The sequence below is a fragment of the Odocoileus virginianus genome, chromosome 3 (genome assembly GCF_023699985.2).
Source record: "Odocoileus virginianus isolate 20LAN1187 ecotype Illinois chromosome 3, Ovbor_1.2, whole genome shotgun sequence".
In the NCBI taxonomy this organism is placed as follows: Eukaryota; Metazoa; Chordata; class Mammalia; order Artiodactyla; family Cervidae; genus Odocoileus; species Odocoileus virginianus.
In genome coordinates, this window is record NC_069676.1 from 81,738,299 (window position 1) to 81,976,735 (window position 238,437).

At 37.0% G+C, this 238,437-nt stretch overlaps 1 long non-coding RNA gene across 5 annotated transcripts; it reads right to left on the bottom strand.

Annotated features, from left to right (window-relative positions):
* Nucleotides 1-6,693: 6,693 nt before the first annotated feature.
* On the bottom strand, nucleotides 6,694-150,543 carry LOC110145537 (uncharacterized). Of its 5 annotated transcripts, XR_011486983.1 has the most exons (6): nucleotides 150,269-150,543; nucleotides 149,656-149,828; nucleotides 120,302-120,401; nucleotides 92,288-92,330; nucleotides 73,479-73,553; nucleotides 6,694-6,742 (listed from the first exon to the last, which is right to left on the bottom strand). It is a non-coding gene; the product is annotated as an uncharacterized lncRNA (long non-coding RNA). The 5 variants fall into 5 exon arrangements; XR_011486982.1 differs by lacking the exon at nucleotides 73,479-73,553; XR_011486984.1 differs by lacking the exons at nucleotides 6,694-6,742; nucleotides 73,479-73,553 and adding an exon at nucleotides 82,740-82,985.
* Nucleotides 150,544-238,437: the final 87,894 nt, after the last annotated feature.

The window sequence follows — 238,437 nt, forward strand, 5'->3', positions numbered from 1 at the left end:
AGGAAAGGACTCGGGAAGGTATTAACTTTTAAATAGGATGGTTCAGAGGAGGCCTCAGTAAAAAGGTAACATTTTGAGCAAAGTCTTGAAAGAGTTGGGTAGGGCTAACAATTACATGCGGAGAAGGAAATGGCAACCCACTCCAATGTTCTTGCCTGGAGAATCCCAGCGACGGCGGAGCCTGGTTGGCTGCCGTCTATGGGGTCGCACAGAGTAGGACACGACTGAAGTGACTTAGCAGCAGCAATGACATGGGGATGACATTGGGGCAGATCAGACTGAACAGCCAAGATCGTAAAGCGGAAGCGTTCCTGGTTCTTTTAAGAAAGTTATGTCTGGAGCAGGACCAAATTCTTGGCCTCAGACAGACTGGAACATGGTTGGAACACTAGAAGCAGTGCGTGGGTATTACTCTTTACTGTTCTGACCCTAATGTGTCCCTGTCTTATTCTTCCTGCAGTAAATACCTAGTTTCTCTAAAACAGAGTACTACTAAAGGAAAAGAAGAAATAACATTAAAAAAAATCCTCAATCTAAATTTAACTCCCCCAAAATTCAAATACTTTTTCTTTTATATTTTAGGACTATTGAAAATTAAGATGTAAAGACAATATATTGAGCAAATTCTATAAATCCATGTTTAATTCAAAATATCATATTAAATCACTGTATTGAAGGTTTGATACTAATTATTAGGTGGTGGTGATGATGGTGATGGGGACACAAAAATGGCTATTTCACAGTCCTACCTCAGGGTCCTTAGAATATAGTAGAATGATTATGACATGGACAAATACAGTCCCTTCTCAATTATAATAACCTTGAGTAGGGTCCAGTAGGGAACTAGGTAATAAGATTTCTTATCCCTGAGTGCTGCTACCTGGTACTAGTGTAGGTACTACCCTTTAGTGACTTGAAACCAATGGAAGACCCATAGTTCATTCAGCCCCAACTAGCCACCATTCAGTCCAAAAGGTTTAGCGTCTTTTTTGCTAACTAGGGATATGTCATCAACATAAAGGTAATTCCAGTGGCTTTTAAAAAAATCACTGTTAATTCTCCCAAAGCAAATTAACAAAGAGTTGGCCTCTGTTTCAAACATTATTGGGGGTAATCTGTCACCACCTTATCCTTATATTAATTAATCAAGAGAGAAGAGAACTATTATATAAAGTATCATATGGTCATTTCCAACACAATTTTACAACAATTTAATAAGATGGAATCCTAGACCACCTTACCTGCCTCCTAAGAAATCTGTATGCAGGTCAAGAAGCAACGGTTAGAACTGGACATGGAACAACAGACGGGTTCTAAATCAGGAAAGGAATACGTCAAGGCTGTATACTGTCACTCTGCTATTTAACTTCTATGCAGAGTACATCAGGCAAAATGCCAGGCTAGATGAAGCACAAGGTAGAATCAAGATTGCCGGGAGAAATATCAATAACCTCAGATATGCAGATGACACCACCCTTATGGCAGAAAGCAAAGAAAACTAAAGAGCCTCTGAATGAAAGTCAAAGAGGAGAGTGAAAAAGTTGGCTTAAAACTCAACATTCAGAAAACTAAGATCATGGCATCTAGTCCCATCACTTCACGTCAAATAGATGGGGAAACAATGAAAACAGTGAGAGACTTTATTTTTTTTTTGGGGGGGGGGCTCCAAAATCACTGCAGATAGTAACTGCAGCCATGAAATTAAAAGACACTTGCTCCTTGGAAGAAAAGCTATGACCAACCTAGACAGCATATTAAAAAGCAGAGACATTACTTCGCCAACAAAAAGTTCATCTAGTCAAAGCTATAGTTTTTCCCATAGTCATATGTGGATGTGAGAGTTGGACTGCAAAGAAAGCTGAGCACCAAAGAGTTAGTGCTTTTTAACTGTGGTGCTAGAGAAGACTCTTGCGAGTCCTTTTGACAGCAAGGAGATCAAATCAGTCAATCCTAAAGGAAATTGGTCCTGAATACTCACTGAAAGGGCTGATGCTGAAACTGAAACTCCAATACTTTGGCCACCTGATGTGAAGAACTGACTCATTGGAAAAGACCCTGGTGCTGGGAAAGATTGAAGGTGGGAGGAGAAGGGGACGACAGAGCATGAAATGGTTGAATGGCATCACTGACTCAATGCACATGAGTTTGAGTAAGCTCTGGGAGTTGGTGATGGACAGGAAGCCTGGTGTGCTGCCGTCCATGGGGTCGGCGCAAAGAATTGGACATGACAGAGCAACTGAACTGAACTGAGTAAGATGGAAAGCTCTCATTTGTGATTCAGTAGACCTAATATAGACGCTGTGAAAGTGCTGTGCTCTATATGCCAACAAATTTGGAAAACTCAGCAGTGGCCACAGGACTGGAAAAGGTCAGTTTTCATTACAATCCCAAAGAAAGGCAATGCCAAAGAATGCTCAAACTACTGCACAATTGCACTCATCTCACACGCTAGTAAGGTAATGCTTAAAATTCTCCAAGCCAGGCTTCAGCAATACGTGAACTGTGAACTTCCAGATGGTCAAGCTGGCTTTAGAAAAGGTAGAGGAACCAGAGATCAAATTGCCAACATCCACTGGATCATCAAAAAAGCAAAAGAGTTCCAGAAAAACATCTATTTCTGCTTTATTGACTATGCCAAAGCCTTTGCCTGTGTGGATCACAATAAGCTGTGGAAATAATGGTTTCCAGTTTCATCCATCTCATTAGAACTGATTCAAATATATTCTTTTTAATGGCTTAGTAACATTCCATTGTATATATGTAGCATAGCTTCCTTATCCATTCGTCTGCTGATGGGCATCTAGGTTGCTTCCATGTCCTGGCTACTATAAACAGTGCTGTGATGAACATTGGGGTGCACGTGTCTCTTTCAGATCTGGTTTCCTTGGTGTGTATGCCCAAGAGTGGGGTTGCTGGGTCATATGGCAGTTCTATTTCCAGTTTTTTAAGGAATCTCCACACTGTTCCCCATAGTGGCTGTACTAGTTTGCATTCCCACCAACAGTGTAAGAGGGTTCCCTTTTCTCCACACCCTCTCCAGCATTTATTGCTTGTAGACTTTTGGATAGCAGCCATTCTGACTGGCGTGTAATGGTACCTCATTGTGGTTTTTGTGAAAGAGATGGGAATACCAGACCACCTGACCTTCCTCTTGAGAAATCTGTATGCAGGTCAGGAAGCAACAGTTAGAACTGGACATGGAACAATAGACTGGTTCCAGATAGGAAAAGGAGTACATCAAGGCTATATATTGTCACTCTGCTTATTTAACTTATATGCAGAGTACATCATGAGAAATGCTGGGCTGGAAGAAGCACAAGCTGGAATCAAGATTGCTGGGAGAAATATCAATAACCTCAGATATGCAGATGACACCACCCTTATGGCAGAAATTGAAGAAGAACTATAGAGCCACTTGATGTAAGTGAAAGAGGAGAGTGAAAAAGTTGGCTTAAAGCTCAACATCCAGAAAACTAAGATCATGGTACCTGGTCCCATCACTTCATGGCAAATAGATGGGGAAACAGTGGAAACAGTGGCCTACTTTATTTTTCTGGGCTCCAAAATCACTGCAGATGGTGACTGCAGCCATGAAATTAAAAGATGCTTACTCCTTGGAAGGAAAGTTCTGACCAACCTAGGCAGCATGTTAAAAAGCAGAGACATTACTTTGCCAACAAAGGTCTGTTTAGTTGAGGCTATGGTTTTTCTAGTGGTCATGTATGGATGTGAGAGTTGTACTATAAAGAAAGCTGAGCACTGAGGAAATGATGCTTTTGAACTGTGGTGTTGGAGAAGACTCTTCAGAGTCCCTTGGACTGCAAGGAGATACAACCAGTCCATCCTAAAGGAGATCAGTCCTGGGTGTTCATTGGAAGGACTGATGTTGAAGCTGAAAGTCCAATACTTTGGCCACATGATGCGAAGAACTGACTCATTTGAAAAGACCCTGATGCTGGCAAAGATTGAGGGCAGGAGGAGAAGGGGATGACAGAGGATGAGATGGTTGGATGGCATCACCGACTCGATGGACATGGGTTTGGTGGACTCCAGGAGTTGGTGATGGATAGGGTGCTGCGGTTCATGGGGTCACAAGGAGTCCGACATGACTGAGAGACTGAACTGAACTGAGACCTAATATTTCAAAGCTCACAATCCCAGTTTTACTACTTGCTACTGAATATTCTTTTGAGAGTTACTTCAATCTATTTTACCCTGAGTTTCATCCTCTGAACAGTGAAGAAAATCAGTGTAGCTAACTTACAAGGTGGTTTAAGATTAAGTTAGTTACTGCATGTGAAGACTGTAGCAGTGTGACTGGCTTCTACAAATTGTTCCATAAATGTTAGTTATTACTTAACTGACACAAAGAATAGATTAATTGGGGGTAACATTTATGTACATTTTTGTTTTTATATTTAGCAAAGTCATGCTATAGGTAGATAGGATTTGATTGGTCAAAGTAGGGTACAAAGTATGAGATGTATCCAGAGACCAGAAAAAGAGCATAGCCTGGTTGGTTGAAGAATGAGCTAAATTAACTGAGATATGAATTAGCAAGAAGATTAGCAGAGGGTCTTGAATGTCAACCTGAGTAATTTGTATGTAATACAGTCAAAAATTTTGTTTTGCACAACAAAGGAAACTATAAGCAAGGTGATAAGACAGCTTTCAGAATGGGAGAAAATAATAGCAAATGAAGAAACAGACAAAGGATTAATCTCAAAAATATACAAGCAACTCCTGCAGCTCAATTCCAGAAAAATAAATGACCCAATCAAAAAATGAGCCAAAGATCTAAACAGAAATTTCTCCAAGGAAGACATACAGATGGCTAACAGACACATGAAAAGATGCTCAACATCACTCATTATCAGAGAAATGCAAATCAAAACCTCAGTGAGGTACCATTACACGCCAGTCAGAATGGCTGCTATCCAAAAGTCTACAAGCAATAAATGCTGGAGAGGGTGTGGAGAAAAGGGAACCCTCTTACACTGTTGGTGGGAATGCAAACTAGTACAGCCACTATGGGGAACAGTGTGGAGATTCCTTAAAAAACTGGAAATAGAACTGCCATATGACCCAGCAACCCCACTCTTGGGCATACACACCAAGGAAACCAGATCTGAAAGAGACACGTGCACCCCAATGTTCATCACAGCACTGTTTATAGTAGCCAGGACATGGAAGCAACCTAGATGCCCATCAGCAGACGAATGGATAAGGAAGCTATGCTACATATACACTATGGAATATTACTCAACCATTAAAAAGAATTCATTTGAATCAGTTCTAATGAGATGGATGAAACTGGAGCCCATTATACATACTGAAGTAAGCCAAAAAGATAAAGACCAATACAGTATACTAATGCATATATATGGAATTTTAAAAGATGGTAATGATAACCCTATATGCAAAACAGAAAAAGAGACACAGATGTACAGAACAGACTTTTAGACTCTGTGGGAGAAGGTGAGGGTGGGATGTTCTGAGAGAATAGCATTGAAACAAGTATACTATCAAGGATGAAACAGATCACCAGCCCAGGTTGGATGCATGAGACAAGTGTTCAGGGCTGGTGCACTGGGAAGACCCAGAGGGATGGGACGGGGAGGGAGGATTGGGATGGGGAATACATGTAAATCCATGGCTGATTCATGTCAATGTATGGCAAAAACCACTACAACACTGTAAAGTAATTAGCCTCCAACTAATAAAAATAAATGGAAAAAAAATAGATTTCATACAGGTATAGATAATAGATATAGAAACTATTTTTTCTCTAAAAAAAAAAAATTTGAGTGGCAGAATAAAATGATCAGAGTTGCATAACTTTAATTTGGATATTATTTGTGATTGTTTTCATAATGAGGACTTTATAAAGTCCAAATTAAAGTATACTAAAATAGAACAAGGGAGTAAATTCTAATAGTGAGGCCAAAATGTCTACTCGTGAATAGCTACATCAAATTTAAGAATATAAAAGTAAATTCCTCACCATGTTCCCAGATGGACAGATAGTATATCATATATATATATATATATATATATATATATATCATATGCATCATATAACGTATGTTTACATTTATATAATACATTTTCCTGTGTAATTCTGGAGCAGGGTCTGGGAATTTTATAAAAATCTTAGGTTTTTTTGATAATTAGCATTAGGTTTGGAAGTTTTTGCAAATGTAAAGTTTATAGGATTTGGCAAAGGTCTTAAAGGTTAGATGGGGTGGTGGGATGAAACAGAGCACCAACTCTAAAGTAGTGACTTTCAAATATGAACAAGCATAACAGTCATCTAGGAGCCTGTTAAAATGCAAACCAGAGATTCCCACTCAATGGGTCTGCAAGAGAATTCAGGAATCTGGATGGATTCTTAACAAGAGTTATATTGAGTTTGGCAGTTTTCAAATTTTAACGTTCATCATACCCACTTGGAGAACTTTGATTGCTAGGCCCAGTCCTCCTCCCTATCCCTCCATCCTGACCTCCCCCCCTCCCCGCCCCCACCCTGTCTTGGGCAGCCACAAGAATTAGCAAGTCCAACTAGTGCCCAGGAGATGCTGAGAACTTGGATCACACCTAGAGAACTTCCATTCCAGTTGCTTCAATGTGATTGATTTTTAAAGCACAAGTGAGGGGAAGAATGACAGTGACATTATCATGGAGAGTCTTTACCTTTTCTGTTGGGTTGATTGAAGGAAATCTTACTATTTTTCCAGGTTGCCTTTGTGAAAGAAAATAATGGAAGATGCTTTAATCATTTGTTTGCCTTATATTTATACACATGTACCATGATCATGTTGAAATTTAATATCCACTTGAAAAAATACTAATAACCACACTCCTACTAGCTAAAAAATGGTGAAGAAAAATATTCTCCTATGATTGGATTAGATATCCTTAGCTATGGAATAATAAAAATTATCCTTTGGATATAGAGTATAAATATCTCTATAGTTTTTATTCTATTGTTATGAAATCTAGAATTTAGATGATAAAAATAATTGAAGGGCTAACTTGTTTTCAATTCTACTGATGTTCAGTATTCTAAGACATAGTTGGCAAACTATGGCTCACAGACCAAATCCAGCCAGTGTCTGTTTTTGTATGCCTTGTAAACTCAGAATAGTTTTTAAATTTTTAAATGGTTGGAAAAAATAAAAAGAACAGTGTTTCATGACACATGAAAATTATATGAAACTCAAACTTGGTGTCCATAACTATATTAATCAGGGTTCTTCTCCATAAAAGCAGAACTAATAGAATGAATATATGTATGTGGGTTCCTAGGTGGTTCAGTGGTTAAAAAAGAAAAAAAAAAATCTGCCTACCAATGTAGGAGACACAGGAGATGGGGGTTCAATCCCAAGGTCAGGAAAATCCCCTGGAGAAGGAAATAGCAAGCCACTCCAGTATTCTTGCCTGAAAAATCCCATGGATGGAGGAACCAGCAGGTTACGGTTCATAGGGTCCATGGACACAGCTGAGCACCCCACATTCTGCATGCATATATGTATACACACACACATACACCCACACAAATATATATACACATACACACACACATATGTATAAATGTGTGTATATATACATATCTTTTTTGTTGTTGTTTAGTTACTAAGATGTGTTCAACTCTTTCAACCCCATGGACTGTAGCCTGCCAGGCTCCTCTGTCTATGGAATTTCCCAGGCAAGCATACTGGAGTGGGTTGCCATTTCATTTTTCAGGGGATCTTCCCAACCCAGGGATCTCTCAACACCCCAGCTCCAAAGTGAAAGTTGCTCAGTTGCGTCCAACTCTTTGTGAGCCCATGGCCTACACAGTCCATGGAATTCTCCAGGCCAGAATACTGGAGTGGGTAGCCATTCCCTTCTTCAGCAGATTTTCCCGACTCAGGGATCAAACCCAGGTCTTCCGCATTGCGGGCAGATTCTTTACCAGCTCAGCCACCAGGGAAACCCAAGAATACTGGAGTGGGTTGCCACTCCCTTCTCCAGGGGATCTTCCTGACCCAGGAATTGAACTAGGGTCTCCTGCATTGCAGGCAGATTTTTTACCAGCTGAGCTACCAGGGAAGCTCTAAAACAGTCAGGCAAAGAGAACAGATTCACTTTCACGCCTCCTTTTGTTCCATTCAGGCCTCCACCAGATGGAAAAGGCCCACTCACACTGAGGAGGGTGATCTGCTTCACTTAGTATAAATTCAAATGTTGTCCAGAAACATTCTCACAGACACACCCAGAATGATGTTCAACCAAATACCCGGGAACCCCCTGTCCGGAAGTCAAGGTGATGCATGAAACTAATGGTCACAGTAATAAAGTTTTATTGGAACCCATCCAGGCTTTTTCATTTGTATGCTGTCATCTTTGCTGCTTTCATGCTAAGCAACAGAGTAGCCTGTAAAGCCAAAAATGTTTGTTATATGACCTTTTACAGAAAAGAATTTACTGCCAATATTCTGACAGTGCTTTAAAATGTTTTAATATCAGTACCAATCACCTAGTATCCTTATTAAAATGCAGACTGGGATTCAGGAAGCCAAGACCAAGATCCCCCATTTCTAACATGATCCTGGTTGAGGCTGATGCTGCTGCCCTGCAAACTGTATCCTAGTTCTCAGTTCTTGCCCTTGTCATAGTACCTGACCATAATGCCCCAAACTCCTTGTCTATACAGATTTCTTTTAGGTCCCTCTAACTTAAACCCTGTTACTTCTACGGCTTCTCCTAACTATTCCACCTGACTGTGATCTCTCCTTCCTCACTCCACTTAATTTTGCTTCTTTTGGTTTTTAATGTTACCTGTTTGACTCTTAGATGTGTGACTCTCTTACCTCCTAAAGACTTAAAACTCTCTTGAAGTAGGGATCTTGTTTTTAGACATCTATCACCTGTGATGCTCATATAGTACCTTACATCTGGAAGATATTATAAAGGTATTTATTAACTTAATTACTGTCTTGGGCTTCCCTTGTGACTCAGCTGGGAAAGAATCCGCCTGCAGTGTGGGAGACCTGGGTTTGATTCCTGGGTTGGGAAGATCCCCTGGAGAAGGGAAAGGCTACCCATTCCAGTATTCTGGCCTGGAGAATTCCATGGACTGTATAGCCCATCGGGTCGCAAAAAGTCAGACACGGTTGAGCAACTTTCACTTTAATTACTGTCTAACATTAGAAAGGACATTTTTTGTCACGAGGACATCATTACAGTAAATAAGGCAATACTTTTATCCATTCACATTTTCAGAACTAATTTATTTTTCTTTTAATTGATTTTTATACATTTCAGTGGTGAGGATCACGTTTCTTCGAAAACAAAGACATTTTTTAGTAAAAGAGACGTCTTTGAATTGATATTTAAGTCAGATTATAAAACTGAAATTTAAATTTGGTTCAAACCTTGAGTTGAAAAGTACAACTTAATTATGAGCTGAAAAGTGCTTGTTGAGCAAACTGTCTGGAGGCTGAAGAATTAGAAATGCAATGTTAATTTCACTAGTTTAATAATCTCATTTTCAGAATTTGCTTGAAGAGATATTGATAAATTACAATAGTCAATCATGTATGAAAGTTTACAGACTATGAAGATGTTTTATTTTGCCATTAAGAATCACACATTTCAAGCTTTTAAAGAGAATTATATGAGTGGTTAAATAAGATGAGAAACTTCTGCAGTCATAAAAATTAATCAATTTATTTTTCTCTTTTTCTAATCACTTTAAAATTTCTACCTGAATTATTTCAGTATATCCTAAGAATAAGAGTGGTATGATTATGAAGCTACTTTGAAGGAATTCTATAGTGGTAAAAAGCAATTATAAATGTTCAGCATTTCGATTCATCAAAGCAACATTCTTTATAAATCTTTTACCCCCAAACAAATGTGATAATTTCACTATGCAATAGATTTTTAGATTTAATAAACAGAAACACTTTTTTTGTGATATATGTGCCCAAGCAAAAGTTCTATAGCAGTTTCAAATGTAAAGCATTGTATCAGATTTGAAAGAAGTATTTGAGTGCTAAATCTTTTCAGGTGCCAATACATATTTTTCTTCTAATTGATGCACTATTTTTGGCCTTTTAACTTATTTCTACTAATATTCTCACGTTACAGCAAACAGGATCTGAAGGAAAAAAAGCAATCAACTGACTTGATACATCACAGTTTATCCACATGGTGGAGCCATGTGGCTAGATCCTGGAGACACAAGTTTTTTTTACACTTCTCCGTTTTGAGATACATCATGCTAAATCCAAAGAACCACATTTCGTGTTCCTGTACACAATTTTCTTTGGTACTATTAATTTAGTTCCTTTTTATCTCTTACTTAGCACATGACAATCTTGGTATATTCCACTCTTAGGTAGCAAGTGGTTTTCCAATCTTGGCTGCACATTATAATCACCTGGGCAGTTTTTAAAAATTTTATCTTTGAGGCGCTACCTGAGGCTAATTACACAGGAATGTCTGCAGTGTGAGGCTTGAGGACTGGCAAGTTTCAAGGCTCTGCAAGTGAGTCAATCTTTAAAGCAAGACCAGCTCAATGCTCCGTTGTTCAGTCTCATACCTGTGTGACTCTGACCTCATGGATTGTAGCCCACTGGGCTCCTCTGTCCTCCACTATCTCCTGGAGTGTGTCCACTGCATTGGTGATGCTCTCTAACCATCTCATCCTCTGCTGCCTCTTGTCCTTTCGCCTTCAGTCTTTCCCAGCATCAGGGTCTTTTCCAATGAGTTGGCTCCTTGCATCAGGTAGCCAAAGTATTGGAGCTTCAGCTTCAGCTTTTCCAGTGAATATTCAGGGTTGATTTCCTTTAGGATTGACTAATTTGATCTTCTTTCAGTCCAAGGGCCTCTCAAGAGTCTTCTCCAGCACCAAAATTCAAAATCATCAATTCTTCAGCACTCAGTCCTCTTTATGGTCCAACTCTTACATCCATTCATGACTACTGGAAAAACCATAGCTTTGATTATACAGACCTTCATCAGCAAAGTGATGTCTCTGGTTTTTAAAACACTTGTCTAGATTTGTCATAGATTTCCTTCCATGCAGCAAAAATCTTTTGATTTCATGGCTGCTGTCACCATGTGTAATGATCTTGGAGGCCAAGAAAATAAAATCTGTCACTGCTTCTACTTCTTCCCCTTTTATTTGCCATGAAGTGATGGGACTGGATGCCATGATCTTAGTATTTTGAATATTGAGTTTTAAGCCAGCTTTATCCCTTTCCTCTTTCACCCTCATAAAGAGGCTCTTTAGTTCCTCTTCAATTTCTGCCATTAGAGTGGTATCATCAGCATATCTGAGATTGTTATTTCTACCAGCAGTCTTGATGTCAGCTTGTGATTCATCCAGCCTGGCATTTTGTATGATGTACCCTGCATATAAGTTAAATAAGCAGGGTAAATAAATAAGACAGTATACAGCCCTGACATACTCCTTTCCCAATTCTGAACCAGTCACTTGTTCCATGTCTGGTTCTAACTGTTGTCTCTTGACCCGCATACAGGTTTCTCAGGAGACAGGTAAGGTGGACTGGGACTCCTGTCTCAAGAATTTTCAAAAGTTTGTTGTGATCCACACAGTTAGATGCTTTAGAATGGTCTATGAAACAGAGGTAGATGTTTTTCTGGAACTCTCTTGCTTTCTCACTAATCCAACAAATGTTGGCAATTTGGATCTCTGGTTCCTCTGCCTTTTCTAAATCACGCTTGTATATCTGGAAATTCTTTGTTCACATATTTGCTGAAGCCTAGTTTGAAGGATTTTGAGTTTATATAACCTTGCTAGCTACCCTTGGGGCTCAGCTGGTAAAGAATCCACCTGCAATGCGGGAGACCTGGGTTCAATCCCTGGATTGGGAAGATCCCGTGGAAAAGGGAAAGACTACCCACTCCAGTATTCTGGCCTAGAGAATTCCATGGACTGTATAGTCCATGGGGTCACAAAGAGTTGGACACAACTGAGCGACTTTTACTTTCAACCTTGTTAGCATGAGAAATGAGCACAACTGTATGATAGTTTGAACATTCTTTGGCATTGCCCTTCTTTGGGACTGGAGTGAAAACTGACCTTTTCCAGTCCTTTGGCCACTGCTGAGTTTTCCAAATTGGCTGGCATATTGAGTGCAGCACTTTAACAGCATCATCTTTTAGTATCTTAAATAGCCCAGCTGGAATTTTGTAACCTCTACTAGCTTTGTTCATAGTAAGGCTTCCTAAGGCCCACTTGACTTCACATTCCAGGATGTCTGGCTCTAGGTGAGTGACCACACCATCATGGTTACCCATGTCATTAAAACCTTTTGATACAGTTCTTCCATGTTTTCTTGCCACCTCTTCTTAATCTCTTTTGCTTCTGTTAGGTCTTTACCATTTCTGTTCTTTATCGTGCCCAGTCTTGCATGAGATGTTCCCTTTGTATCTCCAGTTTTCTTGAAGAGATCTCTAATCTTTCCCATTCTGTTGTTCTCCTCTGCTTCTCTGCATTGTTCATTTAAAAAGGGCTTCTTATCTCTCCTTGCTATTCTCTGGAACTTTGCCTTCAGTTGTGCTATCTTTCCCTTTCTCCCTTGCCTTTCACTTCTCCTGTTTCCTCAGCTATTTGTAGAGCCTCCTCAGACAACCACTTTGCCTTCTTGCATTTCTTTTTCTTTGGGATCATTTTGGTCACTGCCTCCTATACAATGTTAAGAATCTCTGTCCATAGTTCTTCAGGCACTCTGTCTACCAGAACTAATCCTTTGAATCTATCCTATTTATCATCTCCATGGTGTAATCATGAGGGGTTTGTTTTAGGTCATACCTGAATGGCCTCCTGGTTTTCCCTATTTTCTTCAATTTAAGTCTGAATTTTGCAACAAGGAGTTCATAATCTGAGCCATAGTCAGCTTCATGTCTTGTTTTGCTAACTGTATAGAGCTTCTCTCCATCTTCGGCTGTGAAGAATATAATTGATCTGATTTACTACGAGGCCAAACATGTCTATTATTCTAAGTATTTCTTGACTTCCAACTTTTGCATTCCAATCCCCTATGATGAAAAAAAAAGGACTTTTTTTTTTGGTGTTAGTTCTAGAAGGTTTTGTAGGTCTTCATAGAACCATTCAACTTCAGATTCTTTGGCATCAGCGGTTGGGGCACAAATTGGATTACTGTGATATTGAATGGTTTGCCTTAGAAACAAACTGAGATCCTTCTGTCCTTTTTGAGATTGCATGCAAGTACTGCATTTCTGACTCTTTTGTTGACTATGAGGGAAACTCCAATTCTTCTAAGGGATTCTTGCCCACAGTGGTAGATATAACGGTGATCTGAATTAAATTTGCCCATTTCTGTCTATTTTAGTCCACCAATTCCTAAGATGTTGATATTAACTCTTGCCATCTCCCTCTTGACCATGTCCAATTTACCTTGATTCAGGTACCTTTCTCTTGTAGTCATGTTCAGATTTGAGAGCTGAAACATAAAGAAGGCTGAGTGCCCAAGAACTGATGCTTTTGAATTGTGGTTCTGGAGAAGAGTCTTGAAAGTCCCTTGACTGCAAGAAGATTAAACCAGTCAATACTAAAGGAAATCAACCCTGAATATTCATTGGAAGGATTGATGCTGAAACTCCAATACCTTGGCCACTTGATGTGAATTGCCAACTCGTGGAAAAGACCCTGATGCTGGGGAAGACTGAAAGCAAAAGGAGAAGAGGGTGACAGAGGATAAGATGTTTAAACAGCATCACTCACTCAATGGACATGAGTTTGAGCAAACTTCAGGAGGCAGTGAAGGACAGGGAAGCCTGGCGTGCTGCAGTCCATGAGGTAGACAAGAGTCAGACATGACTTAGTGATTGAACAACAAAAACACAGATCTAACATTCCAGGTTCCTGTGCAGTATTGTTCTTTATACCACTGGACTTTACTTCACTACCGGCCATATCCACAACTGAGTGTTGTTTCCACTTTGGCCCAGCTGCTTCGTTGTTTCTGGAGCTATTAGTGATTGCCCTCGGTGCTTCCGCAGTGGCATTATTGGACACCTTCAGACCTGGGGGGCTCATCTTCTGGTGTCATATCTTTTCGACTTTTCATATTGTTCATGGGATTCTCTAGGCAAGAATACTGCAGTAGGTTGCCATTTCCTCCCCCAGTGGACCACATTTTCTCAAAACTTCATGATGACCTGTCTGTCTTGGGTGGCCCTGCACAGCATGGCTCTAGCTTAACTGAGTTACACAAACCCCTTCACCATGACAAGTCTTTGATCCATGAAGGGGGAATCCTTCATACTACCACTATAAATATCTTTCTAAATTATATATTTAATTGCATCATTCTTCAATTAGATCATCATTAGCTCCTCAACAACTTTAAGATAAAATCAACTTCCTTAACAAGGCAAACAAGCCCCTTCAAAGGCTGACCATTTCCTTTTTAAGCATCATCACCATCTCCCACCTTTCAGCTCCCAAGACACAGCCTGCAGAGTTACTTGCAGGCTAAAATCCCCAGGTTCTGCACTTTTTGAGGCTTGGGCTCATGTATCTGGCAACTAATACAGTAGGCACTAATGAATACTCATTGAATGACCAAATGAATAATGTAAAACAGCTTCATCTTACTTAGGACAAGGATGTTTATTTCTGTCAAACAACTCCCAAGTGTTTGCTTCTTTTTTGGTGGCCTGGACTGCAGAATGTGGCATCAGGTGAACCATCAAATGTTAAATATATTCTAAAGTAGACACTGTGTTCTGCCAATTTATTTGATTCAAAGGGAACATCTGAATGGTTCCCTTGGAACAGCTACTTCTACCTTGTACTTCTTTTCCATCTGAATTTTTCAACAGTAACATTTGTGTTTAAGTCAATAGTAAAATGGACTGCTTGCCTGTGGGTGATGGTATTTTGCAGTTATTCTTTATAAATTAGTCGATCTTTGGACTCACTGGCTTGCCATTTGGAACCTTTGGTCTTATAACAGTTCTCACCCCAGAAATGCCAAGAAACTGAGTGAACTAGAGTTTCAGGGTTGGGTGTTCATGAAGAGTAAAAGGTTATGATTTGGGGGAAGACTGCCTCATCTATTGGGCATGGTAGAACAGTGCCTGGTGACCACAATGTTTTTAGGGGTCCATGAATATGTTTTAATGTCTTTTAAATCAGAATTAAAAATAGAATTCCAGGTCAAAGAAAATGTTTCAATGTGAGATAGTAATATACTCATGGTGATGCTGGCACAGTGATAAAATACAATTTGTAATTACTTTTTATGGAGAAAGGTTGCCCACAAAGGCAAAAGTGCCTGGAGGCCAAGGATGTCAAGTGGCCCTGATCTCAGGGCAACTAGAGAAGGGGTCTCCAGCCCTAAGTGTGTCTCCATTCACGCCTGCCAGCTGACATAAATGCTTACAATGGTTACCTGGGTATCTTGGTGTTTATTTTCAGGCCATCAGTATCTATCCCAATACAATTCAGTTTTGGGGGGAGAGGGGCAGGTAGTTGCCCGTACTTATTACGTGAGACAAATATAAAAGGTCTCGCTAATGACTCCCTCGACCTGCATTTTCACTATGGCATATACCTTTCTTTTGGATAAAAGTGAGCCATTTGGCATGTAAAATCATTTTTTTTTTTTGAACAGACACATCTTGATGTTGCTCTGATACAAAAGTGTCAACACTATTCACAGCAATAGGTGCAGGCATAAAAAATACAGTCATCTCGTGTACAGAACCTTCAAGATCAGTCTTCTAAAATGGCTTCTAGTGAAAAAGTTGGCCAAACTTTTCAAGTTTATGAAAATAAATGTCTTTGAATGTGTTCATCATTGCAAAGAGCTCAAGTTTAGTTGAGCACCTCTGATGTCAAAATCCATGCTTAGAATATGGATGCTACTTATGTGCAATCCCAAACAAGTGCTTTTCAAATGTAATTGCTTTCCTAATGTAAATTCAAACATGCTGTTGAATCAATTAACTAGTGTCTCTGTGACACTGGATAGATTTAGTATATAGTTTTTATATTAAAGATAAATAATAAACTCTATTGCCTTTATTGATCTTACCAGGCAATCCTTTTTTGATGATGGGAATATTTTAGCATTGATGATCCTTGATAACTGCAATGTGTTTAGAATACATCTCCTGGCTATAAAGAGCATTATTATTAATTTTTAACCTCCTGTATCATGCCCCAAAATAATGGGAGGCTCTTAGTTATTTGGGTTCTGACTTCCCAGATGGTTTTCAAGTTATATACTTGAAAACAATTGATCTTCTTTCTTTGCCAAAACTAAATCAATGATATTGGTAAGATTAGCTAAAATTTTTCAAATAGATACTTGTCTAATCTATTGTTATGGATATTTCTTTGCTTGGCTTGACAGCATCTTTCTCTTCTGAGATTTAAACTTGCCAGTCAGAAAAGATTTCTAATTCTAGTACAAGAGCAGGCACCTGATATATATTATGCCAATCAGACTCCTTCTTAGTAATTTTAAATAAGTTAGAAGCATGTGCACTTTTATCTCAAGTGGTGAAGATGTGAGGATATGAGTCCAGGAGTTGTAGGTGGTAGTTATTTGGCATGGACTGTGTATTCTGAGCAGACAGAGGAAATAAAAGACAAAAAGGAACCAGAGAAAAGAAGGCAAGAAACTGAGTCCTGAGGAGAACAGTCACATCTTTACTTCCAATACCTGGTATCCTTGAAAATGCTGCTTTTAGCAGATCCTGGTCCATATTTCCAATTTATGAGCCAATCCAATGTCCTCCAAATACATCCTCAAGTACACCCCTCTTTCCTAAAACCTTTTAATGCTTGGCATGCTGTAGTCCATGGGGGTCCCAGGGAGTCAGACACAACTGAACGACTGAAAAAGGAACAATAGCCCTAAATTTATCCATATGTTTCAGTAAAATACTTTAAAATATCAATATTAAGGATGAAACATTAAATATGTTGTTAACTGGTTGAAAAAAATTGAGGATAAGGGAATTTTAGGATCAAGCAAGATAATATATATCAAACATTTGATCAGTGTCTGGAATATTATAATTTAGTAACAATGTTATCTATTATTTTTAAATTATCTGTCCCAGTTACTTATATAACACATTTTGATAACTATGATAATTAATAACAATATTATATTATTTTGGAACTCTTGGTTTCCACCAGACAAAAAGCCAACTTCGATACATTTTCTACTTATTAGCATAAGTAGCCATTCAAGTCATGGCACCTACCTATCTCCAGGGTATACAGAGTCCAGGGCTAATATGTTTCTGTTGGCTTCCATGAGACTAATTTGATTTTAAAATGTATTATGACAATCACAGGCCCATGTGAGTTACAGTGACATATTGAAAAAATTTTAGAATAATGAGCAGAGTTTTGAGAGGTTTTTATTTTGCATTTGTTTACTGCCCAGTCTGTGCACCTGAAAATTTGTTGTAGTATCTGCAAAAGCCTGTGGAGGCTGAGAATTTACCCTCCTTGCAATCTAATAAGTTAATCTGTTTCTATTTCAAGGAGGCTAGCAAAAGACAGGGGACTCCTGCGTTAGAGACAAAAAGGCCTTACTGGTTCACAGCATAGAAAACAGCATGGTCACATTCAGAATATCTGCCCTAGTTGTTTTTGCCAAGTCCCTACAAATGACGCAATGGGCTCAGGTACCACTGCAGAGGCAGTGGGTTGCATTAAAGGACAGGACTGGAGGACCAAGACTGCAGAACTTTTTGAGCAAACTGCAAATCATTGCAGCAAGCAGCAAATCCCACAGCCCTGCCCTCCACCCCGGTCTTGCTGCAGTCACCTTAAACTACTTAGTATCTATGTGACTCGTTACAGAAACAGGATCAAGAGCTGGATAAATCTTGCAATCTAGCACATAGAACAACAACATGAAGGACTGCTCAGGGCCATTGTTTCTTCCTGTTCAGGTTCAGGACCATCTCTTCAGGTTCTATACTGTCAGATGCTTCATTAATGGCTAATTTCACATTTCTCGTTGAGGAAAAAGACACTATTATTACTCATGGGTCATAGCTCTTGAACACCTGCTTATATTGAAAAATACAGATCTTGCCTCTGCATTCTCTAATACCATTTATTTAATTATGGTTACACAATAACTCATGACTGCCTGTCTTCCCTCCATACACAGCCATCAGAGTAAAGGTAAGAGACTTGGGGAGAGGGGAAAGCAAAAGAGCAGTCTAATTTGTGCAAGAAACTTCAATTCAGAAGAGCATGGCATCCATCATCAAAAAATCTACAAATACTAAATACTGGAGAGGGTGTGGTGACCAGGGGGTAAGGTGGGGGAGGGATAAAACTGGAAGATTGGCATTGGCATACACACACTGCTGTATGTAAAACAGGTAACTAGCGAGGACCTACTGTATAGCAAAGAAACTCTACTCAACACTCTCTAATGGCCTATATGGGAAAAGAATCTAAAAAGAGTGGTTATATGTATATTTATAACTTACTCACTTTGCCAAACACTAACAACACTGTAAATCAACTATTCAGTTCAGTCACTCAGTCGTGTCCGACTCTTTGCGACCCCATGGACTGCAGCACCCCAGCCTCCCTGTCTATCACCAACTCCCGGAGTTTACTCAAACTCGTGTCCATTGAGTTGGTGATGCCATCCAATCATCTCATCCTCTGCCAACCCCTTCTCCTCCTGCCTTCAATCTTTCCCAGCATCAGGTTCTTTTCAAATGAGTCAGCTCTTCACATCAGGTGGCCAAAGTATTGGAGTTTCAGCTTCAACATCAGTCCTTCCAATGAACTGTCAGGACTGATCTCCTTTAGGATGGACTGGTTGGATCTCCTTGCCGTCCAAGGGACTCTCAAGAGTCTTCTCCAACACCATAGTTCAAAAGCATCAATTCTTCGGCACTCAGATTTCTTTATAGTCCAACTCACATCCATACGTGACTACTGGAAAAAACCATAGCTTTGACTAGACAGACCTTTGTTGGCAAAGTAATGTCTCTGCTTTATAATATGCTGCCTAGGTTGGTCATAACTTTTCTTCCAAGGAGTCTTTTAATTTCATGGCTGCAGTCACCATCTGCTGTGATTTTGGAGCCCAGAAAAATAAAGTCTCTCACTGCTTCCACTGTTTCCCCATCTATTTGCCATGAAGTGATGGGACCGAATGCCATGATATTAGTTTTCTGAAAGTTGAGCTTTAAGCCAACTTTTTCACTCTCCTCTTGCACTTTCATCAAGAGGCTCTTTAGTTCTTCTTCGCTTCCTGCCATAAGGGTGGTGTCATCTGCATATCTGAGGTTATTGATATTTCTCCCAGCAATCTTGATTCCAGCTTGTGCTTCCTCCAGCCCAGCATTTCTCATGATGTACTCTGCATAGAAGTTTAATAAGCAGGGTGACAATATACAGTCTTGATGTAATCCTTTTCCTATTTGGAACCAGTCTGTTGTTCCCTGTCCAGTTCTAACTGTTGCTTCCTGACCTGCATACAAGTTTCTTAAGAGGCAGGTCAGGTGGCCTGGTATTCCCATCTCTTTCAGAATTTTCCACAGTTTATTGTGATTCACACAATCTAAGCTTTGGCATAGTCAATGAAGCAGAAATAGATGTTTTTCTGGAACTCTCTTGCTTTTTTGATGATCCAGCGGATGTTGGCAAGAATCAACTATACCCCAATTAAAAAAAAAAAGAAGTGCGTGGTATGACATTGATCAAAGGCAAGAGTGATATTCAACTAAATCCTTGGACAGATGAGAATAGCCACACCCAGAGATGTGTCAGACATGCAGCATGGAGTCTGTAGAGGGGACAGGTGACTTACTAGAGGCCAGTGACCAGAGGTGCATAGGGTAATGGACACCTTTGGATGCTAGACCAGAGTTGGCATTGTGGTTAGAACAGAGATGGGTGGGAGTTCATTCACAAGCCCACACACATGGCTCAAGTCCATGATTTGTCAGGGATCCTTGGTAGCCCAACCAACATCTGCTGTTTGTAACTGCCATTCTGGAAACCCCATTGCACATGATTCTGGAAAATGAAATGCTATGCTGACCACAGGGAGTCATCCCTCCCCAGTCCACCCTCCTCAAACAGGGACCAACTTTGGGGTGCAGAACAACTCCATCAGTATGAGTCCCAGAGGTCCTCGGGGCATTTGGTTGACTTTACATCTTGGGAAGAGGGTTTGGAGTGTTCCTCAAAGTGGAGAAATGGGTACTGAAACCCTGTGGTTCATTATCTGAGCTCAGAGAGCACTGTCAATGCTCCACTGTTTACTTTGCTCTGTGTTCAGTCATGTCTGACTGAGCCTGCCAGGCTCCTTTGTCCATGGGATTTCCCAGGCAAGAATACTGGAGTGGGATGCCATTTCCTCCTCCAGGGGATCTTCCCGACCCAGGGATCAAACTGCATCTCCTATATCCCCTGAATTGCAAGCAGATTCTTTACCACTGAGCCACTGGGGAAGACCCAATGTTTTTGTCATATTTAATATTTGTTTTTTTTTTAAATTTTACATGGATGATTCAAGTGATTTGCAGTCGCTAATTAAAATAATTCTGTGGTTAACGAGTGGAATTTGGCTATTATAGGTGTATTATTTCATTAAACCATTAGACTAAGTTCTATTTTTATAATAGTTTGCTGTAATTATATCTATTATTTTATTTGCTCCTCACGATAAACATAGGGCATATGACAGCTGCTTCTGACAGATAAGAAAACTAAGGAACACTGTCCAAGGTTATGTTCGGTGTCACAGTCACGAACAGGACTGGACTTGCTGGACCCCTCATTTGATGCTCATGCCCTTTTAGTAACTAGCACTTGCTTTCCCCAGGTACACCTGTCATGAGTAAGTTAGTATTTTATTCTGAGTCTTTTTCAATGTTCACTATGTCAAAGAAGATAACATGTCATTTTCCTTTGTTTCTTGATGCCTCTACTGCTTCAAGGGAATACAGTTTTAATATTCAATAGTGAATATTAAATACATCTATTAAACATATATATGACAAGAAATCTATATCCTGCATTAAGAAGTTTACTGTTACTCAACATTCTGATCTGTATGTCAATGCAAGGAACACAGTGGATCCTCCTGCCAGTCACCTACTAGCTGCCTAAATCTCAGCTTCCTAAGGCTGCAGGTAGGAGGATCTTGCTGAATGACCCCAGGTCCCTTTCTTAATTGTACATAAAAAACAAGAGTGTTAGGATCAGTATAGGGTTCATTGCTGAAAAGCAGAACTCTGCTCCACATTTTCAAAAGTGATGTTCTCACAACCTGCCCTCAGGGTTCCAGCACTGCTTCTCGTCACTGCCCAAGACCCAGGGAGCTGACATGTTCCTGATGATCTCCTAGGTGTGCAGGCCGACTCTGTACAGTTGGGGGGTGGTGGAGCATGGTGGGATACAGAATTCTGGAGCTGGCAGAAGTGGGCAGACTCTTACTTAATTTACTAATTATGGGCTATGGTCAAGTCATGTGTTTGAAATCCGTTTGTACTCACATCAACAAGTATTTTTTCAACAGAACTTCCCCGATGAAAACCATGTCACATTCTCTTGAAATGACTTGATCCCTTGACTGCTTTGACAGCAAAGTCTCCAAAGTTCTAATAGTGGTTTTAGGGCAGCCCATGTTCAGCAGCAGAAGGTTGTGGATAGAAGTAAGACCAGTAAGTTTTGGGAACAAAGGTTCAACATTCTACACTATTTCTTTCTAGTTCTTTTTTTCCCCTTCTCTTTTTGATGATAAAACTTCAGTTTTAAAACTTTTTTTTTCACTACTATAATAATTAGTGATATTGTAAATCAACTATACTCCATAAAAACTAAAATTTTTTTCCTGATATCTAATTTAGTGTATAAAAAGAAGAGGCATGGCAGGCAATGATGTACCTTAGAAGAAACAGATGCAAGACTTGACTTGGACTTGCTTTTTATCATGTTAATGCACTTTAGGTCCTCTCAGGAAAATGATGCTACTTGACAAAGTCATCTGGAGAAGATGTGTGTGGGAAAAGCAGTGCAGGTCAATTGTCTTTATGATCCTATTTTTTCCTTACTTCTACATCACAGCCAAAGTGCTTAAGTCAATCCGAACTTATTAAAGGGTTAACAAAAACTAAAAGTAATAGAAAAAGAATTGTAAATGAGTATGTTAGATATGGCTTTCCCTTAGCCCAAAGTGAAAGCACTTAAGAATTTCTACTTTTCTTAAGGGTCCTCTTAGGAAGGTATCCCAGTTCCCAACCTTATTCTATCTCCAGATTTTTAAGAGTTTCTCTTGACAATCTCTCCAATCACTGTTAGAAACTCTATATATTATCCACAAGGATTAGTTTTACTTCAGAGTCTATTTCCTTCATTTTCAGAAGTATATTCTTCTAAGTATGAGTTAATTCCATGGGAGCTGAAGTTCCAATCTGGCATTCACACTCCACATCTCATGGAAAGGCCTGAGCTTTGTCTTTAAGGGTCCCCTAAATGGTGTTATTGCATATGGGCATCTTCATGCACAGTGAGTAGCTATCAAATCACACACATACAAACACACACTCATTCACACATGTACATACCCCTGTCCAAAGGCAAATATTACTGTTCATGGCTATGAAAGGCTAAACCCATAAGAGGAAGAGAACTGATTTCCTTCTCGATAATTTCCCCATTATCTAAAATTTTTCTTGGCATTAATTCTTTTCATTTACCCCTCATTTTCATTTAACTCCCATTTCCAAATTGTGTCTCCTAAAGATGCTAGATATTAGTAAGTGACTGATTCATCTGTTTTTTATGGCTGCTTCCTTAGCTGTGTATGACAAAATCAAAACGCAGACATTATTGCTCTTACATAATGCACCAGTTCTCTCTGGTTTGGGGCAGGGGCAGGGCACAGATGCAGTAAAGAGGCAAGAAGTAGGAAAAGAAGCTTCAGTTTTTTCTAGTTAACAACCATAGGACTAAACTGCTTTGGCTAATGCACTTATGGGAATAATGTTTGAAGTAATAGCCAAAAAAATTTCATTTTTTAGGGATATTAGAAGCTAAAAACTCTTTGTGTATTTAACAGTAGAAGGTAAGTACTAAACTTGATACTAGATTTTAGCTATGTAACTCAAAAATGTAGTAAAGAGGTGGGAAAAATTATTTGCATTTTGTATAACCTTCTCTTAAACGATAAACTTAATTACTAAAATAACAATAAAGAAGTAATGTCATTTAAGACTATAAGAACTCAGAGACTGTGAATCTGCTATACTGAATAGTATTTTCTATTTTTCATGTGAACTTCCCTTACATAGAAATATTGCTTTTGATTTAATTTTTGACATGCAAAATCATGGAAAGAGCAAGGAATTGACGAGCAAGCTGACAAATGTCAGGGGAAAAAAAAAGAGGTGCAATTAGAGCTCCAGATGATGTCTAATTTTCCCACAGCAAGTAATACAAATTCCTGAAATCAGGGGCAAATGAAATCTAAATTTTATACTTGGTCAGAGAGATATAAAATTCATTTGATATCATCCATTAAATCTTTTAAAAACATAACAGAAAGTAATAACTGAACTTAAGATTCTCACCTTAATTCTTTTACTCTGGGTGAATGTCAGACATAAGGTTGATTTTCTTTTACAAAGTTATTGATTTCAGAGATTTATATTTCTGTCACTCTCTCTGTGTTTGGGATAACTGTGTACATATTTTATCATCTCTTCTCTTGCATTAATATATTGTTGTGTGAAAAACTCTTGCCCTTTTACTGATAATATATCATGAATGCATATAATTTTGAGTGTTTTTTACATAAGTTTATCAAATTTTAATTCTCTGTCCTGGACACTTATATATTCTGGGCAGACCCTCTTTTAAATGGTTTGGTCTTATTTATGGGATAGAATGATTTGGGTTTCTGGTGCAAAGTAAATCACTCACAGATATATCTTGTAAAAATGAATAACAGACCAAAATCAAGTATCTATTCATGCCTATTCTCTGTGCTGTTAATTAATGTAGCCAGCTAATATATGTTAAATACTTATAAAAGTGGTATGTGGTCAGAACCCAAGAACTGCTAGGCTCAAGGAACTGTTATTCCCATCCCCCCCATATTCGTAAAATAATATTTTTGAACTATTGTGGCGGTTTTCAACCTAAGTATTATCTGGTAATCTTCAAAATTCTCCAGGCTTCACCCCAACTAATTAAATAAAAAATTCTGGGGGTGGGACTCAGTCATCAATTTTTTTTTTGCCAACACTTTATTTTGAAGTAAAATATGTCAAGCCTATATAATATTCACTTGAATAGTAAATTGACATCCATTTGCTTTACCTCTCTATATATAAAGTATTAATATATATATATATTTACTCTTGAAACATTTGAGAATAACTTAGTCTCAAATTATGAAATTTTACCTCCAAATGTTTCCTCATGTAACTCGAAAAATAGGACATTTTTTCCACATAAGCACTACACAATGATCACACTCAGGAAATTTAGTAATGATGCATCATTTTCTGATATATAGTCCATATTCAAAACTGTCCACTTATCTCAAGTAAATCCTTCGTAGACTTTTTTTCTTTTTCAAACCAGGATCTAGTCAGATCTCATGTTATATTAATTTGCCTTGCCTCCTTTTTCCTCCTTTAATCTAGAACAGTTCTCCAGCCTGTCATTGACCTTCATGAAACTTGGTTTACCTTTCAAGTTGGATTTATATAGTCATGTTCATGATTAGATTAGGTTAAATGTTTTTGGCAGGAAGACTATTTCCCTATCTGAGAGCATGCTATGACACTTGCTCTATTATTGGTGATATTAGCTTTGATCTCTTAACTGAGGATTTCTACAATGAAATGTACCACTTTTACTTTGTGATAACTTGATATACAGAGTGACAGTTTGAGACTGGACCAACATCTTGTTTCCAAACAAACTTTCACCTGATGGTTTTAGCGCTCATTGTTAATTCTCACCTCAATCAACTATTACAATGATATTGGTTAACAGTGATGATTTTAAAAATTCTTATTATGCCTTCTACCTTTATAAGTTGGTATTCTAAAGAAATTGAAAGAACTCCTATGAGATCTCAGGGCTGGAGATTGAAGCCACAGAGATGGATGATATTTTTTCCTCTCTGGTAGTTTAAGTTTCCTTTTATCTCACCTCAATTTGCATCTCTTCTTCAAATTTTACTTTTGGGTGTTTTGGAGAAATCTTCCTTTCCTAAGAGAATCTTTTCAGGAAAAGTATTTTTCAAACTTCTTGCACTGAAATTCATAAGCATGTAAAATTCCTCTGCTGTTATTTCTTTTTAAATAAAACCCTGATCCTATTCTATGTATTGGCTCTCAGTCCCCTCTGAGGTATACAAGCAACTCCTTGGCATGGGATACTAGGCTTTTACCTGCCTCTTTTGTCTCAGTTCCAGCCCCTACTGTGCTGCACCCCAGGCTCCAATCATTTGGAATTATTCTAGTCTTAGACGTCTCTCTGGCTTGACAGACTGCTGTTTTCACCTGAAATGACCTGATCTCAGTTTTTTGACCAGTGAGCTTCCACACAGCCTCCCAAATGGAGCTCCTCTATTTATCCCACCTTTTAAGCAGAGCTGATCACAGCTACCTGTGTACCCTTTTACAATTGACCCTTCAATAGATGTTTTTCTACTGGGGCATTTACACTGGGTTTCTATATTTTTTTCTATGGCCCCTACCCTTTGGGGTTGTGAGCTCTTTGAGAGAAGAAACTTTCCTAATTACGTTAAATCACATTATTTCTCTAGTTTTGAGTCTAGAGCTTTAAACATAGCAGTGCTTCATAAATATTTGACAAAAGAATGAAAGCTCACAAAGCCAATTATTAATCTAGTATTAAAAACCTAGGAGTAAAACACAGTAAGAAAAAAAAAATAGAAGTAAAAACCTAGGTAGTGTTCAGTACATTTTAAATCTCTGAAATAAGGTCTCTTAACCTTTAGTCATGTTTGTGGACATATTATATTATAATATTTTTAAGTTATTATTTTTAAAATGGAAATGGAAATGCTTGTTTTTCAACCCTATCTGAAGCAATATTAACTATGACTATTATGGTTTTGATTTGATAGTTTATTTTTTCTAATGTACATTCAAATATATTCATTAACAATTAAAGATTTATTTTCTGACTGTACCACCTGGCTTATGACACCCTAGTTCCCATCCAGGGATTGTACTTGGGCCACAGTAGTGAAAGTGCTAAGTCCTAATCACTGAACTGACAGAGAATTCCCACAATTAAAGATTTTAAAACAGCCTGTCTCTACTGCAGCTATAATCAACTTTTCTGTCCTCAATGGTACACATATTATTCTTCTGGAAATCTCCTTTAGTATAAAGCTTAGACAATTCTTAAAAACACACAGCCACAGCACATTTTGTAGCTATGAAGTAGATTTTTATGACATTTGAGCTTTAGAAAACCAACAAAAATTTATAGGCCAAATGAGTCTTCTATTCTTGATACTCAAAGATAGATTCAAGAGATATATTGCCTAACCAACATTTTTACTGGGCCATCACATTTTTATTAGCCTCATCCACTCTTTCTAATATCACAACAGTTGCTCAAGTGGCAGGAAAAATCATCCAGATATTGCCAGATCAGTCAATCAAATCATTCAATCAAGTAAAGCCTATACACTTATACACATATGTATATGTTAGGTGATGTGCAGAATACTTATGAGCATAAACGCAACACTTTCCTTCAAAGAATGTGGAGTTTAACTGGTTCTATTAGTATATTAAACATATTTAATCAGATGATTAATATTAAGTGTAATATAGAAGAATGGGCTTTCTAGGTGGCTCAGGGTCAAGAATCCACCTGCCAATGTGGGGTATGCAGGAGACGTGGGTTTGATCCCTGTGTCAGGAATTTCCCCTTGAATTGGAAATGACAACCCACTCTAATATTCTTGTCTGGAAATTCCATGGACAGAGGAGCCTGGTGGGCTACAGTCCATGGGATCACAAAGAGTTGGACACAGCTGAGTGACTGAGCATACACACAAAAAGAATACAGGATTTTATAATAGGACAAGTATTTTCACCTAGATAAGTCAAGGAAGCCTTCTTGATTGAGTTGACATTTGATTTGAGAATTACAAGATGGGTAAGATTTAGAAAGGCAACTCTGAGATAAAGTTCCACAACAGAAAACCACAAAGTGTGTCCAGTGGATTATGAATAGACTCACTTGACTGATTCATTTATTCACTCAATCATTTAATTATACATTAAATAAGTATTTATTGAGCACCAGGTGTGTGTCAGGTGTTCAAGCAGACTCAGATAAAATGATAAAGAAAATAGGCACAGTATCTGCCATCATGAAGTTACAATATGGTGTGGTGAAGGGAATAGGAAATGAGGCTGGAGCTTGACAACAGGGACTTGTTGTGTTAAAGACTTTTGTCTTTATTACAAAAGCAATGGGAACCAACAGAAGGATTTTAGGCCAGATGGAGACATGACCAAATTTGTGTTTGGAAAATAATTTTGGCTGTAATATGGAGAATGATGGATTGGTTGGTGACTCCAATCTACTAGTGACTAGTAGAATAAAATCAAGAGATGATGGTATTCTAGACCAAAACTACTCTGATGGAGCTATAGAAAAATAGAAGGAAGAGTATATTTAGGAAGTAAGACCAACATGAGCTGATGATGAATTGGGACCAGAAATAAGAAATGTCAAGGACAGAGCCCAGGTTTCTGGCTGGCAGAACCAAATGGATGCTAGGACTACCCACTGATACAGAACATTGGAACAGAAAAAAATTTAGGAGAAAATCATGAGTTCAGGTTCCATTTAAAGTGTCTTTGAGACATCTGGGAGATGACTTAATAATTGTACACATTTATAGGTTTGGAAATTCAAGGAAATGTAACTTTGTGAGTTATGTAGTATATCATTTTGGCTTCTCTGAGAATCATATGCTGATTTGGAGTTACAAGTGGAAAAGATTTATTGATCAGGGACATGGAGAGTTGATAAGGTAAAAGAGTGAAAAAAAAATAATGGCCATGGAATGCTTTCACATCATGATGTTGATGTGATACCAGGCAGGATAGAGACAGAATTGGATAGTGAGGACGTTAGGATGACAAAGTCCTGGCCAACTCAAGGATGAGCCCCAGATCAAAGATTGACATTAGTAGAGTCCCTCCATAGAGCAGAAGGCCCTTGTAATAGGCTGGGTGCTTCCCATGAAAAGCATGGCTTTGGCTCAAATACTGTGCTGAGTTTTGACAGGTCTACAGCTAGAAGCTCTCACCTAATAGCCCTCCTCACCACTGAACAATAGGCTCTTTCTTGAAGGGAGATCTAAGTGTCACACACTCCTGGTTGTTTAGTGCTGGCTGGAGACATCCATGTGGATAAGATACCCTATCAAGAAAACTAAATGTGAGACAATATATTTATTAAAGAATGACTGCATTTCGGTGAAAGGTGGAAAAGATTAAAATCATGTTCTGAAGTGTCATAGTGGCAAATAAGAGGTCTGACTGATACATTTATGTATTTTATTCAAAGTGTTCTCAAGTGGCAAATAAGAGGTCTGACTGATACATTTATGTATTTTATTCAAAGTGTTCTCAAGAGTAATTAAGTCTGTTTCTACAGATATGTTCAGTAAAACAATAAAATAAAATTTAAGATGTAATAAAGAACACATGACAAAGAGGAGAATGAAAGTATGTAGAAAATGGTGCAGCAGGAAAAAGTTCTTTCAAAAATCACCTCATAGTTATATACACTGAATAGAAGTGAAAGCTGGGCTCTGAACCTTCCAGCTGCCAATGAATGAGGAGACCTTATCACCTAGGATTCATAGTATCTTGAGACAAAAACAAATAAACTGCTTAAGAGAAACTCATTTTTCTTTCTGATACTAAGATGAGGAAGGATGTATGGGTCTCCATAAAGAGTAACATCACATAAGGAAATGGGCAACATCTTCACAAGCATTTTTATAAAAAACACAATAAGAAGTTACATAACTCTAACTCAAATTTCTCTCCAGGATGACTAACACAATTCTATGTGGGGGCCTAATGACTAACTCAGAGAGAGATTTAACAGAATTTAGAGAGGAAAAAAATAGACTGAATAGCCTACAGACAATTCAAAATGGATTAGGACTGAAATCATTTCATAAAATTCTGAGGACCCTGGTCAGAAAAATAAGCCATCCTACTTCCCATATAATTGCCTTGAGTGACCATCAGTGAAGCAAACCAATAATCAAGAAGTAGATTTTATTTTATTTTTTTAGTTACACAGAGCTTTTGCACTAAACATTCCCTGACTTTGACCATGGTTGGAGAAATATCAGCATTTAAAAAATTAAAATAATGAATTGAAGCAGTTCCATTCAGTTGCTCAGTCATTTCTGACTCTTTGCAACCCCATGGACTGCAGCACGCCAGGCCTCCCTGTCCATCACCAACTCCCAGAGTTTACTCAAACTTTAGTCCTTTGAGTTGGTGATGCCAGTCAATCATCTCATCCTTTGTCGTCCCCTTCTCTTTCTGCCTTCAATCTTTCCCAGCATCAGGGTCTTTTAAAATGAGTCAGCTCTTCGCATCAGGTGGCTAAAGTATTGGACTTTCAGCTTCAACATCAGTCCTTCCAATGAATATTCAGGACTGATTTCCCTTAAGATGGACCCGTTGGATCTCCTTGCCGGTCAAGGGACTCTCAAGAGTCTTCTCCAACACCACAGATCAAAAGCATCAATTCCTCGGTGCTCAGCTTTCTTTATAGTCCAGCTCTCACATCCATACATGACTACTGGAAAAACCATAGCTTTGACTATGTGGAACTTTGTTGGCAAAGTAATGTTTCTGTTTTTTAATATGCTGTCTACGTTGGTCATAGCTTTTATTCCAAGGAGCAAGTGTCTTTTAATTTCATGTCTGCAGTCACCATCTGCAGTGATTTTGGAGCCCCCCCCCTCAAAATAAAGTCTGTCACTGTTTCTACTGTTTCCCCATCTATTTGCCATAAAGTGATGAGACCACCTGCCATGATCTTAGTTTTCTGAATGTTGAGCTTTAAGCCAGCTTTTTCACTCTCCTTCACTTTTATCAAGAGGCACTTTAGTTCTTCACTTTCTGCCATAAGGGTGGTGTCATTTGCATATCTGAGGTTATTGATATTTCTCCTGGTAATCTTGATTCCAGCTTGTGCTTCATCCAACCCAGCGATTCTCATAATGTACTCTGCATAGAAGTTAAAAAAGCAGGGTGACAATATACAGCTTTCCCAATTTGGAATCAGTCTGTTGTTCCATGTCCAGTTCTCACTGTTGCTTACCGACATGCATACAGATTTCTCAAGAGTCAGGTCAGGTGGTCTAGTATTCTCATCTCTTTCAGAATTTTCCACAGTTTATTGTGATCCACACAGTCTAAGGCTTTGGCATAGTCAATAAAACAGAAGTAGATGGTTTTTTTTTGGAACTCTCTTGTATTTTACTGATCCAATAGATGTTGGTAATTTGATTTCTGGTTCCTTTGCCTTTTCTAAATCCAGCTTGAATATCTGGAAGTTCATGGTTCACGAACTGTTGAAGCCTGGCTTGGAGAAATTTGAGCATTACTTCACTAGTGTGTGAGATGAGTGCAATTGTGTGGTAGTTTGAGCATTCTTTGGTATTGCCTTTCTTGGTAATTGGAATGAAAACTGACCTTTTCCAGTCCTGTGGCCACTGCTGAGTTTTCCAAATTTGCTGGCATATTGAGTGCAGCACTTTCACAGCATCATCTTTTAGGATTTGAAATAGCTCAACTGGAATTCCATCACATCCACTAGCTTTTTTCATAGTGATGCCTCCTAAGCCCCACTTGACTTTGCATTCCAGGATGTCTGGCTCTAGGTGAGTGATCACACCATTGTGATTATCTGGGTCATGAAGATCTTTTTTGTACAGTTCTTCTGTGTATTCCTGCCACCTCTTCTTAATATCTTCTGCTTCTGTTAGGTCCATACTATTTCTCTCCTTTATTGAGTCCATCTTTGCATGAAATGTTCCCTTGGTATCTCTAATTTTCTTGAAGAGATCTCTAATCTTTCCCATTCTGTTGTTTTCCTCTATTTATTTGCACTGATCACTGAGGAAGGCTTTCTTATCTCTCCTTGCTGTTCTTTGGAACTCTGTACTCAAATGGGTATATCTTTCCTTTATTCCTTTGCCTTTTGCTTCTCTTCTTTTCTCAGCTATTTGTAAGGCCTCCTCAGACAGCCATTTTGCCTTTTTGCCCTTCTTTTTCTTGGGGATGTTCTTGATTCCCAGCTCCTGTACAATGTCACGAACCTCTGTCCATAGTTCTTCAGGCACTCTGTCTATCAGATCTAACCCCTTGAATGTATTTCTCACTTCCACTGTATAATTGTAAGGGATTTGATTTAGGTCATACCTGAATGGTCTAGTGGTTTTCCCTACTTTCTTCAGTTTAAGTCTGAATTTGGCAATAAGGAGTTCATGATCTGAGCCACAGTCAGCTCCTGGTCTTGTTTTTGCTGACTGTATAGAGCTTCTCCATCTTTGGCTGCAAAGAATATAATCAATCTGATTTCAGTATTGACCATCTGCTGATGTCCATGTGTAGAGTCTTCTCTTGTGTTGTTGGAAGAGAGTGTTTGCTATGACCAGTGTGTTCTCTTGGCAAAATTCTATTAGCCTTTGCCCTGCTTCATTCTGTACTCCAAGGCCAAATTTGCCTGTTACTCCAGGTATTTCTTGACTTCCTACTTTTGCATTCCAGTCTCCTATAATGAAAAGGACATCTTTTTTTGGTGTTAGTCCTAGAAGGTCTTGTAGGTCTTCATAGAACCGTTCAGCTTCTTCAGCATTACTGGTCAGGGCATAGACTTGAATTACTGTGATATTGAATGGTTTGCCTTGAAACCAACAGAGATCATTCTGTCATTTTTGAGACAGCATCCAAGTACTGTATTTCAGACTCTTTTGTGGACTATGATGGCTACTCCATTTCTTCTAAGGGATTCTTGCCCACACTAGTAGATATAATGGTCATCTGAGTTAAATTCACCCATTCCAATCCATTTTAGTTTGCTGATTCCTAAAATCGATGTTCACTCTTGTCATCTCCTGTTTGATCACTTCCTATATGCCTTGCTTAATGGACCTAACATTCCAGGTTCCTATGCTATATTGCTCTTTACAGCATCGAACCTTGCTTCTATCACCAGTCCCATCCACAACTGGGTGTTTTTTTTTTTTTTGGTTTGGTTCCATCCCTTCATTCTTTCTGGAGTTATTTCTCCACTGATCTCTAGTACCATATTGGGCACCTACTGACCTGGGGAGTTCATCTTTCAGTGTCCTATCTTTTTGCCTTTTCATATTGTTCATGGGGTTCTCAAGGAAAGAATACTGAAGTGGTTTGCCATTCCTTTCTCCAGTGGACCGGGTTTTGTCAGAATGCTCCACCATGACCCATCCATTTTGGTGGTCCTACATGGCATGGCTCATAGTTTCATTGCATTATACAAGGCTGTGGTCCATGTGATCAGATTGATTAGTTTTCTGTGATTGTGGTTTTCGGTCTGCCTGCCCTCTGATGGAGAGGGATAAGAGGCTTATAGAAGGGGAAACTGGTTCTTGTTCTGATGGCGGGCCATGCTCAGTAAATCTTTAATCCAATTTTCTGTTGATGGGCAGGGCTGTGTTCCCTCCCTGCTATTTTTCTGGGGCCAAACTATGGTGGACTTCCCTGGTGGCTCAGATGGTAAAGTATCTGCCTATGATGCAGGAGTTCAATCCCTGGATCAGGAAGATCTCCTGGAAAAGGAAATGGCAACCCATTCCAGTATTCTTATCTGGAAAATCCCATGGACGGAGGAGCCTGGTGGGCTATAGTCCATGGGATCACAAAGAGTCGGACACAACTGAGTGACTTCACTTTCACTTTAAACTATGGTGGAGGTGATGAAGATAATGGCGACCTCCTTCAAAAGGTCCCAGCACGTACTGCTGTGCTCAGTGCCCCCCAACCCCGCGGCAGGCCACCACCAACCCACGCCTCTGCTGGAGACTCCTGGACACTCACGGGCAAGTCTGGGTCAGTCTCTTGTGGGGTCACTGCTCGTTTCTCCTGGATCCTGGTGCACACAACATTCTGTTTGTGCCCTCCAAGAGTCTGTTTCCCCAGTCCTCTGTAAGGTCTGGCAGCTCTAGGGTGGCGTTAATGGCGACCTCCTCCAAGAGGGCTTATGTCATACCCAGGTCTGCTGCACCCAGAGCCTCTGCCCCTGCAGCAGGCCACTGCTGACCCGTATCCCACAGGAGATGCTCAAACACAGTTCTGTCTCAGTCTCTGTGGGGTCTATGGGTCCTGGTGTGTACAAGTTTGTTTAAGCCCTCTGAGTGTCTCTGGTGGGTATGGGGTTTGATTCTAAATGTGATTTTGCCCCTCCTACGGTCCTTCTGGGGCTTCTCCTTTGCCCTTAGACATGGGGTCTCTCCTCACAGTCACTCCAGCACCATGCAGCCGTTGGATCATGGTATCTGGTCCCATCACTTCATGGCAAATAGATGGGGAAACAGTGGCAGACTTTATTTTGGGGGGCTCCAAAATCACTGCAGATAGTGATTGCAGCCATGAAATTAAAAGATGCTTGCTCCTTGGAAGAAAAGTGATGTCCAACCTAGACAGCATATTAAAAAGCAGAGACATTACTTTGCCAACAAAGGTCCATCTAGTCGAAGCTATGGTTTCTCCAGTGGTCATGTATGGATGTGAGAGTTGGACTATAAAGAAAGCTGAGCGCTGAAGAATCGATGGTTTTGAACTGTGGTGTTGGAGAAGACTCTTGAGAGTCCCTTGGACGGCAAGGAGATAAACTGGATATTTCAGCAAGGAATGAACTGAATATTTACCCCTTTTTTAAAAGAAAATATTTAAAAAGAAAATGCCTACTCTCAATGAAGTGTTCATAGGACATCTACCCTACGGTATTTTTAGCTCTACCTCGTGAAATCCTCAGAAGATATAATCTATATTTAAGATTTTCTACTGATTAAAATTTTTCTGTGGTGGTTTTAAATTATGTCAACAAATTCTATGATTCCACCTTCAAGAGGTGGAGCTTAATTCCTCTTCTTATTTAGTGTCTCCCTTCTAATGAATATAATACAGCCTAACTGATGATTTGTTTGAGGGAATATCCTTCTTAAATATATTCAGTAAATATGATTGTGTTCCCTTTAAATTTTAGTCAATGGGTATATGCTTCCTAGCAGTATATTTAAAAATATTCAAACTTCTGAAATCAAAGAATAACAACTGATTTTAATCTCCTTATATTTTGATATATTGAATACATTCTTAAATGAACTCAATATAATTTTGTGACTGTCATTTTATGAACCAGAATGGCATAGTGGGTAAAACTCTACAGCTTTGGCTGTGTAATCTTGGGAAACTTATTCAACAGGACTGTGCCTCTGTTTTCTTCTCTAAAAAATTGGTGAAAATAATAAAATATAACTTACAGGATTGGTGTGAAGAGTATATAAATTTTATTAAGAACTTAAAATAGTATCTGACATATTCCAACTCCTCCATAAATGTTAAAGGAAAAATGATTGATTCAGTATTTGTTTTCATTAAATATATTTTAAAAGAATATTTTTTGAGACAAGTTTTTGGTACATTCGATCAGTCAGTTTTGCCATTCATAAGTCAGTTATTTGGTGAATTGATTTTTATAGTTTAATTTTCTATTAATTCCTATGCTTTCTGTTGATGATGATTCTCTATTTATGTATTCATTGTTTATGACTATGCTTTAAAATTTTATTTCTCCAAAAACCATCCCAGAGACGCCATATATGACTAAATATGCAATTACTATTTTAAAAGGCAGAAATTAGTATAAAAGGTCCTTGAAGACTTCAAAAACTGGTATTCAGAGTGCATATGATGAGAAATCTGATTCACTGACCAACCAGAGAAGATTTCTCTAATTTTCATCCCTAACTGAAAAAGGAAATACTAAGAACATTTTGTTATATTACTTTCATGCTTGTATACAAAGTTACAGAAATATATGTGGAATGTATGAGTTATTAGTAAAGGAAAGGAGCTTGTTGAAGGAAAAATACACACCCTGAATCTTCTAAATGACACTTAATCCAGAGTCACAAGAAAATACCTTTGCCTTTACAGTACTTGTACAATGTTTCCTAATTGCAACTAAAGGAAAATTTTTTATCAGCTCATTCTCTAAACTAAAGGGATGAGACTACAAATCTTTGCCTTTGGTTTTGTGGCTAGCCCAATGCAGACTGAACATTAATTAATAGTTAATAGCCGAACAACTCAGGCAGCCTGTTTTGAATCCAAAAATATTCTTAAAGATGGAAAAGCCATATTAAACTGCAGTAAGCTGTAATATCCAGCTGGTTCTGCTGATTCCAAATCGTAGGATTTCTGCTTTGCAAGGGGCTCTGTAAATCATCTAGCCCTGAACCTTCTATTGAGGCTATTTAAGGGAAGTTTTTAGAGACTTCAAAGGCTTCATAAGACCGTATATTTGCTAGGACTACTTATTACCGCTAAATCCTCCAAGGCTTTTGAATGTACCCATGTACGGAAGAAATTATTCAGCTAGTTGAAGGTCACTTATTAAAATGTGGCTCTGGGCTACTTGGAGAAAAAGAAAAGTGTAAAAGGCAAGGAGAGGCCAGAGGGAACTCTCATGTCAGGTAGTGCCGCTGCTGCCCAGGCTGTGACTTGGGTGAGCAAGGATAATTTTAGACACAACACACAGGCTTCTGGTCTACCAGGAGAGGAGGCACACGTGAGTGTCCCACGTGCTGCTGGTACAGTGTCTTCTAAGTTATGAAACCACTGTGTGATTTTCTTTAGCCTTTCCCCCCGAAAGGGAACACTAGGTTTGAGAAATTTCATATGAAGCAATTTAGGACCTGAATATCCTAGGTATTTACTGTTATGTGTAATGCTTGGAAAACCGGGATGCAAAGTGTCTCGCCTTGCATTGGTGTAAGCATGTTAAGAACATCTGAAACGGGGATTCCAATCTTTTTATACATCCCTTCTGTCCTCCAGCCTCATGCTCCCTGAATTTATTATCCATCCTACTGCTTTCCCATGTGGAGCCCACCAGACATTTCACCACCTCCTCACCATTGTCAGCCTCCTGTGAAAGGCAGTTTGTCTTTTACCATTTCCCTCGAGAGTTGACTGAGTGGATTTAGATGTGTTTCTCTCAGAGAGTAGGGAGTAGAAGTTAAATGAGATATGCCCCAAAGCATTTTCCCTGGGGACTGGGGAGGGGCATGAGATTGTGAAGGAAAGGGTACAAATTTCATACATAAATTCCTGTCCCATTGGAGGTTACGTAAACTGGCAACCATGTGTGCAATCTCTGTCATTAGCTCTGATGCTTCTGCTCTTTGGTAACTGACATTTGAACCAATCAAATCAACCACAAAGGTAATTCAACCATCTGCAACTTGTCAATGCCCTGATTGGTCAGGCAGAGTTGATGCCTTATGATGGTTGGCTATTAGAGCTAAGTTCCTTAATTTGATTTGTGGTTTGTGCCTAACAATAAAATGATAAGGTTATACTTAGATTAAGAATATTATGGGTACCCTTGCATCAGATTATGGATTAAAATAAAGGCAGACAGTTTATTAGCTTGTCTTGCATATGGCTGTCTCTTTGGGGCTGTTTATTAGAAAGATTAAAGCTACATTTTGGGGAGCCAGTCAGATTTAGACAGACAGTTCTGATGTTGCCTGTCTCTTTTTTTCTTTCTCTCTGTTGGCATGCATGACTAAGTAGCTCCTACATTACATGAGAACTGGGTATGTATTACGTTTGCAATTAACTTTTCAGTTATGACCAACCTGCTGCTGCTGCTAAGTTGTGTCAGTCGTGTCTGACTCTGCGACGCCACAGACAGCAGCCCACCAGGCTCTGCCATTCCTGGGATTCTCCAGGCAAGAGAACCACAGTGGGTTGCCATTGCCTTCTCCTATGACCAACCTAGATAGCATATTAAAAAGCAGAAACATTACTTTACCAACAAAGGTCTGTCTAGTCAAGGCTATGGTTTTTCCAGTAGGCATGTATGGATGTGAGAGTTGGACTATAAAGAAAGCTGAGCTCCGAAGAAAAGATGCTTTTGAACTGTGGTATTGGAGACTTCTGAGAGTCCTTGGACTGCAAGGAGATTCAACCAGTCCATCCTAAAGGAAATCAGTCCTGAATATTCATTGGAAGCACTGATGCTGAAGCTGAAACTCCAATACTTTGGCCACTTGCTGTGAAGAGCTGACTCATTTGAAAAGACCCTGATGCTGGCAAAGACTGAAGGTGGCTTTTATGGTTCTTTCAGATTAGTTTTTTCTTGGAGGAGGTGTAATCTCATAGTAGAGTTACTTGCATAATTACCTACTATGTCTACAGCTTTTTTATAGCACCACTGACTTCAGAATTTGGTAGACTTTGCTTACTCTCTACCATACTAAATTTTATACATTCAATTCAATGTAACAGATGCTTATAGAACACAGCAATAAATGCTAGAAAACCAGAGTAAAACAAAATGCAATAGAGGAATTGATTGTTTGATGTCTTATAGATGCACAGGTGATAGTGTAACTGTACTTTTAACTGTGTTCATTCAAAGTAGTTACTGTGTATTATCAATTTTCAGAGTTTTGCTTTATGTTTGTTTCCTAGAACCAGTTTGACTGTGTTGCTAAGGAGTCCAAGAGGAAGCCAATATTGGATTTGTAAGAACAGTAGTTACCTTTGTGACTTACGGTTCTTTTACAAGCATATATGAGCTTTCTTTTTATTTACTCCTGATGCTCTTGTTTGACTAGCTGGCTTGTTTCATAACTTAACCTGACCCCAGGATCCAAAGAATCTCAGTCTTTCTTGCACTGGTTTTCAAATCTACTTCTATAAAAGCCCTTTCACTGATCACACTGCCTTCCAGGGACTCTGCCTTTCAGAAAGATCGCAGGGCACCATCCTGACCCAGCAGGTCTTGGGCCTCTGATCTGCCAAGCCCTGTCCTGTCCGGGCCTGACACATGATACTCTCTTCTGCAATCACAAGTGTGGCTTGGAAATTGGTGTTTTTGCATACTTGAATGTGTGAATGTGGTACCTGGTAGTCACTAGCACATGTGCATAGAGCAGTTTTACAGGACTGATTCTGTTTTTCGTTTCCCAGAAGTCACTATCACGTAGATTTTCTGAGAAACGTTTGTATGTAACAGGGTAATACCGGTTTTTGTCTTTTTTGTTTCCTATTCTTATGCCATGCTGTGATGTTGCCCTTCTTGAGAGACAATGATGCCAGATAGTGGGATGGACAGGCTGAATACAAGAATCAGAAGGAAGTGGTTTCCCTAGCAACAATAACCATGCAAGGGGAGCCACAATACTTATCCACTACTCATGTCTCTTCCTCTGGTTTAAATAACACAGAGGATCTGAATGCTAAGTATCTGATTCTGAATCACTTCTAGTGGATGGAATTATGGCAAATCAACACACTCTAAAAAGAATTTGGGAGTTTGACGAACGCCATGTACTTCTCTGTGTTATAGACACCTTGTAAAGTATCTCCTTCCTATTAGTGTGCTGTTGCTTTTGCACTTTTCATGACATGAAGCTGAGATATAGTTTTCTCCTTAAAGACAAGGCAGGCAAAGAATTTGCAAAAATACCAGATTTTTAAAAAAATTATGAGAAAACTCTCATTATATCTCTTACATTTCAAAATTATCCTCCCTACACAGTGGCCAAAACAATCTGTAGATGAAATGATATAATGATAATAAAGGCAAGGACGTTACTCTAGGTTACTAACTTCATTCTAGTTCTTCATAGTGCTTTTTAAAGAAGTCTTTGCTCTTCTCTGAATTTTGAACTTATTTTATTGATGGCCTGATGTGAGTGTATTATCATTCTGATGTGATTATTAGTCATTGCTGATTAAATATTTATTCAGTGGGAAGAATGATGTGTTAAATAATGCTCCCCTTATTTGCTGATCAGCACTTCACACACACACACACACACACACACACACTCACACACACACACACACACATCTCATCCCACATAACCAGGTATAATTTTGGTATCTGACTATTACACACAGCCTAAAGTAAAGAAAACTGTCATTGTATCTGAAGACAACTAACTACTGATGAAGAAATGACCACTTTTTCAAATACTACCTCTCAAACACTGACCCAACTTTAAAAAATCAGTCACTATCCATTATTTTCTTAACTTTTCTGACTTAAAACTGATGAAATCTAAAGTAATGAATAGTTATATATTCCTGAACAAAAATTCATTGAGCTAAACTGGGTAAAAGTATAGGACAAGGCTATCTAATAGAAATATAATCTGAGTTACAAACACAAGCTACATATGAAATTTTAAATTTTCTAATAGCTGCTTTTATAAAAAGGAAGAACAGATGAAATTAATGTTAATAGTATCTTAAGCAAATATCTAAAATATCCTCATTTCCATATGTAACTAATAAGAATTACTAGTGAGGTTTTACACTGGATTTTTCATACTCAGTCTTCAACATCTGACTTGTATTTTACATTTACATACATCTCAGTTTGGCCCAGTCATATTTCTAGTGCTTAACGGCCACATGTGACCTGTGGTTACCATGTGGGCCAGCACAGGCATAGAACATCAGATATCACAAAAGGCATTTGAGTTTCTTTCAGTTTCTTAAAAGTTTAAATGTTGACCCTATAGGTAAGATTTAAGTAAAATAAGTGGAAAAAAAGTATTTCTTGACCTATCTGGAAAAGTTAATAAATTGGCAATGTTTTCAGGATTCAATAATAGGTGCTCCTGAAAAAATGTTTCAATAATCAATAATCATGGAACTTTTCCAAGGTTCTTCCCAGAGATCATCACTAAGTTGATGATAATATGATTTCAGAGACTAGAAAGCAGTGGCAAATTCAGCTAATTCTGTTAATTCCAAAGATATTCTTGGAAAAAAATTCTTTGCAGATTTAGTATATCAGGTTGTTGAGTTAGAATAGCAGAATTGAGAATATCTTGCAGAAACCAGATTTTGCTGAATTTCTTTATAACCAAAATCTGGGGGATGTAAATATACATTATGGACTGAGTGACTAAACTGAAGAAACCATTAAGTTTTTTAGAGGAGGCTTAATTCCAATCTCCTCAATTACAGAGAGATATTTGCCTTTTCTGAATGCTATTACAGAGGAGAAACAGAGAAAGAAAGGGTATGAATGGTTTAGCTCTGCCAATTGGCTGAGTCAAGAAAATGCCTTTTTCTCCCTGTTTGCTGTAATATTTAGAGATCACTTTTAGAAATACTCAGTAGCAGGAATCACAAGCAAATCTGTAATAATTTCCAAAGACATCACAGGTACAAAGATATTTGGAATAAATAAGGAAGTATTATGTGAGCTCACAAACTCATTTATAAGCTTTCTATTCTCAAAAAAGTTTGAGACAAGTGTTTCATTTGGCGATTCCCCTAGTTACCATTTATTAATTCTATTAATGGTCAAACACGATTTCTGAGAACCTATTCTCATTAGACAACTTGAACAAGTCCAAACTGTCAGCGATTAATAATAAGCAGTTTGTGGATTCAAGTGAAAAATTATCTATTATAAAATGGATCAGACTAATGGAAGAACAAGATCTCCACATGTACAGGGATGAAAGTGTCCTGTGAGATACGAAAACAAACAGCAACGAATAATTGGTGGTATGTCACCATTATACCCTTATTTGCTTCATTTACTGAGCCAATCAGTATTTTTTAGAACTCCTACTATAAACAAATTGCTTTTCTTAGAGGAAGTAGGAACTCAAAAACAAATCAAATGTGAATTCTACATTTAAGGATTTATAATGTAGTGGGTGGAAAAAAGGCCATAAATAACTATAGAGGAGACCTAAGAATTTTGAAAGCTCTGAAGACTGGAGAAAGATCAATAACCTTAGATATGCAGGTGACACCACCCTAATGGCAGAAAGCAAAGAACTAAAGAGCCTCTTGATGAAAGTGAAAGAGGAGAGTAAAAAAGCTGGCTTAAAGCTCAACATTCAGAAAACTAAGATCATGGCATCCAGTCACATCACTTCATGGCAAATAGATGGGGAAACAATGAAAATGGTGACAAACTTTACTTTTTGTGGGGGCTTCAAAATCACTGCAGATGGTGACTGCAGCCATGAAATCAAAAGACGCTTGCTCCTTGGAAGAAAAGCTATGATCAACCTAGACAGCATATTAAAAAGCAGAGACATTATTTTGCCAACAATGCTCCGTCTAGTCAAAGCTATGGTTTTTCTAGTAGTCATGTATGGATGTGAGAGTTGGACTACAACGAAAGCTGACTGATGAAGAATTGATGCTTTTGAACTGTGGTATTGGAGAAGACTCTTGAGAGTCCCTTGGACCGCAAGGAGATCCAACCAGTCCATCCTAAAGGAGATCAGTCCTGAATATTCACTGGAAGGACTGATGTTGAAGCTGAAACTCCAATCCTTTGGCCACCTGATGCAAAGAACTGACTCATTAGAAAAGACCCTGATGCTGGGAAAGATTCAAGGTGGGAGGAGAAGGGGACGACAAAGGAAGAGATGGTTGCATGGCATCACTGATTCAATGGACATGAGTTTGAATAAACTCCGGGAGTTGGTTATGGACAGGGAGGCCTGGCGTGCCGTAGTCAATGGGGTCACAGAGTGAGACATGACTGAGTGACTGATCTGAACTGAAGACTGAAAATCAGCTTCAAGGGTAGGAGCTGGTATTGTCAGGAAAGGAGGCAGAGCCACTTCCCAGCAGTAGATTTAAGTAGATTTGAGCTGGGCCTTGATGAATGGAATGAACTGAGTCTTATGAAAAAAGGAGGTGTTTAGGTAGAGAAAATGCTAACAAAGGCAAGACTCTTGCAGGAACACAGGAAAAAATCTGATCTGGAACTGGCAATATATGTCTATACAATTTTAAAAGATCTTGTTCTGCAGGGAAAAAGTCCTACCACATTAAGGTTTAGCCAGAAAAAAGGAAAATAACTTATTTGCAGCAAATGGGAAAGAAACTTAGTTTGAATAATATGAATTATAATTTTATATTATCAGTAAAAAAATATTTTCCAGTAAACTTTGGCTTTATATTATTATTTTATAGCTGATATTATGCTTTCATGTTATCTATATCAGAGTTACAGACAATTTTCTTAGCAATTTCTTATATTACTTATAATTTTCTTAGTGATTTCTTATATTATGTATATGTTCACACCAAGTGTCTAAGATTCCTTGATGGTTTGTACTGAGGCCAATACATGATATTGTAAGACTGTAAATTTATGCCAATGATAATGTTAAATGATAGCAAATTATTTGTAATTTACATTTTCCTAACAACTAATAATTGTTATGAAACTCTTAAGCTGTGCATATTTTCTCTTCTATGAAATATCAGCTTCCTTTTTTGTGGCCTAGTTTTCTACTAAATCTTCTTTTGTCTTCTTTTTATTTATGAGTTTTTTGGTACCTAATTCCTAATCATTTTCAAACAAAATGTCTCTGCTGAAAATATTTCAGTTTGTAGTATATTTTTGTTTCCTTCATATGTATTTTGAGGAACAGAAAGTCTTAATTTTAATGCAGTTAAAGTTAGCAGTCTCTTCTTATAATTTATAATTATTTTTTGTGCATTGCTTAAAAAATTCATCCATATTCTGAGGTCATATTTTTTCTCCCAAACTTTTTGCCTAATGAGTATATCTTTTTATGTCTTAGTTAAGAAATCCTTTCTATGATGTCATAAACATATTTTCTCTAAAAATGTTCACCCTTCACTCTTATTTTTATTTCTTCAGTATTGGACTTCTGCTTATGATATTGGTAGAAATCTAACTGCCTTTTCCTTCTACATGGATAAGTAATTGTTATATCAATGTTAGAATAAAGCCGCCACTAAGTTTTTGTACCTACTACCAAGTATTCCTATTAAATCTGAAACTAGAAAGAGGAGGACATATACAAGCAGTCATAAGAATAAATGTAGATCAGCAATCAGAAGCTATTTGGCCTTTTTGTTAGTTTAACAGATAGTGCTGACTATGAAAGAGAAGGAAGAGTGATTTCTACTGCAGAGACAAGCATCTTTCAATGCTATATTGAAAGAGAGATGGTAGAAGAAAGGAAAAATCAAAAAGGAAATGGGCGTCCATTAGGGTGAAGACAGTTAGATGGATCCTAAGTTCGAGTCATTTATAATGTCCAGGATATTCATGAGTATGAATGTGGAATCAGAAACCATCAGAACTTAACTTTAAAATCTGCTTTTAAGAATATCTTTATTTATTGTCCACTTTAATTCCTTCATCTTGTCAGATATACATGTAAGACACAGAGATATGAAGTGACTCTCCAAAAGACACATTGTGGGTTGGGGCAAAAGCTATGATTATAGTTCAGATTAGACTTGTCAGGGTAGTAGACCTATAGCTAAATAAAAATGATGGGAACACATGCTTTTGTTTTAATCCATCAACACAGTTTTTTAAAAATTTGGGCTTTTCTTTATTTGTTAAATGTATATGTACATGTAAAACATAGCATAATGCAAAAAAAAAATGCATTTTGAAATTTTTCTTCTCTATGCTTCTGCCAAGAAGGAAGTTTAAGCCTGAAGATAATTTCTATCATATTCTTAGCATGAGTGGATTTCCTCTTTTAAAGCTTATCAGTTGACTTCAGCATAGAAAACATAGCAATAAAATATTTCTCTCTTGATAAACAAGTTGAACCTCCTCACCTTTGGTTAGCATGGATAGTTTTGTTTGGCTACTGACAAATAATAGTTTGAGGATAGTATAAAAGAGTAACCAAAAAATGCACACGTTTAGCTTCACTAGATTTCTTTTATAGTTGATAAAATGTTACAAAGCCCACAAGCTATGATCCATGTATTTATGACTTGAGGTTCTATAACTTTATTTTCTCTTGTGGACAAAAAAGACAATAGTTATAATAATTTGTCTTACAGACAGAATTTTCATTCTTTGACAAAGATAGTCTGTCTGGTACATGGGTTATAGCACTTGACTGCCAGGAAATTATTTCCCAGCCTACTATCTACAAAAGCAACTTTTCTTTTACAAATATGCATCAGCGGACTGGAACTCTGGGAAGAGCATCTTCCTTTCTTTTTTAAAACAGAACTATTCTGCAAACACCTAGTAAGTCGTCAACTTCTTAGTTTTATTAAGAACCATTTAAGTTGTTTCTTAGTTTTTTTTGCATCCTTAAAACTTGACTCTATCTTAACATTGTTGCTATATCAAAAGAAGGACCCACACCACAAAGTGAGGCCAAATCATTTTATAGGAACATGGGGACATGAAACTAGCAGCAGCCTGCTCTAGCATGTGGACACTGGTATTGGTAAGTCACATCTTGGGATCCTCCCTCTAGCTTATTACTGGCTTCCCGGGTGGTGCTAGTGGTAAAGAACCCACCTGCAATGCAGGAGAACTATGAGATGCAGGTATTACTACTAGGACCCAACTCTTCCCACCAGTTTGTTGGCATCAGCAGTACTTGAATGTTCAACCCAGGTAGTTAACTGGGCAGAAACACAGCCCCACCCGCCAGCAGGCCTGCCTTAAACCCCCTGAGCCCATAGCTCCCTAGGAATGGCCGTGTCCACCAGAGGAGGCAGGACCTGGCAGCACATACCCATGCACTGGCGCTAGCCCCAGGGACCCAGGGACCCAGGGGCCCCAGGGCACTGCATCCAGAGACCTTAGGACCCACTTCTGTGCACAGTGGGCAGGCACCACCCCTGGGACCCCCTGCTCCCTGACTGTACCCACCAGTGAGCTGGCATTAGCCTCAGGATCAGCCCACCCACCAGTGGGCAGGAATTAGCCCTGGAATGCCCTGGGCCCCAGCTCCACCAACCAGCAGGCAGATACCAGTCCCGGGACCACTGCAGTCCCACAGCCTGCCATGACAGGACTCAGCCCGTCCACTGGCAGGATGGCATCAACCCTGGGACCACTTGGACTCCAGTCCTGCCCACCATAAAGCCAACACCAACCCTGAGACACCTTGGACCCTCAGCCAGCCATCCCAGGATTCAGCCTCAACCACCAGCAGGCTGGCACCAGCTTCAGGACCACCTGGGTCCTGCAGTCAGCTATGTCAGGAAAAGACCTCACCCACAAGAGAGTCAACACCTGCTCTAGGTGTCCCAGGGTCTGCAGTCAGGGACTCCAGGATCCAGCTCTGCTGGGGAGCTGGTAGAGCACCTGGACCCGGCTTCGCCCACTGAAGGTCAGGTGCCAGCCCCAGGATCTTGTGGGCGCTGACACCACCCATCAGCAGGCAGACACCAACCCCAGGCCCACCACAGCTCTTCAGCCTGCCCTGTCAGGACCCAGCCAGCCCACTAGCAAGCTGGCAGCAGCTCTAGGATGCTATGGGTCCTGGTCCCACCAAACAGTAGGCCAATACCAGCTCCGAGTTACCTTGGGCCCCTTGACCAACTGCCTGGGATCCTGCTCTACTCACCAGTGGAACAGTACCAGCTTTGGGACATCCTAGGACCTGCAGCCAGTCATATTAGGAATTGACCCCATGTATCAGCAGGCTGACACTAGGAACTGACTGGGAATCCTGACCTCACAACTACCCATCCCAGAACCTGTTTATGCGTACCAGTGGGCCAGAACTAACCCTGGGATCCCCCAGGGTCCCATATCCAGCAATCTCATGACACAGCCCTGCCAACCACTGGCCAGTAGTCTCCGCACAAGGCAGAGCCCGGCAGCCAACTGGACCAGGGGTCAGCCATGCCTACCAGACCACCCACAGTAGTCAGCCTGCCACAATAGAAGGACTACAGAGTCCAAAATGGGGGGGGGGGGGGCACTACAGAATATAGCTCAGAAGACCAGAGGGGAATGTACTGCTAAGATGCACAGGATGTCTCCTAAAAAGGCCACTTCTCGAAGCTGGGGAATGTAGTCAACCTATGAGATACATCGGAATAGATACAGCAAATTAGGCAAAAAGAGATGACAGAAAAACATGTTTCAAAGGAAGGAATAAGACAAACCCTCGGAAGAACTACATGAAGTGAAGATGGTAATGATCATAAAGATTAGCAGAAACTTGAGGGAAGAACAGATGAATGCAGCGAGTTTAACAAAGAGAAGACATAAAGAAGAACCAAACAGAGCTGATAAATACAAAATTGAAGTGAAAAAAAAATACACTAGGAGGATTCAACATATATTAGAAGATACAGAGGAATGAGAATGGATCAATAAGCTGGAAGGCAGAATAGTAGAAATCACTGAAGCTGAACATAAGAAAAAAATTAGGACAGTTTAAGAAATCTCCAAGACATCAAGCATATAAACATTCACAACATAGGATCCCAGAAAAAGAAAAAAGAGAAAGGAGCAGAGAATATATTTAAACATAATAGCTGAAAACTTCCCTAACTTGAGAAAGAAAACAGATATCCAGGTCTAGGAAGCAGAGTCCCACTCGGGATCAACACAAAGAGGGTCAAGCCAAGACAGACTGTAATTAAAAGGGCAAAGGTTGACTATAAAGAGGATGGCAACGCAGCAAGGGAAAAGCAACAAATTACATACAAGGGAATTCCCATAAGGCTATAATCTGACTTTTCAGCAGACACTCTGCGCGCTAGAAGTGGATGGCACAATATATTTAAAGGAATGAAAGGGGAAAACCTACAACCAAGAATACTCTACTTGGCAAGGCTTTCATCAGATTTGATGGAAAGATCAAAAAGTTTTACAGACAAGCAAAATCTAAAAGTTCAACACCACCAAATCAGCTTTATAAGAAATGTTACAGGGACTTTAATAAGTGAAAAAGGGAAGGACACAACTAGAAATGTAAAAATTACAAAAGGAAAAATCTCACTAATAAAGGCAAATATACAGCAAATGTAGTAAATCAACCACATATAAAGTTAGAAGGAAGGTTAAAAGACAAAAGTAGTAAAATTGTACACAGCCACAATAAGTAGTTATGGGATTTACAAAACAAAAATGTATAAAATATGATGTCAGAAACATCAATCATGGGGAGAGGGGAGTAAGAATGCAGGTTTGTTGAAGTGCATTTGAAATTAAGAGAAAATCAACTTAAATGCATTTGTATAAATAGAAAGATTCCTATATATATAGACCTTATGGTAACTACAAACCCAAAATCTATAATAGATACACTAGACACACACACACACACACACACGGGAAGAAAATCTAAAAACAAATTAGTCATCTAATTATAAAGGAAAGGAACAAAAAGGAACTATAAAACAACCCGCAAACAATTATCAATTGGCAGTAAGTACACATGTATTAATAATTACTTCAAATGTAAATGGGCTAGACACTCCAATGAAAAGTCATTGGGTTCTCTTCCCAGCTGGAACCATGGAGGATGCCAAAGAGAAGAAAAAGAAGGTTCCTATTGTGCCAGAAACCCTTAAGAAAAAGTGAAAGAATTTTAAAGAGCTTAAGATTAAGCACCTGAGAAAGAAGCTTGCCCAAAAGATGCCTTGAAAGGCAAGGAGAACGCTTACCTATGAAAGAGCTAAGCCCTGTCACAGAGTACAAGCAGATGTATAGAACTGAAATTTGAATGACTAGGATGGCAAGAAAGAGCAGCAACTTTTATGTACCCACTGAACCCAAATCTTCATTTGTCATCAGGATCAGAGGTATCAATGGTGTGAACCCAAGGTTTAAAGTTGTTGCAGCTTCTTTGCCTCCATCAGATCTTCAATGGCACCTCTGTAAAGTTAACAAGGCTTCAATTAACATGCTGAGAATTGTGGAACCATATATTGTATGGGAGTACCCAAACCTGAAGTCAGTAAATGAATTTATCTACAAGCAAGGTTATGGCAAAATCAGCAAGAAGCAATTTGCCCTGACAGATAACAAGCTGATTGCTCGATCTGTGGCAAATATGGCATCATCTCCAAGGAGGATCTGATTCATGAGATCTATACTGCTGGAAAACATTTCAAAGAAACAAACAACTTCCTCTGGACCTTCGAATTGCATTCTTCATGAGATGGAATGAAGAAAGAGACCACTCATTTTGTAGCAGGTAGAGATACTGGCAACAGGGAAGATCAGATCAACAGGCTTAATAGAAGGGTGAACTAAGATATCTATTATGATTATTTCTGTAACCTGGTTAGTTACTAAGCAGAGACAGCTTTAAAATTGAAAAAGGAGTCACAGAGTGGCTGAATGAATACAAAAATATGATCCATATATATGCTGCCCACTAGACTCACTCCAGATCTAAAAATACACACAGATGGAAAGTGGTGGATGGAGAAGGTATTCCATCCAAATGGAAAGGAAAAGACAGCCAGGGTAGCAATGCTTACATTAGAAAAAATGACTTTAACACAAAGACTGTAATAAAGAAGGATGTTACCTAATGATCAATGCAAGAAGAAAACATAAAACTGTAAATATATATCCATGCAACATAAGAGCACCTAAATACATAAAGCAAATATTAAGAGACACAAAGGGAGAAATTGACAGCAACATAATCATAGAAGGAACTTTAACACCCATTTAAACCAATGGACACATGATCTGAACAGAAAATCAATAAAGAAACACTGGCCTCAAATAACACATTGGAACAAATAGATTTTATACACATTTATAGACCATTCTATCAAAAAGCAGTACAGCACACATTCACTTCACGTGTACATGGAATATTCTCCAGGATAGATTACATGTTAGACAACAAAACAAGTCTCACTAAATTTAAGAAATGGACATTATCTTTTCTTCCATCCAAGTATTAACCAGGCCTAACCCTGCTTAGCTTCCGAGATCAGATGAGATAAGGGGTGTTCAGGGTGGTATGGCCAGAGACTATCTTTTCTGATCACAGGTCTAAGAGACTTGAAATCAACTACAAGAAAAAACAATGCAAAAAACAAAAACACATGGAGCTAAACACTATGCTACTAAACAACAAATGGATTACTGAAGAGACTAAAAAGAAATTTAAAAATACCTGAGGACAAATGAAAATAAGAGGACAAAGATCTAAAATCCATGGAAGCTGCAAAAGCAATTCCAAGAGGGAAGCTTATAACAATACAAGCCTACCTTAGGAAACAAAAGAAACTTCAAATAAACAAACTAACTTCATACCTTAAGGAACCAAAAAAAGAAAAACAAAAAACCAAAGTTAGAAAATACAGAAGAAGTCTAAGTGTCCATTAATAGATGAATGGATAAAGAAGGTGTAGAATATGGAATGGAATGGGATATTACTCAGCCATTAAAAAGAATGAAAATGTGTCATTTACAGCAACATGAATGGACTTGGAAGGTATTATGCTAAGTGAAATAAGCCAGAGAGAGAAAGACAAATATTAAATGATTTTTATGCAGACTCAAATTCTCATTTTTATGTGGAATCTAAAAAAAACACAACAAACTAGTAAATATAACAAACAAGACTCAGGCTTACAAACATAGGGATCAAAAAATCCTGAACTGTAATTTATATACAATAAATGCATTCATTTTCTTTATTTTTTTTCCATTTATTTTTATTAGTTGGAGGCTAATTACTTTACATCATTGCAATGGTTTTTTTTCATACATTGAAATGAATTAGCCATGGATTTACATGTATTCCCCATTCCGGTCCCCCCTCCCACCTCCCTCTCCACCCCATCCCTCTGGGTCTTCCCAGTGCACCAGGCCCGAGCACTTGTCTCATGCACCCAACCTGGGCTGGTGATCTGTTTCACCCTAGATAATATACATGTTTCGATGCTGTTCTCCTGAAACATCCCACCCTCGCCTTCTCCCAGAGTCCACAAGTCTGTTCTATACATCTGAGTCTCTTTTCCTGTTTTGCATATAGGGTTATCGTTACCATCTTTCTAAATTCCATATATATGTGTTAGTATACTGTAATGGTCTTTATCTTTCTGGCTTACTTCAGTCTGTATAATGGGCTCCAGTTTCATCCATCTCATTAGAACTGATTCAAATGAATCCTTTTAAATGGTTGAGTAATATTCCATGGTGTATATGTACCACAGCTTCCTCATCCATTCGTCCGCTGATGGGCATCTGGGTTGCTTCCATGTCCTGGCTATTATAAACAGTGCTGCGATGAACATTGGGGTGCACGTGTCTCTTTCAGATCTGGTTTCCTCGGTGTGTATGCCCAGAAGTGGGATTGCTGGGTCATATGGCAGTTCTATTTCCAGCTTTTTAAGAAATCTCCACACTGTTTTCCATAGTGGCGGTACTAATTTGCATTCCCACCAACAGTGTTAGAGGGTTCCCTTTTCTCCACACCCTCTCCAGCATTTATTGTTTGTAGACTTTTGGATAGCAGCCATCCTGACTGGCGTGTAATGGTACCTCATTGTGGTTTTGATTTGCATTTCTCTGATAATGAGTGATGTTGAGCATCTTTTCATGTGTCTGTTAGCCATCTGTATGTCTTCCTTGGAGAAATGTCTGTTTAGTTCTTTGGCCCATTTTTTGATTGGGTCATTTAGTTTTCTGGAGTTGAGCTGGAGGTGTTGCTTGTATATTTTTGAGATTAATCCTTTGTCTGTTAATGCATTCATTTTAAGTGAAGAGTTCAGTGAGGTTTGACACATGTGCGCCCATGTAAGCACCACAATCAAGATACAGAACATTTCTGATATCCCTCAAAAATCCCCTTGTGTTCTTCCCTAGTTTGTCCGTCCCCTCCTACCTAGTTGCACCAGTGATCTTTTCATCACTATAAATTAAATTTTTTAGGTTAATATAAATGAATCAAAAGGTTTATATTCTTTTGTATCTAAAGTCTTTCATTCAGCACAATGTTTTTGATATTTATTCAGTTGTTGAATTTACCAGACAGTCACTCCTTGTTACTGCTAAAGAGTATCCTATTGCATAGGTATCATTATTTATTCATTTACCTGGGAATGGACAGTGGGTTGTTCTAACCAGGTGCTATGGAAACTGTGTACAAGCTTCTGTGGCCTTGTCTTTGAAGTAAAAGGTTGACTTGAGAGTAATTGGGAAATATGAATAGGTAGCAACAAAGAATAGCTGCTGGGCTGGGGAACAAATTAGAATATAAATCTGTCACACAGCAGAATCATGGAAACCGCACTTCCCTGAGAGATGCAGACAAAGAATTAACACACACTCCTGTTGCTGTAACAGGAAGCAGGACCGCACCAGATGAAAACTGCCGATCTCAAGAACGTAATAGACCCTAGGCCAGTTGAAACCAGAAGGTTGATGATGCTGATTCCCAATTATTATTATTACTTTACCAGCAACCAATCAGAACAATGTCCACAACTGGTCACATCCTGCTCCTTGGACCATTACTATCATACTATCATGTCCTACCAGCTTCACGACATGGCCACACAGTCTTGAGGGCATTAGCCTCCCATGGCCCCCTGTGCTTGGCAAAGCAATAAAATCTAGTCCTTTTCTGCTTTATCAAAAACTGTCTCCAAGGTTCAATTTGGTGCCGATAACACTATAGAGGCCAAGTTTTGGCAACACTATCATGAATAAATCTATGAAACTTCATAAACAAATCTTTGTGTGGACTTGCTTAAATGGGTAAATGCCTAGGGTTGGAATTGCTGGGTCAGATAGTAAATGGATGTTTAGCTTTATAAGAAACTACCCAAGCGTTTCCTACAGTGATCATACCATTGTACATTCCCACCAACAATGTATGAGAATTCTTATTCTCTATTCTTGCTTATACTTAGTATTGATATGATTAGTTTAAAATTATTTTACCTATTCTAATGGGCTTGTGCTATATACCTCACCATAGTTTTAGTTTGCATTTTACTAATGATTGAGAGCATCTTTCTATTCCCTCATTTGCTATTAATTTTTTAGTAAAATTTCTGTTAAAATATTTGCCTAATTTTAACTAGATTTAACTATATTGCTTATGTTCTTATTGTTGAATTTAAGAGTTCTTTTTATATTCTGGATATAGTCCTTAATCTGATATACTTATCACAAATATTCTCTCTGTTTGTGGTTAGTGTTTTACTTTTCACTGGTGTCTATCACCGAGTAGAAATTTAAATGTTTGATAATGTCTAATGTATCCTTTTTTGGTCTCTTATGGTTTGTACCTTTTTGTCCTAAGACATTTTCAACAACATTAAAGTTGCAAAGATTTTGTCCCTATGTTTTCTTTCAGAAGTTGCATCATTATTTAGAGTTCATATTTAGTGCTACAGTCCACTTCAAACTATTGCTGTATATCACATGAGATGAGAACCAAGATTCATTTTCCTCTATATAGCTGTCTAGTCGCTCCAACATTATTTGTTGAAAAGATGATCCTTTCCTCCTTGAATTCCTTTCATGCCTTGTAGAAAATTAACTGAGGTTATATAATGTGGGTCAATTTTTGTACTCTATCTTGTTCCCTTGATTTGTCTATCCTTATTTGAAATATTAGATTGTATTGATTACTGTAGCTTTATAATAAGTCTTGAAACCAGATAGTATAAGTTCTTCTGAAAAACATTGTTGTTTTAAAAAATATCTTCTGGCTATCTTTGCATTTCAGTATGAATTTTATATGAGTCTGTCAATTTTTAACAAAAGCCTGGGGTGGGGGGGTTCTGATTGGACTAAATCTACAGGTCAATGCTAATCAATGGGATACAATGTTTCTTAGTTCATTCAGGTTACTAAAAAAAAAAAAAAAAAAAACAAACCCACCTCAGACCAAATGTCTTATAAACAGCAGATATATATTTCTCACAGTTCTGGAGGCTGGAAGTCTAAGGTTAAGGTGCCTGCATTTTCAGGTTCTGTGTTTGGTGAGGTCCTGCATCTGGTTTTTAAAAAGTAGTATTCTAGGGCTTTCCTGGTAGACCAGTGGTTAAAAACAATAAATGCTGGAGAGGGTGTGGAGAAAAGGGAATCCTCTTCCACTGTTGATGAGAATGCAAACTAGTACAGCCACTATGGAGAACAGTGTGGAGATTCCTTAAAAAGCTGGAAATAGAACAGCCATATGACCCAGAAATCCCACTGCTGGGTATACACACCAAGAAAACCGGAATTGAAAGAAACACATGTACCCCAACATTCATGGCAGCACTGTTTACAATAGCCAGGACATGGAAGCAACCTAGATGTCTATTGGCAGACGAATGGATGAAGAAGTGGTCGTACATATACACAACAGAATGTTACTCAGCTATAAAAAAGAACACATTTGAGTCAGTTATAATGAGGTAGATGAAACTAGAGCCTATTATACAGAGTGAAGTAACTCATAAAGAGAAACACCAATACAGTATATTAACGGATATATATGGAATTTAGAAAGACGGTAACAATGACCCCATAGGCAAGACAGCAAAAGAGACACAGATGTAAAGAACAGACTTTTCACTCTGTGGGAAAAGGCGAGGGTGGGAGGATTTGTGAAACGTGTATGTTACCATATGTAAAATAGATGATCAGTGCAAGTTTGATGCATGAAGCAAGGCACTCAAAGCCAGAGTTCTGGGACAAACCAAGAGGGATGGGGTGGAGACGGGAGTGGGAGGGGGGTTCGGGATGGGGGGACATATGTGTACCCGTGGCTGATTCACATCAATGTATGGCAAAACCACCATAATACTGTAAATTAATTAGCCTCCAATTAAAATAAATAAATTAACTTAAAACCCCAAAAGAAACAAACAGAAAAAGAATCTGTCTTGCAATGCAGAGGACACTGGTTCTATTCCTGGTCTGGGAAAATCCCACATGCCACAGGGCAACCAAGCCTGTGTACCACAACTACTGAGCCCAAGGGCTGCAATCACTGAAACCCCCACCCTCTCCAGCCTGGACGCCACAAAAAAAGCAGGCATCACGATGAGAAGCCTGTGCTCCACAACTAGAGAGCAGCCTCTGCTCGATGCAACTAGAGAAAGCCTGCACACAGCAACGAAGACCCAGCACAGCCAAAGTGAATAAGCAAATATATAACCTTTTTTTTTTTTTTTTTTAAAAGGAGTATTCTAGCTGTAACTTCATATGGCAGAACAGACAAGGAAGCTATGTCAAGCAACTTTCATAAGGTCTCTAATCCCACTCATAAGGGCAGAGCCCTCATGACCTAATCAATTTGAAAAGCACCACTTTTTAACACCAACACATTAGGGGATAGGTTTAAACATATGAATTGGGTGGGGGGACACAAACGTTCAAATCAGAGTACCATCCAAGCCAAAATATGAGGCATATTCATAATTTAAATTTTCTGGTAGCAACATCAAAAAAGTAAAAAATAAAACCTGATTGGGAATATGGCTCTAGACCACTCCAGACTAAGAAACTTTAATCTATTTAACTCAAAAAGCAAAAGGAGATCCTGACAGTCTATAATTAGATCCTACTAACAAGCCCTCGGGTCCAGCTTAAGTCACCAATTTTTGTTGGGACAATCACTGCAGCCCCAGGGATGGGGCAGTATGTTGTGGTCAGTATGAGTCAGGGTTGGGAAGTAGTATAATGAAAACAGTTCCCACTAGAATCGCATGGATGGATTAGGGAAGGAAAAATTCCACAAAGAAAGGGCTATTTCTATTAGGATAATGTAGTGCGGGGCCCTTTCATGGATCACAGCCTTGTTGAGGAGAAGGGACCTGCATAACTCAATGAAGCGACAGGCCATGCCCTGCCAGGCCATCCAAGACAGACAGGTCATAATTAAGAATTCTGACAAAACATCGTCTACTGGAGGAGCAAATGGCAAACCACGTCAGTATTCTTGCTGTGAGAATCCCATGAACAGCATGAAAAGGCAAAAAGATATGACACTGGAAGATAAGTCCCCCGAGGTCAGAAGGTGTCCAATATGCTTCTGGGGAAGAGCAAAGGTCAGTTAGTAATAGCTCCAGAAAGGATGAAGTATCTGGGCTAAAGTGGAAATGATGCTCAGTTGTGGATGTGGTTGGTGATGAAAGGAGAGTCCGATGATGTAAAGAACAATATTGCATAGGAACCTGGAATGTTAGGTCATGAATCAAGGTAAACTTGGAGAAGGAAATGGCAACCCACTCTAGTACTCTTGCCTGGAAAATCCCATGGATGGAGGAGCCTGGTGGGCTGCAGTCCATGGGGTCATGAAGAGTCGGACACGACTGAGCGACTTCACTTTCATGTACTGGAGAAGGAAATGGCAGCCCACTCCAGTATTCTTGCCTGGAGAATCCCAGGGACAGTGGAACCTGGTGGGCTTCAGTCGGACACGACTGAAACAACTTAGCAGCAGCAGCAGCAAGGTAAATTGGACATAGTCAAGCAGGAGATGGCAAGAGTGACTATCCATTGACATCTTAGGAATCAGTGAACTAAAATGGACTGGAAGGAACAAATTCAGTTCAGATGATGATTATATCTACTACTGTGGGCAAGAATCCCTTAGAAGAAATGGAGCAGCCTCCATAAACAAGAGAGTCTGAAAAACAGTACTTGGGTGCAATCTGAAGAACGACAGAATAACCTCTGTTGGTTTCCAAGGCAAGTCACTCAATATCAGAGTAATCCAAGTCTATGCCCCAACCACTAATGCCGAAGAAGCTGAAGTTGAATGGTTCTATGAAGACCTATATCACCTTCTAGAACTAACACCAAAAAGATGTCCTTTTCATCATAGGGGACTGGAATGCTAAAGTAGGAAGTCAGGAGATACCTGAAGTAATAGCAAGTTTGGGCTTTGGAGTTAAAATGAAGCAGCACAAAGTCTAACAGAGTTTTGTCAAGAGAATACTGGTCATAGCAAACACCCGCTTCCAACAACATAAGAGATGACCCTACACATGGACATCACCAAATGGTCAAACTGAAATCAGATTGATTATATTCTTTGCAATCTAAGATGGAGAAGCTCTATACCACCAGCAAAAATAAGACCTGGAGCTGATGGTGGATCAGATCATGAACTCCTTATTGCAAAATTTAGGCTTAAATTGAGGAAAGTAGGGAAAACCACTAGGCCATTCAGGTATGACCTAAATCAAATCCTTTATGTTTATACAGTGGAGGTGACTAATAGAGTCAAGGGGTTATATCTGGTACAAAGAGTGCCTGAAAAACTATGGACAGACGTTCGTAACACTGTACAGGAGGCAGTGACCAAAACCATCCCAAAGGAAAAGAAATGGAAGAAAGCAAAGTGGTTATCTGAGGTTTTACAAATAGCTGAGGAAAGAAGGAAAGTGAAAAGCAAGGGCAAAAGGAAAAGATATACCCAACTGAATTCAGAGTTCCAAAGAACATCACTTTGCCGACAAAGGTCTCTCTAGTCAAATATTGGTTTTTCCTGTAGTCAAATATGGATTTACGAGTTGGACCATAAAGAAGGCTGAGTACTGAAGAGTTGATGCTTTCAAATTGTGGTGCAGGAGAAGACTCTTGAGAGTCTCTTGGGTTGCAAGGAGGTCAAACCAGTCAATCCTAAAGGCAATGAACTCTGAAGAGTCATTGGAAGGACTGATGCTGAAGCTCCGATACTTTGGCCACCTGATGTGAAGATCTGACTGATTGGAAAAGATCCTAATGATGGGAAATATTGAAGTTAAAAGAAGAAGAGAGTGGTAGAGGATGGGATGGTTAGATAGCATCACTGACTCAATGGACATGAATTTGAGCAAATCCTGGGAGATAATGAAGGACAGGGAAGCCTGGTGTGCTACAGTCCAAGAGGTCGCAAAGAGTTGGATTTGACTTAGCAACTGAGCACCAACGACAAATGCAGGGCAGGTTATTAGTTTAACAAGACAGCTGCTATCTACCACCTCACACAAGCAATTCTATAAACAGATCTTGGGGGGTTCCTCTTTTAAATAAGGGAAGTTTTCAGGGTAAGGAGTTGGTGATATTAAGGGTTACACACTTTGCCTCTAGACTTGGATATATGACTTCCTCAACTATGCAAGATGTGGAATTTGAAACACTTTTCAATTTCTAAGGCCAAACTATTCCCACAGAGGCTGAATGGTTCAGTTCTTAAATACTCAAGCCAAAACTACTTAAATAGCAACAATAATATTTCAGATATACACATGAACCATTAAGTACTCCTAAGCTACCCATTTCTAGAAAGAATTCTCAATTTGAGGTAAAGAATTTGCATTAAAAAAAATGCCACACAAGACCTTATAGTGTTACAATAGGATTTAGTTCTTCAGAGAAACTCATATCACCCAAAGGATGCCAAGCTCCAGGTCAAAGAATATATGACTTTGAAGACTGAACTCTCCATTTTAAATTCCTCTTTAATTCACGTTAGATTACACCACAATACAAGAGAAGAGACAGGCTACCTATGTTGTCAAACTTAATGGCAAAAGATACATAGAATTGGCTAATTAAATAATAAGTGGATTCTGACTTATATTGAGGTAAATGTCAGAATTCATCAGTGTGAGTGTTACTTGACAGGGGTGATGCATCCTGTTCTCTAGAGTTGATATTTTTCAATACCCTTGTGTATCCTAAGGCATTTCAAATAGACTGAGAGGGCTGGAGTAGCAGCAGGCTGATTTCACTGATACTTTTAGGGTGGCCGCGCTAATTAGCATATATCTGAGCTCTTCAAGGAGCTTAAACTGGATTCATGCAAAGTGAAAAGAGATGGTGATGATAACAGTATGTGTAATCTTAGAATTATTAGAACAGTAATATATAGAATATTACAGATGCTTCATATACAATGAGATGCTGATGGAAGCCAGAGGAGGGTAAGAGAACAAAACAGTTATATTGAGAGAGTTTCCAAAAATGAGGAAACTGGAGACAAACTATCTTCAGGGCTTACAGTTCACTGCCAAAAACAAAGAACTAAATTTCAATTAGTCAATGAAAACACTTCACAGGAAGTCATTGCTTTGGAATCTAAACTGTGCAAGGAAGTGAATATACAGAGATATTTTATATTTAGGGAGTTCAGATCATCCTTTTGGTTCTCCTTCTCCTCCCTCTATATTTTCCTTCTGTCACCAGCTCTACTTTCATCCAGATCCCACAGTCTGAATCTGTTGTGGCAGACCACATGCTAGCCTGCAGGAAATGTTGCAAGCTCATATATTCTTCATTCAAAAATGTAGAAATTTAAGAGAAGAAGAAACACCATGTTATTAGTGTTGGAGCCCCTCCACTCACATAGCCTTGGGCTTTATGAAATCACAGTGACAAACTAGTAAAGACTAACTAGTCTGATTTACAGAATCCAAGGAAACCTACTGACGTGTACAATGGAATCGTGGTAAATATGATGTAGCACATCATGCTGAGCTCTCAGAAGTCTCACAAAACTTTATATTTTCTCTTTTACCATTGAATTTTCACTTTACTACATTGCTTAGCTTTCTTTTCATCATTAGCAAGAATGGAGGAAGAAGTCAGCAAGGAAGAACTTCAATAGGGTTGATTATCTTTAGTAACCCCATTTGCTGAAGACATGCAGATGGTGACCTCAGACAATTCCAGCCAATCAACAATTAAATGCTGAAGGACCCCAGTAGCTAGGGTCCAGGGATATTATTCAGGTCATATGTGTTTTCCCTATTATCCAAAACTAATAAATAATTTGAAGATCAAGAATATATTGGTACTCAACGGCAGATGCATTCAATCATAAAGAATATAGGTTGTTAATGAGAATGCATGATGTTTTCTCATTAAGACCAGTGGCAACTTTACTCTGTAAAGAGCAAAGGACTGAGGGCATTATTTAGCATGTAAGAATGGAGAGAAATATAGGTCAGGGTAATAAGGGAATGTGAGTTATCCACTGTAAGATCTTTGTGGCCTGGGCACACAAGATTGCTTACTTCAATTCAATCTGTACAGTTCAATTTTTAAAGTCTTTCCAACAATTCTACCAAGGGCTAAGACCTAGATATTTTGTTCTATTACTCAATATTTGTTGAACTCTATTTTGGAGATAATAAATTAATATACTTTAACTTTCCCAAGTTATTGAGGAGCAATAAAATGCAGCAGAAATCAATATAATTTTCCTATCAATTTTATCAAGAGGAGAAGTGGCATAGAAGCAACAGACAACCTTTGTTGTGTGTTAGGGACTGAGGTTGAAGAGAAGCATGTGACTCAGCTCCTTACTGGGTTTATGGTTAGTTTGTAAATATCCATTGTAAAAGGAATTGAGTAAATTAGACACAAAATTATTAGTATTTATTGATACTTATAAATGGTACTTTTTAAACTTTTAATACTCTGGTGGTCTTAAATACTTTTCAGCAGAATTACATATCTAAATATGCCTTTGAAAAATAAAACAAGCTTTTGTATACAGTAGCTCAAGCCAGCTTCTTTAAGGACTCAACTTTTGTTAATATTAAAGTTTAATTATTGAAAAGCAACTAAGAAGGCTTTCACCTTTTAAAACCGACATTTACTGTAAGTTTAAGCCATTAGCGTACTAATTCTTTTTTTTTCCATTTATTTTTATTAGTTGGAGGCTAATTACTTTACAATATCGTAGTGGTTTTTGTCATACATTGACATGAATCAGCCATGGATTTACATGTATTCCCCATCCCGATCCCCCCTCCCACCTCCCTCTCTACCCGATCCCTCTGGGTCTTCCCAGTGCACCAGGCCCGAGCACTTGTCTCATCGCAGCACTGTTTATAATAGCCAGGACATGGAAGCAACCTAGATGCCCATCAGCAGAAGAATGGATAAGGAAGCTGTGGTACATATACACCATGGAATATTACTCAGCCATTAAAAAGAATTCATTTGAACCAGTTCTAATGAGATGGATGAAACTGGAGCCCATTATACAGACTGAAGTAAGCCAGAAAGATAAAGACCAATATAGTATACTAACATATATATATGGAATTTAGAAAGGTGGTAATGATAACCCTATATGCAAAACAGAAAAAGAGACATAGTGTACTAATTCTTATCAATTACTTAAAAGAGGAAATAGAAGGCAAAATGGAAGGAGCAATTTCTATATCTTAAGAAACACATTCATTATTCTAGGCATGGGATGCTGATATAGTTACTATTATACCTATGTAGAAATCCAATTTAAAGATATGCAAAGCACCAGTACATTTAAAAGTTTTATAAGATATATTCAATATGGAAAGTAGTCTACAAAAATCAGATGTATAATATTATCTCGATTTTGGTGGGCTATACATATATACTTATGAAGAGATATACATGGAAATGTAGAGTCGCCGGTAGGCTTACAGATGACTATTTTAAATTCTTTATAATTTTATTTATTTTCCAAAATTCTCACAATAAACAACTATTATAAGTCATTGAGGATAAAACTGTTCACGTATTAAAAGCTCATGTAGGCTGATTAGCTGATACACGATTCAGGAAAATCGTGGGTGGAAACTGAACTCTGTGTAGCAGGCACAATGCTCATTTTGAAATGTGGCATGAGCAGGACATGGGAATTTTTAGCCATGGTTGCACTTCCAAATCATAATATATAATTTCATAGTGTCACAAACAAAGAACAACAGTATATAGATGTATAGAGAAATATTAAGAATCTGCCAGCAAGAAATTCAATAGGAAATAAAACTAGTATATTTTAAAGCTATTAAGAATATGTAACTGATAGTGTCCTCTCATTTTAAAATTTAGAATCATATTAATTTGAGCATCATATAACTATATAAGCAAAATTTCCTACTTATTTCTTGTCATGAGTTACTAGTGTAATTACAGAATAGTTTTATTTCTCTTCTTGGTCAAAAGATGAACATCCTAAGAAAAAAAATAAGTATTTAAAACTCTAAGATCAACAAAGTACAAAAAACGCATGTACTACTATCTGTAGCAAATTCCTAAATTGCCACTTACTCATTTGTCTTCAGCTGGTGAAAAACTGCGCTAGGTGAGTGGTGACAAATGAGTGGCTTCTGAAACTACTGTAAGCAAAACGGTGAAACTGCTGAGGGTTTAACACATATTTGCAAGCATGATTTGAGATAATTTGAAACTTATTGCTCCTAAGAAATATATGAGTTATGAGAAATATGTCTTTTATAGTTTGATGTGGTTGGTTGATCAATAAAATATTGTAGGTTGAGAGAGAGAAGGAACATTAACTTACTGTTCGTAATTTCAAAAACTGGAGGAAAAATGCTTTCAGAGAAAAATATCCTTTGCAATAGAATTTCTAGGCATGTATGGGGAAAGTTTCTTCAACATTTATTTCTGAGACTGGCTGGGGAGCCTGGCTGCAGGTGGATATCCCTGTGGGGCAAGTCACAGCCTAGTCCTTGGGTGCATTTGAGGGTCTACACTTGCTCAGAAGTATAGCCATCCCCAGAGGGCATGACAGGTCAAAGAAGAGACCGTGGGAAAAAAGGAAAACTTTCAGTATTTTATTACATTTCATGGTACATTTTTCCTGTATTTTGAGTAAAGGATCCCACATTTTCATTTTGCTTTTGGCCCCACAAATTATGTAACTGATCCTGGTGTCAGGAAACACAACACAAGAGATCTATAATTTATGATTGTGAACATAGTGCAATAAAATTTCCTCTTATTTGGGACCATGATTTAAGCCTGATTACTCAGACAATGCATTATTTCCAAGTTCATAAACTTGTAACTTCTATTTTCCTTTTCAGGTTAGAGAAAGGCTTCTGAATAAACAAAAGGTTTACTCAATTTTTTTTATTGTGCAAGATACCTGGTCCAAAGTGTGATCTGTAGTTTCCTACAAATTAAATCTGTATAAAAGGCTCAAAGGAGATTCTTTAATCATAAAAATGAAGGAACTACACTTAAATACAGTAAAGATTGTGAAAATTAATAACAAATAACACTTTAAATGGTGAGAACCTAAAAATTAACATTAGTGATAATATACATCATAATTATAATTCAACTTGTTTTCAGGGTTGTAGAGAATGGAGTAAATCAGAAAAGTGAGTCAGAATAGAGATCTTAGTATATATGCATGTGTTAGGTCGCTTTCGTCGAGCTGGACTCCTTGCAACCCTATGGACAGTAGCTGGCCAGGCTCCTGTGTCCATGGAATTCTCCAGGCAAGACCACTGCAGTGGATTGCCAATTCCTACTCCAGGGAATCTTCCCAACCCAGGGATCAAATCCACTTCTCTTATTTGTCCTGCATTGGCAGGAGGGTTGTTTACTAGTATATGTGGCACTTGAATATATCAAAATGCTTTATCAATTGGTTGGGAGAAGAGTACATCTTAAATAAGTGGCAGCATAGGTTATCTATGTGGAAGAAAATAGAATCATCCTTTAACTTTTGCAAAAAGCAGAACATAATTCCAAGTGCAATTAAAACGTAAATGTGAGAACAATACAAATTTTAAAAGAAAACTTAGAGTACATGCTGAGGTACTAGAGGTAACATTTTAATCAAGATAAACCATTAGAGAAAAGTAATACACACTTAACCATTTTAAATATCTTAAAATAGAAAGATATGAAACCCAAAGTAAATAGGAGAGAAAATATTCTTTAAAATTTCAAATTAAAGATTTATCTACAATATACAAGGACTCATAAGTTATTAACAAAATAATTAAAAATGGAAAAACAAAGGCTATTGGAGGCAGTTCATCAAAACAGAAATTCAAATTTTCTAATAAACAAATGGCCAACTACTTTTATGAAAGGAAATGCAAAATAACGTAAAAATATGTCATTATTTTATTTATCTTTGGCATAATTTACAAGAGCTGATAGCTATTGGTGACAGGGATTCACGAGGAAAAGTATTCTGAGAGTAGAAATATAAATTACTTTGAGGAACACTCTTATCAATATATATCAAAATTGAGAAGAGCCCTTGTCCTTTGACCCTTAAATCCCATCCCTATGCTATAGGGGAAAACTCACTACACATGCAAGGAGATATACACAGTGGCTCAAATATATACAAAATATACAATAAATAGTGACCCAAAAAGTACATAAAAGAAATCTGTATCAATATAAGAATGGATGAATAAATTCTGAGCATCTTTATTATGAAATGTTATATAGCTATTATAAATACTGAGGAAGGGCTACAGCAGTTGCTGTGGATGTTTTCTGTGATGTATATAGAATAGCAGATGCAGAAAAAAGTATATCTATCACCCTCTTAACATATATAATGCACATACACAGATCATATATATGATCATATGGCACTTGTTTATTGAGAAGGAAGTTTAAAAAAATTACAGTCCTTTCTCTTGCCACTTATATTCAACATAGCTTTGGAAGCCATGACAATCAGAGAAGAAAAAGAAATAGAATCCAAACTAGAAAAGAACTGTCACTGTTTGCAGATGTAATGATTCTAAACATAAAATGATCAACCTGGTAATTATGAGATAAGGCTGGGTGCTTTATGAACTATGTATATTATTAACCTTAGAGAGAGAGATTGGTATGGAACTCAGTGGATTTGTGGCACTAATTTATGGCCTTCACATCTACAGGCATGGATATGAAGGTGTGGCCTGGGATTCCCATGAATTTAAGGTCATTACATGCTAACTAGTAAGAGGTAGCCCTAACCAATCTACCATTGGTATGATCCCAATGGGTCAAAGATTTGTATTCTACTGGTATGACCATTTAGCAGCGTGCGTGTGTGTGTGTGTGTGTGTGCATGCGCACGTGCATTCAGTGGGGTTGGAGGATGTAATTGACCATATCTAAGCCTTAACAACTTTCATAAGCTTTAAATGACAGTAATTGGGCTATTAGCCTATTGAATTCTGAGATCTCTATGATGAGAAAGGCATTGTTCCACAACTGCAAGGCCCTTGACACCTTAAGCATCTCAGGGAGATATCTGTGCTATAATTCAAACTGAATGCTATATTTTCATGCCTGGTGAATCCTTTAATGTAACACATTTGAACCACGTGAAAAATCAGATTTCTGCTTCAAGTGACCCATTCCCTAGTCTTGATGATCTTTTTTTTTTTTTTTTTTTTTAAATTTTTATTAGTTGGAGGCTAATTACTTTACATCATTACAGTAGTTTTTGTTATACCTTGATATGAATTAGTCATGGATTTACATGTACTCCCCATCCCAGTCCCCCCTCCCACCTCCCTCTCCACCCGATCCCTCTGGGTCTTCCCAGTGCACCAGGCCCGAGCACTTGTCTCATGCACCCAACCTGAGCTGGTTATCCGTTTCACCCTAGATAATATACATGTTTCAATGCTGTTCTCCTGAAACATCCCACCCTCGCCTTCTCCCAGAGTCCACAAGTCTGTTCCATACATCTGAGTCTCTTTTCCTGTTTTGCATATAGGGTTCTCGTTACCATCTTTCTAAAGTCCATATATATGTGTTAGTATACTGTAATGGTCTTTATCTTTCTGGCTTACTTCGCTCTGTATAATGGGCTCCAGTTTCACCCATCTCATTAGAACTGACTCAAATGAATTCTTTTTAATGGCTGAGTAATATTCCATGGTGTATATGTACCACAGCTTCCTCATCCATTCGTCTGCTGATGGGCATCTGGGTTGCTTCCATGTCCTGGCTATTTAAAAAAACTGGTGTGGGAAGCTCATGGTTAAAATACTTACTTTTAATTCCACTATACCATTTGTTGGAGAAGGCAACGGCAACCCACTCCAGTACTCTTGCCTGAAAATCCCATGGATGGAGGAGCCTGGTAGGCTGCAGTCCATGGGGTCACTAAGAGTCAGACACGATTGAGCGACTTCACTTTCACTTTTCACTTTCATGCACTGGAGAAGGAAATGGCAACCCACTCCAGTGTTCTTGCCTGGAGAATCCCAGGGACGGGGGAGTCTGGTGGGCTGCCGTCTATGGGGTCGCACAGAGTCGGACACGACTGAAGTGACTTAGCAGCAGCAGCAGCAGCATACCATTTGTATTTTGCTTCTTTCACATTATTTCTTGTATTACCAAGTGTATGACTGAGCGTCCAATGAAAATGATGACTGGACATGAAGCAGTTGATCAAATATATAGCTCGATATATGATCAATGATTGTAATAGTGTAACTCTAGGTATGAAAAGATGCAAAGAGAGGGAATACTTTCTTAGACCATAGCTAGAACACAGGTGTCCAGAGATCTTTGACTATTAAGACCTAGTCCACTAACAGCACACTGAGTGCCTTATCAACAAAAACCTTCTTTAGAACTGGGAACAAGCCTTCCCAGCAACAGGACAAATGGTCATGAAATACCCCTGAAAGCATGGTCAGATTTATGACCACAAGGGGGCTGTGTCAACTACAAATTGGCACTTACCAACAACTGAACAAAAGGCATTTGCCATCTGGCTCTGAGGAGATTGAACTCCATGCTGCTATAGCTGTTGACCTTCAACAACCCTGGGGGGAGTTCATGGTGGAGTGAGGCATTCTGTGCTCCAGGGATTCTGGTGGGACAGGTGTTTAGATAGTTGGATGTTTTTAGGAACAGATTTTATTATCTCAATCCTTGCATCTCCTCATATCTAGAGAAGCACTAAATGCCTTCATGGTGATATCAGATCCTCATGATTAACAAGAAGCCTTTTGAAAAATGAGTGCTTCATGGTATTGAAGTCCCCCTTCACAAAAACTTTATATATAGCCTGTCCCCCACTGCTGCTTTGGAGCAGTCTCTCAGAGCTATCTGAGACACTGCCTCCTGGGCTGCAGTCCTCATTTTGCCCCAGATAAAACTTAACTCACACACACACAAAACAAATTCCTAAAGGTGCTATAAGAAAACTATTAGATTATCAATGTATTTGGTAAACTTGTAGGATACAAAATTAATAAACAGAAACCTGTTGCATTTATATACACTAACAAAAGATCTGAAAGAGAAATTAAGGAAGCAATCATATCTACCATCACATCAAAAATAATAAAATGCCTAAGAATAAATTTACCTAAGGAGGTAAAGACCTGTATTCTGAAAACTATAAGACATTGATGAAAGAAATCAAGATAACAAAAACAGATGGAAAGATATATTATGTTTTTGGATTAGAAGAATCAATATTGTCAAAATAACTATCTTACCCAAGGTAATCTACAGATTCAATGCAATCCCTAACATTTTTTTTTTGTTGCAAATCTAGTACAAAAAATATCTTAAAGTTTGTCTATAAATACAAAAGACCCCTAAACAGCCAATGTAATATTGAGAAAGAAAACAGAGCTGGAGGAGTGAAGCTCCCTGACTTCAGACTACACTATAAAGCTATAGTAATCAACAGAAGAAGAAGTTATTAAGACAAAGTGGCAAGAAAACATCAGCTCAGTTCAGTCGCTCAGTGTGTCTGACTCTTTGTGACCCCATGAATTGCAGCACACCAGGCCTCCCTGTCCATCACCAACTCCTGGAGTTTACTCAAACTCATGTCCATCAAGTCAGTGATGCCATCCAGCCATTTTATCCTCTGTCGTCCCCTTCTCCTCCTGCCCCCAATCCCTCCCAGCATCAGGGTCTTTTCCAATGAGTCAACTCTTCGCATGAGGTGGCCAAAATGTTGGCGTTTCAGCTTCAGCATCAGTCCTTCCAATGAACACCCAGGACTGAGCTCCTTTAGGATGGACTGGTTGACTCTCCTTGCAGTCCAAGGGACTCTCAAGAGTCTTCTCCAACACCACAGTTCAAAAGCATCAATTTTTCGGTGCTCAGCTTTCTTCACTGTTCAACTCTCACATCTATACATGACCACTGGAAAAACCATAGCCTTGACCAGACAGACCTTTGTTGGCAAAGTAATGTCTGTGCTTTTCAATATGCTATCCAGGTTGGTCATAACTTTCCTTCCAAGGAGTAAGCGTCTTTTAATTTCATGGCTGCTGTCACCATCTGCAGTGATTTTGGAGTCCAAAAGAATAAAGTCTGACACTGTTTTCACTGTTTCCCCATCTATTTGCCGTGAAGTGATGGGACCAGATGCCATGATCTTAGTTTTATGAATGTTAAGCTTTAAGCCAACCTTTTCTCTCTCCTTTTTCACTTTCAGAATACACAGAACTATACAAAACAGATCTTAATGACCAATATAATCATGATGGTGTGTGATCATTCTCCTAGAGCCAGACATCCTGGAGTGCGAAGTCAAGTGGGCCTTAGGAAGTATTGCTATGAACAAAACTAGTGGAGGTGATGCAATTCCAGTTGAGCTATTTCATATCCTAAAAGATGATGCTGTTAAAGTGCTGCACTCAATATGCCAGCAAATTTGGAAAACTCAGCAGTGGTCACAGGACTGGAAAAGCTCAGTTTTCACTTCAATCCCAAAGAAGGGCAATGCCAAAGAATGTTCAAACTACTGCACAATTTCACTCATTTCACATGCTAGTAAAATAATGCTCAAAATTCTCCAAGCTAGGCTTCAACAGTACGTGAATTGAGAAGTTCCAAATGTTCAAGTTGGATTCAGAAAAGGCAGAGGAACCAGAGATCAAATTGCTGCCATCCATTAGATCATAGAAAATGCAAGAGAGTTCCAGAAATTCTGCTTAGTGACTTCTGTCAATGACTACACTAAAATCTTTGACTGTGTGGATCACAACAAACTGTGGAAAATTCTTCAAGAGATGGGAATACCAGACCTTCTCACCTGCCTCCTGAGAAACCTGTATGCCAGTCAAGAAGCAACAGTTAGAACCAGACATGGAACAATAGACTGGTTTCAAATTGGGAAAGGAGTACGTCAAGGCTGTATATTGCCACCTTGCTTATTTAACATCTATGCAGAGTACATCATGTGAAATGCCAAGCTGGCTGAAGCACAAGCTGGAATCAGGATTGCTGGGAGAAATATCAATAACCTCAGATATACAGATGACACCACCCTTATGGCAGAAAGTGAAGAAGAACTAAAGAGCCTCTTGATGAAAGTGAAAGAGGAGAGTGAAAAGCTGGCTTAAAACTCACAATTCAAAAAACGAAGATCATGGCATCTGGTCCCATCACTTCATGGCAAATACATGGGGAAACAATGGAAACAGTGGCAGACTTTATTTTCTTGGGTGCCAAAATCACCACAGATGGTGACTGCAGCCATGAAATTCAAAGACGTTTGCTTCTTGGAAGAAAAGCTACAACTAACCTAGACCGCATATTAAAAAGCAGAGACATTACGTTGCCAACAAAGGTCTATGTAGTCAAAGCTATGGTTTTTTCAGTAGTCATATATGGATGTGAGAGTTGGACCATAAAGAAGGCTGAGCGCAGAAGAATTGATGCTTTTGAACTGTGGTGTTGGAGAAGACTCTTGAGAGTTCCCTGGACTGCAAGGAGATCAAACCAGTGAATCTTAAATGAAATCAACTGTGAATATCTATTGGAAAGACTGATGCTGAAGCTGAAACTCCAATACTTTGCCCACCTAATGCGAAGGAGTGATTCATTGGAAAAGACCCTGATGCTGTTTAAGACTGAAGGCGGGAGGAGATGGGGAGGACAGAGGATGAGATGGTCGGATGTCATCACTGACTCAATGGACATGAGTTTGAGCAAGCTCCAAGAGATGGTGAAGGACAGGGAAGCTTGGCATGCTGTAGTCCATGGGGTCGCAAAGAGTTGAACATGACTGAGGTCTGAACAACAACAATATAGTCATATATACAGTATGGTACTGGAATGCAGACAGACACATGAATCAATGGAATAGGATAAAATAGTCCAGAAATAAACCCATGCATCTCTGGTGAATTAATCTACAACCAAGGAGGCAAGAGTACAGAATGCAGAAAGGATAATCTCTTCAATAAGTGGTGCTGGGAAACCTGAACAACTACATGTAAAAAAAATTAAATCAGAACATTCTCTAACACCATACCCCAAAATAAACTCAAAATAGATTAAAGACCTAAATGTGAGATCAGACAGTCTAAAAGTCTTAGAGGAAAATATAGGCAGAACACTCTTTGACACAAAACACAGCAGTATCTCCGTGGATCCACTTCAGAGAGAAATGAAAAAAAAAATAAACAAAAGTAAATAAATGGGACCTAATTAAACTTAAAAACTTTTGCACAGCAAAGAAAATCATACACAAAATGAAAGGACAACTACAAAATGGGACAACACATTTGCAAAAGATGTGTTGACAAAATATACAATCAGCTTATGCAGCTCAATATCAGAAACTAAAAAATCCAATAAAAATGGAAAGGAGATCTAAACAGACGTTTCTCCAAAGAAGACATACAGATGGCCAAAAAGCACATGAAAAAAATGCTCACCATCACTAACTATTAGAGATGTGTAAATCAGAACTACAATGAGGTATCATCTCACACAGGTCAGAAAATGGTAATCATCAAAAAGTCTACAAACAATAAATGCTGGAGAGAGGGTGGAGAAAATGGAATGCTCCTACACTGTTGGTGGAAATGTAAATTGGTACAGCCATTATGGAAACCAGTCTTAGAAAACAAACTGATGGTTACCAAAGAGAAATGGTGGGGGGGATAAATTAGGAGGATAGGATTAACATATAAACATTACTATATATAAAATAGACAACAGGGATCGCTATGCAATAGTCTATAATAACCCATATGTGAAAAAGGTGAAAAAGGATATAACTAAATCCTTTGCTGTACATTAGAAACTAATACAACACTGTAAGTCAAATACACTCCAATATAAAAAAATAAGTTAAAAAAATAAAAATTATAGTCCTTTATAAAAATTACAGAACTTTGTCAAAATTAAAACAATATAGATGTGCATAACATGAAATATGAAATTTTCTTTTTACCTCTTCCTCACTGTACTGCTAAGAGTTGGATGTGCATTCTTTCAGAACTTTTTCTGTATATACACCACACACACAGATTTTTTTCTTAAACATAGAACAGTATCCTATTTTTTTGTGATTTTATTTAACTTGCTTCCCCTTTTCCTCCAAAATAACAGCACAGCTTAAACATTCTTTTCCCCATTCCAATAACTATGCATCCAGACCTATTTCATAAAATGGATGTATTTATAACACATCAAATCATTTTCAAATTTCTTAATAGGTTGGATCCAATTTTTGCTATTACGAATATTGCTGTAAGCAATATTATTTCTCAAAGAGCTGTTTCTGCCCTTCCACCGAAGACCCCCAGAAAGTAATTTGGGTTTATTGCTTGTTGCAATAAGGGAGATCATGCATCATGGTGAACCATGAGGGATCTCAGGAAGAGGGTATTTGAAAACACAGAATTTGGCTTTTGGTTTGGCAATTTTGGGTAAGACTCCAGGACTTTTTTGTTTTGTTTTACTTTGGTCTCACTCCATCACAGTCACCAAGTGACCTTGGGCAGTGTTAGTGTTCTATGAGATTTTTTAAATGTCCAACAGAAGAATACCTCCTTCTAGCTATGGGTGCCAAATAAGCAATCAGCACCATCCAGGCCTCCCTGTGTAAGGCCAGTTTCTGGATGTCAGGGGCTGCTTTCCCCCATCTCAAAAAATAATCCTACAGAAATATTTATGCAATGTTAAGATCAAGAGGTATGCATGTTTTTAATTTTAAAACTATTTTCAAAAGGCTGTACCAACACATACCCTACCAGCAAAGGAGGGATGATGAACGGAGAGGTGGAAGCTCCAGCAGGAAGTTTCCCCTGCAGAGTAACATTGCTAGAACTGATGCATAAAGCCAAGATCTCTCATCTGGTACTTCTGTGAACGGGAAGTAAGTGGGAAGAAATCCAGAAGTGCTTATCACCTAGAACCTTAAAGCCTTTTATCTCTGTCTTCAGATCTTCAGCCAGCATGTTACTAAAATGCAAAACAAGAGCAGAACCTTGTGGCTTTTTCATATCTTTTATTTTCTACAAAATGGGGAAGAAAATATTGCTATAAATAATTCTATTCGATGTGGAACCTTGTTTTCTGCCCTTTTATTCCACCTGAGGAAACAGACCTGCTGCCTTTACAACGATCTGGCAGTTGGTGGTTTCTTATCACTTTCAGTTTTAATCGATGATGTCTTGCTTGGTATTTCACAGAGACCAAGCAAGAGGGAAACGTTGTTTCTGGCACAGAACAATGACTGGAAAGAAGGAGCATGAGACTGGCATTGAAGAACCACTTAGAGAGGTATCACAGGCCATTAAATAGTCCGTAAGTGTGAATTTAACTGAATTAATTCCCTATGGCATACATTTTGTGGTAGAGAAATGTACCATGTCAGCTTGCACTGTATAAGGATACTTGAATTTGTCCAGCATTAGAAGTTTAATTGAAAAGAAAAAAAATTATTAAATACAATCCTGATGCTATCTGGTCTCTTGAAAAACACCATTCTCTACAGGGGTGGGAAGATCTTGGTTTATTTGAGAGTCATCCTAACCATAGTTTGAACGTATCAATAGGGATTATTTTGCTTAATTCTTTGATGTGCCAACAACTTTTCTTTCTTTTTTTAAAACAAATTAATGGTCCTCATATACTCAATTACAGCAAAGCAATCACTGTACTCAAGGTTTCTGAATGTTTAAAAATTAATTTTTTCCGCTCTTAATTATCACCTGTCTCCTCTTTTTACTTGGTCATTTGTTTAATCTCTCTCCATAATGGTAACAAAGACCTCAAAAATAAGATGACTTGAGGACCAAACTTGTTTTATTTAAAACACATTCCTAAGATAACACTAACCAATTCTCAAGGCCTGCCTTATTCTGACCCCGCCTAACCCATTTGGTTTAGAAAATCTGGCTCAGAGATGTCTCTTCCTTCACTCAGCTCCTCATTAAGTAATCAGGTATTTCTACAAACAACTGGCTCAGAGCTAAAACTCAGAATTTGTTTTATTAAGTAATTTGTTTATCTTTGACTGTTCTGGGTCTTTGCTGTTGTGCGGGCTTTTCTCTAGTTGTGGAGAAAGGGGCTGTTCTCTAGCTAACGGTGCAGAGGCTTCTCATTGCTGTGGCTTCTCTTCTTGAAGAACACTGACTCGAGAGTGGTCCGACTTCAGTAGATGCAATGTATGGGCTAAGGAGTTGCAGTTCCTAGGCTTGAGAGCACAGGCTCAATAATTGTGGTGTACAGTTATTAGTTGCTCCGCAGCATGTGGGATCTTCCCCAACTGGGATTGAACCCACGCCCCCCACTTTGGCAGGCAGATTCTCTACCACTGAGCCACCAGGAAAGCTGAAAAACTTAGAATTTTAGGAGGCATAAACAATCATAAGATTTTTCTTTTTTTAAACAAACCATATTTTTAATTCTAACTTTAAAATTATAGTATATAATATAAAATTTACCATTTACATGTACAATTTGGTGGTATTAATATCTAGTGAGTTAATTTTAGAGTTAAATTTAGGCTCCCTGGTGGATCCATGGTAAAGAATCTGCCTGCCAGTGCAGGAGACACGGGTTTGAACCCTCAGTCAAGAAGAGCCCCTGGAGAAGGAAATGGCAACACAGTCTTATATTCATGCCTGAAGAATCCCATGGACAAAGAAGCCTAGTAGGCTACAGTCCATGGGGTCCCAACGAGTCACACAGGACTTAGCAACTAAACAACAACAGTAATTTGCTAGCGTGTATATTGGGTCTTAGCTCTTTAGTGCTTTTTTGATTGGTTATTTCAAGTTCTAGAATAAGTTAAGATTTATCATCAGTATTATGTCCTTGTTGTAGAGTAGATAAATCGTCTCCAACTCTTGGCAACCAGCTAGGCTTCAGCATGCCATGCTCCTTTGTGTTTCACTATCTCCTGGAGTTAACTCAAATTCACATCCTTTAAGTCAGGGATGCTATCTAACCATCTCATCCTCTGCTGCCTCTTTCTCCTTTTGCCTTCAATACTTCCCAGCATTAGCGTCCTTTCTATTTCCTCCCTCTCTCATGGATCACAGCCTTGTCGTGGTGAAGGGGCTTGTGTAATTCAATGAATTTATGAGCCATGCCATGCCAGTTCGCCCAAGATGGATGGGTTATACTGAAGAATTCTGACAAAAAGTGGTCCACTGCAGAAGGCAATGGCAAATCACTCCAGTGTTCTTGCCACGTGAACACTATGAACAATATGAAAAAGCAAAAAGATATGACACTGGAAGATGAGCCCCCAGATCAGAAGGTGTCTGATATGTTGCTGGGAACAGCAGAGGGCAATTACTAATCACTCCAGAAAGAACGAAGCAGATAGGCCAAAGCAGAAATAATGGTCAGCTGTGAATGTGTCTGGTGGTGAAAGTACCTGGAATGTCAGGTCCATGAACTGGATGTGGTCAAACAGGAGATGGCAAGAGTGAACATCAGTGTCTCAGGAATCCTGAAATAAGTGAATAGGAATGGGAGAATTTAATTTAGAAGACCATTACTTCTACTACTGTGCACAAGAATCACTTAGAAGAACTGGAGCATCTCTCACTGTCAACAAGAGAGTCCAAAATGCAGTTCTTAGGTGTAATTTTAAATAGGACAGAATGATCTCAGTTCATTTACAAGGCAAATCATTCAATATCACAGTAATTCAAGCCTATGCCCCAACCGCTAACACTCAAGAAACTGAAGTAGAATGGTTCTATGAAGACCTACAAGACCTTCTAGGACTAACACCAACAAAAGATGTCCTTTACATCATAGGGGATTGGAATGCAAAAGTAGGAAGTCAAGAGATACCTAGCATAACAAGCAAGTTTAGCCTTGGTGTACAAAATGAAGCAGAGCAAAGGCTGATAGGGTTTTGTCAAGAGAACACACTGGTCATAGAAAGCACCCTCTTCCACAAACACAAGAGACGACTCTACACATGGACATCACCAGATGTGAAATCAGACTGATTATATTCTTTGCAGTCAAAAATGGAGAACCCCTATACAGCCAACAAAAACAAGACCTGAAACTGATTATGGCTCATATCATATGCTCCTTATTGCAAAACTCAGGCTTAAACTGAAGAAAGTAGGGAACACCACTAGGTCATTCAGGTATGACCAACCTAAATCAAATCCCTTATGATTATAGAGTGGAGGTGATGAATAGATTTAAAGGATTAGGTCTGGTAGACAGAGTGTTTGAAGAACTATGGACAGAGGTTTGTAACACTATGCAAGAGGCAGTGAACAAAACCATCCCAAAGGAAAAGAAATTGAATAAGGCAAAGTGGTTGTCTGAGGAGGCTTTACAAATAGCTGAGTAAAGAAGAGAAGTGAAAAGTAAAGGGAAAATGGAAAGATTTACCCAATTGAATGCAGAGTTCCAGAGAATAGTAAGAAGAGATAAGAAAGACTTTCTCAGTGATCAATGCAAAGAAATAGAGGAAAACAATAGAATGGGAAGGACTAGAGATCTCTTTAAGAAAATTAAAGATACCAAGGGAACATTTCATGCAAAGATGGACACAATAAAGAACAGAAATGGTATGGATCTAACAGAAGCAGAAGATATTAAGAAGAGGTGGCAAGAATACACAGAACTGTACAAAAAAGATCTTAATGACCCAGACAACCATGATGGTATGATCACTCACCTAGAGCCAGATACCCTGGAGGGTGAAGTCAAGTGGGCCTTAGGAATCATTACTACAAACAAAGCTAGTGGAGGTGATGGAATTCCAGTTGATCTATTTCAAGTTCTAAAAGATGATGCTGTTGAAGTGTTGCACTCAATATGTCAGCCAATTTGGAAAACTCAGCAGTGGCCACAGGACTAGAAAATGTCAGTTTTCATTTCAATCTGAAAGAAGGGTGCTCAAACTACCAGACAATTGTGCTCATTTCACATGCTAGGAAGGTTATGCTCAAAATCCTTCAAGCTAGGCTTCAGAAGTATGTAAACTGAGAACTTCCAGATATACAAGCTGGGTTTAGAAAAGGCAGAGGAACCAGAAATCAAATTGCCAACATTTCCTAGATTATAGAGAAAGCAAGGGAATTCTAGAAAAACATTTACTTTTGCTTCATTGACTATGCTAGCTTTTGACCATGTGGATCATATAAACTGTGGAAAGTTCTTAAAGAGATGGGAATACCAGATCTCTTTACCTGTCTCCTGAGAAACCTGTATACAGATCAAGAAGTTAACAGAACCAGACATAGAACAATGGACTGGTTCAAAATTGGGAAAGGAGTACAACAATGATGTATATTGTCATCCTGTTTATTTAACTTATATGGAGAGTACATCATGTGAAATGCCAGACTGGATAAATCACAAGCTGGAATCAAGATTTCTGGGAGAAATATCAACAGCCTCAGATATGCAGATACCACTCTAACGGCAGAAACTGAAGGGTAACTAAAGAGCCTCTTGATGAGGGTGAAAGAGGAGAGTGAAAAAGCTGCTTAAAAACTCAACATTCAAAGAGCTAAGATCACGGCATCCAGTCCCATCTCTTCATGTTAAGTAGAAGGGAAGAAACTGGAAGCAGTGACAGACTGTATTTTCTTGGGTTCCAAAATCACTGCAGTGACTGCAGCCATATATTTGAAAGACGCTTGCTCCTTGGAAGAAAAGCTATGACAAACCTAGACAGCGTATCAGAAAGAAGAGACATCACCTTGTTGACAAAGGTGCGTCTAGTCAAAGCTATGGTTTTCCCAGTAGTCATGTACGGAAGTAAGAGCTGGACCATAAAGTAGGCTTAGAGCCCAAGAATTGATCACTCTGGGACATGACTTACTGACTGAGCAACAAGAGCTGTTTGCTCCCACTGTTATAGTCTGTGTTTGGGAGGAAAGGCCAAGGTGTTGTAGTATTCTATGCTTAGTGAAAGTTTCTCAAATCAAGTGTCAAGATTTTTTCATGATAAAGAGTCTCAAAGCCAGAAAGTCTACGTTTCTTGGCATAGTATTTCATCTATTTCCCGTTAATTTAAACACACAACCTCTATTCTTTAATGAAGACAATTTCTCTGTCTCACTTGTTTCTTATTTATCTATTTAATTCTTCACTTTTTTCCTCAAAATATATGTTTTTTTTTTTGGTCAAAGAACAAAACAAGGCTGCTGTAGTTACATTAATGAAATGGGGTTGGTGGTTAGAGTGGAGGCCTGCGGCTGAAGCAGTGCGGGGCCTGCGAGGCTGGTCTGGAAACACACCTGAGGACTGGTCAGTCTTCCAGGCTCACATCACATCTTTTCTTTGCTCTGCATTTCTACATCATTCTCCAATCTACAGACTGGAATCCTTAAACAGTACAGTAAACAAAACAAAAAGACAATCAATAGAATGGGAGAACTTTATCTACAGACAATGCGACCAACAAGGGATTAGTCTCCAAAATTTACAAACAGCTCATGAAGCTCAATATTAAAAAAAATCAAACAACTCAATCAACAAATGGGCAGACCTAGACATTTCTACAAAGAAGACATACAGATGGCTAAGAGGCACATGAAAAGATGCTCAATATCTCTAATTATTAGAGAAATACAAATCAAAACTGCAATGTGCTATCACCTTGCACCAGTCAAAATAGCCATCATCAAACAAGTTATAAACAATAAATGCTGTTGGTGGGAGGCAAACTGATACAGTCACTATGGAGAACAGTATGCAGGTTCCTTAAGAAATTAAAAATCAAGTTACCATAAAATCCAGCAATCCCACTCTTGGTCATATATCTGTAGAAACATGTGGTTTCAAAGGATACATGCACCACAAGTCCACTGTAGCACTATTTACAATAGCCATGACATGGCAGCAGCCTAAATGTCCATCGACAGGTGAATGAATGAAGAAGATGTGGTACATACACATAATGGAGTATTACCCAGCCATTAAAAAGAATAAAATAATGCCATTTGTAGCAACATGGATGGACTTGGAGATTAAGAAGAAAGACAAATATAATATTATATCAATTACATGTGGAATCTTAAAAAAAAAAAAGGACAAATGAACTTACAAATAGATATAGACTCACAGACTTACAGAAGTAACTTATGGTTACCAAGGGAAGGGTGAGGAGGAGGGATAGTCTGGGAGTTTGGTATTAACATGAATATACTTCTATATTTGTGAATTTTATCTTTTGTCATTAAAAATGTTCATCTTTGTTTCATTTTAAATAAATAAATTAAAAAAATAGATAACCAAAGACCTACTGTATAGCACAGGAACACTACTCAATATTTTGTGATAACCTAAATTGGAAAAGAATTTGAAAAAGAATAGATACATGTATAACTGAATCGCTTTGCTGAACACGTGAAACTAACACAACATTGTTAATCAAGTATGCTCCAATATAAAATAGTTTTTTTTATTTAAAAAAAAGAAAAAAAAAAACCAAAATGAGGTTAAAGAAAGATAGAAGGATAAGAAATGAGTGTGATAAAATATATGTGATAAATGTAGAATCTAGGTAGTAGGTATACATGTGTTCATTACAAAATTCTTTCATTGTTCTCCTATATTTGAAATGTCCATAATAAACTGCTAAAAAGATTTAAAAAAAAAAACAGTGCTCACTCACAACCTTGCTTCACTCATAGCCTAATTTGTGGCACTTTTCTATGGCCTATGGGCTGCCAAGTAGCTCTGTTTTTAAGTTCAGCATCCTCAAAATGTGTTGTTGATTAGATTTGTCTTTTCACAGACCTAGGGAATTGAAAAAATTATAGTGCAAAATCACAAACTTAGATGCATGCATCGTGTTCACATTCTCTAGGCACATTGATATGCTCTGTGTGACCCTGAGATCATTTCTGCTTCGGGTGAGACTATAAGGGAGGTAAACTTAGTTGACATTTTTTGCAATTTAAATTTGTCTTCATGAGGCTTGAAGTACGGGCTAACTTCAATGTTCCTTTCATTGATTAGAGGTGCTTCCTGCATACCTAACAGACACTGAAAACTCCCCCAATACCGGAGGCTCTCTGCCTCACCTACTTGCTCCAGAATGTCTGTGCGTCTTGGTACTGAAAGAGTTAAAAAGCAGCTAATGTTATTTTAAAAGGGTTAAAAATTGTTAAAACGTATTCTCAATCCTCAGAGCAAGATATTTTCTTCTTTATATATTTTTTAAAAATCACAAGGAATTGGCTTTACTAAATAAGAGCAAGAAGGCTTTAAGTGGTGTGGTCTGACAGTAATTTGTATTAGAGTCTAGAAGAGCACATTTGTAATGTCTGTGGTAGTACATTTATCTCTTGGTGACAGAAGGAATAATTGCTTTAGAGAGCATATCAGTGGCTGTTTAAAAATTTAACTCTTTATTTCCTCACACCTAAGGCTACAAATTTGAGAAGAGAAAAAGATTATGAGAAATAAAACCTAGGTACAACAGTTATAAAATAGTTATAAAATTTTGGTTACCAGTAAAATATATACATGTCCATTTCAAGGAATGGTGAAAAGTCTGGAAAAGTAATGAAAATACTTTCATTATAGATAGGTATATATTAGTTACTTATGGGTGTTACTATCACATACTATTATCATTTCTGCTTATTTTGTTTTGGGAACCTGATTTTCAAGTTAAAGACACCTATCTAATGTGGCTTTTGCTCAAAGATGAACTATATCTGGTAAGTTGTTAATTAGTCTTTACTGTCCTATGTTCTCAAATTTGACGGTTTTAATGGCCTCTTGACTACTAGCTCCTTTGTGAAGTCTGTTCATCCTTCTGGTTCTTGGTTTCCTTTGAAAAGACCTGTTGATATTTATGTCTCTCCAGGTGTCCAAGGGCAGGAATGACATCTTAGTTGACACCATCAGAAAGCACACTGTTTGGGTACACACATCAAACTAGGGGGATCACATAATTTATTTTTTCAGTGTATCACTTCTGAGAATAAAAGAGACTAATAATTATGCTGAAAAAGCAAATGTCAATTGTCCCAATCAAACTAGGATGCATGATTACTCTTCCTCAAGACAGCAGGGAGAAAACAAAGGTAGAATACTATTGGAATCAAATTTTTAAAAGTGAATTGAGTATTCCTGAATTTTAGCATATAAAGATTTAACCAGTAAAATACGTTTTCAGTACTGTTCAGTTACTCAGTCATGTCTGACTCTTTGTGACCCCATGGACTGCAGCACACCAGGCCTCCCTGTCCGTCACCAACTCCCGGAGTTTACTCAAACTCATGTCCGTTGAGTACGTGATGCCATCTGACCATCTCATCCTTTGTCATCCCCTCTTCCTCCTGCCTTCAATCTTTCCAGCAACAGGGTTTTTTCAAATGAGTCTGTTCTTCGCATCAGGTGGCCAAAGGATTGGAGTTTCAGCTTCAGTATCAGTCCTTCCAGTGAATATTCAGGACTGATTTACTTGAGGATGGACTGGCTTGATATCCTTGCAGTCCAAGGGACTCTCAAGAGTCTTCTCCAATGCCACAGTCCAAAAGCATTGATTCTTCGGCACTCAGCTTTCTTTATAGTCCAACTCTCACATCCATACATGACTATTAGAAAAACCATAGCCTTGACTAGACGGACCTTTGTTGGCAAAGTAATGTCTCTGGTTTTTAATATGCTGTCTTGTTTGGTCATAACTTTCCTTCCAAGAAGCAAGTGTCTTTTTATTTCAGGACTGCAGTCACCATCTGTAGTGATTCTGGAGCCCCCCAAAAATAAAGTCTGTCACTGTTTCCACTGTCTCCCCATCTATTTGCCATGAAGTGATGGGACTGGATGCCATGATCTTAGTTTTCTGAATGTTGAGCTTTAAGCCAACTTTTTCACTTTCCTCTTTCACTTTCATCAAGAGGCTCTTTAGTTCTTCTTCACTTTCTGCCATAAGGGTGGTGTCATCTGCATATCTGAGGTTATTGATTTTTCTCCCAGAAACCTTGATTCCAGCTTCTACTTCATCCAGCCCAGAGTTTCTTATGATGTACTCTGCATATAAGTTAAATCAGCAGGGTGACAATATACAACCTTGACACACTCCTTTTCCTATTTGGAACCAGTCTGTTCCATGTCCAGTTCTAACTGTTGCTTCCTGACCTGCATACAGATTTCTCAAGAGGCATGTGAGAAGATCTGGTATTCCCATCTCTTTCAGAATTTTCTACAGTTTATTGTGATCCACATAGTCAAAGGCTTTGGCCTAGTCAATAAAGCAGAAGTAGATATTTTTCTGGAACTCTTGATTTTTCAATGAGCCAGCAGATGTTGGCAATTTGATCTCTGGTTCCTCTGCCTTTTCAAAAGCCAGCTTGAATATCTGGAAGCTCACAGTTCATGTATTGGGGAAGCCTGGCTTGGAGAATTTTGAGCACTACTTTACTAGCGTGTGAGATGAGCACAACTGTGTGGTAATTTGAGCATTCTTTGGCATTGCCTTTCTTTGGGATGGGAATGAAAACTAACCTTTTCCAGTCCTGGGGCCACTGCTGAGTTTTCCAAATTTGCTGGCATATTGAGTGCAGCACTTTCACAGCATCATCTTTCAGGATTTGAAATAGCTCAACTGGAATTCCATCACCTCCACTAGCTTTGTTAGTAGTGATGCTCCCTAAGGCCCACTCAATGAAACTATGAGCCAGACCCTGTAGGGACATCCAAGACAGATGGGTCATGGTGGAGAGTTCTGACAAAATGTGGTCCACTGGAGAAGGAAAGGACAAACCACTTCAGTAACTTTGCCTTGAGAACCCCATAAACAGTATGAAAATATCTTTTACTTACTTTTACTATAACCTGTGGAAGTGTGTGTGTGTGCTCAGTCATGTCCAACCCTACGTGACACCATGGATTGTAGCCCACCAGACTCCTCTGTCCATGGCATTTTCCAGGCAAGAATACTGGCGTGGGTTGCCATTTCCTACTCCAGGGGATCTTCCTGACCTAAAAATCGAACCTGAGTCTCGTGTCTCCTGGCATTGGGAGGTGGATTCTTTACCACTGCACTACCTGGGAACCCCATTCCAACCTATTGTAACCCAAAGTTAAACATTAAATACTACATTTTATCTCCTCAAAGTGACTTGTGTTTAAAAAGAATGAAGAGTGTATATACATATATATAGTATATATATGTATATATTTATACACACATATATGTGTATACACACACACACACATATATCAGTATGATGATGGTATTCCTTGATCTGCTTGTATTTTTTTTCTGAAACCTGTTAGTTTTGCACAATGCAGGAACGTACAATTTTGAGAGAGATTTATTTCCTAAAATGACCAGTTATCAAGGGAGGTGTCAGAATTCCAAACTAAAATTAACCAATATTCACTTTGTCGCTGGCACATAGTAGGAATTCAATAAATACTGGATGAATGAATAAATAAATGAGTGATGAATTCCAGCTTAGACTTTTTTCCCCCCCTGAAGAACCTGTGGCAAGCCAGTGTTTTCATCTGGTTCATGCTGTTTCTTCAATTTATCAAGGTCACTTTGAATTCTGATCTTCTCTTCTGAAGTGTTAGCAATCCCTTCTAACTTGGTGCCATCTGAAAAATACTACCTGTATGAAATGTGTGACTGAGTTAAGCTAGGAGTGTCATGTTGGATGGTTTCTTAAACTAGAACACAGCTGGAAATTATTACACAACCAAAAGCATACTTCATTTCAGTCTTATCAGGCCAGCCTTGTCCACATTTGACTGATTTTTCCTCTTATCATACATAACCGATCACTCAGCTTCTTCACTAAATAGAAAATAAGATGCACGACAGAGCCTCATGAAAATTAGAGGACAAGAAAGGTAATAGAGAATGGGTGAGGACATGATAAAAAAAAATACCCTGTAAGCATACTTTATAATTTATACTCCAGTGCATACCTGCTGTATTTGCCTCAATAGACAAGTCTTGACATATAATGTATAGAAACAATCTACTATAGACAGTCCCATAGGGCAAACGTAAATTCTCTAATACATTCACATGTCCTCTCAAAAATTTGGTAGAAAAATATCTTTTTGCTGAGAGTGTAATTCTCAAGTTCCACAATCAATTCATTATTTTGTTATCAATTAAGCTTTTATTTAAATCATATTCCCTCATTATGTTAAATTTAAAATACTTAATCTAAAATGCACAGAGAAAAATTTTGTTTTTTTTAGTAAATAAGAATGAATAGCAGGAAATAAGTCAATCAGTGATTATATATACAACACAAAGGAAATAATAATTATCCCAATAATTAAAAATAAAATTCTCTTCTATCTATTTGATAAATGACATAAAAGTTGCCTCATTTGAGTTTATGTTTGTGGACTCATGTCACCACAGAAGCTACTAAAAGACAGTGCTCAAAAATTAGTGGACTGTATCTACATTTTGAGTTTTTCTTTCTTATTCTTAAATTTAAAGAAGACTTTTACATTTTCTTCCTAACTACATTTACACTCTCTTTGGTACTAACATATCAAATAATTAAAATCTTAATGTTGTGCTACATGCCTTTTTTTCCTTTGAGGAAACCATGATAATGTAGGTAAAAGACCAATATTTCCATAGAATAAGTTTCTAAAAGAATTCCTTTTGTTTACATAACAAAAGAAAAAAACATCCTTCTAAAAGACCCCACCTCTAGACATGTTTAAAATTCCAGAAGCGTGATGTGTTTTAATAGTTCAGAACCGCAGTGGCAACACTCCCTTTGATCCATAAGTGGCAGTGTGTGTTTGTATGAGGAGGTAGTTAGCAGTGTGAATTCCCAGTGTTGATGATGATCTGGATGTCACAGGCTTCATCTCCAACAATGCTGTATGCAAATCAGCGATAGCTTCATGCCAGGGTAGAACACCATTCACCGAGTAATTGCTAGCATTTTTCCTGGTCATTCTACACATGGAATGAAAATAATAACCATTTAGGGACCTATTTCTATAAATTAGCAGAATAAAAGCATTATGCTGTACACATTCTTCACATTATTTTTATCACAATTAGAGATGTTCTTTTTATCTACATATTTAATACTATATAAAATGGAATTTTAATATACTTTCAATATTTAACCTACTCTGCATTTTTAAAACATACTGATTTATGTAGTTTAGTGTATGAGAACTATTTAAAATAAATTCTGTTGCAAATTATTTGAAAGACTTTAATAGCCATAAATAAAATACATGACTATTAGATGTGTGAGAAATTATTCTGTTAGTGTGGTAGTACATGGAGCACAAATGTTTAAATTACTCTTTGCTTCACCTGTAACTGTTTGCTGTTTCTGAGCTTTTCCTTTAATTTCTAAGAGGAACAGGATACGTGGAGCTAAGCACGAATAATGGAAGGGATAACTGTTTCTCATGACAAGAGCTTAAAATTCTTAAGGAGGGAAATTCAGCAACAGATTTTGAAAAGTCTATGAAGTGAGAAAAAGGTACACAGAGCTGAATTAGAAACCTAGAAAATTTCTCTTATAGCATCTGTAGGCTTCCTCATTCCATTTAAATTTTCTCTTATTTGAGAAATGTAGTGATATGTACTCCTTTTCAGTTTCACATGCAAAAGGGAGGCAACTGCTTCCTCCCATACACAAAATGATTTAAGTGCATTCTGTGAATAAAACACATTAAACGCCATTTGCATATACTATGTTAACACATGTGAAAAATGGTTCACACAGTACATTAGGAAAGGAATAAACAGAAGTGACTTCAAAATGCCTGCTGTATTTATAACAATTTAGAAGATAACAGAGCAATGAATTTCAGGTGCACTGGACTTAATTCTGTGACAGTGTTTTCTTTGGAAGCCCTTATTTATTAAATTATTTTTTTTTAAAACACTCCTTTGCCAATTGCAGTGTTACGCTGCCAAGATTTTCACAGCTGACCAGGAGGTGGAGAGCTCATGCAAATAAGCTCTTCTCTGCTGGCAGCCCACAATGACTGATTGGAAAGGACACTTTAACCCAGAAGGTGAGTCTGAGCTGAATATCACCAACCAGAAGCCACACCAATGTTCCCTGTCACGTGGGAGGTTGCCTTCCAAATACTACTTTACCTTCCAAAATTCACTGACTCTGTTTCCAGTGACGGAAGAGTTCATTTCCTTCATTTTTTAAAAGTGGAAATCTCCATACATTTAAAACCTCCCCATCTTTAAATAAAATTTCTAGGCACTGTTTCTATTTCCCTCAACTTATATAACACCCATTAACAGGAATATGTACGTACATCTTTATTCCCAGGCTGTCTGAATTATATATGGCTAAGTTTCAGTGTTTAATAATAAACGGAATCTGAAAGAAATGTTGAAAAATATACTATGGGTGTAAGCCTCAAAGTTTTATTAGGTTTCCTAGTGTGAACTGGCACATGATGTAATTTTCAAGAATAGTATAAAGGGGGTATGTTGAATTGGCAAGATGCAAGTCCAGCAGTATATTATAACATCGTCATTTTACCTCAGATTCTGGTTTCATATATACTTCCGCCTTTGGTAATTTACATAAACATGCATAGTCTATGAATTATGCATAAACCTTATTTTAAATGCAGAGCTTTCAACTCTCACAGTGCACTAGTATACACACCCATTTGATTGGCTCTGCCCTGTTTTCATTACTCGCAATTTCTTGGAACACAAAAGAGGTTGAAAAGGCTGACAGGAATGGACAGTATTTTTTCTTGTGTGTGGGGGAAATATTTGTTTCCTTTTCAAGGCAATTGGTGTTGCAAAGTTTTGCCTGTGATTATTGCTCCTAGTTGTTATTTTTTTCCAAGGAAGAATGCATTAAATGTCTGAACCTACAAAACAGCAATCACAATCAGATACTTTATTTTTTTATTTTTAAAGGATGCTGCAGAAACTGTTCTCTCTCTGAATAAATCCGAGCACATGGCTATAATATAGGAGCAATCATTAAATTTTGGGGGATGTTCCAATTACACTTTAAATAAGTGGGTAATCCTAAATCACTGGTGGAATAGTTAGGCATCCAGAAAATATTAAAATTTCAGTATGATGGTTGTGTTTATTCAAGTAGAATTGAATATTCTCATTAATGTACACATATAATGAGTCCTCTGCATTTGAGACACTGTATGATTACTCTATTTTCATAGGAACTCTATATGGAATAATCTATCCAATAATATAAAGAAACAGATTATAGACAGTTCTACTACAATGGTAGTACATTAAAAAATACAGTGGCATGTAAACAGAATTTTAATAAAATATCTTTATCTGTTTACTAATTACCCTGTAGTTTAATATTAATACTTTCAATGTTATTAGTTAAATAATGTTTTTAAAAATGGTGGGAACTTTCAATTCTGTTTCAACATCTACTTTTCACTGCTGTCTTTCATTCCTTCCTTCATTTTCTTATATACTCCGAGAACTTTGTTCCTTTTTCTTTTCTCTGCTTTATTCCCACTTCTTTGCATAACTTTTATTTTACTCCAAATTTAGCACATTAGTAGACATTATTCATCAAAATATGCCTGTTATTGTCTTCCCTTTTATTAATTCTATTAGCTTATTTCTCATAACATCTAATTAAACTTTTATGAGAAATTCTTTCTCTTGATAATTTCTCTATTCATGCTACAGGAAAATGGACATTTGGTTTAAATGAAAAAGAAGAAGTCTATGCTGCTAGATTTACTTGTGGGAGCATTATCTTTGAGGATCATACAATTTTTATTTCACTTTGTTGCAGGGAATTACCAAGCTCTCCCTCTGCAGGTTTACATCAGAGATGGACACTTGGAGAGTAGTGACGAAGAGGAACCTCTGAGTTCATTTGTCGCGATTTTATGCATAGCTTTCATATAGGGAGCATCTATTCCACCAAACCATAGCCTTGACTAGATGGAACTTTGTTCGCAAGTAATGTCTCTGCTTTTTAATGTGCTCTCAGTTGGTCATAACTTTCCTTCCAAGGAGTAAGCGTCTTTTAATTTCATGGCTGCAAACACCATCTGCAGTGATTTTGGAGCCCCAAAAAATAAAGTCTGACACTGTTTCCACTGTTTCCCCATCTATTTCCCATGAAGAGGGGACCAGATGCCATGATCTTAGTTTTCTGAATGTTGAGCTTTAAGCCAACTTTTTCACTCTCCTCTTTCACTTTCATCAAGAGGCTTTTTAGTTCCTCTTCACTTTCTGCCATAAGGGTGGTGTCACCTGCATATCTGAGGTTATTGATATTTCTCCCAGCAATCTTGATTCCAGCTTGTGCTTCTTCCAGCCCAGCATTTCTCATGATATACTCTGCATATAAGTTAAATAAGCAGGGTGACAATATACAGCCTTGACATACTCCTTTTCCTATTTGGAACTAGTCTGTTGTTCCATGTCCAGTTCTAACTGTTGCTTCCTGACCTGCATACAGGTTTCTCAAGAGGCAGGTCAGGTGGTCTGGTAGTCCCATCTCTTTCAGAATTTTCCACAGTTTATTGTGATCCACACAGTCAAGGCTTGGCATAGTCAATAAAGCGGAAATAGATGTTTTTCTGGAACTCTCTTGCTTTTTTGATTATCCAGCGGATGTTGGCAATTTGATCTGTGGTTCCTCTGCCTTTTGTAAAACCAGCTTGAACATCTGGAAGTTCACAGCTCACATATTGCTGAAGCCTGGCTTGGAGAATTTTAAGCATTACTTTACTAGCGTATGAGATGAATGCAAAGGTGTGTTTGAGAAGACTCTTGAGAATCCCTTGGACTGCAAGGAGAGCCAACCAGTCCATCCTAAAGGAGATCAGTCCTGGGTGTTCACTGGAAGGACTGATGCTGAAGCCGAAACTTCAATACTTTGGCCACCTCATGCAAGAGTTGACTCACTGGAAAAGACCCTGATGCTGGGAAGGATTGGGGGCAGGAGGAGAAGGGGACGACAGAGGATGAGATGGCTGGATGGCATCACCAACTTGATGGACGTGAGTTTGAGTAAACTCTGGGAGTTGGTGATGGACAGGGAGGCCTGGCGTGCTGCAGTCCATGGGGTCGCAAAGAGTTGAACTGAACTGACTAAGGTTGATAGCAGCACTATTTACAATAGCTAGGACCTGGAAACAATCTAATGTCCCTGAACAATGACTGGATAAAGAAGATATGGTACATTTACATGTGACCTGCTTTTACTAGCAATACAATGGAATACTACTAGGCCATAAAAAGAACCAAATAATGCCATTTGCAACAACATGGATGCAACTAGAGATTACCACTAAATGAAGTTAAGTCAGAAGTAGAAAGATAAATACTGCATGATATCACTGATATGTGGAATGTAAAATATGACACAAATGAACCTATCTATTACACAGAAACAGAACCATGGACATAGAGAACATACTGGTGGTTGCCAAAGGGGAGAAGGTTGAGGGAGGGACAGAGTGGGAAGTTGGAGTTAGCAGATATAAGCTTTTACATGTGGAATGGATGGATGATAGAGTCCTGCCATGCAGTACAGAGAACTATGTTCAGTGTCCTGTGATGGACCATAATGGAAAAAGAAAATTATAAAAGGGAATGTATGTGTATATTTATGGGCTTCCCTAGAGGCTCAGACAGTAAAGAATCCGTCGGCAATGTGGGAGACCTGGGTTAAATCCCTGGGTTGAGAAAATCCCTTGGAGGAGGGCTTGGCAACCCACTCCAGTATTCTTGCCTGGAGAATCCCCATGTAGAGAGGAACCTGGAACGCTACCGTCCATGGTGTCGCAAAGAGGTGGACACAACTGAGCAACTACGCAAAGCACAGGTATATATATATGACTGAGTCACTCTCTGTACAGCAGGAATTGACACAACATTGTAAAATCAACTCTACTTCAATAAAAAAGAAAAGAAAAAAAGGAAAAGTTGGAGATGTACAAGTAGAAGCAGTCAACAATGCTGCCTTGCTTCAAGAGAGTTATTCAACTTAAGTTTAAAATTAAAACTAAGATCTATCTATCTACTCATCTAACCTCTGGAAATCATATTTGAGAGTAAACAATATGTTTCTATTTAAATAACATCTTTGCCTTTACATATCTGATTTTCTTTCACTTTATTAAATAATGAGTATGAATACTTCATTCCAAACTATTTAACCAAAAAAACACTAAACTAGCATTCAGTGGTCTAATCACAGCCAAAACTTTTTTTGTGAGGTTTGGACTCCCTAAAACTATGTAAGTTTGTGTAAAATGTTCATATTCACTAACTCAGCAAAAAGCCTAGGGAAAAGAAGATTCTGCAAGATGAGGCAGCTTTCCTTCACTGGGGCCCACGGTCTTGCTTACAGTGGTCAGTTGGTATACACTAGAACAGAAGTTTCTAACTAAAACACCTGAAAGAGAATCTTTTAACTTGGGGTTTTATGACAACAACAAAAGAAGTTAAAAGAGAATAGTTAAATCTGTATCATGAAATGAAACTGCCTATAGTCTAAGACACATTAAGCAAAGGCATCAACTTTTAAGTTCAATATAATTAGATTTTGCTATATTATACTACCCATTAAAAATCTTAAGCACCCATATCTCACTCTACACAACTCTTTCCTATCCCCATTTTCAAGCTCATCCTACTAAATCTGCTCTTCAGATTCTCAAGACACATCATTTCTTGATTCCTGTTTCCTCATTATTTATCCTTCTTTGGGTCTTACTTACTTTTCCCTACCTGAGATCACAGGGCTGAATATACTCTCTACTGTCTCTCATTAAAATCTCAATTAGTGGATGTTAATGTTTATCATACCTGGTTAGCAAAACACAACATTAACCAGTTCTTCAATGAGTCTTCTATGCTATTACTGGCACAGAAGTACTGCTAAATGTATCAAACAACCATACTTCAGTCCACTTTTAGGTCAGTACAAATTCATGGTGTCTGAGCTCATCTGTCCTTAGTGAAGCTCAACAGTATTCACCTTTCATGATTATTTCCTCTCATACTTTTCTGACAGGTTCTTTCTTGGATTCTTTAAGTTAATCTCTTTCCATCCCTTACATGTTAGTACCCAGCAGGGTTCCATCGATGCCCCTATTTGTTCTTCCATATGCTTCTATTGAAAATTCCCATCAACTTACAGGACTTTAATTTCTGCAACTGTACTAAAGACTTTAACTTCTATATCATCCACTCTACACCTACCAATGAAAAACTTCAGATTTGTTTTCTCTCAATGAGTAAACAAATTGTTTACTCTCAAAGTAAGTGTGAGCCATTAAAAGGCAAATCAGATAATGACACAATTCTGTCAAGATCCCCAAGTCCCCATCTTTACCAAAATTAAATCCAGAATCACTATCTGCCTCTGAGAATTTGCATTCCCCTTTTTCCTTCTGCTTTGAAGCATCCTTATATCAACCTCACTCCTTATGTTTTACAGTGTCCATCCAACACTTTTCAGTGAGAATTTTCTTGACCACTCTATTTAAACTATACCATTTCCCCAGCCTCCATACACACACACCTCCTATTTCTTGACTTGTCTTTTTCCCTAGCATCTATTACCATCAATGCTTTACTTTTTATTTTACTATGTATCTTCTCTCCCATCTCCCCTCTCCCAGTAGCACGTAAGCTCCTGAGAGCAGAATATTTTATTTTGTTGACATATCTCCAGAATCTAGTATAGTGCCTGGTGGATGATAGATGACTTACAAAATATTTGAAGGAATGGAAAGATCAAGGCCTTGAAATTGCAGAGAGTTCACGGATAATACTTCAGAAGGTTGTGCTCATAGGAAGGGACATTTGACTTTCTTAAACCTCAGAGATACTTTTAAGAAGGTATCTGGATAAAGGGAAGCTTACTTGTGCGTCTCTTCTTTAGTATTGGCTGGTATGAGAGGAGGAATAAAAAGGAAAACATGGGGATTCACATTACATGGAAGACTATGCATTGAGAAACATTTGTGGGGCTTCCTTGGTGGTCCAGTGGCTAAGAATCTGCCTTGGAAGGCAAGAGACACAGGTTCAGGCCCTGGTCTGGGAAGATGCCATGGGGTGACTGAGCCCATACGCCACGACTAACGCACCTGTGTTCTGGAGCCTGTGAGCTGCAACCGGAGAAGCCACGCGCCCGAGAGCCTGCGCTCCTCAACAAGAAGCCACCACGAGAAGCCCGCGCAGCACGACTAGAGCAGCCTTCACTCTGGGCACCTGGAGAAAGCCCGTGCACAGCAACCGAGACCCGCAGCCAAACATAAAACCAGCAAATAAAAAAACAAGCAGCATCTGTAATAAGGAGGGAAAACAAAGGCTCTAGCTAGTTCCTTAGCTAAACCTGACTTCGTACCTGTGTTTTGGCTCAGAACCACTCTGTGATGCCAGCCACGTGATCACCGCTTTCTTCTTTCTCTCTTCCAGCTCTCATTCACTCTCCTATCATTCTGCTGCTCTTCTCTTTTCCTCCGGTAATATTCGTATACAAATATATTTGTCTTACCATAAAAATAAGACTGTTTCTGCATATCATCCGATCTTTGCAGGAGACTGATTCAATTACACTAATGATCTACGGGTGTAATCAATTCAAAGATACCCAAGAAAACATTCTGCCATTTCTGTATCCCCAGTGCTACTTGAAATAAACCCGTCAGTCAAATAAAAGAATTAAGTAAATGAAGACCTTCAAATCTAGTTTATTTTAGCACATTCCCTAATTATCAAGCGATTTTTACTAATCTAGGAAGTTGGCTGGAATCTCTTTCAACTCAAAACCAAAGCATGGAAATTGATAGTTCATGTGGCCTCATAGCCACAAATGTTTTTTTCCTGTGCTATGAATGTGTAATTCTTTCTTGAAATTTGCTGAGGTATTTGGCTCACTAAAATCTTGTGGAAATGAGTGCTGTAGATTTATTAGGCGCTCCATAGAAATGTATTTCCTTTGTGTTTTAAATTAGTTGCATTTTAATGTCATTGAACATGCCCTTGTTCTTGTTTCCATTTGTGGTCTTGTATCCAGTGGGAATTTATAGGGCTCAGATTTATTTAAATTATGCTGATGTATTTGATCTTTCAACATACAGTGCATGGTAAAAATGGGTGTCTGTCCATATCCATAAATGAAATATGAGGGAAAAGGCATGTTGATAAATTCTCCACTAAATCAGGTTTAATTAGATATCAAAAAGGGATAAAGCCAAGCAAAGTTTCCACTCTCAGTGTTACACAGATCTAAAATCAGAAAAACAAAATAGATATTCAAACGCATATTATAAAACATTTTCTTGACTTTTATAGATGACAAAGCAGAAAATGCTTCTAATTCAGCCAATTCACTTGTTGAGCAGAAACCTCCTCTTCATTAATTCTTCCAATTTCACTTTATAAATAGCTTAGGAAAACCTCTCTACTCACCAAAAAGGTAATTAGGCTTGTAAAATTATCATCGTGCTTGCCTACAATAGACCCTAAGAGCTAGAGATTAGTCCCCAGGGGCCATCCTGTCCCTTCAGTTCAGTGTCCCTAGGCCAGGGCCCATGTTTTCAGCCTCAATCCCTTCAACCTCTATCCCTCGCCGCCCGCCTCCACCCCTAAGCTAGTTTTATGCGCATTGCTGTGAATTATACTGACACTCTCTTGGTGATATCCCCTACAGTGGCTAAATTCAAATCTGGAGTTGTGGGCAAACTAGCTGTCTTCAAGTCGGTAACGGCTGCCCCCGTCCCCAACCAAGGGAGGCTGAGGAAAAAGGTTAGATTTTGTATTCAGATACTTTGGGTGCATATTTCATAGATTTAAAAAAATATATTTTTGGATGGTTTACATTCAACTTATGCTCTATTTCAGTACCAATGGCATTTAGAATGGCATCAAGAAAAAAAAATTATTACTGACCCACATTTTGCATCACTATGTTTCTGCTTTTAGAATTTGGGCAAATAATGATACATTTGTGAAGGACTGTAACTCAATTCTTAGGTTTATTGCCCTGGGGATCACTTGCTAATTCAAAGAAGTTCAAGAGAAAACATTCATGACAGGAAATAATCTTTTCTAAGGTAAACAATAACCTTTTGTTTTGGGTTTTTTTTTTTTTTTTTGCATGTATCAATTATTATTTTCATATGAGTTTACTTAAAGTGAGATATAGTCTTAAAAGTTTCATGGATCCATGAATGTATGCACAAAAATACATTTCCTTGTCACAAAGGTATACAGGGTCTCTTTTTACTTACTCTATAGGTCTGTCCACCCTTCATCTGTTTTCTTCCAAAACATCTGCCAAAGAGGAAAGAAGTTCCATTAGAATAGTGTAGGCATGGGAAAGACATGTCAGGTACATGGAGGGATAAATGTCACATGCCCCTCCCGTTTCATTTGTCCCTATGCCCACTCTTGACCCCATCTCATCTTTCCTTATACTTCAACTCTTGGTGAGGGATTTAGAACATGACAGAAACAAGCAGAATTAGATGTAATTGACATTGCTAAAATTATGTTTGTGGTTTTTCTCTACGTCTCTTTTCAAATTATAAAAACAGACTAATATTTGAGGATTAACAAATACATTAAACGTTCTATTTTATTAAAAAACAAAGTACCAAAAAAAAAGTAGTAGTAGATGTAATGTGTTATGACTGAATGCATTTTAACATTAATGAAATACATGGTATTCAAAATGCTGGTGGTTCCGTGGCTAAGTCGTGTCCGACTCTTTGTGACCCCATTGACTGTAGCTCGCCAGGCTCCTCCATCCGTGGGATTTCCCTGGCAAGAAGACTGGAGTGGGTTGCCGTTTCCTTCTTCAGGGGAACTTCCTGATCCAGGGACTGAACCCACTTCTCCTGCATCGGCAGGAGCCACCTGGAAAGCTCTATTCAAAATGCTACCAAACTTCTAAAAGAAACAACTGCAACAAAAACAGAACATCTACATCCCTTATAGATGTACGCAGATAGTTCATCTCACCAATGTCACTATTTCCTATGCTGAAGAAGTTTGAAAATCTAACTGAAACTTCAGAGCTTCTTGTAACTGTTTGATTTAGCACACTCTTAAGCTTCCACACCTAGATTTAAGTTTCCTTCGTATCTTCACTTGGACTTCCTGGATGACTCAGATGGTAAAGCGTCTGCCTACAAAGTGGGAGACCAGGGTTCAGTCCCTGGGTTGGGAAGATCTCCTGGAGAAGGAAATGGCAACCCACTCCAGTACTCTTGCCTGGAAAATCCCATGGACGAAGGAAGCTGGCAGACTACAATCCATGGGGTCACAAAGAGTCGGATACGACTGAGCGACTTCACTTTCACGTTCATATCTCCATAATTCTTTAAAACTTTCACTAACAGTTCTGAGGCTCTGAAATTTCCTCCTGTCCTTCTAATGCCCTAATTTGTCATTCAGTTTGATAGCCATACTCACCTCCTAAGCCACCATGACAACTGCTCCTTTCCTCTATGTCCAATATGTAAGCACTCTCAAAGCAGATTCCAAATTCTGGAGTTACAGTTCTGTGTAAGTTTTTTTTCCAGAATGCTGGATCCATGCTTCAAATCCTATTTGGAAATAATTTCCTACCATATTATTCTGTGCTACTGATTCTATTTTGTACTGATTCTATTGTGTACTGAATCTATTGTGTACTGATTCTGTACCTTCTGGAGTCACTTTCCACCAGTCATCCTTCTCTCCCAACTCTCCTTTCATCTCTTTTGTCCACTGCTTCCTTTTCCCATTGAAATCAACAGTTAGCAGACATTTGGTCCTGTCTATATTGTCGATAAAACATTATGCCAAAAGGTCCTTGATATTTGTTCCTATCCAAAACCAAGTGGCACAGACCAAATATGCTCATGAACATGTTGGATAGGATCAAATTTCAAGGGTCATTTGGCATGAACCAAAATGTCTTATCAAGAAAAATGTCTTAAGGACATTTTGGACGGGACCAATGTCATGCAAGGCTACAAACATACTGAACACTTTTATTCTGAAAACATTTCCTTTAAGTTTATTCTCACAAATTAATCTATATTATAATCACTTCTTTCTTTTCCTGCATATTAGTTAAAGGTATCAGCATTTTTGGTGCCCCCCACTTTTTGCTGTTTATTAACCTGAGGACTATTCTCTTGGTTTAGTCCTTTCAAATGTGAAAATAACATCTCAGTTATTTCCTTTCATTTCTCATCCATTTCCAATTTGAGAATATCAAACATTTCTTCTTGGCAAATGCTCCTCTATTGACTTTACCAAGAATAGCTAACGTTCTTTTTATATATGCATGGAGTGCTTTATACATGCTTAGACACTGGTCTAAGGATTTTACACATATTCACTTGGGTAATGTTCCATTAACCACCCTTATTTCACAGATGAATAAACTGAGACAAAGAGGTTAATTACCATCCCAAGATCACATAGTTGTGAGATTTAGACTCAGGCAAGCTGGTTCCAGAGATTTTTCTACAAGTATCCTGTCTTCATTGTTAGTTTCTGGACTGTTTTCCATTTACTACACTTGTACTATCCTTTGTACCAATTTTAAAGGCTATCTATCAGTCTATATATCACACTTGCACAGTTTTCATAAATGCGTTCTTGAAAGAACTGCAGATAATACAAAATCATATAGAATGAAAAATAAAAGTCTTCTACTATTTCCCTACCCCAATTTCAATGCCACACCATGAAGAAACAGTTTGATGTGTGTTTTTCCAGATTGTTTTCTATGCATTAATTTACAGGGATGGGTATACATATTTACTTAAGTTAAAAAAAAAATTCCAAAAAGGGGATCATAGTATACATTTTCCCATGGGTTAGCTTTCTTCACTTAATAAAGTGCTTAGGAATAAGGTATTTTGAGTTTATTTCACTACATACAGATCTGTATCATTCCATTTAGTGACAGAATGATATTCCATAGATAAAATGCCAAGTTAACTGACTTTTAAGTTGTTTCCTATTTTTCTTACTATAAATAAAGATGTAATAAATATTCTTATACAAATATCTTTGTGAACATGTGAACAAATCTTTCTGTAAAATAAATTTCTCTAGATTAAATTGTCAGATCAAAAGGGTATATCACTTGTAATATTGATAAGTACTGACAATTTTTTTCCAAAAGGCTGCACTAATTCAAATTTCATCAACAGTGTATCAGAAATCTGATTTTTTTTCAGCTTTTCTATCATTTGCTGTTATCAGTAATAAAATTTGCTCATGCAATAGAAAATTATTTTATTTTCTTATTTTACTTTGCAATTCCTTGATGGCAAATGAGTTTAAGCATATTCCTTATGTTTCCTGCCTTTCCATTTTTTTTTTTTTCTTTCCATATTTTTAGTTCCATTTACATAAGTATTTCTTTTGCTGTTTCCTTAGTAATTTGTATGAGGCAAACATTATTAATTCTTCTAAATTAATAATTAAATTTTTATTTATTACAATATAAATGTATTTATATTTATTATACTTATTACAACTATTTTATCCTATTTTCTTTTTTCTTTTTTATATAGAGTTAATATTCCCACTAGTTACTTGAACCAAAATTTTAATTTGTCATTTTATGCTTTTATCCCCAATAAAGACATTAAAACTCCTGAATTTTTCTTTCAGTTCTATCTTATCTACATTTCACAAATATGCTATGTAGCCCCTTCTCCTTGCCACTGACTTCTGAATGTTATGATTTTCAGTTTTTTTTCAGTTTTAATTTCCTCTTTCATCTAAAAGCTAAATAAAAGGATGTTTAAACTTTTTTCCAAGAAGATACATAAAATAAGATGCACAAAGCACATACATAGGTCTGTGTTTTACATATGTCTTGATATACTAATTGATTATTTACACTTATTTATGATTTTGTTATGACCCTTCAGGGGTATTCTAAAATTGGTTTTGCATCACTGAAGTGAAATGTGGATTTGATGCTTTGTTTCAGTAACAGTAAGATTCTGAATATGTGTCCCCTTATCATATCTATTGCTAATCAAAGTCAGCATTCTGTTACACATACCAGTTGAAAGGGGTGTGGCAAGGAAGATGGGCAGCAGTGGTCACTGGTGTTTTTCTAGTTATCTGACCTCAGAGTAGATCATTTAAAAATACCTTCTCTCCTTTATCTGAGAAAATTATTTTCAGTAAGAACCATAAGATGAAATAAATATATTTCATGCATATGTATGTACATTTTTCACACCTATAAAATTTGCATTTACGAAATGTTATCCTTCATTTGCTCACTGTTCCAGTTCTAAATGTTCTGCTGCTGCTCAGTCACTCAGTTGTGTTCAACTCTTTGTGACCCCACGGACCGTAGCCGCCAGGCTCCTTTCTCTGTTCAGGGAATTTTCCAGGCAATAATACTGGAGTGGCCATCTCCTACTCCAGGGAATCTTCCTGAACCAGGAATCGAACCTTGCGTCTCCTGCGTTGGTAGGCACATACTTTACCACTAGGCCACCTGGGAAGCCCTCTTAAATATTTTAAGCACAAATAAAAACTCCATGTTGTCACAGAATGATAGAATTGAGATAAATCAAGTTCTGTTTCTTTGTCTTTATAATCATTGCACTATCATTGTTTATTTTGAGTCTACTCTTTGAAGGCAGCAACATGTGATATCTTAGGGGATGAAGACACCAACAGTGCTGGAAGCAAGTCAAAGATCTGTAACCTTAGGAAATTACTCTCCAAATAAATGCATGTAGCTAAATGCACACCTATATGGGAGGCAACTGTAACTGAGGCTCTTTGAATTAACATCTAAGGAAAACACTGTCTTTGTTTAGAGGATAAGTAATAAAATTGTTCTTATTTGACACATATAAAAACTCAGCCATACTTGCAATAGCTATTAATATTTAGAACAAAAGCAAGATTATTTTAGGTGGAAGCAAGTTTTATCACTAATATTGTTTAGAATTGTTTCAGCATGGTGATAATAAAAAGCAAATCCACTTTAGGTAGGTTTTATTGATCTCTGGGACAGGAAGATTCCCTGGAGAAGGGAATGGCTACCCACTCCAATATTCTTGCCTGGAGAATTCTATGGACAGAGGAGCCTGGTGGGCTACAGTCCATGGGTCATAAAGAGTTGGACACAACTAGGAAGCTAACTCACTTTTCACAGACACTATACCCTTTATTTCCTACACCTTTGAGGTCTATTCATTCCCCAAACAGCTTGCTATGCTCCTGAGGGAAAGAGGAAAAACACACAAATAATAAAATAACAATAAGGGACTGAAGATTGGTGTAGGTTTTTAGTACAGGTTCCTACATCAGTCTACTTTGAAATAAGGTAAAAGGAGCAAAAATCTGTGCCATGTTGTTTGTAACATTTCAGCACATTTCAGAAAAATTTTGACAATAGAACTATTACAATAAATACAGTAAGTCATATCTACTAGACCTTCAATTTAAACAACCAGTTAACTGTAAATATCAATATATAACTCAGTAAGAAATTATTTTAAAAAGGAGATATACTATCTCATATTCCTTACAGAAATAAAATTTTCTCCTAAATTCTTATGTTACTAGGAAGATTAATTTTTTAAAATAGACTATCTATTCCTAATATTTCCCATTGGTGAGGCAATAGTATAGAGACCTTGAGAAAGCCTGTGCCTTGGTGTCTTGAGGAACCTTAAAATGAGGACTAGTAAAATTCACCAAGGTTTATTCTTTGCCCTCAAAACACTTGGAAGTTTTTTTTTTAAAAGAAATTAGAGGATAAAACCTATGCTGCACCCAAATGTAAAAATAAGATTTGGTTATTTTTAGTGACTATGGAGATTTTGGAGGGGTGGGAATGAGCATGGTTGGGCTAGTCAGAGTGTGACTGCTCCTTTGGCTTTGATGACGCAGTGATTTCCATTTTCCACATGCTGTAATACTTATTTATTCTGTTCTTCATTGTCACCCTGGGTGGCTGAAGTCCATATTATGAGTTTCTCATGTAACAATTGCATGTTGACTGTAGAATCTTTATACTTTCCTTCCTCATTATTTCCAATTCTGCGATTGCATCATCCAAAGGCTCCTTGTCAGTCTGTGGCCTCCAGTAGGGGAACTGAGTGCTTCATACAGTAGAATATGAAAAATTATGAGACCTAAGCTGAATAGGTTGCATTGAAGAACGCTTCTGCCATTTCACTATCACTAGCAACATTATAAGCCCTGATAAGTTCTATGAAGTCACCATCCTGTCTTCCTGTAGCAAATTTAACTGGATGCCCATTGTAGATTCTTCCCTTTGTACATTAGAGAGATTTATCCCTCAGTATCAGCTTGCTGAAAAAAGATATTTACCTGTTTGTCCAGAAAGTTATAAATGATTTTAATTTTATTTGGTATTAAGTAATTTGCATTTTCCAAAATTCTTTCCAGATGGTTTTCTCATCTTTCGATTTTTTCCTTTCTGTTCAGTGCATCTACAGAGGACTCTCATTTTCCAATCATATATTTATATGCATTTGAAAAAAAGCATCTCATTGCCAACTCTATTTTGATTCTTGCTCTTTTCTTTCTTCATTCCATGATACCTTTGTATCATTATGACTGTTGTGCCTACTTCTCCTTTTACATTACATATTTCTAATTGTCCACCATAGCCACAACTCTGACAGAATCTGTGGCTTAATATCTGATTGATTTTTATAAATTATCTGTCATTAAAAATGTATTTAACAGTAATACTCAAAATATTTATTTTATCATATCTAAGATACTACTGATTAACCAAAGCATTACTTCATGTTCTAAGAAAGAAAACTCATTTTCAATAAAAATGACATTCCACTGATTGTACAATACATCATATTTAGACCTACAACATGAATGGCCTTAAGGGTACTATGCTAACTGAAATAAATCAGGCAGAGAAACACAAATGCAATATGGTTTCACTCATTTATGCAATATTTTTAAAAGCCAAGGAAGTAAAGAAAGAATATAAATGAAGAAACCAAACCAAACAAAAACAAACACACAGATTTAGAGAAGGGAGTAGCAGTTACCAGAAAGAAAGGGAGGGACAGGAACGAAATGGCTAAGAGAACCCAACCTTATGCGGATGACTGGAAACTAAACTTTTGGTAATAAGCCAGCTATGGGGCACACAGAATTAGAACTATTAATATACTATTGTACACATGAAACTTTCCTTAATAAAAAGGAACTCTTTGACCTGATTAAAAGGTATATATTTGACATGCTTGGCCATTTTGTTATTCAAATATTCCAAATGATTCCAGTTTTCCTTTTTAAAAATAAAAAGTTTCATCAATATGTACAAAAGCAGTTTGCAGCCTTTAACAAAAAAATGTATTTTCCTGCCATGTACCGCCCTACTTCTCAACCTACCTTTTCAGCAAGTACCATATTGAGTCTTTTTAACTGGTCTATATTTCTAGGTGTTTTTTAATTTATAAATTTTAGACACTATTCACTTCCTATTATGTTGAGGATTTAGTTTTCACATGATTTCCATACTACCTCCTATCTGAATATATGTCATAATTTTTATTAATGGTAGTCAATGTTTCCATCATTATGAGTATGAAAATGTCATTACTGCTGTACCAATTTGTTAGTTATGCTTCTTTTCTAGTAGAACATTTCTTCTTGTGGGAGGGAGCAGAAATAATTACTTCATCTCACCTTTGCTTTGTTTCTTATTTCTAGCTATCATTTTATTTATTTCAATTGGAGAATAATTGTCTAGCTATCATTTTCTAGCCACTTTTTCCCACAGATGCTTCAAACAGCTATTAGAACTTTTTCAAAAGCATACATATGCCAAATAATCTAGTTGCTCTATTTAATTTTTTCCTATATGCCTCCTTCTTTTATCTCTCTATTGCTTTGACTTGGTATAGTACCACCATCTGAACACCTCCTTTCACCATCCTTGTGAATAGGAATCCCTGTTTCCTCGTGGTTTGATTCTTCATTTTTCTTCAGAATATACTGGAGTAACTTAAAAAAGGATGGATAAAGGTTAATTTTTAGAAGAACTGTATTACGAAAATGTTCACATTATCCTTCTACTTGCTTGGTAGCTTACCTAGATACAGAATTTTAGATGAAAATGTATTCACCCTCAGAAGTTGGAAGATAATCCCTCATTGTTAGGACATTCAATACTGCTCTATAAGTCTGATGGCTGATGCCATTTTGATGTCTGTCATTTGTATCTCACTACTTTCTTTGGAAGAATTTAAGTTCATTTGTTGGTAACCAGTATTACCAACAGTATCTAAAATTTAAGAGAAAATGACTTAAAGGGGATTGTTTTTTATCCTTTTTGTTGGATCCTTGGTGGGCTCATTTGAATTACACTAAGACTTTTAGTTCTAGGAGACTGTCTTCTATTAACTCCTTTACATTCCTTTCCCCTAATCTCTCTGGAACTCTTAATATTTAGACGTTTCTGGATTAATTTCACTTTATTCCTTATACTTATTTTTGCATTCTGGTTCTGTTCTATCCACAACTAAGCAGTTTCCCTTTTTATTCTTGATTATGCTTTCTTCAGAGAAATCTAGTATTGCTTTATGGATGCAACAGCATCTCATTACTTTCTGGGCAACATAATATATACTCGATACTTCCTTATGTAGAGGTAGTCTAGTACAACTGTCCCTCTCCCTTTCTTTAGCTCAGCTTCATTAAGTTCTAATTTTTTAAAAAATCACAAAACTAACCATTTTAAAGTATACAACTCAGCAGCTTTGAATATGTTCACATAGTTGTGCAACCAATACCACTTTCAAACTTTAGAACATTTATCACCTAAAAAGGAACTTCATAAAAAAAAATCCTGCCTCCAGCCCCTGAAAAGCATTAATCTACTTTCTGCAGGTATGAAATTGCTTATTATGGATATTTTAGTTGATGAACTCATACGGTATGTGACCTATTGTGACCAATTTCTTTCACTCATTAATAGCATAACATTTTCGAGGTTCATCTTGATTGTAGTATGCATCAGTACTTCATTCACTTTTATGACTTAATAATATTCCATTGTATGAATATATGACATTTTGTTATCCATTCAGCAGCTGATGGACATCTGAATTGCTTCCACTCTTTGGTTGTTATGAGCAATGTTGCTGTAAGCACACATGTACATGTTTTGAGTGGACGTACATTACTAGCAAGTCTCGAGGATATATACCTAAGAGTAGAACTACTGGGTCATATGATAAGTCTAAGTTTAACATGTTTAGAAACTGAAAAAAATGTTTTCCAAAGTGGCTGAACCATTTTAGAGTCCCACCAGTAATGTACACCAGTTTTACACTAGGTTGTTTGTATTTTAATGATATAAGTTTTAAGAATCCCTTATATGTTATGGATTATTGTTGTTTAGTCACTCAGTCGTGTCTGACTCTTTCGTAACTCCATGGACTGCAGCCCTCCAGGCTCCTTTGTCCATGGGATTTTCCAAGAAAGAATACTGGAGTGGGCTGCCATTTCCTTCTCCAGGGGATCGTACCCAGGTCTCCTGCATCGGCAGGCAGATTCTTTACTACTGAGCCACCAGGGAAGCTCTATATGTTCTGGCTACTAGACTCTTACCAAATACGTGGCTTTCCATATTTTCTCTTATTGTGTGGTTTGTATTTTCACATTTTTGGTAGTGTTCTTTGAAGCACAATTGTTTTTTTAAAGTACACTTTTTAAACTTTGAATAAGGTTTTCTTTGGTTATTTGTGCTTTACATGTCATATGTAAGAAATCATTGCCAAGTTCAAGATTACTAATGTATACATTCATATTTTTTTCTAAGCATTCTTCTAAGTATTGTAGCTCTTATATTTAGGTATTTGAATAATTTTTGAGTTAGCTTTTGTATATGGTGTAAAGTAGGGGTCCAAATTCATTCTCCTGCATGTATATATCCAGTTTTCTCAACAAATCATTAAAAGTATTCATTCCCCCCACTGAAATGTCTTAGCATCCTTGCCTAAACTCAATTGACCATAAATAAAAAATTTTATTTCAGGAATCCTGTTTTAATTAGACTTATCTATGTATCATGGAGGTACCCTGGGCTTGTATGATACAGTATTACTTCAGCTTTAAGTGAGTTTTGAAACTGGGAAATTTGAGTTCTCCAACTTTGTTCTTCCCTTTAAAGACTGTTTTGGCTATTCTGGGCCCTGTGCATTTCTATATGTATTTTAGAACCAGTTTGTCAATTGCTACAAAAGAGCCAAGTGGCATTTTGATGGAAATTGTACTGAATCTTGAGATAAACTTAGAGATTACTGCCATCTGAGCAATATTAAGTTGGCAAACCCATGATGAGAAATCTATTTACTTAAGTCTTCATCAATTTGTTTTTACAATACATTGTAGCTTTCAGTGTACAAGTTTTAAACTTTTGTCAGATTTATTTCTAAGTATTTTGTTCTTTTCGATGCTATTATAAATGCAATTGTTTTCTCAATTTCATTTTCAGATTGTTCATTATAAGTGTGTGGACTAAATAACACAGTGACAAAATATCTTTGTTGCAAATATTAGTTTTTAAATTTCTAAATTCTTAAGGCAAATAACTAGAATGACAATTACTAAGTCAATGCGTATGCATTTTCTTCAGTAGTTCTTGAAAACTAGATATATGCTAACCAACATACACTACTATATTTGTTAACGTTGCAACTGGCTAAAAAATATAGAGTTTCTTTTGAACTTTTAAAAATTGTGAGATAAAGCTTCTTATAAATTTTAGTTTTTAGAAATTAATTCTTTAGTTATTTATAGTAATTTTTGCTTCCCACTGTATATGTTAGTTTCACCTTTTTTTTTCATTTTTTAAATGTATTTTTTAATTAAAGTAATTGATTTACAATGTTGTGTTTCAGGTGTACCACAAAGTGATTCAGCTATAAATATAAGATTTTTATTTTCCTGTATAGGTTATTACAAAATATTGAGTATAGTTCTCTAAATCATACGGTAGGTCCTTACTGATTATCTATTTTATATATAGTAATATATATTTATCAATATGTGAATCCCAAACTCCAAATTTACCCTTGCCCTCATTTCCCCTTTGGTAACCAAAAGTTTGTTTTCGATATCTGTGGGCCTATTTCCCAAAAGTTTGTTTTCGATATCTGTGGGCCTATTTCTATTTTGTATGAAAGCTCATTTTATCAGGTTTTTGATTTCACGTATAAATGATGGCAGGTGATATTTGTCTTTCTCTATCTGGCTTACTTTCACTTAGTATGATAATCTCTAGGTCCATCCATGTTGCTGCAATTGACAGTACTGCATTCATTTTTATTGCTGAGTAATATTCTATAGTGTATATATACCCCATCTTTATCCATTCATCCATCAATGGACATTGAGTTTGCAGTCCCTAACAAATGGCTGCTGCTGCTGCTAAGTCGCTTTAGTCGTGTCCGACTCTATGCGACCCCATAAACGGCAGCCCAACAGACTCCCTTGTCCCTGGGATTCTCCAGGGAAGAACACTGGAGTGGGTTGCCATTTCCTTCTCCAATGCATGAAAGTGAAAAGTGAAAGTGAAATTGCTCAGTCGTGTCCGACTCTTAGCGACCCCATGGACTGCACCCCACCAGGCTCCTCCATCCATGGGATTTTCCAGGCAAGAGGACTGGAGTGGGGAGCCATTGCCTTCTCCACTCTAACAAACTACCAATACCATTTTTCACAGAACTAGAACAAAAAGTCTTGAATTTGTATGGAAACTCAAAAGACTCCAGATAGCCAAAGCAATCTTGAGAAAGAAAAATGGAGCTGAAGGAATCAGGCTCCCAGACTTCAGATGATATCTTACAAAGCTACACAAATCAAAGCAGTATGGTACTGGCACAAAAGCGGAACACAAATGTGGCAGAATACAAAGCTGAGAACTACACCCACACCATCAACAAAGGAGGCAAGAATATGTATATGTGGAAAAAAGACAGTGTCTTCAGTAGTGTGTTAGGAAAACTAAACAGCTACATGTAAAGAATGAAATTATAACATTCTCTAATACCAAATACAAAAATAAACTCAAAATAGCTTTAATTTTATCACAGCTTTTGAATTGCTCTTCCTTATACTCTTGCCATCTACCGGGCTATTCTCCACTCAGCAACTAAAGATTCTATTCAAATGTAGCTCAGCCCCGGTCACTCCTTAGGGTAAAACCCTCCACTAGTCTGTCATTTCATTCAGAGGAAAGCCCTTGCAATGGCCTACATGATGATTCCATTGCCATTCTAATATTCCTACTATTGGCTGTTAAGACTCTATTCCTCATAAATTCCCTCCCAACTGTGTCGGTTTTCCTTCCATTCCTCCATACCTCTCAGGGCTCCTGTATATCTCCAGGCTTCAGTTTCCTCTGCCTGGAGTACTCCTCCTCCAACCTCATGACTGTCCCCTCATGTCCTTCAAGTCTTGGTTCAAATATCACTCTCTCAGTAAGACCTTCCTTGCAATCCGAATTTAAAACTATAGGCACCCTCAGTTTTTGTTGAAACTGCATTAAACCTATAGAATAATTCTCAAAAAATGTAATTTTAAAAACAATATTCAGTTTTCCTACCTAGGGAGGAGGTAAGCTTTTTCATTTATTCAAATCTCTAACATTAAATGCAAGATTTGCTTCACAAATATCCTGTTTTTCTAAAGTTTATTCTTAGATACTTTCTTGTGGCAGCAGTTGTTTTTGATAAGCTTTTTACTATATTACATTGTCTTCCATGTTATTTGTGTTCTATGGGAAAACTATTTATATGTATCTTCCAACTAGTTTTAAGTTCAATTAATTTCAATTTTAAGTGACTTTCTTATTTTCTGACATAGTCAGATGATATGCAAATAATAATTTGCTTCATCTTTTCCATTACAATGTTTCTTATTTTTGTTTTATATTTTATTGCATTGTAAGAACTTACAGCTTGCTCTTTGGAAGAAAAGCTATGACAAACCTAGATAGCATTTCAGAAAACAAAGATATCACACTACCAACAAAGGTCTATATTGTGAAAGCTATGGTTTTTCCAGTAGTTATGTATGGATGTGAGAGTTGGATCATCAGGAAGGCTGAATGCTCAAGAATTGATGCTTTCAAACTGGGGTGCTGAAGAAGACTCCTGAGAGTCCCTTGGACAATAAGGAGATCAAACCAGTCAATCCTATATAAAATTGACCCTGAATATTCACTAGAAGGACGAATGCTGAAGCTGAAACTCCAATACACTGGCCATCTGATGCAAAGAGTCAACCCATTGGAAAAGACCCTGATGCTGGGAAAGATTGAGGGCAGGAAGAGAAGAGGTGACAGAGGATAAGATGGTTCGATGGCATCACCAACTCAATGGACATGATCTTAAGCAAACTCCAGGAGATGGTGAAGGACAGGGAAGCCTGGTGTGCTGCAGTTCATCGGGTCACAAAGAGGCAAACACAACTTAGTGACTGAACAACAAGAACTTCCAGAATAATGTTAGAAATAATTTCAGAAGAAGTGGGGTTCCTTATTAGAAAGAAAAAAAAGACATGAACAAATTTTAGTCTGCTAGAAATGGTCTGTAAAACTAATATATAACCTCTTTAAAATCACTGAAGAGCTATACAGAGAAAGAACACCAAAATAACCCTTCCAAGGGTCAAGGGATTGGAGGATGTTTTTCCTATTTGGGCTTCCCTGGCGGCTCAGAGAGTAAAGGGTCTGCTTGCAATGTGGGAGACCTGGGTTCGATCCCTGGGTTGAGCGGATCCCCTGGAGAAGGAGATGGCAACCCACTCTAGTACTCTTGCCTGGAAAATCCCATGGACAGAGGAGCCTGGTACGCTACATTCCATGAGGTCACAAAAAGTTGGGAGACAACTGAGTGATTTCACTTTTCCTACTTGGGGCTAGCTGCTGAGGTTAAGGTTAAATAGGCAGAGAAGTGAAATTGCTATGAATGGTCAGTTTTTGGTGGGATGAGGTGAAATCAGTCAAATTTTTGACAAACTATGGGCTGGCATGCTGGCTTTAAATCTAGTGAAGCCCCACATGCAAACGTAATCCTCTCTGTCAAAAGTTTCACATGATAATTTTGCTGAGAAAGTAGGGGCTGGGGAGCAGAAGGGGAACACGAAAGAGATCATGTGGTCTAGTAGTTGCAGTCTTACAGAGTGGAAAAGTCTCCAGATTTAGTCTTCAAACTCACTACTCCATGGTCTCAACTATCAGGCATTAGGACAAATAGAATAATGGAATCATTCATTCCCCTCTCATCAGTCTCTCACTCTTGATACCAAGGGAAGGAATTCCTACAACTCTGAAGTTTCTTCTCATATGGTAGAGGCTAATCACATTAATAAAGCCTTGTGGACCAGAACCTGACTGTGCTTGAGGCCTGTTTCAAAATTAACAGGCTTGTTTTTATCAGGGAATTCATGAGGCTTACATTGGATCTCAAAGAATAAAACAAATAAAGCATTATGAGCTCAGCAGTAAAACTAACCAATAGCCAGGGCTCGGAATATAGGTTTTAATTTAACATTTGTTTCAAACTAAATTTCCTAATAGACAAAGTATTCATCAGTGTTTTAGATCTGATTCTCTGGAAGGAGATCCCGAGACAGACATTCTTGTTCATGTGATTTATTAGGAAGTTATTTCAGGAAAAGAACAATGAGAGAAGTAGGACAGAATGGTTGAGACTGGAGTCGAGCTTCAGTCTGATTCCAAAGCAGCCCTGGAGCACAAATTACATTGAGTTCATCCCATCCTGAAGCAGCGCAGTGGCCTTCATGTTTCTATGTCACCTTTCCATTACAGATGGACTTCTCCAATCTGTGATGATCAAGAATACTACAGGTTCTACTACCTTGTAGAACCTTACTTGCTCAGTCGTGTCTGACTCTTTGCTACCCCATGGACTAGAGCCCACCAGGCTTCTCTGTCCATGGAATTCTCCAGGCAAAAATACTGGAGAGGGTAGCCATCCTCTTCTCCAGAGGATTTTCCTGACTTAGGGATCAAACATGGGTCTCCTGCACTGCAGGCAGATTCTTTACCATCTGAACCACCAGGGAAGCCCAAGACACTATTTTAAAGGCTCATAAGATTGGATATAACAAAGTTGAATGTGCATGCTTGTTAGGTCTCTTCAATCATGTTTGACTCTTTGCAACCCTATGGACTGTAGCCCTCCAGGCTCCTCTGTCTGTGGGATTCTCTAGGCAAGAATGCTGGAGTGGGTTGCCATGCCCTCTTCCAAGGGATCTTCCTGACTCCAGGATCAAACCTGTGCCTCTTATGTCTCCTGCATTGGCAGGCAGGTTCTTTACCTCTAGCACCACCTGGGAAGTCCTAGTAGTTTCCTTTTTTTTTTTTTGCATTTAAATTTGTGATCCAAATGGTAATTATTTTATGTGGGGTATTGAGTTACCCTATAAACTCAATTAATAAAGTTTCAATAAACTTTCTCTAACATTGTTTATTGAATTACAAATCTTTTCAAAGCTGATTTGTAGGCCTTCCCTGATGGTCCAGTGGTTAAGAATCCATCTGCCTATCTTTCTCTGGCTATTCTTGCTTATTTATTTTTCCACATGAAGACACTTTAGAATGAATCTATCTTGTTTAATAAAAACATCTCATCTTTATTTTTATTAGGATTGTGATACGTTTATCTTAGTAACAGTTGATAACACTGTGATATTGATTCTTCATATTCAAGATTATGTAATACTACTCTGTCTGCATGTTTATTTTCTTAACTGAAGCAATTTTAAGGTTTTCTTTATAGAGCCCTTGCTCATTTCACATCATGGTTCCAACCTATATAATATGGCTCTTTGTATAGATAAAAGCTAATATGTTGCAAAAGCAGTTAGAAGAAAAAAATTCATAGTGATAAATACCTACATCAAGAAACAAGAAAGATCTCAAATAAACAACCTAACTTTATACCTCAATGAACTAGAAAAGGAACAAATGAAGCCAAAGTTAGCAGGAAAAAGGGAATAACAAAGATCGGAGCAGAAACAAATAAAATGAGACTAAAAGAATAACAGAAAAGATCAATGAAACTAACAGCCTGTTCTCTGAAAAGATAAACAAAACTGCAAACCCTTTAGCTGGATTCACCAAGAAAAAAAGAGGAGTCAAATAACAAAATAAAAAATGATAGAAAACCCATTATAACTGATGCCATAGAAATAAAAAGGATCAGAAGAGATTAGTATGAATAATTATATGCCAACAAATTGGACAACATAAAACATATGGATAAATTACAAGAAACATAAACCTCCCAAGACTGAATCGTGAAGGACTAGAAAATTTGAACAGGTTGATTTTTTAGTAAGGTGGTTAACTCAGCAACCAGAAACCTCTCAACAAACAAAAATTCAGGACCAGATAGCTTCACTGATGAATTCTACCAAATATTCAAAGAATTAATATCAGTTCTTTTCAGACTCTTCCAGAAAATAGAAGAAGGAACACTTCTAGACTCATTTTATAAAGCCAACATTGCCCTGACACCAAAGCCAGACAAGAATGTCACAAGGAAACAAAAATTTTAAATATTATAGGCCAACAGTGCTGATGCACATAGATGTCAAAATTCTCAACAAATATTAGCAAACCAAATTCAGCAGTACATCCTAAGTTGAACTTATTCGAGTTCCAGAGATGCAAAAGAGGTTTGACATCTGCAAATCAATCAATGTGATACAACACATTAACAAAACAAATGATAAAAGTCACGATCATCTCAATAGATGCAGAAAAGGCGTTTGACAAAATTCAAGATCTGTTTAGGGTAAAAACTCTCAACAAAGTGAGTACATAGGGAACATACCTCAACATAATAAAGCCCACATATGACAAGCCCACAGCATATATTATACTCAGTAGTGAAAAGTTGAAAGTGTCTTGTCTAAGATCAGGAACAAGACAAGGATGCTCACTCTTGCCACTTTTATTCAACATAGATTTAGAAGACTTACAGCAATTAGGTAAGAAAAAACAAAAGGCATCCAAATTGGAAAGGAAGAAGTAAAACTGTCATTGTTTGCAGATGACATATTAGACACAGAAAACTCTAAAGACTCCATCAAAAAGTTGTTAAAATAAATGATTTAAGTTTTAGAATATAAAATCAATATATAGAAATCTGTTACTAGGAAAGATTGAAGGCAGAGGGAGAAGGGGACAACAGAGGATGAGATGGTTGGATGGCATCACTGACTCAATGGACATGAGTCTGAATAAATTCCAGGAGTTGGTGATGGACAGGGAGGCCTGGAGTGCTGCAGTCCATGGGGTCACAAAGAGTCGGACATGACTGAGCAACTGAACTGACCTGAAACATTTCTATACACTAATAACAATCAATCATAAAGAAAAATTAAGAAAACAATTCCACTTACAGTAGCATCAAAGAGAAAAAACAAAGTAGGAATAAATTTAACCAAAGCAGGAATTGAAAAGCTTACACTAAAACTAAGATAACAATGAAAGAAGTTGAAGAAGATACAAAAAAGTGGAATGATATTCCATGCTTATGGATTGGGTGAATTATTATTAAATGTCCATACTCTAAGCAATATACAGATTAAAAACAATTTATCAAAATTCCAACACCATTTTTCATAGAAATAATGCTAAAATTTGTATGAAACCACAAAACCCCCAAATAATCAAAACAATTGAGAAAAAAGAACAAAGCTAGAGGCATCATGTCCCTGATTTAAGCTATAGTAATCAAAGGGGTATGGTATTGGCATAAACACAGACACAAAGATCAATGGAACAGAATAGAGAACTCACAAATAAACCAACGCTTGCACGGTTAATCAATTTGTGACAAAGGAGCAAAGAATATACAATGGAAAAAGGATAATCTCGTCAACATATGGCATTGGGAAAATCAGACAGTTGTATGAAAAATAATAAAAATGAAATACTGTCTTACACCATACACAAAATTAACTCCAAATGGATTATAGACTCACATGTAAACTATAAAACTCCTAAAAGAAAACATAGGTGGTAAGCAGCTTGATGCTGGTGTCGATAATTAATTTTGGGGTTTGACACCAAAAGCAAAGGCAACTAAAGCAAAAACAAACAGATGAGGCTATATAAAAATAAAAATCCTTTGAACAGCAAAAGAAATAATCAACAAAATGAAAAGGCAACCAACAGAATGGGACAAAATATTTTCAAATCATATGCCTGATGGTGGTGATGGTTTAGTCGCTAAGTCATGTCTGACTCTTGTGACCCCATAAACTATAGGCTACCAAGCTCCTGTGTCCATAGGATTTCCTAAGCAAGAATACTGGAGTATGTTGCCACTTCCTTCTCCAGGGGATCTTCCTTACCCAGGGATCAAACCCATTTCTTCTTCACTGCAGGTAGATTCTTTACTGCTGAGCCACCAAGGAAGCCCATATATCTCATAGGTGATTATTATGCAAAAATGTATAAAAACTTATATAACTCAATAGCAAAATAAACATCTGAGTTAAAAATGGGCAGAGGACTTGAAAAGACATTTTTCCAAAGAAAATGGTCATAGGTATATAGAAAGATGAAAAGACGCTCAATATCACCCATTATCAGGGAAACTCAAATGAAAATTACAATAACATATCCACCTCACACCCATTTGAATGGCTATTATCCAAAGGGCAAGAACCAACAGTGTTGAGAAATATGTGAGACAATAGAAAACTTGTGTACTGCTTTTGGGAATATACACTGGTGCAGCCACTATGGAAAACAGGATTCTCAAAATATTAAAGACAGAATTTACCAAATGAGCTAGAAATTTCATTCCTGGGTATTTTGAAGAAAACAAACCAAAAAAAGCTAACTTGAAAATATATATATGCACTCTCCATATTTATTGCAGCATTATTCTCAATAGCCAAGTTAATGGAAACAATGTGTCGATCAACAGGTGAATGGATAAAAGAGAAGTTGTGTGTGTGTGTGTGTGTATATATACACAACAAATATCATTACATCATAAAACAATGAAATCTTGCCACTGTGACAATATGGATGAACCCTGAGAGACTCAGTCTAAGCGAAATAAGTCAGACAGAAAGAAATACATTATGAACTTACATATAGGTAAGATCAAAAACCAGAGAACAACAATAACAAACCAAGCTCATAGATTCATAGAACTGACTGGTGGCCAAGTCTGGCAACAGACCAGAGGCAAGACGTGAGGTGGGAGAAATGGTTGAAGGGGGTCAAAAGACACAAACTTCCAGTTATGAAATAAATCATGGGATATAACTCACAGCATGATGACTATAGTTAATAATACTCTTGCATATTTGAAATTTGCTGAGATAAACCTTGACAGTTCTCATCACAAGAAAAAAATTCTGTAACTATATATGCTGATGGCTGTTAACTAGAATTACTGTGGTTATCATTTTGAAATATATACAAATATAGAATCATTATGCTGTATCCTTGAAACTAACATAATTTTGATTTCAGTTATACCTAAAAAACCCTGTGTGATGATTACAGTTAACGATAATGTACTGTATTCTTGAAAGTTGCAAAAGAGTAGATCATAAATGTTCTCACAATAAAAGCTAAAAATGTATTAATTATCTATCCATCTCCCTGAAACTTTTTGTAATAGTACAAGTAGTTCTGTATTTCCCAAGATACAATTATATTATCTACAAACAACGACACTATCATTTCTGATTACTGTACTGATAACATTTTCCCCTTTTATAAATACATCAACTAGTTAGAAATACTATGTTATCTTAGTGTCTGGCTTCCCTGGTGGCTCAGTCGGTATAGAATCTGCCTGTAATGCAGGAGACCCAGGTTTGATCCCTGGGTCAAGAAGATCCCCTGGAAAAGGAAATGGCATTCCACTCCAGTATTCTTGCCTGGAAAATCCCATGGACAGAGAAGCTTGGTGAGATATAGTCCATGGGGTCACGAGAGTCAGACATGACTTAGTGACTAAACCACCTCCTGGTGTCATCCTGGCCTTGATTCAGACTTTTATAGGCATGTTTTAGAATTTTTCATCAAGAATGACATACTCGGACATTTAATTAGCTTCCCCTTCCAACTCTGCCTGCAAGGTCAGGTGATCTTCTCACTGGACTTGCCCATGGGTGTTCCTCAGAAGCACCGGCCTTAACCATCTTTCTTTGACTTACTTACTTTATCAGAAACAAGGCTTACCGGCCCCCTTGGATTCTCCTTTTCTGAGAGAAAAAGATGCCCTTTTCCTTCTGAAGATGCAACTTAGCCATACGCCTGGGGAGTGCTGCTTCCTCACCCTTGTCTTCCGCAATGCAGCAGCACACAGGGAATTTCTGGATTCTCCAGCCACTATCACATCTAGTATGGGGTCAGGCAACTGGAGCAATTGCTGAAAGGGGCCAGTCACGAAACCTGAGAGTGTGGGGGCGGGAGCAGTCTCTGTGTCCAATGTTGATTGCTGGGAAGGAGGAGACGGGAGGCTCCTGCAGGTCCAGCGCCCTCCACCCGGTTTCCCACAGGGGACTCGAGGCATGTCCGTGCAGCCTCTCCAGAGAAGTCTGTGTGTTAGCGCATCTACCACATGACTTATTAGTTTCCTCGTCTTGTGAGGCTGCGCTGTAATGTTTCACTTTATGTGGCTTCTCATGCTTCCTGCTGCACTTCTCTTTTTCCCTTCCTTAAGGCGTCCCAGATAACAGATCATCGCTTCACTCTATGTCTCAGTCTTTACCCTCTCAGGAACCTGGGATAAAACTCTTAAATGAACGAATATTTCCTCCTAAATCACACTTAAAGATGTAAAGCTTTGCCTATTACTGTCTCACATTCTCTCTTCTACCCAAGGAGACAAGATTTAGTAATTTCAGACGTCAAAACATTTTTCTTTTTAACAGGTCAATAAGTAGCAAAATAGTCTCTTCTATCAGCGAGGGTTCTGTTGAAGTCAAAGTACTGGGAAAAATATTGAATAAAGAGTCATTATAGGGATTTGATTTTAAGAAATTGCAAGGACTGGTAAAAAAAATAGCCTTTATGTGGCTGTTTCTTCCGTCTGGTCCTGAGCTGAGGACACATGGCAGGATACTGGGAAGAAACAAGGGAAGTGGAGCGGCAACAATTAGCAACAAGGAGGAACAAGCTGGATGAAACCTGCATCCACCACCAGCAGAACTGTGGCTGGCCTCTCTTCACCTCAGAGTCTCCAACCCCATTTCCACGGAAACAGCTGAGAAGCTACTGTTTTGCTGAGGAGCCACACTGGAGGCTGACCCAAAACTCTGAGAAATGGAAAGAATGACTTGGCTGCAGCCGAAGGAGCTTTGAGCTCTGCTGCTGTCCACGCCAACAAAGTGAGGCACTCGACCAGTGGAAACTGACGTGGGCTCCAAACAAGGCCTGAAGGACTGGGACCTTCAGACAGTAAACATGGCTGTCCCTTCCTTCTGCCCTCTAGACCTCATACAGATGTCTGTTGTGACCACTCTATGTGGGAATATTCCAGGAACTGAATGCTGATAAATGCAGTTTAACTTAGTCAAGTTTACACATTTCTATGTTGCCTCAAAATTCTCCAAGCCAGGCTTCAGCAATATGTGAACCGTGAACTTCCTAGATGTTCAAGCTGGTTTTAGAAAAGGCAGAGGAACCAGAGATCAAATTGCCAATATCTGCTGGATCATCAAAAGAGCATGAGAGTTCCAGAAAAACATCTATTTCTGCTTTATTGACTACACCAAAGCCTTCGACTGTGTGGATCACAATAAACTGTGGAAAATTCTTCAAGAGATGAGAATACCAGACCACCTGACCTGCCTCTTGAGAAACCTGTATGCAGGTCAGGAAGCAACAGTTAGAACTGGGCATGGAACAACAGACTGGTTCCAAATAAGAAAAGGAGTACGTCAAGGCTGTATATTGTCACCCTGCTTATTTAACTTATATGCAGAGTACATCATGAGAAACCCTGGGCTGGAAGAAACACAAGCTGGAATCAAGATTGCTGGGAGAAATATCAATAACCTCAGATATGCAGATGACACCACCCTTATGGCAGAGAGTGAAGAGGAACTAAAAAGCCTCTTGATGAAAGTGAAAGAGGAGAGTGAAAAAGTTGGCTTAAAGCTCAACATTCAGAAAACTAAGATCAGGGCATCTGGTCCCATCACCTCATGGGAACTAGATGGGGAGACAGTGGAAACCGTGTCAGACTTTATATTTTTTGGGCTCCAAAATCACTGTAGATGGTGACTGCAGCCATGAAATTAAAATATGCTTACTCCTTGGAAGGAAAGTTATGACCAACCTAGACAGCATTTTATAAAGCAGAGACATTACTTTGCCAACAAAGGTCTGTCTGGTCAAGGCTATGGTTTTTCCAGTGGTCATGTATGGATGTGAGAGTTGGACTGTGAAGAAAGCTGAGCACCAAAAAATTGATGCTTTTGAACTATGGTGTTGGAGAAAATTCTTGAGAGTCCCTTGGACTGGCAAGGAGATCCAAGCAGTCCATCCTGAAGGAGATAAGTCCTGGGTGTTCATTGGAAGGATTGATGCTGAAGCTGAAACTCCAAACTTTGGCCACCTCATGCGAAGAGTTGACTCATTGGAAAAGACCCTGATGCTGGGAGGGATTGGGGGCAGGAAGAGAAGGGGACGACAGAGGATGAGATGGCTGAATGGCATCACCAACTTGATGGGCATGAGTTTGAGTAAACTCTGGGAGCTGGTGATGGACAGGGAGGCCTGGCGTGCTGTAATTCATGGGGTTACAAAGAGTCGGACAGGACTGAGCGACTGAACTGATGTTATCTCATGTATAAGTGAAACACGCTAACTCTCTCCCCACAAAGGATACAATGTTCCACTATTTTTGGTTAGTGTTTATTCTTTAGCTGAACTCACTTTGATATTCTCTAACTTAATACGGAGGCGAGAAGTGGCCTGTTTTCTCCTGTACGGTAAGCAAAGGCTGTCAGAGCCTGCGATTGCAGCCATTGCCAAGGGCGCGCTGGGGAGCCCCGAAGGAACTCAGGAAGGAAAGAACACCGGCCATGCAGCAGCCACCACACTGCAGCCACTCCCTAAGGTGAGCCCCAGGGAAGCTCAGGATACTGGCCCCAGATAGCTGAAGTGCACATCAAAGGAACGATTTCAGTGAGCCCAAACCCTTGCATCCTCCCAAACCCAGAAAAGCACTAAATTTCTTAACTTGGGCTATTTAGTTTTCTTTAATTAACAGCAATCTTTTTATGCTTCTACTATCTGCCCTTTGCTGCAAAACTCCTAGAGATCCTAGTTCCCCTCTCTTCTCCTTGGAGCAGTTCTATCAGGGTTACTTGAGATGCTGCCTCATGGGCTTAACGTTCTAAAAATTCTTGCTAAATAAAACATAACTCCTAACATTTACATTGTGCTTTTTTTTTTTTTCAGTTCACAGAGATATAAACTTAACTACCATTAACATATGATAGATGAGAGGAGGGTCATCTCCTTGGTCAGAAATGAGGCCATGTAGAGACACGTGCACCCCAATGTTCATCGCAGCACTGTTTATAATAGCCAGGACATGGAAGCAACCTAGATGCCCATCAGTAGACGAATGGATAAGGAAGCTGTGGTACATATACACCATGGAATATTACTCAGCCATTAAAAAGAATTCATTTGAATCAGTTCTAATGAGATGGGTGAAACTGGAGCCCATTATACAGAGTGAAGTAAGCCAGAAAGATAAAGACCAATACAGTATACTAACACATATATATGGAATTTAGAAAGATGGTAATGATAACCCTATATGCAAAACAGAAAAAGAGACACAGATGTATAGAACAGACTTTTGGACTCTGTGGGAGACAGTGAGGGGGGGATGTTTCGAGAGAACAGCATCGAAACGTGTGTATTATCAAGGGTGAAACAGATCACCAGCCCAGGTTGAATACATGAGACAAGTGCTCGGGGCTGGTGCACTGGGAAGACCCAGAGGGATCAGGTGGAGAGGGAGGTGGGACGAGGGATCAGGATGGGGAACACATGTAAATCCATGGCTGATTCATGTCAATGTATGGCAAAAACCACTACAATATTGTAAAGCAATTAGCCTTCAACTAATAAAATGAAAAAAAAAAAAAAAGAAATGAGGCCATGAAAATGTCTATGATGGTGGATGAGGCAAATGTGTTGACATAGTTTCAGTAAGAACCAAGCATTGCTCCTTTCACGATGGAAGCAATCCGATTTAATCAACCTGTTACCAAATAGCTGACTTTTTTTTTTCAGAATGGAATCACATCAGGATTTCATGGTTGGTCTGTGCTTTTGGAAGCTTAAATACTCAGCAGTTGGCTGTAGCCAGACGAATCTCAGGAGAAATCACATTGCTTCACCCATGTATCATCTCTACCTGCTGCCATGGCCACTTTCTTCATGAGGCCACTGAACAGTTAAGTGGTTGGAAATAGATGCTGACTGATATCCTTAGACTGGGTAATCTTCCATCTGATTGTTAAAATCTTCCTCTAAGGAGGTCATAATTTGGTGAGCACTCACAAGGGATACAATATGTTCACACTACGTGCCTATACAGAGAGATTTTTCCAAAAGTTTTTATCCTATCTCTACTTATTTACACTGCTAGTTACAGCTCATGTATTGACATAGACCTCCATACCTGGCTATTCCCTTTTCAAGGAAAAATGAACTCTTAGGTACACAGCTTGAAGTGGGCCTCCTAAAAGGACTTTCCTTCATCCTTCCTTTCATTGATGTTGGTCAGAGCAAACTGGGGGTGGGGTTATAATGCTATAGCTATGCACTTCTAGGGGATGCCTGCATATTATGCAGAACCACATGCATACCAAGGATGAGCTTTTTGTTCCCCTTTTTGAACATCTTTTTATATGTTTATTAGCAATTTAGTTTTTCTCTTCTTTCATTGGCCATGCATATCCACTGTCCACTTTTCAAATGGCAATCTGCAAATAGTAATCAACATGTTCATCCTGATCTTCCTTTTTCTTGCTAGGATTTTTTAATGTTGATAATGTTTTCCAGAGTGTTTATGAATGAAAGCTCAGTATAAGTTTCCTTTGCATTTAAGCAAGTTTTCTTCTTCAGTGTCATTAATTTGCAGGGGCAGGGGGGTTAGGCGGGTAGAAGAGGGTAAGTTGCTTGCTCTGTACTGACAGGCACTGTTTCCTGAGAATGTGTCTGTAGCAGGCAGGTATCCTCAACTGCACAAGTAAATGAGACTTTATTCCAGATGTGAGTGACTTTAGAATATTCCACATCTGAGTGAATCTGACTTTTTTCTTTTTCCTTCAGTGTGTTATTGGAGGGCTTAGCTATTTTTTTTTTTAAATTAATGCTGTTGCCGATACCAGTTGTGAGTCTCTCCCCATAAAAAATACCCACTGTCTTGACAGACCACCTCTTAGGTTTTATCTTCTGCCTAAACTCTACCACTGCTGCCAGTTGTGATCATAACACATACATATGGAAGGCAGAAAGGGGAAAGGGGGCTCTACTGACTTAGCTGTGCTGAAATGACCTCTTCAATGACTGCTCCTGCTATGTGAACTGGCTGACTTTGAGTAGGGAGTTTTCTGTCACTCTAACTGGAAGGACTCACATCTTGATTCTGGACAAATATCACACATATGAAGCTTGATGCAGTTTATAGGGATCAACAGAGTTTTATTTAAATGAAGACAGTATTAAAGCAAACCCCAGAGAAAAATTATCTTGACCAATTATATTTCTACATGGTTACAGAGGACATAAATATTTTATATAAACATAACACCAGATTTGCCACTTACTTTTGGTGTACTTTTGGGCAAATTATGTAACCTTTATGTGCCTCAGGTCTGCTTTTTATAATGTTCCCAGTGCTGTGAAATTTAATTAGTTGACATATGTAAAAAGTAATTAGAATCACACCTAGCAGAAATGTGCTCTAAATTATCTTCTATTATTCTTCATATCTCACCATTTTAGGCTAAACAAATAGCTTTGCATGTGTCACTATTTATACAGATGCAACACTGACATTTTTTTTTAAATGTCATTTAAAAATTTTGAAACAATCTCAAACTTACACAAAAGTTTCAAATGCAATTAAAAAAAATAATGTTGCCCCTGAATCATTTGAGAATCATTTACCAGCTTGGAACTCCAAATACTTTAGTGTATGTTTTCTGCAAACAAATACATTCTCCAGTATAACCACAACACTACCATCAGTATTAAGACATTAACACTGATACTTATTATAATATAAAGCTCAGACTCCAATTAAGTTTCATGTGTTGCATTTAGCTATCTTGCCTTCTTCTGTCTAGACCACTTTCTTAGCCTTTCCTTGGCTTTTGTGACCTTAACACTTAAGGAGATTATAGAAGCATTATCTTGCAGAATGTCACTCAGTTTGGTTTTGTCTGACATTCCCTCATGATTTGATTCAGTTTATACATCTTTGGCAAAGTATCACAAAAGTGATGCTGGGTTCTCATCATTGCTTCCTATAAGGTGGTGCACAGACTTCAATTTATCTTGGTATTCTAATGTTTCCTTTCATCCCTTAAGATGATATTTGGATTCCCATTTTCAAGTTACTCTCTTAAACTTTGTAATTAATAAGTACTAGGGGGAACAATTTTTGAAGCTGGATACTTTACTAAAGCTTTCAATTTATTCATTCATCAGAATGGACTATGGTTTCCTATTTTATTCAATAGGCTACAATCTATTAGTGTCATATAATTTGGCACTGGGAGCTCCTTGAAGCTGACTCCTGTTCTCTTTTTGATATGACCCCTCTATTCCTTGAACACTTCTTTCTTTCCCAGGACAACAGAATGTTTCAGACACATCTATATTTTCCTGTCCCAGCCCTGGAAATAGACATTTCTTTAGGAGCCCAGATTCTTCCCATAAGTGGATAAAGATGTTCAAAACCAAGATCTGAAGCTACCTATGCTCACTGAAAGCAGCTTTTATTTTCAAACCAGTTTCAGGCCTTCTTAGGGGAGAGAGCTAAGGATATGTGTAAATAATATCACATAAAAAGACATATTCTATCTCTATGTTTATGTTTGAAAACCAGTAGCTCACTGATATCCAATTCCATACCAACAGCACAAAGTTAAATACAATTTTGTCCTTTTTTATATTTGTGATTCCTTTTTTTCTGACAGTAAGAAATGTGGTTATTTGTACTCACTTCATTACACCCTTGTATGTGACCTGTGTCCCATGCACAGGCCCATCTCATCCCACTGGCTCTGACATCCTGCTTGGATGCGCTCCTTACCCAACTCTGGTTTCAATCTCCTGAGCTGCTCTGCACTACTATATAGGGACACTCCTCACTCCACCTGGGCCCTGAACCTCACTCTGGACCAATTTCCTACCCCATGCAGATTCCCTCTTCATCTCATTTGGACGTTGGTTCTCCCCATTGGGCCTTCGCCTCTCACTCTCACCACATATAGACCACTAATGGCTCTAGTACTGAATAGTCCTGCAAGGGAAAAGGTAAGAGATGGGGAGGTTCTGAGAGGCCAGAAGAAACATATATGGGGGAGCTGTAGTAAACAGAATGATTATGGATGAAATCATTCACTTCTTACAGCTTGTGGTCGTGTATTCACTCCTACATGGTCACTGTCCTCAACATTCAGGGCCTGCACCCGGTTGGAAACATCCATGAGCCAGCTAAGTCTGGGCTCTAGTTTTATTACTCTTTTCTCCGATAGCCAGAGATTTCTGATGTTTTCATTTATTAACTTTATCATGCACTTGAAATTTCTACTTATTATGTGTCCAGTCTACCTATGAGTTGGTAATGAGAAAAATTTTATTTGTATAAGTTTAGCCCACCATGTTGCCAAATATGTAATATGTATCCTTTGAATACAACTTTTAAACATTTTTTTTTCTGTCAGATTTATGTGATCACTTTCTAAAATACATCCAAAGGACAGAAATATAAGATGCCAGATGTCTCTATTTAGTATTTATCAAAAATGTTTCTAGCAGTTACTATATTTAGGATGGTTATCAAAGAAGTAATTTAGCTTAAAGTGTTCTCTGTTAAATGGAATGACCCAGTGTACTATGTTAATGGTATACTTCTCATTATAGTTTACAAATCTATATTAAATAATATTGTGAAATATTAAAATAGCAGGAGGGTGCCCACCTCCATGTCCCCAGGCTCTTATCCAAGCAAAGCAGTCATCGGCAAGAGGAACCAGAGAGCAGAGAGAAGTATGGCATTGTTGTTATTTGCATTCCAACATCTGTGGTGTAAATTTAAGGAAGAAAAACATGCAGTTATTCTCTGTGATAGCTGCTTACATGTCTCCTGACAGAATGAGGATAAGTCACTATATGACTGAATTTCTGAAAGCTTACTGAGTCAGGAATGGCAGTCCATTCTCTGCCTGAGCAAGGCCACCCAACACTAGGTAAGTCACGTGGTGGTCAAGTCAGACCTCGCAGAGCCTCCAGCCTTCATTCACATGAACGCTGTATACTGTCTGCGCCAGGGTCTGCAAAGGTCCTTCCTGTGTCATGAGGACTCATCAGTTCCTCTTCTGATGGTCCAGGGCCATTTAAGGACCAGCCTTCAGATGCTTCTCAGATCAGAGGAGTGGAGGCCAGCTCCCAGGGATGTCTGTTTAGGTTGAATACCACACAAGGAGCCATGCCTAAGGGTGCCCTGGATACCTGGTACATGACTCTACGAGATAGAAAATATTTACACTTGTCTTATGACTTTTGTTGTCTCCACATATAAGCTATTTGTATATCATGTAAGTTTGTAAATTTATGTATCTCCACATATAGACTAATCTGTAAGTTTGACAATCTTACAGTAGATGGCAGTAGAGTGTATTATTCTAACAAATTCAGCATATTAGGATAATTTTATGACAAATGAAAATAAAATATCTTTTTCTAATAGGATTGATATTTCTATTTTTTTCTGGAGGAACATATTCAGTAACTGAAATAACTTTCTGATATAACAACACTTTGATGAAGAGCTTCTGCTCCTTTTCCCACTGATATTCAGACTGGTATCTTAAAATAAAACAAACATAAAAGAAACATTTTTTGCATAAATGTAGTGGCTAATTTGACATTTTGTATTTCAATATATATTATCTGCCATTTGTTGACTGTTAAGTCCCCATTTAAAATTCTTAAGTATCTCCATTATGGCATGAATTACTATGTAATCTGTATACATTTATCATTAATAATCCAAAAAGTAGTATCAGATAGATATAAATTGAGGATTGAAAAATACTTAGATAATTATATTATAGAAATTGTTTAGTTTTAATACGGGAGTTTTATCAGTATAGAAATTAACTTGGTTAAAACATAGCAGCTTAATTAGGTCCCATTTGTTTATTTTTGTTTTTATTTCCATTACTCTAGGAGATGGATCTAACAAGACGTTGCAGTTTAAGTCAAAGAGTGTTCTGCCTATGTTTTCCTCTAGTTTTATCATATCCAATCTTTCATTTGGGTCTGTGACAAAAGCTTTTGCACAGCAAAGGAAATGATAAACAAAATGAAAAGACAACCTACAGAATGGGAGAAAATATTTGCAAATGATGTGACCTTCAAGGGATTAATTTCAAAAATATACAAACAGCTCACACAACTCAATATTAAAAAAAAAAAAACTTAATCCAAAAATGGGCAAAATATCTAAATAGACATTTCTCCAAAGACATACAGACGGCCAAAGGCATGGGAAAAATCCTCAACACCACTAATTATGACAAATGTAAATTGAAACTATAATAACATGTCACCTCACTCTGATCAGATGGTCATCATCAAAATGTCTACAAATAATAAATGCTGGAAAGGGTATAGGTAAAAAAGGAGCTCTTATACACTGTGGGTGAGAATGTAAACTGGAACAGCCACTATAGAGAACAGCATGGAGGTTCCTTAAAAAATTAAAAATAGAGCTGCCATACGATCCTGTAATCCCACTCCTAGCCATTCCTAGTACAAAGCCACTCCTAGCTAGGAGTCACTCTTAGCCACTCCATCCAGTGAAAACAGGAAAGCATATATATAATTCAAAAATATACATGCACGCCATGTTTGTTGCAGCACTATTTACCATAGCCAAGATATGGAAGCAACCTGTGTCCATCAATAGATGAATGGATAAAGCAGATGTGATACACACACAACAGAATATTACTTGGTCATAAAAAAGAATGGAATAATTGTATTTGCAGCAACCTGAATAGACCTAGAGTTTATCACAGTAAGTGAAGTAAGCCAGACAGAAAGCCAAATATCATATCACTTATATGTGGAATCTTTAAAAAAAAAAAAAACATACAAATGAACTTGCTTTCAAAACGGAAAGAGTATCACAGACATAGAAAACAAACTTAGGGCTACCAAAGGGGAAAGGGGAGAAGGAATAAATTTGGTTGCAATTAACATAAATACACCACTGTATATAAAATAGATGGCTTTCTTGGTGGCTCAGACAGTAAAAAATCTGCCTGCAATGTGGGAGACCTGGGTTCAATCCCTGGATCAGGAAGATCCCCTGCAGAAGGAAATGGCAACCCACTCCAGTATTTTTGCCTAGGAAATCCTATGGACAGAGGAACCTGGCAGGCTACAGCCAATGGGATTGCAAAGAGTCAGATACAACTGAGAAACTAACATTTTTACTTTCATATAAAATATATAACCAACAAGGACTTGAGAGGAAACTATACCTAGAGATGACTCTACACATGAACATCACCAGCTGGTCAGTACCAAAATCAGACTGACAATATTCTTTGCAGTCAAAAATGGAGAAGCTCTATACAATCAGCAAAAACAAGGCCTGGAGCTGTCTGTGGCTCAGATCATCAGCCCCTTATTGCAAAATTCAGGCTCAAACTGAAGAGAGTAGGGAAAAACCACTGGGCCATTTAGGTATGACTTAAATAAAATCCCTTATGATTAAACAGTAGAGGTGACAAATAGGTTCAAAAGATTAGATCTGATAGAGTGCCTGAAAACTATTGGTGGAGATTCGTAATATTGTATAGGAGGCAGTGATCAAAACCATTCACAAGAAAAAGAAATGCAAGAAGGCAAAGTGGTTGTCTGAGGAAGCCTAACAAATAGCTGAGAAAAGAAGAGAAGCAAAAGGCAAAGGAGAAAGGGAAAGATATACCAAGTGAATTCAGAGTTCCAAAGAAGAGCAAGGAGTGATAAGAAGACCTGCTTAAACTAACAATGCAAAGAAATAGAGGAAAACAATAGAAAGACTAGAGATCTCGTCAAGAAAATCAGAGATACTAGGGGAACATTTCATGCAAAGATAGGCACAATAAATAACAGAAACTGTAAGGACCTAACAGAAGCCAAAGAGATTAAGAAAAGGTGGCAAGAATACACAGACGAACCATACAAAAAAGCTCTTAAGGACCCAGATAATCATGACGGTGTGGTCACTCACCTAGAGCCAGACATCCTGGAGTGTGAAGTCAAGTGGGCTTTAGGAAGCATTACTATGCACAAATCTAGTGGAGGTGATGGAAATCCAGCTGAACTATTTCAAGCCCTAAAAGACGATGCTGTGAAAGTGCTGCACTTGTTATGCCAGCAAATTTGGAAAACTCAGCAGTGGCCACAGGACTGGAAAAGGTCAGTTTTCATTCCAATCGCAAAGAAAGGCAATGCCAAAGAATGTTCAAATTACCATACAATTGCAATCATTTCACATGCTAGCAAGATTATGCTCAAAATCCTTCAAGCTATGCTATAGCAGTATGTGAACCGAGAACTCCCAGATGTACAAGCTGGATTTAGAAAAGGCAAAGGAACCAGAGATCAAATTGCTAACATACACTGGATCATAGAAAAAGCAAGCAAATTTCAAAAAAACATCTACTTCTGCTCCCTTGACTACATCAAATCCTTTGATTGTGTGGATCACAACAAGCTGTGGAATATTCTTAATGAGATGGGAATATCAGACCACCTTACATTCCTTCTGAGAAATCTGTATGCAGGACAAGAAGCAACAATTAGAACTGGACATGAAACAATGGACTGGCTCAAAATTGAGGAAGGAGTACATCAAGGCTGTATACTGTCACCCTGCTTGTTTAACTTACATGCACGGTACATCATCATTCGAAATGCCAGGCTACATGATTCACAAGCTGGAATCAAGATTGCTGGGAGAAATAACCTCAGATATGCAGAGGATACCACTTTTAGGGCAGAAAGTGGAGGAACTAAAGAGCTTCTTGATGAAGGTAAAAAGTAGAAGAGTGAAAAACCTGGCTTAAAACTCAACATTCAAAAATGAAGATCATGGCATCTGGTCCTATCACTTGATGGCAAATAGATGGCAAAATGTGCAAACAGTGTCACATTTCATTTTCTTGGGCTCCAAAATCAATGTGGATGTTGATGATAGCCACGAAGTTAAAAGATGCTTGTTCCTTGGAAGAATAGCTATGGCAAACCTAGACAACATATTAAAAAGCAAAGGTATCACTTACCCAACAAAGGTACATCCAGTCAAAGTTATGGTTTTTCCAGTAGTCATGTATGGATATGAGAGTTGGACCATAAAGAATGCTGAGCACTGAAGAATTGATGCTTTTGAACTGTGGTGTTGGAGAAGATACTTGAGAGTCCCTTGGGCAACAAGGAGATCAAACCAGTCAACCCAAAAGGAAATCAATCCTAAATATTCAATGGAAGGACTGATATTGAAGCTCCAGTAATTGGCTACCTGATGCAAAGAGCTCACTCATTGGAAAAAACCCTGATGATGGAAAAGATTGGGGGCAAGAGGATAAGTGGATGACAGAGGATGAAACAGCTGGATGGCATCAGTGACTCAATGGATATGAGTTTGAGCAAACTCAGGGAGATAAGTAAAGGACAGGTAAGCCTGGCATGCTGCAGTTCATGGGGTCATAAAAAGTCAGACAGGACTTAGCGACTAAACAACAATAAAGTATGGCAAAAGAAATGAAAAAGAATATATATATATATACACACACACACACACACATATATATAACTGAATCATTTATATAAAGAATATATATATATATATATATATATATGAATCACTGTGCTGTATGCCTGAAACTAACACAACCTTGTAAATCAACTATACTTTGGTTTAAAAACTTGTATGTAGTTTGGTGTTTTTCTATGTTCATGAAATTTAAAAATTCAGCAGCTTAATATATTTTATTTTTAAAAGCTACAAGTTCAAAGATAAAACACTAATTTTTATTTTAAGAATATTATGGCCTTTCTGTGTGGTCCACAGATGAACAAGATTGGCACCGTATGAAGTTAGAAATGCAGAATCTCAGGCCCTGAAACAATGAACTACATTTTAACAGGAGCCCATGTGGCTTACATACATATTAAGGTTTCAGAAGCACAGTTCTAGATGACACAGATAATTTGAAGAATTACACAAAAATGATATAATACAGCTATGTAAAAATTTACATCCAACACTTAACAGTGAACATAGTAAAGGAATGTGGTATTGATGGAACATGAACATTTGAGGAATTATAAAACCTACCATTGTTTTCTAAAACGTGGTATGATTCCTCTTGAAATACTGCAGCAGTAATCATTAAGAAGACAAGATTTCTAAACACTTTCAGTTTTCAGTATCTATTTGATTACACAATCATTTCTCATTGCAGAATGTTACATCTCAAAAGTACAAATTATTAAAGCCATTAATATCTAAGACAATGTTTCTGTGTAGTTACATTTTCTATAAAAATGAAGATACTGGGACAAATGAGGATCAAAACTGCCACAAAGAATATCGCTACCATGAAAGCAAGAGAAATGACTATTTTACAACAAATTATCTCTTAATGACATGGCTCTTAATTTTTAATTTTATTTTACCTTAGATTTAATTATTTGATTTGTGTAATTTGTATGAAATATGTTTGCTGTCAACATTGCAAGCTAAATAGTATACTCCTCTAAACCTTCTTTACTGAGGAAAGAATACTTTTTCCCTCACATTCACATGGAGATTCCCTAAGTGTTAGCAGTAGATAGAGAGAACCGGTTGATCGTAGGTGGGAAAAGGAAACTCCTTGACATGGCCAGGGTCAGAGCAGAGGAACTAAGCCTGTCATCTCTCTCTGGCTGAGAAGGTTGCAGCCCCAACCTCTTTCAATAGCATTAGTGTAGTTCATTAATTTGCCCTATGATTACTGTTTTCTTGATCTGGGATTGTTAATATGTTTCTAAGACAGTCACTTTTCTTTTTGTTGTTTTTCCTGTGATTGTTCTCACTTATAAAAACCAGTTTTTTTCTGAAATCAATTGTATAAAACAACATTCTTTCTATCTAATTTCTAACACCACTTTAATCTCTTTAATACTGAGTGTGTGTTTTGCTTTTTACTTTTATTTTAGGAACTTGGTTCCTAGAGGTACAAGGTCATTTTTATTTCAGGTGCTTTTGAAAATCACGCTGGGCATTTTAATGTCAGCCTATGCATTTTTTTTTTTTTAAAGTATGCCTATAGCCTTTCTTAGGCTCACTAAGAAAAATGAATAAAATGAGAAAGGGCTTTAAAAAAAATCTTCCTAAGCAGAGTGCAGATTTATCACATGGGGAACCTGCTTTGCAGGAATGCAGCGATACATGTCCACTGGTCAGTCTCACTCATATGAGGCAAACTCCATTACTTGCTGTGAGCAAGAAAAAGGTTACCTGACCCAACTGGAGAGTATTAGCTTTTTTGTTCAGCTATGAAAAAATTGCTTTGCCACTTAGGTCAGCATCATGATGTAAATCTTAATGAAAGTTTCTGAGATGTGAGAGTAAATCAAGCTGTTTGGCCACCTTGATGCTCTCTTAATCTGCCTTTTTTTTTTTGCTTTATTTCCTTCTGTCGGAGCACAGATCGCAATGCAGACCCATCTGCAGAGTAATCGTCACTCCACCCAGCCAGCTTGGCCCTTTTGGGACCCAAGGCTGAGGATACTGGAGATTCATGCATTAGTTCTGTTTCTTTGTGGAATAAAAGGGGGAAAAAAAAAAACTTCATTTCTTTTGTTTCACTTGAGATTTTTAAAAAGCTTCCTTTTATTTGGGATCCTATGTCTCTTGCACAATGAAAAATTGAATGAGACTGTTATTATGAAAGAAAAGTTATCTGGATTATTTTAATGGATGAGTAGGGAGCGCAAAGATCCTAAACAAACTAGATTGTTTTCCTGATTCTTACAATCTTTATAGGAATAGCTACTGAATTAGACTCTGCTTTTTATCATAATTACTTTAAAACACAGTAAGGTGTTTAAATAATCTAGGTGAAATTAAATAATCTAGGTGAAAACAAGCATATTGTATGGTGAAAATACAATATGCTTGTTTGGAATGATTTATTCATTCATTCAATCAGCCATATCAACCACTACTTACTGAATGTCTATTCAGTTAGTATAAACATGTCAAGTCCTTTTATTGGTACCGAGGACACTGATGAATAAGACATACAAGGACTTTCTCTCATGTAAATCATGTGACAGGAGTGGAAGAAAGAAAATAAATAAGATAATTTTTGTGGTAAACAGTGCTAAGCACCATGAAAACAATGAAACAGGGTTCTATGAAGGGATAACTTGGGGGCGGGAGTCATAAATTTCATTGGATGGTCAGAGAAAGCCTCACTGAGGATATGACGATCTTGGTTGAAGCATGAATGACATAAAATAACCAGCGTTAGGACAGTCTTTGGGTAGAGAATTTCAGTCAGAGGGTGTAAGAAGTACAAAGGCTTTAAGGTAAGAATAAACTTGGAGGAAGACAAATAGATTTGGAGTCCAAGAGATAAGAGGGAAATTTCTGAATTATTAAGGGCCTTGCAGGCTCCATGGGAAGAAATTTGATGTTTTCCAAGAGCAATGGGATGCCAAACCACAGGTTTAAGTAGGGTTGTGACATGGTCTACTTCATATTTTAAGAAGACCACTCTGGATATGTTCTAGGAGTAAAAGAGCATGAAACTGCAAATCTCGAAGTCATTGGGGTTACCCAGAAGAGTGATGATAATGGCTCTATCTAATAGTGGAGATGAAGGAGGTGGACTCTTTGTGGATACATTATTTTTTAATTAATTTATTTTTTAATTGAAGGATAATGGCTTTACAGATTTTGTTGTTTTCTGTAAAAATGTCAACATGAATCAGGTATATATATATATCCCCTCCCTTTTGAACCTCTCTCATATCTCCCTTCCATCCCACCCCTCTAGGTTGATAAAGAGCCCCTGTTTGAGTTTCCTAAGCCACACAGCAAATTCCCACTGGCTGTCTATGCCAACAGGACACGCTGATAGACTGGATGTGAGGGATGGAGAAAAAGAAAACATTGTTGACTTGAGCAATTGCATGGATCTGACCTCATGCATTGATCTAGGAGAGACTGCAAGGGAAGAGTTTTCTGGAGAAAATTCTAGGATTTGATGAAGTGTGAGAGGTCAATTATATATCAAGTAAAGAAATCAAGCAGGCAAATAGATATACAAGTTAGGAGATTGAGGGCAGTTAAGGCTGGAGATAAATAATTTGGAATCATCTGCATACTGATTATGTCCTTTAATTGTGAAGTTTATTGGCATCCAATAAACTGGAAAATATACTGATTATTAGAGGCCAGAAGCACATAAAGGGAAGACAGAAATGCAAAAAGGCAAGTGAATAAAGTCAAGTAGAATTTAAAATGATAATACGAGAAAATGATAGATATAAATCACACAAAAGTGATCCAAAAAATGTATAATTGGAGTCCTAGAAAAAAACTAAAACAATGAGACAATACTACTTAAGACTATAACTAAATACTTGAAGTAAACAAAATCACTTAAAATTTCAAACTGAAGGGGAAAACTTTTAGCAGATAAAACCTGTCCCAGAATATTCCACACAGGCACATCAGTAGAATTACTGGACTTTAAAAAAGATTGTCTTAAAATAGCCTTTTTATCCAAGGAAACAATGTTCAAAGCCCATGATTTTGTTTTCAATCAAGATTATTTCAAGTATAAAGGCTATGGCAAAACAGTTTTGAATATGCAAGTGCTTAGGAAATACTGTCCAAATAAACTGCTTTTGAGGAAAGTACCAGAAGGCAAAATTCAAGTAACTGAAAGATAACTGATGAAACTTGGGCACAAGGACCAGCAGTTTTGAAACCTCCAGAAGATTTATAAACACATACTGTTTTGGTGTATGAACACAGTTAAAACTGATGCTTAAAATTTCCAAGCAGAGGGCTTCCCTGGGGGCTCAGTGGTGAAGAAGCCACCTGCCAGTGTAGGAGACACAGGTTCGACCCCTGCCACGGGAGGGCCCCACGTGCCGCAGAGCAACTAAGCCCGTGCTCCACAGCTATCGAGCCTGTGTTCTAGAGCCCAGGAGCTGCAACTGCTGAGCCCAAAGGCTGTAGCTACTGAAGCCAGTGCAGCCTAGAGTCCATGGTCTACAGCAAGAGAAGCCACTGCAATCACACATCACAAATAGAGTAACACATCACACACATCACAAATAGAGTAACACATCACACGCGCACACATCACAAATAGAGTAACGCCTGCTCGCTGAAACTACAGAAAAGCCCACCTAGCAATGAAGATCCAGCACAGTCAAAAATAAATAAACAAAACTATTAAAAATATATTTCTGAGTATAAGAAGACACTAACAGATGATAATTCTAGTTGTATATGTAAGAAGTCCATCCCTATTTATAAAAATTATCTACTACCATCTATTAAATTTTTGCCAATATATCTGAGCACTTCTTGGATTTACAGAATATATTAGATAACTAGAGGTCTTAGAATTTGATATATTAATTATATAAAATTTCAAATGAACTGTTTAACTCTCTGCCTAAGTAGACTGTATGCATAGTAGAACATTAATCCACAGGAGCCATGATACTCAAGATCTCATCTGTGATCTTATACAGATAGTAAAATTTTAGAGTCCACTAAGGATTATGGATCTTCATTTTCACTGTAATTGAGTCATCAGCTGAATAGAATATGACTTTTTATTTCTAACAGAAAATAAGGTAAATATTTTAGAATTCACTAGGAAAGACTGAAAAATATGAAACTTGAAAGCGTTCGATTAGGCAAACTGCTACATTTATAAAACAATAATATATTCTTCTTTACTCCTATTTCTTACTGCATGACAAAATACAATAAACCAAACTTTGAAAAATGATCTAAAATGATACTCAAATAATACTCAAAGCAATAACTATATTTTTTTAATCAATACCAAAATTAAAAATATTTTTAACTCAGAAAAAATCAACTAAAGTCTATTTAATGTTTTAGAAACAAATATAATTCTATCAACATGTAACACTTTTGGGCCAATGTCATGTCAAAATGCCCAAAGTGATACCCATATGATTTAGAGTAAGAAGTTCTTTGAAATGCTAACATAATACTGACATCATCATAAAATGTTGGATATATTTATTTCTTCACTTAATGCAACTAAGATTAATAGTTTCACATTTTGTGGAAAGCTGAAAATGATTCAAAAGTCAGTGTCTTGTATTATGAAAGATAAGTATGAAGAAGGATTTGGGGAAGGAGCTTGAGCTAGGAATTATTTGTTACTTAACATGATTGTGACAGTTTGTTTTATTTGATTATTCAACACTTATTCACACAGACTGTTTCTGCCTGTCCCATACTGGCTGAAGCCATGTGCCTAGCTATTTTATGTCCTTATTGTCTTCCTTTTAGGATACCTCTTACTCTGACCAGTGGGTTTCTTCCTACTTCTGTGGTAAAGAGAAAGAAATTACCATCTATATTTAGCCTTGCTGTTTCTATAGACTAGGAATAGATTTTGCCTTCAGCAAATCACATATTATAAAGGATGAAGTTATGAATTAATATTTTAAAAAGGACAACCAATATAATCTACAGAAAAATGTAAAAAAGGTTTAGAAAGAAGTTGTACTATATTTGCTTTCTGATAGAACAAGCTATAAATGATGCTGAAACCTTAGTCTCTGGTCAGAGATGAACTATAAGCATGAATTCGGAATAAGATATGGAAAGTCTGTCATCTGGTAAGTCATCTCAGGTCATGTCCAATAAAATACTAAAACTTGAAGTTAGGAGTGCACATCAGATCATGGTTATTTATTTATTTATTTACTGAGTCTGAACAAAATCACACTTCATAGGTACTATCAGGGAGCCACCCGCTCCTGGGTAAAGATTGAAGAATGAATGGTTCAGTTCTCCAAAAGCCACTGGGAAATGTCAGCACCATATAGTTAATGAATTCCTGATTTGTTTGGCATTTGCACTTTCTTAAGAAATTGCTGATGTGTTTAGACTTCCTCTTTTCCTCAGCAGCAGTGAAATTTGTTGATTATGATGGCCTTATATAACATCATCCAGGCAGAAAGCTAAAAGATTACACATTAAAAAGAAACAGGCTTGTTTATTACCAAGCATTGTGCTCTCTCATATGCATATCTCTGTTCCTCAGTCTTTGACCAGGGTGCTTTGTGGGGAATGCTTTGTTAAAAGTATTTCCATGATAGGCCTCCACTCATGAAAATGTCATTTTCTCTGCCTGGTTGTGATACAAAGTCTTTTTTACCTATTGAAACCTGTTAAATTTCCTTCAAATATTTTTGTTTAACTCTTAGAAAAACAGGTAGTGAAGGACCATTTAGAAACATGTAGATTTAATGAGGAATTGATGTTTATACTTAAAAACGTCTTTCAAAGAAACTTGCCTCTGTATAGCTGAATAAAAGCCTGCAATCTTTACAGATTTCATACGACCAGGTCAAACAATCCCAGACCGTCTGTATTCCACATCATTTTCCCTTAACTTCTTTTAACCATATGTTTGTTTTAGGAGATATTCCACCAGAGGTAAGAAGTCTTCCCACTTAAGATTGGATAAGAATCAGCCTGGTAAGAATCTGTGAAGTTAAAATTATTCTATTAAAATCTTTGTATGGCTCTAAAGGAGAAACAGAACGGGCTTACTATTTTCTGTCTAAATATTATTGCCTTGACCAGACTAGTACTGCAGGTTGTATCCTGTATTACATAGTTCTTTGAACAGTAAACTTAGTTACCATGCTTCACATTCTTATTTGTTCTAAAGGGACAAAATGCCACCACTAGGCAGAATCCCGCATTTGATGCCATGTTTCTGCTCCCATGGATCTCGCGGTCATGTTTCATTTTGTTTTTATAAGACAGCCTTTTACTCTGGCCCTCACCTGTCCTTGACCCTCGCGGCTCCTCTCAGTCCTCTCTTGCTCACGACCTTAGCTCTTAAACTCTTCTCCACCTCTTTTTGTAAAAACATAAATCATATAACCAACACCCATAACTTATAAGAATAATTCTTCCCTATTCAGAGAACCGTTTTTGACCAGTGAGTTTTCAAGTTAACTTGAACTTTGACAGTTTCTGCTAAAGCTCTAAAAATTTTGGTCTCTTTCTCCAAAACAGCTCTCTCCTCTTTCAAAACTTTCTGATGGCTGGTATTTTTAGCACAAAGGCTGGTATCAGGATTTCTCAGTTTCTGCACTATTAACATTCTGGACTGGAAAATTCTTAGCTGTGGGAGTCTGTATAGGATGCATTATAAGACGCTGAGCGACATCTCCGGCTTCTACCTCCCAGAAGCCAGTAGCACAGCCCCTGGCCAACCTCCCAAGGTGGGTCACCAAAAACGTGTTTGGACATCGGCACGTGCACCCTGCGCCACTGCTCACTGACCCACCCCCGCCCTGAGCTGAGAACTACTGGCTCATGCGGACAGCTGCTCTGATTGCTTTTCTTCCACTGTCTTTGGTGCTGGGGTTTGGATTTGGATCAGGCTCAGGTCCTCTGCTGCTCCACCCGGGCCACTTTCACCAGGACGCTGCTGGGGATCCTCTGGCACCTCCCTCCTTGGAGTCTCAGTGACAGGACAGGTGAGCAAGTCATTTTTTCAGCTCCTAGTATGTAGGCAGTGATTCTCCATCAACATGGGTGAAGATGATGGCCAATCTCCCTTCTTGTATAGCTTCAACTCTTGGTTGGGATCAGATTTGCATAATCTAAACACGGGCTTGCTTGTAAGAAGAGCCTGGCAGGCTACAGTCCATGGGTTCACAAAGAGTTGGACGTGACTGAGCTACACACACACACAGACATCCACACCAACACACCCATATCCACACCCATACACCCACACACCCACACACACTCCCTTCTAAGGAAAGACAAAAGTCCACTGAAGAATTTAGGACTGTGCAACCCTCTGATATCAATCCACTGGTTCATCTCAGAAATTAAAAAAACTTGGTTTAAAAAGCAAAACAAATTGATGATCAAACTGATATAAGGTGTAAAGGTCAAAATTTGACTACAGATTGATATAAATACAGGATAAGGCTTCACAACTGCCTTATATACTTTCTTTTTTCATGGTCTTAAGTCTGAAGTGGCAGATTTAGTCAGAAAACAGGCTGGCAGGCTATCTCTGAATTCCAACAATTTATGGAGTATTTTGAAGATATTTTGACTTAGGAAAAGGAAAATTTACAGACCAAATTAATAGCCTTTTAGAGTAAAAAAATTAGAAAACCTAAAGACAAGCATACCTCTATGTCTAGTCTACATAAAGATACCTGCTGATGTTATAATGACAAACACTGGAAGAACAACCATTCTGTGTTGGAGTGATAGGTAATATCTAAAAAAGGGAAAAAAAATATCCTGACAGATTAATACCCTTCAGAGTAAGTAGCTGCTCTGATCTGCCAACAAATGCACTTTAACAAAAAAGAGATAGATTTCCTTAAACCAAAAAGATTTCTAAAACCACAGTGTTCATTTCTTGTTGATACTAGGACTATAGGCTTATTAAAACTTCACCACTTAAAAAATAATTTCTCTGAATAGTAAAAATGTTTTCATTTTTTGTTATACCAATTATATCTCAATAAAGCTGTTTAAATAATGTTTCATTGGTAGTACCTCACATACCCTTCAGACTCTGCCTTCCTCTTAACCAGTGGTAGATCTGTGCTCAGCATTCTTTAGAATGGCCTTGCAATCAGATCACTGTAACCATTTGCATCACTTGAAAATCAGTAATACACACAGACAATCATTTTTCAAAAGTTTACAAAAGCAATTTCTTACTTCTTTTAATTTCTTACTTCTTGTAATAAACCAAATCTGAGAGATATCCAATTCCTTCATTATACATTCCTAAAAATAAGTATTTTATACATAGTCACATTTATATGAAATGTTGGAAAGTTCAGTTCAGTCAGTCATGTCCAAATCTTTGTGACCCCATGGACTGTAGCACGCCAGGCCTCCCTGTCCATCACCAACTCCTGGAGTTTACTCAAACTCAGGTCCATTGAGTCAGTGATGCCATCCAACCATCTCACCCTCTGTCATCCCCTTCTCCTCCTTCCTTCAATCTTTCTCAGCATCAGGGTCTTTTCAAATGAGTCAGCTCTTTGCATCAGGTGGCCAAAGTATTGGAGTTTTAGCCTCAACATCAGTCCCTCCAATGAACATTCAGGACTGATTTCCTCTAGGATGGACTGGCTGGATCTCCTTGCAGTCTAAGGGACTCTCAAGAGTCTTCTCCAACACCACAGATCAAAAGCATCAATTCTTCGGCCAGACCATCTGACCTGCCTCTTGAGAAATCTGTATGCAGGTCAGGAAGCAACAGTTAAAACTGGACATGTAACAACAGACTGGCTCCAAATAGGAAAAGGAGTATGTCAAGGCTGTATATGAAATGTTGATAGTCTTCTGTTATGTATGAAAGATTGAAAGTCTTGCAGAATTTATTCTCTCTCTTCGCTGACAGTATTATAAAAGGTACACAAAGCCTCTAAATATTGACTAAATACTAATTTTATTAGTCTCAAATCCATTATCTAAGTAATGACATCACACATCATGGAAAGCCTCTTTCCCTAAAAAATTAAAAGTTAATGGTGACTTTCCCAGTCAATCACCAATGTGGAGGATTTCTTGATCTCTTGGGATAAGCTAGGAACCTTATCTGAACTGGCTGCTCCTGTATTTGAACTGTTGAAAGCTGGCACGCCAGAGCCTTTACCAAACTCACTAGACTGCCTTCTGTAACTGCAATCACCATTAACATTTCTTTTACTTGTATATGAACTTTGAGGATTCCAACTCAATAGCACAACAGATATTATCCAATTATTCCACTTAGGCAGCTATGAACATTTTCTTACTACTGTCTGGTGTCTAGAAGACCTTCCTTGTTAAAAACTAACTGCTTGAATAGTAGTAAATAAATTTTAGGTTTAGGTAATATCCCTATATTCGTCTAGTGAGAGAGACAGGTTTGTATACTTATTTCACCAGAACAATAATTAAGGGATTCTTAACTCTTTACCTGTCACTCTTCAGTTTTACTGCCTCTACCATAACCAGAACTCAGAATGACTGACATAGTAAAATTGAGTCTGGCAAAACTATCCAAGAAACTTCAGTTGCTGTGGTCAGAGTCTTGACTCATAGTTCTTGCAGTCATTAAGTACTCTCCGACAGGAATTCATAGACATATCCATGTATGAGCTGGTTGCTGAATGCCCTCCAAGGGACTGCCCTTATCCTTTACTCTGTTATTTTTAAGGCTGATATGGCCAAATATCACAGAAATCTAATGCAGTATACAAAAAGATCAAGGTATCTTTCCCAAAGACAAGCCATACAACTCCTGTGACTTTTATCCTGGAGACCTGATTTACTGGAGATGATAACAACATAACACTGCTCTTGAAGCTCTTAGGAGGAAGCTTATCAAGTACTGTTAACCACAAATTCTGCAGTTAAACTCCAGGGACGGACCCTTGGATTTCTGTCTCTCAATTAAAAACACATCTTGAATCCACCTTCTAAACTTTCACACCAATAGGAAAATGAAAAGTGAGAATGTCTCAGGATTCTCCAGAAATAGACGGCATTTCAAAGGAGATAGGTTGGGTGATACCACATAGCCATTTACTCTAGAAGTGAGTGAAATTTTACTGCAAAGGATAAAGTGAAATTTATCCTTTATAAACCGCCTGGTCTTGGTTTTTCTTTTCTGTCTCATACTCTTTCACCTTTCCTTTCCTCATTTCCTCTCTGCCTTTTAGTTTTTGTTGTTGTCGTTCCTTTTCCTCCTCTATCTTTGCTTTCCCCAACTGTTCCTCATTTCTTTGTGCCCATTACAGAAAAAGCATCTCTGCTCAGGAGTTATGGTGGCAAATATAACAGTTCTGTGTAGAGAGGCAGTAGCTAAAATATAGAGGCTTTTCTTTTAACCTATTATACTTTAAAAGGACCCTCTGCCCCAACCCTAGCTCCATTTCAAGTCAAATCTGATCTTGTTGTATATCTTGTCATATTCATGGTATTCACTGGTCTGACTGGACTTTTATTACTTAACATGAGACGGAGTCACTTATGACATTACACATTTATATAAATTGTATCTTCCTGAAACCAAAATAATGTATTATTCTTGATTTTAAAATGTATTTATAGAAAAAAAAAACAGCTAGCTATTGGGTGTTATGTGCTCATCATAAATTCAAAGTTTGTTAGTTCTAACTTTTCCAGATTTATAAAACACATTTTAAAAAGGGTAATAAAAACAGAATTACACTGAAAAAATAAAAATAATTTCTAGAACCTGATTAAAATGTTGAACTGAGCTCACATGTTTTTTAGTGACTTTTTCTACCAAAACTTCATTAAAATAACAATAAAGAAATAAAAAAGGCATTATAACTGGTTTATTGAATGGGTTGGAATTGGTCTAGATACAAGAAAGCAAAACAGTTCTAAAACTTTTTTTTAGCTTCCACTTTCAAGTGGGCAATGTCAAATCTCCCTTTCTTCCCTGGAGACGTTCCAGATGTGTCAATATGCGATAAATTTTTTCTGTTATTTTTGATTAACAGAAAAGTCTCCTTAGTTGAACCCCAGCCCAAATTTCTATTTCATATTCATTTCAAGGACTGTATTCCCATCCCTCTCCCATTCCCACTCCCAGCTGAGGTCTAATCTGGGCTTGGAGACTTGCAACAAGGTCAGGAAACATGTTTCGTATTTTCCTGATCTCACTCAGAATCATTACTCTGACTTTGGCTCTTCCAAGATTAAAATGGGAAAGAGTGATGAGTGATAAAGGAAAATACAATGTTTGTTTATTGAGCTAATGCTGCTTATGATTCTGGGCCACTAGGTTAACTTTCTGGCCGCTGTCTGAACGTTGTCTCTCTTTCTCTCTGTCATGAGGTACTTACATGTCTTTAGATGTACTTATTCTCCAACTCCACCCTCCTAGAGCTGAGAGTCTCGCCCTCACAAACCTCTGACGTAAAATGTTCACCCTGCCTTCTTCTTTTTTTTTTTTTTGGATTTAGTCGATTTTATTTACAGCTTGTTTTTTTTTTTACATTTCAAAGCATTACACAATTACAGTTTCTCATTTTCTGACCTGCAAACAGATAACCTTAAACGGAAATTTTTTTTTTAAATTATCAAACTAGGTACATCCAGAATGCAACAATTACATATATGACAATTAATTCACAAAGTGTAATTTACCAGGACGTATCCTAAGAATTTAGGAACAGCCAGTCAGTCAGGAGAAATCTGACCAAATTTAGCAATCAACTATTTACATATCCAAAGACAAACCTATCTAAACTCCCAAACCAGAAGTTTGAAAGTTTTTAAGTCCCCACTGGACAAGAGAGAGGGCGCGATGATTCAGACCTAGCCAGCCTTTACAGTCTTAATCCTCAGTACTAGGCTGCTTCCCCAGTCTGCAACTCAACAGCAAGCATCGCAGTTTGTCAGACATCCAAGTATCAAACTCCTGTGCCATTGTGCACATAGAAAGTACTGGTTAATTAAAAAACAAGAAGTCATTAAATATCCTTACTATTCCCCCCAGCTCACCAGCCCTTAAGATCCCAGATATGCAACCTGTGTCACACAGTGACAGGCGATATTTTATATATGTATGCATCTATGTACACACATACATGTACATGTGTGTATACATATACACATACACACAGTTCCTGCCTTCTTAAGACATCTCCTTGACTCTCTCCCTGGCAGAAGACCCTTTCTCTCTTTTGGTGCTGTGACTTTCCACCAGACATGGTCTCTGACAGTGCTGAAAGTGACCTTTCAAGTCATCTCTAGCCAAGTTGTTTTCCTTAGCTCATGGGGAAAAACAATGACAACATCGACACATTATTTTTTGCCCCACCCAAATTTGAGTGATCAAGTTGTAATCACTTGTTTTCTGTCACCACTCAGCTGCTTTCCACTTGAGATTAAGTCACTGATTTTATCTATTTATTTTAAGTCACTGATTTTAAAACTCCAGACTTCATGGAAAACACATCAAGTTTTCCAAGAGTTTTCTCCTAGTGGACTACTCTGTTTCTGTGATAGAACAGAGTCAACCATAAAGAAAAAAGAATCCAACCAACATTTAGATAATTATTCAGTAATACTGAAAGCTAGAAGACTACAATTAATCTTTGAAATTAAAAAAAAAAGTTATTTTAAACCTAGAATTGTATCCCAATTATATTACCATCAATAGTGAAGAAAGGATAAAGTAATTTCAGACATGCCAGAACTCAGAAAATTTACTTTCCACGTAAAGCTTTTTAGTAAGCTACTCAAGGATATATACCAGGAAAGTAGGAGAGTAAACCAAAAATGGGGACATCACAGACTTCAAGAAACAGCAGCCTCAACTCAAAAAAGTAGGTAAGGACAAGTTGTTTGGCAGGTCAGAAATGATTAATCTCTTCTCAGAGAAAGGTCTCAAGATTTAAAAGGGATTTGATATACTGTAGTTGAAAGTTTGAAAAAACTTGATATACCAAATACGTAACAATCAATATTTATTGTCCCAGGCTACGAGTTGCCCTCTCACCAAAAGATAGAAACCACATAATAGTAATCATTGGATCTGAAGTTCCTATTTTAGTTTCTGACACTTAGAAAGCATGGCAAACATACTTTTAATAACTCAGTCATTATTATTGTTATTCTGTAAGTAGAAGTCTTTCTACTTGAATAGACTGGTTGAATTCTCCCACTACCCCCGACTTCCACTACTATTGTATCTTCTAGCTTTGCAATATCAAATACTTGTGCTAATTTACAGGTCTTATACAAGCTTATTACGTTACTGCTAAGTTGCTTCAGTCAGTCCGACTCTTTGTGACCCTATGGACTGCAGCCTGCCAGGCTCCTCTGTTCATGGGGATTCTCCAGGCAAGAATACCGGAGTGAAGTGCTGTACCCTTCTCCAGAGGATCTGCCCGACCCTGAGACTGAACCCAAGTCTCCTGCATCGCCTGTACTGCAGGTGGATTCTTTACCGCTGAGCCCCTGGGGAGAAGCCCAACACTCTCCCTGTGCGTGCTAAGGTGCTCCAGTCGTGTCTGACTCTGTGCGACCCTTTGGACTGCAGCCTGCCAGGATTTTCTGTCCATGGGATTCTCCAGGCAATAACACTGGAGTGGTTGCCATTTCCTTCTCCATATCATGTTTACACTTAAGTGTAAAAGTACTGATAATATAAGTGGTCTCAAACAACAGAATATCTAGGAACTCTATTAAATGGCAGATTCTCTGAAATTCTGATGATTGCATCTGAGATGGAGTCCAGAGAGCTGAATTACTGACAATCACTCCTGGAGATTCTACTACAAGTGGTCTGTGGTCCCAGTCATTGGAAACTATACTTTTGGACTTTATGATTCTTTCCAGGGAATTCAGAATTAACTCCAGGGTGGCGATTGTTTTCATTATCTTCAAATATGGGGGAAAAAAACTATTTTTCCTAAATTCACCACCCATTTTCCATTTTAGTATCTTACATAAAATTATAGCATGAATAGATAATAATTTGGTTTAAGGAACAGGCAACATTATCCCTTAGGGAAGAAAAAAAAATCAAGATTATTTTTTTATTCTGCCTCAGTTACATGCAATGGTAGTGGCCATATTTTTCTGTTGAAATTGCTGCTTTTCATCTGTCTAGACTTATGACTACCTGAGAAGAAATATGAGCATGAAAGAATAAAAGTAATTTAGACTGCTGTGCTAGCATGCCTCTACAGTGCTAAAGTTGTATTGTTTAAACATTATTTCAAAAACCTATTAGATCATTGGCTTTCTGGTTTGAAATTCTTTCCTGAGTGTTCCTAAGTTTTCCTTTTCTAAATATTTGTACAGAGTATTACATTATGCAGCATATGTATCTTTGTTCATTTATAGATGCATTTCCTTAAGAAGTGGAATATTAGTGATCTCCACTATATACAAAGAGAGAGAAACTATGCATTATTTTCCCTTCAAAAAAAAACTAAATTGATGCACAAAATGATTGTTTGCTAGTAGCTGAAGTTGCAGCAGAGAGGTATACTTGCCTTATTAAGATGAAATTTCTGGTTTTATTTATTCTGGAAAAAAAGCTCTATCCCCAAATAAAGGATTAGTCTAGGGACCTGGTATATCATTGCTGCCATATCGAATAGAAAAGTGAATGGGATGAATATTATAGCTCACTATTTATACTGGTTTATTTGTAGGTAGGAAAAAATGAGAAATTGGAGAAAGTATTAGTTCACATTAAAAGGTAAAACACGAAGAGGCCACTGTCAATTCAGGCTGTGCCTGTTGATTTCTAAATAACAACCTTGTCTGTGGAGTCATTAAAAGTATTGCTCTCCTGAGAAAAGGCTGAGGTTCTCTGCCTTTGAAGCTGAATAAACCTGGTGTATCATTTTGTCAGCCTTTATGAGAACTTGGCCCTGAGGACCTTTAAAAAAAAAAACAGCTACCAAAGATTATCTATGCTACCTCCTTTAGAAAAGGATGTTGGCACATGCATTTAGTAAAATTTATTACTCATAAAGCCAGCAAATATTTCAGATTCCTTAGAGTTAACATTTCTGCAGAAGATGTCTCAATGGGTATCACTGGTAAATAATTATTTGCTTGATTTAAAAAAAAAATTCTATTCTTTCCAGATAAAGTATTTTTAAAATTCCATAAAGAACATTCTTAACCTAGAAAATATGTGAATATTAAACTACCTAATGTGATAATAGATGGAAAGAAATATCAAAATTTAAAGCTATGTTCTAATATTTCCCAGGGATAAATAAATACTGTACCATAATAAGTGTACTAGTTTTATATCTAGTTTTGTAACTAGTTTTGTATCTAAACATGGAGGTAGAATTTGTCCCATCAGTGCTAGGCTGGGACAGGCTGAAAATGCCCTTTTCCCACCGAGATTTTTTAGGGATTGATTGTATGCAGGATACCTGGAGATGTGTCTCCTTTAAGATGTGTGTATTAGTGATCTCAGCTATATCCACTGTAGACCATATACTGAGAGGAGAGGGCCTTGGGTAGTGGATGCAGTTCTCTGAATGAAATGGGTTTACTGTTACATTTAAGGAACAGCAAGTGTTCTCACAAACTACGAAGTCCATTATTATGGACTAGTAACTAGGGAATCGAGGAGCACTTAAATTGTTCATCTGACTGTTTAAGATATTTATCCTTGATTGACTTTCTGGGGTCACATCTTTTCCCATCCTGGAAACTCCTTTCCCCAGAACTGTCCAGACTCAAGATGCCATAGACCCTCCCTGGCATTTCTCAAGTTTACTCTTCAAGTCATTCAGATGATGACAATGTAAATAGTGTGTATGGAGATACTTATTGGCAGTTAAAATTATCATTTTATTAACATTTATTGGGTGCCAATATTGTTTTGGTTGATAATGCAAAATAATTAATGCAGTTCAAAAATTTGTCTTCATTTACATTTATGCTAACTCTGAGAGGCTTTGTTTGACTTTTCTTCCATTAAAAAAAAAGAGTCTATTTAAATAAATTATACATTTCTTGGGTGATGCTAAGAAGTAGTGAGCTTTTAACATGGAATATAAAGGAAAAGAAAAACAGCAGTTAACTTGTGCGGTGAAAGGAAAAATGTAATTTAAGAATATTTCAATTAGGCATAAAGGCTCATTTCACCACCTTGGGACATAATTTTATCTGTAAAAAATAAGTTTTATTTAGACATAAATGGTGATCTCTAAAGAAGAATGAAAGCTTTTGAAAGCTTTTTTCTTTAAGGCCCTTTCTTAATATAGCTAAGTATTTTAGTTCTCACTAATACAACATTTTAAAAAGTTTTATTATATTTGACTGCATATTGTTTATACAATTTAAAGTACATTAAAACAAAAAATTGAAGAAAAATTACAAGTTCAGAATTTTGCAGCTTGTTTCTTAAATTTAAAAAATTAAAATATTGCACTGCATTTTATATTTTATTTTATTTTTCTATAACATTTTTTCTAGTCTGCTAAACTTCATATATTCATTTTTATTCCCATTCAAATGGATTTAGTTCTCATGATTGTTGTTTATTCTATTTTAGGTAGCTACAAGTTGAAATGAAAACTGAAAGTTGCTTAGTTGTGTTGGGATCTTTGTGACCCCATGGACTATCGAGTCCATGGAATTTTCCAAAATGGAATTAAAAGAATTTTAGGATTTTACTTTTTTCACCATCTAGGGTAATTTGGGGGTAAATAAAAGATGAGGGTATCTTGACATCAGAATTTCAAATGACTAAAACATAAAGGCAAACATTAAAAATATAAGTGATCTAGTTCTAAACAAAAATTCCAATTTATATCGTGATCACACTTGAAAACACAAATTTCTTTAAGGGACAAATCTATGATATTCTTTTCTATGTAATTGTTGTGTTTAAACTTAAGCTAGTTGCTTAAGAATAAAGTATTTTATTTATGTGACAAATATTATAGTTACTTTAAAATATTCAATCTAAGTGAAAATTTATTGAATTTCTTACTCAAGTGATCAAAGATTGGAAGAAATATACTAAATATGGATACACTCACACAGAAAGGCTTGGGAGCTGTAAAATATAGGTAATCTATGATATTTCCACTATTGGAAATATATATAACATTTATACTTGAGATTAACATGTAACATACTTGTGATGATGTAACATACTTTTTAATCTCTTATGTCACATTCTTGATAATATATTTTAAAAATTCTTTATAAACACAATCTTGTTTTTCAGATCAAACTTATAAGGAAAGTGAAGCCCACCTGACCTGCCTCTTGAGAAATCTGTAAGCAGGTCAGGAAGCAACAGTTAGAACCGGACATGGAACAGACTGGTTCCAAATAAGAAAAGGAGTATGTCAAGGCTGTATATTGTCACCCTGCTTATTTAACTTATATGCAGAGTACATCATGAGAAACTCTGGGCTGGAGGAAGCACAAACTGGAATCAAGATTGCCAGGAGAAATATCAATAACCTCAGATATGCAGATGACACCACCCCTATGGCAGAAAGTGAAGAGGAACTAAGGAGCCTCTTGATGAAAGTGAAAGAGGACAGTGAAAAAGTTGGCTTAAAGCTCAACATTCAGAAAACTGAAATCATGGCATCTGGTCCCATCACTTCATGGCAAAATAGATGGGGAAACAATGGAAACAGTGGCAGACTTTATTTTTCTGGGCTCCAAAATCACTGTAGATAGTGACCGTAGACTTAAAATTAAGAGACGCTTACTCCTTGGAAGAAAAGTTATGACCAACCTAGACAGCATATTAAAAAGCAAAGACATTACTTTGCCAACAAAGGTCCATCTAGTCAAAGCTATGGTTTTTCTGGTAGTCATGTATGGATGTGAGAGTTGGACTATAAAGAAAGCTGAGTGCCGAAGAATGGATGCTTTTGAGCTGTGGTGTTGGAGAAGACTCTTGAGAGTCCCTTGGACTGCAAGGAGATCCAACCAGTCCATCCTAAAGATCAGTCCTAAACATTCATTGAAAGCACTGATGCTGAAGCTGAAACTCCAGTACTTTGAACGCCTGATGCAAAGAACTGACTAATTTGAAAAGACCCTGATGCTGGGAAAGATTGACAGCAGAAGAACAGGGCAACAGAGGATGAGATGGTTGCATGGCATTACCGACTCAATGGACATGAGTTTGAGTAAACTCCAGGAGTTGGTGATGGACAGGGAAGCCTGGCGTGCTGCAGTCCATGGGGTCATGAAAAGTTGGACACAAATGAGCGACTGAACTGAAGACCAACAAAGCCAAACTACTTGCTCAGGAGCCTAAGGTTGATTTGAATCAGCCTTAGAATCCACAATCTTCTCTAACCTAGACCATTTCTTAGTACTGAGCACCCACAGGAACTTCTTGAATAGAAATGTTTTTATTCTATTAACTCATTTGAATAGCTTTAAGTGCTCCCCGAGAACTGCTATGACTTTAACCCTAAGTTTGCTGTTATGCAGTCTGAATTGACTTCTCTCCCCCTCAGTTCTCCTTTTTCTTTACTTATTATGTAATGCTTATGATTAACCTAAAATTGATAGTGTCTGTGTAAAACAGCAAGAGAGCTGGCAAGATTTCAAATATAATGAAAGAAAGAGAGAAAAATTTTCATTTATACATTCATTTAAAAAACAGATACACACATATTAACTAGTATGCATGGTGTTTAACTACAAAATAATGTGTAACTTCTTCAAATAATTTATCAGTTACAGATATGTTAAAATGTTTATTAAACAGTGTTTGCATTGGTGGGCAAAACCATGTTTTATTAGCATTAGAAAAAACATAGGCAAGAGACAGAAGAGCATAAGGATATCTTAGAAGGGAGCTAACTTAAAATATATATTAATACCTGGAGCTGAGCTTCTGAAGCACAATTCCATAGGTGTTACGTTGTATTCCTAAGATTGTACTTCCCCAAAGTACAGACTTTTGGAATATCCTAAAACTTCACATTGATATCAGTGTTCAAAAACACATTGACATATAAACTTTAAATATGGTAACTGGATGGATAGCTTCTGGGCTAGTATTATAACAGCCACCCAAAGTGCCAGTGTATTTTTGGATATGCACTTTGACGCTGAGCCATAGTCTATTTTTAGAAGATGTTATTATGGATCTCCACATCTGTTCAACCCAACATAATGTGCCTGTTCTACACCTACACTAAAAATAATGTGTGGTAGGATATGAGGATTAAGCATTAATTCCTTTTGATTAGGTTGTTTGGAAAAATTGGTTGATTATAATTCAAAAGAAGACATACCCATTTGCTTTATCACTATTAATCACACTGTTTGAGCTCCTTGGTATGATTTAAAATAATACATTTATTTCTGGACAGGTTTGGGCAACTATAATCAATTCATTGGTATTGTGCTTCTCCAGTGAAGACCCTTATAGAGAGAAGGCAGTCTGACATGACAACAATGAACTGTGGGATATGGCAATAAACATTTTACAATACCTGTTTATTCAGAAATGCATCACAAGACTAGCCTGTGGAGGATGAACAGTTCCTGTACTGAACAGTCTCCCAGATCACATAGAAATTTTCAGTAGTATCTTAAGTATAGAAGATAATTAACAGTATAAGAAATATTCAGAACTTAATAGACTTGCAAAACATAGGTAGGTATAAGATAACTTTCAGTCACAACGATCCTACCTTGAATTCAACTCGGTTGGAATGCAGGTAATTTCTCTAGCTGCTAAACAGAGCAGTTTGAATCTCTGTAGAGTGCCCATCCTCACAGGACCCCTAGATTCCTCTCTTTTTGCAACCAAATGCCTCTCTTACTCCCTCCCACGTTTTCTCACCCACTCTACATGGAATACTACTCAATGGTACAGAGAAGACTTTTTTTTTTTTAAACTGGGAAATGTGTCCAGTTTTCATCTCTCAACCATTTCGCCCATCCAGTTTTGCCTGTTGAATAGACCAGAGCAATGACAGGCTGCCCATCTATTACGGCCTGCTGTGTCTATGGGTGATAAGCTGTTCTGAAATCTAGACTTACCCCTCCTAAGCAACTGGTTGTTGGCTAAGGTGATCAATTTCCTTACTGACATATCTCAGGTTTGAAACTTTGACCTATTTGTGCATTTTGTGTCCAAAACTAAGAGTTTTATTTAATTAAACTGAGTTATTCCAAGAGCTCTAGTCTTTGTATGTAAGAAAGAAGTAGATTGTAAGAAAATATGTATACACTCCCATAGAAACCTTCATGTGCTGTAGAGACTGAACTATGGACTCTTGGGAGCCATTTGAAAATCTAGCACATTTTTTTTTTTTTTTTTTCTGATGGCAGCAGTAATGGATACCGTGGAAGAAGGTTAGCTTTTAAGGACTTTGAACTTCTTTTCTCCTCTGAATTCCTGCACTAATTCTGCCTTCTCCCTGTCTTCATTAGAAGCAAAACCCACTATTTCCTCTATCAATATGTAATATATGTCGGAAAAGACATCTCTTTATTGCAGATTGCTTTTTAGAAGAGAAAACGTGTAGAGGTTAAAAATGTTTATTTTTTTTTACTTGCTAAATTGCCTGGTAAGTACACTACATATAGAAAAGAACGCTGATTATAATGAGGATGACTATATTTATCATTGAGACAATTTCAGTTACCAAGAAATCATTTAAAAAGATTATAAAGCTAGTTTGTACTAACCTTGGTTTTATAAGTTATAACCTGATAAAACTATATGAAGCCGACTTCTGGAGCTTAAAAATGTTAGATGTGCCACAAGGAATGGAGCACCACATTTCCTATGTTTTTATTTTTTGTTCTTTAAGGGCCCTCTAGGATTTCTGGCTTCTGGATGGCCCTGCGGAATTTTAATGGTCCCAATTTCAGGCACAATTTGTTTTTTGTTGAAGTGTCAGATCTATTTTAATGGGGGCTAAAACCATGCAACTGCTCAGGTGCAAAACAGCTTAAGGGAAATATCAGGGACTATAAGAGAATGGAGATTGCAATGACGGACTTTCATTTATAGCCTCAATTTACATATTCAGATACCCATATTCTCTTAAAAATAACAATGAATTAAACCCAATAATCAAGTACATGTATGTAGTTCCTTATATGATTTATTTGCATGTGGATAAGAAGGTATTTAAAGTAGGACATGATCATCTTAGCAGATTAATAACCAAGCCAGCACTATTATAGTATCAAAGAGGAAAAGTCTTCCATAGGAATTATTTCTTTCATAAAGAGAACAACCTTGTCCATGTTGACCAGGGTACACCTTGGGATGAATAAATTTTGGTCATGACTGAATATAGAAAAAATGCCTGCCACATATACTCATACACTTGTGATAACAAGAGGACAATGTCATTTGTTATCAAACGCAGGTGGGAAATGATATAAGACTTAGTAAGTTTCAAGTCTTAAATAGGAATATATAAAGCAGAAACATGTAGAAATATACATTTATGATTGTCTTAGCTCTCACAATAACATGATATCTAATATTGTTGATTACAAGGTCTCTAATTATGACTTGTTCTTCTCTCTTTACATGTTTATTTTCATCTAACCACAAAATTTATATATGTTAGTGGAAATTATCTCTAGAGTTTACATTTCATTCTAGTCAATCCTGTATGTTTACACTGACTGTTATCAAAAAGCTTTCTAAAAGTTGCCTATTTATTCAGAGTTTAAAAAACAGTTCAATTATAAAGACTGGATCACAAATAGGTCATATAAATGATGAAATGAGGCAATGCAAGAAATTGAAGCACTTTCTTAAACAAAACACAAAATCATAATCCATATTTTCTAAGTGTATTTTATCCCATGGGAAAGCCCAGATTTACTAATATCTTAAAATGTGGCATCTTGTTTTCATCTTCTTTCTTACTATAATTAAAATACCATAGTAACAATTACAGAAATATACCTCCAAAGGAATATTTATAATGTGACTTTTATATTATGCCATTTCCCCCACATATACTTAATATGTGTATATCCAAGGTATTTGTGTTTTACATTAATTTGCTTTGCTTGTGACAGAAACTAGCTATGTTGTTAAGGTAGGAATCATCTAACTGGATCTTAACTTTGGTAAAATTGGTAAGCTATGCATAGGGCCATTTCCTATTAAAAAATAGGTTGGATGATCAAATGTAACTACTGTGCAAAGTAGCTGCCCAGCAACTACTGTGCCCTTTTAAGTAAATCCCTGATGTTGTAAGGTTAAGATTTCACTCCTGAAAATATATTCAATGCTGTAACATACTAAAGTTATTAATAAAAGTAAACATTTATAATTAGCAAATACTATGTTAAAAACTATTGCTTTAATATAGACCCTCTTAAGGAGGAAGCACCTTGAGATGTGGGCTGTGTCTTATTATTTTAAAAATCATTTTATGCTTTTAGCACACTATTAGTTATAATTAGACAAATGTTTATTAACTGAATGAATTTACCCTTCATATATGTGTGTAGTTTTGCTAGAAAAATGTAGATTTATTAGATAGACAATATTATATATTTAAACACAAGAAAACACTGCCTTTAAACAACTTAAAACCCTTGTATATTCCAGGGAACTTAATATGTTTACTGTCAAATACCTTTTATTATTATATTTGTTTCCAAAATAATGCTACATCATTTACTCAAATTCTTTCTACTATCACCATTAGACTTTATCTAATGAATCCTTTTCCATTTATCAAATTCATTCCTTTGAACTTTCAATTTAATTTTATTTGTACTTTGACTACATACTTTTCTCTTTTCAGTTTGACTTTTTATATATTTTTTATATTTTCACATATACTTATGTATCTTCTTTTACTGTTCTAGGCTGATAGCTCCTTGAAAATAGGACCTGCATTTTTTTCCTTTTAGTACCTTAGTGGCGATTCATAGCACATACTAACAATACAATAAATTAAATGGATAGAAGACCATCAATTTATTAAGTGCTTATTCTGTGTACAAAAATGGATTAGATCCCGAGGATACAAAGAAACATGACAGATAGCTCTTATTTTAGGAGTCTATGGTATGTACAGGAAGTATTCTTATATTTAAAAATATAACAACAGGTATGAGTTCACAATTTTTCACATTTTTATTCAGCCTTTATATTTGGGAGTGTTTTTTTTAATTTTCCCCAAATTTTATTTATCATAGTACAGTTTTAAAAATCTTTTTATGGAAATAGTTTTATTTTGGCATGAACTAAGTTGAAACAACTTTTGGCATGAACTAAATTGAAACAACTTTATCAAAACCAAATAGGTTCCAAGACTTCCTAACATTCAGTCTGAACCTTCTATCAGATATTCTACCTCTGTGCTTCTACTGTGTTCCTCTTAAAAAAAAAAAGAAAACACCTGTGTGTACATGTAGCCCAAATCAGATATAGTACTAAAGAGATTATCAGGATAAATTATATAACTTGTTGACTATTCCTTTAGACTACAGAGTAAGGTACTTACAGGAGACTGGAGCTCACTGAGTAAATGAACTATCTGTCCACTTCATTCCAAACGTCTCTATCCCAAAGGTGAATTTGAGATTTGTTTGCCCTTCTTCTCATATCTTGTCTTGGCTGCCTTGGGAATAAGCCCTCTCTTTGCCATGAACCTCAGTGTCTCAGCATTTTGGCTTGCTGTGTGTTAGGAAAAACAAACCTGATTCAATATCAGAATTAGGCAAGAATTTTGATGAACACCTTAGCAATGAATTCAGCCTTCTTTTATATGCTCAAAGAAGAGCTGCTATCTAAGGTGAACTTTGCTAAAAGAACACTAATAAAATTGAGGACCAGGGGACAAGTTGGAGTAGAAGGACCTTAGTATACCTCCCCTCATGAAAAACATCAAAATCAGAACTAACTGTTGGAAAACCATTGACAAAAAAGGACTAGAACTTACCAAAGAAGATATTCTACTTCCAAAGACAAAGCAGCCACCACAATGAGATGGCAGGAGGTGCGTTATAAAACAATCAAATCACATACCCACCAGGTGGGTGAACCACAAATTGGGAAACAGTATCACAGAGGTTCTCCCACAGGAGTGAGGATTCTGAGACCCACATCAGGCTTACCAGTCTGGGGATCTGGCATCAAGAGGAGGAGCCCTCAGAGCGTTTGGCTTTGAAGGTCAGTGGGGCGTCATCACAGAAACGCCACAGGACTGGAGGAAACAAACAGCACTCTCAGAGGGCACACAAGATCTCATGCAGACCAGGCCCCAGGGCTAAAAGCAGTGACTTCACAGGAGAGAAGGCCAGATCTACCTGCTTGTCCAGAAGGGTCTCTTGGGGAGTTGGGTATGGCTGTGGCTCACTGCCAGGACAAGAACACTGGTGGAAGAAGTACTGGAGAGTACTCACTGGTGTGAGCTGTCCTGTCCTAGAGGCTGCCATTGTGATGCCAAGACCTGACCCCACCCAATAGCCCTCAGACTCCAGTGCTGGGATGCCTCAGGCCAAACAAGCAACAGGGTGGTAATGGAGCCCCACTCATCTAAAGCCCCGTACACCAGAGGAACAAGACCCAGCTCCACTCAACAGTGGGCAGGCTCCAATCCCTCCCATCAGCCAGCTTGCACATAAGCCTCTCAAACCAGCCACACAAGCCATGAGGCAGGCACCAGAAGCAAGAGGAAATACAATCCATTGGGTTGGGAACTGCAAACACAGAAAGTCAGACAAAATAAGATGGTAGAGGAATATGCTCTAGATTAAAAAACAAGATAACATCTCAGAACAACTAAGTGACATGAAGATAGGCAAATCTACCTGAAGAAGAATTCAGAGTAATGGCAGTAAAGATGATCTAAGATCTTGGAAAAATAGAGGCATAGACTGAGAAGATCAAGAAATATTTAGCAAAGAGCTAGAAAACTTAAACAACAAAGTTGATAATACAATAACTGAAATGAAAAATACACTAGAAGTAATAGCAGAACAAACGAGGATGAATGGATAAGTGATCTGGAAGACAGGATGATGGAAACCATTGCCATGGAACAGAATGAAGAAAAGAAATGAGGACAGTTTATGAGCTGTCTGGGACAAAATTAAACCCACCAACATTTGCATCAGAGGGGTCCCAGAAGAAGAGAGAAAGGACCTGAGAAAATACTTGGAGATAGTAGCTGAAAACTTCTCTAACATGGGAATGGAAAGCGTCACCCAAGTCCAGGAAATGCAGAGTCCCAAGCAGGATAAACTCAAGGAGAAACATGTCAAGATACATATTAATCAAATTAACAAAAATTAAATGCAAAGAGAAAATATTAAGAGCAATAAGGGAAAAACAACAAATAACATACAAGGGAATCCTCATAAGGTTATTGGCCAATTTTTCAGCATAAAATCTGCAGGCCAGAAAGGAATGGAGTGGTATATTTAAAGTGATAAAAGGAAAGAAACTACAATCAAGAACATTCTACCTGGCAAAGCTCTCATTCAAATTTGACAGAGAAATCAAAAGCTTTATAGACAACAAAAGCTAAGAGAATTCAGCACCACAAACCAGCTTTATATCAAATGCTAAAGGATCTTCTCCATGTAGAAAAGAAAGGGCCACAACTAGAAGCAATAAAATTATGAATGGGAAATCTCACCAGCAAAGGCATATATCTAGCAAAGGCAGGAAATCATCCAGATGCAAATATATCAACAGCAGCAATCATGAGAAGAGGCAAGGACAAATGTTGGAAATGCATGGATATTGGAAATAAACTTGAAATTAACAAACCAGCAACTTATATATCAGTCAATTCAATCACTTAGTCATGTCCAACTCTTTGCGACCCCATGGACTGCAGCACGCCAGGCATCCCTTATATATATCTGACTGCTATTTCAAAATCTCATGGTAAATATAACCCAGAAATCTACAATAGATATACACACAAAAAAAGAAAAGGCAATCCAAATATAACACTAAAGATGGCTATCAAATCACAAGAGAACAAAAGAGGAAGGGAAGAAAAAAAAACAACCTACAAAAATAAACCCAAAACAGTTAACAAAGTGGCAACAAGAGCATCCAAATCAGTAGTTACCTAAACGTAAATGGATTAAAGGCTCCAACCAAACGACATAGACAGGTTGAATGGACTGTAAAAACAAGTCCCACATATGTGCTGTCTACAAGAGAGCCATCTAAGATCTGGAGACACCTATAGACTGAAAGTGAGGGAATGGAAAAAGATACATTCCATGAAAATAGAAATCAAAAGAAAGCTGGAGTAGCAAGATTCATATCAGACCAAATAGACTTTAAAATACTGTCTGTTGCAAGAGACAACATAATGATCAAGGGATCAATTCAAGAAGAAGACATAACAACTATAAATATATATGCACACAGCATAGGAGTACCTCAATATATGGCAAATGCTAACAGCCAGAAAAGGAGAAATTGACAGTAACACAATAATAACGGGGCACTTTAACACCCCACTTACATCAATGAACAGATCATCTAGACAGAAAATCATTAAGGAAACACAGGCCTTAATTGACACATTAGACCAAATTGACTTCATTGATATTTATAGGGCATTGCATACAGAAGCAGCAGAATACACATTCTTTTCATGTGCACATGGAACATTCTCTAGGATAGATCACATGCTGGACCATAAAGTATGCACTGATAAATTTAATAAAATTGAAATCATATCAAGAATCTTTTCGGACCACAAATCCAGAACAAAAAAAAAAAAAAAAAAAACTTAACAATTTGTATGGAAACATGAAAGATCCCAAATACTAAAGCAATTTAGAAATAAAAATGAAGCTGGAGGAGTCAGGCTTCCTTCTTCAGACTATACTACAAAACCACAGTAATTAAAACAGTATGGTACAGGCACACAGACAGACACATAGATCAATGAAACAGGATAGAAAGTGGAGAAATAAACCCATCTACCAATGGTCAATTAATCTACAACAAAGGAGACAAGAATATATAATGAAGACAATCTCTTCAATAAATGTTACTGGGAAAACTGGACAGTTATTATGTACAAGAGTAAAAGTAGAACATTCTAAAATACCATACACAAAAATAAACTCAAAATGGAATAAAGACCTACATGTAAGACCAAATACTATAAAACTCATGGAAGAAATAGAGCAACAATGCTTGACATAAATCGCAGCAAGATTTTTTTTTTGGATACACCACATAGAGTAATGAAAATAAAAACAAAAGTAAACAAATGAGGCCTAATGAAACTTAAAAGCTTTTGTACAGCAAAGGGAATCATAAACAACAACAAAAATATTTGCAAACAATGCGACCTACAAGGGAACAATCTCCAAAATATACAAACAATTCATGCAGCTCAAATATAAAAAAAAAATTCAGTCAAAAAATGGGCAGGAGATCTAAACAGACATTTCTCAAAAGAAGACATACAGATGGCCAAAAAGCACATGAAAAAATGCCCAACATCACTAATTATTAGAGAAATGCAAATCAAAAGTACAATGAGATATCACTTCATATAGGTCAGAAAGGCCATCATCAAAAACGTCTACAAATGATAAATGCTGGAGAGGGTGGTGTGGAAAGAGAAATCTCCTACACTGTTGGGGTATGTAAATTGGTACAGTCACTATGGAGAACAGTGTGGAAGTTCCTTAAAAAAGTAAAATTAGAGTTGGCATATGATCCAGCAATCCCAATCCTGGGCATATATCCAGAGAAGAGTATAATTTGAAAAGATACATGCACCCCATTGTAAATAGTACTTTTCACTGAAGCACTATTTATAAGGGCCAAGACATGAAAGCAACCTAAATGCCTATCAACAGATGAATGGATAAAGAAGATGTGGTGTAACAGACACACACACAACAGAATATTACTCAGTCATAAATAATGCCATTTGCAGCCACATAGATGGACCTGCTGCTGCTAAGTCTCTTCAGTCGTGTCCGACTCTGTGCGACCCCATAGATGGCAGCCTACCAGGCTTGTCCGTCCCTGGGATTCTCTAGGCAAGAACGCTGCAGTGGGTTGCCACTTCCTTCTCCAATGCGTGACAGTGAAAAGTGAAAGCGAAGTCGCTCTGTCGTGTCCGACTCTGTGCCACCCCATAGACAGCAGCCTATCAGGCTCCTCCGTCCATGGGAGTTTCCAGGCAAGAGCACTGGATTGGGGTGCAATTGCCTTCTCTGATAGATGGACCTAGAGCTATACTAAGTGAAGTCAGACAAACATTATATGATACCAATTATATGCAGAATCTAAAGAATGAAACAAATGAATTTATTTACTAAACGGAAACAGAATCACAGACTTTGAAAACAAACTTATGGTTCCCAAAGGAGGGAGGTTGAGGGGATAAATTAGGTTGTATAAAATAATCAACAGGGCCTGCTGTACAGAGTTTTGGGGTTTTATTCAAAACTCTGAAACAATCTACATGGGAAAAGAATCTGAAAAAGAACAGACATACACACGTGAAAGTGAAGTGTTAATTGCTCAGTTGTGGTTGCCTCTTTGTGACCCCATGGACTGTAGTCCGCAGCCAGCCTCCTCTGTCCATGGGATTCTCCAGGCCAAAACATACTGGAGTGGATTGCCATTCCCTTCTCCAGGAGTTCTTCCTGACCCTGGATCTTCTGCATTGCAGGCAGATTCTTTACCATCCGAGACACCAGGGAAGCCCAGACATATGTATACATATAATTAAATCACTTTGCTGTTCACCAGAAACTAACATAATACTGTAAATCAACTATATTCCAAATTTTTTTTTAATTTAATGAAAAAAAGTAAAATTAACCACAAAAAAAAAAAAATCCCTATCCAAAGTTTGCCAAGCACTGGGAATATATTTTGGTAAGGAGAATCTATACAGTTCTTTTAGCTAATATCTAACTGAGGGATGTCAAACAAAACTTAAATGTAGCCTCTATGATTTTCTTTTTAAAGTCTTACAATTCTTTTTTCCTGTCTTGGTACTAGATAATTAAATATTTTTTAAAGGATGCTAAAGCATCAATAACACAAAACAGATACGAACTTAGTAACTACTGTGAAAAGTTAAGAAGCAGAATAAGAAGGGAATCAAATCTTCAAAGCCTGACCTTTCCCCTCACCAGCAGATCTGGCCCAGAGTACATATCTATTCCCATTAAAAAGTGCTGCAGTTGATGCCATGTTCTTTCTCTTTGTCATTATGTAACTGATTTTCACCTGTATTTAGAATTTTTAAAGAACTATGTTTTAGATGATAGGTGTTTTAAACTACTAAATAGAGTATTGATGTGTGGGTGGCTATTTGTCTTTTTTTGCACTCTGCAGCTGAAAGCCTGAGGGATCTGCAACTGAACAGAAGAGATTTTAAGAAGCAGACAAGTATGTACATACCCATGCCAGCTAGTCAAATCTTCCTCCTGCCTTTCTCTCTGTTAAGTATGTGTTTAAAGCCACATACATGCACATGCACACACACACGCAAACATATATACTATAGAGGAAAAAGGTTTCTATGTATGAATAAGCTAACTTTCTTAAACTTAATTATTTACATTTTAATATTTCTGATATTTGGCTAGGTCAAGCAACAAAAGCATACAATTAATGTGGTATTGTACCGTGTTTTGTCAAAAATCTGTCATAATCAAAGGTAAATCATCCTGCAGTTTGATAGCACTGTAGAATCAAAAAGATTATGAGTATACATAATAATTTCAGTTTTCTTGCCTGAAAGTTTATTGACTCCAAGGTATCAACTTTGCTTATTCTCTTCCATTCTGTTACTCTTACACATATGAAAGCATTATACCATGTTTCTAAAAGAACAAAAAACAATGGTCTGCTCCAGTTTACATGAAAAATTCTTCTTTAAAATATGCATGAAAGCTGTTGTGAAGTGATGAAGAAGGTGACTATTTTGAGTTATTTCATAAAGTGATGGACTTCTAGATCAAATAAACTTTAGTTTACATTTGGTTTTTTAATTTCAAGCTACACCAATTAAATTTTGTAAAATTTCACTGTTGTATCTCAGGAGAGCATCTTCATGAGGTTAGGTGACAATACATAGCTGGACACTCAGTAGGCTCACTAAATACCCTTCAGTTGGAATGTATTTAAATGTTAAAGTGAGTTTTAAATTCCCAGTTCAAAGAAGACATACAAATGGCCAACAGGCACATGAAAATGTGCTCAGTGTCAATAATCAGAGAAATGCAAATTAAAAACACACTTATCACACCTATCAGAATTAAATTAAAAGCACATCTATCACAATAGCTATCATCAAAAAGAACACAAATAACAAATGTTGATAGTGATATGGAGAAAAGGGAGCCCACATACACTGTTGGTGGAAAAGTAAATTGGTGCAGAGATTTCTCAAAAAGAAACTGAAAATCGAACTACCATATACTCAGCAATTCCATTCCTGGGCATATTTATCTTGGAAAAAAATAAAACACTAACTGGAAAAAAATACACATACCTCAACATTCACAGCAGCAATTTTTATAATTGCCAAGATATGGAAGCAACTAAAGTTGTCCAACTAAATTGTCCAACAACAGATAAATGAATATGTACACCTATGGTTAATTCATGTTGATGTATGACAGAAATCAAACCAATATTATAAACCAATCAATTAAAAATAAATATATATTTTTTAAAGTTTTATATATATATATACACACACACACACAATAGAATACTACTAAGCCACAAAAAATGAATGAAATTTTGCCATTTGTAACAACATGGATGGATCTGGAGAGTATTAATGCTAAGTGAAATAAGTCAGAGAAAGACAAATACTGTGCAATGTCACTTATATGTGGAATTGAAAAACAAAAACCAGTGAATAAAATAAAAAAGAAACGGTCTCATGGATATAGAGAACAAACTAGTTGTTACCAGATAAGCAGGGGAAAAAATTCCTAATCTATATGCTTCTGTACCAAGAGAATGCCACTTTGTTATTGATTCTCTTATCTTGTTTTTAGATATTCAGTAAGAAAGACTCAAGTCAATTCCCATAGTAATAAAAGGCTGATTCCTTTAGGGAAGAATTATTTTAAAATATATAATGATATCATACTTTATATTGGATTAGCAAATTTATTTGTTGGAAAATTGGACTATTATTTGTGGTCTGCGTGTGAGAGAGAGAAAGGGAGAGAGGGGTGGGCGCTTAAGTGAGTTACTGTGAATTATTAGAGCATTCCACATCAACAGAATCTGAAAAGAGCAAAATACACAATAAATTTCAAGCTGAACTACATGAATTAAAATTCTGCAATAGGGGGCGTTCAGCCACGTGAAATCAGTATGGAGAGTTTTTCAACATACAAGAAAGAATACTGATTTAAATATAATATCTCAAAATAGCACAACTTGCAGCAAGTATATAATTTGTGAAGTAATTGGGTAATTAATTGAAAAAAAAGTTGAGCAGTGCACCACACTTGTTCCTCTTTCAAAAATGGAGCTCAGACAGCATATGGCAGAATGTAAGTGCATCTCTTCTCTGTAGCTTTGAATGTTAATTCTACAAACTATTCTAGTTCATCCAATTTGTAAAGCTAAATATAAATCGCAGTTCACATGGGAATTTTTGAATTAATGTCACTTTCTTATCACTTGTTTTTTTCAAAATTAATGTGAAGCCTTATGGAATATTTCCTAAAATTTTAGGATGTTTTCACCTTATAGAAATTTCTTATCAGTTTTCCTTCTTTGGTATTTTCCTAATGTAGGTAAGATCTTAGAAATCACGGTAATTACATTTCAAAGTCACTTTGTGTTTTACTACTTATACACAGGAATACCTTGGTGATGTGGGGTCAGTTTCAGACCACAGCAGTAAAGCAAATATTGCAAAAATTTTTTGGTTTCCCAGTGGATATAAAAGCTATGTTTATATATCCTGTACTAAGTGTGCAATAGGATTATGTCTTAAAAAGCAATGCATGTATCTTGATTTTTAAAATATTTTATTGCTAAACCCTGGTAGCTCAGCTAGTAAAGAATCCACCTGCAATGCAGGAGGCCCTGGTCTGGTTCCTGGGTCAGGAAGGTCCCCTGGAGAAAGGACAGGCTGCCCACTTCAGGATTCTTGGGCCTCCTTAGCGGCTCAGCTGGTAAAGAATCCACTTGCAATGCAGGAGACCTGGCTTTGATCTCTGGACTGGGGAGATCCCCTGGAGAAGGAAACAGCTACCCACTCTAGTATTCTGGCCTGGAGAATTCCGTGGGCTATATATAGTCCATGGGGTTGCAAAGAGTCGGACACGATTGAGAGACTTTCACTTTCAAAAAATGCCAACCATTATCTGAGTCCTTAAACAGTCATAACCTTTTTGCTGGTAGAGGGTCTTGCCTCAGTGTTGGTGACTGCTGACTGATCAGGGTGGTGGTTGCTGAAGGTTGGGCTGGCTGTGTCAATTTTTTAAACAATGAAGGTGCCCGCAACAACTGACCCTTTCTTTTGTGACTAATTTCTTTGTAGCATGCTGTTTGATAGCATTTGAGCCACAGTAGAACTTCTTTTAAAATTAGAGTCAATCCTCTCAAATCCTGCCACTGATTTATCAACTAAGTTTATGTCATGTTCTGAATCCTTTGGTGTCATTTCAACAATCTTCACACCATCTTCACAAGGAGCACATGCCATGTCACTTTTTTTGCTCATCCATAAGAAACAATTCCTCATCCACTCAAGTTTGAGCATGATGTTGCAGCCATTCAGTCATATCTTCAGGCTCCACTTCTATTGTAATTGTCTTGTTATTTCCACCACACCTGTAGTTCTTCCTCCACTGAATTCTTAAAGCACTCAAAGTCATCCAAATGGGTTGGAATCAACTTCTTCCAAGCTCCAATTAATGTTGCCATTTTGACTTTTCCCCATGAACTGTTAATGGCATCTAGAACGGAGAATCCTTTGCAGAAGGTTTTCTATTCACTTTGCCGGGCCTATTAAAGGAATCAGTGCATGGCAGTTACAGTCTTATGAAATGTATTTCTTAAATAACAGTCTTGAAAGCTGAAATCACTCCCCAGTCCATGGGATTCAGAATGGATGTTGTGCTTGAAGCCATGAAAACATTAATCTCATTATACATCTCCATCAGAGCTCTTGGATGATCAGAGCACTGTTAATGAACAGTAATATTTTGAAAGGAATCTTTTTCTGAGCAGTAGGTCTCAATGTGTGTTAGTCACTCAGTTGTGTCCAACTCTCTGTGACCCCATGGACTGCAGTCTGCCAGAATCCTCTGTTCATGGAATTCTCCAAGTAAGAATACTGGAGTGGGTTGCCACTTCCTTCTCCAATGTGAATTTTAGTAGTAGTTCAGCTGCTACATTGTGTCCAACTCTTGTGACCCCACAGACTGCAGCCTGCCAGGCTCCCCTGTCCATGGGATTCTCCAGGCAAGAACACTGGGGTGGATTGCCATTTCCTTCTCTGGTAGGTCTCAATAGAGGGCTTAAATATTCAGTAAGCCATACTATCATCCAAGTTTTGTTTTTCCATTTACAGAACACAGGCAGAGAAGATTTAACATAAGGATACTAGGCTTTTCAGAATGGTAAATAAACACTGGCTTCAACTTCAATTACCATCGGCATCAGCGCTTAACAATAGACTCAGCCTGTCCTTTGAATCTTTGAAACCAGATATTGACTTCTCTGTTTTAGCTACAAAAGTACTAGATGACTATCTTCTTTCTATATAATGGTGTTTCAGTTACACTGAAAATCTATTACAGTGTAGTCACCTTCATTTAATGATCTAAGCCAGAACTTCTGGATAACTTGCTGCAACTTCTTCATCAGCACCTGCTGATTCTCCTTTCACCTTGGTGTTATGGAGATGGCTTCTTTCCTTAAACCTCATGAGCCAACTTCTGCTAGCTTCAAACATTTTTTTCTGCAGCTTCCTCACCTCTCTCAGCTTTCTTAGAATTGAAGAGAATTGGGGTTTTTCTCTGTATTAGGCTTTGGCTTAAGGGAATGCTGTGGCTGGTTTGATTTTCGATCCAGATCATTAAACTTTCTCCACACCAGCAATTAGATTGCTTCACTTTATGACTATGTGTTCACTGGAGCATCTTTTTCTGTTTCCTTTGTATCCACAACCTGGCTAAATGTTAGGTGTGAGAAGCCTAGCTTTTGGCCATTCTCAGCTTTTGACATGTCTTCCTCACTAAACTTACACCAAAAGCTAGAGGAGATTAAAGTGAGAGATGTGCAACTCTTCCTTTCACCTGAACACTTAGAGGTCATTATTAGGCCTTGGCCTCAACCCAAGGACAGTACAGCTTACACTTTCCTACTTATGGCATCATGAATTCCGTGCTTCTGACTCTGATGAAGAACAGACACCATTGATGGGTCTAAAATTTTAAGTACAGAGACATATACAGGGTAGAGAGGTGATGTCTTCACCAAGTTCATTTTAAAGCTCACTGTATTTTCTATAGTTCAGTGTCATTTTCCATTTCCTTCCTCAAATTGCCCACAAAACCCTTGAGGGCCTGGATCACCGTGTTTGGATTGAAAACAGAATTATGTCAAATTTGGGGCCCTTCTGCCAGGGTCACCAAGAAGAAAAGAAAGAGAGAGAACCCAAACAAACAAAATAAGAAATGATAAAGGGACAGAATAACCAATACCACAGAAACACACAAAAACCATAAAAGAATACTATGGACAATTATATGCCAACAAATTCAACAACCTAGAAGAAATGGGTAAATTTCTAGAACTATATAGCCCAGCAAAACTGAATAAACAAGAAATAGATAATTTGAACAGACCAATCACTAGAGGTGGAATATAATCTGTAATTTAAAATCTTCCTACAAACGAAAATCCAAAACCATATGGCTTCACAGGAGAAATTAACCAAACACACAAAGAACTTATACTGATCCTTCTCAAACTACTCAAACAAATGGAAGAGGAAGGAACACTCCCAAAGACATTCTATGAAGCCACCATCACCCTGACATGAAAACCAAAAAGAGACATCATCAAAAAAGAAAATTACAGGCCAATATCTTTGATGACTATAGATGTAAAAAATTCCCCCCAAAATATCAGCAAACGAAATCCAACAACATATAGAAAAGATCATACACCATGACCAAGTGGGATTCACCCCAGGCTCACAAGGATGGTTCAACATTCACAAATCCATCAATGTAATACACCATATAAACAAACAAGACAAAAGTCACATGATCACCTCAATGGATACAGAAAATGCATTTGACAAAATCCAATATCCATTCATGATTAAAAAAACTTCTTTAACAAGTGGTGCTGGGAAAACTGGTCAACCACTTGTAAAAGAATGAAACTAGAACACTTTCTAACACCATACACAAAAATAAACTCAAAATGGATCAAAGATCTAAATGTAAGACCAGAAACTATAAAACTCCTAGAGGAGAACATAGGCAAAACACTCTCCGACATAAATCACAGCAGGATCCTCTATGACCCACCTCCCAGAATATTGGAAATAAAAGCAAAAAATGAATGAATAGGACCTAATCTAACTTAAAAGCTTTTGCACAACAAAGAAAGTATAAGCAAGATGAAAAGACAGGCTTCAGAATGGGAGAAAATCATAGCAAATGAAGCAATGGACAATGAATTAATCTCAAAAATATGCAAGCAGCACCTGCAGCTCAATGCCAGAAAAATAAATGATCCATTCAAAAAACGGGCCAAAGAACTAAACAGACATTTCTCCAAAGAAGACATACAGATGGCTAACAAACACATGAAAAGATGCTCAACATCACTCATTATCAGAGAAATGCAAATCAAAACCACAATGAGGTACCATTACACACCAGTCAGGATGGCTGCTATCCAAAAGTCTACAAGCAATAAATGCTGGAGAGGGTGTGGAGAAAAGGGAACCCTCTTACACTGTTGGTGGGAATGCAAATTAGTACAGCCGCTATGGAGAACAGTGTGGAGATTTCTTAAAAAACTGGAAATAGAACTGCCATATGACCCAGCAATCCCACTTCTGGGCATACACACCAAGGAAACCAGATCTGAAAGAGACACATGCACCCCAATGTTCATCGCAGCGCTGTTTATAATAGCCAGGACATGGAAGCAACCCAGATGCCCATCAGCAGACCAATGGATGAGGAAGCTGTGGTACATATACACCATGGAATATTACTCAGCCATTAAAAAGAATTCATTTGAATCAGTTCTAATGAGATGGATGAAACTGGAGACCATTATACAGAGTGAAGTAAGCCAGAAAGATAAAGACCAATATAGTATACTAACACATATACATGGAATTTAGAAAGATGGTAACGATAACCCTGTATGCAAAACAGAAAAAGAGACACAGATGTACAGAACAGACTTTTGGACTCTGTGGGAGAAGGCAAGGGTGGGATGTTTCGAGAGAACAGCATCAAAACATGTATATTATCTAGGGTGAAACAGATCATCAGCCCAGGTTGGATGCATGAGACAAGTGCTCGGGCCTGGTGCACTGGGAAGACCCAGAGGGATCGGGTGGAGAGGAAGGTGGGACGGAGGATCGGGATGGGGAACACATGTAAATCCATGGCTGATTCATGTCAATGTATGACAAAAACCACTACAATATTGTAAAGTAATTAGCCTCCAACAAATAAAAATAAATGGAAAAAAAGAAATATTCTTCCAGAAGTGTATATAGAGGGAACATAATAAAAGCTATTTATGACAAACCCACTGCCAATGTAATGCTTAACAATAAAAAGCCAAATTCTTCCCGCTAAGATCAGGAAGAAGATAAGGATGCCCACTCTCATCACTTCTATTCAAATTAGTATTGGAAGTTCTAATCATGGTAATCAGACTAGAAAAATAAAAGGTATCCAAATTGGAAGAGAAGAGGTAAAATTGTCATTATATGCAGATTACATGATTCTATATATAGAAAACCCCAAAGATTCAATACAAAAACTATTAGAAGTGATAAATGAATTCAGTAAGATAGCAGGATATAAGACTAACATATAGAAATCGGTTGCATTTTTACATTAACAATATCAGAAAGGAAATGTAAAAAGGAATCTTTCAAAATGTCACCTCCCAAATTAAAATAATTAAGAATAAAACTGACCAAGGAGGTGAAAGATATATGCTGAGAATGATAAAACATTAATAAAGAAAACTGAAGATGATTCAAAGCAATCAAAAGATATTATATCTCATGCTCTTTAATTGAAAGAATACTGTTAAAATGGTTGTATTGCCCAAAGCAATCTACAGATCTAATGAGATTCCTATGAAATTACCCATGACATTTTTCACAGAACCAATAATCCTAAAAGTTATATGAAACCACAGAAGACCCAGAACTGTCAAAGCAATCTTGAAGAAAAAAGAACAAAGCAGGCGACATAATCTTCCCAGACTTCAGACGATACTACAAAGCTACAGTAATCAAAACAGTGTGGTATTGCCACAAAAACAGACATGTGGACCAATGGAACAGAATAGTCTAAAAATAAATCCACATACCTATGGTCAATCAATCTTCAAAAAAGGAGGCAAGGATTACAATGAAAACGAGACAGTCTATTCATCAAGTGCTGTTGGGAAAGCTTGTCAAAAAAATTAAACTCATTACATAAATATGTTAAGATCGTATATCTGTCACAAAATAAGTTGAGCTATATACAAAAAATAGGTTTTTTCTCACAACAGATAACGTTCCAGTTATGTTAGGTAAAAAAAAATATATATTTATTGGAACTTTAAAACAAGAGATTATTTCTCTTATTGTTTTATTTCTCTGTATAATACACACTGAAAATATTCTCGGATTTCTGAGCAGAGTCTATGAAAAGTGTCATGGATAGGGTTGTAACAATTGGTCAGTTATGTGTATATTATGATAGTACCTATTATGGAACTGTTGAAAAAATAGACAAGGAAATACAGTGATCTTGTGTTTTTTGTCAGTGCCTGTTGTTGTGTCTTGGAAAAGTCTTAAGAGAAATCAACTGTTTTAAAAAGATTGTTAACTAAAAGTAAAGATTTTCTTGGAAATGTGAAGTCCCAAGTTTATCTAGGACCTAATTAGGCAAGCACAAATGTTGAAATTGAAAGTTTTCACAATACAAACCAATAATGATTTACATTAAAAAATCAATTAATGTGAAGAATATTTTAATTATAATGTATGGTGCTATACAAACTGGATGCAAAAACTACAAAATGTTCCATAAGTAAAAGTTCTATGGTATTTTTTTGTGGATACTGATTCACTAAAGCGTTGCTTTTCATTTGCGAGACCCCTTAGAATTTTATGTTAATACTTAGTTGACAAAAGAGATGGTGAATTAAGTTAACTTGAACATGTAAAGTTTTTCAACTAATACTTTTTTTATCAAAGATTAATAAATCAATTCTTCTAAAGAAAAGAATCAGTTTGTCAATGTGGATGCAAATGTTAGAAGAAATGATTTCTTTTGGTACTCGATTTAGTTATTCAAAAATTTTAAGCATCTTTTTATCTTCACATACCAGTATTTCAAATTTATATTTTCATGAACTGTAAATTAGGTGATTCCAGTGAAAATTTGGAATTGAGATATGCTATAAGTGTAAATACACAATGGATTTTGAAGACAGTATGAAAAAGACAATGTAAAATATCTCAAATATTTTTCTGTTTATTACATGTTGAAATGATTATTTTGGATCTATTCAATCACAAAATATATTGCTAAAATTAATATTATATTTTTACTTTTAAAATGTGGCTATTATAAAATTTAAAATTATGTAGTTTGAATTCTATTTGTATTGTATTTTTCTTGAATTGTGTAGTTTTTCCCTAATAACATTTTGCCAATATTTTCCAATTCCTTTGTCCTTTTCCTGTTGTGTATTATTAGTAATAATTCTCTAAATATTAGCTACAAAACTTATCTGGTAATTTTAATGCATACTCTGAGTTCTTTCATTAAATCACTATTTATTCAAAATATGACTACAGTAAATATGGAAATTATGTTATATTACTAATCTAAAATTTTCTTACTCAAACATTTTTGTGAGTTAAATCTTTTCCTCCTGGTAAATGTCATACAGAACTAGGTCTTCAATAGTAACGCACCCTGTCCTTCCTTTAGAGTTATTTGTTCTTTAAATCTGAGATCGCAATCAGAATTTGGCAGGAGAGTTTAAAGTGAGAATAAAAGTATATAAGTTTAAATATCTTCCAGTTTTGAGTTAAAATCATCAGAAGGAAAGTATTTTCAAACAGGACTTGCCAGCAAAGTAGGCAAGGATAGGTTGACACATGTGTGAGGTTGTTGGCGTCATGCTCTAGTGCTGATGTATGGTAAAATCCTCCCCACTCAGTCATACAGGAGGTGAATTGGAAATTAGATAAACATAACTACAGAATCACTAGACACAGGCAACACACTGTCCTCAAAGGGTCCTAGAAGTAGCTCAAATCACAGCCTCTGGGTAAATGGCACAGAGAGATACTTGAAATTACATGTTGGGACCACAATCTCTGAAACTAATTTAATTATGCTCAGGACCACTAAGATCTGGTCTGCAATGGGATATTAAAGCTGACTTTGAAATGTGAATAATGCTGATTTGTCACAGACTCAGCTCAAAGTGTATTAATGTTTTAGACTGTGGTACAGATGCAATGGTCCCTTCAGTGGATTTTTTTTACCTCCAATTCAGAGTTCTGACTCTCAAAACAAATACAAACCAGAGGACGGAAGGGAAAAGGAAGGAAAGATGGGAGAGAAGGAGGGAGAAAGGAAGGAAGAAAGAAAACAAGCAACCTCCCCCAAATCCCAAAACAATAGAAGCAGTTCTTGTATTCCTTGTCTAGAGGGTGTTCTGCAGTCTCGCATTTCATCCTTTTTTGAGGGACGTGGAGTAGAAACTAAATACATTTCAACTTAACAGAGTGGTTAAATACGGGTTTCCCAAATCCTATTTATTTTCTTCACTCTCTTGTAAGCGTGGGCATCCTCAGCATCACAATTACTTTTCCCTATCCTGGTAGGTCCCTGATTTTTAAAAAAGAGTCAGTATAATTAAAGGCCTAAGTTGGGCTCAACTGTCAATCAAAGCTCATAAATTCTTATGTACATGTTCAGATGCAAAACGCAAGTACACACATCCAAAAGACTTGCTGCAGAATCCTCCTGTGATGAGTGTGTTTGGAGCTTAGAATAATGAAGCTTATCCATCATCAGAGCAGCTCACAGTACAGATACATCATCAGTGTTTTAGAAGACCCATAACGCACTTGATTATACTATTTGTAAATGAGGTACCTGACAACAATACTGTCCTGTGCCAAGCACAATCAGAGAAGGTCAAAGGGAATTACAATTTTGCCAGCAAAACCTTTTCTGCTAGTAGTGGACATGAGCAAACCAATAGTTTACATTTAAAAAAAAGATCCCCTGAACTACATAAACTACTTACGTGATTCACTCACAATACGTGGTCTAGGCAAAGGGGGGAAATGTGGCCCAGCTTATTTGATGCATAGAAAGTCTTTCCTTGATGTAAATGAAGTAAAGATGTAGATATTTATATGCCACATAGAAGTTTATCAAAGATGTTTTATATAAACTACAATTACATGGAAGAAATGAATAAAATAAAATTATAAAAAGTATTCTTATCCTCTAAAAGGGGGTAAAATGATTCAAGAGAATTGTTGTTGCTTTTTATTTATCCCTTTCAACATTTTGCTTTAGTAGTCATTATGGCTCTACATTCTGACCAACTGATCTTTCCATTTACAGTGGCAAAGCTATCCGAGGAAGTAGACAGTCAGACCAAGTCTGCATGTGGTAAAAAGGCAGTCTCATTAGGATAGAATAAATACTAGCACCACTGTAAGTATTCTATGCTATTGGCCATAATATACTGCAGCCTTTCATCAAACACGTCAAATAACATTTGCTGGAGACAAACTGAGAGATCATAGAAAGTCTATCCCTTTCTGTACACCTTAGTTCATAATGATTTCTGAACATCTAAAGAGTCTAGACCCAGCCTTCATTATAGTGACAGAGTTTCTTGGTATATACCTTATACACAATATATACATTAATGATAGTTTTCATACAACCATGGTTTTGCCATGATCTTTTTCTACTCAAGTCTGTCTTATACAAGTTGACCCAATAAACGCAAAATCAGTATGTATTTATTCTTCCCCCCTCAAAATGTATAATCTTAGATTGTTTGATACTAACCTCTCAACTAGTCTAGTAGGAATAGTCTTCCTTTCTACAAAGTCCTCTTTACTAGCATTATTAAATTAAAAAACCAGGTGGGTTATTTCTGTTCCACTGTCTCTTTAAGTAGAATTTAAACAGTTAAGCTAAGAATTTGTTTCTAACAGACTGCTGCATGGGTCTGCTAAAAATTCATGATTTTAATTCACTACTAAGCTAAGTAGTATCATATAGTGTATCATATAGTGTTTTCTACATTTAATATTTAACCTGCCCATTTATGTTAATTATAGTGCCAGCTGAAAACAATGTACCATATTACAACTTTCACAACTGTATGTATATGGAAATATCATATATTTTTCATGAAACTTATCATTTTTTTCAGTGAGTGAGCATGCTGCAGAGAAGTATGGATGACGTTTGTATGTGCATAATTGGAGAAAAACTAAATGATTTAAAAAACAAAGATTAACAGTCAATGTTAAAGTTCAACATGTTTTACTCTTCCAGTTAAAATTATCTGTAACTCTACAGATCTCAATCTATTTGAATAAGAATAATATTCACTACTTACCTATTTCAGCCAAAGTAATTTGAGTATAAATATCACACAATGATTTATGTTAAGTGCTTTGAAATTCTGAGATTGCATATGTCTAAGCTATAAAATAATGCATTGTTCATAATTTCATATGACAGGTGTTAAGATCCATTTAAACAAATACCCAAATGCCATAAAACTAAATTAAAAAACTTTCCATTTTCTCTAAATTTTAGTTGATATAACTTGGCACTAATTTTAAGAAGGGGCTTCCCAGGTGGCACCAGTGGTAAAAAAAATCCTCCTACCAATGTAGAAGACGCTAGAGACATGGAATTGATCCCTGGGTCAGGAAGATGCCATGGAGGAGGAAATGGCAACCTGCTACAGTAGCCTTCCCTGAAAAATTCCACGGACAGAGGAGCCTAGTGGGCTACAATCCATGGGGTCACAGAGTCAGACATGACTAAGTACGAACTTTAAGAGATCATGGAATGAACTTGTAGTATCACAAACAGAAAGTTGTTGATGTGATGGATTCTAAAATTTCCCTGAAGTCTCTAAAGTCACTTTATCAAATTCAGCTCCAACTAGGTTTCCTCAGATTCTTCATACTGGTACAAATTTACATAGTAACCTTTGGTCATTTATGTGCTGCTTTGATTTTGATCTTCATCATGGGGCTATCCTACATGAAAATCTGTTCCCTAAAAGTTGAATATAGAGGCTCATAAAATTTCAGCATTCACACAGTTGAGCCATATCATTTATAGTAACAAGATACATAATCAAATTTCTATAATTATAGATGTAATTCTACTGAAATCTTTGATCATGACATAAGCTTTTCTTTATGTAAATTCTTCTTAGAATACAATTAATAAGTTGGCATTTTTATTATTTTTGTTGTTGTTTAGTTGCTAAGTCACGTCTGACTCTTTGCGACCTTTGATGCCCACCAGGTCCCCCTGTCTTTCCCAGGAAAGAATTCTGGAGTGGGTTGCCATTTCCTTCTCCAAGGGATCTTCCCAACCCAGGAATTGAACCTATGTCTCCTGCATTGGTTGGCAGATTCTTTATGGCTGAGTCACCAGGGAAGCCCATTTTTATTCTCACCAGGAACTAAAAGATCTAATCTAATCATAATACTCTTCAAAAGAGAAGACAACATTAATACCTAGAACCAGGTCAGGAAAAATCAAGTCCCCCCCACCCCGCCCAGAAAATCAGTAATAAGGCTATTTATCTGTGAGTTGGCCTACATAAGTAACATCTAGCTCATTTTAAGAGCCTGACTGATAAAGATATGTAAAATCTATGATGCTTCCAATTCTAAAATTCAACGTTTATAAGAATTCTATTTTCTTTATAAATATAATACTAGAATTCCACCTTAAAATGTTGCCTGAATGACTAAGCCTTCCAAAACATATTTAGCTATTTTAAGCTAAATCCTAAAGCCTGAAGACATGTATTCCCAGCACTGTAAATTGTTCTCTACCAGTTGTTTATGGCCACAGTAATGCTGTGTAACAAACACCTACAACAATAACGATCTATTGCTACATACGTGAGTTGGCTGGTTAGGAGACCCTGATCATGTCTGTTGCTCCTCAAATGTCTACTGGTTGGAAGGTTTGACTCACCTATGATGACCACAGCTGGGAAAACTGAGATGATTCCTCTGTTTCTCAGACCTCATTCTTCAACTGACTAGCCCAGTTAAGGTCTCATGGCAAAGGTGGAAAAGCCACTGCTCGTGTCACACCTGCTAATATCCTATTGACCAAAGAAAGTCATATGACTAAACTCAGTGTCATGGAGTGGTATAAGGAGCTACAAATTTACATGGTGGAGGGTATGAATTAGAGAAAAGTAAAGAGTTGGGCCAATAATACAATAACTTCTTCACACATTCTACTTATTTCATTACACTTGAGAGATAAATCTATTATTGATAGCTACCAAGAAGAAAACCCACAAAAAATTTCAACAATGCAGAGAAAATGAAATTTATGCAATAATAGCACAATTTGGATGCTCTTACACTTTAGTAAGACTGTGCATACTGTATGTATGACAGATGAAATTATATATTGTATACTATACTTATGCTTTTCTGTATATCAATTTGCACTTTTCTGAAAATGGTGTAACAATACATTCAGCTTCATTTATTCACTTAGTCAACAATTTCTTAGCAACTCCTCTATTTTAGGTACTGTTCTGGGTACCAATAAGCAAATAAGATAAAAATTCCCAATCTTCTGGAACAAATATTCTAGTGGGAGAGATTGACAATAGATGAGACAAATAAGCAAAATTTATATTAGATATTGATCTATAAACAGAAAACCAAGAAAATGAGGTTGAAAGATTTTTGTAAGAAAAAAGTTGCAGTATTACATTCAGAAATAAGGGAAGCAGCATTAAGAAGGCTCCACTGGAATAAACTCCTGAAGAAAATGAAAGCGTATGCCATGGAAATGACTGAAGAAAGGAACTTTTAAATAAACAGAACAGTAAATGCAAAGGCTTTGATGGAAGCAAATATCTGAGATATTTCAGGAAAGCAAAGTGGCAACAACGACCATAGTGAAGTGTGAAAGAGAAAAATGGAAGGAACTGGGTTTAGAGAGGCACTACCAGATAAGGTAGAATTAGGGTTGTTGCAATGCTTTTGGTTTTCACACTGAATGAGATGGAAAAGTTTTAGAAATGTTTGAGTAAGAGAGCTTCATGATCTAATTTAACTTGTAACAACGTCACTCTGAGTGCCATGCTAATTGATTGAATAGTAGCAAGAGTAAAAGCAATGGACTAGTTAGGAAATTACTGCAACTAACCAGGTGACAAGTAATAGCTGTTTGAACAAGACTGCTAAAAGTGATAAGGAGCAGCGGACAAATACCAAGTGCATCCTGAAGTTTACAACAGGACAGTCTCATCATGATTGTGGGGGTATGAGAAAAAGACAGGTGTCAAAATTACCCCAAGGTTTTCCAAAAGAACAACTGGAAAAACGGAGTATCCACTTACTGAGACAGGAAATACAGTGGGAGAATCAGGTTTGGGGTGGTGGTGGTGGTATCAGGAACTAAGTTTCAGACATGCTAAGTCTGAAATGACTGTTAAATCCAAAGCAGAGATGTCAATGAGGTCACTAGATATCATGTGCATGGAGAACAGACCTGAGACTATGAATGGAGATATTTATTTAGGAATCATCATATAGTATTTAAAACCATAATACTGGATGGGGTAACCAAGGTAGGTCACTGAGATAGAGAGAAGTAGTGCAAATAGTGTCTACATAAAGAAACTATGCAATGGAAGGAAACTGTGTGATATATGCTCTTAGACAATAAGAGGTAGGACTTGATTATACTCAGCAATACGATGTCGTTGATGGCTTTGGTAGAGCAGTGGGAGTGAAAGGTTGTTTGGAGCGGTTTATGGAGAAAATGGAAGAGGAAAGGAGACATTACTACTAATCTGACAGTCTTTAAAAAAAATAGTAAGAGGATATTTTACTAACCTTATGCATTGTAAAATTTAGATAAAATGAGAGGGCTTCTAGAAAAACACAACTTAACTAAAACTGACAAAGAGAAAATCTGAATGGATCATTATGCATTAACAAAGATACACATTAAAGAAACTGAATTTGTAACTTAGAGCGTTTCATAATAGAAATTCTAGGCCCAGATGGCTTTATTTGTGAATTTTCAAAAGATTAAAAAAGTATAACATGGATAAATTAAGAAAAGATAAAGTGCAAAAAAAGTAAAACACCAATCTTAAACAAACAAACAAACAAAACCCAGGATAAAATAGAGAAGAATGGCACACTGCTCAAGTTATCTCATGAGAGCAGACAAGAACATCTCCAGAAAGAAACAGGTCAATCACAGGTCAGTTTTTCAAAAATCTAAATGTAAAAGCCTTCCCACCTCACACACCAAATTCAGCAAATAAAATGCGGTGATTTTAAAAAGTATGATAAATCACAATGCATGTATTTGTAAGTAAATAAATCCTGGTATGTAAAGTTGATTTCACAATCAGAAATCATCTCAAAATTAACCAAATTAATAGAAAAAAAACCCAAAAGTAAATAATTTAACAGATATAGATATGTATTAAATAAAGTAAAATGTCATATCCATTCACGTTATAACACCTCATAATAGACTAGGTATAAAAAGGAACTTCCATGATAAGACAAACTTACTTATAAAAAATATATAACAAATATCATACTTCTCTGAGAAATAATTAAAGCCTTATACCTGAAATTATGACCAAGACACTTATATTCACTCATCAGTATATTCATTCAGCTCATGTTAATGGCTCAAGCCAATACAATTTTAAAGAAATTAAAACTTTAACAATTGTAAAGGAAAAAATAAAACTTCCTAATTTACAGGCTGGTATGATTGAGTACATAAAAAATTCAAAAGGATGCACAAGCTATTTTATTTTTAGAGGTGCTAGATGCGACATCAATATACAAAAATAATTATATTTCCATATAGGCAATATATAGAAAATAAATTTTAATAAATAATAACCACTTATAATGGCATAAAGATACCTAAGAATAAATATAAGTGAAGCTATGTAAAACCCTTTTAGTGAAAACTACAAAATATTATTGACAGAAACTAAGAAGACATGAGTAAATGAAATGTTCAGGGTTGTAGATTGAAAAACTCAATATGGTAAAGGTATCACTCTTTTGATATATGGAGACTTTGCTGATACCTTTAATGCATAGAAACACAGAGGGTTAGGCAAAATGAGGTGAAAGGTAATACTTTCAAAATGAAACCTTCAGAAAAAAATCAGAGATAAGCAATTTACCAGTTAAAGAAATCAAAGTAATAGTCATAAATATGCTCATCAAACTCAAGAAAAGAATGGATGAACTCAGTGAGAACTTCAACAAAGGGATAGCAAATATGAAAAAGAACCAATAACTGAAGAAAACAATTACTGACAAGAGAAATGCACTAGAGGAACTCAACAACAGATTAGAGGATGTAGAACAGAGCAGTAATCTCTATGACAGGGTAGTGGAAATTACCCAACTGAAACGGCAAGAAGAAAACAGAATAAAGAAAAGTGAATATAGTTTAAGGTACCTCTGGTAAAACGTCAAGGAAACTAACATGCATGTTATAGGCATCCCAGATGGAGAAGAGAAAAAGAAAGGAACAGAAAACCTATTTGAAGAATGGCTGATGGCTGAAAACTCCCCTACCATTCTGGTGATGGAAACAGACATTCAAGCCCAAACAAGATAAACCCAAAGAGACCCACATCAAGATACATTATAATTAAAAGGTCAGAAGTTAGAAAGAATATAAAAAGCAGAAAGAGAAAGAAACTAATTATATATAAGTTCAGTTCAGTCGCTCAGTAGTGTCCAACTCTTTGGGACCCCATTGACTGCAGCACACCAGGGATCTATGTCCATCACCAACTCTTGGAGCTTGCTCAAACTCATGTCCATTGAGTCGGTGATGCCATCCAACAATCTCTGTCATCCCCTTCTCCTCCTGCCTTCAATCTTTTCCAGCATCAGGTTCTTTTCCAATGAGTCAGTTCTTCGCATCATGTGGCCAAAGTATTGGAATTTCAGCTTCAGCATCAGTCCTTCCAATGAATATTCAAGACTGATTTCCTTTAGGATGGACTGGTTGGATCTCCTTGCAGTCCAAGGGACTCTCAAGAGTCTTCTCCAACACCACAGCTCAAAGGCATCAATTCTTCAGCACTCAGCTTTCTTTATAGTCCAACTCTCATATCCACACATGATTATTGGAAAAACCATAGCTTTGACTAGAGGACCTTTGTTGGCAAAGTAATGTTTCTGCTTTTTAATATGCTGTCTAGGTTTTACTTCCCTGGTGGCTCAGACAGTAAAGTGTCTGCCTACAATGCGGGAGACCTGGGTTCAATCCCTGGGTTGGGAAGATCTCCTGGAGAAGGAAATGGTAACTCACTCCAGTATTCTTGCCTGGAAAATCCCATGGACGGAGGAGACTGGTGGGCTACAGTCCAAGGGGTCGCAAAGAGTCAGACATGACTGAGCGACTTCACTTTCACTTTTTCTCTTTCAGGTTTGTCATAGCTTTTCTTCCAAGGAGCAAGCATCTTTTCATTTCATGGCTGCAGTCACCATCTGCAGTGATTTTGGAGCCCAAGAAAATAAAGTCTGTCACTGTTTCCATTGTTTCTCCATCTATTTGCCATGGAGTGATAGGACTGGATGCCATGATCTTAGTTTTTTGAATGTTGAGTTTTAAGCCAGCTTTTTCACTCTTCTCTTTCACTTTCGTCACTTACATATATGGGAAACCCATATAAGAAAGACTATTAGCTTACTTTCCAGCAGACTTTACAGGCTAAAAGTGACTGGAATGATATTTTAAAATACTGAAAAGAAATAAAAGCTTACCAAGAATACTCTACCCAGCAAGTTTGTCTCTTAGAATTGAAGGACAGACAGTTTCCCAGATAAGCAAAAACTAAGAGTTAATTACCACTAAACTGACCTTACAAAAAATGTTAAAGGGCCTCCTTTAAATGCAATAGAAAATTCCATAACTAGAAACAAGAAAATTATGAAAGAAAAAATCTTAGTAGTAGAGGCAAACATAAAGTAAAATAGATCATTCACCTATTAAACAAGTAAGGTTAAAAGAAAAAATTCTATCATATCTAATTAATTAGTTAAGTTATATACAAAATAAAAAGATGTAAATTATGTTAAAAACAATAAAATGTGGGTGAGTAGGACAGTAAAAATAGAGTATTTTTAAAATGCACTCAAACTTGGCAACCATCAACTCAAAATAGACAGCTATAATAAATAAGCTGTTATATATAAACCTCAAGGTAACCATAAATCATATATATATATATCAAATACATATTATATATACATGATATATATCTGATATATAGAGCAGTAGAATATAATAGAGAATCAAAAAGTAAACCCACACATGCATGACAGATTGCTTCAACCATGTCCAACTCTTCGTAACTCTATGGACCATAGCCCTCCAGGCTCTTCTGTCCATGGGATTCTCCAGGCAAGAATACTGAAGTGGGTTGCCATGCCTTCTCCCATCTTCCTGACCCAGGGATTGAACCAGCATCTCACATAGCACCACCTGGGAAGCCCAAATTAATTGATGACACAAGAGTCAAGACTATACGTGGGGAGAAGACAGTCTCTTCAATAAAGAATTTGGAAAACTGGACAACTAAATGCAGAAAATCTAGAACATTTTTAATACCATACAAAAAATAAACTCAAAATGGATCAAAGACTTAAACGTAAGACCCCAAACCATAACACTCCTGGAAGAAAACATAAGGAATAGCTCTTTGACACTGATCTTGGCAATATTTGTTTTTTTGCATCTGTCTCCTCAGGCAAGGGCAAAAGCTAAAAAAACCACACTGGACTGCATCAAACTGAAAAGATTTTGCACAGCAAAGGAAACCATAAAAAGTGAAAAGGCAACCTACTGAATAGGAAAAGATATTTGCAAATGGTTTATCCAATAAGGTGTTAATATCCAAGATATATAAGAAACCCATACAACTCAATATAAAAAAACCACAAGAATCCAATTGAAGATGGGCAGAAGAACTGAGTATTTAATTTCCCCAAGAAAATATGCAATGGCCAACAGATCCACAAAAAGATGCTCATCATCATTAATCATTAGGGAAATGCAATTCAAAACCATAATAAGATATCCTCTCATACCTGTCACAATGGTTATTACCAAACAGACATCAAATAACAAGTATTGGTGAAGATGTGGAAACAAGAGAACACTCATACACTGCTGATAGGAACATAACTTGGTAAACTCACTATAGAAAACAGTGTGGAAATTTCTCAAAAAATAAGAAATGGAACTACAATACGATCAGCAGTTCTTCTTCTGGGTATTTCTCTGAAGAAAATGAAAACACTAATTTGAAAATATGTATGCACTCCTATGTTCACTGCAGAATTATTTACAATAGTCAAGATATGAAAGCAACCTAAGTGTCCTTTAATAGATGAAAAGATAAAGATGACGTGAGTAATGGAGAATAAAGAAGACTTGCAAAGTAATTAGCCTCCAACTAATAAAAATAAATGAAAAAAATAAAAAAATGAAATCCTGCTATTTAGGAAAACATGGATAGACTTAGAAAGGGTATTTGCTAAGCAAAATAAGTCAGACAGAGAAAGACATATAAGTGATTTCACTTATATATAGAAGCTAAAATACAAAGCAATGGAACTAACAAAACAGAAATAGACTAAGATACAGAGGACAAACTGGTGGTCACCAGAAGGAAGAGACTGGAGGTTAGGCAAAATAGGTAAAGGAGATTAAGAAGTACAAGTTTCCAATTATGAAATAAATGTCACAGGGATGTAATGTATAGTATAGGGAATATAGTCAAGAGTATTGCAATAACTTTATATGTTTAGAGATGGTTACCAGACTTTTCATGGTGATCAACTTGCAGTGTATATAAATGTCAAATAACTATACTGTATACCTGAAACTAATATGTCAAGTATACTTCAATTAGAAAATAAAATACATATGGTAATTATAAAGGCCAGTAATAACCTAGACAATCTGAAGAAAAGATTAATGATTTACTCTGCAAATATAAAAACTTACCAAAAAGTTGCAGTAATTAATACAGTGTGTTACTGACAAAAAGACAGACAATAATTCATGAAAATAATCAAGAGTTAAACAGATTCATGATATCCTATGACAATTTTTTTTTTTGAGAAGGTAATTCTCCAGAGCAGTAGGTATATGGTGGTCTTTCTGACTAACAATGGTATGAATAATTGGAAATCCATGTGGAGAAAAATGAAGCTTGACCTCGCTTGATTCCATAGACACAATCTGATTCCAGGTCACATCCAAATGTGAAAGACAACATCATAAAGATTATAGACGAAAACTGAGGCGTGTCACACTGAGGTAGTGAAGGATTTCTTAAATGAAACATGAAAAGTGCCAACCATAAAGTAAAATGCTTGGTAGTCTGTATTGTATTAAGAATATTTATTAATCAAAAGACATTTTTAGGAGGGTGAAAGTGCAATCCCTGGAGTGGGAGTATATGTTCACCACACTGTAATAGTCAAAGCAGAGGTAGAACATCTGACTGCACACATCAAGTCAAAGGGCTTGTGTCTTGAAGATGTAAAACGTTTTCCAGAAAGATAGATAATTCAAGATAAAAATAGAGCAATAGAGGATATCTAGGAGACAGATAAACATGAAAAAATGCTCAACATCATTAATGATCAGAGAAATGCAAGTACACTGGAAAAGACTGAGGTTATTGAGTACTGGTGAGTTACTAAGTATATCAAGCAATAGGAATTCTCACACCCTGCTGGTGAAGTACAAACTTCTTTGAACACAATGGACAATCTTATAAAATCATCTTTTGAAGCTGAACCTTCTATGTGATCTAGCAATTTCATTCCTAGATATATCAAAGTATATTTACAAGAGTTTTCCACCAAGAGGTACTCCCTGTAAGAATTAGTAATGCATATACTTCAGGAAGAAGAAAGGCATAGAAAGAAGGAATGGAATGTATTTTTAAAGTGATGAAAGTAATTATAAGATATTTAGAAATGGAAATTCTAGTTAAACACAGTGTAAACAGTTAATTTGTATCAGGTTAGAAATACGTGGGAAGCTTCCCTGGAGGCTCTGTGGTATAGAATCTGCCTGCCAATGCAGGAGACATAGGTTCTATCTCTGGTCCTGGATGATTCCACAGCCATGGGACAACTAAACCTGTGTACCACGACTACTTAGCCCACATGCTGCTGCTATTGAAGCCCAAACACTCTAGAGCCTGCACTCAGCAACAAGAGAACCCCACACAGCAATGAAGACCCAGCACAGTCACATAAGTAAAAGAACTATTACAAAAATAAGTGGAAATAACATTTCAGACATTAGAAAAATAGTAGGAAAGTCTTTAGGGCTAGATCAAGGGACAGAGTTCCTTGTTTTATTTTGCAGGAAGATATAAATGTTAAATAAATTTAGATTTTGGTAGAAAAAATATAAAGGTTAAATGTGTACATTGCATCAAAGACTTTTATGTATTCATATTCCCCCAAATCTTAATTTTCAATCTCTATAACAATAAAACAAGACAAAATAATAAAAACAAGGTGAAAAAATAAAACTCATATTTAAGATATGTTAAAAAAAAGTATATGTGCATATGTACCAAAAGAGGTATATCAATATTCATAGAAAAATTATTCATAATATCCAAGAGTGAGAAACAACCCAAATGCCCATCAGCAGAAGACAGGATAAATAGTGTACGTTTGTTTAACGGACCACTATAAAGCAACAAAAATGAAGGAATTTATACCTATACTCACATGTGAAAAAAATCTCACAAACATAATGTGGGGCAAAAGAAATAAAAAATGAAATAACAGATACCCTAAGAATTTATCTGTATAGAATTCAATAAATATGCAATACGAACCTACAGTGTTTAGGGACACATTTAAGTTAGAAGAGGCATGACGATATTTCTGAGTTGCTGGCAATATTCTAATTTTTGATCTGCCTGACAGTGACATGAGTGCTTATTCTGTGTTACTTCAGAGATGTACGTTTTGTTTTTTATGAGTTGTATATGTGTTATATATTCCTACAGCATACATTTTCAAAGTACAGGTTACGTTTTCTGGAATCAGGGAAGTCTGGTTGTTTGTGACACTGGAAATAATCTTGTGATATGTGTTCCAATCAGAATGACATACCAGGACTAGCTGCTGGTAAGCTCTGGGAATGAATGTTCTTTAGAAGGAGGAACATATTATTTTCCCCTTGTTTAACTTTCCCTAAGTACAGTAGAGAGATTTTTCAGCCTCCCACGTTCCTCTGTAAAAGCAGACTATAATGTCAAGACATGCAATATATTTTGAAGCTATGCAAGATCTTCCTTCCTGCTGTGCTTAATTTCTGAATCCAATGCTATCACAAAAACAGATGCAATGTGATGCCCAGTGGAAAGAGCAAGTACGATTTTCATCAGCACTCCATGGCCCTACTGTAAATTGGTCTTGTGTACACTGCTCAGGCAGATGAACCACACATTTTTTAAGATTTTATTTTAAGGCTGAGTAACAGAAAACAAAGTTCCTTTTTAAATTAAAAGTAGGCATTTTTTTCCTTTCACATGGAACCAAAATCAAAATAAGCAGAGATGAGTTTTTTTATTTTCAATACTCAACTCTATTTTGAGCTAGAAAGATTGAGATTATTGTAAATAATATTTACAATATTTAGTAAACTTGGTCATGGTAAAAGCTCATAATATGTCTGTTATCTATCTGGGGTCTGATTTCAAACTAACTTGACAATTGAATCCAAAATTTAATGGAAAATGCCAGATCTTAAAAAAAACTCTACTAATTACAAATGAGAAAAAATAAGGGCTCCATATAGGTCTTAAAATGCTCATTTAAGTGACAAAATAAATATCCTTCCTCCTTTTATCGACTATGTAATCATTTCAACTGTGAATCCAGACCTATCTCTACAAGTAAGCAGTTTCACAGAAGGAATTATTAAGTAGGCAGGCCTTCGTCAAGCATTTTTAAACACTGGAATTGGTCCTGCCTTACCAAACCTGCCATTAAAGTACTGAATGACTATTTAGGTAGTAGGAGAGGTTGCCAGACAAAAGCTTCATATTCTGTCTATAGATAAGCTTCTAGCTTACCTTATATTTGAAATTACTGAAGGAGATTTGATGCTGAAGCTGAAACTCCAATACTTTGGCCACCTCATGTGAAGAACTGACTCACTGGAAAAGACCCTGATGCTGGGAAAGATTGAAGGCAGGAGGAGAAGGAGATGACAGAGGGTGAGACGGTTGCATGGCATCACCGATTCAATGGACAGGAGTTTGAGAAAACTCCAGAACTGGTGATGGACAGGGAAGCCTGGCGTGCTGCAGTCCATGGGGTCGCATAGAGCTGGACACGACTGAGCGACTGAACTAAACTGAACTGAAGGAGAAACACTGATGCTGTGACTTGAATATACTTGTGCTATATAAAAATAAGACTTCCACTTTACCAGTTTCAGGGGTAGAAAATAAACTCATATATGTGGATTATTAAAATCAAATATTACAAGTATTTCTAAGCATATCTTTCATGTTTCCCTTGCTCTACTTCCTTTTTGGTAATTCCAAAAACTCAAGATTAATATAATCCTCAGCCTCATTCCTGTTACAATGAGCTGAGAGCTTGGACTTCTTCACTGGCAACTTTTGACTTTTCCCAGAAAGAGTCAGTGTTAAAATACTGTTATTCTCTTTACTGTTCACAAAAAACTAACACAACACCAGAACATGGTAAATCAACTATACTCCAAAAAAAAACCCCCCCGACAAAGTGATTTTGCCAATTCTTGCCCAGTGTGTGACTAGTGAGTGAGGAAGGCAGGGGCGGGGGGGGAGAGCCATTTCTCCAGAGCCACGCTCTTCGACTTCCAATAAAAAGTCGGTGCCCTGTGACAACCTAGAGGCGTTGGACGGGGAGGAAGATGGGAGGGAGATGAAGAGAGAGGGGACATACTATACCTAGGGCTGCTTCCTGTTGACACATGGCAGAAACCAACACAACATTGTAAAGCAATCATCCTCCAATTAAGACTAAATATATTTAAAGTTTAAAAAGTCCCAGGTCAATTGGCATTTACTTAGCAACTAACCCTAGGGTGGCTTTCATTTCCGGCACACACTCTCTCCACCCTCTCCACCTTTTCCCCTTGGAGTACTGCCACTCCCTTTTGCTTTCCTTCTCTTAGAAAAACCTACCCCGATTTTTGGTTCCCAGGATGACTAACATTCTCTGGGGAAAATTCTATTACTTTGATAGTTCAGAAAGTTTTTCTTGTGATGTCTTTTTTGGCTGAATAATATATTCTGTTAGAGAAAGGGGCACAGAGGATGAGATGGTTAGACAGCAGCACCAGCTCAGTGGACATGAATTTGAGCTAGTGTAGGGAGAGAGTGTAGGACAGAGGAACCTGGAATACTGCAGTCCATGGGATCCCAAAAGGTCAGACACAATTTAGTGACTGAACACATATGTATAAATATATTTTCTTTATACATTCATCCACTGAATGAAATTGTACTGTTTTCACCTCTTGGCTTATGTGAATAATGCTATTATCGATATGGTGTACAGATAACTTTAAGACTTTGCTTTCAGTTGTTTTGGATAAATATACCCATAGGTGGGATCACTGGATCATATGGTAATCCTATTTTTAATTTTTTGAAGAGCCTTAATACTGTTATCCATAGCAGTTTCACCATTTTACATTTCCACTATCAGTGCACCAGGGTTCCAATTTCTCTACATCATCACTAGTTTATTTCTGTTCTTTTTTTTCTATAGTGACCATCTTAATGGGTGTATAGTGGTATGTCATTGTGGTTTTGATTTGCTATTCTCTAACAGTTTGTGATAACTGAGCATCTTTTTACATGCTTGTTAGCCATTTGTTTATCATCTTTGGAGAAATGTTTATTCAAGTCCTTTATGTTTTGTTTGAGTAAGCTCCAGGAGTTGGTGATGGACAGGGAAGCCTGATGTGCTGCAATGTATGGGGTTGCAAAGAGTCAGACACAACTGAGCGACTGAACCAATTCTTGTTGAGTTGAAGGAGTTCTTTATATATTCTGGATATTTACTCATCAGATACATGATTTATATATATTTTTTTCATTCTGTGGACAGAGCCTCCATTTTCTTTTAGCTTCCAGTGTTACTCTTGAGAGATCTGCCTTTCTGATCCTTTGTATGACATCTCCCCTGACCTACCCCGGGGGAAACTTTTATCATCTCTTTTCCCCTAGTGTTCCCAAATTTCATGACAATCTAGTTTGGCATTTGTGTATTTTGCTCTGTTTTTAGGGGTCTTTTTCATTCTGAAACTCTCCTCCTTCAGTTATGGGAAATAATACTTTACTTGATTCTATGGTGATCTCTTGCTTTTCATTTTTGGTATCTATATTTTCTTTTATTCTAACATCTGAGTTTATTTTTGAGTGTCTTCTATTAGTTTACATTTATTATGACTGCAATGTGAACTTATTTCTATACTATAGTTTTTCACCTATTACGTTATATTACTGCATTTGCTTCTTTTGCCTCTGCTCCTTTTAGATTACTATTGGATTGTTGGAATTTTATTTTCTTCTTTCTATTGATTTGAAATTTGCACACATTTTTTACCCTGCATGGTGATTTAGCCTTAAGGCCCTATCTCCTACGTCCCTGTGGTTGTTAGAATCCCAGCGTTATCCCTTTTGCCCTACATTTCATATCCAGCACTTTGTGGGCTGCCTAACGCTTGCTGCTATCTTTTGAGATGGGTCTATTTGTGTCAAAAGGATGTTAGTAGTGGTCTATTTATTATATTTATCCAGCATTCCTGTGTCTGCAACAGGAAGAGGTACATTGCAGTGTTCAGTCTATCATGTTGCTTTGCTGAGAAGTCTACCCTTAACAACTGGCAAATATAAATATGCATATGTGTATACTTGTATATGTGAATATATCAATTGACTGATGAAGTAAAACCAGTACATGATTTTCTATGATTCCACATAATACAGCTTTTGTTAGCATAAACTTGATAAAGAGAGCCATGTTATTTTGTATGAACCAAAGACAATCCTTTATAACTGACAACTTTCAAAGCCTTTGTAGTTTTAGAAAGGATGCCCTATAACCATCTGAGCAGAGTTTGAAAGATAATGAATACTGCAAACAGCAGTGTACTATAACCCCCAACACGAAAAACTTGCAGTTGTTTCAGGGAATGAAATTTGGAAGTACTTATCAGACCTTCTGAACTTTGAACAAAGTTTAAAAAGCCTGGAAGCATGTTTTTTTCTTTTCCTAAGCAGTGTTCTGGTTAACTTAGAAAACAGCTTCTCTATTTGAACCATGCCCTGTATCCCTCTATGTTAGGCACAGCAAATGCTCATCACTATTTTAAAAGCTAGAGAGTAGGAGGGAGAGTCAAATATCTGCTGCGAGCATTTTTTTCCTCCAAAAATAAAAATAAAAAGAGAAAGGGAGGAAAGAGGCATAAAACAGTATTACGCTGCATTCTCCACTTTGCCGTTCAATGCCTTACAATTGCCTAATTGTTCATCAGGTTCACAAAAGAAATACCTTTTATTTTCTCCAGGCACTTAGAGATGACTAAGTGTCACTTAGTCAATTGGCAGAACAAAGAAGTCAATTATGGATCACATTTTCTCTGTTTCGTTATTCTTGAAAATAATTCACTTTATTGGTGTAGTGTTCTGGAAAGGTGAGGGATTGACAGGCCCAGAGTACAGAAATATCAACCCATAGATTCAGGTTGCACACATGCATTTCTGTTTAAAACTAGAGGTGAAAAGGTAACTGTTTCTCAGTCTCTTCATACTGAAAACTCTAAAAAAATGAAACACTAAGAACTCCTGACTTCCTTCAAGTATATTTCACCTCAACTTAAAGTCACATGCTCAAATTTTCTTTCCTCACCAGTCCTAAAGATTAATTAACCTAGTCCTCAATTATCTTTTTGATATGTGTATAAAGTAGTGAGTTACCATTACAACATAAAAAGCTTAAAGTATAATTTTCATAGTTTTCCTCTAGCTAAAATATAGTATTATTCTTGTGGAAATTTGAAAAGTATAGATATACACATAAAAGAGAAAATAAAAATTATCAATAACTTCATAACAGAGAAAATCACAGTTAACATTTCTGTACAATGTTGCCACAATTTTCTGTATTTATATAATAAATTATGGTAACATGAATGTTATTTTATAACTTCATTTTATATTTTGTAAGCACTTATAAGACATCAAATGTTCCCCTAAAATTCATTTTAATTGCTAAATTATTGTCCATAGATGGACATACTCTAATTTATTAAAGCATTCCTTTTTTATTGGGTAGGCAAAATATTTATACTGTGCCATCACAAATAACTATTGAAATGAATACCATTACATATATGTTTTATTTTTGAACTTTTTATTTTGTATTGGAGTATAGCTAATTAACAAAATTGTGATAGCTTCAGGTGCAGAGCCAAGGGACTCAGTTATACATATACGTATCCATTCTCCCCCAGGCAACATGTGTCATTGTAGAAGTCTGCTTATTTTCTTACCTGTAACCTACTTGTAGTGGACTTACTACAGTAAAGTTACTGATGTTAAGACTTACACTGTATGTGGTCAAATCCCTTTCCCCAAATTTATTACTTCACTGTCCTAAAAGTAGACTCAGTTTTATTTGTAATAAATTTCTGAAAGATGAAAATATTAATCAATTGATCATGGGTGGCCTTAAGTCATAGAATTAAGCTACTGGATTTTTCTATTAATTGCACAATTAATTTTTCTATTAATTGTAGAATTGTAATTCAATTCTATTAATTGAAGAATGTGTGTTCCTTTATTAGATTCATATTTTTCAATATAATGTTAGGAAAGAAATTCATACTTAACTATCCTTTAATCTTGTATAGTAGTCTCTGAAATAACTCATTGTTATTCTGGTCATTTGAATGAAAGTTTGTTATTCAGACATATAAAAAACATTCACATAGCAACATATTTCTTTATCTTTCCTTATTTTAAGAAAAGTGTCTTAATTATAGAATATCTCATTATACTTTTTTAAAAAAATAAGCCAACATGCACTATTCCTTTTAAAATTGATCTAAGAACTTAACAGCCTAGTAAAAGTTGGAGAAATAGCTGGAGAAAACATGCACAGATGTTTGTTATTTTCTTTAAATCACTTTTTTTCCCAGAAATTGTTCATTTTACCAGAATTTACTAAATATGGGAATAAAACTGCTACAGAGTACCAATCTATATCCACAAATGGAATTATCAAGTTATATTCAATCTATTCTGTATTTTTTAACAGCAAGTGCATTTTCTATATGCAGAGCAAGCCCTGAAGAGCACCACAGCCACAAATTGCGATTAGAAAAGCTGCTTGTTTAGCAGTTTCAAAGAGAACCAACATGACAATCAAACATGGGAAGAGCAGATGGAAAATTTATTTTAGGACATGCAGCAATAATAGAGAAATTAGGGAGCAATTAAAACATGAAAAAAAATCAGCTTAGCTGAGAAAGTGAATCTAAAGATAGTTCAGTTCAATTCCCAATTATGCTTTTTTTTTAAACCAAAGTTTGAATTAGAAAGAATGAAATCTGAATGTTCTTTTAAGAAATAAAGTACAACTTAGAGTGACATGTGGTGACTTAAAACAGCCTTAGTACACCTATGGGTGAGTCATGTTGATGTTTGAGAGAAAACAACAAAATTCTGTAATGCAATTATCCTTCAATTAAAAAAATTTTTAAAAAGAGCAATTATTCAGTACCATCACTTAGTTTTAGAAGATAAATTATTGATACCTATATTTGATTGCTGGCAGAGAGCAACAGTATCAAAGTCACAGTAGATAGCCCTGTACATTTTTTAATTAACTACTTTTAAAAATTAAAATTTTCGTTTTAAGTTGGTTGCATAAGAGTAAAGGCCCAACGTATGAATTTTTCAGACATTTTGTACCTAACACATCAGGAGAAATTAACTTGACCTTTGAAAATAAAGTTTTCTTTAAGTCAGTACTACTGGATTTAGACAGAATATGTCAAGGCACAAGAATACCTTCACAGGAATATTTGCATCTCCAAATGAAAATGAATTGTAGTATTCAGTAGAGGTAATTCTAGACACTCAGCCAAAAATCTTGCTCTGCTTCTGTTGAAACTTAACTCCACCAAAGGCAGTGTGGATCCTATGAGGCAACGTGGCCACGAAAGTGCAACAGTTTGTCTGTGCAAATAAAGTAGCGTCACAGGCTAGATTCTCCCGAAGTGAATCCTAACCCAAGCAGTCATGTGCTAGTGATTTAATAAAATGCTCCCAGATGAAACCAATAAAAGAGTGGCGAAAACAAAGTCAAGGAAGAGGCTGAACTAACCAGGTGTGTTTCGAGCAAAGGCCCTTGCAGGGCGGCTTCACCCTAAAGCAGAGGGAATTTTGAAGTATTATGATGGCATAGCTTATACCTAAACATAGATACAAATCCAGGGAAAACGTGGCTTGATTAAATTATGTTGCCACCAAAAGGCTATTGGTCTCCTCAGCAATTAATATCCGATTTCACACCTGACAAGTCAGAATTCAGTCTCTGTGAGAAGCCTAGGCTACTGGGTCCAGGCTTCCTCTCCAATCTAACACCACCGTGGGAGGTGGGGTCACTCAATTTGTAGGCCTAAAGAGGGAAAAGATGTGATTGGAGCAGAGTTGTGGTTTTTTTTTTTTTTTTTTTTTTTTTGGTGCCAGGAGCTCAGGAAGAATTGGTAAAGGAAGGATGGTGAAGACTAGAAGCTCAAGTTTGCATTGCTATTAAAGATTCAGATGAGGATGTCACATAAGTAGTTATATACATAGATCTGAAGTGCAGAGAGGGTTTGGGGGCTGAAGAAACAAAAGTCTGGAAATTTTAGCATATTGTTCAGTTGCTAGGTAGTGTCCAACTCTTTGTGGCTCCCATGGACTATAGCATACCAGGCTCTTCTGTCCTCCAATATCTCCTGGAATTGGTGCAATTCATGTCCATTAAGTCCATGATGCTATTAAACCATCTCATCCTCTGCTGCCCCCTTTTTTCACGTTCAATCTTTCCCAGCATCAGGGTCTTTTCCAATGAGTTGTCTCCATATCTGGTGGCCAAATTACTGGAGCTTCTGCTTCAGCATCAGTGCTTCCAATGAATATTCAGGGTTGATTTCCTTTAGGATTGGCTGGTTTGATCTCCTTACTGTCCAAGGAATCCTCAAGAGTCTTCTCCAGCATCACAATTCAAAAGCATCAATTCTTGGGTGCTCAGCCTTCTTTATGGTCCAACTCTCACATCTGTACCTGACTACTAGAAAAACCATAGCTTTCACTCTACGGACTTTTGGTGGCAAAGTGATGTCTCTACTTTTTAATATGCTGTCTAGGTTTGTCAAGGCTTTCCTTCCACGGAGCAAATGTCTTTTAATTTCATGGCTGCAGTAACCATCTGCAGTGATTCTGGAGCCCAGGAAAAGAATATCTTTCACTGCTTCCCCTTTTCCCCCTTCTATTTGCTATGAAGTGATGGGACCAGATACAATGATCTTAGTTTAATGTTGAGTGTCAAAGTAGCTTTTTCATTCTCCTCTTTCACCCTCATCAGGAGGTTCTTTAGTTCCTCTTTACTTTCTGCCATTAGAGTGGTATCATGTGCATATCTGAGCTTGTTGATATTTCAGCATATATTTCAGCTATGAAATGGAAGACTTCCTCCACGTTAGTTTCAGGTGTACTACTTAGTGATTTGACATCTGCATACATTATAAAGTGATCACAGTAAGTCTAGTAACCATTTGTCTCCATATAAATTTATTACAATAGTTTTTACCATATTGTACACTATATATTGACACGACTGAGTGGCTTCACTTTCACTTTTCGCTTTCATGCATTGGAGAAGGGAATGGCAACCCACTCCAGTGTTCTTGCCTGGAGAATCCCAGGGATGGTGGAGCCTGGTGTGCTACCGTCTATGGGGTCGCACAAAGTCAGACACGACTGAAGTGACTTAGCATAGCATAGCATAGCATGCTATATGTTACATCCCCGTGGCTTATTTATTTTATAACTGGAGGCTTGTACCTCTACTTCTCCTTCCCCTATTTCACCAACCATCCCCTCCACAACTACCACCCATTTGTTCACTGTATCTACGAGTCTGTTTTGTTCTGTTCATTTTTTTGTTTTTGATTTCACATCTAAGTGAAATCATATGCCATTTGTCTTTCTGTTTTGACACTGCAGTTAGCATAACACCTTCTATATCCATTCATGTTGCAAATGGCTAGACTTCTTTTTTCTTTTTAGTGGTTGACAAGTATTCCATTGTATACATATACCACTTCTTTATCCATTCATCTGTTGATGACTACTTAGGTTGCTTCCATATCTTGGCTATCATAAATAACTCTGAGATGAACATATGCATGTGTATATATTTTTGAATTAGTGCTTTTGTTTCCCTCAGTTAAATACCCAGAAGTGAAACTGATGGATCATATGGCACTTCTATTTTTGGTTTTTTGAGGAACCTTGATACTATTTTTCATAGTGACTGGACCAATTTACAATCCTACTAACAGTACACGAAATTTCCATTTTCTCTATGCAATCACCAGCATTTATTGTCTTTTGATGATGGTTATTCTGACACATGGGAGGTGATATCTCATTATTTTGATTCACATTTCTCTGATTAGTGATGTTGAGCATGTTATAATATGTCTGTTGGCCATCTGTGTATCTTCCTTGGAAAAATGTCTATTCGTGTCCTCTTGTCCATATTTCAGTCAGGCTGTATGAATTCCTTATATATTTGGATGCTAACCCTTTATCAGATACATCATTTGCAAATACTCTCTTGCATTCAATAGACTGCCTTTTCTATTTTGTTGATAGTTTCTTTCACTGTGCAAAAGCTTTTTAGCTTGATGTAGTCCTATTTGGTTATTTTGAAGTTAGTTAAATGAATAAGTACCTGAATGAATGATTACGTGGTTTGGAGGCTTCTTGCTTGTTTTGGTTCACTGTGAAATTTGAATTTGTTTTCATGCCTATGGAGGAGGATAGCATGTATCCATATTGAATCTCTTCTGGATAAAGAGGGCTGGTTTGCTGGAGGCAAAAAGGAGTAATCCTGGTCCTAATGAGTTCATCCAGTGGTTTTCAAGATAAAAGTAGAGCTGAATCTAGGAAATAATATTTTTGTTTTGTAGTAAGTAAAACATGGTTTTTGTTTGTTGGAAAAATTAGACAAAACAGGTATATAGTATTCTGTTGAAAATCCTGTCCTCCAGTTCCCCACCTCCACTCCCAGGTGCAATCACTATTATTTGGTATGTATCTCTTTGAGACCTTTCATTAATGTGTCTGTATATCTCTTTACTTAAAAAACCCTGGGGGGGCAGTTATTCTTGATTCTATCACCTTAAAATAATGCATGAGTAGGGACTTCCCTGATGGTCCAGTGGTTAAGAATCCACCTTCCAGCGCAGTGGACATAGTTTTGATGCCTGGTCAGGGAACGAAGATCCAGCATGCCTGGGAGGTGGGGGAAACCAAGCTCATGTGCCGCAACCACAGGGCCCGTGTGCTCTGGAGCCTGAGCACTGCAACTAGAGAGAAGCCCAAGCATCACAACAAAGGATCCTGTGTACTGCAACTAGGATGCAACACGGTCAGAAATAAATAAATCAATATAATAAAGTAGTGTATGAGTAAAGTGCAAGATTTCCCCCTGTCCTTTTTCCTCACTTCAGATTTAATTTCTGGAAATAATTACTACTTAAACTTTGTATTTATTTTCCCTTATTTTCATATATATATATATATATATATATATAGCTAATATATATTTATGTAGATACAGTTTTAAGACATAAAATGCTGTTCTTAGAACTCAATGCACTGCCTTTTTCAGTTAAGAATATGATATGCACACATTTCCAAATTAATATATATATAAAAACATGTCATACTTTTTAGTTTTTATATAACAGCCATTTTATATGACAGGATAATTTATTCAGCCATTCAGTTTTACTGGACATTACATTACTACATTTTTTGTAGGCTTTTGTTTCAGAAAAAATACTGAAATAAACATTTTTCTGCTGTTATTATACCATTGCTTTTGTAGGACAGATTCCAAGAAAAGGGATTTCTGCATAACAATGCAGATATTTTTTTGTTTATTACATATCAGCATTAGAGCAGTTTTTAAAAGTAGTGAAAAGTCTCTAAAACACATTTTAAAAAGTCAATTCTACTGTAACAGATATGTAACTTATTATGATGAAATATTATATATTTTATAAAATAATCTAGATCAATATATTTTAAAGATAAACAAGATCTTTGTATCATTTTATTTTTTTTTCCCACAACTCCCAAGCTATATATTTATACACTATGACAAAGCCATGACATGATCCAGTCTCAGATAAAATAATTCTACAAACAAAAAAGAAAATTTTAAGTAACCTATTAATTTGTCTATTTTTATACACCATTCAGGGATACATGTCCTTCAGTGGTACTAATTTAAATTCTCTTTTTCTCCCTCCTCCCTTCTTATTCCACATATCCAAGATGTTTCCATGTTCAGTCAAAATAACTATCAAAAACTTCTACCTTAGTTCTAGTTTGCATGTCTTCTGCCACTGTTATTTGCATGTCAAATTCTACACTTGTGATTAGAATATACATGTCTTAAGCTGTGTGTTTCGGGGACATTGCAAGGTGCAGAAGTTTCCTTAATCATACTTGATTAGACCAAGGATGAATCTTTGATATTATTACATGGCCCAGTCAGAGTCCTTTCCCAAATCTAAATTAGGGCTGGAAATGAGAGACTGAGAGTCAATTTCTTTACAAGATTGTAATAATAACAAATGGATTCAAAGATCCTTTGCCCCTAATTATCTTTGTATAGGCCAGAAAGCCATCTGCACTGAAAGGGGCATCTTGTTCTTTTTCATATATTGAAGTATAATTGATTTACAATGTCATGTTAGTTTCAAGTGTATATCACAGTGATTTATGCTTCTTCAGATTTTTTCCTTTATAGGTTATTACAAAATACTGAGCATAGTTCTCTGTGCTATACATTAGTAGCATCTTGTTGGTTATCTATTTAATATATAGTAGTGTATATATTGGAGAAGGCAATGGCAACCCACTCCAGTACTCTTGCCTGGAAAGTCCCATGGACGGAGGAGCCTGGTAGGCTGCAGTCCATGGGGTCACGAGGAGTCGGACACGACTGAGTGATTTCACTTTCACTTTTCACTGTTATGCATTGGAGAAGGAAATGGCAACCCGCTCCAGTGTTCTTGCCTGAAGAATCCCAGAGATGGCGGAGCCTGGTGGACTGCCGTCTGTGGGGTCGGACACGACTGAAGCGACTTAGCAACAGCAGCAGCAAAAGTATATATATGTTGACCCCAAACTCCTAATTTATCTTTCCCCTCTTCCTCTTTGATAACCATATGCTTATTTTCTGTTTGTGGGTTTCTTTTATAAATTAGTTCATTTGTATCATTTTTTTAGATTCCACAAAAAAGTAATATCATATGATATTTATATTTTGTCTTTGATTGGCTTACTTCAGTTAGAATGATAATCTCTACATCCACCCATATTGCTGGAAATAGCACTATTTCATTCTTTTTTATGGCTGAACAATAGTCCATTGTACCACATCTTTATTCATTCACCTGTCAATGGACATAGGTTGCTTCCATGTCTTGGTTATTGTAAATAATGCTGCGGTGAACACTGGGGTGCATGTATCTTTAACAAATTATGGATTTCTCCAGATATATGCTCAAGAGTGGCATAGCAGGATCACATGGTAGCTCTATTTTTAGTTTTTCAAGGTACCTCCATATTGTTCTTCATCGTGGCTATAGCAATTTACACTCCCACCAATGGTGTAGGATGTTTCTTTTTTTCCCCACCCTCTCCAGCATTTATTGTTTATAGATTTTTTGGTGATGGCCATTCTGACAGGAGTGAGGTGATACCTCATTGTAGTTTTGATTTGCATTTCTCTAATAATTACTGATGCTGGGCACTTTTTCATATACCTGTTGGCCATCTGTATGTCTTCTATGGAGAAATGTCTATTTAGATCTGCTGCCCATTTTTTGATTAGGTCATTTGTGTTTGGTATTAAGCTGTATGAGCTGTCTGAATATTTTAGAAACTAATCTCCTGTTGGTTGCATCATTTGCAAATATTTTCTCCCATTGTGGAGGCTGTCTTTTTATTTATGGTTTCCTTTTGCTCTGCAAAAGCTTTCAAGTTTAATTAGGTCCTATTTGTTTATTTTTGTTATTTCCATTACTCTAGGGGTAGCTTCTTCTGATTTATCTCTTGTTTCTTTAATTTTCTTCCTGTATGTCTTATTTGCCATTGTGCTTTGTAAGGAGTTCTTGAGTTTCTCTGCATTTTAGCCATAGAATGCTCAGGAATTTTTAATAAGCTATATCACTATTCATAATTTCCAGTTCTTACTTGATATTTGGAGATTATCAAGTGCATAATTCCAAGTGCATAATCAGCATAGTTTCTTTATAAACTGTCTTATGATTTCTTTGACTAGTGTGCCTGTGGATCTATTTAATTACCTATAGTGTTGACAATTGCTTATGTTGTCTTTTCCCCTCATCTTTGGTTGGGCAATAGATGTTCCATTTGAAAAATAATTTGTAGAAATAATTTGAAACCTAAAATGAAGTTATCTTCCTTTAGCGAGAATTTCCTTTTGTCAGGCATCTGAAGGCACAAGCAAACAGATGACTGTCAGTCAGTATCAAAGTGTAAAATTTTCTGTCCATCCTAGAAGACGGAGAGCTCATTGCACCTGCTTGCCGAGGTTGTAGTACTTCATATTTGTCCATGCTTCTTAAGGTGTAGCCCACAGGGTTTGTTCTCCAGGGCCACCTGCCTTGCTAAGCCTTGGACTTAGCTTTTGTTCCTCTAGATCAAAGAAGTTGTGGAAGGTACTGCACAGCTTCTCAAAGTTCTTTTTAGGTCTGCAAACATCTCCTGCACAAAAGGAGCTTACAAGACCTGGTGCTCTTGGATTTCTTGGATTTCATGATTTTATATTATCATGGAAATTGACATGGTTATACCTCAGTTATCATTTTGAAGTCGAGTATTTTTTCTGGTGTTTTGTGGAAAATGAACTTAAACAATCTGTGGGTCCCTCTTTAAAAAAAAGATACAAAATTAGATAGAAGGCCTTGAGAGAAAATATCAAGGGAGGATCCCTGAAACCTAAACTTCATTAGCTTTTTGATAAATATTCCTCCAGGGGCTTCACTTGTTGGTTGGGTTCAAATTACCTGTTTTGTCATTACCCAACATGGAAGGCACCATAATGTGTCTTTAAGCACATGAACTCTATTGAATATGGTGTTAAGAGTCACATTATAAAGAGCAGGAGAGCTAACACAGCAGAACACTCCTCCCTATTCACATGTACCTGTTCTTTGAGTGAAGTGGTAGGCAGAATGAACCATATTACTTATATAGTTATTTATATCTCATTCTCACTCTTTTACTTTCATATAAGTAAGCATATTTGAATCTGCAGAAGTTAAATTTGCATGTGATACAACTCCATTATTATCTGTAATTCCTCCTTTGAAACCTTCTTTAAAAGTTATTTCAAAGAGCATATTCTAGTTCCAGATGAATGTAAATTTTCAGTTAATTTTATTGTAAATTACGAACTTTCTTACACTGTTGGCACTATTAAAATCTATGTGGGTTATACTTTTTGAAATTATTGAGATTATATTGAGGCCAAATGGTTAACATTTTAATGTTTTGTGTATGTTCTAAAAGAATGAATATTTTCTAATATTGGTAGGGAGTTCTTTATAAATCAATTAGATTAAATGTGCTTTTAAAATTAAAATATAGTTTAAAAAATTTTAAATTTCTATAGTGTTACCTGTTTTTTGCCTGTATTATTTATTGATATCTGAAAGAAATGCCTAATGGCTATGTATTCAACAATGCTCAATATGTTTTTCTATTCTGTTAACATGCAAAAAAATGGTTATCTGGTGGACCAGAAATTGTAAATAATCTGTGAAAGAAGAAACAGAATACAACCTAATTGGAAAAATTTTAAAGCCTAAGACACAGGCAGAGATGTACACTTTTGCCATGCTTAGCAACAGAGATTGGATTTATATCTCCATTGAAAACGATTATAAAACTGGGTTAGATGTCTAAAAGAATTGTCTAAGATGTTGGAGAACAGGCAGGTAAGTCATTAAGATAAATATAAGACTGAACCCTGGCTTCCTGGGTGGCTCAGAGTTAAAAGAATCTGTCCGCCAACGCAGGGCACGAAGGAGGTGCAGGTTCAGTCCCTGGGTCGGGAAGATCCCCTGGAGGAGGAAATGGCAACTCGCTCCATTGTTGCTGCCTGCAAATTTTCATGGACAGAAGAGACTAGCAGCTGCACACAGTTCACAGGGTCGCAAAGAGTCAGACACAGATGAGCATGAGCCAGTGCTGAACTCTGTGACGGCCTGGATTTCTGGATGGAGGGCAGAGTGATGCTCTGCTGAATTGACTGCATGGAGATGAGTTCAGAGAGGCTGAGGCACCCGAGTTGCAGGCCAGAGTTATGGAGAAGAGGAGTTATGCACATAAAGAGCTTCAAAATTCTGCATAGGAGCTCTCTTGAATCTTTGCTGAACACTAAGATAGGCAAGAACTGGGCAAAGAGGGACCAGGATTTTAAGCTGAACACTTTCCAGAGCTCACAAAGAGGAGAATTTATGCAGAGGATTCAACAGAAACTCCACAAGATCCAAACGGAATTAATCCAAATGGAATCACGCTTCTCTAGCGTGAAGGCTACACTAAGGCCACCCAAACAAAATTTTAAAAAGACAAGGAAACCATAAACAAAATGTAAAGTCTATCAAGGTAGCAGAATACAAGATCGATGTATAAATATCATTTTTATTTGTATACACTAGCAAATCAACTATTAAAAATTTAAAAATCATTTAAACTAACATTAAAAGCATGAATTATTTAGGGATAAATTTAACATAATGTATTCAGGTACCAGACCTAGATACTGGAAACTACAAAGATTGTTGTGAGAAATTAAAGAGGATTTAAACAAGTGGAAAAATATATCATCTTCATTAAGCAGAATACTCAATATTCTGAAGGTGTCAATTTTTCTTAAATTCATTTGTAGATTCAGTGTAACCTCAATCAAAATCCAAGCAGGGCTTTTTATAGAAAATAAAAACATTTTTCTAAATTAGATTATAATGGTTAAAAGGGAAAAGACAGACAATATCAAATTAAGGATGTGAAGCAACTGGAATGCACATTATTGGTGGGAATAGAAAGTAATACACCTACTGTACTAGTCTTCTACTGATGTGTAACAAACTACCACAAACACTGGCTTAAAACAACCCACATTTATTATCTCATAGTCTCTGTAGGTCAGAAAGCTAGGCACAATTTAGGGAGGGAAGTCATCTGCTTAGTCTCACAAGACTGCCATCAAGGTGGGGTCAGGGCTAGGTTCTCACCTGAAGCTTGAGGTTTTTGCCCAACACCCTCAGGTTTGTGGAAGAATTCATTTACTTGTGGCTACAGAATTCATGGCAGCTTACTTTTTCAAAAACAAAAGAGAGAGAGACACTCTAGAGTGAGTTTACTTTCAGGACAGAGTCTTTAAAGTAAAGTGTTGACTGGAATAACATTTCCTCACATTTTCCATATGCTATTGGCTAGAAGTTACACTATAAGTTACAGTGGGCAAGCTGAATCCCCTTGCCCATACTCTAAGGGTGGGAGTTATAAAAGGGCAGGAACACCAGGAGGCAGAGATCATGGGGACCACTTGAAAGCCTGTCTCCCACAGTCATGTGGAAAACAATTTGATACTTTCTTAGAAAGTTAAATCTTACCACATCAGTCACTACTTCAAATCCAAAGTATTTTCCTGAGAAAAGTTAATGCATATGTCCACACAAAGAATTGTTTGCAAATGTTCATTAGAAAATTTATTTATAATAGTCCCAAAATGGAAACGATCCAAATACCTAGTGACTGGTAAATGGATAAACAAATTGTGATATATATAATGGGATGCTATTTAGCTCTAAAAAGGTATAAAACATTTATATGTGCAACACATGAATGAATCTCACCCATTTGTACTAAATAAATGAACCCAGAAACTACAGACTACATTCTATTTGTATTAAATCATATGGAATTTATTATAAAAGGAAAATGTAATATTTCATACTGAGAGACAGTAAACTAGTAGTTGTCTGGTGCTAGGCATGGCAGATAGAGATTGACCAGAAAGGAACACAAAGGAACATTTGGGGATAATAGTGATATCCTCTATCTTTATTATAGCAATAGATTTAAACATGTACATGATGACAAATGTATGGCTAGCAACTGTCATACCTTTCTCAATATCATATCCCACTCTGGCTGGCTGGTGGAAGTTAAGAGTATGTGAAGGAAGTAATCTGATATGGGCTTTATTTCATTGCATAGGTTGATAGCATGCGTTTATATTGTACACAAAACAAACAAGAAACCTCAAAGATCATATGCATGACTATATGGGAATGGGAGGGAGTGAAGGAAATGTCTTTTTTTTCCCTAGATTTATTTTTCCTAGATTTATTCCTAGATAGGAAAGCCCTTGAGGTAGATAGTTGAGGAGATTCAAACCCTTTACTGTGGCTAGTCATGAAATTCATGTTGGACAGAGCAAAATAAAAACAGAGAAACCCTCAATGCAATGAGAATGAAAGGTCAGATGGAATAGATGAAACAGGTGAGCTGGACGTACAGGAGAAAGAAAGGTATACAGATATTCCAGGGGATGGTAAGCTTCAAAGTTTGTAAAAATGGAATTGAGAAGTTTAGAGTAAGAATGTTGAGTCCAAAATTTCAGAAGATACAAAAGGTGGAAGTTGAAGATACCAAAACTGACTGGGCTTCCCTGGTGGAAGATATCAAAACTGATAATAAAATATGTATTGGAACTGAAATCTTTATGTCAAGTAATTAAATATTTGAAAAACATAAAAGAATAGATAGAAAGCCTGTAAGTTATGGTAATGAAGTTATGGCAACAAAAATGGAAGACCATGATGCAAACAGATACAGCAGACTGCAATAACCCTGAAGTAGGATCATAACCTCAAGACAGAAGTTGTTCGGTACTCTGCAAATGTTCTTACTGAAATACCAGTCTGTGCTCTGAAATATGTAAGTTCAGAAGTTAACTCAGTAAATGAGACTCAGGGCTGCAACAAAGAACTTACGCTAGCATTAAACCATAGGTTTAATCAAGCCATCAATTAAAGGTCCTCTATACCCTCATGAAAATGAAACCTGTACCATGTTGGTAAATTACTTTTCCAATGAATTTAATATTATGTCTTTGTATTGCTTTTAAAGCTTAAATTAGGCGCCACTAGAACCAATATTGTTTTGGCAGATACTTGCTTATCTAGAGTGATTTGAAAGATTCATCTGAACCAAATTGTCTCTGCCACTGGCCTTTTTGTTATCTATTAAACAGTTTCAAATGAATTTATCAAGTTAATTTCAATGAACAAGACATCAGTCAGAGCATTCAAAAAGAAAAAAATAAAAGGAATTTTGAGATGTAGAGAACAAAAAATCAAGAGGAAAGCATATTGCCCAGGACAGCTGAACGTAAAGGGCCCGTGTATAACATGATGCAGAGTCTACACAACCCAAGCACAGCAAAGGGGAATAAAAAGGAAGAAACGGTGGCCTACTTTTCAGTCTGGGGCAGAGAGGACCTAGCTGTCGCTGCACATGCTTCTCATCTTTATGTAAAACAAAATCATAATGTTCAAAAAGCAGTTAAGCTTCTTTGACCTGATTTAAAATATTTCTTTACCTACGGGAATATAGCGTTTTTTTTAGAAAAAAAATAATCTATGCAATGGTCTTACTAAACAATGGGCTGTATCTAACTACAGGTGAAATTGCTTATACTTTTGAGAAATGGTTACTAAGGACTAAGTAAACTGCAACCAAAAACCTAAAGGTTATTAGTTATTGTTGGTGAGATTGTAGAGTGAATAGATTGTTTCTCCACTACAAATTAGAGAAGGAAATGACAACTCACTCCAGTATTCTTGCCTATGGACAGAGAAGCCTGACAGGCTACAGTCCACGGGGTCGTAAAGAGTCGGACATAACTGAGTGACTATCACTCCATTACAAATAGAAAAACTGACTTCTTGTGATTGGACTAGAAGATCACAAGTTTTCTTGCCAAAGGGTTCATATAGATGGGGCTTCCTGGGTGGCTCAAATGGTAAAGGACCTGCCTGCAATGTGGGAGACCTGGGTTCAATCCCTGAGTGGGGAAGATCCCCTGGAGAAGGGCATGACAATCCACTCCAGTATTTTTGCCTGGAGAATCCCATGGACAGAGGAACCTGGCTGGGCTACAATCCATGGGGCCGCAAAGAGTCAGACGTGACTGAGCAACACACACAGACACATACACACACACACACATACACACAGTCATAATCTTGGGCTTCCCAGGTGGCCCAGTGGTAAAGAGTCCGCTTACCAAGGCAGTTGGCATGGGTTCAATCCCTGGGAAGATCCCGTGGAGGAGGCAATGGTAACCCACTCCAGTATTCTTTCCTAAGAGACCCCTTGGACAGAGGAGCGTGGCAGGCTACAGTCCATGGGTTCACAAAGAGTCGGACATGACTCTTTGCTATAGGAAAATTATCTGTAAAATATTGTATTGATGTTTATTTCACTTTTCTATTCAAGATGTTTTTGTCGATGTTATAAAAAGAACAGCATTACAGTGTCTGATAAAAGTGGAAGTGTCAAAATACTTCTACGGAAGCAGTCTGACTACCAAGTGTCAATTACCCTTTGTACAGATTACATTTTATTTTCAATTACTTCTTGAACAATAGATTTATAAACATACACCTATCAAATAAAAATGTAAAAATCAGACAGTACAGTAGATTGAAAAATATTCTCAAAATTCACTGCCTACCCTAGATGTCACAACTCCAACTCAAATGCCTCAAGACAAAATTCAGATGCCTCCAAGGAGAGCATAAAAGAGCAAGAATTCTGGTGAGAAGGGATAGCAGATGGAGAACGAGGGATCTACTTAGAGGGAGCAGGCCTACTTGGCTTCAGAAGGTTGTTACTTGGTGGCAATGCAAGTCCAGGGTAAAGCTCCTGATTTTCCAAGAAAATCAGAAAGTTCTGTTTTGTTTTTTAATGTAAAATCTTGTAATTTGGGATCCTGGCAACTAATTTTAAAACATTTATAGACCAAAATTTGTACATATTTACTTTTTAGGGTATGGGGAGAAGCTGGCCCCTGGCCAAATTTTCTATCTGGGCCAATGGGCTATCATTTGATTTACTGACCGATCTTTAGTTGCTTTTGTACATTTATTTACTTTCTTTAGACTAATTACATGAAGACCAATGAGTTGGCTTCAAAAGAGAGACTCAACTTCTAACCTAAATGGCAAATGAACTGAACCTTTTCTCCTTATGAAACCTTTATGCTGCTGCTGCTGCTGCTACGTCACTTCAGTCGTGTCCAACTCTGTGCGACCCCATAGACGGCAGCCCACCAGGCTCCCCCCATCCCTGGGATTCTCCAGGCCAGAACACTGGAGTGGGTTGCCATTTCCTTCTCCAGTGCATGAAAGTAGAAAGTGAAAGTGAAGTGGCTCAGTCACGTCCGACTCTTAGCGACCCCATGGACTGCAGCCCACCAGGCTCCTCCATCCATGGGATTTTCCAGGCAAGAGTACTGGAGTGGGTTGCCATTGCCTTATAAGGACCTGTAAATAGTTCTTTAGGATTTCATTGTGACCACATAGTACACAATTGAAAGAATTATGAAACTGGAAATTATGAATCTATCATTCAAATCAGTTAACTCAGTCTCAAAAGATTTGGGTTACTTCATATGGAATAGACAATTTTGGCTTTCTACAGTACTTAGTTCGCTGAATAAGCTACTCTTGCCCTGCATAGACACAAGATAAGAAGTCTGAGGTGACCATGCCTTAGGGCAGTTTGGATTTGGTTTATAAGTATTTTGAAGATGTCAGAAACACCCTAGAGTTGTACGAGGACCAGAGCTTAAGAGATTCAAACTAAGAAAAGGAAACAAAAATCCCACTAATGAAATCTGGAATCAGACAAAGGATGATATACTGACACTCACTTATGTTTTGCTTTGGCAGTTCATTTGTATGTGTGTATAATGTGTTTCCTTTGAAAACAAATATTTTTCTGAAGGAAATCTTAGCTTTCTTGTAATCAAGGTATGGTCAATGCAGTTTAAATCAGCAGTAACTGCTCTTGGTACAAATATGTTTGAATTTTAATTTGAAAGTTGAAAAATTTTGACTCAAAAACATTGAATTTACTAACATGAAAATGCATTATTACACTGTTGTTGGGTTTTTTAATTTTAGCATTTTTTTCCCAGAACTTTCAATGAGAGTACTTACACTGAAAACAAAATCAATCAATAATATTAACTATTATTATTACTGTTATTACTAGCTGTTGGAGTATATATAATCAGAAAAGTGTTTCTATTGGTAATTAAGCTACATGAAAAACCATTCTCTAGAGAAAGAGTGGGGGAACAGATCATTAACTACATCCGCTGTTTTTTTTAAAAAAATACTTAGAAAGGGAAGCTTCAAAAATGCAACTGCTGTTGATTAACCTAAATACTGTTTCTTAGATGTTTTTAATTTAAGATTACTTAATCAGAAACTATAAGAAATTACTACTCCATCTTCTAAATAATATGCTCTCAGATCAATAAAAGAGAAAGAATTGCATGATTACTAGGCAGATGGACTACTAGTTACCCATTAATTTTTATTTTGTATTCTGGAACAGTTATGTATGAATATAATAATTAATAAATCGAATGAAAGAAATAACCAATAAACAATCATGGAAATTCACAGTTTCCAAAATTTGTCCAACTTTACTCTAAATTCATGTCAATCACACTGTGTTTCTCAATTCAATTCTGAAACTTAAAAAAAGGGAATCTTCAGGAGATATCAATTAGAATCAATACATACATGTAATATCTGTTATAGAAGACATATGTGGATTTATAAGTGTACATATATGGGGGTTACTCTCATGGAAGGTCAGTGAGCAACTTTAAAAGAAAGGAAATGATTTGAAACCATATCTCCACTTAAGCAACCACAGGTGCCACAAAGAAGTCTCTTTCTTTTTATTTTTTATTTGTCAATTGCAGAAAAATAAACGACCCAATCAAAAAATAACTGAACAGACATTTCTCCAAAGAAGACATACAGATGGCTAACAAACACATGAAAAGATGCTCAACATCACTCATTATCAGAGAAATGCAAATCAAAACCACAATGAGGTACCATTACATGCCAGTCAGGATGGCTGCTATCCAAAAGTCTACAAGCAATAAATGCTGGAGAGGGTGTGGAGAAAAGGGAACCCTCTTACACTGTTGGTGGGAATGCAAACTAGTACAGCCGCTATGGAGAACAGTGTGGAGATTTCTTAAAAAACTGGAAATAGAACTGCCATATGACCCAGCAATCCCACTTCTGGGCATACACACTGAGGAAACCAGATCTGAAAGAGACACATGCACCCCAATGTTCACCGCAGCACTGTTTATAATAGTCTCTTTCTTTTTAAATGCCTTCCAGAACAACAGTGTCCAGGCATTGGATCTGGTCTCCTCCCCTTCACCCCACCATTTTTGAGGTCCAATTAATACATTAAAAACCACTCATATTTAAGGTGTAAAATTTGATGAGTTTAGACATATGCATACACCCATGATTAAGGTAGTAAATATTGGATTTAGTCATTACAACATTTATGATAAGTGTAGCCAGATTTGTATAGATGCTTACGATGCTTTAAATATTTTTATTATTTAAAAGCAATTGAAAAGTCCATGTAGTATGGGGGACACCAGAATGACTGTGGAGTGAGGATGTTAGAATTACTATGAAAATACTGGAAATGGTAAATACTCTTTTGTCAGTGGTAACTGCCACGAAGAACACTGCCCTCTTAGTTTGAAGTTTGGGAGGTATGTTCCAGAAAACAAAGAGAAAAACCAAAGAAAACAAAAAACCTATCAGATGCATTCCAGCATTTTTAACCATCTCCATTTCTTACTCATTAAAAAGTAAAAAATGGAGAATACCCTTGACAATGTAAACATTTTATGCCAGACATGCATTATATTATTTAAATATTATGAATCCTGTCAATGCCTATAATTGGTTCTCACATACATACGTGAGGACTCACATTTTTTCATTTTTAGGATACAACATATTAGCATGCATTTCAGAGAATGTTATTGCATTTGGGTTCCTAAAGTGGAAATTCTTGAAATTTAAAACTGCATGTGTCAGAATCTACTTGGCCAAAAGATTCACAGTATCTATTCTAATAAAAAGTAATCTCCATTTCAAATGAAGCAGATATATATCAGTATTAAGAAAACAAAGAGCTCAACCTAATGCTGGAGGTCTTCTATTGACACTTCACTCCCTCGTAAGATTCTTCCACTAAAAGATTACTGCATGGGAGACTTAACAAAGGGGCACATGTGGCCCTGGATTTGGTTATTAGTGTAGTGAATTATATTTTTATTATAATTGTTTCCTCTTTACTATTCTATGCTTAAGGGACTGTTCTTATAAATGACTACAGGATAAATATAGCTGACAAACACAAATGACGGTATCTTTTGGCATTAAGATAATTATAGATCATTACATACTAGGAATAGTCAATAGTCCTAAAGTAATATGATTAAATAAAGCACTTTAAAACTGTAATTCACCTAGGCTTTTTAATATTTTACTATTTCTCCTTTGTTGCTCCAAAGCTATGAATTTCAAGATTTATTTGTCACTACTCTCTATATTTTCTGCTGTACACAGTATTTGTGGGCTATGGCAACCAATCCCCTTGGGCTTTCTTTTGCTTTAATTTGCATAAACACAGGCATCATATGAATATTCAGTGAGTGGCTTTGCATTAAGTAAGTGCCCTTAATCAGCTTTTCAGTTCAGTTTTATTGGTTGCACGCACAGTCAGTTATTTCATCCAGAAAATCTGAAGGCCCTACAAACTAACCAGGTAAGGTTGTAATTCCTTGATGCATTTAATGAAAGAATATTATCATTTGATTACATAGGTTCTGAAGAATGCTAAAAGCATGGTGGGTTTTTTTTTCCCCTGTGTTTTTTTCTTCCTGTGGTGGTCAGGTGGGTGCACGATTCTCTGATTTGCATAAACATCAGTTCTATGAATAATTCATCAGGGTTATTTTAAACACTAGGCTTCTACTTTGGATGGCACTAGGGTACTGCCATTTGATTGGATGAATGCTGTTTTCATCACCAACAGAATTCCTATAACATGAAAGCACCTAAAGAAGCTGAATTGAATATACAGTATTTGTTTTTTTTTGAAAAATGTCTGGTATCTTTTCAAAGCAAATTGTGCTGCTTTTCCCTCTCCCTAACATTAGGGCTTCTAGCTTTTCATGATAAATACATTACAAGCTCAAATGTGGCTACCGTTTGTGGACTTGACCGGTGTCTGTGATTTCTGGAGAATGGGGTAGCAGCTGTATTCTTCTGAACATGCATAAACATGAGCGACATGTAAATAAGAAACTGTCACATGCATATGGAGCCCTGGACAGCTCCATTCCTAGGATCCATCTATTTTCCTTTAACAGATTTCTCTTTTGGAATAGACAACTTTGAGACTGTTTTATCTATTTTAGAATGCCATGGACAATTATGGTACTATATATGGGGATAATAAGCATATATGATCTGACAAATTATTTCTTATTGAATATGCAATTTATAGCTCCTCTCAGCCCACCTACAGATTTTTAAATTTGGTACTTCTTTGTAATACAATAGTGACAAGAGAAGTGTTAATCAAGAATGACCAGGTAATTAATTTAGATATTAGGGTATAATTCACTCCCATAATTTACTAAAGATAAATTGTGCCTTTCTTTATGCTTGTGGAGATGAGGAATATGGAGGTTCATGCCATTCTTTGTTAGTCACTTGAACATTAACTATTTGCACTTCTGGTCTGTGCCCTCACTGACAAGATTTTCATTGTAAACATTTGTGATCCTGAAACACTACAGGCATACAGGATTAGAGAATGGTGTAAATTGAATTTAGTCTTTGGCACATTCTACCTTTGTTTTCTTCTTCCACAGAGGAATGTATCACAAACAAGATGCTGCACAATTACTTTTATGAAAGGTATACTGAATGATATGTATAATCAGTTAGTCTGTGTAATCAACTATAAAATACTTCATGTTCTATTTCCTGTACATTGTATGGGAAAAAATACCAAAGACATCTTTAATAGTGAATAAAGAAGGCTGAAAATTTCTCAGTATTTAATAGGTTTTCTATATAAATGTTTAAAAGTTCACTCTAAATCATTGCCCTATAACATTCCTCACTGATTTTTTGTAATTAATATTCAAATATGAGTTACATATAATACTGAAACTGAAAAAAAAAAGTTCCTTTCATTTTCCTTCCTACCTATCTATACATGCAATGGTAGTGCTGGGTTAGTTCCCATTTTTCTTTATTTGATTACGTATAGTTAGGTAAGGATCTATTTCCATTTCCTAGCTTTCTATTCTTTTTCTTTTATACTATATCTTTGGAATCAATAGATACAGAAATATCTCTGAGACAATATTCCCTCACTCAGAACCAACTTTCATAAGGACATGTGACATATTTTATCTATTGAAAAAACAGTTCATAATAAAAACTAGGATAAGAAATTCAAAACAAAAATTGTTTAAAATGAGATTAAATTGCAAATTTCTATTGGAATTCCATGTACTCACATGAACTATTGTGTCTAACATGTAATTATAAATAGTGATTTAAATCTCACATCTGTAGTGTGCTATGTTTAATTAAATCTTGCAGGATTCAGTAAGGATGCTGTTTATTTAATTATCAGCCATTAAATGTTTACAGCTGTAATAAACACCAAGGATTCTTTACCATATTATACAGAGACTGTAGCTTTGGAACTATCTAACCAAAGGTTCTCATTCAAGAGATACTCAATCTACTGAACACTTTTTATATGAAATCAGCTAAACTTACATTTCTTCAATATTTATGCTTTTGATTTGTTTCAAAATAATTCAAATAATTTTCTGAACAAGAATGAAGAGCTATAATTTCAAGAGAGAGTCCTATCCTTCCTTAGATCCATGACAGCATGTTTATAAATCTATTTAGATGTGTAGAGTTTTGAAAATGAAAAATTATCATCTAACTCTTTTTGATGGAGATATTGTGAAATATCCAATTTAATGTGATAAACTGAATTCCTTTATGCTTTTTCCATTTAAATTATTTTTGGTAATCACTAAAGCTCTTTAAAAAAAAAAACATTTTAAATCAATTTGGAAATGGCAAAGCTAGTGAATGACCACAAAATGTACCTTCATTTCAGTGAGAAATTCTTCCTAGAAGGATAGGAGTCATCTTGTTTTGTATAAACCTTGTTTAAAGAAAAGAAAGCATTTGTTTAGATTTTAGAACAAAATCATCACATAAATAGAATTAAAATTATAATGCATTATGTTGCTAATGAGGAAAAAAAATTTGTATCTTGCAAATATAGTCTTATTTCATGTAGTGCTTTTATATGTTTAGACATTTAAAAAGAAAAGCAGTGAGGCATAATATATGTTTATTTTGTCATTTAAAAGATTTTTTTTCATCATGTGATCATCTTGTATTTTGTAGATAAAAATAAATATGCAGATACTATTATCTGTAATATTTTCATTTAATCTTCTGATTACATTGTCAAAAAATCATTGGTGAGGGATTTAAGCAATTAAAGCTGTGTGTATATCCTTACTAAATCCACTAGCAGTTAAGGAAAACTGCAACCAACAAGTGCTTTTGTCTGTGTAGAATAAAACCTAAATTGATCTACAGAAGGTGAAGCCTTAAACTTGAGGAACATTTGTCTGAACAAAAGTTTTGCAACTGAATATCACCTTAAGGCGAGAGATATCAATTACTTTGTATGGATTCCCCTAGCAAATTCAAGCATCTTTATAAAAGATTAAATCTTCTCAATGAACTAGGATATCCCTTAGGAACTCTTAATCTAATCGATGGCACAAGTGTATGACATGATTACCCATATACAAATCCTTCTGTCCAATGTCACTTGCTTCCCAGGAACCAAATCATTCAAATTTGCAAATATACTAGAAACTTCCTTGGCATTTTCCTGAACGGATACTGTTTAAATCTAGATTGTCTTGTTGAGCAACGTGTGTGGGAGTTAGCCATTAAGTCTCTTAGCACAGAGAAAGATGAAAAGGAGAAGAGATGGCACAGCAGTTTACTTTTGCGCTCTCTCATTCCGATTGGAATTCCTCTCTGCTACCCCGATGGCGCAATTCCATTAGAATTTGTATTCTCAGTATTTTAATGGGGGTGAGGTTTAATGAAGTTATTGGGTAACTTGACTTTGTACAGTCACTCTGAAAATATGATCTGCATCATATTTAGGTTGCCAGCCATTATCAATAAAGATGCTATAGGCTGAGGTAGTATTTTATTAAATGTTTAGTTCAAATCTTCTTTAAAATTTCCCAAGTATCAAAAACTCAGAAGCATCCTGAACTAAGCAACGAGGAGAGTAAAAAATAACATTTGTAATTAAAATTCTGTTTTAAAAGTTAATTATTTTGGAGGGAAATAAAACATTTGCAGTCTTCTATCACATTCCTCATGGAAGAGATACATAATATATTGAGAATCTACCTGGGACGAGTACTTAAAATAGAAAGACCCTTTAGGAGAAATTTTTAATAAGGGAGGCTCTTTTAGGTTTATCACGAGGTCTCTATTTTAATGCACTATTAATTTAATGCACTATTATATTTATAAACTTTTTAATAATAAACTTTTAATAAATCACTCTGGATTCAAATAGTATTGTGTATAGTGTTTTTGCTGTTTAAAGGCTGGGTGTTATACTTTTTGTCAAGTTTTACTATCAAAATTATATTAGTCTTATATAATGTGTTGGGCAGCTTTCTTCTTTTTTGTTTTCTTTGACATAAATTGTATATGAATTACTATCTATCTCTGAGATTTTATATTGCCTGTAAATTTATCTGGGCCAGACAACTTTTGGGGAAATTTCTTCTTCTTGATCCAATTTCCTAAGTGGTAGTGATCAGTTGGGTTATTTCTTTCTTACTAAATGCATTTTGATCATTTATATTTTTCTAGGAAGTTGTTCTTGTCATCTAAGTTTTCAATTTCACTAACAAACTTATTCATTCTATCTTCTTGTGATTTATTAAATGTCTACTATATGTGTATGTTCCCCCCCCTTATTTTGTATTTTATTTATTTTCGATTTTCTATTTTTCCTTTGATAATTCTTTTAAGAGTTTTGTCTATTATCGGTACTTTCAAAGAAGCAGTTTGGGGGGTTTTCATGTTATCTATAGGTTTCCTTGGTGGCTCAGACGGTAAAGAATACACCCGCAATCATGTTACTGTTCTGTATTGTTTCCTAGTTCATTTTTTTAGTGTCTGTTCCTTAAAGCTTTGTCTCCTTGACTTTCTTACAGATTATCTGTAAGCTTTGTTCTAACTCCAAAATTCTATGGTTCCATAAAAATGTTATTCTATGTTTAGAAGCCAGTAGAACACTTACGTAAGCATAAAATGAAGTGGGATGTTAGCTATTATTTTGTGAACTTATTCTTTTATATAGAAACCCTTTGTCTTCAGTAATCACAGCCAGACTATTTCACATGGCTATGGGTAGACTTTAGCCTTTGAGGAAATTACTTGGAAATACTCTTATCTTGCAGTTCCTGATGATCATGTGATTTTTTTTTTCAATGATTTTTAAAATCTATCACAATTTTAATAGAGAGAACTCAAAATAATCTGCAGAGTAGTGTTTGGAATATGTAGCACTTAGAATTAAATAGGGGCACGTGAATTACTTAGAAAATGTTCGTGAAAATTTCACAGTACAACACGTTATCATTTTAGACTCATACAGAAGATCACTAAGTCTAATATGGAATCTATGCATTCTCCATTTTGTGATTGACCACCCATATAAAATTATCTCAAAATCAGGCAAAGCTAATGAAAAAGTGCATCAGTATTCCAGTCTGCTTGCTTTTAAAGTATTTTCTTAGTAAAAATCAAATTCATGCCTGTGGTATTTTAACATTAAATCAAGTTAAAACTCTCAGTTAATAAACCGACACACACACAGGAATCACAGACTGAAAATTCTTATTTGTATGAAGAGTTGGCTTTTGTTCTTTCGCTTGCTTGTTTAGTTCCTTGTCTGTACGTTGTCCTAGGACGAATTGTTAATGCATAGTAGCATTCATTCTTCTCTTAGACTGGAAACATGATAAATAATATGAACTAAACAAATGTTGTGATTGAAGTTACATATTGGATGTTTGAGATTTCATACGAAAGTATTTTAAATAAGTTCTAAAGAGAAAATAAGAATTTCTTGAAGAAAATATTTTAGCAAAATGATCAAATGTCTTGTGGAATATAATAACTTTGACTGATAGCTGTAACATTAGAATTTTGTCATCAATTATAACCTCCTTACAGTTTTTTTTAATTTATAAAGTACTGATTTGACCTACTTTAGTTAATAAAGACTCTGGTTCATTTATCTGCCTCAACTATAATAAAAATCTAAGAAGAAAAAATTATTTAAACGTTAACACATAAGTGATCCAAGATGTCGAAAATCATTTTCTTTTAAATCAAGTCATATATTACTAAAATACATTTTAGTCAGATTATTTTTATTTCAATGTGATCAATTTTACATTCACTTTTTAACATGATTTCAAGAATAATTTTCTACTTATTTCAAGGTCTGTAAATTGTTTAGTTCCATATCTAGTTCCCAGATACTTGAATCAAAATATGTCTGAGCTTGCACCCATATTTTCACATTAAATTAGACCATTAAACCTAACTTCAAATACCCAACTTGGTGATTCTTTTTCTCTAAGAATGTCCAAATTCGTTTGCCACCAATTTTAAAGTTTTCTGGTCACAGTGAGTAGAATTTTGCCTACCAACAGACTCTCTTATTAAGTCATACAAAGTACCCTGGAGAGAATTTGATTTCACATAGAATAAAGTCTCAATCGCAGTTGTTTCTTGATACTTCTGTGACAAAAAAGAGTGTTTTTAAAGTAATAATATAAAGATTTTGAGGGTTTTCACTTATAATTAACTCACAATACTTTTGTGTAATGTTCTAAGATTTTTACCTGATGGCAGGTCTGTATGACATAATGGAACAAGCTGGGAAAAGACTCAAATCTCATAACAAATCTTGCAATTATGTAGAGACTCACCTGTAAAAGTTATCATTCTTTTACATGTATGATGCAATATAATATTGCCAGTACTTGTATTTTATAAATCAAACATTGAATGTCTTCTATTTTCGATTCTCTCTGTGAGAAATAAATGCTAAATAACTTCTCTAAGTACTAAGACTCACATAAGGCAATCTATTAAGGGGAAGCTACAAAAAAAAATATGTTGCTTGAAAATACTTCCCTTTTCATGTCAAAATGTGTAGCTTTTTTCTCTTTATATTATCAGAAAAAGAGAGGAATCTTGTCTCAAGTATTCATCTACTTCTGCTTATTCTCCACCTGATATGTTAATCCTTGATTATTGTATCATAATTTTCATTGAGGCTGATTGTAATATTTCAAACAATAAATGTGAGCATAAAAAGGAAAATATGGAGTAATAGCAGGTGATAATTTTTTAAAAATCAAAAATTTATTTTTATGTAAATACCTAGGGGAGAGTGTGTGGGGGAGGAAGAGAGTGGAGTGAGGGAAAGTGAGGCAAATATATTGTAATTCCACATGCAAAAGAATAAAGTGAACCCTTATCCTACAAAAATTAACCAAAATGAATTAAAAATCAAAATGTAAGACCCTAAACTATGAAACTCCTAGAAGAAAACAAACGGTAAAAGCTTCATGTTCAAAGTAGGAATGATTTCTTGGGCAAGACACCAAAAGCACAGACAGCAAAGCCAAAATAGACAAACAGCAATACGTCAAATTTCAATATGTCAAAGGACACAATACAGATTGAAAAAGCAATCTGTGGAATGAGAGAAAATATTTGCAATTGTATCTCTGATAAGAAGTTAACATAAAGAATACAGAAACCCCCGCAACGAACAATAAAATAAAAACAACCTGGGGGCTTCCCCAGCGGTCCCGTGGTTCAGAATCCAGCTACCACTGCAGGGGACACAAGTTCGATCCCAGATCTGGGAAGATCCTCCATGCTGCGCAGCAGCTAGGCCTGTGGGCCATACTGCGGAGCCTGCACTCTAGAGCCTGCGCTCTGCAACAAGAGAAGCCTGCACGATGCAACGAAGAGTAACCCGCATTCTCCACAACCAGAGAAAGCCCACCCACAGCAATGAAGACCCAGGGGAGTTAAAATCAATCAATACATAAATCTTAGGAAACAAAAAAGATGAAAAAATGGAAAAAGGACTTGAACAGACATTTCTCCAAAGATGATATACAAATGATTAAAACATGAAGACATTCTTAACATCACTAATCAATGGATAAGTGCAAATCAAAACCACAGTAAGATATCACCTCACACTCATTAGGACAACTAATATCAAAAAAAGAAAAAAGAACAGAAAATAACAAGTATGGGAGAGGACGTGAAGAAATTGGAACCTTTGTGCATTGTTGGTGGAATTATAAATTGGTGCAACCACAATGGAAAACAGTATGGTGGTTCCTGAAGAAATTAAAATCAGAAGTACCATTTGACCTAGCAATTCTTATGTATCAAAAAAAATTGAAAGCAGTGTCTTGAAGAATTGTTGTTTTTTTTAAAGAATTATTTGACCATCTGTGTGTGTGTGTGTGTGTGTGTGTGTGTGTGTGTGTATATTTGGTTCAGCTTTTAACATTTTTTAATTCCTAATTGGAAGATAATTGCTTTATAATATTGTGTTCGTTTCTGCCATACATCAACATCAGTCAGTCATAGGTATTCATATGTCCCCTCCCTCCTGAACCTTCATCCCACCTCCTATTCTACTTATATGAGGCAACAAATATAATTAAAGTCATAAGAAACAGCAAAACTGTGGTTATCAGTGGCTAGGGGAGACAGAAATTCGTTCAATGGATAAAGAATTTTTTCAGTTTCAAGATACTTTTCTAAAGGTCTATTAGACAATGTGAATATATTTGACTAATGAATTATATACTTAAAAATGGTTAAGATGGCCAAGTTTATGCTGTGTGTTTTTTAACCACAACTTCCTGTTATGTGTTTTTTTTAACCACAGTTAGAAATTTTAAAAAGAGTTAACTCAACATGCATTAGCCCAACAGTCCCCAACCTCTTAGGAATTGGGGACTAGTTTCGTGGAAGACTATTTTTCTATGGATTGGGAAGGATGGGGGGTTTCAGGATGATTAAAGCACATTATATTTATTGTGCAATTTATTTCTAATCTAGTTCCACTGCTGATCTGATGGAAAGTACCTGTCTATGGCCTGGAGGTTGGGGACTCCTGAATTAGATACCACAGAATATTTTGCCAGCCTTTTCACTATTAAGAAGAATTGATCTGAAATCAATTAAAAAATTTATATCTTTACAAAGTATTGAAAGAAAAGTAGTATAATTTCAAGGTATGTTTTTAATAATGGAGGCCAGCAACAAACACAAAGTTAGAGTTTGAAAAATCTGGGTAATTGTTCTATTCTTCTGAACAAACAGGCAATTGGGCAAACTAGAAAATGTTCACTTTATCCTAAGATATCTACTTACAATTGGTTCTGAGAGATTCTGAGCATAATAATGCTTTATTTTATAGACTGATTAGAATTTTTAATGTTTTTTTTTTCTTCTGCTATTTTAAATTATCTAGCTATCCATCTATTTAGCCATGAATCTGTCTATTTATACATAATTTTCCTCCTTCCTTTTTGCCTTCAACCCTACAATACCTGTAGGTGCTTACCAAGATTGTATGTTCCCAAATATTTTAACTGTTGATGAATATAAAGAATGTTGAGAGGAGTCTTATTGAGACTTTTAAGGAATTACCATAATTTTTGATGAGACTGTGGACATACTTAGTGCTTTTTTTAAACTCTCTATAAAATCCCGCCAAATAAGCAATGGCTAACGTGACTCATGGGCTTCCCTGGTGGCTCAGAGGTTAAAGCATATGCCTGCAAAGCGGGAGACCTGGGTTTGATCCCTGGGTCGGGAAGATCCCCTGGAGAAGGAAATGGCAACCCACTCCAGAATCCCATGGATGGAGGAGCCTGGTGGGCTAAAGTCCACGGGGTAGCAAAGAGTCGGACACGACTGAGCAACTTCACTCACTAATGTGACTCATACTTTTTTTAGTCTAAATACAAAAGGTAGCTGCACTGTGATTCACAATGGATGATCTTCTCCTTTACTAATAATGACTATTGCATTTGCTGTTCTTCACACTAGTTGGTATGTCAGGACAACAGCATATTTTGCACAGCACTCTCTAACAAATGTTTTGAAATTTACCCTCCAGAGACCATCTTCAATAAATGGGCTTCAGTGCAGTTAATGAATATTTTATTACCCTCTTTCCTTCTTTTGGTCTAGAATGAAAAACATGGGTTAAATGTGAAGTGTCAAATTAACAGGAATGTTTCATTGAACCATTCATTCTGTGAAACACTTTTGTCAAATATGTGTGTATTCCATGTAATCAATTTGCTAATGTAAATGTATACCAGGGAAAACATGAGTGACTCACTATGAAATGTTTAATATTTTTTAAGCATGATTTCTGGCACTATAAACACATCATTTCTGACTGACTTGAAATAAGACAGTCATTGACTGGTATCTGATAGGTCACTTATTCTCTAGAAAGTCAAACGCCTTGAGAAAATCTGTGGTGAAATTATTCACCTAATACCATTTTTCTGTTGTCATTATTTGATCATCTTTTGCCTTGTGGTCACATAAAATCGCAGTGAATTTTTTAACCATTCATTATTTGCCTATAAGAGATTTCTGCATGGTTTGGGTCAAATTTGGAACTTCTTTTTTGGAATAACTCAGAAAATGTCTCTGCTACTGTTAAATGATGTCATGTAACATCATATCTTTGCAATCTAGGAATGGCATATATGTTTTCTATGGCCCTAAAAAACCAGCCAAAATATTGGAGATTCAGTGAGTTCGTATTGCTCTGGCAACTGGGCACAATTAAAGAACACTTAATGAAGATATGCTGTGTATCTGACACAATGTTAAACATTTCAGTGTATCATCTCATTATATCCTCACCATCACACTGTAATACGGTCTCCCTGGCGGCTCAGTTGGTAAAGAATCCGCCTGCAGTGCAGTAGACCTGGGGTCAATCTCTGGGTTGGGAAGATCTCCTGGAGGGCACAGCAACCCACTCCAGTATTCTTGCCTAGAGAATCCCCAAGGACAGAGAAGCCTGGCAGGCTACAGTCCATGGAGTCGCAAAGAATTGGACACGACTGCGTGACTCAGCACAGCACACCGTAATATAAGAGTTAGTATCAACTACATTTTATCATTGAGGAAGTTCAAGTTCAGAAAGGCAGTTTGTCCTATGCCAACTTATAAGCTGAAGTTTGGGTTAGTCTAATGCAAAAGCCTGTATGATTTCTATTTCCTCATGTGGATCCCAGGTTAACACTGACAGCCTTTCAAAATATGAATGCAGGGATGCTTAATTAGATATTTTAATTCACTTTTTAAAAGTAGAAATGAGGTAAACATAAGGGAAGATACTTTCAAATGCTTTATGCTGAAACTTTAAAATAAAAATTAGGTTATTTCTATAGTAAATATGATAGGTATGATTGAGTTTGAATTCTGAACTTCATCTCTAGCTAAAGCAGTCCATATTTTTCTCAATTAAAATGGATAATTGATATTTTAACCTTGTGTAAACACTATAAACAATACATGGTTTGTTTTTAGGTCAGTGATTGAGCCAGTTTTTTCTTGCTAAACTTATTGATGCATCTAATAAATAGTCTGTGAGTACATGCAATATGCCAGGCACACTCCTAGGAGCTTGAGGTGAATGATGAAAAAAAATTCTGCCTCTATGGAAATTACATTCTACTGAATTTGATCTCTGGAGCTAACTCATATGCTACATTGAAATATACTACTTGTAGGCAAGATGCCTATATAACTTTCATTTGCCATTTGCTGAATTCAAGATATCAGGATAATCAAAACATCAAACTTAAGGTAATTCTTAATCTACCAATGGTAAGACAATCCTTTCCTTGTATGTGCATGTGTCTATCTCAACAAAATAGAATACAAGGAAGTGTTGAGATGTTCAGTTGAAACAGACTTTCCTTCAGTCAACAAATAACAGTCAACAGTAAATTCAGAAATGGAGTAGGTGGTTATGTTCATGAGCTTCTTTTAATTTGTTTTTGGTAATCTTATTTCTTATGGTCCTTTGCTTTTTACTTGCTTTACATGGTTCATATTACTTCTCACTTTATATTTGCTATTTCTCATTTCTATTTCCACTCTTGGTGATTTTCCTTCTATTTTCTGTTATTTTCTTACATCTAAATTCATGGTATGAAAAGATCCAAAGTCCTTGTGTGCAGAGGAGTCTAGTTTCTGTGGTTACAATGCTATCATATAACACACTGAATTACTATTCTGGCGATAGGTGAAAGAATAGAATATTTGTGAGCCTAAATGGAAACTGGGAGACCAGGTAACCAATGACAAAGGTAATCTAGGTGAGAAATAAAGTGGACCACTAGAGGAGTAAGAATGAGGTGTCAAAAGGGGCCAAACTCAGCAAATAATCAGCAGTTAGAACTGACAGGAATTGCTGATGTAGGAGGTAGGGTGTGTGGTGTTTGTTCAGAGTTGGCACAGACAGCAGATGAAATTCACAGGAACAACATTCACACACTGAGGCATTAAATAAAACGTTCTCACTTCATCCTGAGAAAAGATCGCTTTCCTTAAAAGATTTGACTTGTCAGAGGATAAAAGGAGTCACAGAATCCTTTATAAAGAATTCTTATTGATGGCTAACAATTCTTATAAGTCACGAATCAAGAGGTGGAGGGAGAAAATATAGAGTGATAGTTTTTATGACGATCATAATTTTGTGAACAGTGTAAATTATCAGGATTGTAAACCACAAGTATTGAATATTTCTGTTTTTGCTTTGCCTTAGACTTTCACTTGTCTCCTTGGTAACTGGCAATTTTAATTATAGCAAGAAAAACAAAAAAACTGACCACTTAAAAATTTATAAAAATCAGACTGGTTAAGTTGAAAGGATTCTCTTAGAGTCCTAGTGCTAGTTTTACTTATTTTTTAGTTATTGGGTACCATCAGGAAAGTAGACATTCAGAGAAAGAAGAGCATCTCAGAAAATTGACAGCTTTGTGGATAGCTTGAAAGGCACGAGTAAGATACATTAAAAAAGAAAATATCAGTGAAAATGAGTGAAGCTTCCCAAACAAAGAGAATTCAGTGATTAAGTGTGTTGCCAACAGATTCTGACAGTAGGCATGCAATGAGAGTTTGGGTATTTCACACACAGGCACTATTGCATCTGATAGATAAATACACATCACTAATTTTCTCATTGGGTTTGATGAGTTTATCCCAGTTTTTCTGTAGTCAACAAGACTAGTATTTAATGTATTCATTGTTGATTCCACTGGGAACATCTATTTGGAATATGACTGATTTGTGATCACAGTGAGAGGTAAATCATTTGGAGATGATATAGATAGATAGATAGATAGATAGATAGATAGATAGATAGATAGGCAGTGAAACAATTGTAGCTAGCCTTTTGTAGCCAAAGTAAAGTAAAGTAAGTAAAGTCACTCAGTCATGTCCAACTCTTTGTGACCCCATGGACTGTAGCCTACCAGGATTCCTTGTCCATGGGGTTTTCCAGGCAAGAGTACTGGAGTGGGTTGCCATTTCCTTCTCGGGGATCTTCCCGACCGAGGGATCGAACCCGGGTCTCCAGCATTGCAGACAGATGCTTTACCGTCTGAACCACCAGGGAAGCCCAAAAGAAGGGTACAAATATTTAACAGGCCATTATGTAAAATTCTTGTTTGTTTGTTTTTTACATGATAGCTCTTACTTAGACATTCTTTGCAATTTTAGAAGTTAAAGACTAAAAAGGGACTAATGAATAAAATAGATAATTTGGAAGCACTCAAATTTAAACACTCAATTCTCACTAAAAATATCAATGTTGGAAGTTACTAAAAATGAAGCAAGAGCAAATAGTATCAGCAGTAATATATTTTGCCAAGACAAAGCCTGATCTAAGTTAAGCCAGGCTATCAGGTTCACTGGGGTGAAAAAGGTAACATAGTTGGAACTAGTGGTTAGTAAATAGGGACTGCACATTACAATAATTTCATTTAGCATTCAAATAACTCTAAGATGTAGTTGTTATTATCTCTACTTCATGAGGTAAAGAAACAGAGGTTCAAGAAGATAAATATTACCTAGGACTTGTTAGAAAAAAAAAAAACTAAAGTAAGTGGTGGAAGTATAAGTCAAACTCACATTCTCTTCATGACATTTCTACACCCTTCTTTCAATAAATATCTTCTTTAGCAGTAGGAAATCTTCCATGAGTTTAAAAGAAATGGCCAGGAGGTAAATTTCAGCACCATTAAAAAGAAGCATGTTCTATCTATTAAACACTCTCCAAGGACTTCCTTGGTGGGCCAGGGGTTGAGAAGCTGTCTTGCAATGTAAGGGACACTGGTGAGATCCCTAGTCCGGGAAGCTCCCACATGCCATGGAGCAACTAAACCTCTGTGCCACAGCTACTGAGAGCACTCTCTAGAGCCCATGAGCAGAAACTACTGAAGCCCGTGTCTCTAGAGCCTGCACTGTGCAGCAAGAGAAGCCCCTGCAGTGAGAAGCTGGAGCACCACAACCAACGGCAGACCCTGCTTGCCACTAGAGAAAGCCCGCATGCAGCAACGAAGACCCACCACAGTCAAAAATAAACAAATCTTAAAAAATAAAACCCAAACACTCTCCAAGCAAAGCGGACTTTCTCAGGAGCTATTTCTATCTCTTCTAACTATAAGATCACAGGAGTCTATGATTACATTTTATAATCATGATGAAATAAATTAGGGATTGAATTTCATCACACAATTCAACTTTTAAAAATGGAGTTAGGTAGACATGTATCATTGCTAACAGCACTCAGAGAAGATGAGGAAAGATGACTGTAACCCCTTCACCACTGTATAGAGACACCAGAATAATCACTGTTTATATTCAGTTGCTTTGTAAGGGCCAAAACCCTTAGACTGGGAATACCATCCACATAGCACTACTCATGAGTTGATCCATGTGTTTTTTAGATCAACCAGTAAGGGAAAAATACACCAGATATTTTCTGACTCTTACCTCTTATAAGTTTTGAAATCAGATCTTGTATCTACTTTGTATCTTGACAAAGTAGCTTCTCTTCTTTGATAGAAACTAAACCAAAATTATTGGTCTCACTGGTCTGGCTAATGATAAGATTAGTTTGAGTCCAATCAGTTCGGTTCAGTTGCTCAGTCATGTCCGACTCTTTGCGACCCCATTGACTGCAGCAAGCCAGGCCTCCCTGTCCATCACCAACTCCCAGAGTTTACTCAAACACATGTCCATTGAGTCTGTGATGCCATGCATCCTCTGTTGTCCCCTTCTCCTCTCACCTTCAGTCTTTCGCAGCATCAGGGTCTTTTCAAATATGTCAGCTCTTCTCATCAGGTGGCCAAAGTATTATTAAGAATTTCAGCTTCAACATCAGTCCTTCCAATAAACATTCAGGACTGATTTCCTTTAGGATGGACTGCTTGGGTCCCCAATACAAATACATTTAAGAGACCAAAAAAAACACCACCCTAATCTAATCACAATGTCCTTATCACATAAGACACTTTACTCAGCTGATGCATATAACTGAACCACACTAGTTACAGTTCTATATTCTGAGAAGTCATACTTCCTCTAATTTGTTTCCTTTTGGACCTTTACCTATAGTTCTGATGGACTTATTTGTGACCACTATATTCATAAATAAATAATAGCTATTGCTATAGTAATGTCTATTTAAAATTTGTTGTGATCATTTTTATTCTGGCTACTGAGACAAGGAAAATTAACAGAAAGCTGACAGATTTCTCAAGATGTCTTTGAAATATAGATATTTGCCTCTGTCCTTTAACCTCTTCAAATGAATGGTGCTTCATATGTTTATTACCAATAAATATTATCTTATGTGAATACTAAGATTCTAGCTTTTACATAAAAGATATAGATTGCATTTACTACAAGTATTGGCAAGCATGTGGAGCAACTGGAACTCTCTTACACGCTGGTTGGAATATAAAAAATGGTTTACCCGCTTTGGTAAATAGTTTGGTAGTTTCTTAAAATTGTAAATATACATCTATAAAATGATTCATTCATTTCATGCTATCTACTCAAGAAAAACAAATACAGCTGTTCATCAAATTTTAATATGCAAAATGTTCACAGCAGTTTTATATGTAATAGCCCCAAACTAGAAACAACACAAATGTTCACAGGTGAACAGATAAATAAAAGATATATTTCCATACAGTAAAATACTATTCAGTGATTAAAAGGAATGAATTACTGATTCAAGCTACAATGTGGATGAGTCTCAAACTATTATACTTAATAAAAGGAGTATATACTGTATGATACCATTTATACAAAACTCTTTAAAAATTGCAAACAAATCTCTAGTGACAGAAAGCAGATCAGTGATTGTCTGGAGAATAAGGTAAGAATAGATTGGGTGTGAGGAAGTGAGAGGCTACTGAGGAGCAGGGGGAAATTCTGAGGAGGACAAGGTATGTTTACTGTCTTGGTTTTTATGATATTCTCATGGGTAAATACATATTTCAAAACTTAAGTTCTATGCTTCAAGTATGTGTAGTTTATTATATGCCAATTATATCTTAGTAAAGTTATTTAAAAATTATATAAGAAAGTTGCATGTTTTTGAAGAAAAATATTTGTATTTAAGACCAGGATCATAATGATATTTAAGAAATTTGCTTAACATTTTGTTAATACATTCAAATGGGAACACAAGTCACTTTTTTTAAAGAAATGACACAAAATGCCAAACAACAGTCAATGAATACGTGTCACCCTGACAACATCCTCTTGTCTATCCCAATGACAAATTTTACTTTTTAAATAATATTTATTTATTTAAGGCTGTGCTGGGTCTTCACTGCTGCAGGGGCTTTTTCTCTAGTTGTGGTGAGCGGCGACTCCTCTCTGGCTGTGGTGAGTGGGTTCTGCTCTCTGGCTGTGGTGAGGGGGACGACTCTCCGGCTGTGGTGAGGGGGACGACTCTCTGGCTGTGGTGAGTGGGTTCTGCTCTCTGGCTGGGGTGAGGGGGACGACTCTCTGTCTGTGGTGAGGGGGACGACTCTCTGTCTGTGGTGAGGGGCACGACTCTCTGGCTGTGGTGAGCGGGGACTCCTCTCTGGCTGTGGTGAGCGGGGACTCCTCTCTGGCTGTGGTGAGCGGGGACGACTCTCTGGCTGTGGTGAGGGGGACGACTCTCTGGCTGTGGTGAGGGGGACGACTCTCTGGCTGTGGTGAGCGGGGACTCCCCTCTGTCTGTGGTGATTGGGATGACTCTCTGGCTGTGGTGAGTGGGGACTCCTCCCTGGCTGTGGTGAGGGGGACGACTCTCTGGCTGTGGTGAGGTGGACGATTCTCTGTCTGTGGTGAGCGGGGACGACTCTCTGGCTATGGTGAGTGGGGATGACTCTCTGGCTGTGGTGAGGGGGGACGACTCTCTGGCTGTGGTGAGGGGGACTCCTCTCTGGCTGTGGTGCACGGGCTTCAGGAGTTGTGGCACGTGGACTCAGTTTCTCCACGGCATGTGAGATCTTCCCGGATCAGGGATCAAACTCGTTTCCCCTGTGTTGGCAGGCAGATTCTTTACCACTGAGCAACCAGGGAAGCCCCCCAAATGACAAATTTTTGATTGTAGAATTCATATAAGTGTTACAAGGAGCTGATCTTAAGAAGAACTTCATATGTATAATCTTTACCTCTATTCACATTTGTTATCATCTTTGGTCTATGTTGGGGTTTCCCTGGTGGCTCAGACAGTAAAGAATCTGCCTGCAATGTAGGAGACCCAGGTTCGATCCCTGGGTCAGGAAGATTCCTTGGAAAAGGGCATGGCTACCCACTCCAGTATTCTTGCTTGGAGAATTCCATGGACACAGGAGCCTGGTGGGCTACAGTCCATGGGGTCGCAGAGTTGGAGACAACAGAGTGACTAACACTTTGATTTTCGCTAGTTTCATATTGGTTTCAACTCTATCAAAAAGCAAAGAGAATTTTCACAATGAAAACTAACCTCTTTTATAATGGAATCCAAATCTACTACTCTCTGTAGGTGCCATTTACAATAAAATATTACTTAAGTGACAATAATTCATGTAGTGAGAATAATAGTCACCTTGGACAGTACTTGACTCCAGGAATAAAGCAATTTTACTCTGGAAAGCATCTTCATTTAATGCTACTCAACCATGCTGGGCTTCAGTATGAATAAGTTTTTAAAAATTTAGTACTAGTATACACATCTTCTGGTATTAGCCTCAGTACTATCATATATCTTTCTCTTTAATGACAAAAAAACACTTTCTGTTTGTATTGCTAATATTCTTTGTCATCTAAATATAGCATGATGTCACCCAAGTTTCAGAGAAGGCAATGGCACCCAAATCCCATGGGCGGAGGAGCCTGGTAGGCTGCAGTCCATGGGGTCCCTAAGAGTCGGACACGACTGAGCAACTTCACTTTCACTTTTCACTTTCATGCATTGGAGAAGGAAATGGCAACCCACTCCAGTGTTCTTGCCTGGAGAGTCCCAGGGATGGGGGAGCCTGGTGGCCTGCCGTCTTTGGGGTCGCAGAGAGTCGGACATGACTGAAGTGACTTAGCAGCAGCATCCAAGTTTATTCTAATCAGACAGAGTAATATAGTAATATAATAATATTCTAATCAGACAGGGGCCATAGTGTGCTGTTGTTCAGTCGCCCAGTCATGTCCAACTCTTTGCAACCCCATGGACTCAGCACAGCAGGCCTCCCCGTGCCGCCCCATCTCCCGGATTTTGCCCAAGCTCATGTCTGTTGCATCAGTGATGCCATCTTGCCATCTCACCCTCTGATCTCTCTTCTCCTCCTGCTCTCAGTCTTTGCAGCATCAGGGACTTTTCTCCAATGAGCTGGTGACCACAGTATATAGGCGAGCATTTAGCTATAGTTTTCCTTTATATAGGAAGATCCTCCTTTGTTCCAGATATTTACTATTTTCAGACAGGATCAGTAGAGAGTCTCACGTCTTCTAATACTTTGATGCTCACTGATAAGCTGTGTGATACAGTTCAGTTCAGTCACTCAGTCATGTCCGACTCTTTGTGACCTCATGGACTGCAGCACGCCAGGCTTTCCAGTCCACCACCAACTCCTGGAGCTTACTCAAATTCGTGTCCATTGAGTTGGTGATGCCATCCAATCATCTCATCCTATGTCATCCCCTTCTCCTCCTGCCTTCAATCTTTCCTAGCATCAGGTCTTTTCCAATGAGTCAGTTCTTCGCATCAGGTGGCCAAAGTATTGGAGTTTCAGCTTCAGCATCAGTCCTTCCAATGAATATTCAAGACTGATTTCCTTTAGGATGGACTGGTTGGATTTCCTTGTTTTCCAAGGGACTCTCAAGAGTCTTCTCCAAAACCACAGCTCAAAAGCATCAATTTCTTGATAGAAAGCTGATACAGGTGGAATTAAATATCCAAATCCTGACTGTGAGAAAGTTTCATTTCTCTAGGCATTTAAAAAGATCAACTGATCACTACTTAGGAACTCTGGCTATCTCCAACAACCTTGAAACTGAGTAACTTACTCAGGAAAGATGGAAAACAGCCTAAAGGTTGAAAGCACTAACTTAAGGGCAGGGCTAGTTTGACAGGCATAAGACCTGCACAGTCATACGGTACCCTGTCCTTCGAAGGACCCTTTGTTTGGTTTAATGTTCTGTTGTCACCTTATGATGCTCAATACTTTTTGAACAAGAAGCCCTACACTTTCATTTTGCCCTGGGTCTCACAAACTAGGTGTGTGTTGTTCAGTCATGTCCGACTCTTTGTGACCCTATGGACTATATAGCCAGCCAGGCTCCTCCATCTATGGGATTTTTCCCAGCAAGAATACCAGAGTGGGTTATCATAGGTAGTCAGTCCTACTTAGGGCTCAGACAGACTATAAATTATGTGACCTTCTGAGAACCAGTTTCCTCACCCATAAAATGGAGATAATTATTGCAGCTACCTCCCAGGATTGATTTTGGAAGTATATGAGAAAGTAATTACTATATGAGAAAGAATTTAGCTTCATATCTGGCATACAACAAATACTAAAAAAAAATACTGAGTGTTATCTTAGTTAATAACATTAAATGATCTCATTCATTAATATCCAGTTTTAAAATGTCTATAAAATAGAAATTTTTACTTTGAGGATATGGATTATATTGTGCAATGTATATTGGTATCTTCACTTTTAGCATACACATATGTATAATATAATTGTAAATGGATTTTATATATATCAGAGATTTATATGCCATTCCAGAGGAATTCCCCCAGAGGATTAAGGCTAACACACTGCATCCCATACTCCAGAATAACTGATGATCAAGAAGATCTTAATGTTCCTCTCAGCTTGGCTATACTTTAGACAGGCTTCATCTGATATGAGGCCCTGGCCTTCCCTTTTCTTTGAGCATTTGCTTTAGAAAACTTGCAATTATAAATTCCTTATCTACACCTTTGTGATAAGTAGTCTTCTAGACTATTGACAATTTTATAACCCAGAATGTCTTACTTAAGAACCTAGGAGCCATTCTTTTCAAAAGCACCTAGGAACATAGTGCCTCTGACTTCCCATCTTGGTGGGAAGATGGAGTCTAACCTGAATAAGAAACAATTAACAAATACAGATGGGCCAGTCACACTGACCAACCCTCCCCGACCACCCTTCAGTACTTTTTTCACTAGCTTACCCCTGTACTTTACCCTCCACTCTGTTTCAGCGGAGTTGAGTTTAGTCTCTCTCCCCATTGCTATAGTCTTAAAGTCTTCCTTGCCCATTTAATTCTGTCCAGAGCAACTTTTCTTTGACATTTAGGACACTCTAAGGATAGGCCTTAAGACCGAACATTTGAAAGTGTGGCCAGGGAACCAGGCTCTATGGATTTAGATTCTGGCTACACCATTTATCAGCTAGGTGTGCTTGGGCAAGTATCTTAACCCCTCTGAGTCTGTTTCCTGACTTAAAATATTAGAAATATTAACAGAGTTTTATGCCTTATGAAGTTTTAAGAAATAAATGAGATATCCATTTATAATTCTTACCCAGGTTTTAAGCTTGGCTAAATAAATGTTAACTGGCAACAAATATCTCAATAAATCTCTATTAATATTTAATCACAACATAAAAAAACATGTTATTTGGTCTCCACTAATAAATTAGGCCTTCATCATCTCTTTTTGTGAATATTGAAACGTTTCTGATTTCTTTTTCAAATCTACAGTCTTGAGACTTCCCTGGTGGTCCAGGGGCTAACACTCCATGCTCCCAACTCAGGGAGCCCAGGATCCACCTAGATCACACGTGACTCAATTGAAGACAAACTGCAGACCCCACATGCCATAACTAAGACCCAGGACAGCCAAATAAATAAAAAAATTTTAAAAATCTATAGTCTTGCCCACTCCTATAATTCACAATATAGAACCTTTCTAAAATTCAGCTTTCATTATTTTTTTCCCCATTCTTCTTACTTCTCAATGCTTTCCCATTACTTTGAGGACAAATTTCAAATTGCACTGTATGGCCTTTAAAGGGCACTCAGAGCTAGCCCTGGCCATCTTTCTGGCTTCATTTCCTATTACCTTACCCCTCATATGACTCGCATTGCGTCCTGTCCCTCATCATTAAGGTTTTCTGCAGGGTCCTGGCGGCACCGCGCTATCTACTCCATGGCTCACACTACTCATTTTCCTAGAAAATCCTTCCCTTTCTTATCTCCCTACACACGGAGATTCACTTAAGTGTCGACTGCCCTGTGAAACTTTTGTTTGTCCATTTTTGCACTGTCTTCATTTATATTTTAATTCCAAAATAACCTAAGCTTATCATATAATATTCACACAAGTCAAAGATAGAGTGTGCAGACCATTTGCTTATTAACATTTCTCCCCTTTTTCATATCCCTTCTGAAAGCTAACCATTTTTAAGAGTTTGGTTTTCTTCTTTTAATTGCATTTATAAACATTCATACACAAAAACCAACTTTATATACACAAAAGTGTATTCATACCATACATACAATTCTGAAAATCTTGTTCCTTTTTTAAAAACAGTATTTCATGAATAATATGGAATAGGAGGTGATAGTATCTCCTATTTTCCAGCTGAGAAAACAGGTTCAGAGAAGCTAACTCTGTTGGTAAATTCCCGTGGAGAGTAACAGGCAGAGATGGACACAAAATAAAACAGGCAGAAGTGGGTGTCTGACTCCGCAGTGCTTTATCTCAACAAGCATGTTAACGTTAGTATGTGGATAGACTTGATAAACAAGAACCAGGCTGGTGATGGATTAGGAGATTTAGGATGGGGTTGAGGGGCCAAAAGTGTTGATTAGAACAATCAGGATGCTCAGCAGGAACAGGTAGTAAGAGGCTGGTAGAATGGAAGGTGGTCATCAAACAAAGGCTAGCATTTGACGTCTCAGCAGTGGAGGAGTCTGGGGGCTGAGTAGATCTAAAGGGGAGTGCTGCTATGGGTACCGAGAAGCATAAGAAACTTTAAAATCCTCAAGCTCCCTTCTCAGAGTTCAGTTGCCAAAAGCTGACACCTGCTGTCTGGGTTTATGGGACGATATGTGTTTCTTTGATTAGGAAATTAGGAGGAGTGGTAGGGAATGCATGGCTTTGCTTTGAGGTGACCAACCGTCCTGATTTGCCCTTTCCCCATTACATGGGACTTGCAGTGCTTACAGGAAAAGAGAAAAGGTGAAAGTGAGGTTGCTCAGTTATTTCCAACTCTTTGTGACCCCTGGACTGTAGCCCACCAGGTTCCTCTGTCCCTGGGATTCTCCAGGCAAGAATACTGGAGTGAGTTGCCATCCTTCTCCAGGGGATCTTCCCGACCCAGGGATCAAACCCCAGTCTCCTGCATTGTAGGCAGATGCTTTACCCTCTGAGCCACCAGGGAAGCCCACTTATAGGAAAGTACCAACCAAACCAAGATGAACTGGTCATCTTGCTAGAAAACAACCTTTTGAAACAATTCTTCCAGCATTTCTACCTCTGCCTCTTACTCCTATTTTAATCCCACTCAGCCTTAAAAGCCCCAGTTCGTATGTTATATTTTCCTTGGATTCTCACACCATTCACAATTCAGAATTGTAATTGCTTTCCTAAACTTTCTTTAAACTCAATATTTAGAATTTGCGTTATTTTATCTTGAGTCACATTTTTGCTGACATCTGTCTCTCCTGTATTAGAATTTTTTTGATTGGTGTGAGCTAAACAGGCACAATTTATTTTTTACACATAAAACTATTCTAATTTTATTGTTAAGTAATTGAGAAACCCATATGCAGGTCAGGAGGCAACAATTAGAACTGGACATGGACCAACAGACTGGTTCCAAATAGGAAAAGGAGTACGTCAAGGCTGTATATTGTCATCCACTTTATTTAACTTATATGAAGAGTATGTCATGAGAAACCCTGGACTGGAAGAAGTACAAGCTGGAATCAAGATTGCCAGGAGAAATCTCAATAACCTCAGATATGCAGATGACACCACCCTTATGGCAGAAAGTGAAGAAGAAATAAAGAGCCTCTTGATGAAAGTGAAAGAGGAAAGTGAAAAAGTTGGCTTAAAGCTCAACATTAAGAAAACTAAGATCATGGCATCCAGTCCCATTACTTCATGGCAAATATAGGGGGAAACAGTGGAAACAGTGACTGATTTTATTTTTCTGGGCTCCAAAATCACTGCAGATGGTGATTGCAACCATGAAATTAAAAGACGCTTACTTTTTGGAAGGAAAGTTATGAGCAACCTAGACAGCATATTAAAAAGCAGAGACATTACTTTGTCAACAAAGGTCCATCTAGTCAAGGCTATGGTTTTCCAGTGGTCATGTATGAATATGAGAGTTGTACTATAAAAAAAGCTAAGTGCAGAGGAATTGATGCTTTTGAACTGTGGTGTTGGAGAAGACTCTTGAGAGTCCCTTGGACTGCAAGGAGATCCAACCAGTCCATCCTAAAGGAGATCAGTCCTGGGTGCTCATTGGAAGGACTGATGTTGAAGCTAAAACTCCAATACTTTGGCCACCTGATGTAAAGAGCTGACTCATTGGAAAAGATCCTGATGCTCGGAAGGATTGAGGGCAGGAGGAGAAGGGGATGACAGAGGATGAGATGGTTTGATGGCATCACTGACTCAATGGACATGAGTCTGGGTGGACTCCGGGAGTTGGTGATAAACAGTGAGGCCTGGTGTGCCACAGTCCATGGGGTCACAAAGAGTCAGACACAACTGAGCGACTGAACTGAACTGAAATCCAATTATTACTTAGAAATAATTACTAAACAATTATTCCAGCATCACATGTTGAATAACCCATCTTCTCCCACTGACCTAATCTGCTTCCCCTCTCACATGGTGAGTCTCCCCATGTATGGCTCTGTTTCTGGGCTCTCTCTTAGAAATTAAACTCACTGGAGAGAAACCATTATCCAAGTCATTTTAAGTCACCACCATTATCAGTACCAATGCCAAACTCTATACCTCCTACTTGGTAGATATTTGATATGTATTTACTGAATTAAAAGAAGCCTATTATTGTTACAAGTCCTTCTGGATTTGTATTACCTTAGATCCAATGAGAGGACTCATGGCAATTTTATATTTGCTGGATCTGAAAGGACATATCATTTAGACATGCTTGTTTACAAAGAAACAAAAACCTGTTTAATATTTTCATAATTGTTTATTTAAACTGAATTTCAAATATGATATTAGATGAGGCTCTAAAACTGAAATAGCATTTCAATTTGAAGGAATCAAAATGTTTGTTTGAAAACTAATATGAAGATTAGAAAATAGCTTTAAAAATTGGGTAAACATGGAGATGTTACTTACGAAATAAAGTATTAAAAATATTAATATCCTCATGAAAATGAAACTATCTGGTAGCAAAGGAATGGGTTTTTGGACAAAACCACATAGAAGATTATTGTCAAGTTTCAAGCTTTTGTTTTGGCTGGTAGGTTCATAAGGGTTTAATATACTGAAAGTAACTAATTAAATAATATTGATAATAAAACATAAGCCATGCATAGACTGGTAATGAGAGCACATTATGAACTACACAGGTTATGATTAACCCAGTTCCATGAAACTGAAGTGCACTAAGAAAAAAATGATGAAGTTGTCAATAATGTAGATAAATGGAAATATATTATCAATACTGGCTCAGAGGATGAGATGACTGGATGACACCACCAATGCAATGGACAAGAACCTGGGCAAACTCTGGTAGATGGTGAGGGACAGGAAGGCCTGGTGTGCTGCAGTCCATGTGGTTTCAGAGTCAGACGCAACTGAGCGACTGAACAACAATATCGGCTATATTAAATATCAACTCACTACACTTACGTATTGAACACATGTAAGTGTCAGTGGCTCAGTCGTGTCTGACTCTTTGCAACCCCATGGACTGTATGTAGCCTCTCTGTCCATGGAATTCTCCAGGCAAGAATGCTAGAGTGGGTAGCCATTCCCTTCTCCAGGGGATCTACCTGACCCAGGGACTGAACATTGGTCCCCTGCATTACAGGCAGACTCTTTCCTGGCTAAGACACCAGGGGACATATATAGTAGAAAGAAATTATTTTGAGGTCATCAGAAGCTTTTTTATTTTTATCAAAGGAATTACTATCATAGAAATAGAACCAGTAATATAAATTACTTAATTTTAAAACTGCTCCCTATGCTTTTGACCATGTACCTCATTAATTACAAAATTTCAAAAATGTAAATTCAATGTAGAAATATTTATTTATATTCACATATATCTTTCACTATCATTGGCTGTTTTAAGGAAAAAAGTAAATTTAGACATTCAGGGAAAGATGAACTGTTAGTGATAATGGAAGAAATCTTGATTTCAGTACTCATGTTTTGAGGGTCTATTTTTAACTCCTTCTTATTTCATCTGATTATATCATCTCCAAATGCCCTTACCATATGGCTGACAAGAACTCCTTGAAGCAGTAGGAATTTCAGCTCTGCCATTTTCCTACATACTAGTTATAAGTATATTTTGTTCAATCATTAATTTCCTCACCCATTTGCAAGAGATATTTTAACTAACAAAATAATACACTCTGGAAACTCACTTAATCAGTTGCTTGAAAGCAATCGACTGAAGATGAAGAAAGGTGTGAGGGTACCTCAAGGCCCCTACATGATAGAACACCCTCATACACACCCCGTGAAAGTACCTGTGCAATATTTCTGAAGAACTGACTTAAAAGTTCATGACAAAAGCAACAAAGATTCTCAGAAGTCAGACTTCTGAGAATTTATGTCAGGGAAACGATCAGTAAAAAGACCAAGATTTACAAACATAAGTGTTTTCAGAATATTCTTTCAATACTGAAAATAGTAAACTAATTAAAAATTTCAACAACTGAAAAATGTTTTAACAACATATTCATCCACATGCTAGAATAACAGGCAGCCATTAACATGATATTTCTAAAATATTTAATAACAATGAGAATTGCTTTAATAGTAAGTAAAAACAGCAGGATACAAAATAGCACCTACAATTTGAAAATATAAATGTAGAGAAAATTGTAAGTTAGTACATTTTATTTTTTCCTTTATTCTGTCCTATAAATTGCAAATTATCCACAATAAGCATGTATTACATTTATAATAATAAAATCTTCATATAAATTTATTTTAAAAATTAACCCTTACAATCCTGAGACCCAGAGACAACCATTATCAAAATTTTGATCTCTTCTCTTCCAATATTCTATGTATATTAATATACTTGAGATCACATTACATATATGATTTTAGTATCCTGCTTTTCAAAGTCAACATGAAAGATCAAGCACAAAATTATCATGTAATCGTACTTAAGAGGGCTTTGAGTCAAACAGATCTGAGCTTTAGCTCAGTTTAGCCACTCAGTCGTGTCCGACTCTGTAACCCCATGGACTGCAGCACACCAGGCTTCCCTGTCCATCACCAACTCCCAGAGTTTACTCAAACTCATGTCCATTGAGTCTGTGATGCCATCCAACCATCTCATCCTCTGTCATCCCCTTCGCTTCCGGCCTTCAATCTTTCCCAGCATCAAAGTCTGGGCTTAAGTCTGATTTTGCCACTGACCAGTTGTACAGATAGAATTATGTTTGGTTGCACGCAATTAAAAAAAAAATTTAACTTCTGTGACCTAATCAAACAGTGGTAAGGGTCTTTGGAAAATGTGGGCTGATGCAATCCTCAAGAATTCTATCAAGGTTCAGGCTTCTCCTTACCTCTTGTCCTGCTATTCTTAGGCTGTGGTTTTCAGCCATGGTTACAAAGTGACTGCTACATACACAGGTTTCATATGCTTACTTGAGAGAAGGAAGAGAAAGCTGAAGGCCAAAAGTTTGCAAATGCTTATTCCAGTTGAGTCTTTCATTAGAATAGCCGTCTCTGCTTAAATTGCATTGACCATAATTAGGCACATGGCAGCCTCAACTGTGCTAGTCCGTCTGATGGTTAAGTAGTTTTAGCTGAGTACATTAAACCCCAAACAAAACCAGAGTTCTGTTAGTACGGAAGAAAAGAGAGTGAATTTTAGATGTAAAACCAGCAAAGACTAATCCAGTGCTGTATATTCCTCAACAGAGCATTTAGTCTAGCTGACATTCAATTTTTTCACATGTAAAAAGGGATCAAGGGAAGTATCTCATGGGGTAGGTGCCAGGATCTAAGGCATATAAAGTGACTGGCACAATGTCTAGCATTTACCCTCATTCAAGAAATTTCAGCTATCACTTACTAAAACTCATAATAGTCTATCATATGGACATACCTCAATTTCCTTGACAATGCTAATTTATTTTGGTTATTGCATTTATCTTTTGTAATTTAATAACTACATTGTTATCTAAATTAATGTAGCTATGACTAATGTGTGCAGTTTTTGCTTCAATTCTACAATATTCTCAAGAAAAATCATAAAAATTAAATGAATAGATCAAGGGATAAGAACAATTTTAAAACCCTTAATTCATTTTGATGGTTTGCTCTCCAAAATGTTTTTTTACACAACTGATTTCCACAACAGTTCTCATATCTTCACTCTAGCTTTATCTCATTGCAGGTAGTCATTAATTGCTAATTTGATAGATGATTTGTCAAAGGCTATTAATACTACCTTCTCATCAAAGCCCATGCTCTCCTCATCTTCCTGATCATACATCTTATCTATATATCCCAATCTCCCTTGCCAGATAGGTGTGTTCATGTGGCCAAGTTCTAGTCAGTAGAATATGATGTGCACTGATTCCAGGCTTAGCCCATAAAAGTTTCTGACATGTGTCTCTCCACGTCTATTTCCTCCTCTGGCTGACCGAGATGGGAACAATGGTGGAAACAGGAAGCTACACCCTGAACACGGCAAGCCTACTGCAGCTGGCCCTTGGATCACTCCCTGAGACTGCCTTCAGCTGATGCCTGCACGCCTGCTCCATCTTCCTGTGTGGGGACATGACATGAGCAGGAAAGAAACATCCATGGCAGCAGTCCTTCACATGAGGCTCATGGATCTCTATGGTATCCATAGAGAAAATTTAGGGGTTTGTGAACATGGAATGAGGAAAAAATGTAATTTCTACTTAACTGCAACTTAGCATTTTCTTCTATTACAAACGTAGGCCACAAACTAGTAGTATCAGTAGTACATGTGACAGGTATTTTTGTATCATGCTACACAATTGTAGCAGGTATCAAATTTAGCTCATACTCAACAAGACCTTGAAATTATGGTAGAAATTAAACCTGATACTATATTTGGTTATTTTATGTTTTATTAAAGAAGCACCTTTATTATCATATCACATGTTATTTTAATATTTTATAGCTACATTTCAATATAACTGGTTCTTTGGAAATCTTTTAAATTTTATTTTATGTATTTAAAAACAATATCCTGAGAAAAGATCTACCAGACTGCTAATGTGGCCCTGGTACAGAAAGGTTAAGAAAGCTTGTTTATACTATGTTTGAGCCATTTTACATTTTGGGGTCTTTTTGTTATACCTTTTAGCATTACCCTAATTTATACAAGTAATAAATGGTGGTGTTGAGATTTAAGTGTTATAAAAGTTAAATTTTATGTCATTACATTTTATATGTATTTGATACATAAATCCTATGAGATTATCATATTTGTTGCAAATGTTTTTACCAGTTCTTGCTTATCTTTTAGTTTTATGTTGTTTGATGTACTAAAATGTGTTTATGTGGTTATTTCTATCAGTCTATTTTTATGTGGTTTTTATGTTGCTTTCTCATTTTAAAAAATCCTTCCCCAATCAAAAATTAGCTACATTTTTACATTAGGGGGCTAACATTAGGGTGCTTACCCAAGAGGGTGTACCATTCACATTATAGTTTATATGAATATAACCCCTGAGTTGTATAGCATATAGCTTGCACAACTATACTCAGTAACATCAATTTGTTAAAAACTATATTTTATTTTAATTCTTTAAGCCACTTGGAATAATTTAATTCTCTGCTTTGAGATAGATAAAAAGAAGGATCATTTTTCTAACAGCAATTTTTTAATAATTTAACTCTTCCACCTCTATTTCCATTGGAAAATTGCAAGTTCTTTAATGGATTTGGGTTTGTTTTTGAACTGTTCCATGCTAATCTTATACCAGTATCATATTTTTCTAATTACTGTTAATTTCACAATGTCGTTTAATAGCTGGTTGGACAAGTTTCCCTTTATTAGTCATAATTTTAAAGCTTTTTGATATGCTGAAAAAATCTTCCAGAAAAATTGCAGAATGTATTCTGAGCAGAATGAAACTCTGACAATTTCAAGTAAAATTGTATTTCCATACAAAGAATGACTCCAAGATTTCTTTTATATGTGGCCCTAAAGAAAACATTGTACTTACATTTTACCCACAAATGTATGAGTGATCTCACTTCAACTTTTCTACTTAGACTTAATGGTGTGGTGAGAAGAGCTCTGGAAGAGTCAGAAATCCTCAACTTGAAACCATATTTAATTCTTTCCAGGTGTCTAATCTGAGACAGGCTGCTTATTGTCTCAAAGTCTTAGCTTCCTTATGAGTAAAATGTGAGTGAAATTTCTATTCTATCTGTTACACTGAGTTGCTGTGAAAAGTGAATTAATATATTTGAAATCTCTTTAAAAACTGCAAAGTATTGTAGACAACAAATTAGTATTTTATTAAAATTACTGTTCCACTGGAGCTGGAGATTTATTTACTGTTGTTGACACTTGTATCACCACATTCTCTGGAGCAGAATTTGATACAAGCCAACTATGTCTTGGATATTAGCCAAGAAGATTCAGTTTTACTGGGGAAAGCCAACTTATATCTCATTATAAGGTAGTCCCATGACATGGATTCTGAGGATGCTATTAGACATAGGTTACAATTTATGTAAATACTTTCCAGTGCTGAATAGGGTAACTGGGGGAGACGGGTGTTAATACACTGACCTGACATGATCCCAAGTTAAAATTTGGAGATGGAGGCTGAGCATAGTTGTATGAAGAAAATAAGAGCCTGGTTTTAGTTGTATAAAAGAGAAACCTTTTGGAATGGGGGTCAGGATTCCAAACGTTTCAGAGTTGTCAAATTTATACAGGTCAAAGTCCTCTTTGGCAAGGAGCTGTGAGTGCAAGGCATAACACAGTGGCGATCTATTCAGGAATGCTTATTGTGGAGCTGTACTTTATTTCCTCGCAGAACAAACAGATTCCTTGGAGACACTGTACAGCACACTGTGTCTTCCAAAATTATATGTACAAATTGTGATTGATATGTTTCTGCTCTAAAATTACTGTTATATGTGTATAGTCTTCACTGCTGTTGTAGAGAGAATTGTCATAAGCATCAACAGGAGGAGAGCATTTCCTGTGAAATGAGGTCCAATACTGCAAATATGTTTACCAAAAACAAAGTGCACTCTTTAAATGGATTCCATGTGAGGTCTTCTATCGCTCTTTTTAAAATAAGAAAAAAATTTTCCAATTATGAAGGGAAATGGTGAGTGATTTATACGCTCCTACTATGTGCCATCCACACGTTAGGAGTATATTGTAATTATAGCAATGAATGCTCCCATGCACAACAGTTTTGCAAGTTGATTTCTTTCTTTTTTCCATCTATAAGACATGCTTATTACTTTTCCCCCAACTCATAAAACGTAGTGTTAGTTTTATGCAAGTTGATTTCTAAGTTTACCACTGTTAAATTTATAAAGCAGAGGCAGTTGTCCATAGTTTGCCAGGCCAGCAAACTAGGTCTGGAAATCAATTCTGGCTCCTCTATAAAAATTACTTGACCTCTCCACTTTTAAGCTTGATTTTTCACTCCATTAAAATGGAGATGCCACAACTACTAATACTACTAGAAGTGATGATATTAATACATACAGGAAATAGCATATTATTATTAGGTAATAAGGATAGTTATCTGATTAAGTTAATAAAATTAGAGAATTTATTCAGTGTCTAAACTTAATAAGCAATAAACAACTATTGACAAGTATGATAAAGACTCTAGAAATTTTTACTGGTGAAAACAAAATTTTCATATTAAATTATGTTTTCACATATATTTTATTTACATTTTACTAGAATTTATGAAGTTCCTGCTATAATTTAGAAACTTTTCATTGAGCCTGATGACTAATTCAATCTCTCTAATGTGTATAGCTTCTCAAGCAGATAGCACTCCAACCGTGCTTCATGTTAAGTTTCTTGATTACTAGCAAAATGCCCTTGGCTCAGCAAAACTGGCTAATTCAACTTCTGGCTTCCAGAAACAAAAATAATTTTTTTTTGGCAGCCTGACAGATTTGACATAAAGGAATCTATTTTAAAATTCATACATGCATATATGCTACATAAAGTGAGCAACTGGCAAGTTATAACAAACCTATAAACTATACTTCCTTAATTTATCAGAACATTATCATTATTAAAGGGAAAACTAAAATTCCCTTATATTATATTCCAGTGACTTTTGGCTCACCCAGAGGAAGGCTAATATCCTTAAAGTATCCTACAAAGTAGTATACAACCTTCCCCCCCCAGCTCCCTGCCCCCGACATTCACACTTTTCCTGCTAAAAAGACTTTGATTCTTCCTGCCCTCCCTCAGTTCTAATCACACCAACACTTTCACTGAGACAGGCAGGCTCCCATCTGCTTTGTCCTGTGGTTGGAATGCTCCTCCCAAGATACCCTGATGGTTCCCTTACTCATCTCTTTTGGAAACTGACTCAAATGTGACATTTGTGGCAAGACCTACCCTGACCCTCCTCATAAGCAACTGCCTTTTCCCCCAGGGCTCTCTATCTCCCTAATATGAAAGACTAGTTTCCTCCATAACACTTGTAAATCACCTTACATACTTTTAATTTTACTTTATATTCTTTATTCTTTATTATTACAATAAAATATAAGTTGCATAACAACAGAGATTTCAGTTTGCTTCAAAAATCTATCTCCAGTGCCTAGAATAGTCCCTGGTGCATAGTAGACACTTAAATTTTGATTGTTCAAATACACTCTTTCTTCCAAAGTAAAAGTTTTAATTGGTGAATTTAATACGGAAAAAAAATGGACATATATCTTGATGCGACGCTAAATATTAAACACTGTCTACTTTCAGTTTAAGAACAAGAAAAAACTCCATGAGTTCAACTTATTTAAAAGGATATCCATACATAATGCTATATGACTGAAAGGAATGAAAAAATATGGGGAATTCAACGCTAGGTAGGGGAGCGGAGCCTGGGGCACTGGAGGGAATATTCAAATACAATGGGGACAATTTACTAATTCATCATATGAGAAACTGTTGGAAAATGTGCACAAATGAGAACTTCTGCACCAAAACGAAATAGTGTTAAACTGAGGAATAAGACATATTTTAGACTGTAAATAAAACATGTACTGATGCTATGTTTCTCCTGGTTGGTACGTTTAATTATTTGGAGGTGACTCTCAAAATGAAATTTTGTAGCCCTAGACTATTACTTCAATGAACTATTTCTATTAAAAGTTGTACATACAATAAAATTGCCAGTACTACAGTTTTGCAAATAAACTAGCAATATTTTTATCTTAAATCTGCCCAACTTTTCCAAACTCCACTCTAAGGTCACACTGCAGCCTTTAATTGTGATCAGATTGATACATTTAAGCCCTCTTCTTACTTTGAGAATGTCACCAAGACATCATATTTCAATGCCTATAATGGAGCCAAACAGTCCTATGGGTGAAGGAAAGGTGAAACGGAATTCACTTGATTGTTGTGAGGGATGCAACATCTTATTCATGCAATAAAACCCTAAATATGAGGCAGTATCTGCACCCCTTAGCTGGGTAGTAAGGAGCATGTGAAAATTTCTTCCATGAAACAAGGGAGATGGCTTATCCTTATTAAACAATAAAACACTGTGAAAAGGATGATGGTAAAATGATCTACAAATTGCATGTTTCCTTTATGAACTTTGGACTTCCCTGGTGCCTCAGACAAGAAAGAATCTGCCTGCAAAGCAGGAGACCTGAGTTTGATCCCTGAGTTTGATTCCTGGGTTGAGAAGATCCCCTGAAAAAGAAAATGGCAACCACTCCAGTATTCTTGCCTGAAAATCCCATGGACAGAGGAGCCTGGTGGACTATAGTTCATAGCGTCACAAAGAGTCAGACATGACTTAGAGAGAGACTAACACTCTTATGAACTTTTTGGATTATGGAGCCTTTTTATCCCACCTGACGAGCAAGTGAGTAGCTGTCTGGAAGCAGTGCACAGCAGGGTTTGTGATAATGTTGCTAAGAGAAGAAAAGCTGTTTGCTTCTAATACAGAACTGTGATGACAGAAACTTACATTTTGTTGCTTTTGTTATTTAATGTTATCTTTCTCATGGAAATGATTACTAAAAATATCTAGCTACTCATTCTAACTTTCATCACTGGTTCTTATGAAGTGCTAAGAATGTTTCTCAAAGTGCTAAGAATGTTTCTCAAAATGTTTAGTTAAGGATAAACATAGGCCTTGTAACCATATCGCAGAATGAGGAGGACGCCAGTATTTTCAAATATTACTACGACTCCAATAATGTTATTTCTAAAACATTAAAAAACAAAAAAACATTAAAATAATGTTATTTTTAATAACATGAATTGTCTAAAAGGTATACTTAATCTTATTTGAACTGTTGTCTCGCATTCAAGCCTCTATTCTACCTCACTCCCTGATAGCAGAAGAGGAATTCATTCAGTTCAGTTCAGATACTCAGACGTGTCTGACTTTTTGCAAACCCATGAATTGCAGCATGCCAGGCCTCCCTGTCCATCACCAACTCCCAGAGTCTACTCAAACTCATGTCCATCGAGTCGGTGATGCCATCCAGCCATCTCATCCTCTGTCGTCCCCTTCTCCTTCTGCCTCCAACCACTCCAGCATCAGGGTCTTTTCCAATGAGTCAACTCTGCGCATGAGGTGGCCAAAGTACTGGAGTTTCAGCTTCAGCATCAGTCCTTCCAATGAACACCCAGGACTTATCTCCTTTAGGATGGACTGGTTGGATCTCCTTGCAGTCCAAGGGACTCTCAAGACTCTTCTCCAACACCACAGTTCAAATGCATCAATTTTTTGGTGCTCAGCTTTCTTCACAGTCCAACTCTCACATCCATACATGACCACTGGAAAAACCATAGCCTGGACCAGACAGACCTTTGTTGGCAAACTAATGACTCTGCTTTTTAATATGCTATTCAGGTTGGTCATAACTTTCCTTCCAAGGAGTAAGCGTCTTTTAATTTCATGGCTGCAGTCACCATCTGCAGTGATTTTGGAGCCCAAAAAAACAAAGTCTGACACTGTTTCCACTGTCTCCCCATCTATTTCCCATGAGGTGATGGGACCAGATGCCATGATCTTAGTTTTCTGAATGTTAAGCTTTTAAGCCAACTTTTTCACTCTCCTCTTTCACTTTCACCAAGAGGCTTTTTAGTTACTCTTCACTTTCTGCCATAAGGGTGGTGTCATCTGCATATCTGAGGTTATTAAGATTTCTCCCAGCAATCTTGATTCCAGCTTGTGCTTCTTCCAGCCCAGCGTTTCTCATGATATACTCTGCATGTAAGTTAAATAAGCAGGGTGACAGTATACAGCCTTGACGTACTCCTTTTCCTATTTGGAACCAGTCTGTTGTTCCATATCCAGTTCTAACTGTTGCTTCCTGACCTGCATACAGGTAAGTCTGTCCTCTTCCAAGCTGTTGTTCCTATTAAATTATCCTTATAATGTAAGACTCACAGTTTTTGGTTGAAGGGAAGTCAAAAGACAAGACTTTAAAATTGTAAACATTACTATGTACCACAAATTTTGCTGCATTTGAAGAAAATACACACACAAATACCTCTGGATACTCTGACCAATCTGCTTCAACTCTCTTATCTGCCCATCCATTTTATGAATGTGATTGAAAACAAGCATTTAAAATCAAAAGGAAAAAAACAAAGAATATGATCCAATGGACTCTGCCTGGTATGTCTGCTCTATGAGCAGGCAGATCAGGATTTATTCATGAAAACCTAACATCTCATTTTTCTCGTTCATCCTATGATATCCTTGCTTGTAAGGAAATTCCAGAAACACACAGATAATCTTATTTGAAGCTTTCTACTTTCCAATCAGACACCAGGAATCATTGTCACATGTTTACTGTCATGCATTTACAGGTCTAGAGTGTTCTGAATTTACAGTATGAGAAAACCCACTGCTGACGTGTTTAGCACTTTCTTCTGCTGATGAGTTACCTTCCACTTTTCAAACTGCTTTCTCAAAAAAAGTGAAAAGTAACCATTTCCCTGTGA